This window comes from Chiloscyllium plagiosum, chromosome 6, assembly GCF_004010195.1.
Source record: "Chiloscyllium plagiosum isolate BGI_BamShark_2017 chromosome 6, ASM401019v2, whole genome shotgun sequence".
Classification (NCBI taxonomy): Eukaryota; Metazoa; Chordata; class Chondrichthyes; order Orectolobiformes; family Hemiscylliidae; genus Chiloscyllium; species Chiloscyllium plagiosum.
This window is the reverse complement of record NC_057715.1, coordinates 99285854-99523735: the sequence shown is the minus strand read 5'-3', so window position 1 is coordinate 99523735 and position 237882 is coordinate 99285854. Positions and strand designations below refer to the sequence as shown.

Below are 237882 nucleotides of genomic sequence, written 5' to 3'. Positions count from 1 at the left end.
TGCAACATGACCTCCCAACTCCTGTACTCAATACTCTGATCAATAAAGGAAAGTATAGCAAACGCCTTCTTCACTATCCTATCTACCTGCGACTCCACTTTCAAGGAGCTATGAACCTGCACTGCAAAGGTCTTTTTGTTCATCAACACTCCATAGGACCTTACCATTAAGTGTATAAGTCCTGCTAAGATTTGCTTTCCCAAAATGCAGCACCTCGCATTTATCTGAATTATACTCCATCTGCCACTTCTCAGTCCATTGACCCATCTGGTCACGATCCTGTTGTAATCTGAGTTAACCCTCTTCACTGTCCACTACACCTCCAATTTTGGTGTCATCTGCAAACTTAAAAACTGTATCTCTTCTGCTCACATTCAAATAATTTATATAAATAACAAAAAGTAGAGGATCCAGCACCGATCCTTGTGGCACTCCACTGGTCACAGGCCTCCAGTCTAAAAAACAACTCTCCACCACCACCCTCTGTCTTCTAACTTTGAGCCATTTCTGTATCCAAATGGCTAGTTCTCCCTGTATTCCATGAGATCTAACCTTGCTAATCAGTCTCCCATGAGGAACCTTGTAGAATGCCTTACTGAAGTCCATATAGATCACATCTACAGCTCTGCCCTCATCAATCCTCTTTGTTACTTCTTCAAAAAAACTCAATCAAGTTTGTGAGACATGATTTCCCATGTACAAAGCCATTCCTTTATGTAATATCGCAGCTAAAAGGAATTACTCAAATTTTTCACTAGATAAGGATTATCCACTGAGACACAATCAGATCAACAGTCAAAGTTCACATCAAAATTATTCAAAGATGTTATGGACAATTTATGAATAAAATAATTCATATCAACAACATACTATCCAGAATTGCAGGTAGACTAGAAAGGTGGCATCAGACATTAAAGACCATGTTGAGGGCTTACAATCAAAACTCTTCAGATGATTCAGCCAAAGGAATTGTATTTGTACTTTCTGCCTTTGCAGATGCACCAAATGAATCAACCAAATTCAGTCCATTTGAATTAGTTTTTGGATATGAAGTGAGAGACCCACTAAAATTGATTAAGAAGAAATTCGTAAGTCAGAATTCAGAGACCGCATATTTGGACTATGTGTCAGATTTTAGGGAATGGTTAAATAGAGTGAGGGAGTTGACTAGACAGCATTTAAGGAAGCAGACAAGAAATCAAAACCTCGTAATTTTGTGTTAATGTTAGCTCCAATGATGGATGAACCTTTAAAAGCAAGGTTAGTGGAGCTTATCAATCAGAAAGGAGGTTGAGTGAGGTGAACTATTTGATAAGGACCACCACCCACGCCCTCCACCTCCTCAAAGACTTCCGTTTCCCCGGCCCCCAACGCCTCATCTTCACCATGGATATCCAGTCCCTCTACACCTCCATCCGCCATGACCAGGGCCCCAAAGCCCCCCATTTCTTCCTCTCCCGACGTCCCCAACAGTACCCTTTCACCGACACTCTCATTCATTTGGCCGAACTGGTCCTCACCCTTAACAATTTCTCCTTCGAATCCTCCCACTTCCTTGCTGCACAGGTGGATAAAGTGGTCAAGAAGGCATATAGTATGTTTGCATTCATTGAATGGGGTATTGAGTATAAGAGCTGCAAGTCATGTTAAAATTGTACAAGGCATTGATTCGGCGGCATTTAGAATACTGTGTACAGTTCAGGTCGCTACATTACCAAAAGGATGTGGACGCTTTGGAGAGGATGCAGAGAAGGTTTACGAGGATGTTGCCTGGTATGGAAGGTGCTAGCTATGAAGAGAGGTTGAGTAGGTTAGGTTTATTTTCACTAGAAAAAAGAAGATTGAGGGGGGGACCTGATTGAGGTTTACAAAATCATGAAGGGTATAGACAGGGTGGATAGAGACAAGCTTTTTCCCAGGGTGAAGAATTCAATAACGAGAGGTCACGCTTTCAAGGTGAGAGGTGGAAAGCTTAAGGGGGATACACGTGGCAAGTACTTCACACAGAGGGTGGTGGGCATTTGGAATGCGTTGCCAGCAGAGGTGGTAGAGGCAGGTGTGGTAGAGGCAGGCAAGCTAGATTCATATAAGATGCGTCTGGACAGATGCATGAGTAGGTGGGGAGCAGAGGGATACAGATACTTAGGAATTGACCGACAGTTTTAGACAGTACATTTGGAACGGCTCAGGATTGGTAGGCCGAAGGGTCTGTTCCTGGGCTGTAAATTTTCTTTGTTCTATTTACCATTAACCGATACAGGTACTGACTGGGTGGGTCAGATTTTCAGCTAGGGGTGGGAAATGCAATACCCAGATGAATTATGGATCCCGATATTGTGCCTGAAATCTGTCATGCTTGTGATACAATTTTGAAATGTTAATTCCCTAATAGGGCAAGAGATGAGCTTGTTGCCCCAAAAGTCAGCTTGAGCACCTTTGGGAGGTACGAGCTGTCTGGTTAGAACCAGCAGGAAAGACAGACAGCAGCTGGATTGAGGCCAGTTCTTTTCCACCTATCCACTCCACCCTCCTCCCTGAACTATCACCTTCATCCCCTCCCCCACTCACCTATTGTACTCTATGCTACTTTCTCCCCACGCCTACCCTCCTCTCATTTATCTCTCCACCCTTCAGGCACTCTGCCTGTATTCCTGATGAAGGGCTTTTGCCCGAAATGTCAATTTTACTGCTCCTCGGATGCTGCCTGAACTGCGGTGCTTTTCCAGCACCTCTAATCCAGAACCTGGTTTCCAGCATCTACAGTCATTGTTTTTACCTATTTGATAAGGACTCCATACAGAAAGAACTCTCACAGTGTGTGTCATGTGAATATGCTCAAGAGGTATTTTGATAGGGAAGGAAAGCAAAAGGAGACTGTGTTATTGGTTACAACACAGAGTGAAGAACCAAGTTCAAAGGATTCTGACTTGGATAAATCCCCAAATTAAAATGGACAACAAGGAAGTTGCCAAAAATTGGGATAAACTATTGAGTTACCTTCCAGAAGAAAATTGAAATGACCTGAAAGTTATTACTAACGCATGAGGAGATATATGGACATAAGCTGGAACGGATTAATCTAATTATGCATGATGTATATATAGGAATACTGTTTCGATTAAGCAACCTCCTTATAACTTACCCCCCTAAAGTTGGGCACAGGTTCAAAAGGAGATTGAACGCATGCTCCAAAATGACATAATTGAAGTGGGTTACAGTGACTGGAGCTCACCCATACTAAGATGCCAAAACCAGACAGTACTCAATGGTTATGTGTGTACCATTGCAAAGTCAATGCAGTTACAAAGACTGATCATATCCAATTCCAGTTTGAAAGACTATATTGAAAAGTTGGGACAAGCAACTTATATTTCTAAATTAGACTTGCTCAGAGGATACTAGCAAGTACCTTTTTCCGAAAGAACAAAGACAATTTCGGCTTTTTTAACACCAAATAGACTGAATCAGTGTAAAGTCATGCTATTCAGTACCAAAAATGCACCAGCCACATTTCAGAGACGAGCCAATAGTGTCATTGCTGGATTACCCAATTGTGTAGTTTCTTGATGACCTGGTTTTTTTAGACACACACGGAAGGAACATTTGCAACATTTATCAGAATTGTTTGATTGACTTTGGGAGTCAGGCTTGGTGATAAACCTGGCAGAAAGTGAATTTGTCCAAGCCCAACTCACCTTCCTGGACCATACTATTGCTCATGGACAAATGGCTCCACGGAGTGCAAAAACAAGGTAATTGGCGAGTTTCCCATACCATCGGCAAAAGGAGCAGTACTACAATTCCTGGGTTTGAATAGGTTTTATTGGAAATTCGTAACAAATTTTAGCAGGGTGGCTGCTCCACTCACTGAATTACTAAAGAAAGGCAACAAGTGTCAGTGGACAGTTGACTGGCAGAAGGCATTTGACAGCCTGAAACCTGTGTTGACTACTGCCCCACTTTTAGCCGCACCTAATTATGCAAAGCCATTCAAAGTGGCGATTGACGCAGGTGATGTGGGTGTCAGTGCTATGCTCTTAAGGGAAGACGACGAGAAAATAGATGAGAAAATATTGGGTATTTCTCCAGGAAATTGGACATTGATCAACAGAAATATTCAACAGTTTAGAAAGGGACTTTGAGCTTGGTGTTGGCATTGCAACATTTCAATGTTTATGTTACCAGTAATGTGTCTGAGACAATCACGTAAACTGATCATAACCTATTGAGGTTTGTGGAGAAATTTAACACAAAAATTCCAGACTGTTTAGATGGACCATGTTGTTACAGCCATTCAATTTGAAAATTGTGCATGTGGCAGAACGAGAAAACATGATTGCTGATGCTTTGTCGAGACTTGGATGAGAATCGGAGGCGTTAGTGACGAGAGTAAATGGACTGAAACAGAATATAGTAGTGCATGTTTGCATGCTTAGAATCAATGTAATGTATATGTGTGTTGTAGTGCACTAGCAATTTAAGATTAAGGGGTTTTAAAAATGAAGCCATCTTTGGACACTGAGAGTTGATTTTTTTTTTAAGGGGGTGGTGTGACAATGCTGTTCCTTTAACAAGGTTATGTTGTCCATGTTTTTTTTCAGAGGGGTCATAAAGGCAGAGGTTCTGATATGCCTGAGTTTATCTACTTGAAGAAGCTTTTAAGTGTTTTTTAAGAAGCAGTTGTACAATGAAAGGGGAGTGGCCAGTTCTTCCAGCTCAGCTCTTCTCTGGTTTGTTTTGGGTTTTAGCAAGCTGTCTTGTTTGCTTCTGCTGGTCAGTTTTTGAGGCTGCTGGTCAAAGAAACAGTTCCTTGCTGATCCTTTCTCTCTCTGACATGTCTCCTGTAAGAACCAGTTTTTGATTTTGTCTTGTTTTGCCAAGGCAGTGTTTGTGGAGATGTAGTAAGTATTTGGAACAGCATCATTAAGTTATGATAGAGTCGATTGGATTTTCAAATAGTTACATTATTCCAAATACAGTTTTCTTTTGTTTGTGCATAAATACATTCTGTTTTGTTTAAAACTGAGTGGTTGGGCCAGCTGCAGCATTCCTGGAATATCCACCATACATCTGCTTAAAACAACTAGAAAAGTTATAGTCTGGGCTCCCTTGAAATGTTTTGAGGGGGTCTGGTCTGGTCCACAATACATTCATTAAATAAATTTATTGGTTCAGGATGCTTTTTTTTTCTGTACACTGGTTTACATGTGTGAATGAGCTTTTAACACACTTCCAAGTTGAATTTTGAACTCACATATGGAGCTTCCTCTCGCAATCATGAAAGGCTTATCACCCAAAAGGGCTGCAATTCAAGAGAAACAAGGGTATCTCTGATAAATATAAAGAATGGCTGGAACACAACTTCGTTCCCAGCTCAATAATAATTTAATTACCAAGTAGGTTTTGTCAGGGGATAATAATAAGTGACTACTCTTAACAAAGGAAAAGGAAGGTAAAATTACCAGAGTCCTACTGCGCCGTAGGGCTGCTATCTCACTTGACAGAGGCAACTTATAGTGGTTTAAACTGAGGGTCACTGTATCTAAGGTGAAAGGAAAGGTTGAGAAGTTGTTCATGGTAACCTCAAGCTGGAATTGAACTCACACCATTGGCATCACTCTATGTTGCAAAACAATTTTCCACTAAGGAGATTAAATACATTTATATTTTCATATAACAAATGGCCTTATAGCCTATTCATTATATTTAATTATTTCTCACATATAGCAAACTTAAAATATTTGGATATTGGAAGAAACCTGGGAATATGGAATGGTGACAGAGATGGGGAAGGGCATAATATGATACTTTTCACTGTATCCCAATACATGTGACAATTCATAATGTGAGGAACAGGTGACCTCCTTATAATTTTCATATTCTTGTGTCAGGTTACAACCCTACAAGTTGTTACCTGCAATATGACACATCATGCATCTCTATAGAAACTATTTTGACATGATTCAATAGCATCAACTTTGCCTATGTGATCTGAAGAAATCAACAAACCTAAGACATGTCCCAGACATGGCAGATTGTTGGAGATTATTTACAGAATTGCATTTGTTGTCCTATTAATTCTTGGTTAGTTTTGGAACTCATAACAACCAATTATGTTCCATAACTCACTTTCGTAGCTGAATTGAATCTATGAAATAGAGGATTAGAATTCACAGGGAAACATTTATACTTTCTTCCAGCCAAACAAATGCCTATGTCTTGAACTATATTAAAACCCTTATTGTTCATATTATTGACTGACATTTTCTGCACAGTGCAATCCTAAAGAAAACCTGCAGAACCAAAACAAAATCTCATGATACCGAATCACTATAAACATCCATGAATTAAAGGTACCACTAAAATTTGAACTTTCTAAATTACAGGAATAGGTTCAAAGATATTTGTTATGATCCCTGACAGTACTGCCATCTTTACATTACAATGTAGTCGGGGCAAATAATTATTTTGCTTAAAGGAGGCAAAGTTTGAGATCACAGTACTTAATATGAAAATAAACCCCTATCATTCTGCAGTTTTGAAAAAATAAATAATTTTTACACAGCATTAGAAAAGTAAAACAATCTACTGTACACAACTTCTCCTCTAATATAGAGAATTAGCAGGAGATAAGAAGGTCACAGCAAGAAGTGGGATGAGATGAAGAGTGAAATTAGAGAGAAGGGGAGAGAGCAAGGACCCTGAGGGAACATTAGTGCTTGCTACTTGTTGGAGCTTGCACTCCTAAACCTGAAAGGCACAGGAAAAAGCTGTTCTGTGCAACTCAGAACAAGGATCCTATCAGACTTGAATCATTAACTTTTCTTTTCTCTCCACAGATGCTGCTTGACCTGATGAGTTTTTCCAGCACTTTCTCTGATTATTTCTCTTTCACAGACAGCTAACTTTGATAAGTTTGCACTGCCTTTGGCTATCTCTGAGCTCAATCTTTCTCAGCTGTACCCAGCAGATATTGCTTGTGAGCTTCTTGCCCCTTTATTCTCAACTACCAAATGCTTGCTGGGACCTGAGTAAGTCCTCAAATTCAGCCACAGCAATTCAGCTGTACAGAGACACCTCAACTCTCTAATACAGGCTGACCAATATACTGCATTCTTTTCAGCTCTTCAGAACTTCTCCTGAGCTATGATCTCCTGAAGAATGCTAACAACAGCACCTTTTCCCCAATTTTAAGTACTTGAATAATCAGTAGCCTGTGTGTAGTTGGAGTGATAGTAATGAGGTCAGCAGCTGGACATCATAGAATATGAGTTCCCTGACTGGAGCTCTTAATCTGCTCCAATCAAAGAGACCTGGTTGACATAAAAGGATGAATGTCAAGGATATTGAGCTGCTGAATGACTGGCCCATTGAAAGGCAGTGCTATTGTTAAAGGCTATGCATTTGTAAATAAAGGATGACTGGTCATGGGATGCTGGCCTCTGAAGAGTTATTTCAGTAACGACCTTCCACTTTGACCACCTCCACCAACTGATTGTGTACTTTATGTTCTCATTTTAAATTCTCCCAGTTAAGATCTCCTTCTTGCTCCAGTTTCCACAACACAGGTGGACTCCCTTTAAATGGCTAAACCTTGTTTAAAAAAAGGTACAGAATGTGCACATTCTTTAATGCCGCTGAAACGGACATGTGCTAGGTGTGTAGTTCCAAAAGACGGCTCGCCACCACCTTCTCAGGGCAGCTGAGGATGAGCAATAAATGAGCAATAAAGACTGCAATGCCGACATGCTACAAATTAATTTTAAAAATGAAGTTCTCACCAGTGCTCAGAACAAGGTAAGTTTACATTTTAAAACATAATGCAAAAAACAATGAAATCAGGTAAGATTTTCTAAACATTTTAACTTGTGTTCTGTAGCATTTTGTGAATTCTTGAAAGTGTTTAAAATGGCGCTACAAATTATTCTAGAACCAGGAATTAGACTAATAAAATCCACCCATTCACACAATATTAAATAAGATTATATGATCATTAAGACATAACAGTAGGAATAGGCCATTCACCCTTTTAAGTGACACCATTCAATAAGATCATGTCCCCTGTAAAACTTAACTCCCTTATTGATCATAATCAAAAATATTCAATGAGCCAGTCTCCACTGCTCTCGAATAAGTTAAAACTAATAAACCTCTTGAATAGTGCAAAGTACATGGGATTATTATCACCCTAACTTGCTAATATATTTACCAATCAATCAATGTTACTGCAAGAGAACAAACTGTTAAAGTAAGTAAAATTCAAGAATGGCAAATTTAGCAATGACTAAATTAAAGCAAAGAACTGTGGATGCTGGAGATATCAAACAAAAACAGAAATTGCTGGATTGTTGTCTTCCCACAGATACTTCTCGACGTTCTGAGTTTCTTCACCAATTTCTGCTTTTGTTAGTAATGACTAAAATCGATAAATGTCAAGGATATACAATCAGGGGAAATTTTGTCTTGCAATTTAATGTATGCATTTTCAGATATTTTGGAACATAGGAATTGGATTTGATGATTCACTCAAACCCATTCCACCATTCAAAATAGAGGAGCTGATCTATAACTCAAGTTCTATATTCTCTGTTAATCTTACCATGATAAAATCAATCTCAATCTTAAAATTCTTAACTGAATTAGCATCCTCAATCTTTTGAAGGAGAGGTTTTAGATTACATCTCTTTTATTTGCAAAAAAATGCCTCCAGAAGGAGAAAGATGAAACCCACAGACCTGAAGTGCATCCACTATTTTGTGGACCAATTTGTCCCACAAGAAGCACTAACATAAATGACCAGATAACCTGTTTTGTTTTCCATTAGTTGAGGGATGAATGTTGACTATGACACTGGGAAATATTCCCTTTTCTTAAAAAGGGCCCTGCATCTGGATGGGACCTTGTTTTCACATTCTAGTGGGAACATGGCATCTTTGACAATACTGGTGAGTACTGTCATTAATGACAATTGATTGATTTCGTCTGACGAGCTTCAGTCCTGCCTTTCAACTTCAAGCTTTGGTCTGAAGTGATTGCATCAACCTAAGTGAAAATGTTATTTTCCTTGTGGAACAATAACACTGAGTACTGGAGAAGAGCTGCCTTGCTGCAATTGTACAGGGCTATGTTGGGACTGCACTTGGAATATTGTATGCAGTTTTGGTCTCCTTATCTGAGGAGGGATGCTCTGACTATTACAATGAAGGTTTAACAGGCTGACTCCTAGAATGGTAGGACAGACATTTGAAAAGAAACTGGATTGATTAGGACTATAATTACTAGAGTCTGGAAGAATGAGGAGACATCTCACAGAAACCATAAAATTCTAACATGACTAGACAGGGTAAATGCAGAACGGACATTCCTAATGACGGAAAAGTCTAAAACTCGGGGTCACAGTTTAAGGATATGGGGTAGACAAGTTAAGACAGAGATGAGGAGAAAGTTTTTTGCCCAGAGAGCGGTGAGCCTGTAGAATTCTCTACCACAGAAAGCAGTTGAGGCCAAAACATTGACTGCTTTCAAGAAGGGGTTGAATATAGCTCTTAAGGCTAAAAGGACCAAAGAGTATGAGGAAAAAGCAGGGACAGGGTACTTGTGTTAGTTAATCAGCTGTGATCATATGGAATAATGGAGCAGGCTCAAGGGGCTGAATGGTCTACTCCTGCTCCTATTTTCCATGTTTCTATAATATGAGCACAAAGATTGAAATGTTAATTCTAATTTTAAAACAATGATGACTTACATCTGTACAGTAGGTGAGCTCAAGTAGCAATTAAAGACTGGATTCACAAAGCTGTTGAATAGAAAACTAGCAGCTTTTGAATACCAGAGTAGCTAGCTTTCATGCCCTCTTCCTCTCTATTTTTTCTTATGTTTCTTTAGCTGTGCAAATCCCTCAAGTCCAAATGCTGCTATGTCCTTTTACACTGATTTGAATATTCCTTAAATGGAGCTAGACTCAGCTAAATTAATTGATCTTAATGGGGCAGCAATGGGCAGCTAATATTTACCTCAGTTAAAAGGGAGAAAATTCACCAGGGATCCAAATCCCTTTGTGGAAGAAGGATTTCTGGCAACATCTTTATTTATTGTTATCCTGAAAGTGGTCGTGGGCAATGTGCCCCATAAGCTGGAAATGACGAACAGGAAGTTAACTCAGGAATAAAGTGCACATTTGTTGCCATAGAGTCATAGCATCATACAGCACAAAACAGACCCTTCAGTCCAACCTATCCATGCTGGACATAATCCCAAACTAAACTAATCCCACTTGTCTGCTCCTGGCCCACATCCCTCCAAATCTTTCCTATTCCTGTACTTTTAAATGTTGCAACTGTGCCCACATCCACCACTTCCTCAGGAAGTTTATTCCACATGCAAATCACCCTCTGTGTAAAAGATTTGCCTCTCATGCCTTTTTAAAATTGCTTTCCTCTCACCTTGAAAATATGCCCCAGATTCTTCAAGTCCCTCATCCTACGGAAAATACACTTACCATTAACCCTATGTATACCCCTCATGATTTTATAAACCACTATAAGGTCACCTCCTAACCTGCTAGGCTCCACTGAAAAATGTCCCAGCCTATCCAGCCTTTCTTTATAACTCAAATCTTCTATATCAGGCAGCATCCTGGTAAATCTCATCTGAAGGAGTCCTGATGAAAGGTTCCAACCTGAAAAGTCAACTCCCCTCCTCTTCTGATGCTGCTTGACCTTTTTTGCTTTTCCAGCCCTACTCTTTATCCACTCTAATCTCCAGAATCTGCAGTTCTCATTATGCCTAAATCTCTTCTGAACCCTCCTTAGCTTAATAATATCCTTCCTATAACAGGGGGGCGACCAGAACTGGACATAGTACTCCAGCAGAGGTCCCACCAATGGCTTGTACAGCCTCAACATGACTTCCCATCTTTTAACATACTTTTGAGTCCAGATGCACTGAAAAACTTTCAAGTATCATGCAGTTTGATGAACAGGTCATTCACCATGGAAAAGCACTGCAGAGGACATTGTTGATAAACTGCCTTCTTCAATGTAATTAAGGACTGAACTTGTTCAGATATTTCAGAAGGCAGATAAGAGTTAATATTGTTGTATGTCTCCAGTCACAAGCTAAGAAAAATGTTTCTTTAACCAAAGAACCACTATGAATTAAATGGATTTTTACAACAATTTAGTTGTTTCATGGTCACCTTTACTGAGCTTTGTCTTCCAAATTGTGTTGAAATTTAATTTAATTTAAATTCCCCTGTTACTGTAGTGGGTTTTGCACACATGTATCCAGTTCACTGGTAAGACCGCTGGATTACAGTGCTGCAACTGTTATAACACCAGGCACCTGTTGCTTTATTGCCCACTAAACCCCTGCACATGTATGAATTATGTGAGGATATGATCAATATAGGCTGTGATGCCTTCCGTACTCAAGTAACAATTTGTCCCCACCATGTATTCTCACAATAAAGAATTACCTACTGCCAAAGAAACCAAATATTTGTGTATCGGTTCCTACAGAAAAGGAAAGCATAGAACACAAAGAATAATAATTTTAAATAGAAATTGTGAAGTTTTCAATTTTTCCAACAGTAATTATATTTTGGATGATCAGTAATGCTTCATTCCTATTCATTGCAGAACATGCATTTACGGTGGAAATATTATATCAATCCTAAAAGCTTTTGCAAAACGCATACTATGTTTTGGTTTAAGTTTGGGGTAATTGGTGGAGTGAATTGTTGTTGACCTTTACATAATACAGTGTCTTTAAGACTAGTTCATTCAACAACTAACGCGCATCCATTAGGGATGATCTTGTTGTATGCCCTGTTTTATTTGCATGAGGCTTCTGTCTCAGTCCTGATCAAATATTCCTTACAAGACTAGAAATAAGGTTTCTATGTAATTGCTTAGGAAGTCTGTAACCAAAAATATAGTTTCTGACAACTTTGCAGCCAAGTAATAATGGCAGGGAATTCCCTATTTCTGTAATTTAGCAAATTTGCTGAACCAATATAATCATCGGCCAGTCTTGTGGTAAAAGTATTACACATTATTGTTATTGAGATATTCCATTTATCCAATATCTTAGAAAACTTGTTTAGAAACTTTTTTTGTTCTGCATTTTCTAAAATCTCTTGTGTTCACCTATAAACTTACATATTTTCCAGATCACCCAAAGTGTAATTTGAGAACTTGTCTAAAATGCAAATGTTTATTTTCACCTATTTGCAAAGGGTTCTGAAAGCTTGGAATTTTCTTTCACAAAAAACAATTGATAATAACTTAATTGTTAACATTAAAAACTGAAGTTGATGGATTTTTGTTAACATGAGATATTAAAGAATATGGGGCAAAGACAGAAGTGTTGAATACATCACAAGCCAGCCACAGGAACAGGTTGAAGGAACTAAGTAATCATCTACTGCTGTAACTATGTTCTCTTTTCTTAGCCAGAGAATGTTGGTGAAGTGGCCGTGGGTGAATATGTCTCAGTGCAGCAGATGGAATGGATAGACCAAAAATGCAGAGGGTATTGGGGAAGTCTATTCTAGTGTCTATTGCAGTTTGGTTATTATTTCTGGTGTCTTATTCAAGTGAGATCTAATAATTGCTGGTGCTCTGCTGATGTGGGCATTTTGGAGTTTGTCTTGAGGATAATTAATTTTTCCTTGTTTCTGTGAGTGAAATTCTGCTTCTGTGAGTGGGACGGCACGGTGGCTCAGTGGTCAGCACTGCTGCCTCTCAGTACCAGGGACTCGGGTTCAATTCCAGCCTCAGGCAACTGTCTGTGTGGAGCTTGCGCATTCTCCCTGTATCTGTGTGGGTTTCCTCCAGGTGTTCTGGTCTCATCCCACCATCCAAAGATGTGCAGGTTAGGTGAATTGGCCATGTTAAATTGCCCACAGTGTTAGATGCATTAATTGGGGTAAATGTTGGGGAATGGGTCTGGGTGGGTTGCTGTTTGGAGGGTCAGTGTGTACTTGTTGGGCCAAAGAGCCTGTTTCCATGCTGTAGGGAATCTAATCTAATTGATAGCATGTTATTATTAAATTACACTTTATTTGGGCAATGCATTGGCATATACAATCCTTGTATGTGGTGAATGGCATTGAAACAGCTAAACAAGAAATTCAGTATTGGTGAACTCAACACTAGACATTGTCAAAACAAATCAGAGAGGGATCAACAAAGAGAATGCTGCAATACAAGACAAAACATTAATATAGATTTCAAGATCATTCTGGTCAGAACAAACCTTGGGTATTGTGCTTAGTTTTGACATTTTTAAATTCATTCATGAGAGATGGGTATCACTGGCTGGGCCAGCATTTATTACCCATCCCTAGTTGCCCTTGAAGAGGTGGTAGTGATTAGCCTTCTTGAACCGCTGCAGTCCATATTGTGTACATAAATCCAAATGCCCTTAAGGAAGAAGATCCAGGATATTAACCAAGTGACATTGAAGGAGCATTGATATATTTGCAAGTCAGGGTGGCTTGGAGCGGAACTTGCAGGTGATGGTGTTCCCATATATCTGCTGCCCTTTTCCTTCTAGATGGAAGACATCATGGGTTTGGAACGTGCAGTCGAAGTGAATTTCTGCAGTGCATCTTGTAGATAGAACACACTGCTGCTACTGAGCATCTGAGGTGGAGGGAATGGATGCTTTTGGATGTGGTGCCAATGAAGCAGGCTGCTGTGTTCTGGATGGTGTAAAGCTTCTTGACTATTAATGGAGTTGCCCTCATCCAGGCAAGTGGGGAGTATTCCATCACACTCCTGACTGGTGGACAGGTGTTGGGGAGTCAGGAAGTGAATTACTCATTGTAGGACTCCGAACTTCTGACTTGTTCTTGTAGCCATTGTATTTATATGACTGGTCAGTTTCTGATCAGTGATAAACCCCAGCTCAGCGGGGGGATTCAGTGATGATAATTGAATTCAAGGAGCAATAATTTGATTCTCTTTTTTGGTGATGGTCATTTCCTGGCAGTTGTGTGGCATGAATATAACTTGCCAATAATCAGCCCAAACCAGGATATTGTACTCCTGCTGTACCTATTTTGATTCATCAATGGGTTTTGGGTGTCTCTGGCTAGGCCAGCATTTAATGTTCTTCCCAATCACCCAAGGGCTATTAAGAGTCAACCACATAGCTCTGGAGTTACATGTTGGAGAAGATCAGTTTTCTTTCCTAAAGGGCAATAGTGAACAAGATGGGATTTTCTGACAATGGTTTCATGGTATTCATTAGTACGTTAATTCCAAATTCTTTATTGAATTCAAATTCCACTATCTGCCATGATGGGATTTGAACCCAGTTTCCCAGAATATTAGCTGAGTTTCTGGAGTAATAGTCTAGCGACAATATCACTAGAATATGGGAAGCTGAGATACATCAGGCTCTAATCTTATTGTTAAAGTATGCTCTACGTATGCTTCTCTCCATCAAACTCACACACACAACCCTAACCAAACCTGCCTACCCTGTGTTACTTATGCCCATTTGTGGAGCTACTCTTTGACATTATTACAAGGTTGCTCCAGGGGTGGAAAGCCTTTAAGTTATAATAGAAACTGATGGAGACAGCTGTTATGATAAATGGGGGTGAATTGGCATCCCTCTTTTCAACAATCCAAGTTGGCCACAATAGTGATTTATATTCTATTTAGCACATATTTATACCTTACCCCAATTAAAACATGATTAACCATTTTCATCAGAAACTATCAGAGCCAATTACAAGGGGTAGACCTATTGGGGTCTGGGCAACATGGGCTATGGTGAGATATGTGGCATAATTGGACATCTCTAGATAGGCCCATTTCAAGGTCAGAAGCATCTTACATGGAGCAACTGATGAACTAAAGTTCTCAGGTACCACTCTGACTCCCATTTTTCAACATCCAACTTTTTTGACAAGATGTGAAGCTGAATGTTAATGAAGTGAATTGGGCCATTAAAAAGGCATTTAACAAGCTATAATATACTTGAATTGGTTACTTATCACTGGGTAGCAAGATACTCACCTCACCACTCATCAAAAACTAAAAAATGCAGGGTTCATGCTATCAGCAGTTGGGGTAGATGACATCAAGTGAGGGGAAACATTGCAGGCAATAGTGGGAGTGGTAGAGCATGATCCTTGGTGGAAATTGGGTACAGTAGCTGAACTTGAGTGAGTGCCATGTATTGGAGCAAAAATGGTGGCACTTATGCTGGCAGAATGGAGAAGGACTTAATCTACATTACTGTAAAGTCCTCCAGATAGGTGAGGTTGCTCAACTCATATGTCAACTTCAGATCAGGCTGGCATGATCTGATGTCATGGCCTCTACCGCTGGTCGTGGGGAAGGGGAAGTCCTGAGTTCACACTGTCAGCAGGACATCTAGTTCCCTGCTCACAAAGCGGTGTGCTCACTTCTCCCTGTCTGCAATGTCTGGGCCAAATATCAGAAACTGTGCAGGATAGCTCCAGAATGACAGTGGTTGACTGGGTGCACAGTGGGCTTTTCAAGATGGCAATCTGGGCAAGGGATGCTCGTCTTTCAGTAAGTTCTGCAGGATGGCAATTTGTTCTGCGACTGGTATGTGGTGAGATATGGCTAGAATTAGACAAAAATCTCAATGAAACTTCCACCTGGATGCATACATGAATAGAAAGGGTTTAGTGAGATATGAGCCAAATGCTTGCAAATGGGACTATGTCAGATTGAGATACCTGTTTAGCATGGATGGGTTGGACCGAAGGTTCTGTTTCTGTGCTGTATGACTCCATGACTGGCTGCAGATTTTACATGGCTAATTAGGTGCTTAAAGGATTAAAGGACACCCTGAGCTAAGGATTTAAGGATTATTAACTGCCGAAGCATTGTGGTTACTTTTCATCCCTACTATCAAAAATATACCGAATGAAATTCTTCACAGCACAAATGCATAATAATAGTTTGTAAATTTAAGAATTACAGAGTTGTTACAACATAGGAGGCCATTCTGTACATCTGGTCTGCACTTGTTCTCCAAATTTACTTGTTCACAATTTAGTTATTCCCTAGCCTTGTTCCTGTAATGTTACACATTCTGATTTTTCAGACAAGTCTATTTTCTTTTTGAATGCTTCAATTGAGCCTGCCTCCACCACAGTCTCCATTTGCACATTCCAGGCCTTAGCCACCCACTGTGTGAAGAGTTTTTTCCTTGTGTCACTTTTGTTTCTTTTACAAATTATCTGTGGCTTCTTGGTACTCCTATCTCCACGGCCCACATACCTCATTATTCTCAATATGTCTTTCAAATGTCTTGTAGGATTTCCTTTCTCAAAGCAAAACAGTTCTTACTTCTCCAATCCATCTTCATAATTAAAGTTCCTCATCTCTGGGATGGAGCTCTTGAATCTTTTTTACATCCTCTCAAATACCCCACATCTCTCCTAAAGTCTGCTGCATAGAACCAGATATAATACTGGGGCTGGGACTGAGTTAGTCACATAAACAATTTCAACATAACCTTCTTGCTCTTATACTCAATTCCCCTATTAATAATTTGCAGGATACTGTATGTTTTATTAACTGGTCTCTCACCAACCCTGATGCTTTTAATTACTTATGCTCACATATACCCAGGTCCACTTGGAGCTGCACTGTCTTTAGATTTGCACTCTTTATTTTGTGTTGTCTCTTTGTGGTCTTCCTACCAAAATGGATCATTTCATATGTCTCCATATTGAACCTCACTTGCCACCTGGTTACCTATTCCACCAAATTATTTGTATCCTTTTGGAGTTCTACACTATCCTCCTCAAAGATCACAATGCTTCTATTATTTTTCCAAAAGCTTTGAAATTAAATTAAAAACCTTCCTGGAGTATGACATTTGTGTTATGGCAATATGTGAGGCAATATCGGGACTAATTTGTGCCACTTTTTATGCTTTTCATCAAATGGTAGTGAGATGCCAACTGATGTCACTAATGGTCGTTAAACATCTTGTAAACGCTTCATTAATATTCAGGCTCCCACTTTACAAAACATGCAGAACAAGTTCAATGTTGGCAAAACTCCACAAGGAATCCAAAGCACTTACCTGGTGAATTCAACTCGTTGCTTGTTCTGAACAGTATAGATCTTGCCTACAATCAAACCACAGCCCAAGGCATCATCCACAGGTACCAGCTGCATACACCCCTTAAACATGGCTTTGACATCCAACATCTGCTAATCCCTTCCTGCCATTCTTGAATTGCTCTGACGATGCTCTGACTGTCCTGGCCATCAGACAAACAGTCGCATGACATTGCACTCCTGTAGCTTCTGGGCAATGAGGCCCATTGTGCCCCATATGCCTGTCAGCCACTGCTGCTCCATCCTGTGCATTTGAACAAAAGTCCCTGATTGCTAACACTACAGTGTTCTTGCACTGAGGCTCAGTAAGTGCCTGGTCTCTGACAGTCCTCCATGTGCCAACGGCTTGGAGCATTTCTTTCTCATCTAGCTGGAAGCTGTTAAATGAGGTGATCATCAGATTGTGTATCCATATCCTCTATACCTACTGTCCCCTGAGGTGTCAGTGTTTGGGTGGGTGGGGATGCAACAGGCAGTCTTACCAATGCTTTCTCTGATGCCTCAGTATTCTCATCCTCAGAAGTCTGGGAGGTAGCTTCTAGGGAGCTGGGTCTGCCAGAGGTCATGGGGAGGCTGGCAATAGCTGCCGGATCAAAGAGAGTGAGGGTGTTGTGGCCAATGATTACGAGTGGTGTGCAATGACTGAGATTGACAATGTGATGAATGGGAGAGTGCCAGTGGAAAGAAGTGTGGTACTTACTCTTTTGGCAGGATATAAATGTTTTTGCATCCTTGCAGATGTTTCCTGTGATATTAAGGATTCTCTCCTGGGAAGGGCTTGGATGTAGTGCACCTCCCACCCATACAGGTTCTCTTTGCCCAGGTATGGGCTTGTTTCTCCTGCAATGACAGAAATGGAAGGAATAAATGAGCTAACAGTGGTTGGTACAGATGTCAGTACTGGTGCATGTGAGGGAAGGGTAAGTGAGGTATTTCAAGGGATTGTAGAGACCTTGTGGAGGACATTCATGTGGGAGGTTGGGATGGAACGAGCGCGAGTGAGGGAAGGTGATACATGCAGTTGTTAGAATGGCAGAGAGAGAAGAGTATAGCACTTATTCTGGCAGTAACAGAGAAGTTTCACTACTGGCCATTCTTCCTCACCATTCAGACAGCATGGCCCTGGCTGATGATACAAGAAAATGCTGTCAGGATCTGGTGACGCACTGTCGACTAGTGATCCTCCATGAAGAGGACACCTCTCCTCTGGAACATTCTGTTCACTAGGCCATCCATCAGAGAATCACATTGCCATCTTCCCCTTCCCTGCCATTTTCTGACACTTCACCAATGAATAGGTGAACAATGAGTAGCCTTTCAAAGATGGTGCTGGCGCAAGAGTTGCAGGTGTGTTGGCTGATATCCACTTAGTAGTGAGTTGTTGTAGGAATGGTGCAAGTTAAAATGGGGCAGAAATTGGATGTGAAAGACACCACAGAGCGGGTAGATGAGTTTGGCAATAATTTGGCTGGAGAACTTGTTGGGTCTCGTGAGAAATAACATTTCAACAAAGCTTAATGCGATTTGGACATAGCCAAAAAAATTGTAAAAAAAATAACTATTTCTCTGCCATCTATCAAATGTAAAATTGTGTGTAAATGAGAGCAAATGTAAGTTAAGAAAATTGAGTATGAATTCAAAACAGTACTTTTTATAAGTCTCCAAATGACTGTAATGCATCGCTTTATGCTTATTGTGACGCAGTTATGACACAGTTCCAACTTTGGTCCTGAGTCAGAAGAATCCAGGTTAAAACTGTGGTCAGACTCTTGATCATGTAATCTAGACTGACACTTCCATAGCAGTACTGGAGAAATACACGGTTAGAGATGGTGTTTCTCAGACGAGACATTAAATAGATGGCTTCTCTGCCCTTGAGTGAACATCCATAGAAACATAAAAATTAAGAGCTGAATTAGGCCATTCAGCCATCCAGCCCATCATGTCTGTTCTGTCATTCAATGAGATTGTGGCTGTGTTCTGAATTCCATATTCCCATCCCCAATAACCTTTGATTTGCTTACCTAACACAAATATATGTACAGTAAAACAAAGAACTGCGAATGCTGGAGATCTGAAACAAAAACAGAAAGTGCTGGAAAAACCTGGCAGGTCTAGCAGTTTCTGTAGACAGAAAAACAGAGTTAACATTTTAAGTCCAGTGACTAATGAATGGTTCTGATGAAGAGTCACTGGACCTGAAATGTCAACTCTGTTTTTCTCTCCATAGATAGTGCCAGAGCTGCTGAGTTTTTCCAGCACTTTCTGTTTTTGTTTAAGAATCTGCCCATCTCTGCTTTAAGAATGTTTAATGAATGATCTCCACTGCTTTCTGGACAGAGTTACAAAGTTACACAGCCCTCTGAGAGAAAAAGAATGTAAAAGATCTCAGGAATTGGAATAGGAGAATTATCCTAGATTCCTGGTCAATATTAAACCCTCAACTGACATCACAAAGCTGTTTATGGGAACGTTTTTTATTATTGGCTGGTACATTTCCCTGCACAACAGTGACAATGCTTCAAAGGACTGCAAAGCACTTTAGGATATCCCAGGGTAATGTAAGACAGTATACAATTATCAAATTGTGTTTTACTTAAAATATAATATACATCCAAATAGGATTCGTGATAGTTAACCCTTTCTGGACATACTTTGTTCTCCATATTCAAATCATATTTTGACACTGGATTTAACAAATATTTCTTTTCCTGATGAAGGACTTTTGCCCGAAACGTTGATTTTCCTGCTCCTCGAATGCTGCCTGACCTGCTGTGCTTTTTCAGCAACACACTCATAACAAATATTCCCTCGAGCCTTAAAAGGTTAAAGTATTGTTTCCTCTCCCGAATTCTTGGTCTGTTTATTTATTTTCTTTCAGGAATTGGAGAAGTAAAGGGAAGCAAGCAATCAAATAGGGTGGTTGATCTTTGTCACAGCTTCACTGGGCGGAGCTGTATGTCCTTTCTTCTTTGCCAGCTCGCTGGGAGCGAAGTGACTGATGAAGCAAGTGGCGCGGTGTATGTTTCCTCTTTCTCGGAACTTGCCTGACGCTATTTCTTTGTCCTGGCATTGTTTGGAAAGGAGGTGTGGAGAGGGTGAGAGAGAGAGAGTGTGTGTGTGTAGTAGTAGCATGGATTGCATTGTTTGGAAGAGAGTGTGTGTGAAGGGAAGCTTCTTGTTGTTGTGAAGGTTGATGCATTGTAGGTGTGTGTTGCATTTTTTATTGTGTGTGTGTGAGTGTGCAGCTGGATGTGTGTAATAGCGGGTTGGAGGCAGGCAGCAACCACGTTGTTGCGAGTGAATGGGTGTGTGTGTGTGTGTGAGTTAGGACGGAGTGAGTCAGCCTGTGTATATAACACACTGACTGAGGGGTCGCTGTCTGTGTACCTCCTCCAGCCCCAGCCTGTCATTCACAGGGGGAAGCAGCAGCAGCAGCAGCAGCAGTAAGCAGCGGCATGGCGAAGCGGAAAGGAGCAGGCTCCGTGAGCCCGGGACACCAACAACCGCCACGGTGGAGCCCCAGCACCTCAACAGGGCGGCGAGGGCCAGCCGTAGGAGTCCTCCATCTATTTATTATGGTTTGTTCCCACATAGCGGAGGGGACGGCAGAAGGTTAGTGAAGGGGAACGAAATAAATATTTATATAATTTTCAACTCACTGTCTGTTCCCGCACCGTTTTATATATATATTTTTTAAAAATCGAGTTTGTTTTCTGGTAATTTTTTTTGTGTGTGAGAGGAAGCTGACTTTTTAAACGTGTCCCCTTCCTCGCCCCTCCCCCCCCCCCCCCGCACCTTTTTCTTTAATAGTCCAATTTTTAATCTCTTGCTTTATATTTTGGTAAAATTTATTTTTGGGAAGGTCGAGGAGGGAGGGAGGCTCGGGTTTGCTGTGGCAGGCCGCCCAGTGAGAGCCCTCCGCCGGCCCCCCTTCCCTACACCAGCTCTAGGCTTCACTCGGCCTAGAAAGGGGAGAGAGAGAGAGAGAGGACAATAATAAGAGGACGAAATAAAATCTCCAAGGCTTTGACTCATAGATTCTCCCTCCTTTTCCCCCCCCCCCCCTAACAAGGAATGCACAGATTTTTCTTGCGTTTTGTTTACAAAAAAAATGCCTAAAATAATATACCCATAAATAGCCTGGCTGGGACCAAGTTGTGATAAATCGGAAGTATTTAATTTGCTCACACTATGAAAGCCTGTTAGGCCTTTTTTTTTTAAAGATGTAAAACCAGTAGATAAGGAGTCATAAAGACACAAAAGGGAAACGTGATTATGTAACAGCAAAGTGGTACAAATTTTTTTTTATTTAAATGTCTTTTTTTTCCGTTTGAGATTTGCCACCTGGGTATTTCCAGTTGTCACTCAGAGCTTAACTATCCAAACCCCCACACGTTAGATATAAAATTTTTGTCGTGGTTGTTTGCTCGTGTTAAAGTGCATGTTGTGGTCTCTGGGCTGACAAAGTCCTCTATATGTAGAGTGGTCAAAAATACCAAATGGGGATGGTGTTAATATTATTTTGAGGTGCTTCTGGTTTTGTTTGGTACCATTTTGCATTGTGGTGCTTCCCTGCAGATGTAGTTAGTGTTGGAGTTTGTTAAAATGTAATGGCAATTACTGTGATAGGCATACTAAGTTCAAGTAAATTTGGATGTAGGTTTGCTCGCTGAGCTGGAAGGCTTGTTTTCAGATGTTTTGTCAACATACTAGGTAATGGGCTCACTGAAGATGTTACCTAGTATGATGTCAAAATGTCTGAAAGCAAACCTACACTCAGAACCACAACCTGAGTTGCAAATCTTCTTAACTATCAGGTAAGTTTTATACAATTGGTAAAATTAGTAATAACTTGTAGGATTGTTGCTGATCAATAATTGTTAATCTTTAGTTGAAGTTAAGGACCTTTGGGAGCCTTTTGTTATGACTTGTGTGTTGTTTGTTTCTGTCTTAGAACTTTTGTCAGACATTAACACCTAAGGAAAAATAGTGCATTCCTCTTGGGATGTACCAGATTAGTTTGCACGGACTCTACTCTTAACTTGAATTTAAAATATCTGAGGGTGGAATCATAATCAGTAGGTTTAGGTCTGGACAGGCAAAAACAGTTTACGTTTCCATTTATGTGCATGTTTTGGCAAAATTTGGTTTTTGGGTTGGGGAAGGTGAAAAGTGGTTAGACTTCACTAGGATGTTGTTTGATCACTTACAGCTTTATTTACTTGCCATACAAGAGAAGGAATCTCAGTAGCCAATTCGGCTTATTGAGCTTGCTCAGTCACTGTTAGATCATGGTCGATCATGTACTTTGATACTTTCTCTCACCATCTCTTTATGTCATTAGATTTCTGGAGACGTTTTTTTTGTTTTGACTTAAACCTGATCAATGATGAAAGTTCCACACCTTTAGGATGGAGAATTCAAAAGATGTGCCACCTTACGTGAAGAAATTCCTCCTTATCTGATCTCTTAAGTGAGATCATGTATCATTCTAGAGATTACAGCCCACCATTCTTCAATCTCTTTGAGAATTGTGCCAACCAAGGAATTAGTCTTGTGAATGTTGTACTTTGTCTTTGGTAGATACATCCTTCCTTGCATAAGATGGGCAATGCTGTACACAGTACTCCAGTTGTGCTCTCAACAAGGCTCTAACAGTAAGCCATCTTTACTTTTGTACTTGACAGCAAAAGATATTGGCTGTCTTATTCATTGCGGCACGCATGCTAGCTTTTAGTAACTCGCGAATAAGGACACCTATATATCTCTCTTGGACACAGATTTACTGAGCTCTCATCACTTGAAGAAATATTGTTTCTGATTTTTGTTTTCCCCTGCCAAAGAAGATAATGTCTCTCAGCTTCAATTATGTTTTACCTGCCCAGCTCTTGTCCATTTGCCTTGTCTGTCCAAAATGTCTTTGCATCTTCCTCGCATTTTGAACTCCCGCTTAGTTTTGTCATCAGCAGATTTGGAAATATTACAACTGATCCTCGCAAACGAATCACTTATACAGATTGTGAACAGCTGTGGCATTAGCACGATTCTTGCAGTACCCCATTACAGCTGCCCCAGAAGGAAAACCTGGTTATTCCTGCTCTCTGCTTTAGTCTGTTAAACAGCTATTAATCCTTACTAATATGACCCCAATGCCATGTCTTCTAATTTTTTTTTCTTACAAAAATATTTGTCATTTTGGGATTTTTTTTCCCTTGAGTGAAAGCTGCACCTGAGTTTTGAGGAAGTTGCTTTAGAATTTTTCAGTGATTGTATTTTGATACTGCTCTGTTTACAGACACAAACCAAGTGTCAGTTTTTTTTCTTCAAATTTTATCTTTACCAGTGTTAGATTTTTCAAGACTTTGAGCTGGAGCTAACTTTTTTAGCAGTCCAAATGTAAGCCATTTGCTACAATATTTCCTCTAACTTGCATTTTTATAGCATCTTCTCACATACTATGAAAAGTATAGAATCCTTACAGTGCGGAACATAGCTGTTCGGCCCATCGACTCAGTGAAGATTGTGTTCCTATCTCTGCAACTTCTGATTTTTACCATGGTTAATCTACCTAGCCTGCACACAGTTTCCCTACAGTGTGGATGTTGGCCATTTGGCCCAACAAGTCCATACCGACCCTCCGAAGAGCATCCCACCCTGACCTGACCTATTCCCCAGCTCAATGACTCTACATTTACCCCTGACTAATGCACTTAACCTACACATCCCTGAACACTATGGACAACTTGGCATGACCAGTTCACCTAACCTGCACATCCTTTAAGCTATAGGAGAAAACCAGAGCACCTGGAGGAAACCCACGCAGACGTGGGGAGAATGTGCAAACTCCACATGGTCAGCCACTCAAGGCTGGAATTGAACTTGGGTCCCTGGTGCTGTGAGGTAGTAGTGCTAATCAGAGCCACCATGTAGCAATCAGTATTTCACATAGCAGGCAGACCAAGAAGTAGAAAATTTAAAAAGGTAGTCTTTTTGAAGGGGTTTCTGGTGATCAGAGAAGTAATAATGCCAAGATGTTTCCAGAGTTGAGGGGGAGCTGTACTCTGGGACACACAGCAATATTTGGAATGGAAGGATGCATACAACTTTGAACATGGTCACTGTGAGATGTGATCTGGCAAAATTTTTTTTTTTTGGAGTCTGTCAAAGTTTTTGCAAACAGGGTTGATTGGAAGGGGAGGATTTCTTTTTTTTTAAAGTAGTGTTTCTCATGCTCTGTCCTAAAAATGTTTCAATCAGTAAATGAATTGATTATGCTTGAAGTTCACTGCCACTTTGCTTGTGGAACCTTATAGTGCACATAATGAGAAATTAGTATCTGGATTTGTGGATGTAGGGTGCCGGTGGAGAAAATGTCAGTTTACATTAAGCGATGTTCTGCCATTCTCAATGTCTCCTGCCAGACTTGAAAGGGCTGTAAGTGGGATGGGGGAGGGGAGGGCAGGACATGACCAGCTAAGGGATATAGGGAGAGTGGGTAAATGGCGTTGAAATGCCCACCAGCCAAGATTGAGTCCACTCTGCCATTCAATGGGCCAAACTGCCTTACCTCCACTCCTATTTCTTAGGGTCTTATGGCCTTGAAAGAAATCGTTCATAATTTAAAGGTTTTGAACTCTGTATTGAGTCCAGAAGGCTGTAAAGTGTTTAGTCTGAAGTTGATGTTATAGAGTCATCGAAAGGTGTAACGCAGAAACAGCCTCTTTGGTTCATCTCATCCATGCCGACCAGATATCCAAACCTAATCTAGTCCCATTTGACAGCACCTGGCCCATATCCTTCTAAACCCTTCATATTCATATACCCACCCAGACACATTTAAAATGTTGTAATTGTACCAGTCTCCTCCCCTGCCTCTGGCAGCTTATTCCATACAGGCACCACCCTCTGTGTTTTTTAAATAAAAACGTTGCCCCTTGGGTCACTTGTTATATCTTTCCCTTACCGCCCTGAACCTATGCCCTCTAGTTCTAGACCTTCCCCTTCTCTTCTCTCCCCCCCCCCCCCCCCCCCCCCCGGAAAATATCTTGTCTATTATCCATGCCCCTCATGATTTTATAAACCTCTATAAGGTCACCCCTCAGCCTCTGATGCTCTGGAGAAAACAGCCCCAGCCTATTCAGGCTCTCCCTATAGCTCAAATACTCAACATCCTTGTAAATCTTCTCCGAACCCTTTCAAGTTTTGCAACATTCCTTGTAGAAGGGAGACCAGAATTGCACAATATTTCAAAACTGGCTTTAACAATGTCCAATACAGCCACATGACCTCTCGACTCCTATGCTCAATTCTGACCAATAAAGGAAAGCTTACCAAATGTCGCCTTCACTATCCTACCTACCTGTGACTCCACTTTCAAGGAACTATGAACCTGCACTCCCAGGTCTTTGTTCAGCAACACTCCCTAGGACCTTAGCAGAACTTGTACACTTAATGGTAAGATTTGCTTTTCCAAAATGCAGCACATCCCATTTAAATTAAATTTCATCTGTCACTCTTCAGCCCATTGGCCCAGTTTTTGCTGTGTTTCACGAGAACAGTGCAGCATATGAATGGGCATGTGAATGGGCCATTCAGCTTGTTTCACATTCAGTGAGATTATGGTTGATGATCTTCTGTCATATCACTTCCTCGCACTATCCCTGTGTCCTTTAACACCTCTTTGATTAGATTAGATTTTCCTACAGGCCCGTCAGCCCAACAAATTCATACCGACCCTCTGAAGGGTAACCCACCCAGACCCATTTCCCACTGACTACTGCACCTAACACAATGAGCAACTTAGCATGGCCAATTCACCTGACTTGCACATCTTTGGACTGTGGGAGGAAACTCTTGCAGACACAGGGAGGATGTGCAAACTCCACACACAGTCGCCTGAGGCGAGAATTGAACCAGGGTCCCTGGTGCTGTGAGGCAGCAGTGTTAACCACTGAGCCACATTGCATATGCAAACTTGGACAGCAATAGTCTCTGACCAAGCCTGCCCAGTACTCTTGGCATTAGCAGCACCCTGTTGGTCCTGCACAGAAGTTTTGAACATAACCTTGCATCTTGAATGTGCATCGAGGGTGAGAACGCTGCCACTGACGGGAAAGTTTTGACAAACTGGAATTTATATACGACAAAAACTTGGAAGGATGCTCAAGAATCCTTCACTGCTTTAAGATGGGTGTGTAATAACGTACAAATGATCTGGAACTGAAATTTGAGTGAATTAGTCTCTGAACTACCTACACAAGTGTGTATTAGTGGGGCATAAGTGACTTTTAGTCCTGACTTGTGTGAACTGGATCCAACTATAAGTACATGCGATTTCCTTAATCTTACCTGAAGTAAATTGATCTGAGCTAATGAGAAGGAAATTATGAACAGGATTTTATATAATTGGCTGTCTTGGCTAACTGTTTTGTAACATGAGCCTATTCTAGATTTATTGAGATGGTTACGTGGAATAGTGTTTTCTTACCTTCTCAAATTATTTCAAATTTTCAAGTCAGGCATGTGCTTCAAATTAATTTTCCCACACTCTTAACATGTCAGTTATAGTTAACTCTATTATTTGACTCTAACATAGAGGTGAGGTCCCATTTCAGAGACCTGAGTACAACTCAAGAGTACCATAGAGAATGCAGAATGGTTTAGATCACGTGTTGAAATGAGAGACTCTTGTCAGTGCTCTTGCGTGCAGAAAACATTCCATTGTTTTGAAGAACAGGAGAGTGGTTAGGACAGAGTTAAATCAACAACACCGTATATACTTATTTATTTACTGTTTGGGGAACTTGCTGTGCACAAAACTTCTTGCACCATAATGTTCCGACTTCAGGTTTTTCTTTAGGATTTAGAAGTAATACACACTTTCAGACTATTTCCTGGTATCACTATGACTTAAACAAGAAGAATTATTTTTGCTGCAATAATTGAGTTACCACACACCCTTACATTCTAATAAGAAGACATTTGGAGGAATTGAAAAGTGGAAATGAGAAATCATTTTTTTTCAAAAAGGAAAACTGCATGGTTAAATAGTGAAAGCAAAAACCAGCAAAGGACAGTGAAGTTAAAATCTATTTTAGAGAGTTAGGAAGAATTGGAGAGTTGGTGGGTGTTGTGAACTTCACAGTTCTAAACGTTCCTTTTTTTTAAGAATATATAGAGCAAGCTTTTAATAAAATTTGTATCCTATTCCTTGTAATATTAAAACACCTGAAGCTAAAAGGTGATGTATGAGAGAATCTTTGCAAGTTTGACTACTTTCAGCCTGGGAGCTTTGCTACAAGAGGAGGAATGATTGAGCAAGTAACTGGAGCCCTTCTTTGTTGCAACAAAACACAGATACAATGTATGACATTTTATCTCTAGTTGTGACAAGTTGGTTTTGTATTCAGTATAGATTCTGTAACATCCAGGAGACTAATGGAGGATCAAGATTATGTTGTTTTTGCTCACAAACATACTAGCTGTTTAGATTTGGGATGTGCAAAGCAAAATGCTGCAGTTGCTGGAAATCTGAAATAAAAATGCTGGAAAGACTCAGCTGGTCAGAGAGAGAGAGAGAGAGAGACCTTTTAACAACTCCAATTTTCTGATGAACTTGAGATAAGCCATCGCACAGTGTTAGAACAAAATGCAGATACAAAGAAGGTACTCCAGTTACTTAATCATTCTGCTTCCTGTAGCAAAGCTCCCAGACTGGAAGTGGTTAAACTTCTCTTTGTAAAATTCAGACACTATTTTTCAGAAATAAAGACATTGCAAAGGTTCTCTGGTATGTCACCGTTTTAGCTACAGTATTTTAGTATTACAAGGAATAGGATACAAATTTAGATATTCCTTGGAGCAACAGCAGAATTAGATGAAACATCAGCTGGTTAATGCCCCAGAGAATAGTGAAAATGTTGAACGGTTGCTATCTCATGAGGCCTGAATACTAGTTCATCTTTGAGAGCACATTCTGTTTCTACTTTGTGCAAAGATTACTTTGTTATGCAGATGGGTATTTTATAATGTAAATTGGGGCCCAGCATTGTTTTGATCATCCAAAAGAGGTTGAAAAAAGAGATTTCTTGACACCAATTGAGGATAAGTTTTTGCCTTTCCAGGAGGTCACAAGGCTCCTGGTGGGTGAAAGTGTCAGCATGTGATTTGTGAGGCATTACAACTATGTTTGGCTAAATAGACCACATGCTGTTGTACCACTTCCAAGCTCAAATTCTGAGGCTTGGAAGTGGTGAAGGTGGAACCTGCAACAAGTCTACACAGCTTACAGTGAAGGCTGAATATGATGCTCTTGACTGTTTTCTGCAAACAATCAAGAAAGCTAATGGAATGATGGCCTTGCATCTTGGCAACTAGAGTGTAGGGATGGGGAATTTATGTTGCTGTTGTACAAAACCATAGTTAGACCTCACTTGAACTGCTGAGAGTAGATCTGGCCTTGGAGGGAGTACAATGTAACTTTACAAGAATGATACCTGGATATATGAACTAGGCTTACCTTTTCCAGAATTTAGAAGGTTAAGGGGTGATCTGATTTTTGAAGTCTTCAAGATATTAAAAGGACAGGTTCTGGATAAACTTTTTTCCACTGCTTTTATGAGCTACTAGAACTAAGAGTCGTGGCCTTAGCATTTGGGCGAGACTGTTCAGAAGAGATGTGTGGAAGCACTTCTAAACAGAGGATGGTAGATGTTTGGAACTCTTCTACATGTAACAGTGGATGCTGAATCAGTTGTTAAATTTTAAAATTGAGAAAGGTAATATTTTGCTACACAAATACATTGAGCGATATGGACCAAGGGAAGGTAAATGAAGTTAGACTGCAGATCAGCCATTAAATCATTGGATGGTAAAAAGACTTAAGGGGCTGAATGGCCCACTCCTGTTCCTGTGAAGGAAATTTTGACTGATCCAGAACAATGTGTGACAAACAAGTGGTTGTTTAGTTGCATATGTTGTGAGAAACAATAGAACTGGATATCATAAGCGTAATGTGTAAGTTGTAACAAACTAAGACACTTCCACCTGAGGTGACAACAGACTTTTTTTAAAAAGCTTTTGTATGCCTTTAGAAAAAGAGAAACATTAGCAAAATTCTACTGACCTGGGCAATAAAGAAAACTTACAATATTGGTCAATAGTGCATGCTTGTGGAGAGGACAAGAAGTATTGATATTCCAGGCTTACAATGTCAGTTATGATATGGAGACTATAACTTGGTGTTGTGATTTTTTTTTAACTTTTGTACACCCCAGTCCAACAAGTTTAGTTGGAAGCACTAGCTTTCGGAGTGCTGTTCCTTCATCAGGTGGTCGTGGAGTACCTGATGAAGGAACAGGGCTCTGAAAGCTAGTGCTTCCAATTAAACCTGTTGAACAATAACCTGGTGTTGTGATTGTTGTTTTGAAAAAAAAAACACAAGAGTTATGACTTTGACCAGGCAAGACTGTCTTGGATGTTTTTTTTAAGGACAGGATGTCAGACAGATAAGGCTCTAGTGTGTTGAACTTGATACTGAGCATCAGAGGAGAAAGGAAGGTTGAAAATAAATCTTTTTTTTTGTTTTTGAAAAAAGATTGAATTTATCTATCTTAGGGTAAAGAGAGAGGTTTTTAGTCCAGGGAGACATTGACAATGTTAGTCAGTATAGATAGCCTAGTGGTCAGGATAAATAGTGAAAGGAATTGAGGCTCAGGAGAAGGAGATGAGTGACTTTGAGCTAAATGGCAGAATGGAGAGTGTACTCAGAACCTGGAATGATATGAGAGAGGGGAGAAAAGATTTTAATGATTGGTTGAAATGAAGGCTAAGTTAATTGACTTACAATTGTACAAAAGGTTCTCTGGAACTTTAATCCTATTTCAATAAATAATTTTGCCTAAATTCTGCAGTAATTTGAATATTTGGAAAGGCTAACTATTATAGTTTTTTTTTGCATTTCACAAACATTTTCAGAAGCTTGTTTGCATTGAGTCAGTTTTGTTTTGAATATGCATCTTCTACAAAAGTCAGAACTTTAGATGACCCATATTTTAATGATTATAATCGCTACACTGGATATTAGTTTGCTTTAGCTTTTTAAATGCTCTCCGATTTTTACCTGAAGTGTATAGCTTTCCAGTTTGAGAATTCTAATTATGTCCAGTGGGCTGGTTATTTGATCAGTTCAGCCAACATTTTCTGTTAATGTTATTTTAGTACAAAAATCGAGTGAATGAACAAATTGATGTTTATATTATATAGGAAGTATTTGAAGGGTCCACTTGGTTTGGGTAGCTCCTCCAATATAGTGAGAATTTGTTTTAATGATAGTGTTTTGTTTTACAAAGCAGCTTGCCTTTGCATAGCACTAATTTGCATTTTTTTTAAAAAAAAACTATGGAAAAATCCCAAAATGCTTCATAGAAGAATAATCGGACTTTGGATGTGGGATGTGTTCTGTATGGAAATGTGGAGCGGCTAGTGACTAGTTGGGTTAGAAAGCTGGAAAAGAGCTTACTGTCTTGATGTGGGGGGAGTGTTGGGGTAAATGGCTAGTAATTGAATAGCATGGTTAATTGGGGCTTACTGTGAATGGAAGCAATAACTTATGTTTTAAAGCCCTCTTTGGTGAATGCCAAAAGAGAGAGTGTGCTTGGGGGTGGGGAGTCATACTTGGAATGTTAACAAGAAAATTAGGCAGAGGAACAATTGTGTACGAAGTGCCAATGTTACTGACCCCCATGAGACAAACCCAGAAAGAATGGGTTCATATTCCACGTGACAGGTAAAATGGGTACTAGGATTGGTGTATAGACATGACTTCTCTTTTGCAAGAACCAAAAGACATCGCAACCAACATAAATCTTGAAAAGACTCTGAATATGGCTTCCAGTCAGGCTTTGGATATTTGCTTTTGTAAGCTGGGGATGTTGGAAACAATATACATCCACCATTGATGCAGTATTTGAGTTGTAGCTTGTCATTTTTATATAGATGTGTAACCTTGAGATGCTGTGAATTTTGCTGACTTGTGCATTTTATTTTTTTTTGAGAAAAGGCTCTTCTCAAATTGTGTAAATGAAACATCAGCTTACTGCAACTTCACTAAAATGCCACAACTGACATTTTTTCTTTTGAAACTAATTGTGTTGAAAATTGCATTGTATTATTTCTGGGCAAAGTACATGAACTGTTAAAAGCTTGAGTATTTAAAATAACTTTGAGCCTGTTAAACCATTGAAGGGTTTAATGAAAATAGTGTAAAAGGAATAGATGGCTATCTTGGGTCCGCAAGGCATTTTATTTTTGTTGGTAACTTGCTAAAGAAAAACTTTTGCCCTGTTCAGTGAACTGTCGGGAGTATGTTCTGTCTTAATGAATCGCAATCCATACCAACTGTTTTGTCAGACTTTATGGAACTTCTGAACCAGTTTGTAGCACTGTTTGGATCATTGAAGGAAGGAAAGTTTTTGTTTTAATTAAGTTTGTCTTTTTAATACATAGTACCTTGTCCTGGGTTATGAAGTCTTGTTAGAACTTGGAAGTGTCATTGGCTGCTGTGAATCCGAAAGGAAAACAGTTCTAATTGCTGCCGTCAGCTTGTTGCAATGTATAATTTTTGTGATGGAGGGATAAATATTGACCAGGATGTCAGATTAATTTTTCTGCTCTTTTGAAGTTGCACCATGCAATGTTTCTCATCGACTTGAATGAGCAGACAAGGCCTTACTTCACATCTTCTGAATGCAGCAGCTCTGACTGTGTACCCAAAAAAAAAGTCCGCCTCAAACTTTGTCACAAAGTCTGAGGGAGTGCACCTTGAACTCACTCCATAACCTGTTCTAGGAGACAGTGAGATCTGGAGATGAGTTGTGTTGCTGGAAAAGCTCAGCGGTTTAGGCAGCATCCGAGGAGCAGGAAAATCGCTTTGGGCTTGATGAAAGGCTCTGGCCCAAAATGCACTTTTTTTTTCTTAATTTTTTTTCCCTGCTCCTCCGATACTGCCTGACCTGTGCTCTTCTAGCAACGCACTCTGAACCATAACTTGTTCAATCAGGGAACAGTGCTATCCACTGAAATCTTCACAAATTAATTGTTATCATAAAATTTTACCTTTGTCGCAATCGAGGGATGTCATTAATGAAATTGATAGAGTTTTATTACTCTGGCAGGTGCAGGAATCTGATTTGGTTGGAGTTTAAACATGGAAGTTCTTGGGAAGATAGGCATAGATTTGAGCAGTGACAACATAATTAAGGACCACGAGGAAGCATTTTGAAGTTGGTGATAATTTGTAGGTCTGAGAGCTGGGGTAATATTAACCTGTTAACTGACTACCTCAGAAATAAGGAAGCAGAAGATGAGCACCATGCGCAAAATGAATTTGGGTTCATTAATGGTCAAAGTAAAAACTAAAGATACAAGTTCAGAATGAAAATTGGAGGTAGTTTAGAACTGATGAATGTGACAGATGATGATAAGGTGGTTACCAGCAAGTCTGAGCTATTCACACTTATTTCTCCAATACTTCAAAAACTGAGCTGGTTTGAAGTAGAGAAGCTGGGAGTTAATGGTGCATTCCTCAGTCCTCTATGATCATTGGGTGGCAGGCAGATACTAATGAACACTGCAATGATCAGTGCTAGGCTCACTGTTGCTTATAATCATTGATTTTGGTTGTGAGGACCAGTTGTAATCTTTCCAAACTAGGCAGGTGTTGTGGGGGGAAAAACACCACCAGTCTGAGTCCGAATAGGGGTTCAATGACAGCATTTGTTGCACAAGGAAATACCAGAGCATCAGGGTGAGACAGACACCAATATCAGTGGTTAGTTGAGTCTTCTGTTGACCCGGAGCACATGTCAAGAAACTTTTCAATACGGTCTTTGTCAGTTCCAGCGCAGCCTTTGTTGGTCATTGTCTACACTGAAACTAACATTCAGTTTTGATGTCTGCACGGAAATCCATTGCTATAGTAATGGGAGCTAACTTCTCTTCCTGAGAAGAATGACTACTGCAGCCTTGGCTATTAGCATTTCTACAGATTCAATACGAAATGCTAGCAGTTTGATATCAAAGGTGTTGGCTGGACCCAGACACTGGCAGGCAGTGTTTGTTACTCGTGTATCCTCTTTTCCCCCACACACCTTTAAACTAAACAACTGGGTTGTGAGGGCATTCTGGTGGCCCCAGGCAGTGTCTGTATCTGCTCTGCATATTGTGATCTCGAGGCCAACTTGTGTGTCAAGTTGGCCAACTAATGGCACATGGACACACGATGACCACTGAGCCAAGTGTCACCCTGCCCTTCACGGGAAAGGGATTTGAGGGGGTGTGTAGCTTTTTTTTTTTTGGTCGCCTTCCCTAATGAAGGGATATACTTGCCATATAAGTAGTGTAATGAGGTTCACCAGATTAACCCTTGGGATGGCAGGTATAGACAATAGGTGCAGGACTAGGCCATTTAGCCCTTCAAGCCTGCACCGCCATTCAATATGATCATGGCTGATCATTCCTAATCAGTATCCTGTTCCTGCCTTATCTCCATAACCCTTGATTCCACTATCTTTGAGAGCTCTATCCAACACTTTCTTAAATGAATCCAGAGACTGGGCCTCCATTGCCCTCTGGGGCAGAGCATTCCACACAGCCACCACTCTCTGGGTGAAGAAGTTTCTCCTCCTCTCTATCCTAAATGGTCTACCCCGTATTTTTAAGCTGTGTCCTCTGGTTTGGCACTCACCCAACAGCGGAAACCTATTTCTTGCTGCCAGAGTGTCCAATCCTTTCATAATCTTATGTCTCCATCAGATCCCCTCTCAGTCTTCGAAACTCGAGGGTATACAAGCCCAGTCGCTTCAGTCTTTCAGTGTAAGGTAATCCCACCATTCCAGGAATTGACCTCGTGAACCTACGCTGCACTCCCTCAATAGCAAATATTATTGTGGAAACTGGGTCTTTATTTGCCGCAGTCTCAAAGAATAAGAGGCAATCTCATTGAAACTTTCACAGGAGGATTTTTGAATGAGAGTATAGATAGGATATTTTGCTGGGCTGTGATTATAGAACCAGGGGATATAATCTCAAAGTGGTAGTTCATTTAAAACTGAGATGTGGAAAAATTTCTTCTTTTGAGGCTGATGTATCTTTTGGAATTTTCTACCCTAGAGTGTTGTAGAAGCTCCATTGAGCAAGTTTTGATACAAAAATTCACTTTAGTTTCTGGAGATGCATGACATTAAGGGATATACTTTGTGGTCCAGCCAGCTTCGAAAATGCCATAATCTTAAGTCTATGATCCTTAACTTTTGTGGGAGTGATTGTTAAGCTGTTTCCTTAGTACTGCTCATGATTTAATGGGACAAAACTGATCCAGTCATCCCATTGACTCATGAAGTGAAACATGGTGGATGAGACTTGAGGATTTAAGAGACATAAATCTTTAGTGTCAGAAAAGGGTGCAGAGATAATCAAAGTTAATGAAATGGTGACTTTTATATCTAGAGGTTTGGAGTACAAGGATGTGGAGGTTGTGCTGCTGTTATACAAAATCCTGGTTAGTCACCACTTGGATTACTCTGAGCAGATTTGGGCACAACATGCCCCCTACAGAAATGTTGACCTAACTCCTAAAGTCCAGATATGAGGAGTGATTATACAAATTAGACTTGCTTTTTCTCTAGAATTTAGAAGCTTAAGGGTGATTGGATTGAAGTTTTACAAGATATTATCAAGGAACGGCAGGGTAGATAAACTATTTTCGCAAGTTTGGGATTCTAGAACAAAGGGGTACAGTCAGAATTCTATACACACAGGGTGGTAGATGTTGGGAACACTCATCCACTATTTGTGGAACAATTAATTTTGAAAGTGAGGCTTTTTTCCTAAAGCAAAGTTATTATGGGGTGTGGGCCAATGGCAGGTATATGTAGCTAGGCCATAGGTCAAATATGATCTCATTGATGGGACAGGCTTGAGGATCTAAATAGCCTGCTCCTGTACCTATGAGTTTTCTGTAAGCACACCAACTTTAAAATTACTCAAGTATGCTTTACTGATCCTTGGTCATAACATGTTTGCCATTTTATTTTTGAAAAAGAAATGCTCTGAAAATGCACTCCAGCCAAAGCATTTTGATTATAGGACTGCATATGATTGAAAATTTTGTAAAAATCCAAGATAGCTAGCAAAGCTGATAAGATGCTAGGCTGCATCTTCAAGCTGTTTAATTCTAAAAGTTATTTTGCCTTTACGTGGATAGTTGAAAGACTCCCTTCAAAGTGATATTTCTACATTAGATGAAGGATTAAGATGATTCGAGGTCTTAAAGTTGTGAAGAACTTTTAAGTATTTTAACTTTTTAATTTGAGGGGAGGCATAATCCAGTTGCTCAGAATTGAGGGGTATGATGATGGGGATGCAAACCAGTCATTTAACTTGCATTTTTAGAGATTTTAAATCCTTTAGTGCAATAATGGGATGCATCTTCAATGAAACCAGATAATAGACTACTTCCTTCTAAAGGAACTGAATGTTTGTTTGTTTATTTGGGATAAGGTATAGATTGAATAGATTTAAAGAGCAAACTTTACAGTATCAATCTGTTTATGAATAAAACCTAGGAGTTTGATAAATTTGGGGTTGAGGAGAAATTGCCACCCAAAATGATGTATTAATCAATATCATGAATGTGGTTCTAAAGTTCTAGTTTGAGGTAACATTTCAGTGTTAAAATTTCAAAAAAAAATAATAATGTGACAACTTTTGAGGAATTGGTAAATGGATCTGTAATGTTTGCAATTTGAATTTAAGCATTGACCCATTTTTGTTTTTGGTAGAGCTAGAATGTCTGCTCTGATGTTGGTAAGGTGTTTGGATTATTCAAGTAGTTCCCAGACGAAGACAATACTGTAAACACTTTTTTGTTCATAGCTATAGAAGTTTTATTTCTTGTCAAAGTTTGGAGCAGATGTTCTCTCTGTATTAGAGAGATTGGTATAGAGGAAACCAAAATGTGGGAAATATCATCTCGACCACCTCCTTCATTTACCTGTTACAGGTGTTCGTCCATGTCTATTGGTAGGAGTGACTATCATGTAATCCTTTTGAGACACAATCTCATTTTTACATGGGCATTATCCTCGATTTTGTTATGTGGCAGTATCACTGTAAAAGTGGGCGGATCTAGCAACTTAACTGGGCATCTGAGATGTTGTGGACCATTATAATTGTATTCAACCATAATCTGTAACCTCAGCCTAGTATATCACCCCACTTCACCGTTTTTGTCAAGTCATAGGATTAACGTTGGCTTAATGAAGGGTGCAGGAAGACATGCCAGGAGCAGCACCAGGCATTACGAAGAATGAAGTATTACCTGGGTGAAGCTATAATGAAGGACTTTCTGCATGTCAAATAGAAGAAGCCTGCAGTACTCTGGGCTAGACAATCTGTCAACCAATGGATAGGTTGTAAACTCTGCAGTATTGCTGCATCCACTCTGAATGGTGGTCTTTAGCAGGTGCAAGCTCCACAAATATCTCCATCTAATGATGATGGGCATGCCCTGCTGATCAATGCAAGAGATAAGGTTAAAGAATTGGCATCTTCAGCCCGAGCTGTTGAGTGGATAGGTCATTTCTGCTGCCTCCTGAGATCCCCAGCATCACAGATGCCTGTCTTCAGCTAGTTTGCACCTGTTATGATCACTGGAGGGCAGTGAGGTCATTCCTGCTAAAGGCATGTCCAGCTGTTCAAGGTTTGTTTTGACTTTAGTATTGTCACATGCATTGTGATACAGTGAAAAGTATTGTTTTGTGTTGTCCAGGCAAATCCCACCATTAGTGGGTACATTGGGGTATTAGAATGCAGAACGTTAGTGTTGCAGCTACAGAGAAAGATTAACTCTAATATGAGAGGTCCATTCATATCTCTGGTAACGGTGGGCAAGAAGCTGTTCTTGAATCTGTTGGTGTATATATTTTCAAACTTCTGTGTTTTCGGCCCACTGGATGAGTGCTTAACCAGGATGGGAAGGTCTTTGAACTAGTCCAGAACTAGAGGGCATAGGTTTAGGGTGAGAGGGGAAAGACATAAAAGAGACCTAAGAGGCAACTTTTTCCATACAGACGTTGGTACATGTATGGAATGAGCTGCCTGAGGAAGAGGTAGAGGCTGGTACAATTGGAGCATTTAAAAAGCATCTGGATGGGTATATGAATAGGAAGGGCTTGAAGGGATATGGTTGGGTGCTGGCAGGTGGGACTAGATTGGGTTGGGATATCTGGTCAGCATGGACAGGTTGGACCAAAAGGTCTGTTTCTGTGCTGTACATCTGACTATGTTCTTGAATCTGTTGTTTCGTGTTTTTAAACTTTTGTATCTTCTGCCTAACCGATGTTGGAAGAGATTTTATTATAACTTGGGTGGGAGTTTTTTTTTATGTTGGCTGTATAATCCATAACTTGTGGAGGTCAGCTGCCAGGCAGTAGTCATTAAGGCACACTGCATGAATTTTCTTTTGGCACTGGGAGGACGGTGGTCGTCTTGAAGCATATGGGGACTTTAAGTTGTAATAAAGACGGGTAAAAAATGTTATTGGATACTCCTGCCAGATGGTACATGCAGGATCTGAGTGCATGGCTGGGGACTCTATCTGGGCCAGATGCTTTCAAAAATGCTGATCTGATGTCTGCAGCAATGACTGAGGGGCAGGTGATACTGTTTCACTGACCTTCTGTTCAAAGTGAGCATAAAATACATTGGGGAGGGATGTATTTTTGTTTGCTTTTATGCTGTGCTTCACTTTGAAGCCAGTTCATGCCATGTAGGCCTCGCCAGCAATGGCAGGTATCTGTGTGGTTTGTTTGGGTCTCTAGTTTAGTCCAGTATCCTCTCTTGGTGTTGCTGATGGCCTTGCAGAGGTTATATCTGGACATCCTGCAAAGGTCAGTGTCATCTGACTTGAACACTACACATTTCTATGTTGGATAGAGAGTGGCTCTCCTTCCATATCATTTATGGTTTCCAGTTGGGGAACATTTTTGACTGACTGACTTACACCAACCAACCACACAGTCTTGCTAATGAAGTCTGTAACAACAGTACCTTGTTTAGTGTCTGCTAATTCTGAACAGTCCTGGGGTAGCGAGGAAAGGCTCGCAGTTTGGAGCCAAAGGAAGAAATCTTCAGTAACCCTTGCAATTAAAATGACCAGTAAGCTTGGAGAAGGTTGCGATGCACGGCGAGACAGCCAAGAAATATCACTCCATATCAAAAATAAGAAGCAAGGATAGCAGGAAAACCTGAGCAGAGAGGTCTGGGCCTAAGCTGAGACATGCACAGTGGAGGATTTAAAATTCAGTTAGAGGCTCTCACAGTCCATGTTAATGGAAGCACCCCATTAAATCTTAAGCTGGAATAATGAGGGAAAATAGGGATTTACAGAAGACTGCGGTACAGTAAGTTTGAATTTCAAACCGTAAAATGAACAAATCCTTGTAAATTGTGTTCTATATGAACGGATATTTGTGTGGCAGCAGAAAATTAAAAGTACTTAAAATCCAATTTTGTCAAAAATTAAGTGTTTCAAATATAAAACCTTTGTAATTTTTAGTTATGACTTTGTTTGAATTTCTCTTTGAATGTTAAATATTTCTCTGGGGGAAATCAGGACATGATCTTTTGGAAAAGGTAAGCCTTGTACACAAAATGACTTGTTTCTGTCACTTGTAATCTAATTTCTTTAAATAGTGACAAGGACAGTTTGCAAGATTGCAAAAAAAATCTTCTTTACTTGTACCAGTTGAGAACTTAAGACCGTTACTGATGACACAGACTTCTGATTTGAATCACCTTGACTTTCTTCAATGAATGTTTTAATGCCTTAATTATTCAGTATCAAATTGAGATTAACTAACTATATAATTTATGTAGTGACAAGTGAAATTAAGATTTTAATTGTTTTATACTTGTGATTTTACTGCTTTTTAATCTGTTTTCAAAGCTTGTTTAAACAAAAGCATATCACTATCAGAATCACTGTTATCAAACTCATGCTCTAAACTTCCGGTGCAGCTGATCTAATCAAACTCAGTTTTTATTTTCAAACTTTAAAAGTGGAAGGCTTTCTGTGAATTTTTGTTTTTAAAACTTCAGACATAGGATACACTTTTTAAAATTATTGTGTTGACTTGCAATTTTCTATGATACATTTAATATGACTTTACCCCACACTGTCCTCCATTTTTAAGATTTAAATTAGTGTTCCCTGGAAATATATTGAAAATTCAGGCGTTGTTACTAGTAGGCATACCACCTCTGAACATTATTGCTAAATTTCATGTGAAATTCATTGTTCTTTCCCTAAAATGTGATGTAGTCTCAGTTTATTTGTGTGAAGCAAAATATATTTCCCCTCTTTTTTTTTTTGAAAGAGCATGCTTTTTCTTGAAGCGAGAAATACTTTTGTTATTAAATCAAAAACTAAGATTACCTTTAAATTTTAATGTGTTTCAGTGCTTGGGTATATGATTTTCTTTTCACTTCCTGTACTATGTCTTGTACTTTTCCTGTCATTCTTTCTGTTATGAAATGTTCTCTAATTTATTGACTCCATGAGATTTCTACTGTTCTAATGTTCAAAATAAATATGGAGAATTTATTTTGAAGTGTGAGGCAGACAGCAGGAAACCAGACCCTTTTGGTCCAATCGACTGTGCCAACCAAGTTTCCCAATCTCCTTCCATACTTTTCCTATTTGTGTGAGTGTGTATAGAGTATAAACAGGCAGGGAGGGAGTTGAGCTGAGTTTTGTGAAACATGAGGTTCAGCTGAATGTGACTCTGTTGACTAAGTTCTTATCTAATCAATGGGGTGTTTGGAGGCAAGGGTAATAGGTTAACAAGGCTTAAAAACAGTCATTACATAGAGCCATTTAACAGTATTGGAAGCATTCAGTAGGCAAAGTCAGCTAACAAGGGGAAGGTATCCATTGTATGAATCCAGTCAACAAGATTAGGAAAATTCATTGTATAACAGTAAAGGGCTTGGTCTCTGCTATTGATACTTGTTGATTATCCAAACTGTTCAAGACGACCGAGAACTCCTGTTCGTATGCATGTGGGCAATCGTTCTTTCTTTCTCTCTTCCTCCAGGGCCTGGAATAAAGATGGAGGTAAAACTACACTGACTGTTTTGCTTTGACTGGGGGTTTGGGGAGAAATGGGGTGACACATGTACCTGTCTGTGTGTCATCTAAATGTTTATTACTGTACCTGCATCTACCACTTCCTTTGGAGTGGCCAGATTACTTGTCAGGAGTGCAAAACATGATAGCAGATGTAAACAAAATCACTTTTTTATGTTGCAATTGCATCCTTTTTTTACACTTGAACCAGATTCAGGAATTAAAGACAGATTCCAGAAACCTGAACAGCAATGTGTGTTTTTTTTTTGCACCAGTGGAGTACTGAGGGAATGTTGCAGTGTATTTTAAAATATCACTTCCACAAGGATGGAGAGAAAAGAAGACATGCAGCATGATTTTGATGAGCAAGGGAGTGTTCCCTGGTATCGAGATAAAACAAAACATAATTATCTGGGTGTTTAAAAACCTTGCTGTTTTTGGATCCTTGCTGAATACAAAATGACTACATTTCAGAAGACCTGTCATTGGCTACAAAACTTTTCAGCTATGTTGAAGCCATGGGAGATGCTACAAAAAAGCTTTTTTTTTATTCTCCAATTCCTGTCCACTACCGTCTACAAGGCATCAGTCAATGTATTTGGAATAAATTGTGTTGTGAATGGGTAAAGTTCACAACATTCAAAGCTGGGACAAAATGACCTGTTTTAGATTAGATTACATTACAGTGTGGAAACAGGCCCTACTGGCAATGCACCTTCAGTAATCCATTTCATTTATCATTGGCACACAGTGGGCATCAAGTGCACCATCCACAAGATGTGGGTGTTGTATTTCATCAAGTTGCCATTGGATGCACCTTTTCAAACCCATGATCACGAAGGATCAGAATAAGCAACTAGAAGGATAAAGACTGAACATGTAAGCGAACAACACCATCTTTGATTTTTCCTCTTCAAGCCACACACTGTTTGGAACTTTTTTCACCATTGTCGCTGGATTGAAATCCTGGAACTCCCTAACAGTTGGTGCCCAACACTAAGTGCAGTAGTTTTAGAAGGCAGCTCACCAGCATCACTTCCCAGGCAATTGGGGGTGGGCAATAAATACACTCCCAGCTCATAATGGTGGTAGCGTTAATCTTTTTTTAAAGGTTTTTATTTTATTAATTTTTGAGATCCAAATATTGGACAGGGTGCATAAAATCTTACATTTTGTGGTTGGATTTATGCAAAACTTGAGCACTGATTTCTATTATTAACACTGAGTTTTATGGGAGCTGACCTTTTTTTTTGTCAGACTTTGCAGGAACAATTTCTAACAAGCACGTTTGAGTTCTCGGCTGGTGTAGATCTCAAGCATAAGGTGCAGCCTCCACTTTGGGCAAAAATAGCACAAATGATTCAGTTGGGTACAGTAAATTACACTAGATCTATATGATACTGAAGAAATCAGGCCCTAATAACTTAGCCAGGCAGCATTACTAATGGGGGAATGTTAAATAAAAATATCTTTGTTTGAGAAAACATAACATACTGGTATGCCTGGGGATTTTGTAAACAATTTTGTGGTGTGGTCAGATGGTGTCTTCATTTTAATACACCATCTGAAAGATGGCACTTCCACAGATCTACATTCAAGTGTCTACTTGTTTTTGTCCTCTCAGACGAGAGTGGGATGTTAACTCATGGCTTTCTGACCCCAGTGTGGTTGCTATCATCTGAGTTGTAACTAACTGATATTGCAATGTTTTGTGTAATATCCTACCATCCATAAATAGGACATGAAAGACCGATCAGGACTGTGCTGGAATAGCCCAGTATAGAGGTAATGAAAGATGTGGATCAGGATTTCTGTAGCAGAAAAGCTGAGGAAGGTGCAGACTCTTGTGGAAGTGGCAACAGCATTGGTGTGTGATTTGGAAATTGACCTGTTTTCAAATCTGAAGTTATGAACAGTCTCATTTGAGCCTCTGGCAGTTACCAAGGAATAGGATGTATTGGTAGTGAGGCCTCCTTTTGTTGAGGATTAAAGATAATGATTTCATTCTTGCTAATAATATTGGAGGAAATATTTTGCTTGTACAGTCCTGAATATCAGAATCAATTTTTGATACTTGTGGGGGTCAAGTGGGATTGTTGGGTATGGGTAGGGCTGAGTGATGTTACTGTGTATACAGGGCATTGTTAAAATTACTGGACTAGTAATCGATTTAACCCCAGGCTAATGAATCCTGACATGGCTGATGTTGAAATTTTTTTATTTCAACAAAGTCTAAAATTAAAGAGAGCCTAATGGTGACCATGGAACAATTTTCAGTTGTCGCTCTGTGAACCTGATGGTTCCTTCTTTATATTTTAAAAAAAAAAGGAAATCTGCCATCTTTGATAAGGCCTACATATAACTCCAGACCAACAGCGATGCAATTGCCTCTTAACTGCTCTTGCAGATGAGGTTGGGCAATAAATCCTGGCCCAGCCAGTGAAACCCATATTCCACAGAGTTGTTTTAAAAGAAAACAAAATTAACTTTGCTCTGAGATGATATTATGAAAGAGTAGTAGATGAGAAATAGGAGCCTAAAGCTGCACTCTTGGGAGATGCCACTCGCACTGGGAATAAGGAGAGCAGCCATGTCAGTGGTCTTCTATCTACCATTTTGAGGAGAATAGAAACAGGTGAGGGTCCAATCTGGTACAAATACAATGATAGGACGATTTGACATGTGATGTGATTAGTCCAGAGCGATGAGATTCTAACTTGGACATCAAGGACAGGTGGACACTAACTAACTAGGTGAGATGTTTGAAAGGGATGGGTGGGGCGATAGCAGATTAAGGAGAGAAGCCGTCATTAGTTCCTAACAGTTATCCTCTGAGCCAGGAAGGTGGTTGGGTGGTTAGTAATCTATTAGGAAAAGGGTAAAGAGAATAGAAGCTGAGATACTTGGGCAGGTTGAAGATTGTGAATGAAGTGAAAATTAGAGAAGGGACCGAAAACAAGTGAAAAGCTAGGGCATTGGGGAGTGAGGAGAGTGGAAGGAATCTTAAAGGAAGTTTGACCTAATAGGCCAGGATAAGAAAAGTTGGCAGAGACACAAATTATCTCTGCCTTGGACATTGGAAAAAAAATCCATGAGCTCCTTGCACTTTGATTCAGCAGTTCATTGATTTCAAGGTCTTGCTGAATAAGTTTTTTATTTTTGGCTTTGGCTATCATCCAGACAAACGTAATGGAACAATTACTTGGCTTTTTGTTTTGGTGTCATTTTGAGAATGATTCCGACACTGATTCAATTTCTAGCTCTTAGCTCCTGAAGGCAGTATGTTAAGTGCTAACTTTAATGATAACCATAAAAATCCATGTCAATCCTGACTTGTACAAAGCAGGTCTTGTGCAGTCTTCAAAAGTGAAGGAAATCTTCACTTGTGGGAAAAACTCACTCAGCTGTTCAACCAGTTCCCATATTCCAAGATGAAAGTGTAAAAAGGCTTTTGTTGGTCTCGGATAATTGGTATTTAGATGGGCACAGTGAACCACAAGGTCAAATCCTATCACTACGTACACTCAGGTCAGCTTATTCCTCTTGCTTCAGACTAACATGTTAGTTTCTTTTATAAACTGGTATTGATAAAGTGAATGACAAGTGTCTTCCCCTTAGGATGGGGATTTCAAGTCTATGGGGTAGATATTTAAGGTGATAGATGAAATATGAAGAGCAATTTTCTTGTGTGGAATGAACTTTCAGAGGAAGTGGTGGATGTGGGTACGGTTACAATATTTCCAAGACATATTTGCAAATGTTCATGAATCGGGAAAAGCTTGGAGGATTACGGGCCAAGTGTAGACAGGTTTAGTTTGTTAGTATAGTTTGATTAGGTCGGCATGGTCTGGTTGGACTGAAGGATCTGTTTCCGTGCTGTATGATTTCTATAAACTTGCTTGAGAGTAGGTCCCTGCATTTCTGCTTGATGCTGGGTAAAACGGATGAATTTGGACCAACTCCTGATAAAATGAATGCTGTTCTTAATGTAATCACCATAGTTATTCCAGTCTCTAACAGAAACAATTGTTGGAGAAAAGCAGCATCTGTGGAGAGAGAGCACAGTCAATGTTTTGGATCCAGTGGCCCTTCGGAATACCACAATTCCATTCTTTCTCTGGCTTGTAGATATGTGTCTAGGTAAGGCTTGAGGCCATGTATGATTGTAATTTGCACTGAGCGGTGGAAGCTGCTTGAGTTGTAACTCTTGGAAATAAAAAAATTTTGGATAGGTAAGAGTGTTCTGGTCTATAGGAGTTTGTATGCACAGACATGGAGGAATGAGGCTAATTTAAAAAATACTTCAAGAGCTGTTACAGCATGATGGGCTGAATGTCTTCATGTGCTGTAAAATTCTGTCTCTGATTCAGTTCACAAATGTCACAGCATAGCTTGGACTGAACAATTTTTAGCAACTTTCATTCTCTGGAGTTTGACTGTAGTCAAGTGCCACATCAATATCTTTTCTGGAACAACAGCCTTTTCAAATGTATATTCACAAAGCTAATTACCTTTTCCCCATCCACGTCAAAGGTATTGAATAATTGTGAACAAATGGCCATTCTCCATATAAGAGAAACAGTACAGGGTGTTACCCCATGCTTTGTATGGTAGGCAAGCGATCACTTGATATTTTACAGTTCAGAGTTTTCTGGTCTTAGTTGCAGCATATCACTTGATATTTTACAGTTGAGTTTTCTGGTCTTAGTTGCAGCGTTTCCCTCTCTCTCTCACCTGCATCTCCTCCCTCCCATCACCACCACCACCAATTCTTCCCACCCCACCTTGAAAAATAATTTGGTTATTGCCAGCTCAATCGGCTAACATTGCACATGTAGTGGTGCGTACTGTAGCTGACTACATTTCTGACTTAGTGAAAACATTTCCAGGACTTTACTGGAATGTAAGACGATACTAAAATAAGTCCCAAACCTGACTGTAACATAGCAATTTAATTGAACAGCACAAATTTTGAAGCTGACAGTAACAAGTATTGTACAGTTCTGTTCTGGTAGCACAAAATACAGCATAAGCTTACTTGAATTTTTTTTTGTGATGCAATCTGTGTGTATTTTTTTTAAAGTTGCAGCTAGCATTCAGTGCTGAGGGTTTGCAGGTATGTGAATATGGTAGCACCATGCAGAATGGGTTCCATCTCTTATGGTTGTTTGGAACAAATGTAATATGCATTACCTACTTGATCCTAATTCAATGTGGTTGGAAAAATATGCTACTTAAGTGCACACAGCTGATCATATCTAGACTTTCATCTATTAAGATTTGTGTGTTTCAACAATGTGGCAACTTTCTTTGTCACTAATAGTATGAGTACAGCTTTTTGTCTAAAAATGGTCTTGAAATTTAAAGAGATATACAATCCAATAATGACTATTTTGAAAATGAGTTTCTATCCACAGAGCTCAGAGGAAGGATGGCAGGGAACAGAATTTGGGATGCTGACAAACTGCCAAATATCTAGATAAGCAGTTAGTTAAATTCTTTTTAAGACAAGTGAAGGACTTGTGCCAAAATTGCTATCAATTTTTGCTGGAAAGCAAAGTACTGAATGTTCTAAATGCAAATAAAAGCAGGTGAATGCTGGAGCCATGACAAAGTTGAACACCCAATCCTCTCAAAGAATCTCCAATAAGGTGAGGAAGCCTGTGCAGAGGGAGAACATTGTGGTTGACCTTGCACATCTGTGTCCCTTCATAATCCCTTCCACTTCATTGCTTTATCTCTGACTCTTGCTTTTTGACTTTGCTCCAGAAAGGGAGGAAGACAATACTGTCCCCTTTTTTTTTTCTTTTTGTGCTGAGATCATTAATCTCCACAGCTATTTTTGTTTATTTTAATTTAACCAACTGCTTGGGAACTCCATTCGTTTTTCAATCTGTATGTTCTGGCATTACCACATTCTAAACAAAAGCTGCTATCTTTGTTCCTCAGCTGATAATTATCTTCAGTTATATCCATTTCATATCCTGGTACTCTTAGATGTTGTTGTCTTTTTTTTTTATTACCTAATTTTTCCTGTTGCCTTTATCTTGCAACTGGATTGTTTCTGCCATTCAACCATCTGTGCCAGTTAACTTGCAACATTCAGAGGTCTGTGTGGACTTGTGCTGAATGGTCTGTTTCCACACTGGGGGATTCTATGAAGTTTGTTCAACGTTCCATTTCTGGCCTGAAACAATTATCTACATCTTGTACTAGATTTACTGGCCTGAAACTGATGCTAATTATGGGACTCTACAGAAATGCAGAACAATGTAGATATCCAGAGGTTACTATTGATAATTCAAGGAGGTGGGTAAAAGTAATTGAGACTTTATTTTTGAGGTTTTCTTGAAGATGAAAATGCAGTTCAGTATTTGCAAAGCATGTTGCTGCATGCTAGTTAATGTCTGTAAATGAATTGAAACTGATGTTACTGAAGCAAGGATGTTGATTCTAGTGCAAACTGGTGTCATCACCTCATCAAGCAGTAATCGGGGATTCAGCCTGTTTGGAAATGTGCAACTGGCATGAACTTGGAGTGTTGGTGTGCTAATGTATGGTATCAGTATAATGGTGGCTGCACCATTGGTTAAATTAATAGTATTACTTTTTTTATTGGCACATTTTCGGAGAAGGGAGTTGGTACAAAATTACCATGCATTTGCCTACCCAGGTGGATTGGATTCAACTAAATAACTTATTTTATTTCTTCTTGAATGACTAATCTTGAATCTATGCCACTATTGGAGCTTCTGCATATTAATTTGAGTGCAGTATTGTTATTACTTGAAAATTTAAGCTTGATCCAGAGTTCCTTCATTTGAATGCTAAGTCATATAATTGGGAGGAAGGAATAAAGCCAAGTCAGTTTAATGTGTACCCTGTTGCAGACTAGATGAAGCATGTAAGAAAGAGGTGGAGCATTGACATCCAGTGAAATCCTGAATTTATTTTTGAATGGTGTCCCCACTTTTGCTAAATGTCCTTAAATCTACATAACTACCATGCAGAAATATATAGTTTATTCTTGAGGCTTTGATTCTCTAGCTAATATTCTTGAGGCTGCTGTTTTGAAATCTGTTCACTTTTGACTTGAGACTTATCTGCACTAAAGTACGTTTTCTTTTTAACTAAAAGCGTCATTGTTTCAGAAATGTTCATCCCAAAACTCTACTCCAATACATCCCTTCCAATGCGGGTTACTGCTGCCACAGTAAAACTGTATACTTAGTGCATTCTTGCTGTCAATGGTTTACCACATCACTGAAAAGAATTACTTGACTGACTTTTCCATAAGGTATGAGAGGACTTTGAAAAGGGAGCTGATCTGTTGGTATGGGCAGGAATCAGTGTCCTGGAAAATCACCACTGGAGCTGTGGGTAGTGCTTCAAATGAAATGTGGAGATGGGTGATTTAGAAATCTAGGGAGAAGAGACCAGGGAGTAATGTACAGATTCCCAGTAAGATTGGGAAGGGTAGAATTTAACAGTAATAATTCCTCAGTGAATAAGGTCCAAGCAAATGACACAGTTGAACACCCAATCCTCTCAAAGCATCTCCAATAAGATCAAATAGCTAGTAAACAAATAGTGATAACTGCCATAAATCTAATTACAATTACAGAGCCATACCTACAAGATGTACAAGTGGAGAATTAAATTCCAGGAAAAGGAGGAAGAACAGCCCTGATAGTAAAAGTTAACCTGCAGAGGACTTTATGAGCTTATTCACTTTAGTTGTAAATTATTTAACAACACTTTGGGTCGAGTGACCCTGCCTTGGAAGCTCTCAGTTGCTGTCAGACTTGAGCTTTTCCAGAAATTTGTTTCTGATTTACAGTATTTGAAGTTCTTTTGGTTTTTACAGGGCATTTTCAAATCGGCAGGCTGAGATTAATAGAGTTCCACATGGATCAGTGCAAGTGTTTTGGCTGTTTACAATTCATGACTTGGATGAAGCAATCCAAATGTAATGTATATTTGTTGACTATGAAAAGCTAGGTGGTAATGCAAACTGTGAAGAGCAAAGAACCTGCAAAATGATGTGGCAAATACTATATGATGAGTGTGAGCTTATTCACTTTAGTTGTAAAAATACAAAAGCTGAATGGAGTTTGAAAGATGTGAAGCTTGAGCTTTGAGGAGCAGAGGGCACTTGGGTCAGTGATGAAACCACTTTCTCATTTCACTAAGTTTTGGAATGGACTGCATGAGAATGGGGTGGAAGCAGACTTGTGGCTTTTGATTTGATTGATAAAATCAGATTAGTTATCTTAATTTCCTTTAACAGGAAAATGGTTGTAGGAGGGATGCAGGACAATGAGCAGAAGCTCTTCATCAGGAATTTAGTCACAATGTCAATTCTCCTGCTCCTTGGATGCTGCCTGACCTGCTGTGCTTTTCCAGCACCACTCTCTGACTGTGATCTACAGCATCTGCAGACATCACCTTTCTCAGTGTGATTAAATGAGTTGATATTACATTCAGAAATACTGTCAAAACAGGCTGAATCGGTGCCTTTAAACCATTTCAGATTTTAGGTGGCTAATATCACTTGCCTTCCTTTATAACTTGAGATTCATGCATGAGGACACCCATAATTACAGAAAACCAGTATGCAGGTATTGCAAGTAATAAGGAAGGCAAGTAGAATTTTGGCATTTATTGCTAAAGAAATAGAAAAGAAAAATAGGGAAGTGGTGTGGCAACTGTACAAGGCATTAGTGAGACTGTGTACCTGGAGTTTTGTTTGCAATTTTAATCTGTTGCTTGAGGGATGTAGTTGTATTGGAAGCAGTTCAGAGGAGGTTCACTGGATAGTTTGCAGAGATGAAAGATTTTGTTTCCGGAGTGATTGAGCAGTTTTGGCCTAAGCTATCAAGTTTAGAAGAATGGGCGGAGGTCTAATTGATGTAAATAAGATTTAAAGGGGATTGACATAGCTAGTTGTAGAATGTTGCTTTTCTAGGAAATCTAGAATGAGGGGTGACGCTTTTTTAGGATAAAGGTTTAAAACGGATAAGAAATTAGGTAATGAATTTGTGGAGTCCACCACCTGATTGTAATGGATGATGGAACAATAATAAATCTAAGGAAATGAGAGATTTTTAAACTAGTAATGGGTTGACTGGTTATGGAGAATGGACAGGAAAGTCCAGTTGTAGCCTGAGATTAGTTATGATTGTTTTACTCCTTTAATGCAGTCTTGGGGGATAAATTGCCTACTCCTTCTTGTATTCAGATGAATTTGCAAAGATAGAATGCAGATACAACCAGCAGCGAGGGAGGTTGCATGTTGTATTTCAATGAAAGCCAAAAACGTCCTATTATAATTGTGTAGGGCTTGAGACCAGACCTAGAGTACTATCTGTAGTTCTGGTCTCCATTTCGGAGGTAGTGGTGGTGCATAGAGCTTTAACCAAATTGTTACCTGGAATGAGAGGACTTGTACACCTTTATGGTTTAGCCTTAAATGTATTCAAGCTTCATTTTTGATCTTCCAAGAAATGGAAGGATATAGGAGGGGGGCAGGAAAGTAAGATGAAGCCAAACATCAACCATGACCTCAAAATGGCAGTGGGCTTGATGGGCCATATGGTTTATTCCTAATTTCATTACGTTTTTAATGACCTAGATTTATTTTCCTTTTTTGCTGTGTTTTATATTTTCTGTGGCAGTTTTTTGTTTGGCTTTTCAATTGTTTAGTGTGGTTTTTACTCATAGCAAGGTTGATATTGTTTTCAGTACAGCTAGTTTGTTACCTAAATCATCAGCTTTGATTACCATCAATTAAATGAAGCATTATTTATTTTGTTGACCTGGTAAATGTTAATTGCTATATTTGGCAAACTTTGTGTAGTAAGGCCACAAGCTCCAGCTTGGGATTAATTCCATGGTTGTCTGCCATTTGAGTGCTTTATTTGTCTTGAGCTTTGACAAGATACATTCTCTTTGGAAAGTCATTGCAACAAGTGCATTCTCATTCTAAAATAAAATGTGTCTGTGCACCGATGTCTGCACAGCTCTCCAAGCTGCCTAATTTGGCCTTGCAACAGAGGAAAATGGAGATTTGAAGCATTCCTAGTCAATACTGGGCAATTGAGCAGTGATTGGGTTCACTTGATCAAAATGTTTACTGTACAACCTGGATTCTGTCACTTTAGTTTGAGAACAGACAGAAGGCTGGCAAGGAGAGGTGAGTAGGAATACTGCATTATACACTTGAGTCTGGAGGTAGCACTTATTTTCTGTTCCTTCGTGGGATGTGCATTTAGGTATCTATGCCAGCATTTATTGCCCATCCCTAATTTCTCTGGAACAGAGTGGTATGGTTTGGTCTGGTTTGGTTTGGTTAGACACTTCAGAGGGCAGTTTTAAGTCAACTGCACTGCTGTGCACCCGGGGCCACTCAAGTTCCCACAGGTAAGGATAGTGGACGGCCTTCCCTAAAGGACATCAGTAAACTAGATTGCAATAATGCTATCTTGATTGATCCATAGTGTCCAGGATGTGTAGGTTAGGTGCATTAGTCAGGGGTAAATGTAATGGGAAGTGGGTTTTGGTGGGTTACTCTTCAGGTGGTCGGTGTGGGCGTGTTGGGCCGAAGGGCCTGTTTCCACCCTACATAGGGATTCTATGATAGTCTGGATATTCTAGGTAATTCAAAATGGAGGATGGGAAAACATTTCTGGCTAGAACAGGCTGCTTCTTTGAGTTCACTTAGGTGTTGGAGGTGATTTTCCTTGAATTTCAGCAACATCAATTACTGTTGTGTGCTGTTGTTGTTTTGGAACTTTGGAGGAAAAAAGCCAAAACAATGGCACTTTTTAAAAGGGAGATGGACAGACAAAGGCAGTATACGATCAGTGCAGGAGGGAGGGAGAGAAAGAGAGGAAAAAAACTCATCGATAACTGGCACAGCAGTACACAGTTACTGCCTTCAATGTACAGTGATGCATGAATTCAAAGAGTGCATATACAAAAACAGTGAAAATTACAACTGATCTTGGAGGAACCTGTTTGGGAAAGGTCATCATACCGAAACAGATAAGTGAATAGTTTTAAGTATAGCCTTGCTGTAAATTTACAATGAGTAGAGTGGGTTCTTTCTTGATTTATGTTTTATTGAATGACTCTGAATTCATAAACACTGTTCCAGGCTAACTTAATACTTATGTAGAGGAATAAGGTGGTGGTATTTTCTGGGTCTGTAGACTGAAAGAAGCAAAAATGGCCTTTAGTAGAGTGATGTGCTCTTGTTGGATGTGGGAGTTTAGGTAAAGCTTGCGCGTTAATAAGGATTATATCTGCAACAAATGCCCACGCGTACAGAGACATGAGTGCTGTCTTCTCTTGAACAGCAGATTCTTAAGGAATTACGTGGTCATTTACAGGGAGCAGCTTCTAAATAAGGCAACATCTATATTGATTGGCTGCCTGTTACAATCAGCTAGCATCAACAGTAGAGATTAAGCCATCTGGCATTATACAGTGGATGTTCTTTACTGCATTAACTGGCTTTGCATGATGAGTGCTTTTTCACCTTGTTAACTCACTATCCTTGGCTCCAGCACCTCATTGTTTACTGCAAGTTCTTATCTGAACCAAGTCATGCTAGCTGAGCCTGTGTCTCTCAATCCAAAACATAACTCTTTCCCTACCTGCTCATACCTTGTACACTTTTTCAGGACTGGTAAATTTTAAACTGCATTTACTTCAATTGCAAGAGGCCTAACAGGAAAGGCAGATGAACTCAGGGCATGGTTAAGAACATGAGACTGGGATATCATAGCATTTACAGAAATATGGCTCTGGGATGGACAGGACAGGCAGCTTTGTTCTAGGATGCAAATGCGACAGGAAGGATAGAAAGGGAGGGGGGAATAGCATTTTTGATAAGTATAGCATTATAGCTAGACTTGAGAATATTCCTGGAAATATCCAGGGCATTTTGTGTGGAACTGGAAATTAAAGGGATGATCACCTTGGGACGGTATTATAGCCCCCCCCCAGTAGTTAGTGGGAAATTGAGAAACTAATTTTTAAGGAGATTTCAGTTATCTTTGTAAATAGGGTGGTTATGGTAGGGGATTTTAACTTTCCAAATATAGACTGGGGCTGCCATAGTGTTGAGGGTTTAGATGGAGAGGAATTTAAGTATGTACAAGAACATTTTCTGATTCAGTATGTAGATGTACCTACTCGAAGGTGCAAAATGTGACCTACTCTTGAGAACTGAGGCAGAACTGGGGTGTCAGTGGGGGACCACTTTGGGGCCAGTGACCATAATTCTATGTAGTTTTAAAATGGTGATGGAAAAAGTATAGACCATATCTAAAAATTCAAGTTCTGAATTGGAGGAAGGCCAATTATGATGGTATTAGACAAGAACTTTCAAAAGCTGCTTTTGGGGGCAGGTGTTAGCAGGTAGGATAGCTGGAAAATGGGAAGCCTTCGGAAATGAGAACAAGAGTCCAGACACAGAATATTCCTGTTAGGGTGAAAGATAAGGCTGGTAGGTGTGGGGAATGCTGGGTGATGAAAGAAATTTGAGGGTTTGGTTAAGAAAAAGAAAGAAACACACATGTCAGATATAGACGGGAGAGATCAAGTGAATCCTTTAGAGTATAAAGACAGGAACACACCGTATACCTTAACAACCCTGTCAACCTGGGTGGTAACTTTTGGGGATCTATGTACACGGACACCAAGATCTCTGTTCATCTACACTACGAATCTCGCCATTAACCCAGTACTCTGCATTCCTGTTACTCCTTCCAAAGCGAGGCACTGCACACTTTTTGGCATTAAACCCCATTTGCCACCTCTCAGCCCAGCTCTGCAGCTTATCTATGTCCATCTGTAACATCCTTTGGCACTATCTGCAACTCTACCAACCTTGGTGTGATCCGCAAATTTACTAACCCACTCTTCTACGCCCATATCTAGGTGATTTATAAAAATAAACAATAGCAGTGGTCCCAAAGCAGATACTTGTGGTTCACCACTAATAACTGAACTCCAGGATTAGTTTTTCCCATCAACCACCATCCCATCTTCTTTCAGCTAGCCAATTTCTGATCCAAACCACTGAATCACCCTCCATTCCATACGTTTGTATTTTGTGCACTAGCCTACCATGAGGAACCTTATCAAATGCCTTGCCGAAATCCATATACGTCACATCAATCTCTTTACCTTCATCCATCTGTTTGGTCACCTTCTCCTCAAAGAACTCCAATGAGGTTCGTGAGGCACAACTTACCCTTCACAAAAGTGACTATCCCTCAACTTTTCATCTAGAAAGGAATGAGTCCTATCTCTTGACCTTTTCCAACCCTACCCATAACTGAAGTAAGGCTCACTGGTCCATAATTACCAGGGTTGTCTCTACCCTCTTCCTTGAACAAGGGGACAACATTTGCTATCCTCCAGTCTTCTGGCACTATTCCTGGAGACAATGGTGACATAAAGATCAAAGCCATTGATCCTCCCTCACTTTTCAGCAAATCTTAGGATAAATCCCATCTGGCCCAGAGGACTTAGTTATTTTCACACTTTCTAGAATTGCTAACACCTTGCGAACCTCAATGTTGTCTCATCTTAAATATTGCAATTGTACCAGCCTCCTCCACTTCCTCTGGAAGCTCATTCCATACACATACCACCCTCTGTGTGGTGGTGCGTGTATGGAATGAGCTGCCAGAGGATGTGGTGGAGGCTGGTACACTTGCAACATTTTAAGACTCCTTTGTATGGGTATATGAATAGGAAGGGTTTGGAGGGATATGGGCTAGGTGCTGGCAGCTGGGACTAGATTGGGTTTGGATATCTGGTCAGCATGGACGGGTTGGACCAAAGGGTCTGTTTCCATGCTGTACATCTGACTCTATAAATCTAGTAACCTATATTTCAATATTCTCCTCGACAATGTTGTCTTTTTTTCCAGTATAAATACTGACAAAAAATATTCATTTAGCGTTTTCCCCGATCTCCCCTGACTCCATGCACAACTTCCCACTATTATCCTTGATTGGCCCTAATCTTACTCTCGTGATTCTTTTTATTCCTGATATACCTATTGAGAGCTTTAGTGTTTTCCTGATCCTGTCTGCCAATGACTTCTCGTGTCCCCTCCTATGTCGTCTTAGCTCTCTTCTTGGGTCCTTCCTGGCTAACCTGTAACTCTTGAGTGCCTTAACTGAACTTTCACATCTCATCCTAACATAAGCCGCCACCTTCCTGTTGACAAGAGATTCGACTTCTTTAGTAAACCTCGCTCCCTTGCTCAATACCAGTCATACAGGGATGAAGTTGCATATTTAACAAGGACTTATTCTTTGAATAAGCTCCACATTTCAATTTTGCTCTTCCCCTGCAGTTTCCTTCCCTATCCTGTGCATCCTAAATCTTGCCTAATTGTGTCACAATTGCCTTTTTTTTTCCCCCAGCTAGAACTCTTGTCCTGCGGTATATACCTATCTCTTTCCATTGCTAAAGTAAACACAATGTATTGTGGTCACTATCACCAAAGTGCACTCCTACCTCAATCTGGTCTGGTTCATTACCCAGTACCAAATCCAATGTGGCTTCACCCCTTTGTTGGCTTTCTACATACTGAGGTAATCCTCCTGCAGACAATGGACAAAAACTGACCCATCTGAAGTACTTGAACTATAGTATTCCCAGTCAACATTTGGAAAGTTAAAAACCCTATAATAACTACCCTATCACTCTCCTATTGAGAATCATCTTTGCTATCCTTTCTTCTACATCTCTGGAACTATTCAGAGGCCTATGGAAAACTCCCAACAGGGTGACCTCTCCTTTCCTGTTTCTAACCTCAGCCCATACTACCTCTGCAGACTAGTCCTCAAAGGTCCTTTTTTTTTTTTTTTTTTTTCCTGCCATTATTACTGAGCTTGATTTAACAATGCCAGCCTATTCTCCACCTCCACCTCCACCCCACCCTGGCCAAAGTTTACCATCTTCTCTATTCTTACTGAAATGTCTAAATCCTGAAATGTGCAGCAAGCATTCCTGTCCCTGCTCTACCCACGTCTCTGACATGGCCACAATATCAAAATCCCAGGTACCAACCCATGCTGCAAGTTCACCCACTTTATTCCGGATGCTTCTGGGATTGAAGTAGACATAAGCCAACTTCCTTCTTGCCGGTGCCCTCTTGCGACCTTGAAACCTTATTTCTGACCTCGCTACATTCTACCTCCTGTATACTGGAACTACAATTTTTAGATTCCCATCCCCCTGCTGAATTAGTTTAAATCTTTCCGAAGAGCATTAGCAAATTTTCCCCCCACAACCACAATATCGGTACTCCTCTGGTTCAGGTGAACAGACCTACCCTAGCAAGAGCCCCAATTATCCAGGAATTCAAAACCCACCATCCATGTAGCCACATGTTCAACTGCATTCTTCTGTGGCTCGCTCTCCCTCCCTACTCCTCGCCTCGCTGGTATGGGCAACAAACCAGAGATAGCAACTGTTTGTTCTAGCTCTCAGCTTCCACACTAGCTCCGTGAATTTCTGCCTTAAATCCCCACCTCTCTTCCTATTTATGTCGTTGGTGCTTATGTGGACCACAACTTGGGGCTGCTCCATCTTCTCCTCGGGATCCCAAAAATACGGTCAGAGACACTATGAACTCTGGCACCTGACAGGCAACACACCAACCTGGAGAAGGAATTAAAGATCAAAAGATAGGTGCCTGGTTGAGATAGAACTTCCTGTCTGTCCCCCTAAATATTGAACAAGCGCGCACACACTTACTTTACTTTCTAAACACCTCTGAACAGGATGATAGTACACCTCTCTGGAGCAGGTATGACTGGAGTGTGGGCCTCCTAGCCCAGAGATGTAAACTATCAATACATCTCTCAAACCCTTTTCTTTTCTGTAATTATAAATTTAAATTTGAGAATTAATATTAAGAAATTCACAAGGTATATGAAGGACCACTGGCTTGATTTGCAAATTGGTCATATCTGAAAAATCAGAATGTTTTATTGGACCTAATTTTTAATCAGTTTTAAGTGTCCAAGCATTGCCTCTGAAAAGCAACATTTTAGTTAGGTTAAGAAAAACCTACTGGGGGGGGGGGGGGGGGGGGCTAGTCATTTAATTATGAAAATGAAGTGTGAGTGATGATGCAAATTTGTGCACAGGCTGCTTCTGAAGAAATAAGCAAAATGAGTTGATTGCCAATGTTTTTTAAAAAATCTAAATTGTATTTTCAAGGAGCTATGATTTTTAGAAATCAATCTGAGCTCTACTAATTCTTTTCGGCAGTAGCGTGCAATGCAGACCTATGACTTGGTACGCATTGGTTCTGTGGAGCTGAGACATGGTTGAAATTGTGCCGTCACACTTCTGACCCATGCAAATATGTGCAATCTGCGATTATTGAGAGTTGAATGGCACAAAATTTGAGTTTTTGTTGGGATTCTTTTGGCACTGTCAAACCTGCAGGTCTCCCAAAGTATGTATTCAAAGCTGCATAATTTCTATTTCCACTCTATAGCTGGTATCTACACTATCCCCATATAACTCTCTCCGCACCTAGCTCAACCAGGCACCGATCTTTTATTCCTTCTCTCACCATTTTCACACAGCATTCAACTACTTTTGGCAATTTAATATCTCCTTCAAAAGCTATTTTAAAATCTGTGCTTTTCACCCAAACCTTTTGGTCAACTCTGGCTAACTTCCTCCTTTTTATGACCGCTGTCAGTTTCCTTTGTTTATTTTACTTTGGGAAGTGTGCTGTAGCTTAAATGTTCTATACCAATTCTAATTAACAGACTTATCTAATTTAAACTTAATCTAATCACTTTGCATCAGTTGATTTTAGAAATGTTTTGGAAAACCATTTGTGATAAATAACAGCATAAAAATGCAGGGAGTGCTTTTGAAATGAAAATATTTATGTTTCTACTGTTCATAAGGAAAAGGATAGGCTCCAAGAGATGGCATTGAGAAATTCATCGGTGCGAGTGGTATGCAAGTAACAGGTTTACAGGCTAAATGGTCTTTCCGTTCTAACATTGTTCTAGTGCTGCAGCAATCTTAACATCTCAAGTGGTATGTTGAAAACATTTCTCTGTTCTCTTGGGCAGTCCCTTGATATTAAAGACGAGTTGCTTCCACCCCTGGCTGATGCATCCAACCTGTGATCTGCAAACTTTGCCACATATAGAGCAGGGGGAGCTAGAAGGGCTGAGTTTGATATTAAATTTGTGAGCTCTCTCCAATGCCTGAACCTCAGCTCTGCATGTTCCTAACACGTTTAGTCCCTTCTGAGTGAACCTCCTTCAATTTTGCCAGTTACAAGCCAGAGACTCAAGAATTATCAGGGACCTTTTTTCTGAAGGATATTTTTAGAAGGCATTTCTAAAACTCTATTTTCCTGGTGACTGAGTTATGAGAAGGGAAGTTGTTTTGTGTCTGGAGTTGGACAAATAACCCTAATGCTATGCCACTCATCCAAGTTGAAATTGCACTATTATATCGGTACTTGTTGTTCATAGTGCCGATCCTGTCATTACATATTACATTATGGCACAGTTACTCTAATCTGTCAATTATGCTTTTAGAATAGAAGCTGTATAAATACAGGCAGAATATGGAGCCACCTTTTTTTTTGGATTAAAATTTGTTGTGGATATCTTTCTGGCAGTGAGTGTAGGAAGGTAAAAATTAGGCAGTATGCATGTTTTACATCTTTTTTTAAGAGGATAAATATTTCTGCTCATTACATATAACCAATTGAATCCATTGTTTTAATTGGCAATTAAATTTTGACTTGTGAAGCTTTTCGCAATCACTGAATTTCCTTTTTTTGAGTATATAGTCACCATGAAGCAGGAATATACGGTGCTACAATAGTCTTTAATCTACCAAATATTGTTTTATGAAGTCAATTTCTTTAATCCTTGAACTTCTTGCACAGGGAGAAATTTGAATCCTGTTTGGCTAATTACTCTGCAATGTCATGCTACTTAGTGCAGATGTAGACTTTAAAATTTAGTGGTAAAACTGCTTGTATGCCAAGAGTAACTGATATCAAGATTTTTCAGTCAGATTTAAATATTACCAGCCAATTCTTTTTTTTTCTCCTTGATTTCCTTCATCTTTTTTATTTAAATCTGTTCCTTTTAGCATGAAAGGCTGGTGAAAATTGGCTGAAAGTAAATTTGCTTTTTGTGTCACTCATCTCTTTGAAGATGGGAGCCACTTCAAAAGAAGTATCCTGGCCTGAAAATAGCTTGTATAAACTGGGGTTGATTTTCACCGTATTTATACTTGATTCCACTTTTTCCACTGGATGCAGTATGGTACCAACAATTCTATTATGGCCAGATAAAACATGCCGAAGAAGTGCTGAGATTTAAATGACCAGTATTTTGCTTTATATGTTAGCCATTTCAAATGTTGACTGGCTAGTGGATCTGAAACTTTGTTTTATATACTTCACTTCACCCAACTTGGCCAGTATCTGTTACTCCAGTACCACACTTCTTTTTTCAATGCTGGTCTCCAGCATCTGCAGTCCTCACTTTCTCCTAGTTGATCTTAACCTACTGCCGTCTCTCCCTGTCTCTCCCTGTCTCTCCCTGTCTCTCCCTGTCTCTCCCTGTCTCTCCCTGTCTCTCCCCTCCAGTATTCAGCAGGTCATACAATATCTGCAAAGGGAGATGACTGAAGGTCACTGTCATGGGTGCAAGCTCTTTATCTCATCAGATGATGCCCGAATGTTTCCTGTGTTCTTGGTCCTTTTTATCTCCATTTCTTGCATTAGTATTTTTTTTTCTTTCAAAACCTCACCAAGTTTTGCCAACACTTGTAAGCAAGGTTCTAGCTAGACAGTTTTTGGAATTGTTTTTGTGAATTTTATTTTTTGGGCCTGGCTTCTACTGGCACAAGGAACATAAACCTCCTCCTGTGGGTAGGTGATGACCTACTGGTATTTTCATTGGAATAATCCAGAGACCCAGGTAATGTTCAGGGGACCCTGGTTTAACTCCCACCATGGCAAATGGTGGCATTTGAAGTTTTTTAAAAAAAAATATTGGGATCAAGAGTCTAATGACCACGAAACCTTCAAATTGTTGGGGGGGAAATATCCATCTAGTTTGCTTATGTCATTTAGGGAAGGAAATCTGCACCCTTTACCTGGTCTGACCTATGTATGACTCTAGACACACAGTAATGTGTGTCACAACTGCCCTCTCAGCAATTGGTGATGAGCAGTAAATACTGGCCTGGCCAGCAGGATCAAATTTTCCAAATGTTTATTGTTCTGGAAATGTGTTTGTGAAATCTACTCTTGGCAGGACCTTTTTTTTTTTTGAAATTTTAAAAGTACTGAACCAAACTCTGCTAACTACAAAATATTTAACTAGTGTTCATCCTACCAGAATGGCCATGTGTCACAACACTCTTTTTTTGAGTCTAGTATTCTGTACCATTTATAATCCCAAAACAAAGTTTGGACAGCTTTGTTTTCTCTAACTTCATGTGCTTAGATATTGCAGTATTTTGGTATTCTTTGTCAAGACCAAGGGGAGATGAGGAATTATGATAGGTAGAAATGTTGGGGATAGGGGAGAGCTGAAAAACATACGGACTACAGGTCTGACTTGTTTGTTACAACCCAAGGTGGTGCTGTTACGTTCGAGATCACTAATGCACTGGCCATTCCACTCAATCTATACTGGCCCCTTTTTCAGCATCTCACGCTCTCACTCTCTTCTTTTTTCCCCCCCCCCCCCCTTCTTTTTCTCCATGTTCTTTTCTTGTAGAATATTCTAATTCTCTCCTTTCCACCAGACATTAGGCAGTGCATTTCAGACCATACATTTGCTGGCTTGTGATGCAATAGATGCTTATGAGTCAGTGTTGAACCATTCTAACAGCACAATCTTATTGCATTGCTGTTATGATGTCTGTGAAGACCATTCTCCACTTCGTCATCTAACTGTAGTTCTTGTAGTAATGGATGTGGTTATTGATTTCTGCTTTATGTAATACATCTGAAAGCTTATGTGACTGAACTGCTTTAGAAAAGCCTACAAATCACTGTTTTAAGCTTCAATTTTGAGTACTGCCTTAGGCTTGATAACAGCAGAAACTCAAACTGAGCTCTGCATGTATTTCAAGAATATTGATGGTTATCACGGAGAGTAGAGCTGGCAGTTTGCGTTGACTAAACTATTTTTCTATTCGAGTTGGCAATTTTATTGAATGGATAGTTAAGCTCTGTTGACACAGTCACTCATCTATTATCCGTGTTTGAGGCTTCAGTCCCATTGCAGCCACTCTAGTTAAGTACCTGGGGAGTGCTGTTTTGTCTTTGCTGTTGCTGTTTAAATGAGATATGGGGATTTAAGAAAAAAAATCCCACATGACTGGTTTGGAGAAGAATTGTCTTAGCCAAGAATGATCCCTTCTACTAATATCATTAATATAGATTATCTGCCTACTTAGTATACTGGCTTTTGCAGTAAGTTGCTGTGCCCAAATTGTCACTTCCTACGTTATTACAGCAGTCACCAAAGCATGTATTCCATTGGCTGCAAAGTACATTGGGATGCCATTGAAAGGGCTATGTAAACCTTTATTTACTTTTTTTTGTCATTTGAGTCTTGAAATGTAATACCTCTGCATGCATTGATTCTCTATCTAAGCATGGCATGTACATCTCTGACCATGGCTAAGGGTGGACATACTGCACATATTGTGCAGTCTGACTTTGGACACTTTTTTTTATTTTCAAATGGGAAATTTTATTAGCCATCAGAAGATTGGCAGGATTGATTTTAAAACCATTTCCCATATATGAATACACTTTGATTTAAGAAACCCCTTTGATCAATTGGAGGGGTGGTGGGGGTGGCGAAAACATATTTGTTGAGCTTGTTACTGGTGCTTTTTGGGAAATTGTTATCCCAGCATTTTTAGATCTTGCAAATGCTGCTTTATTTTAAATTGCTGCAATAATCACCAGGACTCTGACTGTTCAACCCCTTGAGCCTACTTCACCATTCATTGGGAATCCGGCAATTCTTGTCTGTTTTTCCTATCCTGTCCCCCAGCTGTTGATTTGCCCTACTGATTAAGAACCTATCTATTTCAGCCTTGGAAAGACATAAGGACTCTGTCTCCACAGCTGTCCATGATTAGAAGCTCCAAAGATGACCATCTGAGAAGAAATTCCTTCTTATCACCGTCTTAAATTGGCACCCCTTTTATTCAGACACCAGCTGTCTGGTCCCTGACCCTCCCAAGAGGGGAAACATCCTCCTGCATTTACCCTACCAAGTCCCTTTAATCCTCTGTTTGAAGACTATATCACCTCTCATTCATCTGAATCCCAACCAGGGATCATCCTAGTGCACCTTCTCCGCAATGTCTCAAACAAATATTTCCTTTAAATTTAGAGAACTGTCAGTATCTTATCAAGAAAATAATATTGTACCTGTAACCTGGCCTGTGTAAGAATATATTCACTTATATTAATGATTCTGGATGAAGGGACTGGGGTCATTCTGGCGAAGTTTTACAATGATACGAAGTTAGGTGGACAGGCAGGTAGTGCTGAGGAAGTAGGGAGGCTGCAGCATGACTTTAAGACAGTTTAGGAGAGTGGTCCAGAAAAGAGCTGATGAAATTCAGCGGGAGCAAATGCAAGGTCTTGCACTTTGGGGAAAAAAAGAATACAGGCATGGACTATTTTCTAAATGGTGAGAACATTCATAAAGCCAAAGTATAAAGGGATTTGGGAGTGCTAGTCCAGGATTCTCCTATGGGTTGACTTGCAGGTTGAGTCTGTGATTAAAGTTAATATAATGCAAATTTATCTCTGTTTGGAATATAAAAGCAGCGATGTGCTTCTGTGATTTTATAAAGCTCTAGTTAGGCTCCATTTAGAATAGTGTTTCCAATTTTGGGCCCCACCCCTCAGGAAACACTTACTAGCGGAGATTCTCACTGATGATCCCTGGAATGTTAAGCCTAACATATGATGATTGGCTGAGGATTCTGGCATTGTACTCATTAGCATTTAGAAGATTGAGGGGAGATCTAAAAGAAACTTCCAAGATAATGCATGGCTGAGAAAGGGGGGACGCTGGGAAGTTGTTTCCGTTAGGCAGGGAGACTATGACCTTATAATGAGAGGGGGTCAATTATTAGAATGAAAATATGGAGATATTTCTTTCGCTAGAGAGTGCTGGGCTTGTGGATTTCATTGCCATAGAGTGCAGTGGAAGCTGGGATGTTAAGTGCCTTCAAGGCAGAGATTGATTTGATTTGATTGATTGATTAATTCCTTGCGAGATCACAAATGTTTAGGGCTACACGGAGAGTGTGGGTGAGTGATCAGCCATGATTAAATGGCAGAGTGGACTTGATGGGCTGAATGGCCTTACTTCCACTCCTGTCTTATGATCTTGTATATGAAACCCAACACTGTAATGGATAAGAATGGAATCCTCAAACTAGCTAACTTTTTTGTTTGGTTCCATGTTGTTTGCAAGTCCCAATAGTGTGAATATTTTGTGGCATAGCCAACTGTTCTATTAAGATGTCGCATCTGTTTTTTTTTTTTGCTTATCTTTGTAGTTATCTCATTCAGTATTTTCCAGCACTAATTATCCACTGTTACATTTTGAAGTTTTTCAATAACTTGAATTAAGCAAACCACTTTTAATACAAAAGTGAATTATCAGTATACAGCTCCCTCTTTGCCTTGTCCTCTTCAGTTCTTATCTGTGTTCTATTTTCAGAAGCTGTTTTTTTGAATGCTTTCCTTTTTTTTTCTCTCTTGTTTTGATGTTGAAACTAATTAGTTTCACACACTTGAACCTTTTGAGAATTGGTCTATTGGGATTTGCCCAGGTATCCAGTTGCTTTCATTTAGGCATATAGACATTATTATTTCCAGTTTTAATAGCTCTTTTACTATGATGGTGTTTAACAACCTAATAAAATGAAGAAACAACTTCCATCTTGTATTGATCTATTGAATCATCGTAGTTCAAAGTTACAGTGTAAATACAATTCTTAATGCTCAGCTCATGGATTCCAACAAAATAATTCTCCTTCACTTGTCACTCCACTGGTCACAGGCTTCCAGTATGAAAAACAACCCTCCACCACCACCCTCTGTCTTCTGTCTTCTACCTTTTTTTTTGAGCCAGTTTCTCCTTTTTTTGCCTTTAAGACATTTCCACTCTGTAGGTGGTGAAAGTGGCAACCTGCCACCGAAAATGAACAAAATATTTCCCTCCCCATCCCTATCTGGCTTCTACAGTGACCATTCCCTCCATAACTCCCTCGTTAGGTCCGAGCTCCCCACCAACCCACCCTCCACACCTGGCATCTTCCTCTGCTGCCAGATGAGGTGCAAAATCTGATCTCTCAACCAAACCTCCGTCCAAGGCCCTAAAGGATCATTTCACATCTGGCAGAGATTTTCTTGCACATCCTCCCACCTTATTTTGCTGAATCCATTGCTCTTTGTGGCCTTCTCTAGATCAGGGAAACCAAGTGCCAACTCTGAGCACTTCAGGGGACATCTATGGTCCACACACAACAACCAACCCCACTGTCTTGTGACCAACCATTTCAGTTAGTCTTCCCACTCCCCAAGGGCATGCTGATCCTGGGCCAACACCACCACCAAATCCAAAGCTATCTGCTGACTGGAGGAAGGACACCTTGTCTCTTGCCTCAGGTCTCTACAACCACACAGGATTGTTATTGACCACCAGTTTCCAAATCTTCCCACCCCCTCCTGCCTCATCCAAGATCCAACTCTCCAACTCGGCACCACCCTCTTGACCTGACCTACCTGTCCATTTTCCTTCCACCTATCTGGTCCACCATCTCACCTATATTTTTCCATCACCCCATATCCATATTTATCTGGCAGCCTCTTCTCCTTTCATGTTTGAGGAAGGGCTAATGCCCAAAACATCAACTCTCCTGCTCCTCGACTGCTGCCTGACCTACTGTGCTTTTTCCAGTCCCATGCTTTTCGACTCTTACAATTTCCCTAAACTGGTTTGGAACTTCAAGTTGAATACTATAAAAGCTAGTTGATGTATTTGTTCCAAGTTGTTTATGTGGATAAACTAGTTTTCAGTTTGCTGTTGGCAGGAAACCAATACGGAGTTAAAAATTGAGATGAACATATCCAATTTTATATATGCCGTTGGTTTCATGATTCCTGTGTACGTTTGAGCTACTGCTAATGTCAGAAAATGCCATATCTTTAGGAAACTAATTGAAGATTATTGGTAGTGATAAACAGCTGAGCAGGAACAGTGTATGCTTTCAGTTGTGTTGCTGCATTGCAGTCTACTGTTTGGTTTCATTCAACCAGGGTAAGTGTATTGAACAGTAGAAATACTTTGCATTTACATAAATGTTACATTATGCTCTGAAATGAATCTGCTTGCCACGAACAAGCTGCACATGCCAAATATAGTGAATGTCCCTCCTAAGTGCTTGGCAGGGGAGAGAAAAGCAGTTGCCGAGTAACAGTGGAAAGGTTGAGGTAACCAAAGCGTATTCAAATAGGTTCTGAATTAATGTTTTAATGTGATAATCCGAGTTTGTGCTGCCTCAAAATAGAGAGATTTTGGGAGTGGCAGGAAAGGTGAAGTAGAATTGCAGGGTTTTATTTAAGGGGCGAGTGGTTGGGGATGGTAGTGATCAACAGCTGTTTTGGACGCTGAGTCAATGGTGAGGTAACCCTGGTTGAACCAACACTGGCTGCCTGCTAATGGTGCTCCCATGTCTGGATGACTGACCCTCCTGGTAGCCTATGAAAGTAGATCATGTTCCCACATAGAGTCGAAGCCAGGACCTTGGGTAATTGATTACCTGATGACCACAGAATTTAGTGGTGGTTTACCAGCTGGACCTAACCGGTGTCTTTGGCCAGTGGTAATGATATGGATGCTGGTGTTGGACTGGGGTGGACACTGGTCAGAAGTCACATGTGACCAGTTAATAGTCCAACAGGTTTATTTGAAATCTCAAGGTTTTGGAACCCTGCTCCTTCAGGTGAGGTGGTGACTTTTGTCAGTCAGTGTCTGTGAGCTGCTGCCACTTTAGCATCCATGTAAAATCTTGCACGTGAAATTTAAGCACGAGATAACACCAGCTTGTTGCAAACATGTCAGTATTGACTTAACTAAAAAACAAATACCCTTTTGTGTTTATAACTTGATATGATGACTAGTAATAGATCCTCCTTTGGTTGGAATTCGTTTCAAGTGTCAGGCAAACAGAACTTTACAATGTAGTGCAGGTTTTACAGGAAACCAGATTAGTTAATGTTTAATGGTTTTGTGAAGGGTAGGTTGTGTCTTCCAAACATTGGTCATCTTCTCAAAGAACGCTAAACAGGTGGATGCGGGTAAAACAGTTCATGTGATGTATATGGATTTCAGTAAGGCATTTTTTATATAGATAAATTTTCAATAAAAATAACACTTTTTACAAGTTTACAAATATAAAAAAACAAATATAAAGATTGATGTACAATTTAAATCTTGAATAAATAATAACAAATTTAACAAAAAATAATGGGGGGGAGGGGAACCCAACTACTAATCTAACCAGAGTATATAATTAAGTCTTACATTATCCGAATAAGAGCAAAAAAAACGACCAATAACACAAATTGGGTAGTGCAATACGTGTTCGGAATATATTAACATCAAATGTAACAAAACCTGTATTCGTGCGGGATTCCTCTCTCAAGGGGCCCCGGACCAGGCAGGTTCGCCATCTCAATTAAATAAAAGCCCTTGTTAGGATGGCCGAAATATCTGTATTTATATAATTCAAGAAGGGTTGCCATATTTTATGGGATAATTCGGTCTTTTGGTGCACCATATTTGTAAGGAAGTCAAGAGGAATACATTCCATAATAAATCTGTGCCAATTTGAAAGGCCAGGGGGGCCCTCAGCCACCCAGTTCACCAAAATGTTTTTCTTTGCACAGAAAGAGAGAATAGAAAATAATCTCTTCCTGTGCATATCCAGGGAGGGTAAGTTCGAAAAGCCCAAAAGGAAAGATACAGGGTCCACTCTAATTTCCGTTCCTAAGATTTTTGTCCGAGCACTTGCTACTTTAGTCCAATATCTACGGATCTTATGACAGGTCCATAAGCAATGTACAAGAGTGCCCACCTCTGTTTTACATTTGGGACACATTGGAGATGCTCCTGCCTTAAATTTTGCCAATTGATCTGGTGCTATACGGGCCCTATGAAGTATCCTCAGCTGAATAGCCTGGGTTCTGTTGCAGATAGTGATTTTTCTGGCGTTTTTCCCAAATGTCATTCCACATTTTAAAGTCCCAATTCCTGATCCCATGATTTAAGTCGATTGTCCATATCTCCCAATACTTCATCATGTAGTAAATGATAAATAGTACTGACGGAAGATACCCCCCATTGGCCATAGCACTCTACATTCTCTATCTGATTTATAAAGACTATCTAATAGTCTTCTGTATGTAATCTCGAATTTGGAAGTATCAAAAGAAGAGGTCTCCATTAGGTAATCCGAATTTCTGTCGCAGCTGTTCAAAAGGCATCAGCACCTCTTCTTAAATAGATCCCCCAAACAAGAGATACCCCCTGGATCTCCAGTTTGAAAGTGGCATCTGTAAACCCTGGTTGAAATCCCCATGTTCCCACTATCGGAGCACAGGGGGATGTTTTATGTGAGTTGCCCTCATTGTGCCACATTATATTCCAGGCTTTAATTGTGTTTAGTATTATAGGGTTTTTACAGTGATCTATAATGATTTTCCTCTTGTCTGAAAATAAAAGGTTAATAAGTGGGCATTTTACTTGAGAAGCCTCGATGTCCAGCCAGACTGATTTGGGTCTTGTCTGACCGCAATCAGCTGTGTAACTTAATAGGGAACTTGACTGATATTTCCTAAAATCTGGGAAATCCAATCCTCCCCTTGCCTGTGGAAGCTGTAGCTTCTTTAGCTTAATGAGGGGCCATCTATGATTCCAGATAAAGGAACCCAACCAGCCATATAATTTACGTAGTGCCAGCCTCAGCAGCATCACCGGAAGCATTCTCATAGGGTATAGAAGACCAGGCAGGACATTCATTTTAGCTAGTGCTATTCTAACTAGCCAGGAAATTGGAAGGTCTCCCCATCACTGGAAGTCCTGACTTCTCCTTTCCAGTAAATGCAAAAGTTAGCCTTGTATAACTGACCAAATAGTGGGGTAATAAAAATGCCTAAATATTAAAAAAAACCCTCCAGGGACCACCAAAAGGAAAAGTGGGATCCGTCCAATAAGTGGGATATACTAGCAAGGCCACCCATTGGCATAGCCTCCGATTTTGAGAAATTTATTTTGTAGCCTGAAAATACACCAAATGTATTAATTTGCATTAAGCGAGGCACGAACATCAAAGCATTACTGAGAAATGGAAGAACATCACCTGCATAAAGGGTAATTTTATGTTTACCTATACCAATCCTCGGGGCTGTTTATATTAGGGTCAGCCCGTATAGCTTCTGCTAGTGGCTCAATTATTAGCGTAAATAGCAATGGCGAGAGAGGACATCCCTGATGGCAGCCCCTATCCACACTGAAGCTATCTGAGCCTAATCCATTGAGTGATCCCAATGTTAACACCCATTTGGTAAACCTTTCCAATGTGTAAAACAAATATATGACCATTCAACCCTGTCGAATGCCTTTTCCGCATCTAATGAGACTACTACTCCTGGTATCTTTCCCTGATGGCAGGCTTGAATCACCATTCAAAACCCTTCTAATATTATTGGATGATCTACGGCCCTTAATAGACCCTGTCTGATCCTCCTTTATATGTGGCAGTACCCTTTCTAGCCTCAATGCTAACGTTTTAAAGAGGATTTTAAAATCTACATTGCGCGTCATACAGACCAATATCCTTGCTAAATCTTCTGGGTCCTTTCCTTTTTTAAGGATGAGAGATATTTGCCTCTTTCAGTGAAGGCGGGAGACAGCCCTGTCTGTATGAATAGTTATACATGTCCATAAGTGGACCAGCTGATATTTCTGTAAATTCTTTATAGAATTCAGCTTGAAAGCCATTCTGGGCCAGGTGCCTTACAGCTCTGAAGTTGCCTGATTGCATAAAGTATCTCTTGGACTGTTAGGGGAGCATTTAAGACCGATACCTGTTCCGGAGTTAGGTCCGGAAAGGTCAAGTTTTTAAAAAATGATTGCGTCCTCCTAGTCTTGTCTTCGCAATCCTGCAATTTATATAAATCAGAATAAAATTTTCTAAAGATTGCATTAATCCTTTTATGATCAGGAGTCAAAATACCTATACTTTCCTTGATAGATGTGATAGTTTGAGGAGCTGCCTTTTTCTTTGCAAGAAATGCTAAGTATCTACCAGGTTTATCGCCAAATTCATATAACCTTTGTTTTGCAAATAATATTTCCCTCTTAGCCGTTTGGGTAAGCGTGGTGTTTAGAGCTGTCTTAAGCAACTCCTTTGCAATTTGATAATAGAAGGTCTGTCAGCGTATGCTGTTTCAGCCGCTTTTAAGCGAGTTTCAAGCAGATGCTGTTGTTCTCCCTTTAATTTTTTCTGGGTCGCTGAGTATAAGATGATCAAACCTTGTGCGTAAGCTTTGGTCTCCCACATCATTGGGTTGCTAGCCGTACCTAAATTAATTTCTAAAAAAGTTTTAAATTCTTGAAGTACTTTACAAATTTACTATCTTTCATCAGGAAGGGGTCCATATGCCAATGCCGGGGGATGTCTCATTGTTCCTCGCCTTGATTTCCATTTATACAGCAGCGTGATTGGAAATTGCTATAGCGCCTATTTTACAGGATGATATGGAATTTAAAAAAATTGAGGGGGCAAAAAACATAATCGACTCTGGTATGGTATTTATGTGGATTGGAGTAAAAAGAAAAATCTCTGCCCTGTGGATGAAGGAATCTCCATACATCTTCTAGTCCTAATTCTTTGTTCAAATCCACTAATTGTCTAGATCTGGTAGATACCCCTGCAGTATTCTTGGGAATCCTATCTATTTCCGGATCCATAATACAATTAAAGTCTCCCCCTATAATTGTATGACGAGCACCACGAGCCATCAATTTTGAGAAGGCTTCTGTTATAAATTTAAAAGGATATGCCGGGGTACAATACAAATTTAGCTAAAAGAAGAAAAAAAGGCCTGATCAAATCCACCCTGTCGTAATTTCAAGTGTTCTTTATCCAATAAGTGTGTCTCCTGTAGGAGAGCTATATCAACCCTTTTGAGGTTTTATAATATTTTCTTCCTTTTGACTGGTGAATTACTCCCCTTGACATTCCAGGTGCACCACTTAACCAATTGATCAACCATAATCGTCCGGGCAAATCCAAGACCCCTCGGGAGGGGAAACCCTATCTAGAACATCCTGAGCAAAGAGCATATAAAATTCACAAAAATAAAGGCTCTCTAATACACTCTCAAAAGTATAATAAACTATATATTTCTAAATTTTAAAAAAAATAAAACTTATTTAAATGGAGATGTTCCCAGGGGGTATCACTTCCTTTCCAAAAGCCCATCGTATCCTCTTCCCAACCAGGTGCTCCTCAATAGGATGAAGAAAATTCAAATATACTACAGAGCTAGAGTTAACAGTGAGCACCCTAAACCCACCAAACACACCCACACCAATACCTGGATATATTTGCTAATGTTAATACCATTAACAAACATATAACTATAAAATTAAACCTCAACAAGTAGTAATTAAATATAATACAAAATAACGAGGGAAAACAACCCCACCCTAGAGACAGGTAAAATAGGATAAGGTAACCACCTTCCCCCCCCCCCCCCCCACCAACATTAACTAGACTCCTGGCTATCCCCTCCCCACCCTCCAAGATGATGGTTTTTTTAAACCTTACTGTTTAATATTTTTTTTAAAAAAAGGAGGGGGTGTGATGTAAACCGGAGTGGGGTAAAGCAAACCAAAATCAGTTATCTCTTACAATTTATTTAAGAGTCCAAAAATTCCTTGGCCTTTTCCGGCAATCCGAAGTTATACATGGACCCTTCATGGTTAAAGCGTAGTGTCGCTGGGTAGCGCAAGGAGTACTGAATATTTAAGTCCCTTAAACACTTCTTCGCATCATCAAACGCCTTCCTCTTTCGGACCAGAGCTGGGGAAAAGTCCTGGAATAACATTATCTTGGATCCTTTATAGATCATGGCTTGGCGATCTTTTCCAAGATTTCTGGAGGCTTCTAAGAGTGTCTGCCTCTCCTTGTAGCTCTGCAGCTGGAACAGGACCGGGCGGGGATGCTGGCTTGAGCTGGGCCCGTGTATTGCAACCCGGTAGGCCCATTCCACCCTTACCTGGCCTGATCCAGCCTTCAGATTTAAAAGCTGTGGAAGCCACTATTCAAGGAACACTGTGTAAGCTGACCTTCCTCTTCCCATTCGGGAAGGCCCAGCAAACGAATATTTTTTTGATGACCTCTATTCTCAAGATCGTCAGTGATTTTTCTAAGGTCCGGACTCACTATTCAAGAGTCCGGACCCGATCCACGGCCGATTGTGCTGTAGTTTCGGAGGTTGCGGCCTTTAGCTCCGCCCCTCCGACTCGGCGCTCTATTTCCTTGATGCCTCGGTTGTGCTTTTGTCCCATCGGCTTCGGGATTCTTCAATAAAAGCATCGATCTTCGCATCGAGTTTGGAGATTATTTCCATGAGGCTTGCCACCGTAGACAAGTCCCCCGGGGTGGCTGCAGATGCCTCTGCAGCTGGAGAGGATGGGGGAGGGGTTCCTGCTTGTTGAGAGCTGCGGGCTCCCTTCCCTTTAGTCATTTTTACTGGAGATTAAATGGCTTAAATTCAATACTAAAACTAATTATATTTAAGTAAAAACTATTTTAAATGATGTGGGGGTGGGTGACCCACTTTGCCCAAGTCTTGGGAGGAGCACTGTAGACTCAGACTTGCTGGGTTGCCGCCATCTTGGATCCCCCCCCAGTCAGGCATTTTTGATATGGTTCCCCACGGTAGGCTATTGCACAAAATGTGGACGTATGGGATTGAGGGCAGTTCAGCAGTTTGGATCAGAAATTGGCTAAATGAAAGACAGAGGGTGGTGGTTGGGAAATGCTCATCCTGGAGTTTAGTTACTAGTGGGGTCTGTTTGGGTCCACTGCTGTTGGTCTTTTTTTTTAAGTCACCTAGATGAGTGCATAGAAGGATGGGTTAGTAAATTTGCAGAGGGCATTAGGGTTTGTAGAATAGTGCTGAAGGATGTTAAAGGGACATAAGCCACAGAGGTGGGCTGAGAGATGGCAAATGGAGTTTAATGCAGAAAAGAGAGGTGATTCACTTTGGAAGGAGTAACAGGAATGCAGAGTACTGGGCTAATGGTAAGATTCTTGGTAAAGTAGATGAATAGAGATCTGTGTCCATGTACATCCCTGAAAGTTGTCACCCAGGTTGATAGGGTTGTTAAGAAGGCCTGTGGTATGTTAGCTTCGATTAGTAAAGGGATTGAGCTTCTGAGCCATGAGGTCATGCTCTAGCTGAACAAAACTGTGGTGCGGCTGCACTTAGTGTATTGCGTACAGTTCTGGTCACCGCATTGTAGGAAAAATGTGGAAGTATTGGAGAGGGTGCAGAAGAGATTTACCAGAATGTTGCCTGGTATGGAGGGAAGGTCTTATGAGGAAAGGTTGAGGAACTTGAGGCTGTTTCATTGGAGAGAAGTTGTTTGAACGGTGACTTAATTGAGACATATAATCAGAAGGTGGACAGTGGGAGCCTTTTTCATCGAATGGTGATGGCTAGCACGAGGGCACATTAGTTTAAAACTGAGGGGTGATAGATATAGATCAGATATCAGAGGTAATTTCTTTACTCAGCAGTAGGGGCGTGGAATGCACTACCTGCAACAGTAGTAGACTTGCCAACTTTTAAGGGCATTTTAAATGGTTATTGGATAGTAATGTGGATGAAAATGGAATTTTGTAGGTTAGATGGGCTTCAGATTGGTTTCACAAGTCGATGCAACGTAAAGGGTCTGTACTGCGCTGTAATGTTCTGTGTTCTAAATTTTTATTTTAATATTAAGAGAATCTGATTCTCAGACATTATTTGGATATTTTTGCTTATTTGTTACTAATTTAGTAACAAGTATTTTTTGAATAGGAGACTTAAATGTAGTTACAAATTCAAAGAACTGTACTCTGAACTGCATCATAAATTATTGCAACATTCAAATGACCTACACATCAAGTAGAATTATTAAGCTCTTATTATCTCACCAGTCCACATGCAGCATAAATCAAGAGACAAAGAGTATTGAGCCTAATAGATGACCATTTGTGGATATTGTATAATCGAAGTCTCTTGAACTCCATTCCACCCATTTTACAAGATTTTTACATCTTAATTTTTAACTCTCATCTCTGTTCCATTATTCAGCTAGACTTCCTGTCTTTGGATGATATTCCTTTTTTTGTTTTGTCTCCTGCCATGCATGCATGACATTGTCTTCCTTTTGTTTTATAGTAACATTTGTTTGGATTTTTCAACTTGTCCAGGCTTAATTTTGCCCTTTTTTTTTTCTCTTTTGAAAGATGTGCGCCCCGACTGTACTGCTAGTTTTACGCTGGCCTACATTTCCAAAAAACTACCCCTTGAGAAATTTGCATTTTAGGCCAATTGGCCCAACATCAGTATCCACTTGCCCTTCCCACCCTCTCTGCTACTGACTTAAAAAAAAGTTTCTGCACATTCTATGGAGTATTTGATTATTTGGTGCAACACCTCTAACTCCACAGTCAACCATATATTCATCCTGCTTTATTTGAAAGAATTGGTCTGCTCATCAACTAGTTTAATTTTGACTCTAGCATGTGATGCTGAAATCTGCCTGTGTTTGAGGCCTGTTGCCATATTTTATCTTGCTGTCTACAATCAACTGGAACTGAAATTTGAACTAAATTGACCAAGGATCTTTTGACTTAAGTTTAAAATGCTCATAAATAGCAGTCAAATCTAACTTGACAATATTCCACTTTTCAAGACAAATGACTGGCATATGTACTCAGTATACATATCAACTAGCAAAGATTCAAGTTAGAAATCCATTGGTGCTGTTAGATTGTATCCAGCTGTGTGAATAGCATCCAATCAGTGAATTGATAAAATAACCACAATTATACCGGATGCTATTAATGCTGTTGCCTTTCATAACGATTCCTTGTTTACAAATTGCAAGGACTTCAGTCTTTATAAATATTATTTGATCAAAGAATGATATGCAACTGTTCAAGGAAGAAATAAATCAAAAGATGGAAAATTATAGGCAGATTAACCTAACCTTGGTTGTAGGCAAAATTCTAGAATCCATCATTAAGGATGAGATTTCTAAATTCTTGGAAGTGCAGGGTCGGATTAGAACAAGTCAGCATGGATTTATTAAGGGGAGGCTGTGCCTGACAAACCTGTTAAAATTCTTTGAAGAGGCAACAAGCAGATTAGACCAGGGAAACCTAGTGGATGTTATCTAGATTTCCAAAAGACCTTCGATGAGGTGCCTCATGGGAGGCTGCTGAGTAAGGTGAGGGCCCATGGTGTTCAAGTTGAGCAACTGGCATGGATTGAGGATTGGCTGTCTGGCAGAAGGCAGAGAGTTGGGATAAAAGGTTCTTTTGCGGAATGGCAGCTAGTGACAAGTGGTGTCCCACAGGGTTCAGTGTTGGGGCCACAGCTATTCACTTTATATATTAATGATCTGGATGAAGAGACTGGGGGCATTCTGATGAAGTTTTCTGATGAAGAGTGGACCAAGGAATGGCTGATGAAGTTCAATATGAGGTCTTGCACTTTGGTGGGGGGCATGGATGATTTTCTAAATGGTTTTATGAATTTTCTCAGCAAAGTACAAAGGGATCTGGGAATGCTAGTCCAGGATTCTGTGAAGGTTGACTTGCAGATTGAGTCCCTGGTTCAGAACGCAAACGTAATGTTGTCATTTATCTCTAGGGTCGGAAGCGTTGTGCTTCTGAGACTTTATTCTACATGGGGCCTAACTAGAGCTTTATAGTGTCCAATTTTGGGGCCCCACACCTCAGGAAAGACATACTGGCACTGGAGCATCTCCAGTGGAGATTCCCACGGATGATCCCTGGAATGGTAGGCCTCACATATGATGAATGGCTGAGGATCCTGGGATTGTATTCATTAGCATTTAGAAGGTTGAGGGGATATCTAAAAGGAACTTCCAAGATAATGCATGGCTTAAAAAGGGTGGATGCTGGGAAGTTGTTTCCATTAGGCAGAGATACTAGGACCTGTGGGTACAGCCTTAGAATTAGAGGGGGTCAATTTAGAATGGAAATGAGAAGCCATTTCTTCAGCCAGAGTGTGAGCCTGTGGAATTAATTTCCACTGAGCATAATGGAGGGTGGGATGTTAAATGTCTTCAAGGCAGAGATTGATTTTTTTTTTGATAATTCCTTGGTAAGACCAAGAATTTCAGGGCTATAGTGGGTAAGTGGAGTGAAATGCCCATCAGCTATGATTAAATGGCGGAGTGGACTCAATGGGCCAAATGGTCTTTCTTTCATTCATGTCTTATGGTCCAAATGTGGAATGTGCATTAAAAAATGTGAAAGGAGAATTTGGCCATCAACATTGTTCACCACTGTTTAGTAAATTCCAACATTAAAATTTAGTTAAGAAAATAACATTGCAGAGTAACCAAAAGTTGAGCATTAATTGAAAGTCACATTTAACATGTTAGCAAATGTATTTAACCTCCCGTTCCCACCTCTGTTGAAGCAAAACACTGAGACAGCATAGTTTTACCTCCGTTGATCTTTATTCTGGGCCCTGGGTGGAGAGAGAACAATTGCCCATGCGCACAGACATAAGTTCATGGTCTTCTCTCTCTAACAGCAGTTTCTTAATGAATTATATAGTCATTTGCAGGGAGGAGCTTCCTGATAAGGGAACATACATATTAATTGGGTGACCATGACAATCAGCAAGTGTCAGTAGTAAAGATTAAGCTCTGTTACACAATGAATACCTGGCTCCACATAATGAATACTTTTCACCTTGTTAACTGACTTTACATACTGAATGCCACTTCATCTTGTTGAATGACTTTACATAATGAATGCTTTTTCACCTTGTTAACCCAGTACCCTTGCCTCCAGCACCCCATTGTTAACTGCAAGTTTTTAATCTGATCTGAGTCATGCTCAATTGAACCTCCTTGTTTGACAAAACTCAACCTTAATTCTTTTCCTATCTGCTCATACCTTATACACTTTCTCACTAGTACTATGGAGGTAACTTACTTTTTATAAGCTGTTCCTGAGGCTGGATAGACCTGACCAATAAATGCAGTGAGAGTTAATTGTAACTGATACGATGAGTTTAAAATGGTTTGAACTAGATGGTCTTGTGGTGTAGTGGCTTGCTCTTACGTGCTTACGTGTCTTTCCCCAGCTTCAGTCCAGATTGAAATTCCATCTCTGGACGTGAAGGCCCACCAAGTTACTAATAAACATCCAAAGCGTGTTTTGTTTTTTATTTAATCTGAAAGTTTTTTTGTTAATCTAATTACTGGTTATTGTGATTTTGTCACAAGTGTGGTTTTGTTTTGTTGGGTTGCTATTTGCATAAGCTCTGTTTTGGAAGGTATAAATAAATAACTTCTAATGTGAAAGCATTGCTGACCGTTGCATCCATTCTGGCTTTTTGCCAGTAATTTTTGTTTCATTGCTACTTGACCAGATTTTAGTTTTGTCTCCACTGTGAAACTAGCGTAACAAACTTTTAAATGAGATATATTCAATGTTGTAGTTGCTCTGGGTTAGTCAGACTTGATTTAAGATGGTATCTTATGTATTATGACATCATTCAATGTAACAGCTATCGCCATTTCAAAGAGCAGTTTTGAATAGGCAAACTCCTGTACAATGATTTTGTAGAGGGGGTGACCCCTTAAATTACTATTATGACATCATCTTGCTTAGCAACTTGTTTTCTCACCTTTATTCTAGCATGTGGTTATAATGTTTTACATTCAAGTACTGAGAATAAATAAAATAATTTTTATTTTCTTTCCAGCATTTATCCAGTCAGAAAACATAATTGAGATTCTCCACTTTGGAGAAGGAGGCTTGTTACAGGTATGTATTACTTGTGAAATTGTCGACTTGTGTGTAAATTCAATCAAAGTGGCAAGGTTTATTTGCTGCCTTGGATTCCAAATAATTGGTTTTAAGTTAAATTTGAATGTGGTGCTGTGCAAAGTGGGTGTAGGAGGGGTGGGGAACAGGGAGTCACTATTTTCTCATTCTGTAGTTGCCCTTTTTAAATTTAAAAAAAAACTTTGTTCTACTTTCATTTTTATGAATAAAATGTAGCCTTTGGGGGAACTGATATCAAACCTCTTTCAATGACAGAATACAAAGTTGTACTCGCTCACTATCCTTTGTTATGTAACAACATTTTCTGTTTTTGCCCCACTACTTATTTTCAATTTCTAATTCATTCAGTAACTATCTCAATTCGTCAGTAGAACAGAGCAGGGAGGTCTTGCTACAACTGTACACTGGAAAGATTACACCAGAGTACAGCTGCTTGATCATTGTAAATGCTTGAATTTGAAGCAATTCCAAGAAGACTGACTTGGCTGATTCCTGGCAAGGTGAATTTGCCTTGAGGGAAGGTTGAGCAAGTTGGCCAATATTTATTGGAGTTTAGAAAAATGAGAAGTGATCTTATTGAAACGCAAGGTTCTGAAAGGTCTAGACAGTGTAGGTACTTTGACTGGAGAACTAGAGGACATGGTTTCAAAATAAGGGGTTTCTCATTTAAAATAGAAATTTGGTAGCAATTGGTATTCTCTGTCATGGAAAGCAGTGGAGCTCAAGTTATTAAAGGCTGAGATTTTTTTTTTGTTTTATTGACTGAGTTGATAGCAGCTGTGAGAGTGCAGGTGAGGCCATAATCTAAAGAGCCATGATCTTGGTGAAACTGGCTTGAGAACTTGAAGTACAAACACAGATTTTGAATGTGTTTTTCCACAATCTCTCTTTTTATATAATGAGTGAGAATTTTTTAAGCTATACGCTTGTTTTTGATCCTGTTTGACTGGCTTAAAACTTCAATTGTGCCAAGATTAAGAAAAATAGCTACAACACAATTGTTAAGCTAGGTTGGTAGGACTGACTTATGAAGAGAAATTGGATCGGTTAGGACTAAATTCACTAGAATTTAGAATGCGGAATCTCCGAGAAATGTGGAAAAGTTTAACAGAACTAAACAGTGAAATGCAAGAATGATGTTCCCAAGAATGATGCCCAAACTGGGGGTCGCAGTCTAAGCATACGGGATAAGTCATTTGAGGACTAAGATGAGAAATTTGTACACCCAGTGATTGATAATCTGTGAAACTCTGCCATAGAATGTGAATCAGATCAAAATATTGAAAACATGCAAGGAGTTGGATATAGTTCTTTGGCCTAAAGGAATCCAAAGATATGGGGTGAAAGCAGGACCAGTGTACCGAGTATGATCAGCCATGATCCTATTGAATGGCGGAGTAGGCTTAAAGGACTGAATGACCTACATCTGTTCTGTAATTTCTGTTTCCAATCTAATTCTTTTAAAAATGTGTAAACTAATTACTTTACCCAAACATTTAATCAAGGAGCAGGCCATTCACACAATCAAGGCTACTCTACCATTTCACAAGATTGTGGCTGATCTGTGTGTAACTCTGATTTCACATTCTGGTTCACCTTCCTAATCTTTTTATCCCCTTGTCTAACAACCTATCCATCTCCCTTTAAAATATTAAAGGATGCTGCTTACACTTTTTTTTTTTTGGAAGAAAGTTCAAACACTCACTACTCTAACAATTTGCATCTTGCTCAGGTCCAGAGATTGGCATTTTTAAATTCCTAATTTATGTACCTCAATCCTCCAAACTGACTAAGCTAGAACACCTCAGTTGTCGTCCTCGTGTCATTGTTACCTAATGAGGTCCATTATTGTTGTATCCTCTTCCATCTTGTCCCTCTCTAGCCATGAGCAGATGTCACAACCCCTGGCAACCAGGTGGGCAACATAGCTGTCTGAACCTGGGCTCATTCTTCGTTGCAGCCATTCGTTCCTTTCTAAAGTTGCTCAGACTTCAGCTGCTTACTACAGACGTGTTTGTCCTAGTCTGTGGTGGCATCAGGAGCTTTGACACGCTGTGGCATACATTGAAAACTGAGGTAGTAGTAGTAGTAGTAGTAGTAGTAGTAATAGTAAAACCTCACCTTCCAGTTGTTTTTAGTTTATTTGGATTGTACTTGCACTAATTGATATTTCCAATCTATTTCATATAAACTTGTGCTTTTCCAAGTTTTTAAAGAAAAGTGGCAATTAGGCTTGCGAACAAAAACTAAATAAACCATTAGGCTGTACCATTATTGGACCTCAAAACATAAACAAAGTATTTAATAATTTTTTTGCTTCTTTATGACTTTTTATTTGTATAAATGATTTTTACTAACACCATATTATACTATGATACCTCCACAATTTATTACAATGCATTTCAATGGCTACTCCATAAGTGCTATTAATTGAGGCCACCCACTGGTTGCTTCTATGTTGCATACTATTGTACTTTTCTAAATTGAATAATTTAATGTTCTTTTAAATGGGGGGGGGGATTGACTTCTTGTAAGCTTGGTGCGAATTAGGCTCAGCATTGAGTGGTTTAAAAGCGCTAGCTTTATTATTATATTTGGAATTATCTAGCATTATTTTCAATTTATGTATGTCGCTTTGGGTCAACACTTCATGTCGTATTTATATAACTATGCTTCTATGCCAAGTCTAGTCGCATGGTTAGTGTCTATTTCTAGAGCTTGTAGATTCTGTCAAATGCTCACTTGTAGTTTTCACTATCTGTAGTAAGCTCTTGTAAGGTTGTAGTTCACTTACATTGGAAACTATTCTACGTGAGAACCAACCAAAAGTGAAATAGATATGGAGCAATTACCCCAAGGCTGCAATAAAGTGATATTTTGATATTGCAGAACTGAACTATTGAGTTTAGCTTTGCATTAACGTGCCTCGAGATGCTGCTGATAATCAAAAAAGCCTTCCACTAACCAATCACATTGCACTGGTGGTTTCGTTGAGTACCGGTGGCGAAGTTCACTTCTGTTAGAGGAAATGCAATTTCTCGAGGCACTAATGAGTATCAGTTTTATTTATTCATAACTTTTTTGGCATTTTGTAAATATTGAGTATATCAAAGTGTCCTTTTTTATATTGTGGTTTTCCATAATTTTTGTATCAAAGAACCAAAGATTTACAGCCCAGGAACAGGCCCTTCGGCCCTCCAAGCCTGAGCCGATCCAAATGTACTATCTAAACCTGTCGGTCAATTCCTAAGCATCTGTATCCCTCTGCTCCCCACCTACTCATGCATCTGTCCAGACGCATCTTAAATGAAACTACTGTGCCTGCCTCTACCACCTCTGCTGGCAACACGTTCCAGACACCCATCTTCTATGTGAAGTACTTGCTGTATGTATCCCCTTTTAAACTTTCCACCTCTCATCTTGAAAGCGTGACCCCTCGTTATTGAATCCTTCACCCTGGGAAAAAGCTTGTCTCTATCCACCCTGCCTATACCCTTCATGATTTTGAAGACCTCAGTCAGGTTCCCCACCCCCCCCATCTTTTTTTTTTCTAATGAAAATAAACCTAACCTACTCAACCTCTCTTCATAGCTAGCACCTTCCATACCAGACAACATGCTTGTAAACCTTCTCTGCACCATCTCCAATGCGTCCACATCCTTTTGGTAATGTGGCGACCAGAACTGTATACAGTATTCTAAATGCAGCCTAACCAATGTCTTGTAGAATTTTAACATGACTTGCCAGCTGTTATACTCAATACCCCATCTTGGCACCAGTTAACTAGCTTGAGCTCTTTGGTTTGGCCTCTCTGTAATAGCAATGGATTTTACAAAAAGTAAAACAAGGAGTGATGTACAATGTTTAATAGAAGTATGAAAATGAAGAAAACTGAGATAAAATCTAAAGTTTGATTTGCAATAAAGTATTTGCAGCATTCAGTAACTTAAATGTTGTAGTATTAGTGGGAAAGCAGCTTTTCTTTCATTCTACAGCGAGTATGGTAAATTTACTTGCCAGCTGAAATTCTGTACATTCTTCATCAAAGAGGGGAAGCTTAAACAACCAGGAAATGTGTATAGAAGTAGATTTCTGTGCCCTTGCAGATTATTTCCTATAATTAAAGGAAACTGAAATGAATGCTGGCTTATATAAAGAATATTGTGCAATAATTTTATCCTGTGCTTATGTGGGGGCAGTGTTGTTGAATGGAAAATTTGCTAGACTTTGTACTGTGCTTAAAACAAGATAAAAGAAAATGTGACTTGTGCAATATTAAACCATGTGATCTGATGCACCTTTGGTAATCTTAATTCAGCATCTCCATTGATCTCTGCATCATTTAATAATATGTAATCAACCAAAAGTACTTTAATTGGGTCTTCCTTAGCAACACCCTCCCAAGTTACTGCCCAAGTGTGCAAGAACAGAATTCATATTTAACTTGGAATTGTTTGCAGCTTTAATGGGTATACTATTTTTTTCATTTGTTTTACTGAAAATATTGACTAATACATGACTAGTTCTAGTGAGATAATCAAATCGTCAATATATGAACCTGATTCAGTAATTGTCAAACAACAGGATCCTGATTACTATAATGACTTGTAAGGTTGTTCAATATCTGGATTAGTGGTGCTGGAAGAGCACAGCAGTTCAGGCAGCATCCAGCTGTGTTCTTCCAGCACCACTAATCCAGAATCTGGTTTCAGCATCTGCAGTCATTGTTTTTACCAGGTTGTTCAATATGCTACTTATTCCAGCCCCACAATTAAATGTGGTTTTGTGACGTCTAAGAGTGGAGGAGGAGATTGGGAATGTTAATGAGATCAGGGAGAAATTTAATCTCATTTAATCTATTTCATTAGATGAAATAAAACGTGGTGGACCTATTTAACAAGTTGGACAAAAGTTGCATTTTAATGTTTTGAGATTTGATCTTGATCTTTTTGGTAGTATTGATGAAAGATCACCTTTCTGCGCAGGTACAGTTTCCAGCATTCGTGGTGTTTTTGCTTTTGTTGTAGAGTAGCTAATTATCATCTACCTTTTTGCTGTTAGGGATGTAGGTAGCACAGGCAAACTTTAAAGTATTAATCCATTTTCGATTGCTTGTAATGGCAGTGGAGCTATCCTTCCTTTGTGATCTAGTAACAATTCTGTGTCCTGCTAGACCACTTTTTGTTTAAAAGGCCTTTTAAGAGTCACCCATGTATTGTGTAGAAATGAACTTGTGTGCCTTGTGGAGCAGACAGGTGTTTTTCCCAGAATTATATTTAGTGTGATTCAGTTTTGAGGTTTTTTTTGAGCAGGCAGTCATTGTATTAATTTTTTTCCCCCCTGTTGCCATGAATTTCTGGATGTGTTCAATCTCTCAAATAGCCATGATGGGATAAATATGGCACAGTCAAATATGAAGTAGTGCTATCATAGTCTTACCAGTAAATGCCTTTGATACCTATGAACATTCTGTGTTTGGTTTGAAAGTGATGGTTTTAAAAATATTTTAATTCCAATAATAGAAAAATGTTTAAAAGATCTGAGAGTCTGAGTGAATAATCTGGTATTCAGTTTATGGAAGTAGTCTTGAATCGAACAGCCTTTAGTGACTTGAACCAGCAGTTGCATCGTGCTTAATTTTGAACCTGTAACAATCTGGGAAAATTTAAATGTAATTAGTTCAACTTTTCTAGAACATTGTCATTGAACCATATCAAGGGTGCTATTGTCATGATTTTCTAAATAGCTGAAAAAGTTGGGAGTTTTCTTGCACAGCTGCAATAATCTGAGGTTTGAGAATGCACCCTTGAATTTTATGGTGAATAACTAAAACAATCAGAATTTTCAACTTTTCATATAGTAATTCATCATCTTTTAAAACAGTTTTTAATATTATGCAGTGGATGTTCACTATAATCTATATGTGCAGCCTATTACATTATGAAAGTAACTGGCCTACTGAAAAACATTAAAGTGAAAATGCAGTGTATGTTTTTAAGAGCTCAGCTAGAAAAAGTATGCTCACTTTGAATATATCGATCCTGGGGAATTTTAATAGAACTTTGGTCAAAGGAGCATGCTGTGAGAATGTCTTTGTCTTTGTCTTTGTCTTTGTCTAATTACTCTCTCATTGTTGAATTGATTAGTTTTATCAAGCTCCAATCAACAGAATATCTCTTGCTTCAGGGAGACTAACCATTTCTGCATGCAGAAACTCCTCCGGCCATGACTGTGTATAAATTTGCTCTCCTAGGAAGAATCCATTTACTATTCTGCCTTACTTGAGCAAGATCCCAATGAACCACGTCACTAACCATGTTTGTAATTCTTTTATTCTTGTCTTTGAGGGGGAATTAATAATCGTAGTAATAATTGTTTACTATCAATTGTTGACCAATTTATTAATTTTTCATTTTGAGAAAGGCAAAACATTTTTAATTTATGTAGTTTAGATATTGACTTTAATGATTTTTTTTATTTTGTGTATTTGCAGACGGAGTCCGATTTGGGCCTCAGTTCATATCAACAGAAAGCGTAAGTATCCTCTTTTTTTCCTGAGATATTGACAAATCCCAAGTTGAAGTGAAATAACATTTTTTTTTCTTTTGAAATATTATTTATATTTGTACACTCATCATAGAGATGTACAGCATGGAAACAGACCCTTCACTCCAACCCGTCCATGCCGACCAGATATCCCAACCCAATCCAGTCCCACCTGCCAGCACCTGGCCCATATCCCTCCAAACTCTTCCTATTCATGTACCCATACAGATGCCTTTTTAAATGTTGCAATTGTACTAGCCTCCACCACTTCCTCTGGCAGCCCATTCCACACACGCACCACCCTCTGTGAAAAGGTTACCCCTTGGGTCCCTTTTTATATCTTTCCCTTCTCACCTTAAACCTGTGCCCTCTAGTTCTGGGCTCCCCCACCCCAGGGAAAAGGCTTTGTCTATTTACCCTATCCATGCCCCTCATGATTTTATAAACCTCTAAGGTCACCCCTCAGCCTCTGACATTCCAGGGAAAACAGCCCTAGCCTATTCAACCTCTCCTATAGCTCAAATCCTCCAACCCTGGCAACATCCTTGTAAATCTCTTCTGAACCCTTTTCAAGTTTCACAATATCTTCCGATAGGAAGGAGACCAGAATTGCGCACAATATTCCAGCAGTGGCCTAACCAGTGCCCTATACAGCCGCAACATGACCTCCCAACTCCTGTACTCCTACTCTGACCAATAAAAGAAAGCATACCAAATGCCGCTTTCACTATCCTATCTGTCTGCGACTCTACTTTCAAGGAGCTATAAACCTGCACTCCAAAGGTCTTTGTTCCTCAACACTGCCTGGGACCTTACCATTAAGTGTATAAGTCCTTCTAAGATTTGATTTCCAAAAATGCAGCATCTCTCATTTATCCAAATTAAACTCCATCTGCCACTCCTCAGCCCATTGGCTCATCTGATCAAGCTCCCGTTGTAATCTAAGGTAACTTTCGCTGTCCATTACATGTCCAATTTTGATGTCCTCTGCAAACTTACTAACTATACCTCTTATACTCACATCCAACTCATTTATATAAATGACAAAAAGTTGTGGACCCAGCACTGATTCTTGTGGCCTTACACTGGTTGCAGGCCTCCGATCTGAAAAACAAACCTCCACCACCTGCTGTCTCCTACCTTTTTTGAGTCAGACTGTCATAGTAAACCTTTTTGAAAGTTTTAGCCAAACTGACCATATCAGCAATTTTAAGTTTGGGAAAGGAACAGAAAATAATTAAGGAATAGAAAGTCTGAAATTTTCTCTTTGACATGTGCTGTATATGCTGTCATATGTATTGTCTATCTGTGCAGGTTCTTAGGTACTCAGTGTCTACCCTTGCACACACTAGACCTTTTTTTTTTGACTTAATGAGAGCAGTCTTGTAGAGACTGCTAATTTCAGGTAATAAGAATAGGCTTAATGTTACTGATTTAAGCCTTGAATCTGAGATTTCTTTTTTCTCACCAAGATCTTGTGATGTCCTCAGTGGATAGCACTTATTGCACTCAATCAAGTACTAACCCTTTCAGAGCCATATTCAACAGCTTAAAAATAATAGGATGAGAGAACTGGTAACTAAACATTTGGATAGCATCTCTTCTCCACTACCAACTCCCAGCATATCATTGGTTGTCCATTTTCTCACTGATTCTCTTGCCAATTAAAGACTACTCTGAGCCCTACTTCATCTCTTGAATAGAAATGATAATCCCAGCATTCACATACCTTTTCCTCATCTGATGATAATTAAACTTCCCCACACTTCCTATCTCTTACTTTCCTGAATTCCTTTGTCTCAGCTCATGTTTTTTTTTCCACTACTCGCTTCCCTATCTCCAGGTTTCAGACTGAAATAGTTCGCAAGCTTACTGGTGAAATAGTTCACAATACTGTCACTGGTTTTCTTTTTTTTTAAAAAAACGTTGTCTTCAAACATTTCCTGATTTCCTAGTTTCTAATAATTCATTTACATTTTTGAAATTTGTTGTGACTACCTTTTGGATCTTCCCCTGTTCATTTTTGGCTACCCTTGCTAGTTCTGTCTTTTCACTGTTTCACTCATTAGACCATCCATGCAGTACTTCACGTTTTAATAAATAAATATATCCAAAGCTGTTAAGTTTTTTTTTAATCCACAAGTCAGTATCAACTTTTTCCCATTGGCTGTTATTAAATGTCATTGCTATATTTTGAGACAAACGAGAGTATAACGTCATGGTGGTCCAATTTGCAACTATGTAAATACATAGTGACTGGATCCTAGAACATTAGTTCAGAGTGATGTGTTGATTTGCATGTGTTCCTAGGGGCAAAAAACCTAACTTCATAATGTGCAGTGTTGAAGCCAAAAATCTCTGCAAACATTTCCATTCTATTGGAATTTTTTTTATTTTCAAGAATTTTAAATTTAGTAAACATGTAAACAATTTTAAAGTCAATAGGTGAGTCAAATCAGCAATTCAGTTGCGAAATTAACTTGCACTTTGGCCAAAATTTGTTTCTAATATATCAGGTCATTTTATTTCATAGTTTAATGGACAGAGAAACTCTGCTTTGGGAGTAGTAACAATATTAAAGTTTCCTATAAAACTATACTACTTTTGAGAGCTAAAAGTTTAAACTGATGAACAGTGATGACATAGATGGATTTTAAGATAATTTGGCAATAAGATTCATTAATGTCTCTGAAGGGCAGATGCAGAAGAGACACAAGTTGCGAATGAAGAATTTAAAGAAACCTGGGTGGAACTTTAAATGTAAAGATTAAGCCAGGGAATTAGGTCTATTAAAGTGAGAATCTTTGACTTTCTATGGCCACATCTAAGTTAATGTATGTCAGTGTGGACTTCATTGAATAGAGAAGAAAGAGTTAATGTAGGATGGTATTGGATCATTTGGAGTTTGAAGGTGGCAGATGGACAGTCAGTTACTAACTCTGGTTTTGAAAATGGCAAAGATGTACTCTCCTCCATTTAATGCTTTCTATTTGTGTTTAATGTTGCAGTGTAAGATACTTGTGATGCATAAAGAGATCTGAAGGTTGAATAAGATGTTGAGTGTCAAAAGTCTTTCTTACTTTTCAGCTGAAAATCATCTACCCTCAGGCTGACCTATTCAGGTCCTACCCAAATCTGAGCCAGAACCCAAAAATAGGATGTATTTTGCTGTTGAATTTTTTTTTTTTTCCTTTGCCTGCCTACCCTCCAAGGTCAATTCATTTTGTTTGTGACACTTTTTTTTTTAATTGGGCAATATTTCTGTTGAAGATTGTATAACCAGGGATATCACAGCTGTTCTTATTTTAGATACATTGTCTACCTGCGCACCCCCCCCCGCCCCCGTTATTGATTTCATAATGGAGAAAAGCACGCTGTCTGTGGCAGTCTGGACTGTTAAATGTGGTGTCAGTAATCAAACGATTGTAAAAGGCATGACTAGTGTTGTTGATTTAACTAACTTGGCAACAGTAAAAATAACTTGCAGCATGAATAGAGTGTAATGTTATGTTAAAAGTATTTCTCCCATTGGGACTTGTCTTGAGAAAGGTAGTATTACGTAGAGGAATGCATCCATAGAGCAATATTTTCAGTTTTAGGTGAGCATTATGAACAGCTAAATATGGTGGTGGGAAGGGAATTGGTGGGGGTGGTTGGGAGAGGCAGAATATACCCGACATTTGCTTTATTTCCACATTTTTCTGACTTTGATGTAGTTCAGTAAATGTTCTCACTTGGCCAAGTTCATATGGAGAGCATAGGCACTGCAAGGTTGCTCATTTGTGAACAAACTGTGAAATAACGTGATGTAGTAGTATTATTGTCTTGTAAATACTCTCTATTTTGAAAGACAAATATAAATAAAATACTCATCTATGGTTTAAGTTCATCAACAAAATCATTTGCTAACTCTCCAAAAAAATTTTATTAAATTAGATACTTTAAATGCAGCTTTGGTTTTTTTTGGTTTTGAATTAAACAATGACTACTTAAGAATTGAGACATCATTTTATAACAACCTGAAATGGCATTTTACTTTAAATAACTTTTTGAGCTATAATTTTTTTTTGCACTGCTATACTTATCAACCTAACTACTGATATTTGCTTTGCTGTTTTATTTTTCTGGCAGAACAGACCATGAGTAGCAGAATTGGTAATCTGTTTGGTGTTTAGATTGCTTCATTGCTTTGGAGGGAATATGTTTGGAATTCTTGGCAATTTACCTAAACCTCCCTCTCTTGCTTGCTGTCTCTGTAATTTCCTTAACATGGTATTCTGAAGCTGTATTTGGGAACTGTAATTTAAATTGCATGTTGACTTACAAAATTTTATTTGCTCTGAAGTAGTACATTCTTACAATGTGGAAAGTTGATCTCTTCACCTAAAATGATTTAGGTAGTGCAATACTGCTTTAGAAATTCTTATTGTCACCAATCCCAATCATGCTTTCTCTTTTTTTTGTTTTTTATGTTTTAAATCCAAAACATACAAAGCTTTGGCCAGCTGTATTTGGATCAAACCATTGATCCAAACTGTATTTAGATCAATGCCTTGATTTAAGAGCCATTTAAATTTTTCAAGATTAGTTATTTAAGATTTTTTGGGATTTTTGCTAATCATAAGACTGTAAAACACCAGAGTAAACCATTCAGCCCATCAAGTTCACTCTGCTGTTCTATGCGATCATGGAGCTGATCTGATAATCCTAAAGTCCCCTTTTCCTGCTTTAATCTTGTAAAAACCTTTTTTTTTAAACCCTTAATGATTAGGAATGTATCTCAGCCTTGAATATATTTAACAACTAAGCCTCTGCAATATTCATCAGTCTGTTAGAGGGGGGAGAAAGAACTTGCTCACTTCTGTCTTAACTAACTCCTTTTGAGCTTAAGCCACCTGGCCTGAGATTACACGGGGAAACCTTATCCATTAACGATCTGAATGATGGAACTGAGGCTAAGTTTGTAGATGACACAAATCAGTGGAAGGGCAGGTAGTGTTGAAGCAAGAACTTAAATGGCAAAGAAGTTGCAGATGGAATACAGTGTGGGAAAGTGAGAGGTTATGCAGTCTGTTAGGAAGAAGAGCATCTTTTGAAATAAAAATAAAATTGAAGCAGCTCTTACAGCTGTGATTCTTCTCTGCCAGGGTTCAGAAAAAATTTACAAGGATGTTGCCATAGTTGGAGGGTTTGAGCTATAGGGAGAGGCTGAATAGGCTGGGGCTGTTTTTCTGTAGAGTGTCGGAGGCTGAGGGGGTGATCTTTTGTAGAAGCTTATAAAATCGTGATTGGCGTGGATCGGGTGAATAGTCGGGTCTTTTTTTCCCAGGATAGTAGAATCCAAAACTAGAGGGCAAAGGTTTAAGCTGAGGGGGGAAAGGTTTTAAGAGGGACCTGAAGTGCAAATTTTTCTCTCCGGGTGGATTGTGTGTGGAATGAACTACCAGGGGAAGTGATAGATGCAGGTATAGTTACAACATTTAAAAAGCATTTGGACAGGTATGTGGATGGCAAAGGTTTAGTGGGATAAAGGCCAAAATGCAGGGAAATGGGACTAGTTCGGTTTGGGAAACCTGTTAGGCGTGGACAAGTTGGGCCAATTAGTCATACAGCACAACCTGGCAATGTGACTCGTCAATGAGCATTCCTTTCTGATGGTGCGTTTTCTTTTTTTTGCTTTGGTATTCTTGCAGTTCTCCAGATGAGAGCAAGACTAAATTATTTGACAAATGCCTTTTTTTAAAAGCAATAATCAAATGATTATTTATACTAATTATTGTTAAGCTAGTGTACGGCAGGCATGAAGAATTCCATTGCTCTTGTACTCAATGGCCCTGTCATAATTTTTCAAAGAGGATTATGCTGAATTTGTGTGCAATCCTTATTAGGCATTGGGTGGATTACTGTACAAAGTTCTGGGCAACATGCTTCGGGCCCATTGCTGACCAACTAGCATGGGCAGGTGGTGGGAATGGTACTTTAGTCATTCAAGCTGTCTCTCTTAGATCCAAGTTTGTGGAATATTGGATGCCAAACATGTGTGTTGGAATAGCCAAGTCTAGAGGGAGCAAAAAGGCATGAATTAGGGTTTCAGCAGCAGATGAACTCTGGCAGGTGATGTTACGGAGATGAATAATGTGGTCTTAGTCATGGCGTGTTCGTGTTTGGAAGTTTATCACTGGACCAATATAGCTGAGAAATGAAGGAGCCAAAGCTGGGTCCTTGGCTGATGGCAAATGCAATTATATGGAAGCAGTAAAAGAAACAATTGCACCTAGTACTCTGATATTAAAGTCATGTATCTGGTTCGTGCACTGTGTTGGTTCAGTTTATTCCACCATGTTCATAGGTACTACATGGTTTTCTCCAGTCTTTTTTCTTTTAATTCTTTGCAGTAGTTCAATGATAGATGCGTTGTGTCTTATACTTAGTGTTAGCAGAGCAGGTAGTGCACTTCAAATATTCTAAAAGCTGCAAGTATGTGCCTGTGGCTTTTGGCAGATATCAAACGAAGCATTTGGTTCATTCTGTTATAGTAATAGCTGGATCATAGAATCTTCGACTCATACAGCATGGAAGCAGGCCCTTCGATCCAACCAGTCCACGTATGCTCCATGTTCCCAAACTAAACTAGTTCCACCTGCTTGCACTTGACTCCTATCCCTCCAAACCTTTTCCTATTCATGAATTTATCAGAACAGTTTGAAAAGTTGAGCATTTTCTATTTCATTTTTAACTTATGATAGTTTAATATTTTAGGCATATTTTTGCTTAAATGTGAGTAATTGCACATTCAAATGATGTGAGGTAGATCACTGTTCAGACATGAATATTGCATAAAACAAAAGCTGTTTAATTTTGACAAATGGATTTGATTTTGATTTTGTTTCCATTATATAATTCTCAACTTCTAGCACATCTACATCTCCACCCTGCAAATGAATGCTGTCATTTTCGTTAGCTGATGAAGTTCTGTCCTTTTGAATGTAACCCCTTGTGTGGGCGGGTGGGGGCATTGATATTTGAGCTAATTCACGAAGGATTGTTTTCTGCAGACAATGATACAAAGACCGTTTTAAATGAAACTATAAATATTAATAGTCAACAAGTGTTTTTTAGCAGTTTCCCCACTATTGGCCAACAAGGCATGTCATATGTTCAAATTTATAATGGTCCTCAAGTTTCCAAAACCACCACCTCCAGGGCTGTTGTGGTAAATTGGAATTTTGAACATGACCATCTTGTTTTTCTCATTTTTATGACATGGAGAATAACAATATAGGCACAGCTGAAATTCCAAGTGAATATGATGAGGTAATACAGTTGCATATGAAAGCCCAATAACTAGAGTTAAAGTGGAGAAATGGTAGCTGAGAGTTTGAATGTGATTAAAATTTTGTATTAATGTTAAGTATCACCTGATGATGCTTTAAGATGTTTTGTACCATTTGGGAAGTTAAACTGGTCTGAACTTCATTTTAGTGTTCTAAACAGCTGTGTCTTAGCTATTTGTTAGTTGGCAAATTAGTCACCTGACAGTAAAGTTTATTGTTGACAATTGAGAAGTGGCAAACAGGGATTGGTTGCTTCAAATGGGATGTTTCAGTACGTGGAATGTGACCACATTGCACCTTAGTGTAGGTATGGAAATATTTCAACTATGTACTTTAATTGTCGTGCAAGAAAGCATGATTATATGACTAGCAGTAGAGCACAAGACACTATTGGAAGTGTTCTATTGGAATTTTAACTGGCATGAACTTGCTCTATTTTGTCATTTTCGTACCCTAAACTTCACGCTATTTGTGTATACCTAGGCGTGACCTGATTTAAAATGTAAATACAGTAGTGAAGTTGCTAAATGTAACTTTTTAGTGTTTTGGATTGAGTCACCCACAAGCTGCGTATAACTGGGCCCTGTAACCCAAAACAAGTACCTTGATTGTGTTTCCCAATCTGGCAAGTGTGGAGATGAGAGCTCCCGAAGGTTGGCTGTAACACTTCAAGTTTATGTGCATGATGGCCTGCAGTTGGAGGTACCTGTTCACTATCCATATTGGAAGCATTTCCTTGGATGTCTGATCTATCAGCAGTGTGATTTTCATCTGAGTTATGCAGTTGGACAGACTATATAAATGTTAAAACCTAAGTAATAGTCACTTAAGGTACCAAATAGCCTTACATCTCAAACTTTGGGAAGGAAGATGAGCATTTTCTTTAAAATTTGAGCTTGTTTGGAGGGTTAAGGAAAAGAACTTTTTTTTTAATTGTAGCTACCAGTAGCATCCTATTTTTCCTTAAGACTACATAATGCTGACCCTGCAATGCACACATAGAACATAGAAAAATACAGTATACAACAGGCCCTTTGGCCCACGAGGTTGTGCCAAGAATTAATCCTAATGTAAAATATAATAACTTAACCTACGCACTCCAACTCACTGCTATCCATGTGCGTGTCCAGCAGTTGCTTAAATGTTCCCAATGACTCTGCTTCCACTACCACAGCTGGCAACGCATTCTGTGCATTCACAACTCTCTCTGCGTAAAGAACCTACCTCTGACGTCTCCTTTTATACCTTCCTCCTAATATCTTCAAACTATGACTTCTCGTATCAGTCAATCCTGCCCTTGGAAAAAGTCTCTGGCTATTGACTCTATCTATTCCTGTCCTTATTTTGTACACCTCGAATCAGGTCTCCTCTCTCCCTCTTTCTCTCCAGAGAGAAAAGTCCAAGCTTATTTAACCTTTCTTAATAAGGTAAGCCCTCCAGTCCAGACAGCATCCTGGTAAACCTTCTTTGCTTCCTCTCTAAAGCCTATGTATCTTAGCTATAGTAGGGTGACCATAACTGGACACAATATTCCATGTGGTCTCACCAGGGACTTGTAGAGCTGTAGCAAAACCTCGCAGCTCTTAAACTCGATCCCCCTGTTAATGAAAGCCAAAACACCATACATCTTACATTGGTCATGTGTTGACTTTTCGCAATGTGGTAGTTATATCCAGCAGACCATTAACAAAACTGAGATTTGAGGTGTTAAGTTATTTCTTTTCCCTCTCATTACCATTCAGTTCATCTTCTCTCCACACCTTCCTTAAATACCTCCCAACTTTAGCTCATCCACACATCCACCCTACAAATAATTAATGCTGTTGTCTTTGTTAGCTAATGAAGTTCTCTCTTGTTTTGATACTAACCCTTGTTGAGGATATTGATAATCTTTTTAGGTATTTGTCAGAAACCCCTGTAATTTGGACTATTTAGACCATAGTACTATTAGCAAATTAGTGAAATCATGAGGGAATATTTAACATCACATAGGAATAAAGCTGGAAAAGGCATAGTCAGTAAACCTGGCTATTGGAGGAGCATCAGTAAGCCATCGAGCCTGCTTCACTGTTCATTTAAAATCATGGCTACTACAGTGCCACTTTTTTCTGCAGTGTTTTCACTTTGATGTCATTAGTTTCCAAAGTCTAATGATTTCTGTGTTGAACATATTCAGTAATTCGAGCTTCCGCTCCTTGGGTAAAACATTCAAAAGATTTATCATCTGCTTCCTCCTATTCTTCCTCACCTGTATCTGGAGATTGTCGCCTGATTTTTAACTCATGAACAAGGGGCAACAGCTTACCTACTTCTGCCCTGTACGAATTAAGCTAATTTCAATGCAACCACCCTTATTCTTAGAAATTCTAGGAAATACTGACCTAGTTTCATCAATCTCTCCTATGATGTTCCCACCATCTTAGGGATTAATCTAGTAAATTTCCATTGCACTTCCTTTTTTATGATATACCTGTGTACATATCTCCTGCCAGACACAAAGCTGGGAGGTGTCCATTACTGGCATGCTGGCAGTAGCAATGCTTTCACCTGAGGCCAGGATCAACATGGGCTCTCTCGCTGCTCTCCTCAAATAATGAAACTAGCTCATGGCATGTATTCGTTATGGACAGAAAGAATATACAGCTTTCTATTGTGAACCCAACTCTCCTAAATGTCCATGTAATTAATTGTTTACGCAATTGCATTCCACTTAACCAAACCTACCTACCTTTGTCCTTTTAAATTTATTATTGCATCTTTGTAATTGTTAATCAGTGTAAATAATTGCCTCATTTTATTGATCATTGAGTTCACTCTGAAATGCCTTGTGTTGTGTTAAGTGGTTGCTGAGAAAAACTGAATGCAAGGTTAAATCACTATCTGGGGACAAATGCTTTACCAACATATATGCTTACTAATCTCTTGGGAAAATGTCCTATCAATAAAGTCGTAGGCTTGACTGTGTTAGTAATGTTTGTAAATCTGTTTACAAATTACTGATTGGCATATGTTTATAAATAACTTAGTGTAATTTTGTTAAACTTTTTATATGCCAGAAGTGTAGTTTTTCCAGGCATTGTTCTTGCATGATTCTGGATGACATTTCATCATGGTCTGAATATAAAGGAACATCTGAGAGTTTCAAAATTATATCTTGTTTTTAATGCACAACTTTGAGTCTTTTAAGTAATAAAGTTCAGAATTGGAGCTGTGCTTTTTTTTTAATTATTTAAGCCAAACTGAATATCTATTTAGGCAGATATTTAAGGCTGCTTTCATGAAGTGGGTTATTACATAATGTTCTGTGCCTTGAAAATGGAGTTTCAGGTTATGTAAAATATTATGTAGCTATTAGAGATTCTTGTTCACTGATAAGTTTACTGATTTGTACTTGCAGATTGGCCTTGAGTAGAATAAGGCATATTACCAGGTAATTAACTCAGCTATTTTTTCCAAACAGTAATCCGTTTGCAACATCTAACATAACCAAAATACAATCTGTTATAATGAAAATGAGATTTGAATTTAGGAAGAGAAGATTATGACAAAGGAATATCATGCATTTAAAGCTAAATGAGAAGCTAATCTGAATTTTAAATTTGTGAAAGTTTGTTTTATTTTGAATCGGAAGCTTGAGTTGCATTGGCTCCTGAATTGTGCCTTTTTAAAAGATGATTATATGGCTTCAACATTTATAGCTACACAAATTATTAGTAAGTAGTAAACAGGAGTATTATAACAGTTTTATGGAGGACATAAACTGGTGAAATGATACATGGCAGATTAAATATGCCAACTATGATGTGAATCATTTTGGTAGGAAAACCTGAGGAAATATTAGGTAACTGTTAGAATTCTAAAGGAGTATGCAAGAGGAGACACCTGGATGTATTTTAAACATGGCAAGATAAATTGAAGGCTATTTTTATTAAAGACAAAGTTGAGTATCCATGGTTATAAGTGGAGTGTAGCATTCAAAAGAATGGATGTTATTCAAAAGTTTTTTTTTGTAAAACTAACTAGGCCTCGGCTGGAGTATTGTCACCATTCTGAGGACCACAGTTTTCAGAAACTTTGAAATGATGGATATAGATCATAGAAACGTACAGCACAGAACAGACCCTTTGGCCCATGATGTTGTGCTGAGGTTTAATCCTAATGTAAAATATAATAACATAACCTATGCACCCCTCAACTCACTGCTATCCACGTGCATCTCCAGCAGTCGCTAAATGTTCCCAATGACTGCTTCCACTACCACAGCTGGCAACGCATTCCGTGCATTCACAACTCTCTGCATAAAGAACCTACCTCTGACTTCTCCTTTTATACTTTCCTCCTAAATATTTTCAAACTATGACTCCTCGTACCAGTCAATCCTGCCCTGGGGGAAAAGTCTCTGGCTATTGACTCTATCTATTCCTCTCATAGATCTTGTATATCTCGATCAGGTCTCCTCTCTTCCTCCTTTTCTCTCCAGAGAGAAAAGTCCAAGCTTATTCAACCTTTCTTCATAAGGCAAGCCCTCCAGTCCAGGCAGCATCCTGGTAAACCTTTGCTCCCTCTCCAAAGCCTCTGTACCTTAGCTATAGTAGGGCAACCAGAACTGGACATAATATTCCAAGTGTGGTCTCACCAGGGACTTGTAGAGCTGTAGCAAAACCTTGCGGCTCTTAAACTCGATCCCCAAATCACCATATGCTTTCTTAACAACCCTGTCCACTTGGGTGGCAACTTTTGAGCGATCAATGTACTTGCACACCCAGATCCCTCAGTGTGGAGGAACAGCCAAGAATCCTGCCTTTAATCCTATATGATGCATTTGAGTTCGACCTTCCAAAATGCATCACTTTGCATTTATCCAGGTTGAACTCCATCTGCCATTTCTCAGCCCAGCTCTGCATCCTGTCTGTCACACTGCAGCCTGCAGTAACCCTCTATACTATAGACGACACTCCAACCTTTGTGTCATCTGCAAATTTACTAACCCACCCCTCAACCTCCCCATCCAAGTCATTTATAAAAACTACAAAGAGCAGAACCCTGCGGGACTCTATCCACCACTGACCTCCAGGCAGCATACTTTTCGTCCACAACCACTCTCTGGATTCCAAATTGGCTGGCTGACAGAAGACAGACAGCCAAATCTCCCTGTATCCCATACTTCCCGACTGTGTGAATGAGCCTACCATGGAGAACCTTATCAAATGCCTTGCTGAAGTTCATATACACCACATCCACTGCTCGACCTTTGACCTGTCTTGTCACCTCCTCCAAGAACTCAATAAGATCTGAGGGGCATGACCTGCCCCTCTCAAAGCCATGCTGACTGCCTTTAATCATGCTATGCTTTTTCAAATAGCCATAAATCCTATCCTTCAGAATTCTTTCCAAAATGTTGCTGACCACAGGCATAAGACTGGCTGGTCTGTAATTGCCTGGGATTTCCCTATTCACCTTCTTGAAAAGAGGAACAACATTCGCCTCCTTCCAATCCTCTGGTATGACTCCCGTGGAGAGAGGAGGCAAATATCCTGGCCAGCAGCTTGGCAACCTCCTTTCTCGTTTCTTGGAGCAGCCTAGGATAAATCTGGTCTGGCCCTGGGGACTTATCAATCTTAATGTGCTGGAAATTTTGGAAAAAACATTAACTTCATCAATCTTGATCTGGTGACGACTGTATCCCAGCTCCTCAAAAGTTTCATTCACAACAAGGTCCCTATCCTTGGTGAAAACTGAAGCAAAAAACTCATTTAGGGCTTCCCCTATCTGCTCAGACTCCACGCACAAGTTCCCTCCGCTATCCCTGATCAGCCCTACCTTTTCCCTGATCATTCTCGTATTCCTCATGTAAGAGTAAAATGCTTTTGGGTTCTCACTAATCCTTCTTGCCAAGCCTTTTTCGTGTCCCCTCTTAGCTCTCAGTCCATTTCTGAGCTCCCTTCTAGCAAGCCTGTAATCCTCTAAAGCTGTGCTAGATCCTTGCTTCCTCCACCTTCCGTAAGCTGCCTTCTTCCTTCTGATGCAAAGCTCCTCTGTTCTCGTCATCCAAGGTTCCTTAATCTTACCCCTCCTTACCTGTCTCAGAAGAACAAATTTGCGCATCACTTGTAACGACTGTTCCTTAAATAGTCTCCACTATTTTAAGGATTTACTGAATGGTATCAGGGTGGCCACAAGGTAAAGAAGCTGAGATTGTTCTCCTCATCCCTGAAGAAGGGCTTATGCCCAAATCGTTGATTCTCCTGCTCCTTGAATGCTGCCTGACCTGCTGCACTTTGACAGCAAAACATTTTTCAGCTCCTTGGATCAGAGGTGTTCCAAATTGTGAAGGTTTTTGATGGTCTAAGCAAACAATTGTTTCCACTGATTGGCTACAGATTTAGAATTGACAAAAACCAATCCAGCATGGCCAACAGGAAAAATATTATGTACTGTTTGGTCTGGATCGAGTTGAACTTAAAGCAGTTGGATTTTTTTTAAAAATGTGCTGGTCGATAGAAAAACAGTTATTTTGGACTGATTTGTGCTGGTTCTTAGAATGAGCTACCCAGTCACATTTGTCAGCAGGCCTTCTGTGCTCTGTTTGAACAAGCAAACTGGTATTTGTTATTTAAAAATGTTAACTACCCAGTCAATTTATATGGTCACAGTTTAATTATTCATTGTTTGTTAGTTACAATTTTGTAAAGCTAGAAACTTAATTGAGCGAATTACTTATACATGAAAATATCCTGATTGCTGGTATTGGTTAGGTACAGCAGGATTGTGATCTTGGCAGTAACCATATATAATTTAATTCAAAGTAGATTAGTCCTCCTACTTCCTTTACCCCTGCCAGTTTGAATTTGATCTGTAGGGGGAAAATTAGTGATTGTTAGTCCTCTATTTATGAGCCAGCTGCAAATCAAAATGTGCAGGAGCATTGAATGCAAATTTTTTGCTTTTTTTTTTAAGGCGGCTTGTCTTTCCAATGTAGAATTCGATATAACGTCACACCATCTTAAGTTCTGAATTTCCTTTGCATATGCAAGATAATTACTGGTTCTTACAACTCAAGTGATCATTTTTGGGAAATTGGATAATGTGTAAAAGTGTAGAAAAGTGAAATGCATCAGAAACTTTCATTGCCCACATCTATTTTTGAGCACAGTGAAGATATGTTATGGCTGGTTTTAAATGTTTAAAAAAGGCCTTTTACTAATGTATATCAGTTCATGCAATGCAGATGTTTTACTCGTTTTGAAAAATAGAAACTACTGAAAGTAACTTTTAAATTTAGATGCAATCTTGAGTAATCATTTCATGTAATTTGTAAGTAATTAAATTTGCAGATGTCCTTTTTTAGGAAGTAGTGGAAGTTTTTTTGAATGTATAACACCTGTTGCACTGAAAATAGTCCAATCTTTCCGATCAAGTGAGGGTTTAACATATACGTGAATTGACACTGAAATTTCAAATGGATCAAAATTAGTTTGACACCAAAATATGCTGACTACGAAGTAATTATTTTAAATGAAATCCAGTATAAAACCAATTGAGGTGACCTGTTTTTATTCAAAAGCACTCACCTGACGTGACTTATTGAGATTTACATTACATAGCATACAGCTTCACAAGAGTTAATGTGTAAGAATGATGTGTGCACAAAGTTGTCTCTCTGTCCACTCAAATTAGATAAACTAATCTTTCAATGAGCCAACTTTAATTTAAATTATAGTCTATTTCTCCAACTTCATGGCACCTTGATTGTTGGTTTCCAATTCTGATTGGTTTTTCTACTAGTATAGTAGTACAATACATGTATGAAGCAAATTGGTGAACTTTTTAAACTTTTTTTAGGGTAAATTTCATTTTAGTACCAGCAAAAGGCATATCCTTTGGGTAAGGCATTAAATTAATTACCGACAAAATAAAATATTGCAGATGTTGGACCTCTAAAATAAAAACACATTCTGAAGCATTCAGTAAGCCAAGCATCATCTGTGGACAGACGTGGAGTTGACATGTTTGGGTCAATGATCCTGATAAAAGAATCATTGGCTGTAAATGGTAAAGTTTTGTTTGACCACGCTTGAATAAAAATGGGGGTCCCCACCCCATGAGTCCTAGTCTGCATTCCCCCTTCAACTACCATCAAAAATGCAGCTGAACCTGTCATTTAACTTGGCTGTTTTGTGGCCTACCAGGTGCAGACTGGCTGCCCTGTTTGTTTTCTTCCATACAGTGGTCACTACATTCCAAAAGGACTTGTTCCTGTGAAATAACTTTGTTTTGAACTTTTGGTACGGCAGCACAACACCATAAAGGCATAGGAACTGGAGTTGGCTGTTCGGCCCTCCAAGCCTGCTCCCCCCGTTCAATACAATCACAGTTGATCTGGCATTCTTCATGTCCCCTTTCCTGCCTTTTTTTCCCCCCATAACCCTTTCTTTTTCTCTTGATTTTTGAATCTATCTCTGCCTTAAGTATTCAGATTCTGTCCCTTCTGCACTCTGTGGCAAGTAGTTCTGATTGGATTCATCCCTCCTAAGAGAAGGAATTCCTTGTCGTGATCATTCAGATCCTCTGGTCCAACCAGTCTGTCTAAACTAGTCCCACCTGCATCCCTCCAACCCATTCCTATTTGTGTATTTTTTCAAATTTCTTTGAAGCATTGTAATTGTTCCCACATCCACAACTTCCTCAGGAAGTTCACTTCACGCATAAACCACTGCGGATGTAAAAAAAAAAGCACCTTGTGTCTAAGTCTGTCCTTGGCTTTAAAAAAAAAAATGTCTCCTTGTCTTGAGATTTCCCCCTTCTTGGGGAAAAGACAGCTGCTGTTAACCCTGCTTATATCCCTCCAACTTTCAACTTCTACATGGCTACCTCTCAACCTCCAACATTCCAGGGGAAAAAAAAACAGTCGCAGCCTTTCTTCAAAATTCTGTATCTGGCAACATCCTGATAAATCTCTTCTGAAGCCTCTCCAGCTTAATGTTCTTCCTGTAACTGGGTGACCAGAACTGGACACAGTATACCAGAATAGACTTCCCCAAAGCCCTGTACAAATGGTCTTAAATTTGTGACCCTTTTATTCTGAGACTGTCTTTTTCATTCTAGAGTCTTCCTGAGGGGAGCCATCCACTGTGTTTTCCCTGTCAATCTTAAGAAAGATTTGCATTTCAGTGCAATCACCTCTGTCTTTTCTACCTCGGAGTAGAGTCCAAACTATTTAGCCTATGCTCATAATATTATTCCTTTTGTACCAGGGATCATCCTAGTGAACCTTCTCTGAACTATCGCTAGTGAAATGATACCTTTTTTAAAGGGACTAAAACTGCTTGAAGAAATCTAGATGTAGTATGACCAGCACATGATACAGTTGCAGAAAAACTTCCCTTTTTTTCTATTACAACCCCTTGAAGTAAGAGCCAACATTTCATTAGCCTTCCTGGCTACCTGCTACACCTGTGTGCGAGCTGTGTTTTGTGCTGAAGAACCCCAGACCTTTTGGGTGGCAGCTTTATGCAGTTTTTCTTTATGTAAATGCATGTGTTTTCTTTAAGAAAAATTCCAAAACGGCAAATTACTCTTTATCTGCGTAGTTACAGTTTCATTTGCACAATGACATTTGCATCATCACCTGTACTTGAACACGGTAGCTTCAATCATTGTAAATGCAGAAAGCAGAAAAAAATTAATGAAGTAATAGCTGAGGGAATCATCACAATGACACTACCTGAACTCCTTGTTTCAGGAATATTTTTCTGATCTAAATGGAAACTTTGAACATAAATGTATGCCTCACTTTACATCTGTGTACTTCTGTTTAAGCCAGTTTCCTCCCACAGTCCAAAGATGTGCAGGTCAGGTGAATTGGCCATGCTCAATTGCCCATAATGTTAGGTGCAAAGTCATGGCAAAATATAGGATAGGGGAATGGGTCTGGGTGGGTGGGTTGCTCTTCGGAGCATCGATGTGTACTTTATTGGGCTGAAGGGCCTGATTCCATACTGTAGGTAATCTAATCTAAACTTTTCAAAAACTGAAATCAGAATACAGGCAAGCTAGAAGTGGATGACTGAAGTGAAAGCTGTTTGCTAAGCTAATTATTTTGAAGATTTTTATTGCCCAACTGGAAGAATGTTTAATCATGGCTCATTTTATTAAGAAGATAAATAACTCTTGAATGTTCAGTACAAAGCATTGTCTTCCTTGTAGCTTGTCTGAAGTACTGATAGTGGACATTATAGTTAATCTCTTACTTTGATTTGTTGAAATAGAGAATGTTTTGCACCATAATTTGAACAATGTGAACAGCCTGATCTAAAATGACTGTAATCTTACAGAATAAGCTAGCCCATATTTCCTGTAGTTTTGAAATATAGTACTATTTTATACTTTACCAAAGTTATCAACTAATAAAATTTTAATGTCATCATGCCAGATTTTGACTAACTTGATGTGTGTTCCTTATCCAGTAAAAATGATACCTACTGCAGACTTTGTTTAATTCAAATACTGTTTGTATTGTAATAGATGTATCATGAAGAAATAATCACTATAACATCTCTTGCATTATGGGAACATGCAAACTAATTTTAAAAATACAATGTACTTCAAGTAGGTAAGGTGAAACAGTTTAAAAACTGAAAGAACTGAGGATGTAAATGAGATTCAAAAATAGAAATTGCTGGAAAAGCTCAAGTCTGACAGAATCTGTGGAGAGAAATCAGTTAACATTTCTGGTCAAAGTATTCTGAAGAAGAGTCGTTTGCCCTGAAATGTTAACTCTGATTTCTCTCCACAGATGCTACCAGATCTGCTGAGCTTTTCCAGCAGTTTCTTTTTTTTTGCCTAATGAAACAGGTTTGTTGTGGCAAAATGGTCAAAATCCAGAAATTCCTTCCCTAACAGCGTTGTGGTACTACTTACAGAGCATGGACTGAACAATTCTAGAAAACAGTCCACTACCAGTTTCTCAAGGGCAACTAGAGTCCAAGCAATAAATGCTGGCCCGGCCAGTGACATTCATGTCCCACAAATGAATTTTAAAAACCAATATTGGTAAAGGAACCAGAAACCGCATCGGGAAGGTCGGTCGGTCGTGCTGTGGAATGCATTGCCTGAAAAGTTGGTGACAAATTAACTTGTCTCCATCAGAAGGAATATGATTAAGCACTTGAAACATTTTTTCAACTTTATTGGGAAAGAGTAGGATAGTCCTTCTAAGGAGTCAACGCAGGCATGATGTAATGAGTGACTGCCTCTTCCACTTTTATCATCCATTGTATGATTTGTTACTTTATGATTGAGGCTTCAAGCATTCTCTGAGGTAGAGAATGGTAGAAAAGCAAAATTCAGTGGTGTTTGGCTGTGCAGTGGTATTATAATTGCTGATTTTAATATATAATCTTCACCTTTTTTAATATTTTAGTTATTTAACAATCTTTTATCCATGTGAATTTTAATGGCGTTTTCCCTAGTTTTCATTGCAATAAAATCTGCTCGTGTGAAAGCTATCATGCAGGGCCACTGGAAACCTCACTTTGATTGCTATGCTATGACCAGAAGTTGTCATGATTCTATGTTCCATTTTCAAAATTGCCTGTGATTGCAAAGGTACCATAAGAGAAATCTAGTGCAGTGTACACACCAATCTAGAGTCGCAAAAGCTTTTCCTGGGGCATTTGAGTTGTCAAGGTAAATGACCATCACTATCAGCAGTTGAAATAATTTTGATTTAATGCTCTTAACCTGACCATTGTAAATCAGCAGTGCAGTTTTGATTATTTTTAATCTCTATGGATTACTTGCTTTTAAAAAAATTGGCAAGTTCTCTGAGAAGAGTGTGAGCAGTTTGTACAAACTTGAAGTAATACACAGTTGTAATCGAGTCTGACTAAAGTACTCCAACTGGACAAATTTTTATAACTTTGATTTAATAACCAAGATTCAATTTACAAATTACTGTTTTCATTTCTGATGGGTTAGCTAATTTGTTTGGGTCCTCTCCCCTCCATCGTCCTGTGCAATGTTGAAAGCATATGAGAAAGTCAAAAGGACAGAGTTCCCTCATCAAATTTTCATTTGCTTTACTGATGATTTTTTATTTTGATTTCAAGATCAACTTGAAACTTCAGTGGAGAGTGTGAACACATTTTGAGTCAGTTGTGATTTTGTTTGAATGTAGATAATCAACACCACCTCCCATATTTTTAAATACAGGACTGACCTTTTAACAGATTTGTACACCTGTCAATTTTTAGACTTTCCGTATATAATGGGAAGAATGGGATCATAGTATTTCAGCTACTATCAAATATATGAAAGGACTTTATAAAGTGTAATTGTTAACAAGTGAAACCATTCAGAGAAAAAAATAGATTGTAAATGCTTTCCTGTGTTTTAGTTACAGCATGTTGATCCCTCTCATTCATTCTTGTTTTCGGTGAACTGCAGAGATTTGATAAAACTACGTAATGAGGCACTTTAGGGCAATTTACATTGTTTCCTTCAATGTTTGTGAAACATTGCCACACTAATAATTGAAAATCAAGGAAAGCCACTGAATAGAAACTTACAAAAAACAGAGAAAATTTACAGCCCAGGAACCGGCCCTTCAGCCCTCCGAGCCTGAGCTGATCCAAATGTACTGTCTAAACCTGTTGGTCAATTCCTAAGCATCTGTATCCCTCCGCTCCCCACCTACTCGTGCATCTGTCCAGATGCATCTTAAATGCATCTACCGTACCAGCCTCTACCACCTCTGCTGGCAACGCGTTCCAAATGCCCACCACCCTCTGAAGTACTTGTCGCATGTATCCCCCCTAAACTTTTCACCTCTCACCTCTCGTTATTGGATCCTTCACCCTGGGGAAAAAGCTTATTGCATCTACCCTGTTTATACCCTTCATGAGTTTGAAAACCTCAATCAGGTTCCCCCTCAATCTCCTTTTTTTTTCTAATGAAAACAATCCTAACCTACTTAAGCTCTTCATAGCTAGCACTTTCCATGCCAGGCAACATCCTTGCAAAACTTCTCTCTGCACCCTCTCCAAAGCGTCCACATCCTTTTGGTTCGGCTGCATTTAGAATACTGTGTACAGTTCTGGTCGCCACATTACCAATGTCTTGTACAATTTTAACATGACCTGCCAGCTCTTATATTCAATATCCGATCCAATGAAGGCAAACATACTATATGCCTTCTTGACCACTCTATCCACCTGTGCAGCAACCTTCAGGGTACAGTGGATCTGCGCACTCACATCTCTCTGTTCATCAACTTTCCCAAGGCTCTTCCGTTCAATGTATCATTCGCTCTAGAATTAGATTTGCCGAAATGCATCACTGGTCACCTTTCTCCATTTTGAGAAACTCCCTTCAACTACTACTCTCTGTCTCCTGTTGCTCAACAAGTTCTTTATCCACCTAGCTAGAACACGCTGCACACCATGTGACTTCACTTTCTCCATTAGTCTACCATGGGGAACCTTATCAAATGCCTTACTAAAGTCCATGTATATGACATCAATAGCCCTTCCTTCATCTATCAACTTGGTCACTTCCTCCAAGGACTCTTATGTTGGTAAGGCATGATTTTCCCCCTGCAGAAAACCATGTTGCCTATCACTGATAAACCCATTCTTTTCTAAATAGATCCTATCCCTCCGTACCTTCTCCAGCAACTTTCCCACCACTGATTTCAGAATATTATCATGTACTCATCTGTATAGGTTTGATGGCTGGATTGTAAAGGGGAAGAATAAATAGAGACTCGAAGGCATCTCCAGTTGAGAAATTGAAGTTGCGCATTAAATTGCATTGTTCAGGGCTGAAGTATTATCCAAAAAATAAACATTGATGCAGTTTTTAAATAAGTTCTACACAAGGGAGTAGAGTAAGAATTTTTTTACATCAGGCACTGCATGAAGGTTTCATAGAATCCCTATAGTGTGGACACTGGCCATTCGGCCAGTTGAGTCCCTGCCTATCCTCCAAAGAGCATCCTATTCAGGCCCACCCTGTTACCCTGCCCCGTAACTCTGCATTTCCTGTAGCTAATCCACCTAGCCTGGACACTATCGGCAATCTAGCATGGTGAATCCACCTCACCTGCACATCTTTGGATTGTGTGAGGAAACCCCCGCAGACACTGGGAGAACATGCAAGTGCCACGAGGGCAGTTGCCGGGGTCCCTAGTGCTGTGAGGCAGTAGTGCTAACCAATGAGTTACAGTGTTGCTCCACTTTATAATACTGTATCCAACAAGTCCTTAATTAAGTCTACCCAACTGCCCAATTCAAACTCTTTTTCTTCTTTCCTCCCTTTTCCCCCCCCCCCCAGCAAATCTTATTCCCTTCTAAAAAAAACTGACTATCTCTACTGTCTTGGCACCATTCTGTTTTCCCCCTTTTAGTGAAGTAGATTAGATTCCCTACAGTGTGGAAACAGGCCCTTCGGCCCACCAAGCCCACACCGACCATCTGAAGAGCCTTTTCCCCCCCCCCCCAGCAAATCTTATTCCCTTCTAAAAAAAACTGACTATCTCTACTGTCTTGGCACCATTCTGTTTTCCCCCTTTTAGTGAAGTAGATTAGATTAGATTCCCTACAGTGTGGAAACAGGCCCTTCGGCCCACCAAGCCCACACCGACCCTCTGAAGAGCAACCCACCCAGACCCATTCCCCTACACCTAACACTACAGGCAATTTAGCATGGCCAATTCACCTAACCTGCGCATCTTTAAACTGTGGGAGGAAACCGGAGTACCCGGAGGAAACCCACCCAGTCACTGGGAGAATGTGCATACTCTGCACAGATAGTTGCCCGAGGTGGGAATTGAACCCAGGTCTCTGGCGCTGTGAGGCAGCAGTGCTAACCACTGAGCCACCGTGCCGCCCTAGTTGAGATTGTTCTTGTTTATTCATTTTAAACTTCAGCTCATGCTTCACAAGGTTTTGCAAAACTATTTTCTTCACTCTGCTTGGATGTCTGATGTTTCTGGTTTGTTTAGATTGATTGATTGGTTATTTTCTGATCTCAAATACAGTATAGTCAGCAGAACAAGGCCGAAATGCCCTCTCTCAAACTTCCCTGAGACTTCCATTAGTGGTTTTATAAATTGATGCCAATCTTGAATCAAGGTTAGAGTGGTGCTGGAAATTTCCTGATGAAGGGCTCCAGTCCGAAACGATTATTTATTTTATTTATTTATTCCTGCTCCTCGGATGCTGGCTGACGTGCTGTGCATTTCCAGCACCACTCTAATCTTGATTCTAGTCTCCAGCATCTGCAGTCCTCACTTTTTCCAATCTTGAATCACTGAGCTGGACAGAGGTTGAGTGATTGGAACCAATTTGAAATCGGATGTTTTTGATCAATTTATCAATGTTCTCATGAACAAAAAAGTATGCTAAAGGATTGTGAACTAACTTGAATACTACTAATCCATGTTGAGCACTTTAATTAGATTGATCAAGTCTTGATTGAGCAAACCAAATGGTTTAACATCTGGATTCTAGAATCAATCAAGAATAAATGATTGTGAAGGCATTGTTAAAACAGTTTTGAGGTGATTTGTAAGGACTTAACTAATAGACAAGTACCCATAATGTGCAACATTTTCTATTCTGCAGTATTCAGTTGTTTCAGTCTGATTTGATTCCAACCTCTGGTGACTATCTGTGTTTGCACATTCTCCCCCTTTTGTTTTGTCTGGGGTTTCTTCCGGGTGCTCCGGTTTCCTCCCACAATACAAAAATGTGAAGGTTCGGTGAATTGGCCATGTTAAATTGTCCATAATGTTCAGGAATGTGTAGGTCCATTAGTCAGGGTAAATGTAGAGTAATAGGAGAGTTGGATTATTCTTCTTCAGGGAGGAGAAAGTGAAGACTTGCAGATGCTGGAGATCAGAGCTGACAAATGTTACTGGAAAAGTGCAGCAGGTCAGGCAGCATCCAAGGAGCAGGAGAATCGACATTTCTGGCATAAGCCCTTCAGGAAATGGGTTATTCTTCAGAGGGTCGGTGTGGACTTGTTGAGGCAAATGGCCTGTTTCCACACTATAGGCATTCTGTGGTAACTAGGGAAAGTTCGTCGGTGGTGATAGAGTGTATGTTTGAGGTTGGCTTCAAAGCTGCTTTGATTAGGTGTGTTTTCATGTTGCTACGTGGTGACAAAGCTGAATGGATTTCTTTGTTCAACAATAACAGCAACCCACTTTGAACACCAGAAAGACACCTACAAATAAACTTTTCGTGTTTTCTATTTCTGTAATCTCTTATTCACTAAAACAGTTGGTAAGATTTATAGAAATTGTTAATTTTACTATTTCTTCTGATAGCCAGACTTGTGTTTGGGAAAGCATGATAGAACACAAACACGTACTCAACTAATTTCTACGTGCTTATTCACAGTGATGATTATTCTGCTTGGGTAATTAAGACTGACTGACTAACCCATAGACTTTGGTCTGCTGAAGGCAGGAGGAGAATCTAAATATTGCACAACTGTTGTAACCTAGATATGTTATCTCCAACCAGTCATTTCTATTGAGTATGAGCTGGCCACAGGACCTGGAGAGGAATTGTTGGATATTTAATTAAAACCATTAAAATTATATTTTCAAATTTTGGAGTGATTGGGTAGGAGTCAAAAGCAGAAATTAAGAACCCTTAAAATAATAAAGACATACTCCCATTTGTGTCTCTCTTTGGGGGGTCGGGGGGTGGGGGAGAAAGAAAAAAACTTCCCATTGACAAAATTTAAGTCCTGGAAAATAATTTATTTTCAAATAAACTTGGATTATAGCAATTATTATTTTCCAGCAATAGTGGTTGTGATTAAATGTAATTTTAGGTCATCTTGACTTGAAATAATTTTATCTTTTTTGAATAATTGAATTTTTGTGTTGTGGAGCCTGTTTTATTAAAGTAGGTAGGGCACTTGACATAGGGAGCACTTAAGACTGGAGGACAGAAGGAGAAAACATTAGAAGCAGGAATAGGCCATTCGGTTCTTGGCCTCTTGAGCTTACTCAGCCATTCAACTTTGGGGAAATAAATAATGATATCTTAAAGTATCCATATTACAGAGGAGGATGTGCTGGATGTCTTAAAACGCATACAAAGATAGATTTAAATCCCTAGGACCTGATCAGTTGTACCATAGAACATTGAGAAGTTAGGGAAGTGATCGCTGGTCCCCTTGCAAAGCTATTTGTATTATTGATAGCCACAGATGGAATGTGGGAAAAACTGGAGGTTGGCTAATGTGATGCTACTATTTTTATAATGTGGTAAGGGAAAACCAGGGATCTATAAATTGGTGAACCTGATGTCAGTGGTAGGTAAGTTGGAAGGGAATCTGAGAGACAGGATGTACATGTATTTGGAAAAGTGAAGACTGATTAGAGATGGTGGGAAATATTATCTCGCTAACTTGAGTGGTTTTTTTCTTGAAGACGTGACCAGTTTGAAGACCGAGCGATTGATGTGGTCTAGATGGACTTCATTAAGGTGTTTGACAAGGTTCCACATAGTAGACTGGTTAGCAATGTCAGATCACACACAACTAGCAGTTTGGTTACAAAATTGACTAAGGTAAGAGACAGGATGGTGGTGGAGTGTGGCTTTTCAGTCTGGAGGCCTGTGACCACTGGGGTGCTGCAAGGATCTGTATTGAGTCCACTTCTTTTTGTTATTAGTATAAATGATTTGGATTTGAATGTAGGAGGAATAGTTAGTAAGCTTGCACCTGACCTCCAATAGATGGTGTAGTGAACAGTGAATAAGGTTACCTCTAAGTAAAACAGCACCTTGAACAGCTGGACATATGGGCTGAGAAGTGGCATGTGGATTTTAATTTAGATAAATGTGAGGGGCTGCATTTTGGTTGGGCAGATCAGGGCAGCACTTAATGAGAAGGTCCTGGAGAGTGTTGCTGAACAGGAGTGCAGGTTTGCAGTTCCTTGAAAGTGGAGTTGCAGAGGCCAGGGTGGTGAAGGCATTTGGTACACTTGCTTTTATTTGTCAGTGCATTTGAGTATCTTGGGAGGTCACGTTGTGGTTGTTTAGGACATTGATTAGGCTACTCGTGGAATACTGTGCTCCTTTCTGGTCTCCTTTTCTGGTCTCCTTCCTATTGGAAAGATGTTGTGAAACTAAGAGTTCAGAAAAGATTTACAAGGATGTTGCCAGGATTGGAGGGTTTGAGCTATATGGAGAGGCTGAGTAGGTTGAGTCTGTCTTCCCTGGAGTGTTGGAGGCTGAGGGGGTGACCTTTTGTAGAGGCTTATAAAATCATGAGGGCATGGATAGAGTGAATTGTTAAAGTCTTTTCTCCAGTGTAGGAGCCCTAAACTAGAGGGCGGAGATTTAAAAAGGACCTTTTCACTCAAGGTAATGCATGTATGGAATGAATTGCTAGAGGAGATGATGGAGGCTGGTTTAATTACAGCATTTTAAAAGGCATCTGGATGGGTACATGAATATGAAGGGTTTTACAAGGATATGGGCCAAACGCTAGCCAGTGGGGCTGGATTAGTTTAGGATATCTGGTCAGAATGGAAGAGTTGGACTGAAGAGTCTGTTTCTGTGCTGTTTATTTATGACTCTAAATGAATCATGGCTGATCTTTGATCGGTGATGTATTTAGGTCTAGAAATTTATAGCTCCTTAAAAACAAATGACCTGAGCTAGAGAATTCCAAAGAAAAGCAATTCTCCCTTGTCCTCGCCCTCTGAGCTGTATAGAAATGTTGTCTCTTTTGCTGAGAGCAACTTATACACTATAGGCCTAGTTATTTCAATCTCTTCTCAATAGAATGATCGATTAAAATAGTACAAGAATTAGTCAGTCACTGGGTCAAACTTGAAAGGGTTCAGAAAAGATTTACAAGGATATTGCCAGGATTGGAGGATTTGAGCTATAGGGAAAGGCAGAGAACTGGGACTAGTTTCCCTAGAGTCTTGGAGGCTGTGGTGTGACCTAATGGACCTTAGGGACATGGAGAGGATAAATAGATGAGGTTTCTTTTTTCCTGGGTTGGTCAAGTCCAGAACTAGAGGGCTTAGGTTTAGGGTGAGAGGGGGAAGATTTAAAAGGTACCTAAGGAGCAACTTTTTCATGCAAAGGTGGTAGGTAGTTGGAATGAGCTGCCAAAGGAAGTGGTGGAGGTTGGGCCAATTACACCACTTCAAAAGGCATCTGGATGGCTATGTGAATAGGAAAGGTTTGGGGGAGGGGGGTTGGGGGGGTATAGGCCATATGCTGGCAAATGGGACTGGATTACTTTTGGGCTATCTGATCGGTGTGCATGAGTTGGACCAAAGGGTCTGTTTCTGTGTTGTACAATGACTGACGTTTTTTTTAAGTCTGAGAACTTGTGTGTGTGTGTGTGTGTGTGTGTGTGTGTCAGCTGTGGTTAAATAACAAAATACACCATCTTTTCCGGAGCAACTATCAATGCCAAATAAATGCTGGTCTTACCAGCAATGCCCACCTCACATGAGCTAATTATAAAACACTTGTGAGACTACACAGTGGCCACAAAGCATACTATCTCCAGTCTTGATTATGGAATTCTCTGCTTTTTTTTGTTTTCCTTTGCAACTTGCCTGTCACTATTTTTCTGTAGCTTCTTTGCCACCATGTTCATGTTTGTGCTGGATGAGGCTACACTGTCCACTGTAATAAAGGTTGTCCAATTTGTCACTACTATCTAAAACAGCATTTTAGCTGTTAGAAAAAGACAAATAGTTGAATTTCCCGCCAGAGTGTTTGAACCAACTGCCAATTTGAGAACATAATGATAACTACTCAGCATGATAAGTATTCAATTTAACTAGATTGGTAAAGCTGGGAATGCTCTCCTTCAAGACGGAAAAGGTGAAGAGATTCGTGAGAGGTGCTGGAGATCTTGAAGGGAGTAGATGGAAAGAAGTTCTTGCCATTGTTGAGTTGAGAAGCAGAGGACACCAATTTATTGTTGGGGGAAAAAGACAAATGGCAACATGAGGAAAAAATTCTCTTTATTTACAAAGCAAGTCACACAGATTAAATTGTGGTTTTCAAATAAAATTGAATAAATGTCTGAACAGAACAAAAAGCTATAGACATAGGGAAAGCGAGAGTGGGTCTAGCTTTGTTGCTTGCATCCAACCAGCTTGATGGCTTTTTTCTGTGCTATTATGAAACCAACCCAGAGAAACTTGATCTGGTAGCATTGTTGGAATGGGAAGCATTTAATGTTTTGTCTGGTATGACTCTCCAGTTGTTTTTATGAATTCTTGTCAGTTGAGAACTAGACTTCAAGATCATCAATGTTGCACTTTAGTGTCTATACCTGAAGGAGACACACATTTGTATTCTGGAGGAAAGGCATTCTACCTGTCTAAATTGTCTACTAGTTATTCTGTAGAATTTGTTCTACCTTCTGTGGTATCAGGCCAAATGGCTATTCTGAAGAAGGGTGCCTGGTCCCAAAAACATTTAATTCTGTTTTCTCTTCACAGGTGCTGCCAGACCTGCTGAGTTTCCATTTTTGTGCCCCATGTGCATAACTTGCATCATTTTTGTCTTGAGGCAACAGCAATACCTTTTTTAATGTTGTTGACTGGGATGAAAATAATCCTGAAGTGGATCATTTGTGTCTTGTTTGGCAGTGTGGTATGGGGGTTTAGTGGGGAATAGCAATACTTGGTAACCTGTCGGCCCTGACTCCTTGTTCAAATTGTGCAGATGAACTATTGGAGGAAATCCTAGCACTTTATTTTCTACTCCAGTTGCCAAAGTTGTTTTCAGAAATACTTTTGGTTATCATAGAATCCCTACAGTGTGGAAATGGGTCATTTGGTCCAACAAGCCCACACCAACCCTCTAAAGAATAACCCACCCAGATCCTGTCCTATTGCTTGACATTTTCCCCTGACTAATGCACTTAACCTACACATCCCTGAATACCATGGGCAATTTAGCAAGGCCAATTCACCTAACCTGCACATCTTTGGACTGTGGGAGGAAACCCACACAGACATGGAGAATGCTGTTACAACACTGGGTAAACCTCTCTGCTAATTTAAACCAGCAACACAGAAAATTTTGCTGTAACAAAATTTGAGGCAGTGAACTATCCCAGAGGTCACTATTTAAAGTAAAAATTAAGAACTTCCTTTCTTTAAGTCCAACAGAGAATATTAAACCAACAACTATTTACAACTCGTTTCTCTTACACCTATCTTTTTACCTCCCACTCTACAATACTAGTCTGACTTTTTTTTTAAGAAATCCTAATTTAAGATTTACAAAAAGAAAAAATCATGTTTCAAAACCAGTCAGTTTTGCCAATTGTCCTTTGTAGATTCTCTCAGGTTGGCCTCCGTGTTCTACTGCACGCTCCCCCACAGATAGGTCTTTCAGAGAGTTCTATAGCTAGATTCCACATTATTTGGTCTTTGGCAGTTCAAAATGTTCAATGTCCCTAAAACAGCAGATCATTTCATTGGTTTTAATATTATCAAAATACTAAATTCAAATTTGATTGGATTTTGGTATCTTGGGGCATGATTTAAACTGGCTGAATTTGTTTTTGTCTCATGGCAACCCAGCAGCTGCTATTTGTTTCCACCAAGTGTTACCTTGTTCAGAACTGCTTTTGTCAGTCCTTGCTAGCTTTTCAACTTTCTTAAAGGTACAATACACTTCATAACAATGTGTAAACTCAACACAGACATTTGCCTGCAGTGGAATCTAACCTGGGTCCCTGGTGCTGTGAGGTAGCAGTGTTAACCACAAGTCACCCACTATGTAGTCTGTGCTATTCGATTCAAAGTTCCTTGCTTTCCTCTGCCTTTGTAAGCCTGTTGAAAAGTCCATTGTGTCCTAGCCTGTCACTCCAATTGTCACTGACCAATGCTGGCTTCTTTATTCTTGGGAAACTGAATTTAGAATCCTTGGCTTAACACTTTTTTTTTTGTTTTTGCAGTTTGTTTCCCCGCACCCTTCACTCAATTAGCTCCTAGCTGTTGTTTCTTTGCCTCCCCTTTTTCAGAAGTGGCGTCTAAGCACAGTAGTAGCTGAATTCCCTTCATATCATCTGCCTTTGAGTCAGAGATGTGCAGCATGGAAACAGACCCTTTCGTCCAACTCGTCTGTGTCGACCAGCTATCCTAAACCTAATCTAGTCCCATTTGACCCATATCCCTCTTAAACCGTTCCTATTCATATACCCACCCAGATGCCTTTTAAATGCTGCAGTTGTGCCAGTCTCCTCCACTTCCCACCCCAGGGAAAAGACCTTGTCTGTTTATCCTATCCATGTCCCTCATGATTTTATAAACCTCTACAAGATCACCCATCAGCCTCCAATGCTCCGGGGTAAATAGCCCCAGGCTATTCAGGGTCTCCCTATAGCTCAAATCCTCCAACACCCTGGCAACATCCTTGTAAATCTTTTCTGAACCCTTTCAAGTTTCACAACATCCTTCCGATAGGAAGGAGACCAGAATTGTTTTCCGTGTTCCTTTTTTTTTGGCCAAGGTTTCTGTCACTGAGTCATGAATGGACCATTCAGTGACTTATTTTTTCCCTGGATCTGTAAAATACTTTTAGGGATGAAATATGAATGCCCAAGTTTTTTTTCAAAGGATTTTTAAAAAATCCACTAAACTTTTTAGTTCTATTGCTAAACATTTAAGTATTGTACTTCCATAAATGTGTGCATGGAATAGAAACATTTTTATAAATAATTGAGAAAGGGAGTGTTTAGTTGAATCATTGCTTTAATTGGCTGCCAGGGATTGGGCAGGAAGGCATTGGGGAGTGCATGCAATATGTCAAGCCAGACTGGTTGAACATGTTCTTCTAGGTCTTTGCAACAATAAACTGATGTTTGGTCTGCATGCTTTCTCATTATTCAAGCTAATGAAAGGAAATGCATGCTGTATTTTTACCAGAACAGACATGTATGTTACTGCATTGCTACTGTTACAGAAGCTTTATCTCTCTTTCAGTGCCTCTTACCATCGGGGTAACTGCAGACCTATCCGGTTTGAGCCACCGATGTTAGATTTCCACGAACAGTAAGTTCAACCTTCTTTTAATTTCTGTTTTGGATTTCATTGTCCAGGTATGCACTGAAGAGGGTGTCTGCTGATTAGCTAAAGCAAAGCAATATAATATTGTACTATGAACTAGCAATGCCAGAAGTTGGAATTGCATATTGTAGTTCGTTTTTAAAAGATCCGTTGTGCAGGTTTCAGTTTGTATTGATTGAGGACTTTCGGGTTTGTATACTGCAGGGTTGCTTATAAATCTGCTCATAATTATGTGGTGTATCGAGGAGATTAGCTCAGTTAAACTTTAACTTCAAGCCCTGTCCCCAAAGTTATTGTAAAAGAATTAATGTAACAATAGCTTCTGTTTAGTAAAACTCTGCTAATGTGGGGACAATGCATGCAAATATTTTCCTTTTTTAAAATGTGTAGCATGCGCAAGTGATAGCTATATGTAATCTGAGGAGACTGGAGCTTGTTAAACTGGTGATGCATTCAGACAGGCTATTCTGCTTGTTCAAAAATGATATTTTCTTAACAATAGCAATATTGTCAAGTGGGATGAACAGGAAAACTGTTAGTCACCAAACATTTGACCCAAACTCCTCATCCCCTTAAATGCACAGCATTATTCTAAATCTGCCAAAATACTGGGTGACAATAACTAGGTAGCTATGTAAGTAGGCAACCATGTGTGTTTCATCAAGATATTTGTTGTAGAAGTTGTTGTTAGACCTCATTCATTAACTTACATCTGTGGGTTCAAGTACCACTTAAGCACAGAATCCAAGCTGGCGCGCACATGCTGTCAAATGACATTGTTCACATGGAGGGCATTTATGTGCAACCAGTAACTATCTGAAAATCCCAAAACACTTTTTTTATAATCAGTGAAGTATTTTAAACAAATCACTTATCTTGTAAGTGGCTAACATAGGTGCCAATTTAATCCACAGTGGGTATAAAAGAATGTATGGCAGCATCTTTAAGAAATTTTGAGGGTATTTCTTCCTAATGTTCTGACTAACATTTATCTCTTGATCAATGCCACTTAAAACAAAATTCGGTCATATGTAACAGCCTTTTGTGGGATCATGTATGAAAATTATTTTCTTAATTTCCTACATTACAATGATTAATACACAAAATATTTCACTGATTTTATAAGGCACTTTGGGACTTGCAGACCCTTTAATAATGCAAGCATTTTTAAAGGTATAACGCAAGTTGTGAAATTTTGTAAATGATCAATCTGTTTCTGTTAATAAGGATTTAAAGGTTTCACGTGGTCAAATGTTTATCACTTGGAGAGAATAAGCATAGAGTGTGATCTAATACAAATCCCATGTACATTTTTACATGAATGCAAAAACGTTAATTGTGTATCCTAGATGTTATGTGTGCAAAGAAACACCGTTTTGACTCATGGGGGCCAAGAGCTTTTCTACGGAAGCTGTCTTTGGATACAAAACCATATCTGGAGACAGCTCAATTTAAAACATCGCCCATTTTCCATTTCTTCTATGTTGCTCCAGCTAGTTCATCACGCAACCATATCAAATTTAAAATTTTGTGGTCTGCGTGTCTCCTTTTGCACACTCCATAGTAGATAAAATTGGGAGTAGTGCACTTTTTGGAAGCCATTTTCAGTCTCAAATAATTGGTATCTGATGTACAGGACAATGCAGTGACCACTCGATCAGACATATTTGTCTGATGTAATGGATATGATTTTAATAGCTGATTCAATGGAGGAATCAACTTGTGTATATGGTTACTAGATTTGTATATTGCTGCTTTCCATTTTACTGTGATACTGCTCACAAATGAACTATTGAATAAATGTGTTGAAGGAAAACGTTGGATGCCCGCTTTCTGCAAATCTTTGTCAGTGCTTTGCTTATGTTGAACCATAGCATTTTTTTAAAAAAAAAAGAGGAGATTGGGAAATAACAGCTGAGAATATTTAATGTTCTCGGACTGTGAATTAAATGCACTGCTTTAGATTTCGAATTCACTGTAGTTGTAGAACAGTGTTTCTCTGGCAAACTAAATGCTTGCAGGCTGAGGCACGTAAAGCTTTTTAAATTTTATGCTTTGTAGGCAAAAAATGATTTGGAGTTCATCAGCTGATGCAGTAAATCAGGTCATATTTATTGTTGCACAAAAACTGCTAGAATATTGAAGCATGGAAAAGTTTAGTGACAGATACAGTCTGATTTCTTCATACTTAATCTATTTATAGTCTGCATCTGATTGTTTAGGCAGCAGATCTTCAAGTTGGTAGTGTTGTGCGCTGGTTGGTCAGTGTCAATAGTTTAAACTTCAAATAGACATGATACAACTCAAGGAGAAAGTGAGGTCTGCAGATGCTGGAGATCAAAGTTGAAACTTTATTGCTGGAACAGCACAGCAGGTCAGGCAGCATCCAGGGAACAGGAGATTCGACGTTTCGGGCACAGGCCCTTCTTCAGGAATGATACAACTCAACACATTCTTGAGCATTGGAAATCCGAAATGAATAATAAGTAAGGCTTTGACAAATTGCAGCAGATTGAGAGCAAATTTTTTTAAATACCAGTTTTAACATTTGTTAACTGAAGATATTCAAGAAGCCTCTTTTAAATTGTTGTTTATGCTGGAATAGTTATGAGAGCTTATAAATCTACCCTTTTTTTTTCTTGATTTTTGAAGTGGGCTGTAGATATCTCATTCACTGCAAATGCTCTGCATCCCTAAAGTAGAGACCAGTTGTCAGCATTCTCTTTTCTCATGTTCTGCCTTTGCAAAGTATTATTTGAGGAAAAATATGCCAAAATTTGGAGGGTGCATTTGTGAACAAATTTGCATTGAGACTTGTAGAAATGAAAATTTTAGCAAAGGTTTTCAATACTGGTTCTGCTTTTGAATAGTGTAGAAATAAACTAGACTTCCTCTTCAGTCGGAAGTTACACATTTGAAGAATGAGAAAGCAGAAATAGGGTTGTACAAATTCTATTCTAGTTAACTTAGTGTGAGTTTATTCCCAAGAGTTGAGAGAAGGAAAAAAAACTGGGTCAAGAAGTAATTCTTGATGTTACCATATTATGCTGCTTTGTTTTCTAACAACAGCATTATTATATTATTGAGCCATTCGTTTGGAACCTTATTTTTTTGCCCTATATTGCATTTTTAAGCAACTTTTCTGTTTTGGACACAGCACTGTGTTTTTAAAAATTTATTTGCCATAGAGGAAGATGAAATAGTGTATGGTTTAGTCTTGTGGTTTTCTATAATCTTGCACTCAGTTAGCATTTCAGCCAATTCTGATACAGTTAGTTATCCTGATACTTATGAAGGATGATATAGAAGCATGCTATTGTGAAGTTGTCAAAGTCCCAGCAGACTATATGACTGCTGTCATTAGAGGGAGCCAACTAATGGTCGGTCGAACTCCTGACTCACCGTGTCTCAAGGGGCAAGGTTGAGAAGGTGGGACTTTCATGGTAACCTTCGCCAGTGCAGAGACACACAACCTGCATGGTTTGTGTCACTATTACAAATGAGCAGTCCTGTCAACTGATCTAACTGCCCCGTATTTCAGTACTTAATGCTGAAAGCATCACCTTTCCCTGTCGCTGTCAGCTCTTGCCCCAAATTATTTCTAATTTGATATTTCATCAGACATTGAGTTCTTTGTATTAATTGGAAACAGCATACAATAACTTGTATTTTCTGTAGTACAGCATTGTTGCATTTACTCTTGTAATTTTACATGCAAAACTACACTTAATTAATGTCAACAAATTTCTCAAAGCACTTAGTACTTTTGCTCATGAAGTAATGCATATCCTTAATGAATGGAGATCGAGTATTTTAGAATGGTTAAGAATTTGAGAGAAAATTGTGAAAGGGCAAGGTCAGAGAATTATGTATCTTCATTGAAAAGATGTTTGTTTCTGTGGTTTTTAATGACTTTGTGGTTTTCAAACATCAGGAAGCTATATGTGAGACAAACAAAATAGATTTGAATCTTTTAGTTTGGCTATGATCTCATAAAACACAATCCATTCCACCATACAGCTAACATGGATTGCATTGCACCTAGGTGCCTAGGATGATGTGAAACCACTCCTTGTAAATTCAATCTGGATTATATTAATGAATATCTGAGAACCATTGCAGTGTTCTGTTAACTGGGAGGGGTGGAAGAAGAAAACTATACCATAACCAATTTTTTTAATGATTGCAATGGCTGCAAAAAGATCATTAGCACTCACCTTGAGTTTGATGTATTATCAATCTTCAAAAGTAATAGGTGCAACACATGTTATGCTCCAAAACACCCAAGTTCAGACACCAAGTTAAAAATCTCAACACCAGGTTATCGTCCAACAGGTTTAATAGAAAGCCCTAGCTTTTGGAGTGCTGCTGCTTCATCAGGTGGTTGTCAGGTGACAACCACCTATGAAGGAGCAGTGCTCTGAAAGCTAGTGCTTCCAATTGAACCTGTTGGACTATAATCTGGTGTTGTGATTTTTAACTTTGTACACCCTAGTCCAACACCGGCATCTCCAAATCACAAATTCAAACAGGTGACCATTTGGGCAAAATCACACTCATACTGGCGTGAAAAACAGAAGTAGAATCTTCTCTGATTCTAATGCTGCTACTCGAGACCCACCAATCACATGTTCACTCTCTTCCACTCCTGCTCCTGCTGTGATTGACAGTGCATCGAGGGCAGGCAATCCCAGCTGAACGTGGAGCCACTGTACACCGGAGTTACAGGAGACCAGATCAATGAAGTTTTCAATAAGTATTTGTCAGGGGTAGGCTTGAGTGTTGGATAGGCGAGGGAGTAGCGCTTAAGTGTTGATGCAACTGTGGTTGTGGAGAGGGAAGGAGCAGAGCCTGTGTGGGGCCAGGGATTGGGAGCAGATGCCAGGCCCAGTGTTGATTTGATCCACTGATAATTTGTAGGTATTGCAACCTTTTTATGTATCTTAACTTCGGTCATCACACTCACCGGGTCTATTGAATTTTGTAACCACAAGATATTCTGCATTACGAAATAGGCAGGGCTGGGGCAGGAATGTGGAGGACGCACAGGGAGGTACACAAGGTAGCCAAGGCTTCAAACACTTTTTTTTTAACGTATAGAGGCTCAGAATATAAATCATTAGATAATCTGTAAATTGTTTACGTCCGTGATGGTCAGCATCTTGTATTTAATTTTTATGAAGGGTTTAAGGAAGCTGTTTGCATGTTATATTCCTAGTTAGCAGAAATAATTCTTGGAAAATCAATGTTAATGTTCTGTAACTTGCGTAATATATGCATTTAGCTATCTTGGTGAATGCTTAAGATGATTAATTGAGACTTATTTATGTTTATAGAATCAGATTTATTATTAATCTTCAAGCGTGGGCAAAGGAGCTGAGTTCCAAAGGGGAGGAGAGAATGACTACCCTTAACATTTAAGGCAGCGCTTGACAAGCCGTGGCTTCACAAAACGTTTTTAGCAAAACTGAAGCAAGTAGAAATTGCAGAGGACACTCTGCTGGTTAAAGACATGTCTACACAATGGGTGATTAGTTCTATTTGTTGAATGTCAGCCATCTAAGATCCAGGATATCTCTGCAGGAATTCCTCAGTTTAAAAATCTCTCAATGCCAGGTTCTTGGATAATAGGATCGTGTAGGGAGACGAGCTGAGAATAGTTCACAGGTCAGCACAACATCGAGGGCCGAAGGGCCTGTTCTGCGTTGTATTGTTCTGTCTTCTAAGAAGGCAGCTCAGTGCCACCTTCTCAAAGGCAACTAGGGACAGGCAATAAATGCTAGCCAGCCAGCGGCACCTACATCCCACAAGTGAATCAAACAAAGTATGCAATCTTTCGTATTTGTGCTATCTTTTCTATATAAAGAAAAATCCTTGCGTCATAAGTACAGAAGGCAATGTTGCTATGTGACTACCATGTAGTAAGAGTTGATGAGATTTGAGCAAAGGAACCCCTGTAAACAAAAGGGTCGCTCTCGAATCATAAATGTGGCAGAGCCTTCCCAAAAACAAAGACTTAATTATTTTGACCCCTGGTACCAATGTTGTCACAACTTTTTTTTTTAGTGAGGTCTTTCAAAAGACATGCAGCTTTTAGTGCAGAAAACATATGTTTCTAAATTATGGAGATTTTCTTGCTCCTTTGTATTTTGCTAAGAACAAATCTATTTTGTAAGGAATGTGGAGGTGAGTACAGGTGGGAAACATGTAAGACTCAATTTAAAATTGTAATTCTATTTTCATTGCTCACGTCAGTTCATTCCTGTTTTAAATAATTCTCTAAGTTTTTAACCTACTTTATTTCAACCAAGTTCTGTGTAGGAAAGCCTTAAATGTATATTTCATTTTAATTGTGCCCTTGAAGGTTGTGGCTACTTAGAATGTCATGTCAATTAAACAGTGCAGTCTAAAAGGCATGTCTCAATGTTGCTAATTGTCATGAAATTAGGCAAAAAGAGTTGAGGCTGGCTCTAATAACAGTGAGTTTCAGAATCATTTGTTTGCAATGTTCAAGCCAGGACTTGGAATAAGTGAGTAACAAATTGATGACTTAACCACAAGCAAATTTTGGATTGCTTATCCAAACTGAGATAATCTATGACTTTTTCATGAAAAGACATTTGGTAGCATGATGGATATTATATGATCAACTATTTTGGTGGCTGTTTATTAATTAATGAAGAGAAATGCAATAGATGTGAAAGCCAAATAAAACTAGTGTTTGACATGAGCCCATATCGACAACTAATGGAGTCGTAAGTAATTTTGCAGGCCGCAAGTTTAAAATAAGAGCTGATTTTGGAGTGTGGGCACATTATTGGATAAAAGCATACAAATCAAAGACAAAGCGCAATTGAGATATAAAAGATTTAGACCTGTGCCTGCTAAAATATCTATTATGCTAAATAGGTCACAAATGAATTCTGAACACTTAAGCAAATTTGGACAGAAATGCGAGTGCTTTGGGCTGAGTGTTTGATCCAAAGGCATATTCTAAAATATTAGCAAATAGTTTTTACAAACTAAGTTTTTGAAAATGGCTGAATATGAATATAAACATCTTCCTTGAATATTTCATCATTACATCCCTAAGCATTGAAATTTCCTTTCCCCATAGTCACTATTCAGTAGGTTTTGCTATCATTTGGCACACAAACAGTTCTGGCTCTTTATTACATATAGACTCTGCTTGCTTTTATGGGAAAATCTATGTTGGGAGTTTTAGCAAAGAGCCAAAACCGCACAGCACCCTCTACAGGGGATCTGGAGCTGATTTGGAGAGACCAAACAATGGTGTCTAGCCAATTAGACTGAAGAATTCTTACAAAAATGCAGTGTCTAAACCAAGAAATGTAAATTAGAATAGTTAGTTCAGCATCTGATTTTTGTGTGAGCAACTGGAGAGGGAAAGATATTTGGACCGAGAGAGAAAAGTCAGTCGACAAGCAAATGAGATGCGGTGAATTTGTTTTTTTTTCCCCCCCCTCCAAGTTTTAAAGTATGGATGATTATCCTTTTAATTTACACATGTGATGTGACCATACAGATCTTGAAAATGTGTTACATGTAGACCTTTGTTTGGTGAAAGTTTGCATTGAGTTCTTGAAGTATCTATCCAAGCTCACCACATAGTCTATAATATTTTTTTAGAAACTGTCTGAGGTGGCACAGAATAGTATGTGCAAATTTGGATTAAGAATTGAAGGAATAAATTATATGGTGATTTATTAAAGGTCATAGGGAGACCTGGATGGACTTGATGTATGGGCCAGTGCAATTGAATATAGAGTATAGAACAATAGAGCACAGACAGGCCCTTTGGCCCTCTATGTTGTGCTGTCCTGTGAATTAATCTAAGCCCATCCCCCTATACTATCCTCTCCTCATCCACCAAGGACTGTTTAAATGCACCTAATATGGCTGAGTTAACTACATTGGAAGGCAAAGCATTCAACCCTTACCACTCTTAAGTAAAGATCTTGCCTCTGACATCTGTCTTAAATCTATCACCCCTCAATTTGCAGCTATGCCCCTCTGTACAAGCTGACATCGTCATCCTCGTAAACAGACACTCACTGTCCACCCTGTCTAATCTTTTGATCATCTTGTATGTCTCTATTAAATCTCTCCTAGCTGCTTTTTCTCCAATGAGAACAGACTCAAGTCCTTCCACCTTTCCTCATAAGACCTTCCCTCCAGACCAGGCAACCTCCTGTTAAATCTCCTCTGCATCTTTTCCAATGCTGCTACATCCTTCCTGTAATGGGGCTACCAGAACTGTACACAATGTTCCAACAGCAGCTGCACTAGTATTTTGTATAGTTGCAACTTGACATCACAGCTCCGGAACTCAATCCCTCTACCATTAAACCTAACACACCGTATGCTGCCTTAACAGCGCTATCAACGTGGGTGGCAACTTTTAAACTCTATGTATATGGGCACCAGGATCCCTCTGCACATCCACACTGCCAAGAATCTTCCCATTGACCCAGTATTCTGCCTTCCTGTTAATCTTCCCAAAGTGAATCGCCTCACATTTATCTGCATTGAACTCCATTTGACACCCCTCAGCCCAATTCTGCAATTTATCCAAGACCCCTGCAACCTGCAATATTCTTCCACACCGTCCACTACTCCACCGACTTTAGTGTCATTTACAAACTTACTAACCCATCCATTTATGCTTGCATCTAAGTCATTTATAAAAATGACAAACTGCACTGGTCCCAAAACAGATCCTTGTGGCACCCCACTAGTAACCGGACTCCTGGCTGAATATTTTCCATCAACCACCACTCGTTGCCGCTTTACAGAAAGCCAGTTTCTAATCCATACTGCTAAGTCATCCTCAATCCCATGCCTCTGCATTTTCTCCAATAATCCAAAATGTGGAATCTTATGAAAGGTTTTACTGAAGTCCATGTACACCACATCAACTGCCCTACCCTCATCAACAAGCTTGGTCACCTTCTCAAAAAACTCAGGTTTGAGAGACACAACCTGCCCTTGATGAAACCAAGTTGACTACCTCCAATCAAATTTGTTGCTTGCTAGATGATTATAAATACCATCTCTTATAATCCTTTTCAATACTTTCCGACAACAGGTGTAAGGCTCACTGGTCTATAAGTACCTGGATCATCTCTGCTGCCCTTCTCGAACAAGGGCACATTTGCAATCCTCCAGTCCTCTAGTACTAAACCTGTAGACAATGATGACTCCAAGATCAAGGCCAAAGGCTCTGCCATCTCCTCCCTAGCTTCCCTAATTCCCTAATTTCAAAGTAATTTAGGACTGATAATTAACGAAGGGAATATACTTTTTAAATGGATAGATTTTAAAATGGAACAGCTTTGTAGGTATGTAGCTGCTGTAGCCATTAAAAGTGGTAGAGCAAATTGATGAGACCAGGAAAAGACCAAGATCTCTTAGGATTTGTGAATAGAGGTATAGAATGCAACAACAAAAAGGTAATGTCGAATTTGTGCAAGATCACAATTTGGAGCACTAGTACACTGTTTCGGGAACATTGTTTTTGTCCCATTCTTTTAAAAAAAAATGTAAAAACATTAATAACATTACCATTGGAAGACTTAACATTGAGTTCTCCAATTTCAAATAACCTTCCCACCTATTCCCTGACTCCCTTTCCAGCCCCACCTTCACAATTCCTTCCAGCTACCAACCAGATTCCTCCTATCTACCTACCAGTCATACCTAACACTTACATTCACCTCACCACTGTTCCCCTCTGCCCACCCATAACCACCCCTCCCTCCCATTTATTGACTTACATTTTATTGAGTTAGGCTCTCTGGCCCCAGATTTTGCTATGAGGGGAAATGTCCTCTCGCATTTACCCTGTCAAGCCCCTTAAGAAATCTGTTTCAATGAGATCATGTCTCATTCTTAACTGTAGTGAGTGAAGTTCCAACCTGTTTAGCCTTTGCTCATAAAACAGTCCCTCTGTACCATGGATCATCTGGTAAACATTATCTGAACTGCTTCCAATGAAACAACATTTTCCTTATAAAGGGTACAAAACTGTTCTAAGATGTGCAGGTTATGTGAATTGGCCATGCTAAATTGCCCAGTGTTCCAGGTTGTATGGGTTAGGTGCATTAGTCAGGAGAAATGTAAGAGGGATGGGGATGGGTCTAGGTGGAATACTGTTTGGAGGGTTGGTGTGGACTTGTTGGGCCAAATGGCCTGTTTTCACACTCTAGGGATTCGATGATTCAAAAGAAAACTGCTTACAGTTTTCCAATATGGTCTCAGCACCTGTGCAGTTCTGGTAAGACTTCCCTGCTCTAAACGCTAACCCCCTTGACATTAAGGGTTAACATTCCATTAGCCTTTCTGATCACCTGTTGCACCTGTGTGCTCACTGAGTTTGGTGCAAAAGGACATCTGAATCCCTTGTGTTGCAGGTTTTTGCAGTCTTTCTCCATTTAAATAATATTCTGTTCTTTTTGTTTTCTCTTCCACATTTCCCCACATTATAGTTATTCCCCTGTATGAGTAAAGGTACGCTTCTGAGAACACCCATGATTGATGAAATGTACAAGCGCAGAGCTGTTTTTAAAAATGTAGCTTAAAAATTGCAGATACATGAGCTTGCCCATAGATGTTGAATTTTGTTACTAATTACTTTTTGGTGTCAGTTGGCAAATTTGAGTTGTGAATTCACGGATCAAGGATGTACTGTACTCTATTTGCCAATTCTTTGCCCACTTAATCTATCAATATCTCTAAACTGTTCATATCACCCTCTCAACCTATCATTCCACCTATTTTGTCATCTGCAGATTTAGCTATTGTACATTCACTTCACGTAGTCATAGAGATGTATAGCACAGAAACAGACCCTTCGGTCCAACCTGTCCATGCTGACCAGATATCCCAACCTAATCTTGTCCCACCTGCCAGCACCCCGCCCATATCCCTCCAAAACCTTCCTATTCATATACCCATCCAAATGCCTTTTAAATGTTGCAATTGTACCAGCCTCCATCATTTCCTCTGGCAGCTCATTCTATAAATGTACCACCCTCTGCGTGAAAAAGTTGCCCCTTGGGTCCCTTGTTATAATCTTTCCCCTCTCACCCTAAACCTATGCCCTCTAGTTCTGGAGTCCCCCATTCTAGGGAAAAGACTTTGTCTATTTATCCTATCCATGCCCCTCATGATTTTATAAACCTCTATAACGTCACCCCTCAGCCTCCAACACTTCAGAGAAAACAGCCCTAGCCTATTTGACCTCTCCCTATAGCTCAAATCCTGCAACCCTGGCAGCATCTTCAAAAAAAACCTTTTTGGGGGGAAAAAAAACCCTTTATCCTATTCACTGTTCTGTCCATGAGCCAGTGCTCTCTCCATCCCAATATATTACAAACACTGTGCTCTATCTTATGACTTAAACTTTGATATACCTTGTCAAATGCCTTATGGAAGTCCATCATATATACTCGTTTGCCAATATCCACTCTGACTTGCTCAAAATTCTAATATATTATTTCCCTTTTTGTGAAACCATGCTGACTCTGCTTGATTAGATTAGATTATGATTTTCCAAATGTCCTGTATGACTTCCTTAATTGATTCTGGACCATTTTACAGCAATAGATGTTAGGATAATCTGCTTTTTGCCTCCCTTTTTGAATAGGACTGTCACATTAGCAGCTTTCCAATTCTCTTGAAGCCAATAACTTTTGCAAAATTACTATCCGTGCATACATTTCTCTTGTAGTTGCCTCTTTCAGGATGCAAGCCATCAGGCCAGGGGACTTAGCAGCCTTTGGGCCCTTTAGTTTGTATAATACTACTACTTTTGTGACAGTAATTAATCCTTTCCCCGTGTTATTTTAGTATTAATGGAATCTTTGGAGTAAAGACTGATACAAAATATCTGTTCAACTCCTTTTCTATTTTCTATTTTCTTCCCATAACTGTCACCCCAGACTTCTTTTCTAAGGGCCTATGTTCACTTCAACTCTTCTCAATGAGAAACTCATTGTCAGTTTTTGTGTTCCTCATTAATTTGTCCTTTGTAGTTTATTTTCTCCTTTTGCTGGATTCTGAATTTATCCCCATCTTTGGCCTGCTTTTTATATGTTTTAACTTTCAACTTAATGCTATCCTTCTTTTGGTTATCCCTCTCTTAGAATCTTTCCCCCTTTTAATGGGATGTACTGTTGCTAAGAATCTTGAGTTACCTCCTTAAATGTCTGCCACAGCATTTTTACCACCTTCCTGTTCATCTAGCCACTCAGTTCACTTCAGCTATTGCTTTCCTCCGTGTAATTCCCATCATTTAAGTAAAATTATTTCCATTTCACCCGCACTTGATCGTAATGTAAGAGTTAGTAGGATACTTCTTTTTAGTGGTGGTTTTATGCACATGTTGAACAAAATGTGTGGTTTTCCCACCAACTTGGAAAAAGTGAGGACTGCACTTGCTGGAGATCAGAGTCAAAAAGTGTGGCACTGGAAAAGTATGCCCGGTCAGGCAGCATCCGAGGAGCAGGAGAATCGACGCTTCAGGCAGAAGCCCTTGATGAAAGCCTGACCTGCTGTGCCTTTCTAGCACCACACTCTCGACTCTTCCCACAAACTGCAGCTTTGCTTTAGACACTAATATTAAGGATTGTAACAGCATTGGAATCAGACAAGAATGCAGGTGCAGCTACAATGGGTCAAATTGCCAGGCTCTATCATGTAACATTTCAAGATTATGCTAGAAGAATGCTTCTGAATTATCTCTCCTTTTTTATTATACTTTGCATTTAACAGTTAATAACCTTTTACAATTGCATTTTTTACATGATGTCCAATTTCATGGGTTTAAAAAATGATGGGACTCCATTCTGTAAACTGAAGCACCTTTTCCCTGTGCTTTCAGAAACCCTTCTTCTATGGGTCACCCATGTCAGGGCAGATGTATAGACTTGGAAAATGGGCATTTCTAATGTGCTTTAATCAGTTATTTGCTGTTTTGTTATCACAAAAAAAGCTTTTAGTCCAGGAGCTCCCAAGATTTATATGGTTAGTTATGCTCCAGGACTTTGAATTCCATGCCTGATCCCCAAGCTTGGGCACTAATGAGAATTAACTTAGTCTTACTCCAGTATGTATTCTATTTTCCTTCTGTGGTTTATTTATTTTTAAGTACTGTAGATGGTTATCCATCTATTGAATAATGCCAACAAGAACAAGGTGAATGTACATACCTGACCAGCTCAGGTATGACATAACTGGTGGGAAGAACTAGGTTTCTCTGTCTGCTGTTTTTTGCTTTTTTTTAACAAAGAGAAATTGATTAAAGCTGTAAAGAAGCCATACCTTAATACATCTAAAGGCAGTGATAACAATGAAGAAAATTTAGTCTTGGAAATTGAAGTACAAGAAAATGAATGTAGTGCACTACAAAGTCGCAGCCAAGTTAAGCAAGGATGAAGCCTTCTATAGTTGTGGTACCCTGATATAATTAAGATTTTACTTTGAGTTTGAATGCCAGGAAGAACCTTCACCAAAGTTTGACATGTGCGTTTAGCTATTCTCGGTTCCAGTCCAGAATTGAATTTGGATGAGTAAAATATAAAACTTACTACCAGTTTCTAAAATTGGCATTCTAATTGACTATCTCCTAGAGCTCTCAGTAGCACTTGCCTCTGAATATGCTGGTTCATGGGTTTGAGCTCCACTCCAGGACTTGAGCACGTAACTTGGCTGACATTTTGTTATTAAGTGTGTCTCACTTGTCAAGTGGATATAAATATAACTGAATGTGATGCAATGGTATCATGGCAGTAAACAAAATTAACACCAGGCTTAATTAATTTCATGGTTTTGAATGACAATATTTTGTTTCACAAAGCTTTACATATACTGATGTGTAATAATGGTTGTGTGTGAAAGTGTCCTCAGCTAGTTTGCTAGCAATCACCAGTATTTCCTCCAGTATTTGAAAATTTTTAAAACTGCTTAGCAAATTATTATTGCAAGCATTTTAAAAATAGTCCAAAGGTTGTAACTTCAGGTAACAGATGTGACACCTTTTTTAAACTGTTGCATGATAGACTTTGTTTATTTATTCTTAAATTAATACCAAAGACCAAGTTTATCTTTGTAGCCTTGGTCAAAAATTGATGTGATACCATTCTGGGTAAGCATCTTCTAATCTTCAGTTATTCATTGATCAAAATATCATTATAAATTGATTTGTTTATATGGGATAATTTAGAAAAATAGGCAAAATTCTGCTTTGAGCAGATGAAATTATTAAATAGGCATTGTAAACATTTCAGGAAAAATTCAGAAGCATTGAATATTTTCTTTATTTGCTATTGTGCTGCAACTGTAATCAAGTTGACCCTCTGTAATGCACATTTTGCAGAGAGCAATGAAAAAGCAAATGAAAAAAATAACTAATTTGAGCTTAGTAATTGGTGCACTTATATTGAAGGCTGTGCCAGATAAGTCTGCAATACACCGCCTGCCTTGTGGGATAACTCCCTGCTGGGCCAAGAATTTAAACCATCTGAAAGCTGTAGGGCAAGCTGGACTAATACTGTCTAGTTTAGCAAGGTAGGAAAATTGTATGACGAAGAGAAGCAAGAGGTGTGTTATTGCAGGAAAATTTTTACTTCTTCCAGTATCAATTTTGTCCTTACTTGATATTAGTAACTACCTTTAATTTGTGGAAGTCTGATAACTATTCAATCCTAAATTTCTTTACTTACTTTAATCTGCATGCCCTTCAAATCAGGTTAATATATTATTTAGCATTTCAATCTTAAAAACTGTTGCTTTATTTCCCCTTTTCACTTTCACTTTAAAAATTTCTTAATTTGAGTGTGGCTTCTTACAGGGTGAGGATGCAGGAGAGCTGTTTGGAATTTCTTGTCAATATAGTGTTTGGAGCCAGCTGCTCAGATTTGGTGGAGCAGACTGTTCTCTAATATCTGCAAATTCTTTTTTAAATAGAAGGGTAAAAGTACTCCATGTGTGCCAGGTATATTCCCTCACTTACTCAACCATGACTGAAATTAGGATAAATCTAATGAATTGCTTTTTACAATCTGGCTTAATTAGGCTTCTACACCAGTGTAGTGTGCCATTGGAATTTTAACTCCAGTTAATGTAGTAACTGAGTTCTTGCAAGTTTTGGAATTTTTTTTCCATTCGGAAGCTTTATCAGTTTTAAAATGGTCCAAGTCATTTGGCTATGAATTTATTGTTGGCTGAATTTTAGTTTTGTTTTAAAGTTAGCTTACTACTTAAATCCAATGATCGTGTGCTGCAAGTTGACTAGGTTTTAAAGTCATGTATCTCATTTTGAAGGGACTTGAATGCACACACCAAAAATATTTGTTATCTTTAATTACTGGAAAAGTGACACTGATGGATTGCTGTTGCAGAGAGTGACATAAACACAACTGACTGTTTCCTATGTTATAACTAGCTTGTGATTCTACAACAAAACAGAAGAGACAGAAAACAGCAATGGAGAGAAGGGCAAAACTTCTTCCAAGTGGACATTTCTGGAAGAGTAGTGGCAATGAATTAAATAATATAAAAACAAAGCGCTCTATTTACTAGAAATTTGAAATGAAAACAGCCACTTGCAGATTCCAGTATTTTGTTTTTATTTATGATTTTCAGTATCTGCAGTATTTTACATTTTTGTTAATATTTTAACATTTTATGAAACAGTTGTCCCTCCTGCACCATATTGACCAATGGTCAGTTGGAAAATATTATCCTGCATAAGGATCTGTTCTATGACCAAGCTCTAATTTCATTTACAGTTGCCCAGTGACCCACTTGTGCAAGAAATTTAGGTTGGACATGGTTAGCTCATTGCAGCTCTCTATAGAAGCATGCCTTGGAACTAAACAGCAATCCCTTGCATTTTGGTCCTTTTTGTTCTGATTTCAAAGATTAGGGATTTGGGCGTGTAAAATAATATACTCAAACTAAGTTTGTGCACTTAGAGGTTCACTTTGATATTATGCAAAACATTTAGTGATGTAAATTAGTACAAAGAAAAGATTTAGTATAATGCTAAAATCTAGTTTTTTTTAAAAAAAATCACCTATTTTTGGTTTAGTTTAATGGTTTAGCTCAAAAGGTCTGTTTCAATGCAAATAGTACTCATACCCCAGCGAAGACTGTTCGGAATATCTAGCAATGTTAAAAGCTAATAAGAAAATACTGCATATGGTAGTAATTTGATATTAAAAAGGGAAGTTACTGAAGATACTCCACATCAGGAAGTATTCATGGAGAGAGAGCCAAAGATGGTTATTTTAGGTTGGAGACCTTTCTCTTCTGAACCTAAAATGTTAATTCTGTTTCTTAGCACAAATGCTGCAAAAATATCTGATGGCTTCAACTATTTTCTGCCTTTATTTCTTTTGAAACTAGATAGCAGTAATTATTGAATGTGGCTGCCTTCAATATATTTTATGGCTTACCCATAGATAAGGTACAATCTGTATCTGTGACTAATACCCCATGATCACTGTACATTCATTATTCACATCCAGTGATTCAGTCCATTTTTTTTTGGTCTAATTATTTCTAAATCGCCATGGGACTTGATTGCTTTAAAAGGTGCTATTTAGATCCAAACTGTTAACCCTTTGTTTATTGTTCAAAGATATAATGGGGATGACAAAATTAAAGTCCTAAACTGATTGGGCTTAAACAACACCACCTTCAGCTGAATTTTCATTTATGCATGTTTTGAGGACTTTATTTAGTCCTCAATTGGAAAACTGAAACAGTGCATATCTGAATTATGTTCCAGCACCTTGCAATTGTATGCTTGCCTTTGGTTAACACCTGAAAACTGAACATTCCTTAAAAAAAGCTTCCATGCACAATCTAATTAAGCAAAGTAATTGATTATCCAAATTTCTTTTTTTCTTTTGAATTGGTCTGGTTACAAGCATTCTAGACAACTCTTGATCAGACTCTACTGACCCAAACTGCTGGTGGTTATGTGCCATCTAGCTGCAATCTAGAAATGACCAAAAATCTGGTGTGGTTTTTGAGACATGTACCTAAGCAGTATTCATAGTACTACCGTAGTCAATTTACATGCAAAGCAAAATGACTGGGATAAGGTTGGGGAGGGTTAAAATTGGGAGGTGATTGGCAGAGGAGAAAGATTTCATTTTGAGCCGATGTGGATTGCAGTTTTTGAGAGGGGGAGGAATTTTGATTTATTTACAATATTGTTTAAAAAATTTGGGAAGATGTACATTTAGTTTTTGGCTAAAGATTATTTAAACTTGGAGTTCTTTATTGTAAGGAGATCAAATGAAAATAAACACCTCCTTCGAACCTACCATATGATGTGTTGACTGGTATTTCTGAAATGAAGTTTTTCATTTTAATAAGTCATTACTTAATTCCATTTTACCTAATACTGAAAATGATTGTGCTAAGATTTGAAGACTTCTGTCACATTTGCATCAAATCAGTAAAAGTTTTGATACTTGTCATCTAATCTTACTACGACTTGTTTATTTTGCAAGTCATTGACTTCAGGGATGCTTATACTATGTAAGAATAGTTTTCCTTTTGTAAGTGTTACCTGTATCATTCAGTTCTAGATAAGCCTTTCTTGATGAAGTTCAAGAATTCTGTATAATGGAATGTGGAGGCTAAAAAATGCAGCATTTTTAGAGTGTACACTCTTGGTTTCCCACCTAATTATCTATCTTTTCATATTCCAATTATTGATGTCCTTTGTGCCAGCTCATTTATTTTCCAAGTATTTGCCTAACTGAGGGATGAGCAAAAATTACCCAAATTGTTACCCTTTCAATTGTTTTAAGCAAACATTCTGTCTTCTCTGTCCAGAGTTTCACCAGATGACCTTGAGTGTGATAGGGAACATTGTGAACAATCCATGGCATGCATACAGAATGCTTTTCAAAAGTTTGTGTTTTTAATAGGTTTGTTTTAAATCAGAATTATTTCAAATGTATGGTGTCCTTGAAATTGCTAGATATTTGAAATAGTCTAATGTATGAACAGATTAACAGTATCATGTGAACTGATTAGTGTTAAGCGTTGACATATCTTTGGTCCTTCAAAGCAGAAATAAATCCCCAAGTAAAGCTTCTGTTCTGTTTTAGTGATTTTTGAAGCAAGCACACAGATCTGTCGTGTTAATTTTGTGAAACTGGTTAAGGATTTATTCTTCACCAGTGAGCACTTTTAATGTGATGGGCTATTTCCATATCGAATTCTAGGAACAAGTGTAGTGTAATATTCTATGACACAGCTGTGATACTTGTACAGGAGTTTAAAATAACTCCCAACATCACAACTGTCAGTGATTTTAAAAAAAACCTCTCTGTAAAGTGCCTTGGATGTTTTACTGTATTAATGGTACTATATGGGAGCTGATCTGTGTAATGTGAACATTGGTAACAACTACTTGTGACGTTGGTGGCTTAATAGTTATACATTTGTTTACTTTCACAGACCAGTGGGAATGCCAAAAATGGAAAAAGTATACTTGCACAACCCCAGCACAGAAGATACAATCATTTTAGTATCAATATCAGCAACAACATCACACTTTCATGCGTCATTTTTTCAAAATAGGGTAAGAATTTTGTTTTTGGATGCATTTGTTGATATAGCTGCATGATGTTCCATTTGTATTGTAAAAGATCTGAGATTTTTATTCTTCACAGCATGTGACATTATCTGGAGCCATAACTGGAAAAATGCACAAGTTTATGAAAATCCTTTGCATCACTTAGACTGCAAATGAAAACCCTAATGCCTTGCCAGGAAGAGCATGGGGTGTGTGGTTTGGCTGCGCATATTTTAATTATCTTTTGCACTTGTACTTGGAACTTAATGACATGAAGTGGTTTCAGCATTTTGTAACAAAATAGACACCAATTTTGTAATTTAACAAAAACAATAAATTTCCACATTTTCTAGGTTTTCAGTGTTCCATTATGGAAGGATCATTACATCATAGATTTTGGTACCAGGAATTGGAAAGATAATTATGTGAAAACTCTTAGGATACTGGGACAATTTGAACAGAAGTGTATAGGTGATTTTTTTTTTAAAAGTTGAGTTCTGCAAGTGATGGTTGAAGAAAATATTTTGCACAAAGTGATCGAGGTTGATATCATTGCAATTGTATAGGAAAACTTGTATAAATCTGAAGCGATGTCAAAGCCATGAAGACTGGGCTTGAGTTGATTTGGCGAAGACTAGTCTGTTTGAGTAAAATGACGAGGAGAAAGTGAGGTCTGCAGATGCTGGAGATCAAAGTTGAAACTTTATTGCTGGAACAGCACAGCAGGTCAGGCAGCATCCAGGGGATGCTGAAGAAGGGCCTGTGCCCGAAACGTCGAATCTCCTGTTCCCTGGATGCTGCCTGACCTGCTGTGCTGTTCCAGCAATAAAGTTTCAACTGAGTAAAATGACCTCCTGAGCTCGAGTTGTTGTAGTAGTATGCTGTTAAAACTTTTTTTTTCTACAAGATTCTTTTTAGAATATCTTAAGTTCTCTAGATTCTAGAATGATTCCTGTGAATTGGAAGGTAGTTATTATCTCCTTACTATTTAAGAAGGGAATGAATGAGAAAATGGGGAACTATAGACCTGTTTGTCTTCAGTAGTAGGAGAAATGCAGAAATATGTTGTAAAGAATGTGATCAGTGGACAGTTGAATGACGATCTGATTGGGCAAAGTATGCGTGGATTGGTGAATGGGAAGTCTTTTTTTTTTGAAGGTGCTACTAACAAAATTGGCAAAAGAGAACCAAAGGACCTAGTATACTTTGGATTTTCAGAAGGCATACGTTGGCTGAGTGGGTTACTGCAGGATTGGAACTTGGGCTCGGCTGTTAACAACAAATATTATTGCAATATTGCCAATTTTGCAGATATAATAGAGCGAAGTAGGCAGTGCTTTGTGGGGAAAGTGTAAAGTGGGTTCAGGAGGATATGGACAGACATGGTGAATGAAGTGTAGTGTAGGAAAATGTGGAGTTATTCACTGATAGAACAAATGTGTAGAGTATTCAGTGGGAAGAGGTTGAAAAATGCAGATGCGCAAAAGGATCTTTGACAAGGTGTCCTTGTTAAAAAGTCAGTGAAGGTTAACTTGAGGATGCAGCAAGCTATTGGAAATGCTTTGGAATGTAGCCTTTATTGCAAAGGACTTGAGTACAGGAGTAAAGAAGTTTTGCTTCACTTGTATAAGAATTTGGTTCGATTGAACTGGGGTTACTGTAGAGTTTTAGTTGCTTTGTCTCAGGAAAGGTATTGATGCCATAGAGAGTGCAATGAAGGTTCACCAGTCTTGACCCTGGGATGGCAGGACTATCCTGTGAGGATTAGGTGATCTGGACATGTATTCTCCAGAGTTTCAGAGAATGAGATAAACTTGCTGAAACATACAAAATACTTAAAGGGATGGGCGGGCAGTTGAGGTAAAATAGTCCCACTGCCAGGGAATGTAGAAGCAAGGGACACAATTTTACAAAAAGTGGTGTTGTTGTTGTTTAGGTCTTGAGACAAGGAAAAATAATTTTGCCCAGAGGGTTCTGAACCGTTGGAATCATGTATACACCAAGCTGTGGAATTTCACTGTTGAGTATATTTAAGGTAGAGCTTAAATTTCTGATTAATGGTGTACATGATTAAGGGATGGCACAGCTAAAAGCCTTTTTGAAGTGATTGATTAGCTGTGGTTGTATTAACTGATGGAGCAGGGTTGATGGGCTGAATGGCCAACTCAGTGTCTGTATATTCCTAAAATTCTGAAATTTTATTATTGAAAACATTTGGATTATGGACAGCTAATTCATCTTTCACTTTTTGTAATCAAAATTACTAATTTTGTATAATCCAAAAGTTCATCTTTCTACATAATTCATGTGTAATATAATATTTTGAAGGAACGATGAATGTATACTTTATTTTACTATGCAAGTAATGAAGGATATCTGCTATTATCACTACTAATTGTTGAATTTATCGTTCATTTTAGATGTTGTCACTCTAAATTTGTTAATTGCGGTAGTTCTGTTATCTTTGAGAATTGAATATAGCATGTTTGTAAATATTGTTGTACAAGTGAAGAATACTGATCTAGTTTATTTGTGAATTGTGCCCTTCCTTATATTCATCATACCAGGATATACTCAATGCATTTAGTGCCATTGTAGCAATATCAGCTAAGTTATACTAAATAGAAATGAGAGACATAGTCAAATGCCCAAGACTGGAAACACTGATTTAATAGAAATGAGATCCGGGCAGCATAGTGGCTCACAGCGCCAGGGACCAGAGTTCGATTCCAGCCTCGGCGACTGACTGTATGGTGTTTGCACATTGTGTCTGCGTGGGTTTCCTCTGGGTGCTCCAGTTTCCTCCCACAATCCAAAGATGTGCAGGTTAGGTGAATTGGCCGTGGTAAATTGCCCAAACTGTGTGGATGTGTAGGTTAGGCGCATTAATCAGGGGTAAATGTAGAGTAATGGAGAATGGGTTTGGGTGGGATACTCTTTGGAGGATCGGTGTGGGCTTGTTGGACCAAAGAGCCTGTTTCCACACTGTAGGAATTTTCTTCTAGATCAAGCTGTTTTTGAGAACCTTTTTATTTGTATAGATATTGCAAGAGCTCAAACAGAGGTATTTACATCATTGGCCACACATGAGATGCTGGAAGACTGGAGGGTGGCTAATATTGTCATTATTTCAGATGCTTCAAGGAAATGCTAGAGAATTATAGACTGGTGATTTTTGATGTCCGGTCAGTTGTTGGAGGGCATTCTGAGAGACATGACCTCCACATCCTAGGAATGAATCTGGTTGGTGGCAGGGATCTACATCCATTTGGAAAGGCAAGAACTATTCAAGGAGAGTAAGCATAGTTTTGTGCGTGGGAAGCCATGTCTCTCAAACTTGTTTGTTTTTTGTTTGATGAGATGACCAAGAAGATAGATGAAGACATGGACTTGACTGCATGGACTTTAGCAAAGCCTTTAAGGTTCCGCATGGTTAACCGGTTAGTAAGATTATAGCATGTAACATCGAGAGAGGGCACCTAATTGGATGTAAAATTGGCTTAACAGTAGAAGACAGGGTGATGGTAAAGGGTTGTTCAGACTAGAGGCCTGTGTGCTGCAAGGTTTGGTACTGGGTCCACTATTCTTCTTATGTAAGCTATATGAATGAGCATATTGGAGGCATGGTTAGTAAGTTTGCAGACAACACCAAAATTGTTATAGTGGGCAATGAAGAAAAATTCAATAGGGCCTTCATTAAGAGGGCCCGTGTGTTGAGGAATGGCAGAGTTTAATTTAGATAAATCCAAGCTGTTGTATTTTAGTAAGATAATGCTCCCCAAGGCACTACCATTAACTGTGTAAGCCCTGCCTGCTTTGTCAAGCTGAAGATCTGGGGGTGCAAATATATTGTTTCTTGAAAGTGGAGTCGCAAGTAGATAGGGTGGTGAAAGTGGCATTTGGCATGCTTGCCTTTATTAGTCAGAGCACTGAGTACAGGCATTAGGATGTCATCATATTGCTGTATAAGACATTGGTAAGGCCTCATTTGGAGTACTGCATACAATACTGGTTGCCCTGGTGTAGGAAGGATGTTGCTAAACTTGAAATGGCGCAGAAACTATTTCCAAAGATGTTGCCGAAACTGAAGGGTTTGAGTTATATTGGCAGGCTGGGACTTTTGTTTTCCCCTGGAGCTTGGGAGGCTAAGGGATGACCTTTTTAAAGAAGTTTATAAAATCATAAAGGGCATAGATAAGGTGAATGGTCAAAGCCTTTCCTTCGGATCGGGAAGTCCAAAATTAAAGGGTGTATGTTTAAGGTCAGAGGGGAAAGATTTAACAGGGACCTGAGGGGCAACCTTTTCACACTGAGGATGGTGTGTATGTGGAACAAGCTGTCAGAGAAAGTTGTGGAGCAGAGTACAGTTTTGAATATTTTTTTGAGATGTTTGGATAGGTACGTGAATAGGAAATGTTTAGAGGGATGTGGGACTTGTTCACTTTAGGAAACCTGGTCAGAGTGGTCGTTGGCAAAGGGTCTGGTTCTGTGCTGTATTCTGTTCAGTCAAATATTCTAATCACTGTATCCAGTGCAAAGAAAAAGGAAGCTTATACCTGTTTGTTTTTGAGAATGTAGGCCAAGAGGAGGAAGTGGTATGGGGGAGCATGGATAATGAGATTTAAGAAGGCAGTACAAAAGGACTACATAGTATAATTAACTGGGGAAGAGCTCACTTTGGTATGGCAAAATACTGTCCAATTTACTTTTGTATGGTGACTTCCTCCTATGCTGTACATTTTCTGATGGTGTAACAAAGCTGTATGGAAATTATATTTTGGCTGATAAAGCTGAGACATGCAGGAGGCTGGAAGAACACAGCAAGCCAGGCAGCATCAGGAGGTAGAGAAGTCTGACAGTTTAGGTGTCACCTGTCAGGAGTGGGAGTGGGTATAGTGGGAGCTGCAGATAAAGGGGGAGGGTGGTGAAATGGGGATAGATGAAGGGGGACAGGTAAAGGGTACGACCTGGTTGGTCAATGGGAGAAATTAATCTGGTTCGTGGCAGGGATGAGAAGGGGCTATGAAGGGAGTCGGGGGAGGGAAGGGAGGTCGTTTTGAAATTGAAGAACTCTGTTGAGTCCTCCAGGCTGTTGGCTGCCCAGGTGGAAGATGAGGTGGTGTTCCTCCAACTTGAGGTGTAGTTTGTTGGGGAAATGGAGGTGGCTAAGGATGGCCTTGTTGGAAAGGAGGCAGTTAGGGGAATTAAAATGGGTGGTGACTGGCTCAGCTGCTTGGCAAACCATTTCGAGTTTACATTCTATCTCCCCAATGTAGAGAAGACCACAACAGGAGCACCTGATGGTTGGAAGACAGGCAGGTGAACACTGTCTCACCTGGAAGGACTGTTTAGGACCCTGGATGAAGGTGAGGGGTGTTGGTGTCCTGGCAGATTTTGCATTACTTGTCTTGACAGGTTGTACATGACAAGTGTGCAAAATAGATTTTTCTTCCAGGCCTTCACACAATCTTAAAATTCTTCTTTTCATTGACATTAACTAAATGGAGTCAATATTTAATGTTTACGTAGAATCGTAGAAGAATAGTAGAATCCTACCTGAAATGGCAAATTCTAATTATAGCTGTTTTGGAAGCCACCGTCACATCTACATTTGTCATTCTGTGAACAAATGGAATTGTTAATAGCTGCACATTGTAGAAACTAATTCCTTTTGATTTCCTTTTGCATAGATTATTCCACCTGGAGGAAACACATCTTTTGATGTAGTTTTTCTTGCCAGAGTAGTGGGAAATGTAGAAAATACTTTATTTATTAATACATCACTTCATGGGGTATTTACATACCAGGTAAGTGAGTCTTTTTAATGTTTGAGATTACTTAGTTTGATTGAAACATTGCCTGTTATTCTGCTCTCGCTCTCACTCTCCCCTTGCCCCCACAGAAAAGAAGTCTGCAAAACCTGAAGTCCCCCTTTTCAAATCCTTTCCTGCAATCTAGTTGCTTTCAGCTTTAACGAAATAGCAATGCTCATTAATGAGCATTTTTGGTTCTTAACTTTCTCGATCTCTGAACAGAGTCTTGGTCCTATGAGAGAAGGCGTTTTGTGTACCAACATTAGCATGGGAGGGATTAAAAGCTCAATTTATTTTAAAATCACTTTGTAACCGCAAAGTAATTTGACAATACAGGTATTCAGGTTTTTGGCCAAATGGTTTTGGCAAGTTTGACAAAGCTTGCATACCTTCACAAATCCAGAGTTCTTTATATTTCTTGGTCTTTGTTTGATATATATTATATATAAAAAGTTTTTAAATTATTTTTAATCTGTTTTCAGGTGTTTGGTGTTGGAATACCAAATCCTTATCGCTTGCGCCCATTTATAGGGGCAAGGGTTCCTGTAAATAGCAGTTTTTCACCTTTAATAAATATACACAACCCTCACAGTGAACCTTTACAGGTCGGTTACTCTTTTCTTTGTTTGACCTTTTCACTGAAATTGATTATTTTGTATTCCAGTAGTCAAGTCTAGATTTCTGTTCTTTAATCGTAACATTGTCTTCCGGGGAGGTCCGAACTCGAACAAAGAGCGTTTCTGATGAAAATGAAAGATAAAGGAAATGGGCAAAAGTGAGGACTGCAGATGCTGGAGATCAGTCGAGAGTTTGGTCTGGACTAAAAGTTTCACTAATAATAATGAAACTACCAGATTTTTATTTAAAGCCCATTTGCTTTACTCTTATGAGAGGAGGTGGTCAGGCAGCATCCGTGGAGGAAGAGAATCAACATTTTGGGCATAAGCCCTTCATCAGGAATGAGGCTTGTAAGCCGAGGGGGTGGGGATGGTCGGGGAAGGTAGCTGAGAGTGCGATTGGTAGATGAAGGTGGGGGAATGGTGATTGGTCAGAGACAATATAAGGGAAATGGTTTGACCACCTGTTTCCACAGCAGGAACATCATCCTGGTGCATTTATTTTCCAGTGTAACAATAACTGTTTTGTTATCAAGGATGATTGTGCACAATAATACCAATTTGACATTTCTTTAGATTTTAAGGATTTTGGACTGGGACTTGAAGCCACAACCTCTGATTCAAATGGAGAATGCTACCAAATGACAAAATTTAAAAGGAACACCTTCACTGGAACTGAGTAAATCAAGTGGTTTAGTGTTGTTGTGTGAAGTCAAATAATGGCATTCTGCTTGATGGTGTTGAATATGGAAGATATAGGATTTGCATCATTTTGCAAATCATTTAAATTAACAGTATTGGTAAGCAAAATGAAACAGTTCCAAGGCTTTTATTTCACACACCTAGATCTGTGCTAAGCTAATCCTTCAAATCATATCTTCCTCTCTTCCATCATTCAGCATGTTTAGTATCAAACATATTACTCTGTTGCAAGACTGGGGCTTAATTTGTAATATGGTGCTAGTTTATGGTCATATTCTGCTGGAAGAGATCAAATATCTGGGTTCACTCAATTATTTTTGACGTGAATTGAAAATTAATGCATTGAGAGACCAGCCAATGAAAGTTTTGAAATCCTGCAATGCCAATTCGAGGAATTGAACTGAATTTTTAAAAAGTTTTTGACGTGTAGCTGTGCTCATGGGTTAGGAAAGGAAAACAGCAGTAACAAGTGACATGCAAAACTGAAATTGTAAAGCCTGAGCTTCCAGCTGAGAATAAGAAGTTGAGGCGTTTACTGAGTAACTAGAGGAGCTCCTGTTTCGTGGGATGTGGCAGCAATGGCAGCACTGCAAAATGAATGAGTCAACTTGTACGTCTGCCAACAATTTGGAAAAGCTCTAAAAGTGGCTTTGTTTTGCCAGGAATTTAGTCATGTAATGCAGAAGAGAACCCTTGAGGTCAGAAAGTGGTTTTTCCACGGTGGAAGAAATGGCTTGAATAGCTTTATAGGATTGCTTACTCTGAAAGAATAAAACAAAAGTTTCATGACTCATTTAATTAAATATAGAAAGGAGAGAAGTAAATGAGTTTCTTTCTTCCAGGAGGAAGATTTGGAATGTTGGCAGTGATTTTGAAGTTGAACTTGTCTAAGTAATGGGAATGTTAAAATAAATGTGATCTGGAGCAAGTGATGTTCCGTCATGTGGCAGGAATGTGTAACTGAAAATGAGTGTGACCGGTAGCCTACTCTTCTCTTTCAGCAAACTAAATTAAATGGCCAAATTAGCTACCATATAGAGGTATCGTATCTAAAAAAAAACAGCAATTGAGACAAGCTATCAAGAAACTACTTAGTGAGACGGATTTGAAATAACATCTAGAGTAGCTCCCCTGTAGCTGCCAATTGTTCATCTTTGAAAGAAATAGATCTAGTCAGGTTTCTTTCCCAGTTTTCGTGCTTGCAAATCCTCGGTTTGCTTTCTTTTTGTCTCTGAAACATTAAGCAATTGTGAGCAATAAGGGCATTAATAGGGATGGTAGTATAATTGTGTAATGTTACTGGACCAGTAATCCAGAGGCTTGGACTAATGATTTCGTACCCCAGAGACTCGGTCAAATTCCTCCAAGGGCTTGAGAGATTGAACATCAATTACTTAATAAATCTGGACTGAAACTCTCCCTAATAATAATAAAACTGCCAGATTTTCAGTACAGCCCATTTGTTTTACTCTTCTCTTTTGAAGGAGTGAAGTGTGTTATCCTTACCCATTCTGGCTTCAGTCATTTCAGATTGACATGATGTGATTCACGTTCAACTGTCCTGAGTTGGCTGAGCAGACCACTCAGTTGTAGTCAACTCCCAGCACTTCATGTTAATGGGTATAAGCAATAAATACCAGCCCTTACAATGGTTCCCACATCCTAAGAATAGTTTAGCCAGGAATGTGTCAAGTTCTAGAGCACTGATGCCAGGATGTTGTCTAGACCCATTGCCATTGCTGAATCTTGTGTCTCCAAACATTTCTTGATAGCATATGGAGTGAATTGAATTGGCTGAAGACTGGCATCTCTGATGCAGGGGACCACTGGAGGTGGGCAAGATAAAACTGCCACTTGACAATTCTGGTTGAAGATTGTTGCAAGTGCTTCAGCCCTATCTTTTGCATAAATTCAAGGCTATGAAACCAAGTGCTGGAAATTGGACTAGTGTAGAAAAGTCAGCACAGAGTTGATAGGCCAGAGGTCTTTTCTGTGCTGTATGACTCTTGTTATGGACCAGGCCAGACCCCCTCAAAATATTTCAAGGAAGTAGCCCAGACTCTAACTTTGCTCGTTGTTTTAAGCAGGTGTAATGTGGATAATCCCCAGGAGAATTGTAGCTGGTCAAACCCCTTAGTTTTAGACAAAACAGAATTTATTTACAAGATTACCGAATGAAACAAACAAAAGAGAACAGAATACCGAATAACAACCTATCTGAAAACCCAACAGAATGTACCAGCTTAATGATGCTGTTCCCAATACTTGCAACAATCCCCATAAACATCCCTTGGCACAAAAGGAAAAACCAAACACACTCTTGCCGGAGAGAAGTCTGAGAGAGGACCAGCATGGACATGCTTCTTCGGTCCGGCAGCTTCACAACTCTGACTGCTTTCAACAGCCAGACCGTTTTTGTTTTTTAAAAAAAATCAAACCAGTGAAAAGTGGAGCTGGTACAATTGGCCATTCCTCTATCATTGTACAGATGTTTTTTTAAAATCTTAAGTCTTTTTCCTGAGGCAGTACCTGTTAGCCACAATCAAATTGGCCCTAAAATCCATCCAAGCCCAGACTTTTTGGAACCTGTGTTTTTACAACCACCTGACAAAAAAAACCAAGGACAGTTATAACCTTGTTTTAAGGAGCAATGTCATCACCCTGACTACTAAATGCACCCCCCAAACATGGAATCTCAGATCAGCTAACAGGTACTGCCTCAGGAAAAAGACTTTCAAGATTTTAAAAAAACATCTGTACAATGATAGAGGAATGGCCAATTGTACCAGCTCCACTTTTCACTGGTTTGATTTTTTTTAAAAAACAAAAACGGTCTGGCTGTTGAAAGCAGTCAGAGTTGTGAAGCTGCCGGACTGAAGAAGCATGTCCATGCTGGTCCTCTCTCAGACTTCTCTCCTGCAAGAGTGTGTTTGGTTTTTCCTCTGAGCAATATTGGGCTATAACTGTTGAAATAAATTATTTGATCTACTTTAAATATATTTTGTTACTTCATTTGAGACTTATAGCTTTTGGATAAAATTAATTGAAATTGATTACTTTTTCCTCGTTCACTTTCTTGTTACCAGTTTTAGTGAAGCTACTTCTGGACTTGGTTATAACTAGTCTGATTTTTGATTTGTTTTAAATTTGTATCTCCTATTTGAAATAGGACTCTTTGGGTTGATGCAACAGACAAAGTTTTGACATCCACAAATTGTGATATGGTTGTAATAAACTGGCACACAGTCAATATTGGGATATTGTGTAGGTCTCAATTGATCTGGCTATCTTAAACTTTGCGCATCGTATTTATTCACGTGCCAAGCCAGCTAAAGTTTTGTTTAATATGTCAAATTTTGATAAAGAACTGTAGCAGATCTGAGATTCCATGTTTGGGGGGTGCATTTAGTAGTCAGCACTGACCACTAATCATCATTGACCTGATTGTAAGGACCAATTGGAAAGCAAATAATTATATAAATATATATATAATATATACACACACAATATAGTTTTCTATTATAGAGATTATGTAATTCAGATTTTTAATCATTTGAGCTTATCTGATTTTCTTCCATTTGCAAATGTGCTATTTTAAGAAACTTCAGGAGCAATTGTAAATACAAATCAAACTGATTTCAGTTGAATTTAAGGATCAATCATAATTTTATTGGTTTTGCTAACCTTTTCAATTTTCCTGGAATTGATGTCTAGTAGTACAGCAAACTTTGTTTTAACCAGCACCTTATCAACTGTCACTTTTTTTGATAAACCAGCAATAATCACTTACCTCAAATATTGCAATCTACTGCAGTATGAGTATTTTCTGTAAATAGTGATGTCTACCCACTACACTACGTTTGTGTTATTACATTTACTTTAGGTATTGATGTGTTTAAGATGTCCAGTGCCACCTCTACTGTAATATGTACACTTCAAGATATCACTCTCTTTCCATCTCCTCCTGTACAGTAAACACTGAAGTGAAATACCGCCCCTACCCCCACCCATTTCATGTGGCTCCACACACAGCCTTGTTGATCTTTTTAAGGGGTCCTATTCTCTCCCTAGTTATTCTTTTCATGGTTTACTGTTAGTTTGTGCAACTTTTTTCAAGTTCATGTAATTGTAGGATTGTGGTTACAACATTTACATTGTGGATTAACCAAAGCAAACCTGATATGAATAGATTGTCGTATATGTTGTTAGCATTAGGCCAACTGTATTAGAATCTGCTTGACACTCTCATGTATTTCTGGAAAATGTTACTTGTCATCTTTTTGGGTGAGTGCAGTGGGAGACAGACTGTTGTACTGTTGAGGAGTGGGAACTCCATGGTTCCCTTTACTTCTATGGCTTTTAAAAAAAAAAATGGTTGGGGTAAGTATGTACTTGCTGAAGGTAATCCGAAACACTAGAAGTAAAACACTATCAAAGTTATGAATCACTTATCATCCCATAGATGAACATGCTTCTGCTTGTGTACAGAATGCAAAATTGTATTAGCCTGTTATTTGCTTCCCTTATTTGGGAGCCAGTTGATTATCTATCTTTCTTTGGAAAGAATGAGAACCACTGGAATCTGTTGCTAAATTATATTTCAGCAAGAGTTGCCACATTCAGAACGTGAAGGAAAAGTTCAGATACTGGTACTCTAAAGTGAAAACAGCATACTGTGGCTCCACTTCAGTTTCAAATCTCACACTATTCCCCATCTTAAAATGGCCAGCATCTGTTTGGGATTTCATTTCTGTTGCCAAAAGGAGAGCTCTAAATATTTGCTTTACTCTGTGCAGTAAAATCATAAATCCTAACATAGGGTTAACTGGAACATACCAAATGGCATTGGCCATTTGGTCAAACCAGTCCATTTTGCTTCACCTGAGCCTCCTTTCTTTTGCCCTTTACCCAAATCTGCCACGTTAATTACCTATTCCCTTCTCCTTCCAATGCTTGTCAAGTTTCTGCTGAAATGTACCAGTGGATTTTGCTTTCAACCATTTCCTGTAGTAGCAAGTTCTACTTGCCTCTCTCTTTTAGTAAAGTTTCAGCACATAAATTTAAGTGCCTAGAAAGGCCTAGTATTTGCATACATTTGAGTTGTGTGCAACACAGAGTAGGATTAGAAGACAGTGAGGTTGCTCTGTTTAACTTCCCTTCCATTCCATCCACAATATCTCCCCTGTTTCTCACCAATTTGTCTAGACTCTGGTGTGACGCACATGACATTTTCCATTATCAGTTGTTAAAGGCCAACTTTTTTCTTCCATAGGGACTTTGGAAAAATGCTTCATGAAGCATTGTTTTTTATTTTGTCAGGTAGTTGAAATGTATTCAAGTGGAGGAGATCTGCACTTAGAGCTTCCAACAGGTCAACCAGAAGGCCCTAGAAAATTATGGGTGAGTACCACAAGTTCATCACTGCCCTGAAACTAATCCGTAGATAAATGTGGAGCATATAAAATTATTTTACTTCCTATCTTTAGAATGCTGTTTTGATTTAAGGCTATTTGGAGGAATTAGGGTTCTTGCTATTGGGTGTAACAATGACTCCACCCAAATGTGTTTATTGTTTGAGTTCAATCCCTTCATAAATTTGCCTTGCAGCAGAATCTTTCACCCAGGTATCTCTCCAAAATTAAGAACCCTTTTACTTGCATCTTTCTGCAATGCCTTGGGACTTTTTACTTTCATTAAGGATACAATTCACAAATTATTTTATGCTGGTAAGGACGGATTGCTCTCAATCTGCATTCAGGCTAGGGACTTAAGGTTTGTCTCCATTTACTTCAGTGTTTTGGATACTGCTAATTGATGGTAGAGAAACATGACCCAGAGATTACTGTTCTTAGTTGAATTTGGATTGTTTCTTTTTAAAGTACATTTTAAACTACATATTCCCTAAGCAAAGGACAAAGAAGAGAGTGGCTCTAAAGGAAGAGTGCTAAATTGGAGTAAGGCCACCAATACTAAAATCTAGCAGGAGCTGGAGAATGTAGATTGGGAGCAGTTGTTTGAAAGGAAATCCACATTTGATTTGTGGGACGCTTTAAGAGATTGATTTAGAGTTTAGGTAAGGTATGTTCTTGTGAAAATGAGGGATAGAAATGGCAAGATTAGAGAACCATGTTTTGACAGATGAATATTGAGACTAGCTGAGAGGAAAAATTACGTGTACGTAAGGTCCAGGCGACTGAAGACACATGAAGCTCCCAGAGAATATCGGGAATGTAGGACCTATCGGAAATGTAGGACCAATCCGAAACAAGGAATTAAGAGGGCTAAAAGGGGTCATGAGAGATTCTTAGCGAGCAGGGTTAAGGAAAACCCCCAAAGCCTTTCCTTCATATGTAAGAAACAAGAGGGTAACTAAGGAAAGGGTTGGCCCACCCGAGGACAAAAAAGGTGTGTGGAATCCGAACATGGGTGAGCTGCTTTAATGTGTACTTTGCATCGGTATTCACCGAAGAGAGGGACATGGTATAGGTTGCAAAATCACAAGTAACTTTTTTCCCCCCAGAGTGCAGGGCTCAGTTACTAGGGGTCATGAGTTCAAAGTGAGAAGGGAAACCTTTAGGGGAGATACACTTGGAAAGTTCTTCATGCAGAGGGTTGTGGGTGCCTGGAATGTAGTGGAGGTGGTAGGGAGGGGAACAATAGCGTCCTTTAAGATTTATCTATACAAATACATGAATGGGGCACAGGAATGCTGATCCTTAGAAAATAGGTGGCAAATTTAGCTAGAGGATATGGATCAGCGCAGGCTTGGAGGGCTGAAGGGCCTGCTCCTGTGCTGTAATGTTCTTTATTCTTTGCAAACTAGGCATCTGCCTCGGAACACTTCAACCCCAGGGCACCTCCTCGGAACACTTCAACCCCAGGGCATCAATGTGGACTTCAACGGTTTCCTCATTTCCCCTTCCCCCATCTCACCCTAGTTCTAAATTCCAGCTCAGCACTGTCCCCATAACTTGTCCGGACTTGTCCTACCTGCCTATCGATGCTGCCTGAACTGCTGTGCTCTTCCAGCACCACTAATCCAGAATCTGGTTTCCAGCATCTGCATTTGTTTTTACCCCATCAGTCACTGACAAAAGGTCTCCGTTTTGATGTTGATATGTAGATGGTAGGTCATATCTGTGGATTTGAAGTTAATTTAGTAACTAGCAAATATGGCGTATAGACGCTAGTTAGGATTGCCAATAACATCAACTTGGTGAGTTTGGCTGATTCATTTTGAAATGTTGTTTGGGAGGCCCTGTGCTTCTCCAGCAGTTATAGTATAGTGAAAATTACAAGACTGCCTTTTCTGAAGAAAATTTGAAACTTCTGTATGAAACAATTCTGGCAGTGTTGAAATGGAATTGATAATGAATTCCAACACATTATTTTGGGTATTGAGTTTTCACGTTGACTAGTGAAGTTGATGGAAATTCGCAAGTCGTGTAGTTTGTTATCATACACTCTCTAGTCTTTTTAGAACACCAGTCGAGAAGTTGTGATTACTGTGGAAAATGGTAGATGCAACTAATTATACAGGCAACAAGAAAGGGGTATCTATACTCATGGTTTGTCAGTGAGTTGCAGTATTTAATTAGGTCAGGAAGTATGAGCACCACTCAAAAGCAGAACCTGAGTTTGTGCCATTTGTGGGCAATGCTGATGCATGGTCTTAATTTAAGACCTAGTTGAACTTGGTTGTTTGTGCAGCCTAATGCTGGTGCTGTTACAATATGCAAATTCAGTATAATTTTAAGCAGGAACACTTTTAATTTAAAATTTTCTCAATATTTAAGTGGATTTATATAATGTCTATATTGTTCTGAACAATAAGATTTTAGTTTAATGGGGTGCAGTTTACTACATCTTCCTAGTAACTGTCCACCATCTACAAGGCAACATTCAGGAATGATCTGATGCTCCCCACTTAGTTGGATAGGTGAAACTCCAACTACACTGTAGAATCTAAACCTCATCTAGGACAAGGCGAATGCTTAATTGGCACCATACTCACTCCCTTCACTCACTCACTCCCTTCACTCACTCACTCCCTTCACTCACTCCCTTCTCACTCATGGTGGCAACAGCAGGTACCATTTACAAAATGCAGTGGAGCAACTCATCACTGCTCCTTTGACAGCACTTCAAAACTCTGACACTTAAGACAAAAGCAGCAGATGGATTAGAGCATGTTCCCTTTAAGTCGAAAACTGTATTGCTGAGTGTGGTGATACTGGAAGAGCATAGTAGGTCAGGCAGCATCCGAGGAGCAGGAGAATCGATGTATCGGGCATAAATCCTTCATCAGGAATGAGGCTTGTGGGGTGGGAGGGAAGGTAGCTGAGAGTGCAATAGGTGATAGGTTGGAGAGGAGGGTGGAGTGGTTAGGTGGGGAAAGGTGATGGGCAGGTCAGGAGGGCAGTGCCAAGTTGGACGCTTGGGACTGGCATAATGAGGTGAGGGGAAATGAGGAAACTGTTGACATCCACATTGCTCCTGTGTGGTTGCAGGGTCCCAAGGTGAAATGAGGCATTCCTCTTCCTCCTCACGTCAGGTGGTAACGGTTTGGCAGTGAAGGAAGCCCAGGACCTGCATGTCCTTGACGGAGTGGAAGGGGGAGTTGAAGCGTACAGCCACAGGGTGATGGGGATGGTTGGTGCGGTGTCCCAGAAATGTGTGCTGAACATTCGGGACACCACCTACACCCTTCACCTCTAAGATTTACATTTCCCTAGCACCCAGTGCTTCATCTTCACCATGGACATCCAGTCCTTGTATGAATCCATCCGCCACAACAAAGGCCTCCAAGCCCTCAGTTTCTTCTATGCGCCATCCCCATCAGTACCCTTCCACTGACGCCATCATCCACCTAGCTGAACTGAACAGAACCTCACCCTTAACTTCTCTTTCCAATCCTCCCACCATCTCCAAAGCAAAGGGGTAGCCATGGGCACCTGCAGGGAACCCAGCTATGCCTGCTCCTTTGTTGGGTATGTGGAACAGTCCATCTTCCACAGTTACAACAGCACCAACCCCCCAACTGTTCCTCTGCTACATCGATGACTATATCGGTGCTAGCTCATGCTCCCAGAAGGAGGTTGAACAGTTCATCAACTTCAACACCTTTCACCCTGACCTCAAATTCACCTGGACCATCTTGGACACCACTTTCCCCTTCCCTGGACCTCTCCATCTCCAGTGACTGACTAACCACGGACATTATAAGCCCACCAACTCCCACAGCTACCTAGATTATACCTCCTCCCACCCTATCTCATGTTAAAAACACCAGCCCGTATTCCCAATGCTTCCACCGAATCTATTCCCAGGATGACCAGTTCCACCTTTTAGAAAATTCCCAGTGGCCGCCGCCTTCCTCCTACATGGTCGACGTTGCCCTGCAACGCATCTCCTCCACTTCTCACGCCATCGCCCTTGAACCCCACCCCTCCCAACACAAGGATAGAACCCCCCGGTCCTCACCTTTCATCCACCAACCTCCACATGCATTACGTCATCCTCCCCCACCTACAAACGGACCAACCATGAGATATATTCTTTCCCACTTCTATCAGCATTCCGGAGAGACCATTCCCTCCTCTACTCCCTCGTCAGGTCCGTGCCCCTCCACCAATGTCATCTACTGTGTATCCATTGCACCCGATGTGGTCTCCTCTACATCAGGGAGACAGGACGCCTACTTGCGTCTGGGGGACACTCACTAACCAACCCCACCGACCCGAGGCTGTACGCTTCAAGTCCCCCTCCCACTCCAACTTGACACCACCCTCCTGACCTGTCCATTACCTTTCCCACCTATCCGCTCCACCCTCCTCTGACCTTTCACCTTCTCCCTCATCTTAATCTACCTATCACATTCTCAGCTACCTTGTCACCCCAATCTCACCACCCTCCCATTTATCTCTCAGCACCCCTGATGAAGTGCTTAAGCCCGAAATGTCAATTCTCCTCCTCTGAAGCTGCCTGACCTGCTGTGCTTTTCCAGAACCACACTCTCTACTTTAATCTCAGCATCTGCAGTCCTCACTTTCTCCTAGGTGAAACCGTATTGCCTTACTTCACTGTTTTGATCTAAATCCTAAAAGTCCCTTCTTTACACAGTGCTATTAGATGTACCTATGCTCCAAGCACTGCAGTAGTTCACAAGGGTTTAACTAATGGGATCATTGGATCAATCAAATTTGGGAAATGTGGTACGCTGAAGTATAGAGACCAGGCAAGCGAGCTAATGTGGGAAATGGTAAGGAGACCATAATTTTTTGTTACCCATTCATGGGATGAAGGTGTTGCTGACTAGGCCAGCATTTATTATCTAGAGGGCATTTGAGAGTCAACCATATTCTTTTGTGGGTCCGGAGTCACATGCAGGCCAAACCTACATGGTAAGGATGGCAGATTCCATCCCGAAAGGACATTAGTGACATTTTGGTGAACCAGATGGGTTTTTTTGATAATCTGCAATTGATTCATGGTCATTATTAAACTATTATTCACAGCTAATGTTCTGGGGAAGTGGGTTCAAATCCCACCACAGCAAAAATTCTGAGTCTCTGGATTAACAGTCCAGATAACGCCCCTGGGCCATTGCCTGCCCTGTTCACTTCTGAATAGATCAGTTGATAAGGCTAGAGATTACAAAAGAATAAAAGGATAAAACTAAAGGTTGTCTGAATGGCTATAGTGTTTGAAACAAAACCAATGAACTGATGGGATCTGATGGTCGTTGCAGAGACATGGCTTCAGGATGAAACCAATTGGAATCTGAAAATTGAAGAATGTGTCCCTTTTGGAAGGGCAGAAAATGTGATTGGCAATTCAATTTATTAATGGTTATAGTACATTACTGAGGGAAGACTGATGTACATGAAACCAGGATATAGAATCAGTTTTGGTAGAGATGAGCAATAATAAAGCCAAGAAATCACTTGCCGTAGGGTTTGGAGGCCCTTTTGACAATAACCATATGGAAAGTTTTTTTATAAAGGACAAAATGGTGTGGCATCAAGGAGCTCTTTTATATCTTAAAGACTGGAGTCACTGAGTGTCAGGAAAAACTCCCTACTGATTGGGGTCATGCTTGGTGCAAAAGAAGTCATGACGGTTAGAGGTCAGTCATCTCCATTCCAGGGCATCTTTGCTGAAGTTCCTCCTGGGTATTTTTACAGTCTTTTCAGAGTTATTACACACCTCGAGTTGGTGGGAGTTGAACCCAGGCCCTCTGGGTGAGACATAGGAACATTATAGCTGCATTACAAGAAACTACCTAGTTCCTCTGTGTTCTCGGCCCAAACATCTTCAGCTGCTTCATCATTGACTTTCCCTCCATTATAAGATCCGAAGTGGGATGTTTGCTGATTGTACCATGTTCAACACTATAATTTGCAGTTCCTCACATACTGAAGCAGTCCATGTTCCAGAATCATCAAAACCTGTATAATATCCAGATTTCAGCTGAAAAATGCCAAGTAATATTTTCATCAAATTAAATACCAGGCAAAGACATTCTTCAGTAATCTAACTTCTACTCCTTTACGTTCAATGATGATTTCATCACTGAATCCCGTACTGTCAACATCATGGAAGTTATCATTAACCAGAAGCTGTTTTGATTAGCCATCTAAATGAGTGACTAGAAGAGCAGGTCATAGGCTAGGAATCCTGCAGCAAGTAGTTCACCACCTGATTCCCAGAGCACGTCTAAGAGCTACATAGCACAAGTCAGGAGTACTGTCTGTTTGCCTGGATAGCTGCAGCTTAAACAGCAGTCTAAGCTTGACACCATCCAGGATTAAGTAACCCACTTGATAGGCACAAACAGCCACTTCCTCTACTGACATTCAATAGCAACTGTATGCACTATCTACAAGGTGCATTGCAAAAATTCACCAAGGCTCCTCGGACAGCACCTTCCAAGTCTGCAACTGCTACCATCTAGAAAAACGAGCAGCAGATACATGGGACCACGAGCTGCAATTTCCCTCAAAGCCATTCTCAATCCTGACTTAGAAATATATCATTGTTCCATAGGTCAAAATCCTGGAATTCTTTTCCCTAACAGCTTTTGTGGCTCTACCTATAGTGCATGTGGTTCAAGAGGCAGCTCAGCATCTGCTCCAGAGTCAACTAGGGGCTAGCAGTAAATGCGTGCCCAACCAGCAAAACCCTCATCACGTGAAGAAATTTTAAAAACTTGTCAGGAAAGTAGTTAGTGACAATAATTTGGGATTTTGATCTGTGTACACATTGCAAAATTGAAGTAGGCAAAGGTAGTCTTGTTAAAGAATTAAGAGGTCGCTGTCAGCATAGACAGCACACTTTGGAAGCAACTGTAGAGCAGGCTATGCTGTGCCTAGTATTGTGCAATGTGGTCAGTAGTTAATTAATCATCCTGTTGTGTTGAAGGCACCCTAAGTAGCAGCGACTGTAGTGTGACTGAATTTTACATCCGTTGTGACAGAATAATGGGTCCAAGACTTGAAGGTTCTGCTAGACTGAAGAATAGTGTCTGTAGCTCCTTTTCCTCAGTGAGGGAGACGGAAAGCAGGAGACTACAGGCTAGCTAGCTTAACATCTGTCATAAGGAAGAATTTAAATTCAATCATTTAAGGACTTCTTTAGCAGAGTCCTCAAATGTTTAAGTTAATTCAGCAGAATTAACATGGCTTTGTGAAAGGGAAGTCATGTTTAGCTAATTTATTGGAGTTTACTGAGAAGGTAACCTGTGCTGTGGATAAAAGGCAACCACTGGAGATTTGAGTACAGAAATGCTAAATTATGTGCTACAGATGCTAAATTTGCTGATGACCAATATAGGAAAGGAAGACTATCCAAGCTTGTCATTTGTGCTGCCACCCCTCCCCACACTCATTCTGTTTGTTTCTCCCTCTTTCTCTCCTGCCCCCTCTCATCTTGTGCCTTTAACTCCATCTTTAAATAAAGTGCCCAACGCTTTGCATGCTACTCTAAACGCAGTATTACAAGTGTCCTGTGTAACTGAAGATTAACGTAGAGATGTACAGCACGGAAACAGACCCTTTGATCCAAACCGTCCATGCCGACCAGATCTCCCAACCCAATCTAGTCCCACCTGCCAGCACCAGGCCCATATCTGTCCAAACCTTTCCTATTCATATACCCATCCAAATGCCTCTTAAATGTTGCAATTATACCAACCTCCACCACTTCCTTTGACAGCTCATTCCATACATGTACCACCCTCTATGTGGAAAAGATGCCTCTTAGGTCTCTTTTCTATCTTCCCCTCTCACCCTATACCTATGCCCTCTAGTCTGGACTCCCCGACCCCGGGAAAAAGACTTTGTCTATTTATCCAACCATGTCTCTCATAATTTTGTAAGCCTCTAAAATCACCCCTCAGCCTCCGATGCTCCAGGGAAAACAGCCCCAGCCTGTTCAGACTCTCCCTATCGCCATATAGCTCATTCTCCAACCCTGGCAACATCCTTGTAAATCTTTTCTGAACCCTTTCACGTTTCACAACATCTTTCCGATAGGAAGGAGACCAGAATTGCATGCAATATTCCAACAGTGGCCTAACCAATGTCCTGTACAGCTGCAACATGACCTCCCAACTCCTGTACTCAATACTCTGACCAATAACTACACCTCCAATTTTGGTGTCATCTGCAAACTTACTAACTGTACCTCTTATGTTCACATCCAAATCATTTATGTAAATGACAAAATGTAGAGGACCCAGCACTCCACTGGTCACAGGCCTCCAGTCTGAAAAACAACCCTCCACCACCACCTTCTCTCTCATACCTTTTTGGGCCAGTTCTGTATCCAAATGGCTAGTTCTCTCTGTATTCCATGAGATCTAACCTTGCTAATCAGTCTCCCTTGGGGAACCTTGTTGAACGCCTTACTGAAGTCCATATAGATCACATCTCCTGCTCTGCCCTCATCAATCTTCTTTGTTACTACTTTAAAAATCTCAATCAAGTTTGTGAGACATGATTTCCCACGCACAAAGCCATGTTGACTATCCCTAATCAGTCCTTGCCTTTCCAAATACATGTACATCCTGTCCCTCAGGATTCCCTCCAATAACTTGCCCACCACTGATGTCATGCTCACTAGTCTATAGTTCCCTGGCTTGTCCTTACAACCCTTCTTTAGCAGTGGCACCACGTTAGCCAACCTCCAGTCTTCCGGCACCTCACCTGTGACCATCTCAGCAAATATCTCAGCAAGAGGCCCAGCAATCACTTATCTAGCTTCCCACAGAGTTCTCTGATACATGATCATGTCCCGGGGGTTTATCCACCTTTCTGCGTTTCAAGACATCCAGCACTTCCTCCTCTGTAATATGGACATTTTGCAAAGTATCGCCATCTATTTTCCTACAGTCTATATCTTCCATATCCTTTTCCACCGTAAATACTGATGCAAAATACTCATTTAGTGTCTCCTCCCCCCCCCCCCCATTTTCTGTGGCTCCACACAAAAGCCGCCTTGCTGTTCTTTGAGGGGCCGTATTCTTTCCCTAGTTGCTGTTTTGTCCTTAATATTTGTATCTCATGTCCACTTTTTGCCCTCCTGATTTCCCTCTTAATTGTACTCCTACTGCCTTTATACTCTTCTAAGGATTCACTCGATCTATCCTGTCTATACCTTACAAACGCTTCCTTTTTTTTCTTAACCAACCCATAAATTTCTTTAGTCATCCAATATTCCTTATGCCTACCAGCCTTTCCTTTCACCCAAACAGGAATATACTTACTATGGATTCTTGTTATCTCATTCCTGAAGGCTTCCCATTTTCCAGCTGTCCCCAATCAGCTTTCGAAAGTTCTTGTCTAATACTGTCAAAATTGGCCTTTCTCCAATTTAGAACTTCAACTTTTAGATCTGGTCTATACTTTTCCATACTTAAAATACTTCACTATTTTAAATTTAATGGAATTATGGTCGCTGGCCCCAAAGTGCTTCCCCACTGACACCTCAGTCACCTTATTTCCCAAGAGTAGGTCAAGTTTTGCACCTTCTCTAGTAGGTACATCCATGTACTGAATCAGAAAATTGTCTTGTACGCACTTAAGAAATTCCTCTCCATCTAAACCTTTAACACTATCGCAGTCCCAGTCTGTTTGGAAAGTTAAAATCCCCTACCATAACCACCCAATTATTCTTACAGATAACTGAGATCTCCTTACAAATTTTTCTCAATTTTCCTCTGACTATTAGGTCGTCTATAATATAATCCCAATAAGGTGATCATCCTTTTCTTATTTCTCAGTTCCACCCAAATAACTTCCCTGTCTCTATTTTTGTATTCTGTTCCACTTGCAGTAAAAGATTATAATGTTATCGCTCTCAATTACTTGCTAAACTTGCAAAAGATTAATATGCAATTCTTTCATGGTCATAGTTGTAAATCTCCTCTGTTCCCTTGGTATCTGATCTCTACAATCTTTCACCACTTAAAAATAAAAAGAAAGCCTATTATTTACTGCAAAAATAGACCGCTTCATTTTCCCATGTGAGTTTACCACATTATTCCCATTCACTTATTACTTTTAGCAGCCCTCTCACATGCTCCTCAACTTACTTTGCCTGTCCATTTTTTACGTTGTTAACAAGTTTGGCAGCCATACTTTACATCACTTTATCTAAGTCATTGATACATTAGATGGGTCATATGTTTGCTTAGCCTGGTGAGATGGTGGCTGTTTTAGGATAATGCTTGCTTTGCTGCTATGATTTTTTTTTTCCGTTGTGTTGAGACTATCTTATTTTGTTTTCTTTGGAACTGAGTTGCAGTTAAAAATTGAATTTTGAACAGTTTCTTAGAAAAGAGAACAAAATAGTATTTGCTGTTGGCCCAGAAAGTTGATGCAAGCTAATTGCTGCTCTAAGACTACTGTAGACACTCCAGCACTGAGATGTTGTTTTACTTGGGGACTGGCACCTGTTTAGATGTTGAGTTGGTCAATTGAGAGTGAACCAGCGCTGGTCAACCAACCACTGAGAATGTTGAAGAAATAGGAGAGAAAACATGAACTGGCCTTGATTTTAAGTTTTAGACAGGAAGCCTTTTTACCTCAGAAGCTACTCGACTGGAAATTCTGTTTTGGGTTTGCACTCTCCAATTATCAACTTATTGAAAGTTCTGAGAAAGAATCCAGTAGTAAGAAATAAGTAAAGCCTTCCAGAGTTTTGCAAAAGTTGTTTCCATTAACTGCTGCCTTCAGAATTCAAGCAAAATGCAAATATTCAAGTCTGTAATACAATCCATTATTAAAAGATTTCATACAGGCCTGGTATTTGCTGTTAATTTGATTATCAAACTGGCCATTATTTTTTGTTATCCTTTAAAAGTCCATCATGGTGTAAGTGGGGATTTATAGATGAAGATAATTGGGCTTAGATTGTAGATATTAGAATTTTTTGTTCATTTTGTGTTCTGTTAATGTTACATTATTCTTTCTTTATTTTTTTTTGAGTTACAAACTTTGTGCCCAAAATCTCCTCTTTGTGAAGTCTGGTTCAGAACAGATGAGCAATTTCAAGCATCATTGTTGCAAATCCAGTGACAGGGAGGCTGGTTTGACTTGCTAACCTTGTGTCAGAACAATTGATTTTAATGTGCATAAGATCGTGTGTTTTTGTAACTAGGAGATCCCACCCTATGAAACAAAAGCTGTGATGCGAGCCAGTTTTTCTTCAAGAGAAGCAGATAATCATACAGCCTTTATCAGAATAAAAACAAATGCATCAGACAATACAGAATTTCTCATTTTACCTGTTGAAGTGGAAGTTACAACAGGTGAGTCAGAAATTCATGTTTTCTCTCATTCACTTTTTCTCATGACTTTCCTGATTTTTAAAGTAAGAAAATATTCTTATTACAGCACCCGGAATTTATTCCTCGACAGAAATGCTAGATTTTGGTACATTACGGACTCAAGGTGAGCTTCTAATTTTTTTTAAATTTAAAAAGTAAAAACATTGATTTTAATTCATCTTCTTCATATTCTTGCTCCAAATGCTCTGGCTCCATCTGTGTTTGTGGAGCCACTTCTTTCATTCAGTTTCCACTATGTGCTTTTTCTTCCTTCTTTGTCTATCATTCTTCTTAACTTCATCTCGTTGGACTATTCCTCAAAGTGAAGTATAAGTAAAATGCTGGAGATTCTGATAGTCTGAAATAAATATAAAGTTCTTGAGAAATGCAGTGGGTCTGGCAGCATTGATTTGCTCTACTTTGTTTTTAATTCCTGTAATGTTAATCCCGCCACTCAACACTGCCAAGAATAGACCTTTTGTAATTGAGTTTAGACCAGATCAACTTTCACTGTAACTGTTGTTTTGGTGTTTTAGGTCTTTCGGTCTTTCAGCATAAATGTCAACTGGCTTAATCTTGTTTCAAGTGTTTGGTGTTACAATATTGTATCTGTTTTAATAATCTGGTACTCTCACTTAACTATGTGTGTAATTAAAATTTAACTTTTTTTTTCTTTAGCAAGTTCTTCATCTGAATAAAAAGTGTGCAAAAATGATCTGATTTCTAGTTTACCAATTTGTTCTTGGACAGCATAACTAATTGCAAGTGTATGAATAGTTTTTAAAACTCGTGCCTTCCAGTAAACTTTTATTCCAGTGTAGTCTCTAATGGAAGGAAAAAATACATTTTAATTGTAGTTTTGATTCTCAGCAATCAGCTGATGCATGTGGATAGCAAAATACTTAATCTTGTCATTTCTCTACAGATCTTCCAAAAGTTTTAAATCTTCATTTATTAAATTCAGGAACAAAAGATGTACCAATAACAGTAAGCTCTTACTTTCTGACTTCAGACTATGAAATTATTACCTTTCATATTTTTGCTTGATAGTTAATGTACATGTTTTCTCTTTATAGAGTATTAAACCAACTCCACCAAATGAAGCTGTTACAGTAGACTTTAAGCCAATTACACTGAGGGCATCAGAAACCAAATATACCAAAGTTGCAAGTATTATATTTGATGGTGAGTGTTTCCCTAAAGTAAGTATTAATTAATTTTGAACCAGATAAGGTCATTGAAATGTTTGTTTTGTCATTTTAGACATTGTATCTTTCTCTGGAAATCTAATATGCTCTGTTCTTCCATACCATTCAAACGCTTGCATGCAGTAGCTTAGAAAGCAAACTGCTATAGATGGACTATAAGAAATATTAGAATTTATATTACCATGTGTAAATAAATGCCTTTTTTGTTTGTATTAGCTGTCTTCCTATTTGTTGCACTGACTCTATATGGGTGTGTTGTCACAACTGTATAGCTGTTAATAAAAACAGCAGCCTGATTTTGTTTTTTCCCCAGTGATCTGTTATCTTTTGGCAGGTGACTCATGATCATAAAATAGAGCAGAATTGATTCGGCCCATCGGGTTTTCCAATGCCATTCAATCATTGCTGATATGTTACTCGATCCATTCTCCTGCTTTCTCCTCTTAATCTTTGATCCCCTTTATTAAACAAGAGCCTATCTATCTCGTAATATATACGCTCAGTGGTTTGAGTGAGTGCATTCTTGGAGACTATTCTTATGCGTGTCGTGTTGGACTTGCAAATGGTTTTCTAATCTACTCCAGTTCCTTCCTCCCTTTTTTTTTAAATTGTCTGTACCTATGCTATCTTTTGGTTTAATCATTTGATGCAATAACCAAAGAAGAACTTGTCCAATTTTGCAAGGTTGCGTGCATATTTTCTTGAAATGAGTGACATTCTTCATGTGTTGTTGAAGAATAACAGTATTGCAACATCATTTACTTTTTTTATAATTTTTATATCTCCTCCAGCTTTGATCAAACCTTTCTGAATCCCCTGACATAAAATGGAGGTATAGAACTTTGAAAGGGTAAATGCTGAAAGGATTCTTACGAAGACTAGAACTAAGCAGCTCAGCTTAAAAATAAGGGGTCTTTCATTTTAAATGGGAAGTATTTTTTCTGAGGATCATGAGTCTGTAGGCCTCTCTGGCCCACAGAAAAAAGTGGAGGCAGGCTTGTTCAATATTTGTGTAAGACGGGGGGTTTTGGATTCTTCAGTGTATCAAGAGTCAAAAGGGTATTAGAAGTAAGCAGGAGAGTAAAGTTAATGCTACAGTCAGATCAAATATAATCTCATGAACAGGCCACTCAGCCATTTGATATGACACCCAGCATGCTTTGTGTTGGCTGAAAGGCATTCTTTAAATGAACATTTCAAAAGAGGTAGCGTGATCTTAATGGTGAGCCATACAAGTCAGCTTCATGATGGCATTGGAATTTTGGCCAATAACCACGTCCCATTTGCCACTGATTTAAGTCTATCAGAAATGTTTGGTCTGCTGTTCCATGCACGTAGCCACATAAGTTGCTGCTTCCTCTTACTCAAAAAGACCCCTTTTGAAACTTTTAAATAAGGTTTACAATTGAATTTTAGTTCTTGTTGGTTTTGACTTGGTTCAACAGCTTTTTGTATCCTAATGAATTGAATTTTGCATGTGGGATTTTGGCCTTAAGTCTGCAATTCTCACTAATTTTCTGGAATTGTTTGCTTTAAATTTGCAATTATCTTCCTCACTGGGCTACATTATTTTCATTCAGGTCCTTCACTGCTGTTTTTGCTCAAATCAAGCTTGAAGCCAAATGTTATAATTAACATCTCCCAAAATATGAAATGTTGTTCACTACTTCATGTAGTGCACAGAAGACCTTGACACGAGTCCTGAGACCAAGGGGAAATGGTGTACTTACGGCATTTAAAATTGCTGAAATGCCTTCCCTTTGGAAATAGTGACGGCTTTATTTTGTAGTTGTGTTTTGCCATCACCAAATTTAAGCATTATACAAAACGATTGTTGTGATACTCCCATGAAACAGTTGCATTTTGTGTGACCTCAGGCATGCCTAATTTTGTTTGGTTTTTTTTGTTTACCACCTCAATGATATTGAGCAAGAGCAGCCTCTATGCCTTTAATTGTAATCCATAAATAATTTATTGTCACTGACCATAGTAGCTACTGGTTTTTGTTTTTTATTTCAGCTTCAAAAGCAAAAAATACATTGCAGTTTTCTGGGAAAATAACAGTGAAAGCAAAAGAGAAAAATTATTCAAAACTTGAAATTCCATACCAAGCTGAAGTGTTAGAAGGGTGAGTTTTTGGTGAATTTTAATTCAGGAGAATTTTCTCTTGTAAATGTTAATTTTACCTTAAAGTAACAAATCAAATTGTTCAAAAGCAAAATATTGCAGATTCTAGAAATCTGAAACAAAAACAAAGTGCTGGAGAAACTCAGGTTTTGCAGCATCTTTTGGAGAGTAAAACAGTCAGCATTTTCAACTCTGATATAATAACTCCTCAGGAATTATCATATTGGACTTGAAACATTAACTTGGTTTCTCTGTCCGCATTTGCTTCCGGTCCATAGATGTTGCCAAACCACCTAAGTTTCTCCAGCAATCAAAAATTGATGGCTGATTCGCTCAGGTAGGCAGTTTGTTTGTTTCCTTTATTTGGTTACCTTTTATAATATTGCTGTCTTGTCTTTGCTCAACTGCTGAAATCTTCATCTATGCTTTGCCTCCCAAATTATACTATTACAATAGTCGGCTGACCAGCCTCTCACTTCCACTCTACACAAACTTGAACTCATACACAACTAATTTGCCTGTACCCTAACACCCTTGTTAAATCTTGTTCACCCAACTACAAGGTTCAATATCACCTTGCCTAGATTCCTCCGTGCTTTCATCTGATTTCTGTCTCTTGCCATTCGCAGTTGTACAACCTTCCATGAAAATTTTGCTTCTCGTTTTCCTTTGTTTTCTCTCTATCCCCCACATCTTCCACCCTGTAATTGGTAACTCTGCATTTAGCTAATTAGACCAGAAACTCGAGGATTTCCTCCCAAAACTCCTAAACCTCTTCCTGCCCTTAAGATATATCCTAATACCCAACTCCAACCAAGCTTTTCAAGTCAGCCATTCTGATATCTCCTTCAGCTCAGTGTCAATTTCTGTCTTTTAAATTTCCTGTAAAGTGCCACGGGCATTTAACTATATTAAATACACTATATATGAATACTGCTATTTGGACTTAATTTAAAACTAATTAGTGCTTTTATTTTTAAAAAGGAAACAACTGACTAATCTTTTATATGAAATAGATGATATTTGATTCCAAATGCAAATTGTTTTTTTTTCCTGCTAGCCACCCCGTACCAGTCTTTTACCACTTCTGTGTCTGAAAATCGAATTTGTAAAACTATGTTGGAAACGGGCATCTTGTGTTCTATGAACTTTGAAATGTTTGAGGTTTTGCTGTATATGCTTAAACCAATTATTTAATCCAATTTTAGTGAAGTAATGGGATCAGTTCTGACTTCAGCATGCTTACAACGATCCTTTATCAAGAAGGGTCTAGGGGAGACATTTTTAAGGTGAGAAGAGGGATTTAAAAAAAGACATGAGGCAAAGTCTTTACGCAGGGTGGTTTGTATGTGAAATGAACTTCCTGAAGAAGTGGTGGATGTGGATACTATTACAACTTTTAAAAGACATTTGGATGGATATGTGAACAGGAAAGGTTTGGAGGTATATGGGCCAGGAGCAGGCAGGTGACCCTTTGGGATTACTTTCGGCAAGGACTGGTTGGACTGAAGGGTCTGTTTTGTGCTGTATAACTCTGACTCTAAGTAAATCCTTGTAGATTTAAAGTAAGGTTTTATTAATTCTTTCCCTTGCTGAATGTGCTTGCTGTCTATGCTGCTTAAGACTCTGACTGTCTGTCTGAAAGATCAGGAAAGTGTTTGATTAAGCACCATGAGTTGTCATTCTCGTGATCAGAATTCTATAGTTGGTATCAGCACTAGGTAAGGGTTTTCTGCTCCAGTTTAATATCCAGTAACTCCTAATTTGAGTCCTTTCCTAGTCTTGAGTGTATTGTCAGACTCCCTTACCTGAGATCAGGGTGATTGAGGGAGTCTTGACTTTTTGTTTTGTTTTCCTTGCAAAGTCTCAATCTACGAATCCAGAATTGTAGTCAGAAAAGCAAATTTGTAGTGCTTTTTACAAATAATCTGCTCTTGTCTAAAGACTGCTACAATAAATGACACAGCAGCATGTTTACCTTTGTCTTATATATCACTTCACTCCAAGATTTGGGCACCAAGTCTATGTAGCACTTCAATGTAATACTGAGATGGGTACTACATTTTTTTTTTTGAGTTCTCTATGCCTAAATGAATGTTTCTCCCTGTTCAAAGGGGAAGAGTCCTTGGACATTGTCTTAGTGTCAATGTGAACATTTATTCCCTAACCAGCTCACTGCCAAAAAGAAAATAATTCGGTCATTTATCTTTTTGAGAATTGGAATTATTTGTTTGCAAATCGCTTCTGTGCGTGTTGCAGTTGGATTTAAAAAAAAAGTGAAATGCTTTTTTAGGTATTTGCACCATTCTGTTCCATTAAAGCCTTTAAAAAGTTTTTTCCTCGCCTAAAAACGTTTTTTTTGTTAAAAGCTTCTCTGGTTGGTTGGAGTCTGACATCTTCATTATCACTTATACTGTCAATAACTATTATTTTGTTGATGCATAGTTAAAGGAAATTGTAATCTCCATTCCACTCTTCCTTTTGTCAACCCCCCACCCTTACCGGACTGCCCCCCCCCCCCACCTCATTCCCAAACCAATATTGGGCATAAAAATGAAACAATATTGAATGCTGATCACTTTCTTTTGACCTAATCTGTGACTAAGCTACGGGATAACAGTTGAAGATGTGGTTAATTATGAGTGCCTGCTGGCATACAACTTTAAAGGCAATATTGCAAGAAAATGTCCATGTTGTAGGGAGAAATAAAAATGTAGCATTTCTTGTGATTTTTGCAGGTATTTGGGCTACGATCACGCAGCAACACTTTTTCATATCAGGGACAGTCCTACAGACCCAGTGGAGAGGCCAATATATCTAACAAATACATTCAATTTTCCAATCATTATACACAATGTTTCTTTGCTAGAAGATGCAAAGGCAATGTTTAAGGTAAGTATAATCACCATACTGTTTGTTGCAAAATGGCAAATCTGGTTTCTGAACAATTGCATGTTGAATTCAAGGATATTTAACTACAATTTTTCTTTTCTTTAGATTAAAAACTTCAGTGAGCCAGTTTCTGTTCCTCCCCACAAAGCACTCTATATATTTTCTCTCCATTTTGAGGCTACCACTTCTTCCATTCATATAGACAGCAACATTCTGCTTGTCACAAATGCATCAAAGTTCCACCTCCCTGTGCGAGCCTATACAGGGTTTTTAGATGTAAGTAACAAAAATGTTTCTGGTGCTTTTGCTTTCTATGTAATTGAACCACATTAGAAAACTAAGTTCCAGGATGAGTTTTGGAAGGTACAGACGAAATTTTTTATTTGTTATATCTGAAACTTCATTCGAGAACAGAGGTTCTGGCTGTATTGGGGAAGATGTTCTGAATTAATGTGGAGTGTTTTCTGCTGTTGTAATCATTGATATCTGTTCCTTTGTATTTTTGTCTCCTGTATTTTTTTAAAAGTTTCTTTTTCAAACTTTTTTGATATGCTTGATTGCTGTGGACATACTTTAAATGAGGCACATGTATTGTATGCTATGTTGTCAGGAAAACGGTTTCTATCATGTTATATAGAGTCATGTCAGTTGTATATTCATTGACTGTGCACTTTTGAAATGGCTGTCTTCCATCCACAATTGTGGACTTAATTCAGGATATCTCCTGTACAAGTATTTACTGTGCTGCATTAGGGACACAGCTGATAATACTTAACATTCATTGATGGGTTGTGGGTGTCAGTGGCGTTAATTGCCCTGGAGAATGTGGTGATGTTGAGTTGCTCCCTTGAGCCACTGCAGTCCTTGGTACGTGGTTATACCTGCAGTGCTATTAGAGGAGGGAGTTTGAGGATTTGGACACAGTGACCGTGATGGAGTCACTGTATAGTTCCATGTCAGAATAGTGTATGACGTGGAGGGGAACTTGCCAGTGGTGGTATTCCCATGCATCATCTGCCCTTGTCCTTCTAAGTTGTGATTATAGGTTTGGAAGGTTCTGTTGGAGCAGTCTTGGTGAATTGCTGCAGTACTTGCTTTAAATAGAGGAACAGTGTGTATTTTGTCAACGATGAAAGGAGTGAATATTGAAGGTGGGTAGATGAGGTTCCAAACTGGTGGGCTATTCTGTTCTGGTTGCTTGAGTGTTGATCAAGCTGCAACTTTATTGCTGGAACAGCACAGCAGGTCAGGCAGCATCCAGGGAACAGGAGATTCGACGTTTCGGGCACAGGCCCTTCTTCAGGAATGACTCTCATTCCTGAAGAAGGGCCTGTGCCTGAAACGTCGAATCTCCTGTCTCATTCCTGAAGAAGGGCCTGTGCCCGAAACGTCGAATCTCCTGTTCCCTGGATGCTGCCTGACCTGCTGTGCTGTTCCAGCAATAAAGTTTCAACTTTGATCTCCAGCATCTGCAGACCTCACTTTCTCCTCGTTGATCAAGCTGCACCCATCCAGAATATACGATCTCGCTCCTGTCTTGTAGATTGTAAGCAGGCATTAGAAGGTCAGGAGTGACATTCCTTCTAAGCAGTGCAGCCACTCTGAAGTATTGCACGTGCTGCATGCGTCATTCTAATTTCTGGTTTCAGCAGTCTATGCTTGGAGCTCTGCATGCTTGGGGCAGGGGGGCCAGGGACATTTGGGGAATATTGGAAGGGATTACTTGCGACAGAATTCCTAGCCTTTGCTCACTTGTCTGGCTTTTACATGGCTGGTCAAATTCAGTTTCTAGTCATTGATAACTGCCAGGGTGTAGAGAGATTTTTTTCAGAATTTGCTTTGGATTTGAGTTTATCATTGTATAAATGGGGCTTTAGCTTTCATCAGTCCTTAGTTTCGTAAAGTATCTTTTCAGAAACCAGTTTTGAAGAAGAGCATAATTGTTCTTCTCTTTAGTCTGTTTCATTTTGTGACTCCGACATTCTTTGTAAACAGCTATTTTACATTAATTTTGCAGTACTTTGTACTTCCTCCAAGTTTAGAAGAACGCATCATAGACTTTGGTGTGTTGAGTGCTGCAGAAGATGGCAATGTTATTTTTGTTATTATGAATAGCAACCCAATTGAGGTAAGATGCCATTTTTAGATCATAAGCGATTGTTTGAGAACTTGTGCACTGTGCTTCATACTATTACTGATTTTGATGTCTTGATCTCTTCAGCTGGCAGTGAAAGGCTGGTATGTTGTGGGAGACGGCCTCAGTATTGAATTGCTGATTGTAGAGAGAGGCAACAGGAGTGCAATTTCCAGTGTTTCTGATTTAGAAAAATTGTCACCAACAGAGCAATCTTCTGTGAGTCAATATTTCTGATCCTGTACACACACTTCTTTCAGCATTAACCGTTTATTTCAAAACTATTTTCTGTGCATGGCATGCTTACAGTCAGATTTTGTATTAACTGGATTCTAACAAATGGTCAGTCACAACCAAACCCTTGACTATTTTAAGACTTGCACATGAGCATTTTTTGTTTGTAACTGTGTAAGCTTTTAAATGAACTTAAGATTTTTTACATGTATTAAAAAAAAATCTGCATGCTATTTCATTACCTATTATTGCAAGTGCTATTGTTAAAGCATGTATTTCAATTCCAGCAAATGTCGTCTACTTCTGGCAACTGGGACTACATCCAAGTTAAAATAATCATGGAATCCATTGAGTCTGGAAGCAGGCCATTTGTCCACTTAGTCCACACCTGACCCTTTAAAAAGCATCTTGTCCAACTCTTTCTCCCCTTCTCTCTCTTCTCCCTTTTCTCCCCCCCCCTCAAATAAATAAACATTTCCTGCGGCTGATCCATCTGACCTGCACATCCCTGGACACTGGGCAATTTAGCGTGGTCAATTCTCCTAGATTGTGGGAGGAAGTCAGAGGAAATACACGCAGACATGGGGACAATGTGCAAACTGCATACAGACAGTACCCAAAGGGTGGAACCAAATCCAGGTCCCGGGCACTGAGGCAGCTGTGCTAACCACTGAGCCACTGTGTTGCCCTGTTAAGTTTTTGCATTGCCAAAATCTTTAGCACATGACTTCAAAATGCCACAATCTCTAATAATCTTAGAACTAATAACAGTTTTTTTGAACAAAAGTTTATTTTTAATGACCCAATGCTTCGTCTCTAGTCAATTCCAGTAGGGCCATAAATATTCCTAGGTTGAAAGGGACATTTGGGGCTGGGGGTTAGCAATTTTAATTAGAGGATGTTGAATTTAAAATATATTGGTATATTTTCTCATTTTTGGTAAAAGGAGTGCAAAAACAGGTTTTTTTGATTTATTGAATTATTTATTGTCATGTGTTCAGTGTAAAATAGTGAAAAATTTACACCTTCACTGTGTGTGTTGTTGCCATTCTCATTAACTTAATAACTTAAATTAAAATTGTTAATATAATCATGCAAATATGTTAACTGGTAAGAGTTCAAGATTTCACATGTTTTAGTACATAATCTATTAATGTTTACTTATTGTAAGATTCCTAAAACTTGGGTTTGTTGTCCATATGGTTGTGCATGCTGCTTAAAATGTATCTTGAGAAAGCTGTGTTCATTGTTAAACTCAATGTTGCATGCAGTTTGGACATGTTTAGACATGTTTTCATCATAATTGTTTAACTCTGAGGGACTGCTGAGATGCAATACATTTCCTTGAGTCCATTACGTAATTATGCATGCTCGTTAATTGATTGATAAATGCTTTGTTTTTCTAAGGTATTAGGATTAATTTGGTTTTGAATAGATTACCAAATAATAGGCAATAAAATTTTAAAGGTTTATACCTATATCATAAAACCAGTATAGAAACCTTTAAAGTTTGTAATATTCTTGTTCTGCTCTGCCAATTAGCTGGCTTAAATGTTTATTTGCTATAGAATCCCTAAAGCATGGACACAATAGGCCATTAGGCCCAATAAGTGCACACCAACCCTCTGAAGAGTATCCCAGTCAGATCCATTCCACTACCCCTCTTACTCTACATTTTCCCTGACTAATGCACCTAGCCCACACATCCCTGAACACTATTAGCAATTTAGCATGGCCAATTTGCCTAATCCCCACGTCGTTAGCCTGTGAGGAAACCAGAGCATGCTGAGGAAACCCACGCAGATACTGGGAGAATGTGCAAACTCTACACAGGCAGTTGCCAGAGGCTGGAATTAAATCTGGGTACCTGGTGCTGTGAGGAGCAGTGTTAACCACTGAGCCACCATATAGTGTTGTTTGTAATAGACTTAGAGCTAACAAATTCATTTTTACACAAGTAGGTGCATTTTTAGACACTGTTACAGAGGTAAAGCTATGTGTAATTTGGTATGTCACTTTATTTCAATAAATTCTTCAATGTTGTGGTTCTGTTCGCCGAGCTGGGAACCACAACACCCAAGCTACAAATCTTCTCCCAAACTTTGAAATTCTTCAATAATCAACCTTCATAATTGATTAGAAATTGACTACTCCAAGGTAGGTAGGTCACTGTTGATGTCAAAAGTAAGAAATAGATTTTTTTTGAAGTGCATGTATCACACTAATCAATAGTGATGTGGGGTAGAGCTCAGCTTTTGAAGGCCCTTTGCTACATTGGATTACATTGGTATTTAAATTCTTGACAGAGCAGTCAAGATTATTTGCAGATATTATCCCCTTTCTAAATCATCTCATTCAGCCTCATCTTCAAGAACCCATCCTTGGCCTAGTTTATCTAGTTGGCCCAGTCAGGATTAGAATTGTGAGAAATGACTATCTTTTGAGAGCCTCACTGGTTTTGAGGTGATATCAAGTCCATAAATATTTACTGATGAATAATGTATTTTTGCATTCTTCACAGGTGATACTAGCATCTGGTTATTATGCAGCATTTAGGATGAAGTTGACTGCAAAAGAACTTGAAGGACCATATGATGGAGCTGTGCAGATCACAACAGATTATGAGGTAGTTTTTGAATCTATATAATAAAGGCATAATTTTAATGTTTACATGATTTAAAAAAAAAACTTTGCACCAGTATAATCTTAAAGTACAAGTTGTGACTATAATAGATGGAATAATTAACATCCGATATCAGAATTGGCAGGTTAATCTGTTAAACAAAATCAAAAGATTTCTTTGATTGTTCATTTACTTGGTGAACAATTGATCTGCCCCACATTGTCATCTGTTGGGGCACTATTTGATTGAGTGTCTAACACCAAACCATAGTATGGTGTTTAGAAAAGTCATACAGGAAAGTGCATGTTTAAAATAATGCACACATTATTCAAACACCTGGAAAACAACACATTACAGCTAGCATGCGATAACACAGGAGGTGCTTGCTATTATTTCTTCTCCGTACCAAAACTGGTTCCCAAATTTACTGACTATGCAAAGTTAGATAGGAAAGTAAATTGTAAAGAGGGCAGGAGGTCACAACAACCTATTGATAGATTAAGTAAATGCACAAAGATGTAGCAAATGGAGTATAATGTAAGAATGTGATATTGTACAACTTGGCAGCAAGAGTAATTAAGCATATTATCTAAATGATTGATAGATTGTGGGGACCTGGGTGTCATCATGCAGACATTGCAAAAGGTTAAAATGCAGTACAGCAAGTAAGTTGAAAAACTAGTAAGATATTTATCACAAGGAAAATTGAATACAAAAGTAAGTTAGGCTTCTGTTGTGAGCTACTGTGTCTGGACTGCTGTACACATTTATTCATATTTTAAACACAAATGATTTGAGGAGTTGAGGCAAACTTTGTTGGACTAATTCCTGCAATGGGTAAGTTATCCAGTGAGGAATGATGGACAATTTACACTACTTTTTATCTGCTGGAGTTTAAAATAGGAAGAGGTGACTTGGTTGAATCATACATGATGGAAGAGTCTTGTTAGTGCAGATATCAGGAAGATGCTTCCTCCTTTTAGCAGAATCTAGTACTAGAGGTCACTGTTTTAAAAATCAAAGGCTGTCTATTTAAAACAGAATAGGTGAGGTTTTTTTCTCAGGACCAAGTGTCTTTGGAATTCACTTCCTGAAAAGGTGATCAAAGCAGAGTCCTTGCATATGTTTAAGGTAGTGATAGTTTCATCCTTGTTGATCAAGGATTTGAAAGGTTGTCAGCAGGGTGAAAGCATGGTTTCGACATTTCACCCATGATCTTGAATGGTAGAGCAGACTTGAGGGGTTGAATGGCCTACTCCTGATTTGTATGATCATATGTATTTACATCCACATTTAAACCAGAGCTATAATGCTGTCAGGAGCGGGATAGCATGATGGAACCTCAACTTCTACTAGTGTGGCTGGATTAATTTGTCCTGCTTTTCTGTACAGGACGTAACTGGGTAATTTGAATATATTGCTGGCTAGATGCCAATGTTATAGCTGTACAGGAAGACCTTAGCCAAGGGAGCAGCAAGTTCTGGACCAAGTATCATCATACTATGGCCAGAATGTTGTCAGGGTCCTACACCTTTGCGTTAACCGGTGCTTCTATCTGTTTTCCTGATATCCCTGAATTGAATTGGCTGATGACTGACTTCTGTGATGTTGGGAAATCAGGAGGCCAAGACAGATCACTCTGCACTTCTGGCTGAAGTTTGTTGCAAATGTTTCTGCCTTCTCTTTTGCACAAATGTGCTGGGCTTCCCATCAATGGTGAGGATATTTGTGGAGCAGCTATCTCCTCTGGGTTGTTCAATTGTCCACCACCATTCATAACTGAATGTGACTGGACTGCACAGCTTAGATTTGATTGCTTTGCAGAATAACTTAGCACTGTCCATTACTTGCTGCTTATAACATTTGGCACACAGGTAACCCTGTGCAACTTCCCAAGTTGCCACTTCATTTGGATTTTACCTAATATGCTCCCGGAAAGCTGGCATGCTCTCCTGTACTGTTCATCGAACTAGGGTTGATCCCTTGACTTATTGTAATGGTAGAGTGGAGGATATGCCAGGCCATGCAGTTGCAGAATAAGTTGGAGTATAATTCTGCTGCTGACAATCCACTCTCCCATGGATTCCCAGTCTCTGGTTGCTCTAGGGCCCCCTAACACAATGGAGCATGTTGTTAATATAAAGGTGGAATTTTGTCTCCAAAAGGACTGAGGGTGGTGCGGTGGCTAATTGGTTAACACTACCTCACAGCCCAAGGTCCCAGGTTTGATTCCAGCCTCAGGCAACTGTCTGTATGGAGTTTGTACATTCTCCCTGTGTCTGCGTGGGTTTCCTCCGGGTGCTCCAGTTTCCTCCCACAATCCAAAGATGTGCAGGTCAGGTGAATTGGCCATGGTAAATTGCCCATACTGTTAGGTGCATTAGTTAGAGGGAATGGGTCTGGGTGGGTTACTCTTCGGAGGGTCGGTGTGGACTGGTTGGACCGAAGGGCCTGTTTCCACACTGCAGGGAATCTAATCTAATCAGTCATTTCTGATACAGCCATGGATAGATGCATCTATGACAGATGGATTGGTGAGAATGGCATCAATTTTGTTTCCTCACCGCATGCCATAAACACAGTTTGACAGCTATGTTCTTTAGGACTCTACCAGCTCAGTCAGTAGTACTGCTGAGCCATTAAGTGATGGACAGTAAAGATCCCCAAACATGAGTGCATTCTGTGCCCTTGCCACCTTTTAGTGCTTCCTCCAAGTGGTGTTCAGTTTGCAACTTACCTATCCATCAGCTGAAGGGAGGTGATATGTAGGAGGCTTCCTTGTCGATGTTTGATTTGAACCGTGAGACTTTTTTTTTAGAAAGACATTTTAGCATTTTGATATTCAGTTCAGAGGGCTTGCTAGGCCATTTCAGAGAGCAATTAAGAGTCTGTTTGTACCTGGAGTTGCCTGTAAGCTTGACTGGGTAACAACAGAAGACTTGCTTTCCTAAAGAACATCAATGAACCAGGTGGGATTTTGCTACAACTGACAATGGTTTTATGGTCGTCATTTAGAGTCTTAATTGTAAATTAAATTTCAACATCTCCTTTTGGAATTAGAACCTGAGTCGCAGATCACTAGCAGGGCATTTGGATGGTTTGTCCAATGAGAATACCATGACATGTAACTGACATGACTGATGTATTTCCTATCTATTCCCACCCCAGGGAGCATTTTGCAGCAGGAATCTAATGAGGAATTACTGTGCAGATGAGAATATTTATTGGCTGAAGTTTAATTGCAACAAACTGCTATATCTAGTGATCACAACTGCTTGTTCTGGACTAACATTTGTTTCATTTTGTTTTTACAGATTTTAACTATTCAAATAAAGGCACTTATTGCTGTAGGATCCTTGGTTTGTTCACCAAAGCATGTTGTTCTTCCAGGCTCATTTCCAGTAAGATGATACTCATTTTTGCTCATTTTAATATTGTAGTATTTTATTGTTCTTGGCTAAATGTTGAAAGAAACCAGAATAGTTTGAGTGACCTTGAAACAAACGTCAATTCCTTTCTCTTTGCATGGTTATGAGCAGAGCCTGGACCTGATCTACCTAATTGGATGTTTGTGTATCTGTGATATAAATTATTGTGAAGTGTGGGAACCATGTTTTTTTTTAAATTTGTAAGTTTGAATATTTTGCTTTACAGGGGAAAGTAGTTCATCATAGTTTAAATATAATGAGTTCCTTCTCACAGAAGGTGAAACTACAAAATATACGTCCTCTAACAGAGGATGTGCGATTCTACTACAAGAGAATGAAAAATAACAAGGATGATTTAGAATCAAAAAAGAAATCCAAGGTCTGTCATATTTCATCTTGTGTAATGTGCATGATTTATGGTAGATTCGTTTATGCAGCACATTAACTTGCATACTTGAGCTATAGACTTCCGATGCTGCACAGTAGTAAATATAGGACTAGAAGGACAGAGCAGATGAATAAATGATGAGAGAGATACAAAAGAAGGCTGAAACATCGGGGCAGGTGGGACTTGTACCAATTTGAGCGAGTTACATCTAAGCGGGAATGGGGCCGACATCATGCTTGGGAATTTTTCTAATGCTATTTGGATGGATTTGAATTAGGTTAGTAGTATTGGCATCCTGGCAACTAGCTCCAAGAGGACCATAGCAGAATTGTGAGAGAGAGTGAGCAGTGAAAGTAATATAGACTTCTTAAGTGAAGATGGCAAGGGTAAATGGAACCAGAGAAGTAATGTACATGTGGATCCAGAAATCATGGGCATAGTCTCAATACAGTCTTTGCATTGGTCTTCACAAGGGAGATACAGGTGCAGACATCTGGATAGTGGGTTTTGATTGACTAGAACAACTGAATCTACAGAAAGAGGTGTAGGGGTTTAGCAGCCTTTAAAGAGAATAAATCTGCATGGACAGGAGATATAACTCAGGTTGTTTAGGGAAGTAAAGGAGGAGATATCAGGGACCCTGGCAGTAATTTTCAAATCCTCTCTGGCCACAGGCAAGACACCAGAGAACTGGAGACTGTTAACTTTGACCCATTATATAGAAAAAGGAGGAAGGTATTGACAAGTAAGTTAGATTAATTGGCCTTTGGTGGGGAAGTTGTTAAGAAGAATTCAGGGACAGAATATATCTACACTTGGAGATTGATTTAATCTGGGCAAGCCAACATGAGTTTGTTATGTGGAGGTCGTGTTTATGACAAATTTTGATTGAATACTTTAGGAGGCAACCAGGAAAGTTGAGGATGGCATTGCATTTGATGTGTTTTATGTGCACTTTAGAAAGCCTTTCTAATGAGGGCTGTCATGATGGAGTGATCAAGGATGTAAGAGCCCATGGGAATCCTCGGCAAAATGGCACTTTTGGATCCAAAATTGGCTGAGGGGGTAGGAAGCAGAGGGTGATGGCAGAGGATGTTTTCAGTGGGATCCTACAGGACATTGTACTGGGCCCTTGTTTGTGGTGTACATTAATGTTACGGACTTGAATGTAGTAGGTGTGATCAAAATATTCACAGATGAAACTAAAATTGGACTGGGTAAATAGCATGGAAGATCGCTGTAAACTGCAGGAGGACATCAACAGACTGGTCAACTGAGCAGAGCAGTGACCAATGGAATTCAATCCAGAAAAGTGCGGTATAAGTTTGGAAGGCTATTAAGGCTACGGATTTCACTAAATGATAGGACTCTGGAAAGTACTGAAGATTAGAAAGACCTTTTTATGTACATATCCACAAATCTCCTCTAAAGGAAGCAGTGCACATAGATACGATGGTTATGAAGACAATTTGTTTTTTATTAGCTGAGGCCTGGAATACAAGAGCAGAAAGTTTATGCTGGAACTGTGTAAAACTGGTTAGTCATCACCTGCAGTACTTCATGCAGGTCTGTTCACCACATTATAAGAAGGGTGCAATTGACTAAGGAGAATGCAGAGATTTCCCAGACTGCTGCTTGGACAGGAGGACCTGAGGAAAATTGGGTAGGATAGGATTTTCTTTGGGTCAGTAACGGTTGAGGTGGGTCCTGATAGGGGTCGGTTTGAGACTTAACACTTCAGCAGTAATTAGGTAATCATTTGAGTTGCCATAGCCACCAGGCCTATAAACCAAGAGCTAGAAAAAAGGATTAGTCAGATGTTTTGTTTTTGGGTCAGTGCAGATATATGGGGCTGAATGGCTGCTTTCTGTGCTGTAAATTTCTGTCTGAGGCATATACCTAACTCTGTTTTAAACTTTTGTTGCAGTGCTAAGTGAAACATTGGTTGCTTTGGTACAACTTAAGTACTGCCCTATTTTGTTAATTGTTTTATCTTTTTTGCAGATAGCAAATATTTATTTTGATGCTAGCTTACAATGTGGGGATTATTGTTATGTGGGATTGCCTTTTTTATCTAAATGTAAGTAACTATATTATTCAACTTCGTAATTTCATCAAAAAAAGTACTCGTGGAAAATACAAGTGATGGTTTTTGCATTGAGTTTTTGTGTCTCCCACCTTTCTCAGCGGAGTTAAGATTGCAGCATAGTCTCGCAATGCAAGATGATGCATGGGATGTCGATTGGGATCTGTATAAGAATTTGTACAAAAAATGGACAGAACTTAAAGAAAACTCAGGGCACAAGTGAGTTCCTTAACCATTTTGGTGCTGAAAGCATTGTTGTTTAAATAAAGATGACGACTTGTTGTTGTTGTTAGTTTGGATAGCACTGTTACCACTGTCCTTTGAGCAAGTCTTCCAGAACTTTAATTTCATATTTGGCCCATTAATTATTTTTTGTTAGAGTATCCTAACTGAAATAAACTTGATTCTATTATCCTCTTTCTTGCTGACTGCAATTATTTGTGTCTGGTCCAAAGAATGCCTAATATAGGAATCGTGGCATTTTACAGTACAGGAGGAGGCCATTCTACCCATTGTGTCCATACTGGCACCTGAAAAAGCTTACCTAGCCAGTCCCATTCTCCAGCCTGTCACTGTAGCCTATAAGTTCATGACTTTCAAATATATATCCAGCTCTCCTTTTGTAACTTGCTATTGAATATGCTTCCACCATTCACCAGGCAGTATATTCCAAACCCTACAACTGTGAATAAAGAAGTTTTCAACTCCTCTCACTCTTAGCGCTCTTGCTGACAATTTTGAAATTGACCCCTAGTTACTGACATACCAACTAGTGGAAATGGAGAATATTCTCAGTTACCCTGTCAAAATAGTTCATAATTTTGAACAGCTCAAAATTGGCCACCTTTTAATCTTCTCTGCTCCAAGGAGAATAAGCCCAATTTCTCCATTTTCTTTTTCCTTGTATCTAATATCCCTTATTCCTGGTATCATTCTAGTAAATCTCCTTTGCACTCTCTCTCTCCAGAGCTTTAACATCCTTTTAAATAAGGTGTCCAGAACTGAAGGCAGTACTCTAAATGCTGTCTGAACAGTGATTTGTAGAGGTGTGGCATCATTTCCTTGCTTTTATACTCTCTGCTTCTATTTATAAACACAAGGATCCTATGAGCTGCCTTAATTTTTCAACTTGCCGAGCCATCTTCAGAGAATTATGAATGTGAACCCAGTGTGTCTGCCAGGGTACTCCCCTCAAAGTTGTACCGTTTTAAGTCTGTATTGTCTCTCCATGTTTTTTCTATCAAAATGCATCACCTCATTTCTCTGCATTTGAAATTCGTCTGCCAGGTGTCTGGCTATTTGACCAACTTGTCAGTGTTCCTCTGAAGCCACTTGTGTGTTATCCTACAATTCACTGTTCTACCTAGTTAAGTATTATATGCATATTTAGAGATTTTTTTCCCTCAATGCACATCTCCAAATTGTTTATATAAGTCAGAAAAGGCAAGGGTCCTAACACTGGTCCCTGGAGAACACCACTTTAAAGTGATCTCCAGTGTGAGAAATGCTCATTTGTACCTGCATGAAAAAAATGCTGTCTAGACTTTGGAACTAATATATTTATGAATAAAATTGCAGATGATTTGACACCATATCAAAGCTGCTGGCTTGTTGTGTTGATGCTGATTTAAGTTTTTAAAATTTCAAGTCAGTAGAATCAGCAACCAAATAAGCTCCTAACTGATTTAAGGTCAAGTATGAGGAATGATATGTCATCGATAGCTTGCCATTATACTTAGTGCTATTAGATAGAGATAGTGAGCTGAAGGTAGTTTGGACTCTAAGGACAGTGGAACTATAGTGGTTAAATCTGCATCTGCAGTACCTGCTAATATGCAAAGTTGCGAAAGTAATTTTTAAGCATTCAAATCCATAATTCCATATTCAAGGTTAATGTGTTCCTGGCTGAATTTAAATGTGGCAGATAATAACAACTTTGGTTAGCTCAGTTGGCTGTGCAATGCAGAGTAATGCCAACAGTGCAGGTGCAGCTCCTTTACCGGCTGAGGTTACCATGAAGGTCCTGACTTCCCAACTTGCCCCTTACCTGACATGTAATGACCCTCTGGTTAAAACACCAGAGTCATGTTTCTCTAATAACTGAGAGCAACCCTATGGTCATTTGGGATTATGGCAACTTTACTTTTAATAGCAACTGCGTTTTATCTTTAGAACCATATGGCTATCTGTCCTCTGTCATGTTTCTTGTGTTTTGTTCACAGCCTTGTCAATAAAATAGATTGGCTCAGTTGCTAAACAAAGCAATGTTGCTGCAGATATGTGATCACTACAGACATACAGACACAAAATATGTTGTATAAAATGTTCAGTCAACCACCGCAGAGAGTAAAATTCTTGGAATAGATTAACTTCACTGAAATTTTAGCTTGCACTCTTCTGCGATATAGTAATGATCATGGTATTGTTGTACATTTTTTAACTGCATGTTGCACTGTTTCAAACAAAACTGCATTGTTGTCCTAGTATTTTATGAAAACACTATGCATTTAATGCAAGCATGAATTTTTGACTAGTCATTGCCTACTTCTTGTTTTAAGGATGCAAGTTGTCTTTGAAGTCGACACAGACCTACAGAAAAATGTTCAAGCTGTAGTAACATCAGAGCTTATATGGCCATCATTGATCAATACAACACGAGATTTAATTTTCCCACTCACAAACACAAATAACACATCAGTGAGTATTTATTATAAGCTTGCATTTAAAAAGTAAATTTAAAAATTGAATAATTTTTTATGGCTTTTAAAAACTTATCACACAGTAGTTTTTGAGTTCCTAACTATTATTTTCACACACTTTTATTTCCCTTAGGAAAAAGAACTAATTTTAGAAAATCCAGCAGATGTACCTGTGTTTGTCCAATTACTTCCTTTAGCATTATATCCCAATCCTTCATTTGTTGCAGATGTGTTAATGGAAAGGTGCGTATTTGGTTTTAACTTCATTATTTTTCTACCGTTTAACAATGGACGCTGATATAACCAATCCCATCTCATTCTACTCCCATTGCCTTGTATTTTGTAGTCTTCAAAAGAAAGAAGTCAAGTCAAATGTTATCTCTCTTCCCCTACCCCTACCCCTTAAGTACATTAGAAAACCGGATTACATTTGAAAGATCAATCTGTTCAGAGATGTTATTACATATTTTTGGAGCAGGTGGGACTTGAACTCATATATTCACTGTCTTGGGTTTAATTACACGTTTCAGTTGTGCTCATTTTTCTGGAGTTTAAGCTGGTGATTTATATTGGTCTGTGTAAGTCAGTTTCTTTTTATTTAATAAATAAAGCCTTCAGGAAACTTATTTGCAATTCCATGACTCTTGAATTAAGAGAGGAGACTGCCTTTATCACTGAATTTTCAACTGGTGCCGCAGTTGTACTGGGATGGTGCAAATGTACTGTGCAAGATTTTTCTGTCTCCCTAATTGAAGTGTTCTGTAGTGAAAAGGCAGAGAAATTCAACTTTCAATAAAAGCGGAGAAATCCCAGTTTGTCAGGTCTGGGACTAAATACCTGGTAATGTGAGAGCAACAAGTTTTACTGGCTATTCTATCTCGATTTATTTTTTTTTTTGCAATTTGTTCTGAATTATTAAGAAGCAAGCAGTACCATCTAAGAAATGATTGCTTATGGGAAAAGAACATTGTAGAATAAAAATATTTTAATTGGATGGTTAATTGTAAGGATAACCGATCTACCTCTGATAAATTAGAATCCAAGATTGACCGGCAAAACTGTAATAGAACATTGGACTAGCTTTAGAGATGAGGTGGTTTGGGTAGAAGTCAAGGAAGAAGATAGGGTAGACCACACCAGACCCCTCTGAACGATGAGAAAGCTGGCGAGTAAAATGGCAGATATCAGGTTGATGTTCTAAGTGATGAACAGTCTAAATATTAAAAGTTCAGAGAGAGATGAGAAAGGGAATCAACATGAAGAAACTGTAAGCTAACATTAAAGGGAATCTAAATGTCTGTAGACATCTAAATGATAAAATTGTCATGAGGAATCAAACACTACAGTAGAGACCCTTCTGTCCATCATATCTGCACTTGCTAAAACTACTCTAAATCTGCACTAGTCCCCCTTTCTAGAAATGTATCCATAGCTTTAGATGGATAAGCACTTGAAATGTCATAAGTAGTTTTTTTTTTTTGAAAGGTGAGGTTTTTCCATCTCAACTACCCTCCAGGCAGGGCATTCCAGATTCTCATAACTCTGAGTGGAAAAACATTTTCCTCAAATTCCCTGGAAACTTCCTGACTTTCATCTTTTTAAAGTTTATACCCTCCTGTTATTAACTCTTCAACTAACAGGAACAGCTGCTTCCTATTGACCCTGTCCATGCCCCTCAATTTTATATGCCTCAATCAGGCCCTCTTTCCACATTCTATTCTGTATAGAAAACGGTCAGTGTTTCTACAGCCTCCCTTCGTAGCTAAACTGCTCCATCTCTGGCAACATCCTGATGAACCTCCTCTTGCAAGGAGGGATGTGACTGACTGAGGACCAACAATGGATTTACACCTGGTGGCAGAGGGCATGATTGAGTTGCAAACTGTGTGGCAGCATTTTTCTTCTTGGTACAGAAAGATGCAAAACAAAGTCCTGACTGAAAGGGCCAATAGTTGAGATTCTAAATGAGCTAAAAGTTAATAGCGATATTAAAAGGCTAGCAGTACATAAAGCTGTTGTCACTGGGACTAGATAGGATTCATATGGGGTGGGTGGTGGGAAAGAGTGTGCAGGTGTTTGGCGATACTGACTGTAATCTTTCAGTCCTCCTTGCATATGCATAGGAGTAGGGAAGCATCAGTGAGTGGAGAGTTACAATTTTATAACATTTCTTCAGCAAAGAATGTAAAGATAAACCCAGCAACTTCAGACCATTCTATTTGACTTTAACTGCTTTTAACAATGATAATCTGGGATAGAATAACAGTCACTTGGACAGTTATAGGTAGATTAAGAAAAGCCAGCACGAGATGGTTCATGTTTGACTGACTTTAGATTTTTGGGAATAGTTTGAGAGTAATGTGGTTATATATGGACTTTGAAAATGTTTGATAACTGTGACCTAATTTTGTTTGTGAAGCTGAAGTCTATGGGTAAAGGAGTGGTAGCTACATATAAAATTGGTTGAATGACAAAGCAGAAAGTAGTGGTGAAAGTTTATTTTTCTGACTGGGAGGAGGCTGGTATAGAGTGTTCCCTTGAATTTAGTGCAGAATCACTGCTTATCAACTGTTCTACTCAATTTCAAAGTTTGTAGTTGACACAACTTGTAGATAATTGAACTTTTGAAGACAATATGCATATTGAGGCCATAGGCAGACAAGTGAAATGGATAGGCATGTGGCAGGTGAACTTTCTTAGAGGTTTGAATTATGCACTTTGGAAAGAAGAACAAGCCGAGGCAATTTAAACTGAAAAGACATTTCTAGAGAGGATGCAAAAGAGGAAACCTGGGACTATAAATGCATAAACCAAAGGTAGGAGAACACATTGAGAAAGTGGTTTAGAATAAACAGCATTATGGATCATAGGTTTTCTAAATAGAGACTTGGGGCAAAAATAAATATGAAGAACCCTTTTTTGTTTGTAATAAAATACTAGTTTGACCCTAAGTTGAACTTTTACCCAATTCTGGTGCTCTGCTATTGAAAGACAGACAGCACTGGAGAGGGGGCAGCAAAGATTTACAAAAACGATTCTAGGGATGAGTAACTTTGTTCGGTGTATAGCTTGGGGAAGTTGGACTGTTCCCCTTGGAGAAGATTGAGAGGAATTAAAATGAGTGTTCAAAATCATGAGACAAGTCTATAAGAGACATACCACTTCCATTGGCGGAAGGGTTGCGAAGCAGAGGACATAGCTGGCCAAGTGAAGAAAGCATTGATGCAGTGAGTAGATTGTAATTGTGGTGTTTGGAGACAGTTACCTGCAATGAGAAGGGAATGGGAGTAGCTGAGTTGAACTTGCACATCAATAGGAGCACGACAGGCCACAGGACTGCCTTTTGTGTTGTAATCAAACCATAAATGTAAATTTGTGATTTTTTTTTTAAAAAAAACAAAATTGTAAATTAAGATACTGCCTCAGGTGTATCAGCCACCTTTCTTTTGAAGAATGGTTAACTTTTTTTTCTAAAGCTTTAGAACAGGAAATATTTACAGCATTGCATGAAAATGTTGAGATGTGAAAGTAGCAATCTGTATATAACCTTTTTGATGTGTATTTTTAGTGACAAAAATGTTTGAGTTTGGCGTTTAGGTTTTTGTTATCCACCATACACTTCCATTTTACAACATGGAAAGGAAAATCCACAGATCATTCTTTCTTCATACAGTACACGAAATCTAAAAATTGCCAACAATCCTTGTCAGTTCATTGTTACTAGTTAGTTCTAACCAGCAACAGACTTGATAGTTCATAATCAGCAATATTATTACAAATGAATGTATAACCACTTCCAAGCTGGATTTTTGAAGACCTTTGACATCAGTTTCAAATTGTGATAGTGATCAATTCGATGATCTCAATTATTACTAATAAGTATTTGATCTATACTATGCAATTGGGGTAAAATCTTTGAAATAGACTGGTTAGTGATATGGAAGATTTAGAAAAAGTAGCTTCTATATTTTTCATAACTTTCTTTGTTTAATTTCAGGCTTCACTTGAGCAAACATGCAAATCTGGACACAAAAACCTTTGAATTTAAAATTGTCAGTAACCGTGTAAGTAAAATATATTTCCTTCCAAGGAGAAGAACAAATGGCTCCATTCGTGCGTTAAATAGGAGTTTGAGAGATTCCTATTAAATTAGATTGCGTTGTGATTCTGAGAGCTGAGTAACTGATGTAAGAACTTGAACTTGAAATTTAATGGAAGAGAAACCGTATTGCTCATCCATAGGATTGTATGCATACACAATTTTAACAGGAATATGCTGGTCTGGATAGAACCCCCAGCATAATTTTCTGCAATAAAAAGCTTCAAATTTAAATGAGATATGACCGCTGATACAAAGTTTTTGTTTTTTTTTTTAATTTTTTCTTCTGAATTGTTTCTAGACCTCATCCATCAAAAGTTCTTCAGGATTTGTAGAAGGTTATTCCCGACAATCTGTGCTAAATGTAATTCTAAAATCTGGTGAAAAAAGGTCTATGTCAGTGCAGTTTACCCCAGTTCACAACAGAACTGTGATGTCCTTAATTATTATAAGGTATGTTTCTGTTCATATATTGACTTCTGATGCAAAGACAGTTGAAGTTTATTTCTCATGCTTTATTCATTTTTGTAGAAGATTTTGAAATTCATTTCTTATTTTGAAAATGCCAAATTAGATGACACTTAAAATTTGTTAACTCATGCATATAATTGTCTAATTTGGTCAACTCTTTAGGTTTGTTGACTTTTTTTGAATTAGGAAAATTTAACAAATGAAGCTTATGTTACTGGTAATTCATTCAGGACTCTGATCTGTGATTATTTTGTCATCTACCTCTTTATTCTGTAGAAACAATCTGACAGTAGTGGATGCAGTTGTGGTACAAGGGCAAGGAACAACGGAGAGCGTGAAGGTTGCAGGGAAGCATCCTGGTCCTGGAAGTTCATTACGTTTCAAAATTAATGAAGCTTTGCTTAAAGACTGTTCAGATAGTAAGTAATTCAACACTGAAGAAAGTACAGAAAGGCAATATAAAGAGTGCGCTGGTTAACTCAGTTGACTGGCCAGTGTTCAGGTTAATGGCAACAGCATAAAGTTAGATCCTGAGTCTGGCGGATGTAAACTCTGGGTCTACCCCCTTGCCCTAACCATAGTAAAACAAAGTAATAGTGCTTTGCTGCATTTTGGCAAATATTTGCCAAAGGCCTGCCTTTGAGCCAAGAATTCAGAAGAGGTGTAACAAAAAACCAAGTAGCAACCAGTGAGACAAATGGTTGATATTACTGATGCTGCTAGAAATGATTAGAGAACCCCTAACTTTCTGCACTTATTGTCCAGTTAAACAGACAGAGGCCCACATTTAATGTCTCACTGAAATGATGGCTTTTCTAACCTTGCTCGTGACCCAGTGATTCTGCTTGAATTCGCTTTAAAAATAGATTCCTCTATTTGTAGTAATTGGTGGGGTGAGGGAAGAAAACAACCAAAATAAAGGGGACTATAGATTTGAATTTTATTGATTTGACATTATTTATTATTGCTGTACGATGTCACAGGTAACTTTGCTATTACCAATAGCTAAAAGAAGAGGCTGAACATGCACCTTGAAGTTTGTCCCAGTGGCATTGCACCATCAGATTCATTGTGAAACCTCAGAAACATAACAGCAAAGGGGCAACAAGACGGCTCCATGGAACTTTTTTCAAAAGGCTGTTAAGGATGAGCAAAAATTTAACCTCGCTAATGATGTCCACGGCCCATGAATGAATGTTTAAAATATGAATTGTTCAGATTGATACAATAGGCACAGGCTGGAAAAATCTTGGGTTCAACCTTTTTGAGTTTCTGCATAATCAGCTTTACCAAACTTTAGTAGATGTCATAATTTGTCGTGTACCAATGGTTTTGAAGGAGGTGAGGTGAGAGGCTGCATTTGATAATATATTGGCATCATAGATGTCTAGCAAAACTGGAGTTTGAGAGAATTGGGGCAAATTTTCCACCACTTGGAGTCAGTGCCTGACACAATGGAAGATGTGTGGTTGTTAGAGATCAATCATCTCAGCTCCAGGATATCTCTGTGCAACAGTTCCTCAGGGTAGTGTCCCAACTCCAACCATTTTCAGCTAATTCATTAAGATTTTCCCTTCATTGTAAGGTCACAAGTGGGGATGGTCACTAATGTTCAATACCACTTGCAACACCACCTACTGATGCAGTCCATGTCCAAATACAGCAAAATCTGAACAATATCCAGGTTTGGGCTGGCACGTTGCAAGTGATATACATACCGTACAAATGGCTTGCAATGATCATCTCCAACAAAAGAGAAATGAACCATCTGTTAATTAACCTGTACCTGTCCCGAGTAACTCTTGTTTTGTCCCAGATTATCATTGTTTAAAAAAACACTCACCAAAGTTGAACCGAATGGTCTGAAGTTGCTGGAGTTAACTTATAACCTTTCTTCAGAGAAGAATATAACAGTTGTAATTCTCCAATCCTTGGCACCTCCCTACTCATATTTTGAGGGCTGAAAGATTACAGCTAGTATCTCCACTATCAATATCCTGAAAGTTACTATTGACCAGAAACTAAACTGGACTACTACATAACTTCTGCAAGTAACACTCACTACCTGACTCTCCAAGGCTTGTCCATCTACAAGGGAGAAAGTGAGGACAGCAGATGTTGGAGATCAGAGCTGAAAAATGTGTTGCTGGAAAAGCGCAGCAGGTCAGGCAGCATCCGAGGAGCAGGAGAATCGACGTTTCGGGCATAAGCCTGATTCCTGAAGAAGGGCTCATGCCCGAAACATTGATTCTCCTGCTCCTTGGATGCTGCCTGACCTGCTGCGCTTTTCCAGCAACACATTTTTCAGTTCTGATCTCCAGCATCTGCAGTCCTCACTTTCTCCCATCATCTACAAGACACCGGTCGGGAGGGTAATCCCACTTGCCTAGATGGGAGCAGCTCCAACAACATGCTAGAAGGTTGACATTGTCCAGGACAAAGCAACCTGCTTGATTTGGCACTGTATTCACAAACGTGCGTACCCACTACTACTGGTGCTCGGTAACAGTAGTGCATGCAGTCTATAAGATACGCTGCAGAAATTAGCAAGTAAGTTAGCTTGCTGAGCTGGAAGGTTTGTTTTCAGACGTTTTGTGACATCATTAGGTAACATCAATGAGTTTCTAGTGAAGCGCTGGTGATGTGTCCCATTATCTATTTATAAGTCTTGGTTTCTCTCTTTAAGGGAAGGTAGATAGGATCTAAATCGATGTGTTTATTGATGGAGTTTAGCTAGAATGCCATGCCTCTAAGAAGTCTCGTGTGTTTTTGCTTCGCCTATACTAGGAGGTGTGTTGTCCTCCTTTCTGTATGTATGAAAACTAGTGATGTGGGTCATGAATTATAGTGAATTTAACTATAATTTGGCTATAGTTTTTGGTTGCATTGGCTGTTTGTTTGGGTTTGTTTGAGGAATCAGCAGATTATGTTTAATAGCCACCTTGTCTTACATCAAAGACATCTCAGAAATGACTTCCAGACTACTCAGACCTCTTGGCATCATGGTAGTCCAACACACTTACCAACTTAGCAACACGCTTAAACAGCGACTAATGAAACTAAAGGATTCATTTAGTTACTACCAGCAAATCCAATGTAATTTACAAGATAATATTCAAGAACTGTAAAAAGAAAATACATCTAACAAACAAGCAAGAAACTTGCCACAAGGATACACGAGCACCAACTAGCCATCAAAAGACACTACCCACTATCACTACGTTCCATACATACAGGCAAAGAAGGATACCACTTTGACTGGGACAACACACATTCTGCACAAGTGAAACAAAGACACGCATGAGAATTCTTAGAGGCATGGCGTTCTAACCAGAAATCCATCAATAAACACATCGATTCAGGCCCTATCTACCTTCCCCTTTTTTTTTAAAAAAAAAAAGAAAAAGAACCTTTAAGAAACCAAGTACTATAAATAGAGAGGTGGGACATATCAGTGAGTCTCCGGTGAAGCGTTGGTGTTATCAAGTATGGTGATGAAACGTCTGAAAACAAATCTTCCAGCTCAGTGAACTAACTTACATACTTACACTGCAGCAGTTCACTGAGGTTCCTTAGAGAGCATATTCCAAACGCATGGGAATTTCCATCTCTAAGGATAATGGCAGCAGATACATGAGGAAACCACCAGCTGAAATTTTGGAAATACATCACTCTTCCTCTTAGTGACGCTGGATTAAAATCCTGAAACTCCCCACTCAGTAATTTGGTTTACCAAATTGACTGTAATGGTTCAAAAAAGGCAGTGCACCACCATCACCTTCAGGGTACCTAGAGGTGAACAATAAATGCTGGCCTTGCCAGCAATTCCCTCATCTTCTACCAAATGAATTATAAGAATTTCAGGTCCAGAATCTACTCATTTCATTTCCTGTAGCAATGGTATAAATTTGTCAAAGGTGGGATGTGGCACATGAACTTGCCTCGTGAGTGATTTGGATGAGATATCCTATGGGTTGCAAGCAGTGTCAGGCTTGTACCCTGGAAAGAGTCACTGCTCTCCATAATGGAAGGGAGATATATGTAAGCATGAAATACATGTTTACATTTTCGTTAAAAACTAATTCACTTTTTAAAATTACAGAGATGAAAATGAAAGAGCCAAACTTCACATTGAAGAGAGTTTTTAAAGTAGAAAATACAGGACAGCTCCCAGTTCTTGTCAAGTCTATGGAAATTAGTGGATACATCTGTGAAGGATATGGCTTCAAAGTTGTAAACTGTCAAGAGTTTGCACTAAAACCGAATGCCTCTAAAGACATCATTATATTGTGAGTCCTTCTGTTTGTTTTTGTTTGGTTTGGGCTCTTTTTTTGAAGGGCTGTTCAACCCACACGTTCTTGACAATACTACAGTAATTTCAATTTGGAAATGTAATGTGTTTCTGTTTTGCCCTAAGAGAGCTCTAGGGCAATGGACTGAATCAGTGAGCTATGTTTTAAATTATTGGTGTTTGAGAACTTGAGGTTGCCTACTTAACAATGCAGTTTTCAAAAATGCATCTGCAACTTTGTAATAAACTAGTCAGCATTATAATTCGGTTAATTTTTTTTTGTAAAGAAGTAAACTAAAACCAAGCTTTTTTTAAACAAATGAAAGTATTTGCTATCGATCTACATAACAAAATAGCAGCTGTGAATCTGCAAACCTCTTAGCAGATGATTAAAATTAGATGCAGTCTATCATTTACATTGTTTTGAAGTGCTCCATGATCTGCATGACTAAAAGATACATTTTGTAATGCTTTCGTCTCTTAGCTTAATGTTAAGTAGCTTTATGGTCATGATCTGTATGGGGCCTGTTATTTTTATTTTCAGGTTTACACCAGATTTCACTGCCTCCAGAGTTATCCGAGAACTAAGACTTATCACAGCAGGAGGCTCCCAATTTGTTTTCATACTAAATGCATCACTTCCTTATCATATGTTGGCAACATGTGCAGAGGCCCTACCTAGACCTAACTGGGAGCTGGGACTGTATGTGATCATCTCAGGAATAATGAGGTATCTTTGTAAGATTGCTTCTATATGTCCCGTGATATTTTACTTAACTGGTTTAATTGGTGAAATCCCTCACCATACTTTTTTGAACCACGCAAATAAGGAATCTACATCTTGGCAGTTCTGTTTCAATAGAGGGGCACCCCATTACATAAGGACAAAGAACTCTGTCACAATTTGGCACAGTGAAGACTTTGGAATGTGTACACATAAATAGTGTATCGAGTAAAATCCCTGCTGGTTACCTATCAAAAGATGATTCTGGGCAATTGATTAGGCTGTTTGAAGAATATCAACTTCAAGTGATAATCTTGTCACGTGACCTTGTTTACAAGTAAAGGTTAGATTAGATTCCTTACAGTGTAGAAACAGGCTATTCGGCCTAACAAGTCCACACTGACCCTCACAGGCTATTCGGCCTAACAAGTCCACACTGACCCTCTGAAGAGTAACCCACCCAGTCCCATTTCTCTCTGACTAATGCGCCTAACACTATGGGCAATTTAGCACGGCCAATTCACCTGACCTGCACATCTTTGGACTGTGGGAGGAAACCGGAGCACCCAGAGGAAACCAATGCAGACACTGGGAGAATGTGAACTCCACACAGACTGGAATCAAACCTAGGACCCTGGTGCTGTGAGGCAGCAGTGCTAACCACTGATCCACCGTGCCGCCCTATATCTTGAATGATCTTTATCTGTTTTGTCATGTTGAAGATGTCAAGATTCTAAGTAGTCTGTTTGTGTCCCCTCGAAATTGGAAGCTTTATCATTCAGTGGTTAGCACTGCGGCCTCAGTGCCAGGGACCCTGGTTCGATTCCAGCCTTGGGCGACTATCTGTAAGGAGTTTGCATATTCTCCCAGTGTCTGCATGGGTTTCCTCTGGGTGCTCTGTTTTCCTCCCACAATCCAAAGATGTGCAGGTTAGGTGAACTGGCCAAGCTAAATTGTCCCATAGTGTTCAGGGATGTGCAGGCTTAAGTGCATTGGTCAGGGATAAATGTAGGGTAATGGGTCTGGGTAGGGTAGTGTGGACTTGTTGGGCCAAAGGGCCTGTTTCCACACTGTAGGAATTCTAATTCTAATGTTGGTTAATGAACATCTAAAACATGAGTGTGAACTCTGAAAATTATAATAGGTGCTAAAATGACTTCTTTCTAATCAGCATAGAGCAATCCTCAGTTTGGAAAAAACACAAGATTATCTAAAGTTTAAAGATCTGCTAAAAGTGTATTGAAAAGGGAGTTAGTTTGCAATGTGTTTGATTTATTTGGTTTGTAATAATTCCATTCTTTTTCCAGTGTTTTGTTCCTTTTGGTGATTGGAACAGCTTACTTAGAAGCTCAAGGAATATGGGGACCCTTCAAAAGGCGTCTGTCTTTGGAGGGGTCCAATCCTCCCTTTGACATGGGAAGGACATTCGATCTCAGGAGAATTGTTGGTATTTCATCAGATGGAAAGTAAGTATATAATAGTCTTGCTTGAATCTGTTTCTCATTGGAGTTTTTGGAATATATTACTTGTATTGATCTAATTGCAGCTTATTAGATGTAATATTGTACCCCCTTCCTCCATTTTATACTACTTGGCTTTTTGTTGATTTTTTTTGAATGTAAGAATTGCTATGATATCATTAGGGGTGATATGCCACGAACAACATTATATCGTCTTTGATTTGTGGTGATTAATTAGAATTTTCTGTCAGATCAGCAAAGTGTCATAATATAATTTCATTGGTGGCATACATGTTAAAATAATCAGACTGCCAAAATCATCATTGTGGAACCTTTTTAGACTACTTCATCCTCCAAGAGCCAGATTATCCCAGAACATAGAAACATCAGAATTGCTAGACAATTCTTGGTAGTCACATAATACAACAATAATGAAATTGTTGTTTAGATTAGATTCCCTACAGTGCGGAAACAGGCAGTTTGGCCCATCCAGTTCACACCGACCCTCCGAAGAGTAACCCACCCTGACCCATTTCCCTCAGACTAATGTACCTAGCACTATGGGCAATTTAGCATGGCCAATTCCCCTGACCTGCACATCTTTGGACTGTGGGAGGAAACCTGAGCACCCGAGAAAACCCACACAGACACTGGGAGAATATGCAAACTCTACACAGACAGTCGCCAGAGGCTGGAATCAAACCTGGGACCCTGGTGCTGTGAGGCAGCAGTGCTATCCACTGAGCCACCTTGCAGCCCATTTAATCATGGCAATCTCTGTCAATTAATCTACAACGCAGATATAAGGTGAGAATAACCCCAGAGATAAAGGTTGGGAAGCATGGGTGCAAATTCATTATTTTCTCTTAAGCATGCTAATTTTGCTATATGTCTCCTATATTATATCCTAAAGTACACTCTGAATAATGAATCTAGTTTGCGTACAAAGTAAGCATGCCATTTACTTCAACTTTCTTTCTACAAAACCCTGCATGTAGTTTTGTTGATTATTTATTAGAGTAATATTTAATCAGACTAGTTTTGAATTTAACTCCCTTCAAGTGTAGCCTGTAAATCTAACCATTACATATTTGAACAAATCCTAAGATTGGGAACTTGGATGTTTTTTTTAAAAACCAGTGCTTGGCCTCAACCTCAGTACTTGATACCATAGTTTTTTTCTTCAAGCTTAAAGGGATCAAGTACTGTTCCCTCCTCCTTGAACTTCTTTATGCACCTTGAAGTTTCAAACTTGTGCAGTATTTATCCTGCTCCAGTAGGAGATGGTGGGCTGATGAGAGAACATGCCTATGTTGTTTTGGCCACTAGACAAGCAAATGTTATTGTTTTTATACATTTTGTACCAACATTTCTTAGCCATGCCTCTCCAGCGGTTGATGGTTTTCTTTTTTCTTTTTCATGCTCATACCTTCAATACAATGAAAATTGCATATTTTGTTTTGTATCCATAGTACAAGCCCATTTTGTGGTATTAAAATCTCTTCATAAACACTTGTAAAGTATTTGTAATCTTGTATGTAATTGGTTCCATAGTAATAGTTGCATGATCTTGACAGTAGTATTTTACAGTAAATTCTACTTGTATGTCTAATTCTTTTAATACTTCTATTCTAATGCACCAACAAAATACTGAGTATTCTTTTTGTGCTCAATTAGATTTTGGATAAGTGAAACAGTCCTAAGTTCTTAATTTTTTTGTTGTCTTCAGTTTAAATGCACTTGGATCAGATTCAAATCACAATTCTTCTTCAAGAGGAGTATTTGGAGGAGGTGGTTCTTCAAGACCCAGTGTAGCCAACCACAAGCAGATCCCTGCTGCATCACAGTTGCACAGTAACAGAAACTCTTTAGAATTTGAAAATCCTAAACTAAAAAACAGTTTTTCAAATAACTCCAATAGCACTGGAAGAACATCTACTCCAACAGTACCTAGTACATCTGCTACAAAAGCTAATGGCATCGTTTCTGAGGCAAATCCACCCCAGAGCCAGACAAACAGGCGAACCAAGACATCAAGACAGTTTCACCAAACACACCAGCAACAGACACCAATACAACCAGATCTACAGTCATTACCACAATTACCAGCAGTGCCTCAACAACAGGAGCAACAAATTGAGAACACTGTTTCACATTTGTCACCTCCTGTTACTTCGTGTATAGACAATGCAAATACAAGGCACAGCTCAGAGGACTCTGATATTATGAGCCTCGGAGATACAGTGGACAGAGATTGTGAATTACCAGAATCTCCAACATTAGATGTCTTTACAGAACAGCCTCCATCTCCAGCATCAAAAACTAAAGGTAATGGTTTGAGAAAACAAAATGCATTTATATCGAATGTTTTTGATAAAGAAGAAATACCTCTGCCTTTTACGAAAGCATAAGAGAAATTTGTGTCAAATCAAAATAGGTTGTCATTTTCAGTGGTGTTTAGAAAACAGTTGATCCCACTGAAACATGAAATTCTAAAGAGGGCTAAATCATGGTCGATGCTGATAAGTTTCTCTGGCTGGAGCCACTAAAACCTGGTACCATACTCTTTAAAATAAACGGTTAGCCATTTAGGACCAATATGAGAAATTCCTTCACTGAGTGCAATGGATTTTTTAAATTATTAATTTCAGTGGGCTATGGATGAGTGTGTTCAAATAGAAGATTTTTTGGCACTGTGGTAATAGAAGAAAGGTTGAAAAACAGCTGATGTAGAATTTCAACTATCTTATTGAATTTGAGCAGCCTTGGGGCCGAAAGTCCATCCTCTTATTTCCCATGTCCTTATGTTAGCAGTATGACCAAAATCTTCGCCAAGTTCTGGGTTTTCAAGGGTAAAGAAGCTGATATACAGGCTTTCCATAAAACACAAGACCACGGAAGGCATGGTTGCTAATATAGAAGCAAAATATTGCACATACTGAACCTAAAATAGAAACAAAGTGCTCAAAAATCTTTAGCATATCTGCCAGCATCTGTGGAGAGCAAAATGGCTGATGTTTCATGTTGACTATGACTGTCCAGAACAGTAAGGCTCCTAAAATTAGAGCCTATCTCTTCAGGGCTGGAGAGGAACTTGGAGCAGATGGGGAAGGATCTAGGTGTGGCCATAAATGTTTGTACACACAGATCGTGTACGATCTGCAACATAGGACTAGTAAGGAGATTTGCTGAAAGAATTTGATCAGTTAGGTAAATTGGAGAGCAGAGCCTCCAAGGTGGTATGCTTGGGATTACTACCTGAGCCACTGGCATAGTGTAAATAGCATCAAGGAGTTAAATGCATGGTTCAGAAATTTTTGTGGGTGGAATGAGTTTCGGTTCGTGGGGCACTGGCACCATTACTGGGATGAGGAAGAAATAGTTTCAGTGAAATAGGCTTCACTTGAACTGTGCTGTGGCAAGTGTCCTGATGAACTGAATAACTAGGTCGATAGAGAGGGCTGTACACTAATTGGGGCTGTGGGGGAGGTGGTGGTAGGATTTGAGAGGGGGCGTTGTAGTCTTTCAAAGCAGAAGGACATGGCAGCACTGCAGCTATTTTTGTTTTTGTTTCAGATTTCCAGCATCGCATTCCTTTTTTGTCGTTAAGTATATTCAAGGTTGAGAGAGATTTTTTAATTGAGGGTTATGGGGATTTGGCAGGAAAGTGGAGTTGAGAATTATTTGATCAGCCATGGAATAAATTTGAACTGAGTTGAGTGGCCTTCTACTCCAATGTCTTGCGGCCAAAAGCATGCACAATACTAACATCCAAAGATTGGAAAGTTTCAGGGTGAGGTGATTTGAGTGATTTGGTTGATGGTACTAAAGGTATTTAAGCCAATAAATGCAAAATACTGTGATGCCAGAGATCTGAAATAAAAACCGGAAGTGCTGGAGAACGACATCCCTCATCGCTGTCCACTACAGATGACACCAAAATTGGAGGTGTAGTGGACAGGTGGGCCAGTGGGCTGAGAAGTGGCAGATGGAGTTTAATTCAGATAAATGTGAGGTGCTGCATTTTGGGAAAGCAAGTCTTAACAAGACTTATCCACTTAATGGCAAAGTCCTAGGGAGTGTTGCTGAACAAAGAGACCTTGGAGTGCAGGTTCATGCTCCTTGAAAGTGGAGTCGCAGGTAGATAGCATAGTGAAGGCATTTGGTATGCTTTCTTTTATTGTCAGTATGGAGTACAGGAGTTGGGAGGTCATGTTGTGGCTGTACAGGACATTGGTTAGGTCACTGTTGGAATACTGTGTGCAATTCTGGTCTCCTTCCTATTGGAAAAACCTGAAAGGGTTCAGAAAAGGTTTACAAGGATGTTGCCAGTGTTGGAGGATTTGAACTATAGGGAGAGGCTGAACATGCTGGACTATCTGAGGCTGAGGGGTGATCTTTTATAGAGGTTTACAAAATTGAGGGGCATGGATAGGATAAATAGACAAAGTCTTTTCAGTGGGGTCGGGGATTCCAGAACTAGAGGGCATAGGTTTAGGGTGAGAGAGGAAAGATATAAAAGAGACCTACGGGTCAACTTTTTCAAAACAGAGGGTGGTACGTGTATGGAATGAGCTGCCAGAGGAAGTGGTGGAGGCTGGTACAATTGCAACATTTAAAAGGCATTTGGATGGATATATGACTAGGAAGGGTTTGGAGGCATATGGCCCAGGTGCTGGCAGGTGGTACTAGATTGGGTTGGGATATCTGGTCAGCATGGACTGGTCGGACTGAAGGGTCTGTTTCCATGCTGTACATCTCTACGACTTTATGACACAATGTCTGGCAGCATCTGTGCATAGAGAAACAGTTAATATTTAGAGTTCGATGTTGCAATTTAAGCCATTAGATTATTTTAAGTTGGTGTTTTAGGATGCTATTGCAAACAATATAGATTAGTGAGGACAAGTGATTGGAAATAATGATGTGCTTCTGTTCCTAAGCCATATGTTTCTTTGTGGTTATGGATAGCATTAGTAGCATTTGAGATGAAGAGAAGAGTGATGGCTGCGCAGGATAACAATTGAATGTGTAATCTCTGAGAGTGGCACATGTGATTTTAAGTTAAAAATGAGTCCAGGCAACGCAGTCAAGAGAGAAGTTAGAGGTGAAATTGTGGTGGATAAAATATTTGGTCAGAAACTGCTCTAAGTAATTACAGGCTGTGCCATATATTAATTTCAGTGTGATTGGGGAGTGCAGCAACATTAATGAAAGAGTGGTACTGTTTGAAGGTCTTAACCTGACTTTGTCTTGTGGTGTAATTTTCCCTGATGTGCAAGGAGACCAGAATTGCACACAGTATGTTGAAGCAGGAAATGGAATTTGGTACACTTTGCATGTGAGAGCTGACCCCAAGTCATCATACAATGCATGTAGATGAGGAAGAGAAGGAAACACCGAATCCTCTGAAGGATTCAACGGTATCGCTGAGAGCAGGAAGAGAAATAATTGCTTATATTGCTTCCCTTGCAACCAGATGAGAAAGGAACCTGAGTGACAAGTCCCACAAGCTGGACAATGGAGGATAAATGGAGGAGGAAGATTATTATTAATAAGACTAATATTATTTTTTAATCATGTCATAGGCTCCAGAGAGGAAAGCATGCTGTCTGAATAACTGGGAATTCTGTTTGATTTTTGGTTGGGGCTTCTATGCAAAGATGAAAAGTATCATTGAAGAAATGTAAACTAAGAGCTGTAGTAAAGATGGGCACAAAGGTAATTTGCGATGGTAAGGTTATTTGCACAGGCAAACAGCATTGTCTTTTTGAGGAAAGAGTTATAGCCATTTAATAAAGTGGGAGACAGGTAGTGGCTGAGGAGACGAAACAGTTTGCATCTTCAGTTAGCACGAAGGTCAGAATGATAAATAGGTCAGCACCTTTCAGCTATTGAGGCCAAGGTGCAGAAAGCAGATATCATAGGCAAGTGGTTGGGAGGAGAACAATAGAGGATCTTCTCAGATGTTATCAACCATGATGAAATTCATGAGCTTCTCACTTCATTAATGTGTAGTAGTTGAAAGAAATTTAATGGGCTGTTTGGCTGTGGAAATGGGCCAGAAATCATTTTGGCATTTAAGCTACTCTGGTGTACTGAATTGCTTTGGTACAAGAGTGAAGCCACTTAAGCATGCTGGGTCACATCAAGTGCTGTGATGAATGTCTACGTTGGTGTTGCATCAGTTACATTCAACTCTGTACCATTTGAATTTAAAGAAATATGGCAACATTCATCTGAAGTAACTAAGATTGAAGTGCGTGCGTGATGGGCGTGGATTCTAGAGGGACCGAGCAAATTAGCTGCTGCAAAGTATTATGGGAAATGGTATGCCAAAAACTTGGGAATTTGGAACTGTTGTAAGTTATGATGTAAACAGTTAGTGGAACAGATTTTGGTTTTGGATTTATGCAAAATAAATTGATTTGAAGGATGTGGGTGTTGAGGTGATTACAAGTAAATGGTTGAAAATTACCTTGCTAGCTGTTGAGATATTTGAAGTAAGGAGACCTGTTAGATGGCAAGGTCAATGATTGGAAGTGAATAATGCAGAAAAGATTTATTAGCAGAGCATTAAATTCAGAAGAGAGTCCCAGGAGCAAGGTGGAAAACAAAATTGGGAATGCTTAGGATTCCACAAAAATTCAGCACGGGGATTACATTTTTAATTGAGTCTTTGCCTCTTACACAAGATACTTGAATATAGTTGCACTGCAGTAATTGCATGAAAATCCCTTTTGTGTCAAAGCCAATTGTAACTAAAATATGAGAAATTGAAGTATTATATGTTTCTATCACACTGCAACTCATGGTTTATTATGAAATTTAGCACAGTATAATTTGGCATGTCTATAATAGTAATTAGTATCATGTTCAATCACACTGCAAATTCTTTTTTTTAAAAAAGACTCTCCCTGGTATGTGTCAGAAGATCAGTTCTTGGTTTTAATCCGAGAACTTCTAAAGCAGTGAAGTTTGTCGTGTTCCCTTTGGCAAGTATATCTCTCCTTGTGTAAGGAAACCAAAATTGTACACTAATAAAGGGCTCTTTGATTGTAATAACATACCTTTACTCCTTGATGCTCATTATCTTATTTTTAAAAAGTCCAGCATACAATTTGCTTTCGCAGTTGCCCATACCCACATATTTACTTTCAATAACCCGTGAACACAGGCACCCTAGTCGCTTTGAAATTCAATACTTTGATTAGATTAGATTACTTAGTGTAGAAACAGTCCCTTCAGCCCAACAAGTCCACACCGACCTTCCGAAGAACAAACCACCCAGACCCATTCCCCTACATTTTATCCCTTCACCTAACACTACGGGCAATTTAGCATGGCCAATTCACCTGACCTGCACATCTTTTTGGACTGTGGGAGGAAACCGCAGCACCCGGAGGAAACCCACAGACACTGGGAGAATGTGCAAACTCCACACAGACAGTTGCCTGAGGTGGGAATTGAACCCAGGTCTTTAGTGCTGTGAGGCAGTAGTGCTAACCACTGAGCCACTTTGCCGCGCATACTTCCAGCCCTTTTCCATTTCAAAAACACTTGCATTTGGGAAGAAAAACAGAAATGCAAAGCCTCCAACATTTCTCCATGTTGTATTCCATCTGCCAGATTTTTGGCCATTGATTGTCTTTCCAAATCCCCTTGGAGCATCTTTGCACCCTCCTTTTAATTCACATTCCCACTTTGTGTTATGCCAGCTGTAAATTTGGAAATATTACTTTTCAAGCCCTATGAGTCATAAATTTAGATTTTAAATAACTGGTGCCCAAGCATTGGTCCTTACCATAGTACCTTTAGTGACACCCTGTTAACCTGAAAACGAGCCATTTATTCCTACTGTTTTCTGTCCAATGACCAACTGCTATGTTTTCCCTTCCTTAATCTTACTCGTGACTTTTTTGCAAGATTCTGAAATTCTCCCAATCCTCAGGTTTACTATTTTGTTATGGCAAGTTTGAGCCTCTTCCTTTGATCTAATATAATTCTCTGTAAAATATGGCTGGAACATTTTCTTTTTTGCCTTAAATTTTATTGTAAGCTGTTTATTAGGCAAAAAGGTAACGTTTTAAAGAACCACCTACTGTCATAACTTTTAACACAGCTTCCCAATCCACTATAACCGGTTTGGTCCTTTTTTTTATAGGCTTGTAGGTCCTTTGATTAAATTTATGATCCTAGTTTCTGATTTGAACTGCGTCTCTTTCAAATTTAATGTAAAATTCCATCATATTGTGACCATTGGCTCATTTACAGCAAGATTATTATTTAGCACCTTTTCATTGCATGGTAGTAGATTTAAAATCAATCTCCTGTACTTTGCAAAAATCCATCCTTCACAACACTAGTACCAGTTAGGTTTACCCAATAAACTTGTTAATTGAAATCCCTCTTCCTTTGATTACTCCGTCTTGGTGCAATTCAGGAAATTAGAAATACTATTTGCCTGATACAGTCATCTGTCTAGGCGAAGTTGGGTGATTGTACCTGCTCTGGGAGTGTTGAATACAACTTTTAAATCTGAGGCCAATTAAAGGCAAATTTAATATTTGCTGAGTATCGCATTCTTGTTACTTTAAACTGTAGCTAGATTATCTCAAGTCATAAAAGTGGCAGAATTTTATTCACTTAGGATGTGGATATGACTGACTGGGCCAGCATTTATTGCCCAACACTAATTGCATTTAGGGTGGTGGTTAGCTGCCTCCTTGAACTGTTGCAGACTACTTAGTGCAAGTACACCCACAATGCTGTAATGGAGGTAGCTGTAGGAGTTTTGACCCAGTGAAGCAATGGCAATATATTTTCAAGTCATGATGGTCAGTGTCTTGGAGAGGAACTTGCCAGTGGTGGTGCTCACATCTGCCCTTGACTATCGAAATGTTTGAGAGTTTGAAAGGTTCAGCCTAAGGATCCTTGGTCAATTTCTGCAATGCACATTGCAGGTAGTGCACTGTTTTTTGTGTGTTTTGTGTGTTCACATTGCAGGTGGTGCACTGTGTTTTTGTGTTGGTGTCCACGCAAGTGGATAGTGATTAGACTTTAAGGATTCCAGAGATGACTTGCGCATTGCAGGATTCCTAGGCTCTGATCTGCTGTTGTAGATCCCTCTATGTTTATATGGCTAGTCTAGTCAGCTTCTGGTCACCTGGTAATCACCCAGGTTGTTGATGGGGAGGGGGGGAGGTTGCGCGGGGTGAGGAATGTCACTGATGGTAAAGCTTGGAAAGTCTTGGGGCATTGGTTAGATTTTTCTCTTGCTGAAGATGGTCAGTGCCTATCGTTTAATATTGCACAAATGATGCTTGTTATTTCAGTCCAAACCTGAATGTTGCCCATATCTTACTACATTTGGACAGTAACTAAGGAGCTTTGAATGGTGCAGAACATTGTTTGCATCTCTCTTTTGGAGAAATAATGGAGTAAAGTCATTGAAGTAAATGTACATGGTTGGACCTAGGGCATTATCCTGAGGAACAGGGTCTTATGGCATAGTAGTAGTGTCCTTACCTCTGAGCTAAGAGATCCAGGTTCAAGTACACCTGTTCTAGTTGTATATTGTAACACTTCTGAGCAGCTTGATAAAAATATCTTGAATGAGGATCATTTGGCACAGTGGTAGTGTTCCAACCTCTGAGCCAGGAGGGCCAGTTCAAATCTCGTGCTCCAGAAATGTGTAATAGTATGACTGAGCAGATTATTTTGAAAATATCTATCCTCCTTTAAAGTTTTCTCTAGGAAATCTATCCTGAGGAATGAAATTCACCAACACATTCCACCCGACCTTTAAATTTACCTGGACCATCTCTGACACCTCCCTCCCCTTCCTGGACCTCTCCATCTCCATTAATGATGACTGACTTGACCCTGACATTTTTTACAAACCCACTGACTCCCACAGCTACCTGGATTACACCTCTTCCCACCCCACCTCTTGCAAAAATGCCATCCCGTATTCCCAATTCCTCCGCCTCCGCCGTATCTGCTCCCAGGAGGACCATTTCCACCACCGGTCACACCAGATGGCCTCCTTCTTTAGAGACCGCAATTTCCCTTCCCACGTGGTTAAAGATGCCCTCCAACGCATCTCGTCCACATCCTGCACCTCCGTCCTCAGACCCCCACCCCTACAACCGTAACAAGGACAGAACGCCCCTGGTGCTCACCTTCGCATAAACCAAATCATCCTCTGACATTTCCACCACCTCCAAACAGACCCCACCACCAGGGATATATTTCTCTTCCCACCCCTTTCTGCCTTCCGCAAAGTCTGTTCCCTCCGTGACTACCTGGTCAGGTCCACGCCCCCCTACAACCCACCCTCCCATCCTGGCACCTTCCCATGCCACCGCAGGAATTGCAAAACCTGTGCCCATACCTCCTCCCTCACCTCCATCCAAGGCCCTAAAGGAGCCTTCCACATCCATCAAAGTTTTACTTGCACATCCACTAATAACATTTATTGTATCCGTTGCTCCCGATGCGGTCTCCTCTACATTGGGGAGACTGGGCGCCTCCTAGCAGAGCGCTTTAGGGAACATCTCCGGGACACCTGCACCAATCACCGCCTGTGGCCCAACAATTCAACTCCCCCTCCCACTCTGCCGAGGGCATGGAGGTCATGGGCCTCCTTCACTGCCGCTCCCTCACCACCCAGATGCCTGGAGGAAGAACGCCTCATCTTCTGCCTCGGAACACTTCAACCCCATCAATGTGACTTCACCAGTTTCCTCATTTCCCCCCACCCCACCTCACCCTAGTTCCAAACTTCCAGCTCAGCACTGTCCCCATGACTTGTCCGGACTTGTCCTACCTGCCTATCTCCTTTTCCAGAAACGTCGATTTTACTGCTCCTCAGATGCTGCCTGAACTGCTGTACTCTTCCAGCACCACTAATCCAGAATATTTTGGTAACTGGTTGTGTCAAGGCCTTGTCTGGTCTAGTGCTATGTCGTAACATGTTTGTAAAAATGTTTGTCATTTCTCAGGATAGATATTTTTAGAGATGCTCTGGAACGCAGATGACTGACCTCCAAAATGACAGCCGCAGGATTCTTTCCCTGTGATTTGTTGAACTGAGGCTGATGTAGCAACCGCTGCAGTAATACTACTTGTAATATGCTACATTTAAATGACAACATTAAGAAGTTGCTGTTGATTATTGAAGTTTACAAAGTACTTCCTGAAATGGCATAACTGGCATCTGCCTCATGTGGAAGAAATGAGTGTGAAGATTACAAGCATTCCATTTTAGAATGATTTGAGAGACGGTCCCCCAGCTAATCAATGTGGGGAAACATTGTGCAGAATGTAACAGGACGATAATAGTAAAAGGCGTTCAACTTTTTCAAATCAAGAAACAGTCCAATTGATTAATCCAGAATAAGTCACACTGAAGCAGCTAGCTATTGATGTGAACTTAAAACGAGAAACAAAAGAAGCCAAATTGGCATGTAATTGCATGTTTGATTGGAGAGAAAAGGGATTCAAAGTGTTGCCCTTTATCTTGAACTTAAGGTGAGTAAATAGTCATTTTAAATGTCAGCAATCTGACATTAGTTTGTTGAGGGATATGAATAAAATGCAGTTAGCTGCTGGAATTGGTGGTTTCTACTAATTAATGAGGAACGTATTCTCAGGAGGTTCTCCTGGCCACAGAAAATTCAGACCAATAGTGTTATATAATCTGTTCTGGGCGGACTTCCAATGCATATGGGAATAATGTTGATGGCACAGTCCACTCCATGTAATGTGAGTCACACTGTTGTTGAAGTATATCAAAGCTCAAAGGCCAGTATGAATCCTGACTCCTGATAGGGAAAATTTAAGTTTATGAACAGTTGCTTTGATTGTTGTGATAGCCTTGCTTAATCATACTTTTACTCTGGCTCAAATTGGAACCCTGAGTTCTGAAAAGAAGGTTTATACACAAGACCTTCCAAGCACTCTTCCTGTAACTAACCCATGAAGAGTTTTGCACAGGATTTGCCTACTTTGATTTTTACTGCACAATCATTTGGCGTGTAATGATCAGCTTTCTCCCTCTTTAAAATTGCAGCAAACAAGTGTCCGACAGTATTTTCTAGGAGAAAGTGAGGACTGCAGATGCTGGAGATCAGAGCTGAAAATGTGTTGCTGAAAAAGAGCAGCAGGTCAGGCAGCATCCAAGGAGCAGGAGAATTGATGTTTCGGGCATGAGCCCTTCTTCAGGAATGTTCCTGAAGAAGGGCTCATGCCCGAAACGTCGATTCTCCTGCTCCTTGGATACTGCCTGACCTCCTGTGCTTTTCCAGCTACAACAGTATTTCCAGCTTTAAAGTTAATGTGCGTTTGCATTTTGGCACAGGTTCCTTTTCACTTTGGCAAGAATAGTCACTGAAAGCCAAGCTCCAATGACAGGTTGGTTGTTTACAGGCCTAGATGCAATTGAATGAAATGGGTGACAATGCACTTGTTTCATTTAGCACCAAATTGACTATTGATCTTTGCAGGAAATCTGGCTAAATTCCAACAGCTGTAACATCTATTCACTATGTGTATTTGAAAGAAAAGGAGTTTTTCCAGCAATCCAAATTTGCCAAAGTGCCCTGGGGAAACTACAGGGCATAGCTATGCAATTGATTTGATGAAAATGAAATGGAGTTGGGCGTGACACGGCATGCTCAAAAGGTGACTAAAGATTGCTTTCTTTTCGTTATGGCCGTGTAACATGCCTACAGCTTTCTAGTCGTTTGTAGACAAGACTGAGTTGCTGGTATTCAAAACTACCATTATTAGAATATGGCATGGTTGTTCAGTTTTGAGAAATCTCTCGTCTCACTGCATACCGTAGATATTGCTGGGGGAAAAAGAACTCTTGTTATTTCTATGACCTGTTCTGAACTGGGAAGGATCAATCATCCATAATGAATGGTGTCTAGAGTTGCTAATAGATCAAATAGCTGAAAACTAGCTCAGCCTCTTAAGCCACTTCTGATTATTGGAAAGTAGTGAATTTATTTGGCCTAAATCACCTTTCTATCAACTTGACTTTTATTTGTAACTGCTAGCATGGGTTTCTCCAGGTTTGTAATTTGAGCAGTGTGCTACTTTTAAATAAGTTTAAATGCTAGCTGAAACTCCTAGCACACCAACAAAAACATAAATCTACAATGAGTTTAGAGTTGACTGTTCATTTATATTTGGTTTTTGCAATTTTTTTCATATTGAAGTAATATTAAAAATATATTTTTGCCCCTTTGACCACTCACCAGGGACAAGAAGATCAATCTGCTCTTAAGTGGCTCACTCCCATTTCTTCGGTCTTGTTTTGAGCCCAAGTACTTTGTATTTACTGCTTTTCCTGGTTTGCCTGTAGGTGGTTGGAATAAATTGAATCCTATCATGGCATCAGAGTACATTTATGCCGTGCAAGTCTGTATAGTTGGCATAAATCTATCTAGGATCCAAATGTTAATCTAAGCCAACCGATAATGACTTGAATCTTGTTGAGTTTTCTTCTGACATTATGAATTTTCTTCACAGGGAGAGTAAAGTTACAGCGCAAAACTAAAGCACAGAAAAAACGTGAAGAAAAGGATAGAGATAGACGGGTAAAAGGGAAACCACAGGAGGATGAATTAAAAGATGCAGATAATGATGACAGCTCTTCCACCACCACTGAAACATCTAATCCAGATGTAGAATCACCCCTCAAGGAGGTTGGTTACTTGCAATATGAACAATTCTATCTTGAAGTGGCGAAGTTCTAAAAGTTTAACATTTTCCTTGTCTTTCCTGAAATTCTATTTCATGTGATCTGTTCCAGGCACATTGAGTTAATTCAACCCTTCTCAAATACTGTGGCTTACATTGGAAGAAAAATTATGCCCTTTTTAACAAAATCTTTACTATTGCTGCTTTGGGCATCTCCATTTACTGCCTCGTGTCAAATTCAATTTTACCCTTCAAGATCCTCTTCAAGAGATTCCTCTTCTATCTGTCACTTCCCAGAATCTCTGACCAACTTCTCCCATAATCTGTTTGAATCACTCGATTTAAGTTTCCATCTTTCTCGACACTAAAGCAGCCCTTTTCAAAGTCTCAAATGAGATTCTTCTTGATGCAGCCATAGTTGATCGTTAATTCACATGCTGATCTTCAACTTTCTGAAAGTATTATGCAACAATCAACCCACCCCCCCCCCCCCCCCCCCGCCTGCCACACACACACACAGCAGGACATTGCTCTGGTCACTTTGGCTGCACTTCTACAAATAGGAATAATGTATTTGGCTTTGTGGCTGTCTCCAAATATGTGCCTGCAGGATATATCCCTGAATTCATTGTCTTCATCTGTTCTGCATCTTGTTGATCTCAGGCCAGCTTCCAAAGGTGTGCAGATACAAGTCTACTTTTCCATTTCTTTTTACTCCTTCTTTGTGTTCATTTGTGCATAATGTCCATGAATCACGACTTGCTGAAGGTCAAAGATGTGAAGTCTGAGGCTCTTTGTCTTCAGAACAGGAACAAGCACTAACTTCATGTTTTCCTCCCTGCTCGCAAGTTGCATTGTAGAATGTATTCAGCCTTTTTTAATCCTATAGGGACCTGCAAATTCTGAAATTGAAGCAAAATCAGAAAATACAGCATAGTGTTTGAAGATTAAATAGCTTAATAATTGGATTTAAATCTTTCATAAGTGGAAGATATTTCAGATGAGCAGTTTATAAGAGAACAGTGTGAAAAGAGCAATTTTTAATAAATCAGATGCACAACATGTAGGGAAAAATGAACAGGAGATAGTTAAATGAAATGATAAAAATGCAGGACAAAAGCTGCCAAGTGATGAGAAGAAACATGGTGTTTTTCAAGCTTAGGCAAGCTTTACTACAGCATTTTAGAAGACAAAAGACAGATGTTAATACACATGGGATGGAAAATTGAGAAGTGGCAGGTGGTTTGGGGCTCAGCCACACTTGTGATAAGTGGTCGACTAATCTGTCTTTAGTCTGTTTGGTGTAGAAATTGGATTGTGAGCACTAAATTCATCATTTTAGATTGGAGGGGAAAAAAACAATTGTTTTCAGCTGGAAAGCGCTGTGGAAAAAGGCAGATTAGCAGTTATTGCATCTCCTGTACAGTCAAAGGAGATTTAAATATTGGAAGAGAAGAACAAATTGTGTGGATGACATTAGGATAATTATTTTGACCACCTTGTCTATGGCATTGCTTCATGCACCAGTCTTGAGCTAGCCAATGTAGCAATAGAAATGAAGAAAGCAATGTTGAACTCCAGGAAAGTCAGGAAAATTGGTTATTGAACAAAGGATATGGAATTACTGGTGAATTATTTGATGCGTGTTTCAAAAGGTCGGGATGGAATAAAAGTACTGAAAGTTTTCACTTCAAATTTACAAACCGAAGTTGACCAGCTTTTGATTTTTATCTTTAGTCTCCAGATTCAGATAAGAAGAAAGGGAAAACGGTATTGTGTATCAAAGAGAAAGATGACGCAGATATGTTCCACGTCTTAAAATCTAAAGGAAAGAAACCAGTAGGAAATGTCAAAAAGGAAACCCAGAATGACATTAAGTCAAGGTAAAGCACTCCTAGCATCAAAATAAGAGTAAATGTAATTGGGTGGCTTTCTTTTGAAGTATTAATTGGGTCTTTTTCTTTTGAAGTTCGCTGGAATTGCCATATACTACTCCATTAGAGAACAAACAACGCAAACCCTTTCCTGCCAAAATAGTATCATCAACCTTGACAAATTGCCCAAAACTAAGGAACCTGCCAAAAAGAGGTAAGGGATTCATGTGCATGCTCTGTGCAAATGCATCGGATTGATAGTGTGCAATTTATTTTTGATGTGGAAAGGTTTTTGTGAACTAATTGTCAGTTTTTACTTTTAGTGCCTGGTAAATTAGTAGATGGAAGACCCTCACCACTGGTAAAATTCCTTTCAAGTGGTTCTGGTCAGGAAATGGGAAATAGCAGCAGCTCAGAGGGTGAAAAAGACTCCCCTCCACCTGAATGGGATATTGTACCTATACCCAAATCTAGTAGCAGTAAGTGACTATTTATTCGGCTCCGTGTTTTGAAAGTATGGGAATAAAGTGCTAGGTCAGATTTTCTTGTATTTTTTAAATCAAAATGGTGCTTGGTGCCTCTATAATCAGCCAGTTATCAACAAGTGAAGATTTCCTCGATCTGTGTCAATCCTTAAAAACATGAGATTATGATGAATCTGAGACTTGAAGTACAGATTGTGCACACTTGGTGTAATCTATACTTTTGCAGTCCATAGTTCAGAGCCTCAATTTTTGTATCTGAATTCTAACTGTGATATAATTTTGATGTACATTCAATTGCCATTTCAGAGCCATGAGTAGGTTGCATTGGTATAAATCATGCTGGAAAAGCACTAATTATTAGTAACAAAAAGGTATTCGTGGAAGGCAGCATGGTGGCTCAATAGTTAGCACTACTGCCTCACCGGGACCTGGGTTCGATTCCACCCTTGGGCAACTGTGTCAGTATGGAGTTTGCACGTTCTCCCCTTGTCTGCATGAGTTTCTTCCAGGTGCCTCCATTCCTCCCCAAAATCCAAAGATGTGCCGGTTAGGTGGATTGGCCATGCTAAATTGTCCATAGTGTCCAGGGATGTGCAGGTGAGGTGGGTAAGCCATGGGAGATGCAAGGTTACAGGGTAGTGGGATGGGTCTGAGTGGGATGCTCTTTAGGAGGAGTATGTGGACGTGGTGGGCCGAATGGTCTGCTTCTACACTGTAGGGATTGTAGAAACCTTGCAGATTTTAAACTGTTAATTCTACTCTTCCTAGTGATTTTGTTCTGGATGTTTAAAGCATGCTCCATGCTTTACAATTGTAAATAATCATTTTAAGGAATGTTGAAATCTTTAAATTATATTCTAGTATTCGCACAAAAAATCGAAATAACTGCATATGTAATGAGGTTATCATTGAATAATTTGAGTATCCCTTCAAAAGTTTTGAAGGTTTATCTGTCTGAGACAGTATTAACATTCAATGTCTAATCAAATGAACTTTGAAATCATTTTTATATTATTGAGCACTTACTGTTAACAATTTTCAGGTTCAGACAGCCTTCAACAGCTTTCCATTCAGACTCTTCATGCCGATGTCTTCTTGAAGAGACAGAGCTCACCTATGCCTGGGCCACCATCGCCCCCACCTGGAACACCTCAAAACTTGATTTTTCGTGCTCCCAGTTACAGTAGCATTGTCAACAATAGGTATCGTCGATTGTTCACTAAATAAAACTAACTTGGGAGCAGTGAAGTGGCGCTTTGAACAAAGAGCGAGGTCCACCTGTACCTCAGCTGGAATTAGAATCAATCAACACTTTTGCTGTTACTCTGAACCACGTGCTAGTTATCTAACCAACTGAGCTAACCGCCCTCTGTTAGGCATGTTTATCTCTGTTATCCACAAGCCTCTCCGTAAGACATTTTATCTCCAATACTTAAGTCACTTAAAAATTATTAACAGTTGTTAATCCTAACCCTGCACACTGAGTTGATTTTGAAAATTAGCATGATGAATGTGAGAACGTGTATAGTTGCATTTGTGTAATGCCTATTGAGTTCACGAGGCACCTTTTTTAAAAGTATTCTAAACTCAGCTGTATATAAAAGTACTTGGTTAAACAAAACTATTTATCCATCTATTACAAAATTCCCCTTGAGGAACCTTTAGAAATCTTTTCCAAGGCACTCATCGTAGAAATTCAAACAAAGTTCCATTGCAGACTTGGGAATCAAGAGGGTATTTTTGCTTTGCCCCTTGATTCACCTTTGGAATGTGAGTTTTGCTGTCAAAACCAGACTTTTTTTCTTTACTGGTCCCAAGTTATTGCTGAAAGTGGTTATGAGCTGCCTTCTTGAGCTGTGGCAGTTGGCACACCCACCAAGCTGTTAAGGAGGAATTTTGGGCTTTTGACCCATTGAAGATACAGTAATACAGTTCCAAGTCAGGATGGTGCATGTCTTAGAAGGAAGCTTACAGGTGGTGATATTCCCCAGTATCTGCTGCCCTTGTTCTTGAGGGTTTGGTTTTGGAAGGCGCTGTCAACATACTGCCCCTTATATCCTGGTGATGAAGAAGTGAATATTTTAAGATGATTAATTGGCTTACTATCAAGTGGGCTATTTTATCTCTGATATATCCCGCATTCTAAATGTTTGAGCTTCACCCTTCCATCACATCCCTGATTACAAAAACCTGTAAATTTTCAGACACGAGTCAGGAGACAAGTTAGCTTTTGTCCACTCTCTGACTTGTGCTTCTCACCACATTATTTAAACATCTGGTCCAGTTCAGGTTCTGGTCAATGATAACCCTCAGCATGTTGTTTTGGGGGAATTCAGTGGTGGTGATGCCATTGAATACAAAGGGAGATGTTCATGACCTGGCACTTTTTTGGCATGAATTTATTAAGAACAGGTGGTTACCTGGTAAACTAGTTAATCATTAAAATTTAACCTGTCGATTTCACTATTTTGTAGATCATACAGCGACTGACTGTAAGAATCCAATCTAATGACAACTAACCCTATCTCATCAGATTTAGCTCATTCACTAGGTGAATAGTCATTGGAAATGGAAATTTTCCTGAAAGTATTTTTTTAAAATCACTATCCCATAACCTTATGTCTAAGAATGCTGGTTAGTGATAACTGAATTAGGTTTAGTAGTAATAACCTTCCTGGAGTTAATAACTGTCATGTTGAATATGTTTATACATTGCCAGAGAACACTGTCAAATCCACAAATTTAATAATTGTTAGAGTAGTGTTCTGAAATTCTGTTCAAACTATTCAAGCTTGATTTAAAAGCAACTATTGCTAATTTCTGAGAATTAACATTTTGAACAGAGATTTATATCTTTTATTGTTTCAGAATGTTCCAAAGTACTTCACAATTGATAAAGTCCATATAAGTTAGTCATAGTTGTAAGTTGTAGTTCTAAACATTTTGAAAGTATAGAAGGTGTATGTTCCCAAGACCTTTGACATTGTGACTGAAAATCACTGAAAATGTTTTGATGATTAGAGGTGTAAAATGGGTTGTACAGGAAATTAGCAATTTTCTGCTGCACCGTTTCAGAGAAAATTAACTGCTGTTTAAACATTTTATACTTGTTTTTCCATGCATTCAAATGTATATTTTGCATGTGCTTAAAAATTTGTATACTAATTTTAGCAAGGCATAGGGTTTTTGTTTAATACTATGCACATTGTTTTTTTTTTTTTGGAATGTATTAGAGTTATCTTGTGTTGTTGCAGTGATGCTGGTATTAAACCAGTGAACAGTAGCAAATCCAAAATTGTAAAATCAGCATCTCTCCCTGGAAAAAATGGCAACCCTACCTTTGCTGCAGTGGCAGCTGGCTATGACAAGAGTCCAGGTAATAACTAGTTTATCAAACTCCTGAAAATAGAGCGAAATAGTGGAACATTTCCATTCCTCTTCCTTTAATAAGCCACTAATTTAGCAAAGACTAAATATTTGCTTCATAAAATATTTTATGTACCTGCAGGCAGCAGCAGTTCAATGAAAACACCTTTAACTAAAGCAGAAGTCTGTGGCAGTATTCCTACTCCTTTATGTAATAGTGTGGCTTCCTTTGACAGTGATGAGTCAGACACCAGGTGAGGGATATTATCTGTACCATAACATGGGTTCTGGGATCTTGAGCTTTAAGGTAGCCAGGAAAAGCAATCTTGTTTCTTGACATTCTTTTGACTATTTCCCTTCCAGTTAGTGTTATTGAGTTTCAATTTTTAAAGTTAAAATACAAGCCTGTTAAAGATTCTAAGTTTATTTTCTGATAGACTTTTATTTCTGGTGAGGCTGTTTTCAAAGTGACTGTGCCCTTAGACAATTCAGGCACCCAGGCAAATGGTCTGGTTGCATGGGTTCAGATCCTATCGTGACAAGTGGTGGAATTTAAATTCTATTAATAACCATCTAGAACTAAAAGATGATGTCAGTTAAACTAACTGAGACTAGTTTTTCTTTTTGCCAAAAAAGCAATTTGGACCACTAATATCCTTTTTCAGGAATGTAACAGCCATCCTTAAATGATCTGGTCTACATGTGACTCTGGCTCAGTCATAGAGATGTACAACATGGAAACAGACCCTGCGCCCGGCCCATATCCCTCCAAACCCTTCCTATTCATATACCCATCCAAATGCCTCTTAAATGTTGCAATTGTACCAGCCTCCACCACATCCTCTGGCAGCTCATTCCATACACGTACCACCCTCTGTGGAAACAGTGGCCCCTTAGGTCCCTTTTATATCTTTCCCCCCTCACCCTCACCCTAAATCTGCCCTCTAGTTCTAGACTCCCCGACCCCAGGGAAAAGACTTCGTCTATTTGTCCTATCCATGCTCCTCATAATTTTGTAAACCTCTATAAGGTCACCCCTCAGCCTCCGACGCTCCAGGGAAAGCAGCCTAGCCTGTTCAGCCTCTCCCTGTAGCTCAAATCATCCAACCCTGGCAATACCCTTTGTAAACCTTTTCTGAACCCTTTCAAGTTTCACAACATCTTTCCAATAAGGAGACCAGAATTGCACGCAATATTCCAACAGTGGCCTAACCAATGTCCTGCACAGCCGCAACATGACCTCCCAACTCCTGTACTCCATACTCTGACCAATAAAGGAAAGCATATCAAATGCCGCCTTCACTATCCTATCTACCTGCAACTCCACTTTCAAAGAGCTATGAACCTGCACTCCAAGGTGTCTTTGTTCAGCAACACACTCTAGGACCTTACCATTAGGTGTATAAGTGCTGCTAAGATTTGCTTTCCCAAAATGCTTGTTTAACGTCAATGCCCTCATATTCACTACAAAGGCAACTAGGGATGTGCAGCAAATACTGATCTTGCTAGTGATGTCACCCTGTGAAAGAATTTAAGAAATTGAAGTTTACTTTTGTGCAGCTGATAGCGTTCCATTTTGTTTCAGCTCCAGTTTGTTGAGTCCGTGCAGTATCAGCACCACCAGCACTACTTCAGAGTTTGCTCCTCCAAACTCATTTTCAGCTTTTGGACCTAGCAACTCTTTCAATCTTACTGGAGGTAATGCATTCAAACTAATGAATAATCTGTACATTGGGAATAGAGGGAAAAGTGGGTCAATTATATGAAGCATCTGTGTGCTTTCTTTTCATGCATGCCAATGCTCCTATCTTAACTGTCTGTGTGGAGTTTGCACATTCTCCGTGTCTGCATGGGTTTCCTCTGGGTACTCCGGTTTCCTCCCACAGTCACAAAGATGTGCAGATCAGGTGAATTGGCCATGCTAAATTGCCCAGCATTAGGTGCATTAGTCAGAGGGAAATTGGGTCTGGGTGGGTTACTGTTCGGTGTGGACTGGTTGGGCTGAAGGGCCTGTTTCCATACTGTAGGGCATCTAATCTAATCAAAATGGTGACCAATGAATAAGAATGTTTTAAAAATTCTGAAACTTAAACCTGGAAAAATAGTGTAAGCAAGTCCTAAATTTTAAAGCTCGCAACTTAACAGGCTAGAATCCACCTTAACTCACCAGTGGCTGTGTTTATCCAGTAATTAATTGGCCAGATGTAGCAGACTTTTACTGGTTTTGATTTGTTAACCTGCTGATCTCAGTCACAGCATCATCATTAATCTTGGCATGTCAAGTGAAGGACAGCAGGTAAGGGTTACCTTCTCTTGTAGCAAGTGCACACATTGACGTTACAGCGGAGTTCTACTCTGTGGTCGATGGCTGACTTCTCCATGCTTTTGCACAAGTAACAGACAGCTTGCAAGAGAGGAGAGTAAGCAGTGTGATTTTACTTCGTGGCATTAATGCTGTTTGATCAGTAATAGAGCTGGAAGGGGACTAGGGAGATGTTGAGCCATCTTGTAGAATAGTAAACATCAGTTTCTTAAAATCAGGTGTATTTCTTCTGTAAAGACTTGACCTTGGCATAGTTTCTGTCCAAAAGCCTAATGTTAAATAAACCATGCATTTGTTTAAGGTTGCTAAATAACACCTTGCTATACAGTTCCTAATATAGGACAACATTTTAACTTACTAAACTGATCATCCTTTCAGATGGTACTGAAAAGGGTGATAATTAGGATGTACTTGGAAGAAAGATTTCAAATGTACCTGTTTAAATATTTTACTAAGAATGGTAGCTTTGCATAATATAAATAGTGCAGTGAAATCTTGGTTCATAGTTATCCCTCAAACCCTGGGAATGATGAGGCCAGACTTTGGTGTCTTGGTTGTATATTTTCTTTTTGATCTTGTGACAAGATAATTCAATTTGACTAAAATGTAACTCCTTTATTCTGGTAAACATTCCTCTCAAATTTAAATCCACAACACGTGTGCAATTGGTATAAGTCATTCCCTTTTTGATATTTTAAAATGGAATTTTGCTGCTAGAGTGCCACTATGCCTTGAGCAATGGAGGTGACTGCAAAAAGCACAAGTGTGCCCTCTGTCTTAATACTGCAGAAATTGCAATATTCTTCTCTATAAAGAACATAATGGGTTTAAAATGGATAAAGAACCTGGCCTGTTTGAATTATATTTAAGGTCATTAAGGGATTTAATGAAAGAGGGGCCTGCAGTCAGCAATGCAGTGAGGCAGGCTGGGAAGAGGGGCCTGCAGTGAGGCAGGCTGGGAAGAGGGGCCTGCAGTCAATTCTTGGTGGGTGGGGAGAAAAAAATGACATCACAGCAAGTCTCCAAGTTCATTGGTATTGGAGAGGGAGTATTTGAAGGCAGGATGGTCAAACCAAACTTCAGACCTGACACGCATGCTAGTTTATCATGTGTGAGTACAGTCAGTTCTGATATAATGCGATAGCTCCATGCTCATGTAATTCCACTTGATAAGAAAATCGCGCAGCAGTCACACCATTTAAACTAATCGGGTCAGAATCTCATTTATAGCCAATATAGGTAAAGAAAGTTCAGGTTCAACAAATAACGATCTAAATTCTTCAATCGCATTAAAGGCAATTCATGTTGAAGAGACATGTGTTATAGCAGAACTGACTCTCTGTTAATTGGTTGGAGCCTGTTATGTTCTCGAGTTTTACCATTGTATATGCATTAATATAAAAGAAAACTGAATAACAAATTAAATACAAACTCATTAAGATCAGCAGTACAGCTGTTGTCAAAGCTGTAGCATATGGAAGCTCAACGGCACCATTGTGATCCAGGGCAAATCAATTTCAATAAGTCTTTGAATTTTGAGCAGCTTCTACTCAGCACTTGAGCTGGAGGCTGAACTAGATGCTGCAATGGGAGGAAGAGTGGTATCTTGATTATTTGTACCAGGAGACAATCGCAACTCAGGATATTCTCATATGGTCAGGCATAGGAGGTCTTCACTACAGGTGAGGCAGACAAGGGACTCCAAGAACAGGAGTACAGTATGTCAGCCTTTGCACTACAGGTTTGAGGTGTGCTCTAGATGAAAACAGGATAGTGGGATGGATGAATTAAATGACAGCATTGCCATGGTACAGGAAGCCATTCAATCGGGGTGGCCGGGGGGGGGGGCGGGGAGAGAGAGCCAAAAGGAATGCAGTGTTAGTAGGGGACAATAAGATCAGGAAGTTTCACATTGTTCTCCACAACAAAGCACACGTGTTCAGGCGTCTGTGTTGTCTGCACAGTGTCAGGTTTCAGGACATCTGTCCTGGGCTGTAGAAAACCTGCCATCGTTTGGGAGGATCCAGGTGTCGTGGTCCTTGTTGCTCTCTTCCCCTGCCAAGGGTCGAGAGTTTTTACAATTCCCATCTTCAAAAGACAGCGAATGCAGAAGTATTTTTTAGGCAGGAATAGATAGGTAGATTCTTGATTACCAAGGGGATGAAGGATTATTGGGGGTATGCAATAGTAAAGAGTTGAGGTAAAAATCCAGGTTAGTCATGATCATCTTGAATTGCAGGCCAGGTTCAAAGGGAGAGTTACTTAATCTTGTGTTTGTGTTAAATAGGCAGACTCTCTGTATGCCATTAACTGTAACTTTCATACTACTAGCTCAGAAGCGTTGACATTTTGAAAACAAATAATAATGTATTTTCAACTTCTGTTCGAACTTTAATGGAGACTGGCATGTTTTGGAGGTTAGTTTGACATGTTATCTGCCTGACAAAAACAAGTGAGATATTTTGAAAGCCTCTGTGGATTGCTGCCAACTTCTTACCATTTCACTTCTGGAATCTGTTGTTCAAAAGTGTATCAGCGGCCAGATGACTGCTGTCTGCTTTCTTTTTCACAGTGATGTAGTTCAGATCCAAGGTAAGGTTAAGAATGGTGGAGACTGTTATTCTTTGTGTAGTAGGTGTCATGGTGCGCACCTTCAATGAGACTGCGCAATAATTATCTAGTTGGGAATGGATACATGGGAAGCATGATATAAAAGCAGGTTGCAGGATGAGTTGCTTTTCCAGAGTGCATCTTTGGAATGTGCATATTTTAATTCCCATTTTGAAAAGTAAATTCAAATTCTAACAATAATTATGCGTCGTTGAGAGAATCTACCAGGTGTAACGGCCTAATGCTCAGAAATGTCTTTTTGCGAATTTAGTTATTCCTCTAGATGAGGGAACGAATGCTTACATGTACATGCTGCTCCAAAGAAATTATAATAAATTTATAACTTTGTCATTGTATCTTGATGTAATTGGATTTCCTTAAAAATTCTGCTTTCTTTTAAGTGTTTTCTGAGTGGAGGGCTGAGAGTCAAATTTCACTCCGATACAGGAAAATACAAGGAAAGAAACTACTGTTTGAACTGTGAATCAATGTTAGTTGGACATTTATAAGTCAAAAGTTTGTAGATACCAAATGGTGCAGTTAAAGGCACCTAACAATGAACATTTTATATTCATTTATAATAACTTTGCAATGTAAGCAGAAAATTTACTGAAGCATGCAGCACCTGAAGTATTAATTAGTTATTTTGTAACCAGTATGAATTGGCACTCCCTAGTGATGTGTGTAGTAGTTCTGGCTTATAATTACGACTTGTAATCAATGTCTTTTAACTGTGTTCTCTAGCTTTCATTTTAAAAGATAATAAAAGGTTATAATTTTTTAAAAAGCTGGACATCTGAAACTAGCAGAAAATACTGGATGTGGATTGCAAGTCAACAGAAATCTGGAAGGAGAAATTGGATTTTATATTTTGCGTTAAACCTGTAGTAGAGAACAATTTATAATAGAGTATAGAGTGAGACATTGGGATTAGGAGTCGACAAGCAAAGAGCATTGGGGAGGGTCTGTAATCGACAGGAGGGCTGTATAACGAAACAAACTGAAGCAAATCTGTGTTGGTAGAGAAACTGTGTTGGGAAAATTTGATGAGATTGAAGGCTGATAAATCCCCAGGGCACGATAATCTGCATTAAAAGTTAATGAAGTAATAAGGAGTAAATAAATAGGCCCTAGAAATAGTGGATGCATTAGTGATCACATTCCAAGATTCTTTAGACTCTGCAGGAATATTCCAGTTTGGAGGGTGGCTAATTTTTAAAAAGGGAGGCAGACAGCAAAAAGGGAATGATAGACCAGTGAGTCTGATGCCAGTAGTGAGGAAGATGCTGAAGGTCATTATCAAGGATTTTATAGCAGAACACTCAGAAAACATTGGTAGAATCCGATACAGTCAGTATGGATTTAGGAAAAGGAAATCGTGTTTTACAAACCTAATGGAATTCTTTTGAGGATGTAACTAGTAGAGTGAATCTGGGAAGTCGGTGGATGTGGTTGTTTGGACTTTCAAAAGGCTTTTGACAAAACGTCCCCCAAAATATTGAGTAAAATTTCAAAGTGCTTGGGTTTGGGGAGCAGTGTATTGGGATGGATAGCAAATTGGACAGCAAACAGCAAACAAAGTAGGATTAAATGGATTTTCTCTGAATTGCAGGCAGTGACTAATGGGATACCACATGGATCAGTAAGAAAACCCTAGTTATTCACAATGATGACTTAGATGAGAGAACTAAATGTAATATCTCAACTTTTGTCAATGGAAGGCTAAGCTGTGAGGAGGATTCTGAGATGTTGCAGTTGTGATTTGGACCAGCTGAGTGAGTGAGCAAGTGCATGGCACATGCAGTATAATGTGGATAAATTTGAAATTATGCATTTTTGGAGCAAAAATAGGAAGGAGGATTATCATTTTGAACATTTGGGGGGGGGGGGAAAATGTTCAAAGTCTGAAAATGCAAAATGCTGGAAATCACAGTAGGTTAGGCAGCATCAGTAGAGAGAGAACCCTCTATATGGATGTGGCCTGATCCATTGAGATTTCCAGCATTTTTTTTTGTTTTTAGTACAGATTCCAGCATCTGCAATAATTTGCTCTTACATAATGTTCAGCAAAACCTGGGTATCTTGTGCACCAGTCACCGAAAGGAAGTGTGCAGATGCAGCAGGCGGTGAAGAAGGTAAACTGTATGTTGCCCTTCCTAGTGAGAGGATTCACATATCATCAGAACAAAGATGTCTTGCTTTTTTTATTTCAAAAATATACTTTATTCATAAAATTATTTGAATCCCTTTACAGTTGATCATGCCATTCTTGTGCATGCATTACATTGCTTTACATACAGACATCAAAATTTATTTTTCCTATATACAAGTCTGTTCATTTACTATCCAGCTCCTCTGTTGAGGCATCAGAGGAGCCTAAATGATTGGGTGGGCCCCCTGTTCTTCTTAGGCAAGCAGATGTTACCCGGTGGTCTTTCCCCACCGCACCTTGGCGGCAGTTGCCCCAAGCTTCAGCACGTCCCTCAACACGTAGTCCTGGACCTTGAAATGTGCCAATCTGCAACACTCAGTCAGGGTGAACTCCTTCAGCTGGAAGATCAATAGGTTTCAGACCGCCCAGAGAGCATCTTTCACCGAGTTGATGATCCTCCAGGTGCAGTTGATCGTCTCGGTGTGGGTCTCGGGGAACAGACTGTAGAGCACAGAGTCCCGTGTCACGGCGCTGCTCGGGATGAACCTTGACAAACACCACTGCATTCCTCTCCAGACTTCTTCTGCATAGGTACATTCCAGAAGGAGGTGTGTGACCGTCTTGTCTCTCTCTTTTTTTTTTTTCCCCCCCCCCATTCCACAGCCGCTTCGAGGGCAGCGGCGGTGCGGCTGAGAGTCCGGGCGTGCATAAATGATCTCACAGGCAGAGCCCTTCTCACCACCAGCCACGCCATGTCTTGGTGCTTGTTGGAAAGTTCTGGCGATGAGGCATTCTGCCAAATGACTTTGACCGTCTGCTCAGGGAACCGCTCGAGAGGATCTGCACTCTCCTTTTCCTGAAGGGTCTCAAGGACAGTACATGCTGACTACTTCCTGATGGACTTGTGGTCAAAGGTGTTTTTCTTCATAACCTTCTCCACAAAGGACAGGTGATACAGAATGGTCCAACTACTTGGAGCATTCTGCAGCAGCGAGGCCAGGCCCATCCTTTGCACCACTGGGGACAGGTAGAACCTCAGTACATTGTGACACTTGGTGTTTGCGTACCGGGGATCCACGCACAGTTTGATGCAGCCACACACAAAGGTGGCCATCAGGGTGAGGGTGACGATGGGTGTTTTTTTTCCTCTCCTGTTGCCTTGTTGCAATTATGCAGGGAATTGATGAATATTGTGTGTAGTTTTGGCCTCTATCTGAGGAAGGATACACTTGTTTTAAAGGGTATGAATAGAAGGTTTATCAAATTGGAATGGCAGGACTGACATGTGAGGAGAGATTGAGTTGTTAGCATTGTATCCACTGGAGTTTAGAAGAATAAGGAGTATATCATAGAAACCTGTAAAATTCTGACAAGACTAGATGCAGTGTGTTTCGGGAGGGGACATAATTTAAGGACCACTGAGGAAACATTTCTTCTTCCACAATGGCGAGCCTTTGGAATTCACTACCACAAAGTGTTTGAATGCCAAGCATTGTTTTCACTGTGGTAGATTTAGCTCTCATGGCTAAAGGGATCAAGGTAAGGGGGAGGGCAGGATTTGGGTGTTGAGCTTGATGATGAGCTGTGATCATGTTGAATGATGGAGCAGGCTCAAGGGGTTGAATGGCCTACTCCTGCTGCTATCTTGTGTTTATTGACAAAGGGGTATGATGGTGCATGTTAAAAGAGCCAATAGGTAGAAACAATTGGGCCCAGGCCAAGTGCTAATGGCAAATACAGAACCATTTGAATCTATTTAAAATAAAATCGAGAACTGCAGATTCTGGAAATCTGAAACAAAAACATGTACCTAGAGGAACTCAGCAGGCCTGATGTTGCCAGACATTTGTTGTTGAACTTGATGTTGAGGCTGTGACAGGTTTGATCAGGAGGTGGGCTGATGTGCTAATTTTAATTTTCTGGAGTTGGGGAAGGAAATCAAAATGTGAAGCAGGAGCTAGCTAAAGCACACTCCACCTTTTCTATGATTTGATATTAAATAGTCATTTAGTCTTTGAGAAATTGCTACATTCTTTCTACTTGTTTTTTTTAAAAAAATGGAAATGTACTGTATTCAAACATCCATCAATCCATTAGATAGATTAGATTACTTAAGTGTGGAAACCGGCCCTTTGGCCCAACAACTCCACACCAACCCACCGAAGAGCACCCACCCAGACCCATTCCCCAATCCATATTATTTAATTCTCATCTTCCATCAGGGGTCCTCTCTAGTGTTATAAAAGAACCCAATTTTTTAACAACCTCATTTTAGCCTCGAAAGCAGCATGTAAACCATGCATACATATCCAGCTCTGCAAAATAATCAAGTCCATTATGAAAGAGTAACATTGACATTTTTACTATAACATTTTTTAAGTATAACACTTGGACAATAGCTTGTTTCATCAAAAGGTTGGCACTGCTGCCTCACAGTGCCATGGACCCAGGTTTGATTCCACCTTTGGGTGACTGTCTGTCTGTGTGGAGTTTACACATTCTCCCCTTGGCTGCATGGGTTTCCTCTGGGTGCTCCAAAGATGTGCAGGTGGATTAGCCACACTATATTGCCCATAATGTCCAGGGAAGTGAAGGCGAGGTGATTAGCCATGAGAAATGCAGGATTACAGGGAAAGGTAAGGGGGTCTGGATGGGATGCTGTTGGGTGAGTTGATGTAATCTCTGGGTCAGTTGGCCTGCTTCCATACTGAAAAAGATTCAATGAATAAATTGTTATTCTATTCTAGTACATATTATGGATGTGCAGATATTTTTAAAGTAATGACTGAAGTGATGAATAGAATGTTTGGCTATCGTCCATTTTGTTTCTCATTGATATTGAAATTTGTTTGTGGTGTTTCCTGCAATCGTGTAGCCAAATTCAAAGACCAGGCAAGATATTTTAACAATTCTGTTCGTGTGCAGTAAAATAGAAACTAATTGTTTTTAGTGACAAAATGTGATTACTCATAATGGGTACTTCTAAATAATTTCCACAGTAATTAATTTTCAATCAATACATTAAGAGGAATGGCTTTGTTTTAAATACCATTGAATTAATGGGTTGAGTGCTCTAGTCTTTGTGTGGAGCTTGATTTTGCAAGTTCCGAACCAGGGTTCATAGTCAAGATATGAGGTAGGCTATTTAGGCCTGAGATGAGAATTTTCTTCACCTAGCCTGTGGAATTCTGACAAATCAGTTGAGGCCAAAACGTTAAACACTCTCTGAAGAGTTGTGGATAGTCCTTAAGGCCACAGGGCTAAAAGGGTGTGGGCAAATGTGAGAGCGGATATGGAATTGGATGATCGGCCATGATGATGATGATGATGAATGACACAGCAGGTTTGAGATGCCTATTTCTGCTGTCTTCTATGTTTCTATGGCACCCACAGGTGAGAAAGCTAACCTTTTTTTAAATGCCCTTTATAGAGGGTGGGGAGGAAGGAATACTTATCTTCCATATTGAAAGAGTAGGCTTTAAAAAATGTGCTGCTGTTGCTTTGAGAATATACCCTTTCTTTATAACAAAAGTAGAAATTGCTCAAAAAGCTCAGCAAGTCTGGCACCATCTGTTGAGAGCAAACCTTTTCTGGTCCAGTGACCCTCGTTCAGAAGTTTCTGCCTTTACCATTTTTCAAGTCAGTTTGTTCCAGATTTCCCATTTCTTTCCCCCCCCCCCCCAGTGAACATTGTTTCCCTCGCATTCCTTCTAAACCAACTGCCCCTTTAGCTTAAATCTCTGGCCCTTAGTCATTGATCTTCCTCCACCAGGAAATGTTTTTTCTGTCTACTTTGTGTAACCCCAGTCTGTCCAATTTTTCTTCAAGTTCAAGTTCTCCAGCCCAGGCAACATCCCCTGGTCAATGTCCTCTGCACCTTCTCCAGCACAATTACATCCGTCTTATAATGCGGATTCCAGAATTGCAAACAATTCTCTAGTTTTGGCCTAACCAAGATACTACTGTTCATCATGAATTCCCTTGCCTTGTTCATCCTTCCCTACTGCATCACCTCGTGCTTATCTGGGCCTAATTCCATTTGTCACTAATTAGCCCAACTGACCAGCCCTGTATATCCTCCTGTAATCTAAGGCTATCCTTCTTGCTGTTTACCACCCCACTAATTTTTTTGTATCATCCACAAATTTATTGGTCAACCTTCCTAATTTCAAACCTAAATCATTTTATATGTGCCACAAGCAACGAAGGCCCCAACACTGATTCACGTGGAACCCACTGGACACAGGCTTCCAGTCACAGAAACACCTCTCAGCCAGTCTCCTCTGCTTCCCGCCATCCAATTTGCTAAATTTCCTCTATCCTATAACCTTCGCTATTAATCTTTTATTAAAAGACTTGCTGAAGTCCAAGTAGACTGCATTGAATAAATAAATCTACACACCTGATTACCTCTTCAAAAGCTGGTCAGACATGACCTCCCCTTATCAAAGCATGCTGGCTATTCTGGATTAATCTCTACTTCTCCAAGTACAGGTTAGTTCTGTCCCTCTGAATTGCTTCCATACACAAGGTGCACTTAACTGTTCTATAGTTTCCCAGTTTTTTTGCTCTCTCTCTCACGTGCTCGCTCTTCCCCCTCCACCCCCTTCCCCTTCACCTCCCTTCTCTCTCCCCGGAGTTATAACATTAACTCTAGTTTCTTCTCTCCGATAATGCCAGATCTGCGGTTTCCCCAATGCACTTTGTTTAATCATTCATTGAATTAGAACGGGAGAAGATTCAGTGGAGCACAAATATATTAGATTAGATTCCCTACAGTATGGAAACAGGTCCTTTGGCCCAACCAGTCCACACCGACCCTCTGAAGACTAACCCACCCAGACCCATTTCCCTCTGACTAGTGCACCTAACACTATGGGCAATTTAACATGGCCAGTTCTCCTGACCTGAACATCTTTGGATTGTGGGAGGAAAGCGGACACCCAGAGGAAACCCACGCAGACACGAGGAAAATGTGCAAACTCCACACAGTCGCCCGAGGCAGGAATCGAACCCGGGTCCCTGGTGCTGTGAGGCAGCAGTGCTATAACGGCCTTGCCATCGTGCCGCCCCTAAATACTTGTATAGACTTGTAGAGATCTGTGTCTCTACTGTACATTGAGTAGGAACCCCTTCTTATATTTAATGAAAAAGGCATTTGCAAAATAGCTTAAGCTCAGTAAGCTAGTGAGCGAGCACAAGTGGGAAAATAAAGTATGCTAGTTGAGTAAAAGAACCATATGTTAATGCCACTATTCTTTTGCTTCACACAACTGCACCATTTCCCTTGTCAATTGTATCAGAAGGGAAGATTTTAACTGCAGAATTGCTGCAGTCTCTATGTTCCTGTTGTATATATTTATTGTATGTCTTCATAATTACAATAATAAACCTTTAAAATTGCCTACCTGAATGAGAGGAAGGCACAAAGAGCGGGTTTTCTTTTTACATTATCACGCAGCAGTAAGTCAATAAAAAGGTTTTAATTTGGACTGGCTTAACATTCAATAGAAATTAATTTAAAATGATAAAACTTTGATTTAAATTTATAGATCAGTACCACATTTCATAGTATGCACAAATGATATTCGTGGGTTTTATATTAGCTGCCCATACATTCTAATTGAGTGAGTTCCAATAATTCCAGTATTTTATGCATTTGTGTTTAATTTGCATTATTCCTGCATTCGGTTCTAGAAGTCTTCAGCCCTCATGTACTTTCAAGAGCAACCTTTAACCATCAGGAAGTTGCCCAGAATTGGCCAGATTACAGTTCTGCTTCATCTACATCCATTTGGGATACCACCTCACCTGATGCTCGAAATACCTGGCCATCTAACACAGTTTCTCCAACTCATTCAACTTCGGTAAGTATTGGTGCACAAGAAATGGCAATTAACATTTTTTTTAAAAAATGGACAGTACATAAGTTCAGGTTTATCCCATAAATAATCGTAGTTAAAATATAGGGGAAAGGGAGTTTATGAAATTTTGTCAAATATAGGTATTTAATTTTTATGCTTTCTTTAAAAAAACAATTATTTTGAAGCAAATTACTTGTTGCAGATACTTCATGTCTCCAACCCTTTCTATGCCCAATTATTTCCAATAACATGGAATACATTGTGGGAAATATGGAAGTGTTTAACAAACAAAACAAATAAGTGGCAGTTATCTGAGGAAAGGTCCTAGGGAATGTTTCTGAACCTTGGAATGCAGATTTATAGCTCCTTGAAAGTGGAGTCAAGGTAGATAGGATAGTGAAGAAGGCGTTTAGTATGCTTTCCTTCATTGGTCAGAGTATTGAGTACAGGAGTTGGGAGGTCATGTTGCGGCTGTACAGGACATTGGTTAGGCCATTTCTGGAATATTGCATGCAATTCTGGGCTCCTTATCAGAAGGATGTCGTGAAACTTGAAAGGGTTCAGAAAAGATTTACAAGGATCTTCCCTGAGTTGGAAGATTTGAGCTATAGGGAGAGGATGAATAGGCTGGGGCTGTTTTCCCTGGAATGTCAGAAGCTGAGGGGTGACCTTATAGAGATTTATAAAATCATGAGGGGCATGGATAGGATAAATAGACAAGGTCTTTTCGCTGGGGTGGGGGAATCCAGATCTACAGGGACAAGGGTTTAGGAGTGAGAGGGGCAAGATATAGAGGGGCCTAAGAAGCAACTTTTTCAGAGGGTGGTTCATGTATGGAATGAGCTGCCAGAGGAGGTGGTGGAGGCTGGTACAATTGCAACATTTCAAAGGCATCTGGATAGGTATATGAATAGGAAAGGTTTGGAAGGATATGGACCGTGTGTTGGCAAGTGGGGCTAGATTTGGGTTGAGATATGTGGTCGGCATGGACAAGTGGACTGAAGGGTCTGTTTCTGTGCTGTACATCTCTGACTGACTTGAAATTGATTGATCACAACAGGAGAGTGTAGAAAATAAATGCATTTATCAATTTTTGCTGGCTGGAATGATGTTGGTGAAGGTTAACAGGATAGATTTGCAGGTTCTGTGCCAACTGAAATAATCTGATCTGCCAGTACAGGCATTTAATGCTGCAATGCTTGCTGCTATCAAATACTCCCTTTGTGGTTTTACTTGGAGCACATGAAAGAGTGCCTGAAAATTTAAGTATGATGCAAAAATGCTGGAAAGGTCTTTTTCCTCAGAGGCTGAATAACAAATGGTGTGTCATCTTTGGATTACATCAATGTTTGATTTCATAATAGGCTGGACCTCAGGATGCCTAGTCTAGTGACATTACCACTGCATTATCACTAAATGTGTATGAAAGGTTTTTTGCTTGTATAACAATTGCCAAAGGATTTCCAGTAATGTTTTTAATAATTTAATGTGAACCCTTGTCTCCTCTCTTAGTCAATCCTTTTGGGTAATTCCACCAGCAGTCTTTGGTCTACCACTCCTTTCAGCAATCCAATTTGGTCCACTAGTCGAGACAACAGCCTTCCTTTTTCCACTCCAGCAAGCAACAACACAATGGCGAATGTTGATCTTGTAGGAGGAGAAAATACCGCTCCTGGCCTAATTGATGACCTTGTACGAATGTTTGACCCATGGAAGAATCTTGACAATATTTGGAGACCTACTCCAGGGCGACGAAGCTCTGACCCCTGGTCAAATAATGCAAATTTTCCTCACGAGAACTAATCTACAGGTGTTCACCGCTATTAGTGATACACAGAACCTGATTACAAATACAGTATGACACCGCTTAAAGAGTGAAATTGATCAAGCTGAGCCTGTAGTCCAGAAACCTTTCACTCAAGTTTCTTTGCACAACTCCAACAGATGTTTAATCAGAGTTGCACAAGGAAATTTTGGGGCAAATGTTCCTGATAAAGGGATCCAGTTCTCAGCCATATCTAATCACTATTTTCGCTTCTTGCCACACGATTATGATTCATATCTGCTATAAACAGTTCCTCAATCCTGACTGTAATTATGGTTTGTATGAGATTTGTTACAGTTGTAACAGAGGCTTTGTTCATTATTCAGGTCGAAAGAAGAAAATCACTGAAGTATTGTCATCTTCCTCTATTCAGTGAAATGCATCTTAAATTTATTTTCAGTTTGGAAAATAAAAGGGAACAAGACATAAGAATTTTATGCGCATCCCTTTATATAACATCCATATAAAGCATTGTGATGTGTTTTTAAGAAAATGGAGAAAGGTTTCTCTCCCAGTATTAAGTTCCTCTGTTTTTGTGAGAAAAAGAATTAATGGAACCCTTTGTTTTTAAAATGCAAAGTGGGTGTTTTAGAAATGGGAATGTGTTGGTAAAACAATAAGTTATAATTATGTATCCAGCATTTTGGCTTTCATTTGTATTTAAAAGGGCAACAAAAATCAACAAGATTATGGCCGAGTATAATGAGGAAGAAAGCTGTAATCACAGTTCCTTTTTGGTTTTCTTTTTCTGTCATCATAATGTGCTCCACAATGTGTGCTGTTGGCTGTTAACTCTGGCAGCAGCATGTAGACCTAAACTTTATGGAGACAACAAGATCCCCCTTTTGTGTTCTTTGATTGAAACACAATTCTCTTGGTTGTATTTTTTGAGATAAATAAAGTTTTTCAGAAACTGATCTTTTGGATCTGGGTTAATTTATTTTAAAATGAGTCAGGATGTTCAAATACTTTGTTATTCTGTTGATCCAGCACATTGCAAACTTAGCACCACTTTATGGTGATATGATAGATCTAATCTTTTTACAAAGCACTGTTCCTTAATCATTTCATGTTCCATATTTGTAAAAGTCCATTCAGTGTGTGCGCTGGGCCAACATTCGTTGCCCATTCGGAATTGCCCAGATGCTAGTTAAAAGTCGGCCATATTGTGGATCTGGTGTCACATGTCACAGACCAGGTAAGGATGGCAGTTTCTTTCCTTAAAGTGAACCAGATGTGTTTTTCCTGATGACTGACAATGGTCATGATTAGATTTTTTTGTGTTCCAGATTTTTTTTTTTTTAAAAATGCCACAGTCTGTCATAGCAGGATTCAAACCCAGGTCCCCAGAACATTCCATGGTCTCTAGGTTAATAGACTAGCAATGATACACGAGGCCATTATCCCTCCTCCTTGCTAATGGGGTGGAAATCCATAAACCTGGCTTTTTTCTAAATAAACATCATGTGTTTCATTCTGTAACACTTGACTTCCAATCTACTCTAGATCTGTTTTTTTTCCCTACAATACTTCTGTCTTCATCTGGTTCCAAAGATTTTTTTGTTTATAGTAGTTATGATGTTTCACAACCAAAATGATTACTGTCATACTAACTCTCTGACATTTTCAATTTCCTTTATGAATTTAGTTTGAATTAAAGTGTTGGTGGTTTCCGAAACTATGCAAATTCACTGTTTTAAGGTTTGGTCTCATAGAACATAGAACATTACAGCGCAGTACAGGTCCTTTGGCCCTCAATTATGCGCAGACCTGTCATACCAATCTGAAGCCCATCTAACCTACACTATTCCATGTATATCCATATGCTTGTCCAATGACGACTTAAATGTACTTAAAGTTGGCGAATCTACTACTGTTGCAGGCAAAGCATTCCATACCCTTACTACTGAGTAAAGAAACTACCTCTGACATCTATCCAATAACTATCACCCCTCCATTTAAAGCTATGCCCCCTCGTGCTCACCGTCACCATACTTGGAAAAAGGTTCTCCTTGTCCACCCTACCTAACCCTCAGAAGCACATTCTAACATTGCTAACACTATTCCATCATATGAATTTCTGCAGTGCAGAAAGGTTCATTGTAAATGGTGGAACTGATTTTTGAAGAAAGTCGTTTATTTACTTAAGATTATAGGGACTATGGAAAAAGCTCAGCTAGAACATCAAAATATTCCATACTATCGTGGTACAACTTCAGCAGTGTGACCACCACCATCAGCATCACCTCTCCACCTCCCCCAGTTGCTACTGGTCCCTTTCCTTCATTACTGAACAGCCATTAAAACCATCTGGCAAAATTAGAAGAAACATTCCTTCAATTTTGGTCTCTGAATTTCTCTCAACTCTGGTTTAAGTGTTCTGGATTTCATGACCATTTAACATTTTATTTTGGAGCATGATGGGTATATAGGATTTAATTATTTTGCTACGGTTTCTTGAGACAAGACTGCAGGACCTGTGGGAATTGTTGGAATCTTTCCTGATTTTCTCTTTTGCTTGCATTCTCCCAACAAGTACAATGTATTGCCAATTCATTCTCCAATTTTATTTGTTAGCTCAATTATCTGTCTACCTATTCCATATTTTTCACCAAACCTGTGTTGCACTGTTAAGAGTTTAAATTCCTTAAAGTTTGATAGCACAGGATAGCTCAGCCCATCTTGTCCATGCCAACTATCCGCAAAAGCAACTTCGCTAACCCTACTACACATTCCTTTTCCCCTATACCCCTGCAATAGTTTTCTTTTTCAGATAAGTTTAGATTACTTAGTGTGGAAACAGGCCCTTCAGCCCAACAAGTCCACACTGACCTGCCGAAGCGCAACCCACCCAGACCCATTCCCCTACATTTACCCCTGCACCTAACACTAGGGGTAATTTAGCATGGCCAATTCACCTGACCTGCACATTTTTGGACTGTGGGAGGAAACCGGAGCACCCGGAGGAAACCCACGCAGACACGGGGAGAATGTGCAAACTCCACACAGTCAGTCGCCTGAGGTGGGAATTGAACCCAGGTCTCTGGCGCTGTGAGGCAACAGTGCTAACCACTGTGCCACCATGCCGCCCACAAATTTATCCAATTTATTTCTGAAAGCCTCAATTGAATCCGTGTCGGCTACACTCCTGGATAGTTTGGTGCTCAACAGTTTAGTGTAAATGTGGTTGGAAGGAACCCATGGGCCTTTTTGTGCTGTATGAATCAGAGGAGGAGTAGATGGGTGTCCTACACACAAATAGGAGGAGAAACAAAATACATGACTCCTTGATCCTGCTCCACCATTCAGTAGAATCATGCCTGATTTTTGTTTTGGATTTCACATTCCCATCAACCCCAGGTATCCCTTAGTTCCCCAACTTAATACAAATTTATCTCCTCCAATCTTAAAATGTTCAATGACTCTGCCTCCACTGTCTAAGGCAATCCCCTATCATAAACCCAAGTCCATCTTCAGTAAATTCAACGCCCACCCTCCAGACCTTTCTGGAAAAGAGAGTGCGACAAACTAATGACTGAGAAAATACCAACATCCCCATCATCATCAGCATCATCATCATCTTAAAAAGTAGAGCTCAGTTTTAAGAACTGTTTCTTAGTTTTAGTCTCTTCTATAAGGGAAAACATTCTTTCAGAATCCAACCTGTTGAGTTTCCAAGATCTGATACATCTCCCTCTCTGGGGAAACAATGGAACTAGAGTAACATCACTGGGCTAGTGACCAGAGCCCCGGTGTAATGGGCTGGTGATATGGAATCCCACCATAATAGATGGTAACATTTGAATTCAATAAAAACTAGAATTAACTAGAATTTGTGGGCGGCACGGTGGCACAGTGGTTAGCACTGCTGCCTCACAGCGCCAGAGACCTGGGTTCAATTCCCGCCTCAGGCGACTGACTGACTGTGTGGAGTTTGCACATTCTCCCCGTGTCTGCGTGGGTTTCCTCCAGGTGCTCCGGTTTCCTCCCACAGTCCAAAGATGTGCAGGTCAGGTGAATTGGCCATGCTAAATTGCCCGTAGTGTTAGGTAAGGGGTAGATGTATGGGTGGGTTGCGCTTCGGCGGGGCAGTGTGGACTTGTTGGGCCGAAGGGCCTGTTTCCACACTGTAAGTAATCTTATCTAACATATAGTCTAATGGCAATCATGTAACCATCGTCATGTGTTATTTTAAAAAAGTCCCATCTGGATCATTAATATCCTTCAAGGAAGGTAACGTTATCCTTAGCTGTTCTGCTACCTTCTGACTCCAGAACCACAACAATGTAGTTAACTACTATCTGAAATGGCCTCGTGCCAATGAGCTCAAGGAAAATAACAAACAAAATGCTTATTCAGACACTTGACACCCACACCCCATCCAGAATAAGTAATTAATATAGTCATAAGCAATCACATGTGCCTTCACAGGTTCATATTCCTCTGTACCCTGCCTGTTCAGTGTGTCTGTCTAAATGCCTCCTAAACCTTGCTGTCATATTGGCTTCTACAACATTCCTTGACAATGCATTTCAGACACCTTCTCCAGGGCAACTGGGGATAGGCAATTAAAGCTGGCTTCGTCAGCAAAACCCTAAATTCCCAAATGAATAAAAGCAGCTTTTTAGATGCAACTCACTGTGGACAACTATCCATGGCCATTTGATGCCATCTATTGCTATTTTAAACTCTAAATCCTCTGTCCTATGGTTTCAAGTTCCCCTGAGAGTCCAAAACTTCAAGTTCGCAATCGGTAAAACCCAATTTCAAAGGAAACATCTCATACAACACAAGGTAAAGAGTGCTGATTGGTCAAAGCATTACCATGGCAAATGCACCAGGGTATAGTTAATAGGGGAGCTGGAAATGTGTTGCTGGAAAAGCGCAGCAGGTCAGGCAGCATCCAGGGAACAGGAGAATCGACGTTTCGGGCATAAGCCCTTTTCCAGCAACACATTTCCAGCTCTGATCTCCAGCATCTGCAGACCTCACTTTCTCCTCCTTTTATGATAGGGGAATAGAGGGTTGTGGGGAACAGACAGCAGAGCTGAGACTACAGCATAATCATACTGAATAGCATTGCAAGCTCAAAGGGCTGAATGGCCTACTTCAGTTCGGAAGTCCTATGTTCCTGTAAAGACCTACCCACACTGGCAACATTTTATTATTGAGCAGGCACCAATTTTACCAGATTTATTTCTGAGATCAAAGTTTTAAATGTTGCTGGCTTTAAAAATGAATGATCTGTGAATAATGCTGTTGTCCAGGTGAACGAAACATTGACCATGAGATTTTCCTTAATACCATATCCAGCCTAGAGTTTCTGAAACATTTTTATACAGATTCTATATATGCACATTTTTGTGTAATATAAACTATTTTTAACTTTAAAACATCACCCAAATGTTGGAAAATAGATTTAAAAATATCAAAAACAAATCTGTTTTGGACCCTAAGAAATCTACTTTACCCAAAATCTTCTTGCAAGTTAGTTTTCTTCCTACATTATAGTTGGATGACATGGCATTCATGCCCCACTACACTCCGACTGTAAGTACACTCCGATTGCAATGCACCATAAATGAGACTGAAGTTTAAACTTCTGCAGAAAGTCAAAGCAAGCTGAAGATTATAATCCTAGACCCCTAGTAAAATCAATGTGAATCAGAGGAAACACACTTCACTGATTGCAGTCATACCTGACACTTAGTAAGATGGTTGTGTTGTTAGAGGTCAGTCAACTCCGCTCCAGAACATCTCTGTAGGAGTTTTTTTTTTAGATTACGTAGTGTGGAAACAGGCCCTTCAGCCCAACAAGTCCACACTGACCCTTCGAAGAGCAACCCACCCAGACCCGTTCCCCTATATTTACCCCTTCACCTAACTGCGGGCAATTTTGTATGGCCAATTCACCTAACCTGCATATTTTTGGACTGTGGGAGTAAACCAGAACACCCAGAGGAAACCCACGCAGACACTGGGAGAATGTGCAAACTCAACACAGACAGTTGCCTGAGGTGGGAATTGAACCCAGGTCTCTGGTGCTGTGAGGTAGCAGTGCTAATACTGTGCTGTTCCTCAGAGTAGTGTCCCAGGCCTAACCATCTTCAACTGCTTCATTAATGACCTTCCCTACATCATAAGGTGAGAAGTGAAAATGTTCACTGATGCTTGCACAATGATCAACACCACTTGTGACTCCTCAGATACCAAAACAGATCCCAAATGCAACAAGATGTAGACAATATCTAAGCTTGGGCTGAAAGGTTATAACATTTGCACCACACAAATACCAGACAATGACCATCTCCAACAAGAGACAAATGAACTATCAGCCCTTAACATTCAATATCATTACCATCACTGAATCCCCTACTATCAATGTCCTGGTGTTACTATTGACCAGAAAATGGACTATCCATTCTGCTAGTGTCTACAAGAGCAGTTTAGAGGCTAGGCATGCTGTGAGTAACTGATTTCCTGACTTCAAAGTCTGTCCACCACCTACAAGCCAAGTCAGAAGTGTGATGGAATATTCTCCACTTGCCTGGATGAGTGCAGCTCCAACAAGACTCCAGTTGCTTGAGACCATCCAGGACAAAGTAGTCCACTTGATTGGCACCACATCCATAAACATTCACTCCCTCCACCTCTGGTGAGTAGCAGCAGTGTGCACTACAGACTTTCACCAAGGGTCCTTAAACAGCACATTCACTTCCACCCAAAAGGACAAGAACAGAACATATGTGGGGACACTTGTGTGCAAGCTCCCCTCCTATTGCATGATATTGCCATTCATTCACAGCCATTAGATCAAAGTCCTGGAATTCTTTTTACAGCAGTATTGTGGGTCTACCCACATGAAGTCAGCAGTTCAAAATGGCAGCTATCCACGACCTTCTCAAGGGCAATTAAGGAAAAAAACAATGCTGGCCCAGCCAGCAGTACCCAACTTAAGCTGCCTATTGCAATTTGGACCTCAAGTTATTGGGTTACATTATGGCTTTTATCAGGTTTTGCAATGTGTGGTCAACTTTGCTAAACTTGGTCTGATGGACTGTGTTTGAGCTGCTCTCCGCCTCACTACAGTAAGGTCACCTGGTGCTTTCTCACTCAAAACCTTTTTGATTTGTGCCACCTTTTGACTCGAGCAATTTCATAAACAATAAACAGTTGATGCAGATTGGAGATATTATTGCATCTTGGTCTTTTTTTTTGTTCTTTCATTCCAATGATTAGGTCAATTAATCTACACAAGCCATTCTACTGAACTTGAGTGTTCATTTTTGGTATCAACGTAGAAATGTAATTTAAAATTTAAGCAAATATTTCCAGAACCGCTACCTAATTTGGTCTAACATATGATGAACGGCTGTGGATCCTGGCATTGTATTCGTTAGATTTTAAAAAGTTGAGGGGAGATCTAATAGAAACTTAGAAGATAATACATGGCTTAGAAAGGGTGGATGCTGGGAAGTTGTTTCTGTTAGACAGGGGGACTAGGACAAATGGGCACAGCCTTAGAATTAGAGGGGCTCAGTTTAGAACTGAAATGAGACATTTCTTCAGCAAGACAGTGGTGGGCCTGTGGAATTAATTGCCATGGAACACAGTGGAGAGACCGGGACGTTAAATGACTTCAAGGCAGAGATTGATAAATTCTTTATCTCGCAAGGAACTAAGGGCTACGGGAAGAGTGCAGGTAAGTGGAGTTGAAATGCCCATCAGCTATGATCGAATGGCAGAGAGGACTCAATGGGCCAAATGGCCTTACTTCCACTCCTATGTCTTATGGTCTAATTTGCTTTACATTTAGAACACAAATGCAAAACATTATAGTAACAGATGTCTATCAGAAAGAAATAAATGGTACTAAGCATTTCCTTGATATTGATATCTGGTTTCTTCAGGAAGGCCAGCATTGATCAAAAATGTTTGACCTAGAACAAGATTATGTTCTTAAGACCGACAACAATAATTTTGCTTAACTCGTTAAGTCCTTCAGGTTTTCTTTTTTTTCTCTTCCCTGTTTAGTCCTGGGTGGGCTTTCGGCGTAGTGGTGTATGGCTATTAGGTCAGTTGCATGTTCCTTCTGCAGAATGTGGCAGGTGAGAGACACAGCTCATGTCTCTGCTGACCACATCTGCGCAAAGTGCACCCAACTCCTGCTCCTCAAAAACCGAGTTAGAGAGCTGGAGCTGAATGAACTATGGATCATCCAGGAGGCTGAGGGGGAAATTGAGAGGATTTACAGGGGAGGGGGGGTCACTCCGCAGACACAGGATAGGGACAGCTGGGTTACAGTCATGGGGAGGAAAGGGAACCGGCAAACAGCAGGAATCCCTGTGGCCTTTCCCCTCGGCAATAAGTATACCGTTTTGGTTACTGCTGGCGGGGACAACCTACCTAGGGAAAGCCACAGTTGTAAGGTCTCTGACTGAGCTTGGTACTGGGGCTCAAAAGGAAAGGTGGTAGGGGACTCAATAGTTAGGTGGATTGACAGGAGATTTTGTGGTCAGGAACAGGACTCCCAGAAGGTATGTTGCATCCCAGTTCCAGGGTCTGGGATGTCGCAAATCAGGTTGACAAGATTATGAAGGGGGAGGGTGATCAGCCAGAAATCGTGGTACACATTGGCACCAATGATTTAGCCAAGAAAGGGATTGAGGATCTGAAAAGTGACTTCAGACAGGTTGGAAGCTGAAGAGCAGAACGAGTAGAGTTGCTACCGGTGCCACGAGATAGTGAGATGAGGAACAGTCAGCGAATGCAGCTTAACACGTGGCTGTGAGGCTGGAGCAGGAGGGAGGGCTCCAGGTACGTAGACCATTGGGATACCTTCTGAGGAAGGTGGGACCTGTACATGAAGGACGGGTTACACCTGAAATTGGAGGGGCACAAATGTCCTGGGTGGGAGATTTGCTCGTGTGATTCGGGAGGGTTTAAACTAGTTTAGCAGGGGGGTGGGAATCCGATCCACATGTCTGAGAGGAGGACAGTTGCAGTTGGGACTGTGATAGGATATATTTAATCTATCAGGAAGGTTTCTCACGCAATGAAACAAAGGGATCGGTTAAAGTCTGTCTGCTTTCATGCAAGGAGTGTCTGAAATAAGATTGACAAACTTAGAGCATGGATCAGTACTTGGGGCTATGATGTTGTGGCCATAACGGAGACGAGGGTTTCACAGGGGCAGGACTGGTTGCTTGATGTTCCAGGGTTTAGAACATTTAAAAAGAACAGGAAAGGTGGAAAAAGAGGAGGGGGTGTAGCATTGCTAATCAGAGTGCATCACAGCTACAGAAACAAAGGTTGTTGAGGAAGGTTTGTCTACCAAGTCAGTATGGGTGAAAGCGAGAAACAGCCAGGGAACAGCCACCGCATTGAGGGTTTTCTACAGACCACCTAATAGCAGTTGAGAGATTGAAGAATGCATAGGCAGGCAGATTCTGGGAAAATGCAGAAGTAGCAGGGTTGTTATGGGTGATTTCAACTTTCCCAATATCGGCTGGAACCTCCTAAGTGCAGATGGTTTGGATTGAACCGTTTTTGTCAGGTGTTTTCAGGAGGGTTTTCTTACTCGGTATATAGACAGGCTGATGAGAGAGAGGCCATTTTGGATTTGGTGCTCGGCAATGAGCCAGGACAGGTGTCAGATCTTGCGGTGGGAGAACGTTTTGGTGAAAGTGATCACAACTGCCTCACATTTAGCACAGCCTTGGAGAGTGAAAGGAGCAGTTACCGAGGGAAGATATTTAATTGGGGAAAAGGAAATTATGATGCTATCAGGAGTTGGCAAGTACCAATTGTTCCACAGAAAGGGCACAGCAGACATGTGGAGACTATTTAAGGAGCAGTTGTTGAGAGTGATGCAGGAATTTGTTCCTCTGAGACAGGTAAGAAGGGGTAAGATTAAGGAACCTTGGATGACGAGAACGAAGGAGCTTCGCGTCAAAAGGAAGGATGCAGCTCATGTAAGGTGGAGGAAGCAAGGATCTAGCACAGCTTTAGAGGATTACAGGCTTGCTAGAAGGGAGCTCAGAAATGGACTGAGGAGAGCTAGGAGGGGACACGAAAAAGGCTTGGCAAGAAGGATTAGTGAGAACCCAAAGGCATTTCACTCATACGTGAGGAATAAGAGAATGATCAAGGAGAAGGTAGGGCTGATCAGGGATAGCGGAGGGAACTTGTGCGTGGAGTCTGAGCAGACGGGAAGCCCTAAATGAGTTTTTTGCTTCTGTTTTCACCAAGGATAGGCATCTTATTGTGAATGAAAACTTTGAGGAGCTGGGATACAATCTTGACCAGATCAAGATTGATGAAGTTGATGTGCTGGAAATTTTGGGAAACATCAAGATTGATAAGTCCCCAGAACCAGACCAGATTTATCCTAGGTCGCTCTAGGAAGCGAGAAAGAAGGTTGCTCAGCCACTGGCAAAGATCTTTGCTTCCTCTCACTCCAGGGGAGTTGTACCAGAGGATTGGAGGGAGGTGAATGTTGTTCCTCATTTCAAGAAAGTGAATAGAGAAATCCCTGGCAATTACAGACCAGTCAGTCTTACGTCTGTGGTCAGCAAGGTTTTAGAAAGAATTCTGAGGGATAGGATTTATGACTATTTGGAAAAGCATAGTATGATTAAAAGCAGTCAGCATAGCTTTGTGAGGGACATGTCATGCCTCTCAAATCTTATTGAGTTCTTTGAGGACATGATGAGACAGGTCGAGCAGTGGATGTGGTGTATGTGGACTTCAAGGCATTTAATAAGGTTCTCCATGGTAGGCTCATTCATAAAATCAGGAGGTATGGGATACAGGGAGATTTGGCTGTCTGGATTCAGAATTAGTTGGCTGACAGAAGGCAGACAGTGGTTGTAGATGGAAAATATTCTGCCTGGAGGTGAGTGGTGTCCCGCAGTCCTCTTCTTGGGCCTCTGCTCTTTGTAGTTTTTATAAATGACTTGGATGAGGAGGTTGATGGGTGGATTAGTAAATTTGGCAATGACACAGAGGTTGGAGGTGCTGTTGATAGTATCGAGGGCTATTGCAGGGATGTTGCGCAACATAGACAGGATGTAGAGCTAGGCAGATGGAGTTCAACCTGGATAAATGCAAACTGATGCATTTTGGAAGGTCGAACTTGAATGCTGAATATAGAATTAACAGCAGGATTCTTGGCAGTGTGGAGGAACAGCGAGATCTTGCTATTCAAGTGCGTAGACCCCTCAAATTTGCCACCCAAGTGGATAGGGTTGTTAAGAAAGCATATGGTGTTTTGGCTTTTATTAACAGGGGAATTGAGTTTAAGAGCCATAAGATTTTGCTGCAGCTCTAAAAAACCATGGTGAGACCACACTTAGAATATTGTGTCCAGCTCTGGTCGCCCTCTTAAAGGAAAGATGCAGAGGCTTTGGAGAGGGTGCAAAGAAGGTTTACCAGGATGCTGCCTTGATAGGAGGACTTACCTTATGAAGAGAGGTTGACTAAGCTCCAACTTTTCTCTCTGGAGAGGAGGAGGAAGAGAGGTGACCTGATCGAGGTGTACAAGGTAATGAGAGGCATGGATAGAGTCAATAGCCAGACACTTTTCCCCAGAGTGGGATTGACTGCCATGGGGGGTCATAATTTTAAGATATTAGGAGAAAGGTCTAGAGAGATGTCAGAGATAGGTTCTTTACACAGAGAGTTGTTAACGCGTGGAATGCGTTGCCTGCAGTGGTGGTGGAAGCAGAGTCATTAGGGATATTTAAGCAACTGCTGGAAATGCACATGGACAGTAGTGAATTGAGGGGTGTGTAGATGAGATTATTTTATTTTAGATTAGGATTAATTCTCAGCACAAACTCATGGACTGAAGGGCCTGTTTTGTACTGTACTTTTCTCTTTTCAAATGTTAATATTAATATATTACACAAAGTTGAATAAGAAAGGGAAAGACAAATTTGCCTCAGTGACTGATGGATAGAATGTTCTTAGGAATTTACCAAAAGTTTCTTTCTAAAGAGATCTGCTAAATATCGAGTTATACAGTTTCTGAGAAGAACTGAATACTGTCCCATTTATTATGATGTCAGGACATGAATGTATAACCAAGGGGTTTTTTAATGATACTGATACAGAATACTAAAGCTGAGATGTAGAAGGTGTAATATCATTCCTGGATAGACTTAAATCCCCATGCAGCACCTAAAGACTGAACATCAAACTAATCAGTTTATTCTGGTATAAACATACATACGAATGGCCAAAACAAGTTGCTATTATAGTTGGCAACGGTATTGCTTTTGTGCTCATTATGCTATTTATTGATTTTACTTAATAAATGCAGGGCATTGAAAGTGTTAATATGTAACATTATCAACCATCTCATTGAATGGTGGAAGTCTTCACAAATAAAAATTTAAAAGACAAATGTTCCCTTAAATTTGAACTTGATCGATGGAGCACAATTCCTGGGTCCACATTCCACTGTAAAATGATGGAACAACAAAAAGGCCGTTGCCCTATCAAACTCACTGTTTAAATGCTGTAAAATTTGAAAAGCTTTATTCCTATTTCACTTCCCTTATCTTTCTTAGGTTCTTAAAAATAGACTCAGTTCATTGTGTTCCATGTAATATGGACTGCTTTTGTCCAACAAGACAGCCCTTGCGCCTCAAAATGAGAGATTTACTCTATCATATGAGATTCCATCTTTTTGCACAAGTGATTAAGTTGTGGTTTTGGAACCGGTTGTGAAGATTTCCTGTCATGATATGAACAACATGGAAATCCCCCTGCTTTCTGATCATTATTCCTCTTTCAAACATCATCTTCAAACCTCCAAAACTAGTTTGAGGTAATTTGATATGGGTTTTTTAAAAAAATAATGCAGATTATTCCTCAATCTTTTTTCCTTTCTCCTCACCCAACTCAGATAAGTAACTGAAACAAAGAATGCTAGAAGTGGTCAGCATTTGCAGAGAGAAAAAGAGAGTTAAGGTTTCAGTTTGATATCCTTTCAACACAACTGGGAAATGCTCCAGCTTTAATGGGTTTTAAGCAACTACAGAGTAGAAGGTAGAAATAACAAAATGTTTAAAGGGTGAACAGGAGCCCTAATTAGATAACAGAATCATCATAAGGGGATCGGATCGGAGACTGGAAGATCAGAGACAATTCTTTAAAAACTGAAATTGATCAGAGAGATGTGATCGGAGAAAACAAAATGAAAGGTCTGAGGAAGACCCAGAGGAAGATTCTGGAAGGGGTGAATGGCTAATCTTACTGTACATCTATATGTTCTACTAAGAGATGTCGCCAATGGATCAATAGCTGTAAAGCTGTTAGAACTCTTTGACCATGGCTGACTGAAGTCAATATTTACACTGTCAGGACAAATTTAAATTATCTTTGTTTTAAACTTTTTAACAAGTTATTCCTGCTAAACCTTAATGATTACATTCACAATCTATAAAATCTACATGCTGGTCCTTAATTCCCTGAGACCACGATGAAAGCTTCCTGCTATCTATTTCAGAACAGACATTAAATATTGTTTGAATTTGTCAATATCACGTTTCATCATAACAAAGGCTCGATTTTGTTTTTTCCTGAAGGCCGAGTGTATCCAGGACCATGTTCCTCTGGTCAGTGCTCCCTGTAACTCCACATTTACATTGCACTGCATGTATTCAGTAACAACACTCTCATCAATAGCCACAGCCACTGCAAAAGAATCGCAGGACACAAACGCTGTTTGAGTATGCACTTCTTTATCACCTTGCTTGACTTTAGCGTATTTTCCAACATGTTCTGTTATCTTCTTCATGAAACTGGCCTTCTCCGTGCCTTGATTTATCCATTCATGAAAACACTCCTGATGCGATGGACACAACAGAATCACCAGCTCCACACTTCAAAAGAATCAATTATCGTCGTTACTACTGAGTTGTAGACATTGTAAAGAGCAAAAGCACCACCAAACAGAACACAGAGACTCCTCATGGTGGACGTTGTCACTGATGATATAAGGCACAACCTCAAACAACTCATATCATTTCAATAACTTTCAACTAGATTTCCTCACATTTTGACAATAAGGAATAATTAATTAAGATAATAATGGTAAATTACTCAACACAACATTGACATGAACTGGAAGAAGAAAGCCTTCCTTTTGCTAGTGGAGTGAATTGAAATGCATTGTGGGTAATAGAGAATTGGTCCTCAAAAATACAGCTTATTTTTCAGCTTTAAAACACAGTTGTGAAATGACCCTATAGAAACTGAAAAATGGATCACTGGATTTTACCTCACCATTACCAACTGGTAATATATATATATATATATATATATATAACACTAAAGAAGATCCAGGTTACCAACCCTGATTCAGGTCAAATATTCACACCCACAAGCTGTTCAGTACCTCCAACAACTCAGTTTCTGGCAGGCAGAAGTCCTTTATCATTGAAGACAGACCAACTGCTTGTTGCCAGCTGCATCTAATTTTGAACACATCACACTGACTCTATCCTTTCTGTAGTCCCTCCCTGACTGTTTAAACAAGCAGCAGTGTAAACATTATTTACACTGAGTATTAGTAACCTGCTTTTAAGAAGTGCAATAATCTTTCCACAATCCTTAGTTTTAAAAACAGATCATTTCAAAAATTTAGAAAGATATAAATCTGCAGAGTTTACAAAAGTTACAGCATCCTGAGTTGAACATAAATCATTATTCCCATATTGTTGAAAGTTGGTGAACATTAAGCGTGGGGGGGAAGCGGAGAATGGGGGGGATCCTTCAAGATAAGTTCAAGAAAATCCACCCACAAGAATTCCCACAAGCCAGCCAGGAATGCATAATAAATTAACATTGCCACTGAAGCACACTTCATGAAAGAATATTTAATGATTTGAAATGTTAGAATTGAAAGCATAAAATGGTGGATTCTTGATTTTGTAATTATTATACACCTTGAATATCTTACCCAAGGCAGAGAGTGATGTAAACAATATTCCCACGTGACTATATAAATTGAACGTACAAACTGATTCAGAACATTGGAAGCTGCTTCTGGGTCTGATATAAAGTCTGATATAAACTCTCTACAAACTGTGTTCCCTCTCCCTGAAATGAAAGCAACATTTTCATGAACTTAGTTCAGTGTACCTTTCTGAATTCCAAGCAGTATATAAAAAATACAGTCTAAACAGAAATACAGTTATTCAGCAAATGTTGTTTTAAAAATCTAATATCTTTTATTTAGTTCCCATTGCCCCCACATTTTTTTAGTGTACAGTGGTCATCTCTTGAAATGGAGAGTGCAAAAACAATAATATATGGGGATTCAAGCGACACGATAATAGTTGGGATATAATGTGTGACAGGTTTAGAGGGCATAAAATTATTTGAACTGCATTCAAGAGACAATTGTAGCCAGCACACATGAAGCCCAGTGAGGGAGGGCACAATTCCAGATGTAGTCTTAGGAAAGTAAACTGGACAGGTGGATGAAGTGGTGGTCAGTGATCATTTTATAGATAGTGATCATAATATGTGACAATAAAACCTAAACCGAATACAGTTGGATGTCACAGAATTATATTAGGGGTCAAAGATACAATAGGAATAAAAGTTCTAAATTGGGAGAAGTTAAATTTTACAAGACTGCGAGATAATCTGGCAAAAGTGGACTGGTTACAATTAATTGAAGGAAAGTTAATGGTAAAACAATGGGAAGCATTTAAAAGCAAAATTCTATGAGCACAGTATAGACATGTCCTCACAAAGGAAATCATTGATAAATCAAATCTATGGTCCCCTGGTTATCCAGCAGCATAAAGGATAGGATTTAGCATAAATAATTATAATATATAGACCAAACAAAGATAAATCAATCAGCCTGACCACAGTTGGAGGAAAATCACTAGAATCAACATTGAAAAGGCATGGATTAATCAGGGATAGTCAACATGGCTTTGTCAAGGAAAGGTCATGTTTTCCTGATTTAATTGATTTTTTAAAGAAAGCAACAAGGTGAATTGATGAGGGTAGTGTAGTGCATGATTTCTATATGGATTTTAGGAAGACATTTGACAAGGTCACACAGGCAGACTGGTCAAAACCAAATTAAACCCAAGGGATACAGTGGAATGTGGCAAATTGGATCCAAAGCTGATTTGGTGGCAGGAAACAAAACCTAATGGTGAATAGATGTTTTTGAGAATGATTTCCAGTGGTGTTTCCCCTAATAGAGTGGTCAATTATGAGGGAGCAGAGAATTAAGATGATTAGTAGAAGGATTAGAGAGGACATGAGGAAAATCTTTGGAAAATCTTTAACACCTAGAAGCTAGTGGGGGTTATAGTCAAAGAGTCATAGTCATAGAGGTGTACAGCATGGAAACAGACCCTTCAGTCCAACCTGAAAATGTGTTGCTGGAACAGCGTAGCAGGTCAGGCAGCATCCAGGGAACAGGAGAATCGACGTTTCGGGCATAAGCCCTTCTTCAGGAATGAGGAAAGTGTGTCCAGCAGGCTAAGATAAAAGGTAGGGAGGAGGGACTTGGGGGAGGGGCGTTGGAAATGTGATAGGTGGAAAGAGGACAAGGTGAGGGTGATAGGCCGGAGTGGAGGTGGGGGCGGAGAGGTCAGGAAGAAGATTGCAGGTTAGGAAGGCAGTGCT

General features: G+C 39.5%; 1 protein-coding gene and 1 pseudogene across 2 annotated transcripts; one reads left to right on the top strand and one right to left on the bottom strand.

Moving 5' to 3' along the window:
* Positions 1 to 20541: 20541 nt before the first annotated feature.
* Positions 20542 to 222131, top strand: tmem131 (transmembrane protein 131). Of its 2 annotated transcripts, XM_043692263.1 has the most exons (41): positions 20542 to 20741; positions 76505 to 76566; positions 83081 to 83121; positions 113467 to 113535; positions 132058 to 132181; positions 137866 to 137982; positions 138471 to 138593; positions 144627 to 144707; positions 155970 to 156120; positions 156206 to 156262; positions 157064 to 157125; positions 157215 to 157323; positions 159366 to 159474; positions 162212 to 162365; positions 162471 to 162641; positions 164383 to 164493; positions 164587 to 164718; positions 167255 to 167359; positions 170671 to 170757; positions 171011 to 171163; positions 173177 to 173252; positions 173360 to 173477; positions 175817 to 175955; positions 176091 to 176200; positions 179955 to 180021; positions 180358 to 180509; positions 180804 to 180946; positions 184630 to 184816; positions 185363 to 185548; positions 186850 to 187008; positions 188732 to 189330; positions 200545 to 200720; positions 202453 to 202598; positions 202685 to 202803; positions 202913 to 203068; positions 204117 to 204276; positions 206329 to 206450; positions 206583 to 206694; positions 208026 to 208138; positions 219223 to 219392; positions 220902 to 222131. In XM_043692263.1, the coding sequence occupies exons 1-41, from the start codon at positions 20585 to 20587 to the stop codon at positions 221190 to 221192; spliced, it is 5676 nt and encodes a 1891-aa protein (XP_043548198.1). In that variant the 5' UTR covers positions 20542 to 20584; the 3' UTR covers positions 221193 to 222131. The 2 variants fall into 2 exon arrangements, with proteins under 2 accessions (XP_043548198.1, XP_043548199.1); XM_043692264.1 differs by lacking the exons at positions 20542 to 20741; positions 76505 to 76566; positions 83081 to 83121; ... (2 more) ...; positions 137866 to 137982; positions 138471 to 138593 and adding an exon at positions 139310 to 139405.
* A 12590-nt stretch (positions 222132 to 234721) lies between these two features.
* LOC122551077 overlaps positions 234722 to 237882 on the bottom strand; it is an 8929-nt pseudogene continuing 5768 nt past the window's right edge.

What these genes read in the sequence shown, in the direction of transcription:
- tmem131 (XM_043692263.1), top strand. Translation starts at nt 20,585, where the DNA reads ATGGCGAAGCGGAAAGGAGCAGGCTCCGTGAGCCCGGGACACCAACAA. An exon ending in CGTCATTTTTTCAAAATAGG is followed by an intron (nt 132,182 to 137,865) that starts GTAAGAATTTTG and finishes CCTTTTGCATAG; the next exon opens with ATTATTCCACCTGGAGGAAA. An exon ending in AAGGCCCTAGAAAATTATGG is followed by an intron (nt 144,708 to 155,969) that starts GTGAGTACCACA and finishes TTTTGTAACTAG; the next exon opens with GAGATCCCACCCTATGAAAC.